General features: G+C 36.9%; 8 protein-coding genes and 1 long non-coding RNA gene across 18 annotated transcripts; 3 read left to right on the top strand and 6 right to left on the bottom strand.

Annotated features, from left to right (window-relative positions):
* Window positions 1-4,642: 4,642 nt before the first annotated feature.
* On the bottom strand, window positions 4,643-9,024 carry LOC147841014 (uncharacterized). Its single transcript, XM_087279070.1, has 2 exons — window positions 7,398-9,024; window positions 4,643-6,056 (listed from the first exon to the last, which is right to left on the bottom strand). Exons 1-2 carry the CDS (start codon window positions 7,837-7,839, stop codon window positions 4,726-4,728), a joined length of 1,773 nt encoding a protein of 590 aa, XP_087135196.1. The 5' UTR covers window positions 7,840-9,024; the 3' UTR covers window positions 4,643-4,725.
* An 8,204-nt stretch (window positions 9,025-17,228) lies between these two features.
* LOC137487333 (uncharacterized) lies at window positions 17,229-21,375 on the bottom strand. The gene is made up of 2 exons (XM_087279069.1): window positions 20,114-21,375; window positions 17,229-18,863 (listed from the first exon to the last, which is right to left on the bottom strand). Exons 1-2 carry the CDS (start codon window positions 20,382-20,384, stop codon window positions 17,323-17,325), a joined length of 1,812 nt encoding a protein of 603 aa, XP_087135195.1. The 5' UTR covers window positions 20,385-21,375; the 3' UTR covers window positions 17,229-17,322.
* A 3,193-nt stretch (window positions 21,376-24,568) lies between these two features.
* On the top strand, window positions 24,569-30,961 carry si:dkey-20i10.7. 2 transcript variants are annotated; one of them, XM_087278642.1, is made up of 5 exons: window positions 24,588-24,694; window positions 24,835-24,939; window positions 25,058-25,170; window positions 25,304-25,407; window positions 29,581-30,926. In XM_087278642.1, exons 2-5 carry the CDS (start codon window positions 24,886-24,888, stop codon window positions 30,789-30,791), a joined length of 1,482 nt encoding a protein of 493 aa, XP_087134768.1. In that variant the 5' UTR covers window positions 24,588-24,694; window positions 24,835-24,885; the 3' UTR covers window positions 30,792-30,926.
* A 2,111-nt stretch (window positions 30,962-33,072) lies between these two features.
* lamtor3 (late endosomal/lysosomal adaptor, MAPK and MTOR activator 3) lies at window positions 33,073-39,878 on the top strand. Of its 5 annotated transcripts, none has more exon segments than NM_001431069.2 (7): window positions 33,073-33,145; window positions 34,101-34,146; window positions 34,226-34,260; window positions 34,355-34,413; window positions 36,492-36,625; window positions 36,709-36,772; window positions 39,570-39,878. In NM_001431069.2, coding segments are annotated over 6 exon segments (375 nt in total). In that variant the 5' UTR covers window positions 33,073-33,145; window positions 34,101-34,137; the 3' UTR covers window positions 39,644-39,878.
* Window positions 39,879-41,383: 1,505 nt separating this feature from the next.
* dapp1 (dual adaptor of phosphotyrosine and 3-phosphoinositides) lies at window positions 41,384-62,944 on the bottom strand. 2 transcript variants are annotated; one of them, XR_015505127.1, is made up of 9 exons: window positions 62,795-62,944; window positions 59,927-60,049; window positions 54,539-54,672; window positions 54,320-54,450; window positions 48,028-48,075; window positions 47,705-47,767; window positions 47,544-47,629; window positions 44,089-45,077; window positions 41,384-43,267 (listed from the first exon to the last, which is right to left on the bottom strand). XR_015505127.1 is itself a non-coding variant. In NM_001017691.1 (9 exon segments), coding segments are annotated over 9 exon segments (753 nt in total). In that variant the 5' UTR covers window positions 62,851-62,926; the 3' UTR covers window positions 41,384-42,071.
* A 4,443-nt stretch (window positions 62,945-67,387) lies between these two features.
* atp10d (ATPase phospholipid transporting 10D) lies at window positions 67,388-129,287 on the bottom strand. Of its 3 annotated transcripts, none has more exons than XM_087278431.1 (23): window positions 129,081-129,287; window positions 123,306-123,648; window positions 123,016-123,210; window positions 107,925-108,129; window positions 105,088-105,173; window positions 104,862-104,968; window positions 104,626-104,757; window positions 104,425-104,537; window positions 99,605-99,857; window positions 95,606-95,820; window positions 92,648-92,824; window positions 90,084-90,720; window positions 85,338-85,435; window positions 85,090-85,216; window positions 84,823-85,007; window positions 77,814-78,084; window positions 77,367-77,443; window positions 75,651-75,776; window positions 75,353-75,553; window positions 75,170-75,250; window positions 73,385-73,489; window positions 71,413-71,600; window positions 67,388-68,489 (listed from the first exon to the last, which is right to left on the bottom strand). In XM_087278431.1, the coding sequence occupies exons 2-23, from the start codon at window positions 123,593-123,595 to the stop codon at window positions 68,261-68,263; spliced, it is 4,098 nt and encodes a 1,365-aa protein (XP_087134557.1). In that variant the 5' UTR covers window positions 123,596-123,648; window positions 129,081-129,287; the 3' UTR covers window positions 67,388-68,260.
* A 541-nt stretch (window positions 129,288-129,828) lies between these two features.
* commd8 (COMM domain containing 8) lies at window positions 129,829-141,346 on the top strand. The gene is given in 5 exon segments (NM_001077718.1): window positions 129,829-129,907; window positions 131,638-131,793; window positions 133,908-134,060; window positions 134,184-134,339; window positions 140,996-141,346. Coding segments are annotated over 5 exon segments (531 nt in total). The 5' UTR covers window positions 129,829-129,862; the 3' UTR covers window positions 141,017-141,346.
* A 2,700-nt stretch (window positions 141,347-144,046) lies between these two features.
* On the bottom strand, window positions 144,047-219,529 carry gabrb1 (gamma-aminobutyric acid type A receptor subunit beta1). Of its 2 annotated transcripts, XR_015505767.1 has the most exons (10): window positions 219,093-219,529; window positions 218,739-218,830; window positions 218,540-218,607; window positions 189,826-190,046; window positions 170,478-170,560; window positions 162,883-163,017; window positions 162,025-162,177; window positions 153,601-153,851; window positions 145,830-149,092; window positions 144,047-145,410 (listed from the first exon to the last, which is right to left on the bottom strand). XR_015505767.1 is itself a non-coding variant. In XM_087279071.1 (9 exons), exons 1-9 carry the CDS (start codon window positions 219,194-219,196, stop codon window positions 148,745-148,747), a joined length of 1,455 nt encoding a protein of 484 aa, XP_087135197.1. In that variant the 5' UTR covers window positions 219,197-219,529; the 3' UTR covers window positions 144,047-148,744. The 2 variants fall into 2 exon arrangements, 1 of the variants encoding a protein (XP_087135197.1); XM_087279071.1 differs by having other exon boundaries at window positions 144,047-149,092.
* LOC147841013 (uncharacterized) lies at window positions 156,005-160,287 on the bottom strand. The gene is made up of 6 exons (XR_015505792.2): window positions 160,216-160,287; window positions 158,859-158,964; window positions 158,664-158,734; window positions 157,146-157,330; window positions 156,781-156,984; window positions 156,005-156,362 (listed from the first exon to the last, which is right to left on the bottom strand). It is a non-coding gene; the product is annotated as an uncharacterized LOC147841013 (long non-coding RNA).
* Window positions 219,530-244,936: the final 25,407 nt, after the last annotated feature.

The following is a 244,936-nucleotide window of genomic DNA, read 5'->3' as shown; positions in this document are numbered from 1 at the left end:
TTTAAGGCAAATGCAGCAGTAAAACACTCTCTGTCTATGTGTGTGTGTCCTCAAGGGCAGAGGAACATAATTGTTTGGATGTTGTGTAAACCAGAGAGATAAAGATGTTTTTGCAGGTCATGAATTTGAATCCTGTGTGGCTTAGATTGACTGGATGACCTTATGTGTCTGATCAGAGGATCTCTGAGCCTTAGAATTGGCCTGGATGTTTGTATTTAGAGTTGGAGCAAGTTGTAGATCAGAGGATGTAGATCAGAGGATGTATCGATGGAAGTGATGCACTGTTTACTTCTGGAGGACTTTTAGGGCTTGCGCATTTGTGTTGATATTCTGGACTTTGGTCCGCTGTTGTTTTGCGTATGTTTTCACTTCTGATTGCAGGATGGCTTGATGGATACACCGACGAACCCCATTGTGAGTAGAAAGTGGAAGAGCCCTTAGCTTGGGGACTGGAATTTTTAGGTTCCAGCATGTCCAAGAAAGGGCAAGAAACTCTGTAACCTAACTTAGGGAGCATGAGTCATTACTTCCACTTTCCTTAGTGACTGGTTGACCAGAAACGGAGTTTGGACTCCATTCGGGTCAAAAGGGGGGACAGAAGGATTCGGATTTTTGCTTTCCAATCCATCTCATCATGGATCAACGTTTATCCTTTTCTCATTGTCTCGTTTCTCATAATTTTGTTTATTAAATATAATTAGTTGATCATTTGAATGAGTATTTAACTGTGAATTGATTTTAATTAATAAATAAGTTAACACATTGTTTAATATAAAAATGTTCAGTGCATTTGCCTGTCTCTTTATAACTATTTTCAGAAGCCACCAAACTAGGTCAGAGGTCACGGAGACCTTGAGTGGAACTGAGGATTGGAATCAACTGTTTCTATTGGTAGTTCTTGTAGTTAATACTATCAAAAATGTCTAAAGTGATTTTGTTATTTTTACGGTTAATTCTTTTAAAGTCATTCCACACAAATTTACCACAAAATTCTGTATATCCACCCGTGCCTTTCATTCATGTCTGAATGAGAACCCAACAGCGTTCCGTTACTTCCCACTACTTCACAGACCATCCCTAATCAATAATTTAAAAAAAAAATCTTCCTACCTTTCTTTTTGTTGATTGATCAATAGTGTCACCAGGAAACAAGTGCCACGCGTCCTCCACCAAAACTGTAGTGATTATATATATATATAAAATAAAACATACGTATGCAAATGTATATCAAACAACCGGAAATGGTCTGATGCTTTTCAGGTGAGAATTGTTTAGATTGTAGTTCATTTATAGGGATATATCATTCATTCATTTTCTTGTCGGCTTAGTCCCTTTATTAATCCGGGGTCGCCACAGCGGAATGAACCGCCAACTTATCCAGCAAGTTTTTACGCAGCTGATGCCCTTCCAACCGCAACCCATCTCTGGGAAACATCCACACACACATTTATACACGACGGACAATTTAGCCTACCCAATTCACCTGTACCACATGTCCTTGGACTGTGGGGGAAACCGGAGCACCCGGAGGAAACCCACACGAAGGCAGGGAGAACATGCAAACCCCACACAGAAATGCCAACTGAGCCGAGGTTCGAAAACAGCGACCCAGCCTAAAAACCTATTGTAAATAGTTATAATTTTGGAGATACAGTGCGTCAGCATCCATCAGCCTGTCATACTGAGCAGATCGAAGATGTTTCACATTGTTCATCCACAAGATGGTGACAGAGGTCATATAGTAAGCCCCTAGAGCAGGGGTTTTCAAACTTTTAGGACACACGTTCCCCCAAGTTTGTACCATTTTGCTTGAACCCCCTAGGCACCCATCTCTCAAGCCAAAATTATAATGCATGTGCAAACATCATTCATATACTTGCTGCGTTTAAAGTGTGTAGTATTAATTACATTTAAACATAAATATACAGCTTAGCTGATTTAGTGTGATGGCTGAGCCTGTTTCTGTGAGGACAACATGCTAATCTGTGGTTGGATTCCTGACACGACTAACCGTGAATCATCTTCCACTGTCAATAAGCTTGAGCCATACTGTCTACTCTATTTCGCATATCCAAGATTGCAGAGCCCTGATGGAGTGGTTGAGTCAAACATTGAGTTTGTTTACATGTGCAACAATACTTTAATACGATTTTAATATGATTAAGACAATACTGTGATTAAGAGTCTACCATGTAAACAGCGATTTTTGATTACCTTAATTGCACTAAACTTATAACTGAACTAAAGTGAAATGGATTTAAGTGAAGTATGCATATATTTGTGGAACTACGTCATGTAGGACTTTTCGCCGCAGTTTGTGACAAGATCCACACATGCAGCTGTTAATAAAAGACACACACACACACACACACATCACAAAATTTTCTTTCCATTCGGCCTGCGGTCTCAAATTCTATTAAAACAACACTCTTCCACCAGTGCCGGTTTGTCATGGGGCCATGAATAAAATGTTTATGAGTGACAGTAAAACTGCCGAACTGCAGTTAAAGTTGAAAAATTAAAAATGAAACACTCAAAATTACATGAGACTCAAAAAGCACTACATGTAACACCTTAATTATATTATTGTCTTTTTCAGATTAGGGCAAATAAGTACTATGTAAATGTAGTCAGTATGTCTTCAAAGTAAATGAAAGACCCAGAAGGGTATCCTATATTTAATTTAGAAGGGCACTTTTTGTCAGACGGCTCACCGGTCTTACTTTCATTCATTCACCGTCATTCATTTTAAAAAGCACCCACTCCATTTTATTTGTATATATTTTACTGGAACGCATTAACTCTACAGGTGTCTGATAATTAGCTGTGGAACTAACATAATCAGATTCCCTCTAGTGAACGATTAAAAATCGCCTTCATAATTTACTCGAGTGCACGCCTCACATTCTCACCAATTATGCATATTCAGTATTTATATACACAAATTTCATTATACTGCAGACTAGTTCAGTAAAAAGAAAAAAAGAAGAAATGCCCGCATTTGTTAGAGTTTTTCCTTATCGCAAACACAACAGTAATCTGGTAGTGTTTGCACTGCTTTAGCTCTTTCAAGTTTAATTATGTGATATTCCAATTGCAGGGGGGCTTTGAGCTCAGGTAGATTTCGACAACTCCCCCCTGGATAAGAATTGATGACTGAAATAAATACTATGAAGAGATACGCTGCAGGGTGAGGGATCAACTGTAGTGCTAAATTTAGATCAATTCACTTGTTGTGCATGTTTTTGGAATGTGGGAGGAAATTGGAGGACCCGAGGAAAACCCACTCGAGCACAGGAAGAACATACAAACTATGCACAGAATTGACCACCGGCCTGTTAAAGGACTAGTAAACCAGTGAAGTTCTTGCTGTGAGGCGACAGTGCTAACCACTGGGCCACCAGTGCCACCCTATGAAGGGAAAGATGAAGAGGTAGGGGTGGAAGGGGGCATTCTTTAAATCGAAGGTGACTGTAGTGAAAAAACCCTGGCTCTTTATAGTGGGTTAGGAATGGCCTGATTGCTGGATCATACATGCTAATGCAGCTATGTTCAATCATAATCATGTGATCCTCTCGAAATTAGTTTATGAATAAATTTCACTTTGTCACTTTCTTTTTAACATTATCTCTCTCCACACAGACACGCACACACAATATATATTTAGTCTCTTCTAAAGGTGTACAAAAGCTCAGTGCAAATACATGAACGCAATAAAGCCATAATTAAGAGATTAAACTAAAGAACACGAGCATACTTGTACAAAAAATAATGAGGGACTGATAATAGAGCACAAATGTCTATTTTGAATTGAAGGAGATTTGAAAGGTTTCAACGTCACCCAGTGGATCTAACACCAAACAGAGGTTCTTTAAAAGAATAATCAACCAAAAATAAAAAATAAGTCGTTCCTAACCAGTCGTTCCTAACCAGTTTGAGTTTCTTTCACATAAACAAAAAGAAATTATACTGAAACTTGTTACGGTAAAAACAGTCATTAACATTATGGATTCATGGAGTCTGATATTGTGACGACTGAGCACTACAATGTAACATCAGAGTCATGTTCATGAGTCTGACGTTCTACCATCATTTAGGATTATTAAAAATCACAGTGTGAGTCGGGCTTTAGAATGAAAAAGATAATCAATCATGAGACATTGAAGACTGGAGTTTGCTAAAAATTCAGCTTTGAATCACATGAATAAATGACTGTATTTGTAAACATGTTCAGGTGGGTGGGTGACGCGGTGGCGCAGTAGGTAGTGCTGTCGCCTCACAGCAAAAAGGTCGCTGGTTTGAGCCTCAGCTGTGTCAGTTGGCATTTCTGTTTGGAGTTTGCATGTTCTCCTCATGTTTGCGTTGGTTTCCTCTGGGTGTTCCGTTTTCACCCATAAGTCCAAAAATATGTGGTACAGGTGAATTGGGTAAGCTAAAATTGTTCTTACTGTATGTGTGTGAATGAGAGTGTATGGGTGTTTCCAAGTGATGGGTTGCTGCTGGAAGGGCATTCGCTGTATAAATCATTTGCTGGATAAGTTGGCGGTTATACTTTTGGTTGATTTCTCCAACTTTCTCCCAGGTTCTGATCAGTGGGTCATGATCTAAATAAATAAAGCAAGGCCATTTGATTTTGATTGCAAACAAATTTTATTTACACAACAATTATATTACACATAATATTATATATAAGATAATATGATAAAATGTAGATGGAGATATGGACTAAAAAGTGCAGTTGAAGGGCTCCAGTAGTCCAATCTGCCTCAGTGCAAGCTGTAGGTTGAAGGGCATCAGCACTCCAACTGGACTCGATGTCATCTGGAGCTTCCAGGGTGTCTGTACTCCCACCTGACTCAATGCTGACCGAACCTTCCAGGGCCTCAGCAGTCCAGTCAGACTCAGCGCAGACCAGAGCTTCAGAGGGGTCAGCACTCCAGTCGAACTCAGTGGGAGTTGGATGTTGAAGGGGGTCAGCACTTCAGTCTGACTCAATCTGGGTCCAGCATCAGGGGCCCCAGCCGTACAGGCAGGCTTAATGCAGACCGGAGATACAAAGGCATCAGGAACACAGTCTGACACAACACAGAGTGGACCTTCATAGGCCTCTGAAGCATCAGGAACACAGTCAGACACCATGCAGACTGGACCTTCATGGGCCTCAGAGGAATCAGGAACACAGTCAGACACCACACAGACTGGACCTGTATGGACCTCAGAAGCATCAGGAACACAGCCGGACACCATGCAGACTGCACTCTCAGGGTCCTCAGAAGCATCAGAAACACAGTCCGACGCAACACAGACTGGACCTTCATAGGCTTCAGAGACATCAGAAACACAGCCGGACACCAAGCAGACTGCACTCTCAGGGGCCTCAGAAGCATCAGGAACACAGTCGGACACCTCACAGACTGGACCTTCAGAGGTATCAGGAACACAGTCAGACACCATGCAGACTGGACCTTCATAGGTTTCACAGACATCAGGAGCACAGCCGGACACCACACGGACTGGACTTTCAGAGGCCTGAGGGACTGCAGGTGCGTCAGCAGTCCAGTTGGATTCTATGCTGACTGGATATTTATTGACTTCAGGAATACAGTCAGCAGTCCAATTGGAAACCATACTGACAGGAGCTTTATGGTCATAAGCAATCCAGTCAGACTCAATGTTGACTGGTGCTATACGGGGCTCAGCGACACATTTGGACCAAACGCTGTCCAGAGCCTCAAGGGTGTCTGCAATCCAGTCTGAATCAGTGCTGACCAAAGCTTCAGGGGTGTCATCAATGCTGTTAAACTCCAAGCTGACCGGAGCTTCAGAGGCATTATCAATGCTGTTGGACTCAATGCTGAACAGATCTTCAGGGGTTTCAGCAGTCCAGTTGGGCTCAAAGGGCTTTTCAGTGGCATCATTGACGAGGGCAGTGTCAATGTTAGAGCAGCCAACAGCTTTGAGGAGGACTTTCCAGAGGTTCTTTTTGCTCTTGGATTTCTTCTGTCTTTCTTGCGCCCCATTAGCATTCCAGTCAGACCTGGTGTGGACTGCAGCTTCTAGAGGAATGACACCAAACCATAATTATAATAAATATGAAGACAATATGAACAAAACTAAATAAAATATAATCAAAACACATCTCTTATGAAATCTTTATAATAATGCTACAACAGCATACAACAATACATTTAGACTGTCATTTTGTGTCGTAAGTATTGATATTTGAATGTATCCTAATACACAATTATTACAGTATTTATTCATCTTTGTTAAAGGGCACCTATTTCACCCTTTTTACAAGATGTAAGATAAGCCTTTGGTTTCTCCAGAATATGTCTGTAAAGTTTCAGATTATTTAGAGTGTGCCCATTTTGCTGTCTGAGTATTCTGTAGCTGTTTTTATAGCCTGTGCCTTTAAATGAAAATTAAACCGCTGCCTGCTTCTCATGCATTACGTTAGATAAACAGCTGTCAGTGATAGTGACAGACACAGATGAAGCTGAAATACATTTAATTAGCCAAACGTTTATTATATGTATTTGTGTAGGAGTTTATTCAAGCCTTTCTCAAATGATAAGTCTCACACAATTGCCTTTTGCAGTACAAACACACTGACACATTAATGTTTACTGACACCATGTGGACGTTGGGATTATAGCGCTTAAGAATTACATAGCGATTTTACTTCCTTTTTTACAAACATGCATTTTTAAAAACGTTTTAAACTTATTAAACTTATAAAAATCCCAGAGAGTTGTAACAAATATTTTAATCCCAGTTTGAAACTGTGGACATGTGTATACATGTTATTATAGAAACATGGCGCTTGTCAATGAATTCAATGGGCAAAAAAAAAAAAAAAAAACACAGTCCTACATCACAGTGTGGTGGGCCTCAAAATCACTGAGATTTGGGTCCTATTTTAAAGTCTGGACATTTTTTTAAAAAGATTTTTGATTTTATATCACTGCAATATGACTGTAGACGATCTATACCTACACACAGTTCTGTCCAAACAGCTTACAAAAATTGATTTTCACCATAGGTTAGTTAATCATCATAATGTTTCATAATAATATTAAACAAAGTCAGTCGTCATTCCTTGTTAGTTGTTGTTAACTAACAAATACAAACTCTTGTTAACACAAATTTGGATTTTTTTATAATGCATTCATGCATGTTGAATTATTATCGAATGCTGTATTTTTCATTCTTAGTTTTAGCAAACACATTAACTAAAATTAACTAACAGAACTTTACTATTGTAAAGAGTGACAATTACACTACATAAAACATTCTTGCACAAAAACAATAGATAGGGTGAATTAAAATTTCTGAATCACAGAAGTATTAAATGAACACATTTCCTATTCTCATAACATGGTCTTGTAACTTACTCTCAACATCTTTTAGAGACTGTAGCATGGCAGCATCCACACCCTGGTCCTTCTTCTTGCCTTCACTGGAGCTAGTGTTCATGCTGGATTTTTTACTAGCTCTTTTATTGCCAAAAATCGCCGTCCAAAAGTTATTTTTGCATTTCTTCTCCATCATGGGAGATGTACAGTATAACTGAGATACTCGATTTGCAACTTGCAGCGTTATTACAGTGTTGGAAACAACTTTTACCTTAACTGCACTACTTTTTTTCTCTGATGTCTGAAAACAGGAGAGGGTCGCAAGAGTTAACCAAAGAAATACACATGTAAATATCTGAGAGCCAACAGACAAATCCAGAGAATCAGAGAAATCGCATTCCAAAGTTCCAGAGTTGCTATAGCAACGCGGCGCGATTCTTTCTATGGGCGGAGCCTCTGCTCCAGAAGATGCGTTCTGCATCTGCTTGTTTAGACAGAAGTATTATTAGTGTTTGTTGTGATGCATAGGTATAAATATCTATGGCTGTAATGGATATGCTTTTTTATCTGTGCATATCGATTACAATAAAGCATGCTGTGATATTTGCTATTTGCTTGTAATTATTATGTTAATTTTTTTTAAATAGTGCAAATAAAGTAAAAATAAGTGTCTAATTATGTTTATGAGCTTGTATTGTAAGACATTTCTATACAAATTAAAGTGACATTTAAAGGCTTAACTAGGTTTATTGGGTTAACTAGGCAGGTTAGGGTAATTAGGCAAGCTATTGTATTACGATCGTTTGTTCTATAAACAATCCAAAAATATATTTAGCTTAAGGAGCTATTAATTTTGACATTAAAATGGTGTTTAAAAAATGTAAAACTGCTTTTATTCTTTCCTAAAACACAAATAAGACTTTCTGCAGAAGAAAACATATTATAGGAAATATTATAAAAATGTCCTTGCTCTGTTAAACATTTGGGAAATATAAGAAAAAATTAAAGGGTGTTTAATAATTCTGACATCAACTGTAAATGCTTTTAATAAACATCTGTATCATAGAATTGAAGTGTCTGTGTGCGTGTGTGTGTTGTTGTATACATTACTGCATAACTTTTGTTACAACATGCTTTGGTTCAGTGGTTCAGTTATGAATACTATAGCTTTACTGTAGTACTAATAGACTACTACAATGTTACAAAAGCAAAACCATGGTTTAAAAAAGGTTTGCACCAAATAAACACGACTACAACAGTCATGGTTCCTATATTGTTATTATTAAATACTTATAGGGCTGATATGGCAAAAATTTATATCACGTTATATTTCTTAACTTCGGTCGATATATGATTCCGATACCGATATGGACAGTATTAAAAAGACATGAAAAAAACTGCCAAGAACGCATACAATAGTTGTCAGTACCTACAAATGTCTGCAAACTGAATTTGCAAAGTCTATAAAACCTCCAGCCTCATAACTTTTCTTTAAAAAAAAGTAAAAAAAAAATTATGTGCTCTTTTTATTTGTATTTAGCTATCTATTTAGACATAGTTCATGGGGGTTAGCGTGACCAACATGATGGACAGAAACTTTTATCAGTTTTTTTGTATATGCTGCATATTTAACAATCAAATAATACCAAAATCCACATCGTAAAAAAATGTTAAACAGAATAAAAACTACAATTACAATTATAATAACATTATAATTATAATAATAAAATAAATCAAAAAGAGTACAGGCTACATTAATTTTTGCAAAAGAAAAAAGTTGTTTGACTTTATTCATAGTTCTGGTTGCTTTTCATCTTGAATGTCCTTTAAGGGTTCAATCTGTCTACTTATATTTGTGTATGCAATTGCAATTACATTTATTATTTAACAGAATTAATATCTCTATTAATCACATTCTTTCTATTTCATCAGCTTTGCAATAACCAGATTCCTGATAAATATGTTTGTGAATTTGTCTGTGATCTGTACGTCATCACGCAATTGACATCATGCTCATTCCGAGCACGGAAAGTTATTCAGTGACAAATGATACAATGTACAAGATCTTTGGTGGAGGACGCGTGGCACTTGTTTACTGGTGACACCATTGATCAATCAACAAAAAGTAAGGTAGGAAGATTTAAAGTATTATAGACTAGGGATGGTCTGTGAAGTAGTGGGTAGTAACGGAACGCTGTTGGTTTCTCATTCAGACGTGAATGAAAGGCACCGGTGGATTCACAGAATTTTGTGGTAGATTTGTGTGGAATCCCCTAGCGAGCTGGTGCATTTTGCGGTACACCCATAATGATACTGATAAGGATAACAGTAGTTGATGGGTGTACCTCCTCCTCCAGCCAGAGGAGGACTTAGGAGTACTCAGTTGATGGGTGTGTAAGAGGCTTTTCGGACATTCTCGGGGATAAAACTTGGACTGGTTTTTATTTAGTAGTGGACTAAATTAACCCGAGATTGTAATTAGTTCCACCACTGATGTTTCACAGATAAAAGGGCCCGAACCTTAAGAATAGAGTAGGTCAGATTATTAGGGAAAGAAATAGTTGAATAAATAAATAAATAACAAATAACATTATAATAGAGATCCAGTAGATAGTAGAGGCCACAAAAGTCAGACAAGACACCTAGAAATATCAGGGCTAGATTGATTGTTCAATGATGCACCAGGAGCAGTCCCGAGAAAAATATGACCCTAACTGGATTGGACCGGTCTGGACAGTTTGCACATCTTGGGATGGTTTGCAGATTCATCAAGCAGAAGTCCAGCGCTGTTGGTAAGATTGTCCTCTCAATTTCTTGTTGCTTTTAGTGTTGAACTCTGATATAAAAAGAAATAGATGAGAGCGTAATGCAGTAAATGGCTCAGCAAAGCTCTCGGGTTTAAAATGATTTTAGAACCGATTTTAAGAAAAAAAAAAATGTTGGCATTTAATTGTCAGTGAAAAGCTAAAATCTAAATATTGAGTGTCTAGTAGCAAAAACCACAAGCACCAAAACAGACAGTAACATTATGGGAATAAAGAATAGCTTATGTTTTGTTTTGGGGGATGGTGGGTCCCCCAAAACAGAGAAACAGAGAGTGACCCAAAGGCATGGGACCAACCCAACCTATCCCCATCCCCCCCCCCAATGGACTATGACCGGGTATGATAGCCTGAAGGAGATGAATTAGTAAAAAGTTAATGGCAATCGGCTTTCAAGAATCATTGGAGACAGTAAAGTGTCTTAAAATTTCATAAATATCCATGTGGTTGGCTGTTTCAAAAGCACTGGATATATAAGATCTGATTTTTAAAAGGTCACGAAACACCAAAACACATTTTTTGAGCTGTTGACAGTCGTATTTGTGTCCCACACTGCTAAAAACACAATTAGGACACCTATATTTCACTAAAAAGTGTAAATTTTTTGTTTTTGCGTTATTTCAAGCAAATTCGTACTTCTGGTTTGAAACGAATTTTTGAAGCTGCGTCATGGCCATGAGAAAATCGCGTGTATTCCAGCGTGCAGACTGGACGTCTGTACTAGAGTGTGCCTTATTACGTCTCAGAGTGTGCTGCATTAATGCATGAGTAAGGCTTGGTTCAAACCAATCAGTGCGCTCTATTGTGCAACTTCATTAATATTCATTACTGTCACAGTGTTTAGACGACAGACACACCACGTTGTATTGGCAAAACAAGTGTGAAGTGTTGCTTTTATAGTTTGCTGCAGTTAAGTTTTGTTTTCATTTTCTCTCTGTGAGAGCGCAGCTGGAGTCATGCGTGGATTAACAGTGTACGCGACGCTCGACAACAATAACTTAACTTACGTGTCTAAGGAGGATTATTGTTTACCTGAGAGCTGTTCTCATCTACAAACGCTGAGATCCGGATTCGATTGTAGTCTCCTCTTAATAAAGATGTGGCTCTAGTTGCTGGTGATTGTCCTATCTCTACAGATTTAGTAAGTGAGCGACCAGTGCTCTTTGTTTATTCAGTTTGTTCGTATCGAACTAAGTTAACTATTGCACCAAGTGTAAACATGTTAGCACCACAACCAAACTTTAACCTCGTGTAGGATTTTCACCGCATTTTGTGACCGGAATAACACACGCAGCTTTCTGACACTACCTGCTGTGTGCATCTAAGTTTCCGGGAAATGCTGAGGTTTTTTTTCTCCTATTCGCCGTGCGGTATCAAACATTGCATTAAAAATACACACTTAGAGCAGTTCCTCTAATCAAATATCTCGTTTGTCGCGAGAGGCATGACTGAATTCCCTGAATGAAAGAGCCAAACTGCAGTTAAAGTCCACCATTTAATAATTTGGCAAATAATTCGACTAAAGATGTCTATGTAAACAATCACTTTCTCCCCTGTGTGTGTGTGTGTGTGTGTTTTTTTTGCCCAAATAGACACTCCCTCACCATCCCACTTTAGTTCCTCCGACACTCCCCCCTAAACAGAGCTGGACATGCCCACTTTTCAGACTTTTTCCAAAGTAGAGGTGTGAAAAACACCCTGCAGAAACGAGGGGGTTTCATGGCCCTTTAAGAAAACAAAACACACCAGCTGATTGTCTCAGAAAAGACATTGATTACGTACAGGGAAACTTTAAAACCTGATAAAAGAACATGTAAATCTAGTTGAAACTGGACAGAATTTTAACAATAAATTTGTGCGAGTTCAACAGCTAAAGCAAACTTAGTTATGAGCTGTCACAATATTCATATCTATGGTACATTAATGCTTATTGTACTGGGGGAATGATTTGTCCCTGTTGTATGAATATTGTCACTAACCTCTGGAATGAGTGTTATATCATTACTGATTGTATAAGCGAAATATCAAACATTACAGAAGTCAATAATGTTGAGTGATGAAAAGATGATGCAGACCATGACATGAGCTTTAAATGGATGGGTTAATGATGGCTTCCTGATTCAGATTACTCTCTGGAATAATAATAATTAAAAAAAAAAGTTTTATTAGCTTATCGCTGTGAAATTGAAGACTGCCATCCATATTAGGTTACCAACCCATGTCTAAATTGACTGAGAAGTTCAAAGGTTAATGACAGTTAATTCTTTGCAATCTGAATGTTAAAGGTAAATATTTTAGACTTGATGGCATTTAAACAGTGACAAAGGCTAAGTCACCAACCAAATTGTGCAGAAAGCACACTCACTCTAGCATAGGAAAAATAAGCAGAGAATTGAGTTGAAGTAATTTTGTGTTTAAGGCAAATGCAGCAGTAAAACACTCTCTGTCTATGTGTGTGTGTCCTCAAGGGCAGAGGAACATAATTGTTTGGATGTTGTGTAGACCAGAGAGATGAAGATGTTTTTGCAGGTCATGAATTTGAATCCTGTGTGGCTTAGGTCGACTGGATGACCTTTTGTGTCTGATCAGTGGATCTCTTAGCCTTATGGCTTGATGGATACACGGACGAATCCCATTGTGAGTAGAAAGTGGAGGAGCCCTTAGCTTGGGGACTGGATTTTGTAGGTTCCAGAATGTCCAAGAAAGGGCGAAGAAACTCTGTAACCTAACTTAGGGAGCATGAGTCATTACTTCCACTTTCCTTAGTGACTGGTTGACCGGAAACGGAGTTTGGACTCCATTCGGGTCAAAAGGGGGGACTGAAGTATTCTGATATTTGTTTTCCAATCCGTCTCATCATGGATCAACGTTTATCCTTTTCTCATCGTCTTGTTTCTCATAATTTTGTTTATTAAATATAATTATTTGATCATTTGAATGAGTATTTAACTGTGAATTGATTTTAACTAATGAATAAGTTAACACATTGTTTAATATAAGAATGTTCAGTGCATTTGCCTGTCTCTTTATAACTATTTTCAGAAGCCACCAAACTAGGTCAGAGGTCACGGAGACCTTGAGTGGAACTGAGGGCTGGAATCAACTGTTTCTATTCTTATTTCTTGTAGTTAATACTATCTAAAATGTCTAAAGTGACTTTTATTTTTACGGTTAATTCTTATAACTTTTAAAGTCATTCCACACAAAATTCTGTGAATCCACCGGTGCCTTTCATTCACGTCTGAATGAGAACCCAACAGCGTTCCGTTACTACCCACTACTTCACAGACAATCCCTAGTCTATAATTAAAAAAAAAAATCTTCCTACCTTTCTTTTTGTTGATTGATCAATAGTGTCACCAGGAAACAAGTGCCACGCGTCCTCCACCAAAACTGTAGTGATTATATATATATAAAATAAAACATACGTATACAAATGTATATCAAACAACCGGAAATGGTCTGATGCTTTTCAGGTGAGAATTGTTTAGATTGTAGTTCATTTATAGGGATATATCATTCATTCATTTTCTTGTCGGCTTAGTCCCTTTATTAATCCGGGGTCGCCACAGCGGAATGAACTGCCAACTTATCCAGCAAGTTTTTACGCAGCGGATGCCCTTCCAACCGCAACCCATCTCTGGGAAACATCCACACATACATTCACACACACATTTAAACACGACGGACAATTTAGATTACCCAATTCACCTGTACCACATGTCCTTGGACTGTGGGGGAAACCGGAGCACCAGGAGGAAACCCACGCGAAGGCAGGGACAACATGCAAACTCCACACTGAGCCGAGGTTCGAAAACAGCGACCCAGCGACCTTCTTGCTGTGAGGCGACAGCACTACCTACTGCGCCACTGCCTTGCCTATATATATATATATATATATATATATATATATATATATATATATATATATATATATATATATATATATATATATATATATATATACAGTATATATATATATATATATATATATATATATATATATATATATATATATATATATATATAAATATAAAAGCCTATAGTAAATAGTTATAATTTTGGAGATACAGTGTGTCAGCATCCATCAACCTGTCATACTGAGCAGATCGAAGATGTTTCACGTTGTCCATCCACAAGATGGTGACAGAGGTCATATAGTAAGCCCCTACAGCAGGGGTTTTCAAACTTTTAGGACACACGTTCTCCCAAGTTTGTCCCATTTTGCTTGCACCCCCTAGGCACCCCTCTCTCAAGCCAAAATTATAATGCCTGTGCAAACATCATTCATATACTTGCTGCGTTTAAAGTGTGTAGCATTAATTACATTTAAACATAAATATACAGTTTAGCTGATTTAGTGTGATGGCTGAGCCTGTTTCTGTGAGGACAACATGTTAAACTGTGGTTGGATTCCTGACACGACTAACTGTGAATCATCTTCCACTGTCAATAAGCTTGAGCCATACTGTCTACTCTATTTCGCATATCCAAGATTGCAGAGCCCTGATGGAGTGGTTGAGTCAAACATTGAGTTTGTTTACATGTGCAACAATACTTTAATACGATTTTAATATGGTTAAGTCAATACTGTGATTAAGAGTCTACCATGTAAACAGCAATTTTTGATTACCTTAATTGCACTAAACTTATAACTGAACTAAAGTGAAATGGATTTAAGTGAAGTATGCATATATTTGTGGAATTACGTCATGTAAGACTTTTCGCCGCAGTTTGTGACAAGATCCACACATGCAGTTGTTAATAAAAGACACACACACACACACATCACACACACACACACACACACACACACACACATCACAAAATTTTCTTTCCATTCGGCCTGCGGTCTCAAATTCCCTTAAAACAACACTCTTCCACCAGTGCCGGTTTGTCATGGGGCCATGAATAAAATGTTTATGAGTGACAGTAAAACTGCCGAACTGCAGTTAAAGTTGAAAAATTAAAAATGAAACACTCAAAATTACATGAGACTCAAAAAGCACTACATGTAACACCTTAATTATAATATTGTCTTTTTCAGATTATGGCAAATAAGTACTATGTAAATGTAGTCAGTATGTCTTCAAAGTAAATGAAAGACCCAGAAGGGTATCCTATATTTAATTTAGAAGGGCACTTTTTGTCAGACGGCTCACCGGTCTTACTTTCATTCATTCACCGTCATTCATTTTAAAAAGCACCCACTCCATTTTATTTGTATATATTTTACTGGAACGCATTAACTCTACAGGTGTCTGATAATTAGCTGTGGAACTAACATAATCAGATTCCCTCTAGTGAATGAATAAAAATCGCCTTCATAATTTACTCGAGTGCACGCCTCACATTCTCACCAATTATGCATATTCAGTATTTATATACACAAATTTCATTATACTGCAGACTAGTTCAGTAAAAAGAAAAAAAGAAGAAATGCCCGCATTTGTTAGAGTTTTTCCTTATCGCAAACACAACAGTAATCTGGTAGTGTTTGCACTGCTTTAGCTCTTTCAAGTTTAATTATGTGATATTCCAATTGCAGGGGGGCTTTGAGCTCAGGTAGATTTCGACAACTCCCCCCTGGATAAGAATTAATGACTAAAATAAATACTATGAAGAGATACGCTGCAGGGTGAGGGATCAACTGTAGTGCTAAATTTAGATCAATTCACTTGTTGTGCATGTTTTTGGAATGTGGGAGGAAATTGGAGGACCCGGGGAAAACCCACTTGAGCACAGGAAGAACATACAAACTATGCACAGAATTGACCACCGGCCTGTTAAAGGACTAGTAAACCAGTGAAGTTCTTGCTGTGAGGCGACAGTGCTAACCACTGGGCCACCAGTGCCACCCTATGAAGGGAAAGATGAAGAGGTAGGGGTGGAAGGGGGCATTCTTTAAATCGAAGATGACTGTAGTGAAAAAACCCTGGCTCTTTATAGTGGGTTAGGAATGGCCTGATTGCTGGATCATACATGCTAATGCAGCTGTGTTCAATCATAATCATGTGATCCTCTCGAAATTAGTTTATGAATAAATTTCACTTTGTCACTTTCTTTTAAACATTATCTCTCTCCACACAGACACGCACACACAATATATATATATAGTCTCTTCTAAAGGTGTACAAAAGCTCAGTGCAAATACATAAATGCAATAAAGCCATAATTAAGAGATTAAACTAAAGAACACGAGCATACTTGTACAAAAAATAATGAGGGACTGATAATAGAGCACAAATGTCTATTTTGAACTGAAGGAGATTTGAAAGGTTTCAACGTCACCCAGTGGATCTAACACCAAACGGAGGTTCTTTAAAAGAATAATCAACCAAAAATAAAAAATAAAAATCTGTCATCCTTGACTCTCTGTCCAGTCGTTCCTAACCAGTTTGAGTTTCTTTCACATAAACAAAAAGAAATTATACTGAAACTTGTTACGGTAAAAACAGTCATTGACATTATGGATTCATGGAGTCTGATATTATGATGACTGAGCACTACAGCATAACATCAGAGTCATGTTCATGGAGTCTGACATTCTACAATCATTTAGGATTATTAAAAATCACAGTGTGAGTCGGGCTTTAGAATGAAAAAGATAATCAATCATGAGACATTGAAGACTGGAGTTTGCTAAAAATTCAGCTTTGAATCACATGAATAAATTACTGTATTTGTAAACATGTTCAGGTGGGTGGGTGAAAAAGGTCGCTGGTTTGAGCCTCAGCTGTGTCAGTTTGCATTTCTGTTTGGAGTTTGCATGTTCTCCTCATGTTTGCATTGGGTGCTCCGTTTTCCCCCATAAGTCCAAAAATATGTGGTACAGGTGAACTGGGTAAGCTAAAATTGTTCTTACTGTATGTGTGTGATTGAGAGTGTATGGGCGTTTCGTAGTTATGGTTTGCTGCTGGAAGGGCATTCGCTGTATAAATCATTTGCTGGATAAGTTGGCGGTTAAACTTTTGGTTGATTTCTCCAACTTTCTCCCAGGTTCTGATCAGTGGGTCATGATCTAAATAAATAAAGCAAGACCATTTAATTTTGATTGCAAACAAATTTTATTTACACAACAATTATATTACACATAATATTATATATAAGATAATATGATAAAATGTAGATGGAAATATGGACTAAAAAGTGCAGTTGAAGGGCTCCAGTAGTCCAATCTGCCTCAGTGCAAGCTGTAGGTTGAAGGGCATCAGCACTCCAACTGGACTCAATGCCATCCGGAGCTTCCAGGGTGTCTGTACTCCCACCTGACTCAATGCTGACCGAAGCTTCCAGGGCCTCAGCAGTCCAGTCAGACTCAGCGCAGACCAGAGCTTCAGAGGGGTCAGCACTCCAGTCGAACTCAGTGGGAGTTGGATGTCGAAGGGGGTCAGCACTTCAGTCTGACTCAATCTGGGTCCAGCATCAGGGGCCCCAGCAGTACAGGCAGGCTTAATGCAGACCGGAGATACAAAGGCACCAGGAACACAGTCAGACACCATGCAGACTGGATCTTCATGACCCTCAGAGGAATCAGGAACACAGTCAGACACCACACAGACTGGACCTGTATGGACCTCAGAAGCATCAGGAACAAAGCCGGACACCATGCAGACTGCACTCTCAGGGTCCTCAGAAGCATCAGAAACACAGTCCGACACAACACAGACTGGACCTTCATAGGCTTCAGAGACATCAGGAGCACAGTCGGATACCACACAGAGTGGACCTTCATGGGCCTCTGAAGCATCAGGAACACAGCCGGACACCGTGCAGTCTGCACTCTCAGGGGCCTCAGAAGCGTCCGGAACACAGTCGGACACCTCACAGACTGGACCATCAGAGGTATCAGGAACACAGTCAGACACCATGCAGACTGGACCTTCATAGGCTTCAGAGACATCAGGAGCACAGTCGGACACCACACAGAGTGGACCTTCATGGGCCTCTGAAGCATCAGGAACACAGCCTGACACCATGCAGACTGCACTCTCAGGGGCCTCAGAAGCATCAGGAACACAGTCTGACACCTCACAGACTGGACCATCAGAGGTATCAGGAACACAGTCAGACACCATGCAGACTGGACCTTCATAGGTTTCACAGACATCAGGAGCACAGCCGGACACCACACAGACTGGACTTTCAGAGGCCTCAGGGACTGCAGGTGCGTCAGCAGTCCAGTTGGATTCTATGCTGACTGGATATTTATTGACTTCAGGAATACAGTCAGCAATCCAATTGGAAACCATACTGACAGGAGTTTTATGGTCATAAGCAATCCAGTCAGACTCAATGTTGACTGATGCTATACGGGGCTCAGCGACCCATTTGGACCAAACGCTGTCCAGAGCCTCAAGGGTGTCTGCAATCCAGTCGGAATCAGTGCTGACCAGAACTTCAGGGGTGTCATCAATGCTGCTAAACTCCAAGCTGACCGGAGCTTCAGAGACATCATCAATGCTGTTGGACTTAATGCTGAACAGATCTTCAGGGGTTTCAGCAGTCCAGTTGGGCTCAAAGGGCTTTTCAGTGGCGTCATTGACGAGGGCAGTGTCAATGTTAGAGCAGCCAACAGCTTTGAGGAGGACTTTCCAGAGGTTCTTTTTGCTCTTGGATTTCTCCTTCTGTCTTTCTTGCGCCCCATTAGCATTCCAGTCAGACCTGGTGTGGACTGCAGCTTCTAGAGGAATGACACCAAACCATAATTATAATACATATGAAGACAATATGAACAAAACTAAATAAAATATAATCAAAACACATCTCTTATGAAATCTTTATAATAATGCTACAACAGCATACAACAATACATTTAGACTGTAATTTTGTGCCGTAATTATTGATATTTAAATGTATCCTAATACACAATTATTACAGAATTAATTCATCTTTGTTAAAGGGCACCTATTTCACCCCTTTTACAAGATGTAAGATAAGCCTTTGGTTTCTCCAGAATGTGTCTGTAAAGTTTCAGATTATTTATTTATTAGCCTCTAGAGTGTGCCCATTTTGCTGTCTGAGTATTCTGTAGCTTTTTTATAGCCTGTGCCTTTAAATGAAAATGAGCTGCTTCTTCCCTCCCACCGCTGTCACGTGCGTGTCTGCTTCTCATGCATTAGGTAAGATAAACAGCTGTCAGTGATAGTGACAGACACAGATGAAGCTGAAATACAGCTAATTAGCCAAACGTTTATTATATGTATTTGTGTAGGAGTTTATTCAAGCCTTTCTCAAATGATCATTCTCACACAATTGCCTTTTGCAGAACAAACACACCGACACATTAGTGTTTACTGACACCATGTGGAAGTTGGGATTATATCCTTAAGAATTACATAGCGATTTTAGTTCCTTTATTACAAACATGCATTGTTAAAAACGTTTTAAACTCAAAAAACACAGTCCTACATCACGTTGTGGTGGGCCTCAAAATCACTGAGATTTGGGTCCTATTTTAAAGTCTGAAATTTTTTTTAAAAAGATTTTTGATTTTATATCACTGCAATATGACTGTGGACAATCTATACCTACACACAGTTCTGTCCAGCTTACAAAAATTTATTTTCACCATAGGTTAGTTAATCATCATAATGTTTCATAATAATATTAGTTAAACAAAGTCAGTCGTCATTCCTTGTTAGTTGTTGTTAACTAACAAATACAAACTCTTGCTAACACAAATTTGGATTTTTTTTATAATGCATTCAGGCATGTTGAATTATGATTGAATGTTGTAATTTTCATTCTTAGTTTTAGCAAATACATTAACTAAAATTAACTAACAGAACTTTACTATTGTAAAGAGTGACAATTACACTACATAAAACATTTTTGCACAAAAACAATAGATAGGGTGAATTAAAATTTCTGAATCACAGTAGTATTAAACGAACAAATTTCCTATTCTCATAACATGGTCTTGTAACTTACCCTCAGCATCTTTTAGAGACTGTAGCATGGCAGCATCCACACCCTGGTCCTTCTTCTCAGCTTCACTGGAGCTAGTGTTACTGCTGGATTTTTTACTAGCTCTTTTATTGCCAAAAAGTGTCGTCCAAAAGTTCTTTTTGCATTTCTTCTCCATCATGGGAGATGTACAGTATAACTGAGATACTGTGATGTTAATTACTGCTGTAAAATGTACAGTCAATTTGCAACTTGCAGTGTGGGTGTCGTAAGAGTCAACCATAGAAATACACATGTAAATATTTGAGAGCCAACAGACAAATCCAGAGAATCAGAGAAATCGCATTCCAAAGTTCCAGAGTTGCTATAGCAACGGGGCGCGATTCGTTCTATGGGCGGAGCCTCCACCTCACAAGATGCGTTATGCTGCGTCTGCTTGTTTGTGCGGAAGTGTTAATAGTGTTTGTTGTGCATGGTTTAATATTTGTTTCTATTAATAATGTTTAATTTTTAAATAGTGCCAATAAAGTAAAAATAAGTGTCTAATTATGTTTATTAGCTTTTATTGTAATGAGCATAGTAATTTGAGAACAAACACAGAGCTCGTTTAGTGCAGTCCTCTCGTTAAGAGTTGACTCTAATATTAACCATAGTTTTATTTACTGCAGTAACCATAGCTAAACTTTGTTTTTTGTAATAAAACCACAAAATGAACTTTAACTTTGGCACTTAAAGTAAAACCATAATAATTATAAAATTAACCACGGCTTTTGAAGTAAAAAAAAAAAAAAACACACTTCAAAATGAAGCATTTTTACTAAGGTGAATTTAATTCAGTTAATTATTCTTTGGTTTATATGTAAATATTTGATTTGAAACCTTTTTACCACTTTGCATAGCAGTGCTTTATTGCCAATATCATACTGGCACATGTAAACCTTTTACCCATGTGGTTTACATTCTTTTCCAAATAAGATGTACAGTTGAAGTCAGAATTATTAACCTCCTTGAATTATGAGCCCCCCTGCTTATCCCCCCCCCCAATTTCTGTTTAATCATGTGTTGATTTTTTTCAACACATTTATAAAGTTTTATTAACTAATTTCTAATAACTGATTTATTTTATCTTTGCCATGATGACAGCACATTATATTTGACTACATACTTTTCAAGACACTTCTATACAGCTTAAAGTGACATTTAAAGGCTTAATAGGTTAATTAGGTTAACTAGGCAGGTTAGGGTAATTAGGCAAGTTATTGTATAATGATGGTTTGTTCTGTAGATTATCCAAAAAAAAAAAAAAAAAAAGCTTAAAGGGGCTAATCATTTTGCCCTTAAATGGTGTTTAAAAAATTAAAAACTGCTTTTATTCTAGCTGAAATAAAACAAATAAAAATATTATAAGAAATACTATGAAAATTTCAAACGTTCAAAATGTTAAACATCATTTGGCAAATATTTTTTTTTTAAAATTAAAGGGTGTTTAATAATTCTGACTTCAACAGAAAATGTTTTTAATAAACATCTGTGTGTGTGTGTGTGTGTGTGTGTGTGTGTGTGTGTGTGTGTGTGTGTTGTTGTTGTTGTAAATGTTACTGCATAACTTTTGTTATATGTAATACAACATGCTTTGGTTCTCTGGTTTAGTTATAAATACTATAGCTTTACTGTAGTATTAATAGACTACTACAATGTTACAAAACCAAAACCATGGTTAAAAAAAGGTTTGCACCAAATAAACACGGCTACAACAGTCATGGTTCCTATATTGTTATTATTAAATACTTATATACTGTTATGTAGTATTAATACAATTTAAAATCACATTACGCACCCAAAAAAGCATGGTAACTACAGTCAAATTTACTACAGTTTTACTATGGTAAAACCATCTTTAATATCAGAAGAAATAATGATGAGATGTAATTTTCCTTATTTTCTTTCTTACTAATCCTGAAATCTTACAGGTATATTCTTGACTTTGCACTTTGGTGCTATGTCAGGTGTATTATTATTATTTACTTTTATTATTTGTAAACACTAATGTTGCATATTTAAATACAATTATATTCAAATACTATTGAAGCTATTAATTAAATCTGAAATGATAAAAAACAGTATAGATAAGTGTAATTCAGAGAATGAGAAAATCTGTAAGACCATTTAACCAAAACCCTATTAAATTCTCAAAGAAAACGCACACATTAACCATCATTTATTCAAATCTACTGTTTACAAATACTTATCCAATCTGAACAATACAGATTCTTCAACCATGCAGTTTTGTTCAAGTCACCAATAATAGAAAGTGAACACCTCAGTTGAAAAATTAAACCAAAGACTAGCTTTCATTAAACAAAAAGTCATAGAAACATAATGGCAGAATTTCATTTTTAAGTGAACTATCCATTTAAGCTTGAATTTATCAACAATAGTTATCAAAACCCGCATTAAGACTAATTTCCAAATTTAAAAAAACATGCTAAAAAGATAGAAGAAGATTCAGCAGTAGCTTTATTACATCCATATATCCTAACATTGTACGTCTTTAAATATTTATATATAAGGACCTGTGACTGTGAGGACCCTGCATTATCACCTTAGGTACAATTGTTTCCTGAGTGTCTTTTATATGAGGCAGGCATCTGTAACAAATATAATGTGTGATAAAGCTAAATACAAACAATATTGAAATGACCAATAACTTATTTGAGCTTCTCAGAACTAGCGGCCAGTACCATGAAGCAGGTTTAGCTGGCTAGTCAGTTAAGTTTCAGTTTAGTTTGCACCAAGTATGGGTTTTAGGTACCATGAGCTCAGCTGCTCCGTAATACCATGGCAACAAAGAGTGATTAAAGTCAAGCTGCTTTCATGTTACCCAAAACCCATGCAGGGATTCAGCAGGTTTCATCAAAACCAAAACCAAGTCAAATTAAAGACTTTTTAAGACCATTTTAAGACCGTCATGAATGAAACTCTAGACGTATACAGAGCTAAACAATAAGGATTTTTTTATTGACCCATGTTTATTTTTGCTTGTTACAACAGCAAAAAAATTAAAATATTTTTTTATTCTTTAGCCACATGTTGGAATGTGTCAAAACAAAAAAACTCTAGCAAAAGTTGTACTTTTTTTTTTTAAACGACAAGTTTAACATTGTTAAAATATATTTCTTATGGACACAATTACATGAATAATCAAAAACATATTTGTTGGCTTTTTGTCTGAATGGTTTGAGTATAACTCCTATTCAACATAATGGTTTTTTGTTATGAAATCTTGCCTAGTCCATGTCTGTTATAAGATTATGTTAAGGGAAATATTGCTCTTTATTATCATGAGGAACTGTGTAAATGTTTTTTTTTAGTTTTCTTTCACTGATTAGAGAATTAAGTTTAGGCAATTTGCTGTAAAAAATGTATAATAGCTGCCTTCTCTTTGCAATAAAAAATATAACATGAATAATATATAAATGATTATTGGTAATCGGTGATTGGATGGATGTTGTACTGATTGGGTAGCTTTACTTGGACAGAGGAAAATTATGATCTGTTTAAAATGTTTTAAGACATACAACATAGTTAAGGTCTAAAATTTTGCTTTTGAAATTCAAGACATTTTAAGACTTTTAAGACATTTTAAGAATTTAGTGACAACTTGTGTCTCCCTATATTGATTTACCATAGTACTTTGAATATTCGGTCTGGAACCACATTACGACCTGAAAACCACATTAGCGCTATTTTATTTGACTGTTGTATATTGGCTGCTAATAGGATTTCACTGTTTTAAATTAGCAAATAATACTTTTCTGAAATAATATTATTAATGAGAAAGTCTGAATGTGTGAATATAAAACCAACTTTACCTCAGTTCACGTATAAGTAGCTGAATTGTACAGACCCTATAACTAACATGTATTATATAAATTTATAAAGATAAGCAAGAAAAGAGATTAATTTACTAACGCAATTAAACATTATTTGGTTTCAATGGTACAAAAATCAGCTATTTTTGTTCATGAAACCGAGCATGTTGAATTTGACTTTCTGGTGGACAGTGTCTGCGATCTCTGATTATTACTCTTTCAGACAGATGCAGAGGATGCAGAGATATGCTGGACGGCTGAAAGAGTCAGTGTCGACCTCACCCCTCCAACAAAAGCACGGACAGCTGGCGCTCTCTGTTGGACACTTCACGAGCATCTTTTTACTGATGGTTGATATTGTCTTTTGCTGTTGAACAGTGTTTCCCCTCCCCTCTCCAGTATTTTAGAAATGCTGTCAAGGATTTATAGGAAATTAGCTGCTCTAAACGTTTATTCGTCGACGACAGTCGAAACTTCTCGTCAAAAAAAGGCAACGTAGTATTTAGTAGATTGTGTTTAGTGTTATCCATGCTGTTGTTTACATCCGGGTATTGGAATCAACCATTCGTTGGTAGATTGATCGACAGGCAATCTGACCAATCATAATGCAGAATTTCTGTGCCCTCGTGATGTTCCGCCATTTAGTCCGACAAGCGAAAAACCCAAACCAGCAAAACCAAACCAAACCAAACAAAACTAAAAAAAACCTAAGTGGAAGATTGACAAACGCTGGGTAAGTTAGAGTAACATCAGTGATTGAGAAAAATGGTGAAAAGGTGCTCATATGGGGACTGCAAAACAGATGAACGGTACCCAGAAAGGGTGATCAATATAAAATTTTATCCATTCCCCAAACCCTGCCGAAACCTGCAGAAGTGTTTGAAATGGTTACGTTTATGTGGAGGGCCTAACCGTCAACTGAATATGGACAAGCTGAGGATTCATTCCAAAGCCAAACACATCTATGTGTGTTCAAAGGTAACACGCACACACAATGCCAGTTTTGCCTCACATTTCTGCTCTGTATAAATGTACTTTAGGTACTTGAAGTGTAATATAGATTACCTTAGACTATTTTTCTATAAATTAACTCCAGCACTTTGTTGATGGCCGGCCGACACCAGCCACTCCTGATCCTCTGCTATATGAACCAAGTGACGACACACCTGCAAGACGTATACGAAAACAAAACGATGCTGAAGACGGGAGGTATTTTCCCATTTAAACCAAAAAAAAAAACAATTAGTAAAAATGCACTAGTAAAACTGAATAAATGACACATGACAAATTACAATCACATTAATTGCAATTATCTACTAAGCATGCTCTTTCACATTCATAGATTTGGGTATGATCAACAAGGCGTTTCAGTTGATATTACAGTTGAGGTGGAGCCATCAGCAGAGGAGACCACTACAGAAGGGGATGCTATGGTCACTGAAATGGGTAAGAGTACCCCATTTCAAAACACTTTAGGTTTTTTTTCTCCACAAATTTTACATCAAAGTGAATACGCCCTAAATTGTCACATTTTGACATGCACATACAACATCATTTCAATCACATTTCAAGGCCCTGTTATATCCATCTGTCCTATAACTTGGGAATAGTACTGATTATGTATGCAGGATTCATACGGTTTTGTAAAAAAGTTTTGTTAAAGTCATGGCAACTTCTTTAACAAATACATGTGCACTTGAATAGATTTAATTGATAATACTGCTTAAAGTACCTATAAAATTGTTAACGTTTGAGTTTAAACATATTGGAATAAAAATGTTTAATATGCATAGTTCTGTGTGAGCATTTCAAGAGTGTTTAAAGCAAATATGCCCAAACTAGGACCTGAATCTAAGAAAAGAGGGGATTGTCAATTCAAATTTAATCTAACCCTTTCTTTTTTTGGTATTATTTTTCAAAGCTAACTGAATTTAAATGGTGTATATGAATCAGATTTTGTTTAAATGTATGAACTGTCACCTGACAATGCAGAGACTTTGGCAGGCAAATCAAGTCAAAGGCAGGTTCTGCTTGACTAGTGTATTCAGCATTGAACTCCACTGTGTTATAAATGTGATTGTTTATGTTTTTATTGCAATATGTGATTTAAAAAGCTATAATGCATTCATTTATACAGTTTAAAGTAATGTTTTTAATTTATTTTATATTTTGAAATATTATGAAAACAATAAAAAATTACCGGGGGCAACTTGGTCCACGGCTCTCAATGATATTTGGTTTTTGGCCCTACATAAGAAAAAGCTTGGGCACCCCTGGTTTAAAACAAATGGGTGCAAGAATTAAAATTAAACCATTAATTAACTTAAATTCAGGCCCGGCGCCAGGATGCCATAACTGAGGGGGCATTTTAATCCCATAGGGGGGCACTAGACCTTTTGGTCCCTCTTGTTCCTTTCATTTAGGCTTTTTATTCACATTTATTGTTACTTTGCATTACTGCCTGAGTTACTGACTTAAATCAATTAAATAATAATATACTTTTTATAGTAATAATAATATGCACAGTTTCGCTATTACTGATTTTTACTGATTTATTGAACGTTATGCAACAATACTGTACCGCAGATCATGGCTTCAGGGCCAAACGAGTGCTTTAAATCATATTTTATTCTCCTTATTTCTTTCAGTTTTATTTCAAATAATAGGCCTATAAATGTTTAAAGTTTTAGGTAAAGATGCACACACATGCAAGCTAACCCACGGTCAGACTATTCGTATAACCGGCATATAGTGAAGTAACCGAGTCATCAGGCTTCATTACGCAACCAACATCAGTGTTAGGAAAAAACTAAATGTTACAGTCTTTAAAAATGATTTAGTTACATTTTACGCGTTAATGTAGCCAGAAAAATACCTAAAAGAAATAACGAAATTCACAGTTATTACCGTGAAAATTGGTAATTTTTTTGGGGATAACACGCAACACAATATGCTATATAATTTTTTCATAATTTTAAAGGTAAAAAAAATAAAAGATTTATCTTAGGCTATAACTGAGGTTTTTTTTCCGTGATATTGTCCGGTTGGCATTTGTAAAAACGACATCATAAACCACTAGGTTACTAGGCCTATACCTGTCATTATATTTATTTATTAAACCTATTTTAATAACTTGTTTTCAGGTTATTTTCATTTTGTAGGGCCATGAGCTACAAGTCAAAACAAACTCTATGCTAACTGTATTTTAGCTCTTAATACAGGTCTACAATATGTTTTATGGTGCTATTTTGCATGAGCAAATAGCAATAGCCTAAATTACATATTTTTAAAAGATTATCATTTAGCCTACCTGCAGCACATGTGAGAGATGGATCCGCGGCAAATCCACTTACGCACTTATTCCATTTATAACACTGTAAACTTGACTTCGCAGGCCGATCATTTAAATGCAAAAGGCATTTGCATTTAACTTGACTGCTGCTGCATAATGGGATGTTTCTTTACAAAACTGTAAAAGTGTGCTTTAGCATGTCAAAATGAAAGCAAACATTCAAAAGGGTACTGCGTTTTGTCAATTTTATAATAATAATAATGAATATAATAAATTTAAATTATAATTATAGTCTAGACTACTGTGGGATTGTGCAGTGAATTTTTTTTTCATTTTAATATCCTACATAACTGAAAAACTATTTTGAAGAGCTGGCAGTTGCGTTTTTGCTCAAATTAATTTAACGGCAAATTTCTTCTGCGTTTTTTTCTCTTTGGAGCATAAGAGAGTTATATTTAAAGAATTAGTTTACCAAAACATGTAATGAATTAGGCTGCTATGGCCTCATGTCATTAGTCCAGTTTTTTCTGTGTGAGTTAAGTGCGCCTCCCCGTGCGCGTTTTAAAGGCTATATACGGGCGCACCTGGCCTGACGCGGGGACCAGATATCTGGACTACATGTCTAGATTTAATCTCACCATTTTTATAATTTATTTGCTATTTCATATTATACAATATCTAAATGTGTGTTCTAAAGATTGGAATGACGGGAGTGTTAGTAATTAATGACTAAGGGTACTTTCACACCTACACTTTTGTTTCAGAACCTGTCTCGTTAGCGCGGTTCGTTTGGCATATGTGAACAGGGCAATCGTGCTCTGTTCCGCGCCAAAGTAATCGCTCCGAGATCGCTTCGAGATTGCAGTGAGAAAGCGATCCGATCCGAGCGCGATTATATCACTATGATTTATGGATATGTAATAGGCATACGGCTATATGAAGAGAGAATTATGAGTAGGGCAGGAAGTTTCGCAAGTCTCCGCAGGGCTCAACATTAAGGACTGCCCGATGGCCCGGGGCCAGCTTGTAAGATGCTTGGGACAGTAGACAGGATCGTTACTTGCCCGATCGGGCCACTGATGCCCTGTCACTAAAGTTTAACTTGCCTGTGACTATTTGTCAATTGCGTGCAAATACAGTCAGAATCGAGAAATGTTTTTAAGCCTTCAAATGCTACCTTCTCAGTACCTCTTATCTGATTGGATGTTGTGAGCACGTTATTTTTTTCCATAACAACCAGTTTAGCGAAGAGACAGCAACATGGTGGCAACATCAAGAGATGATGGTAAAAGAAAACATTGTTTCTAACATCTTGCAAACATTTACACCTCGACTAAAAAAATTAAGAGATGTTTTGTACAGTTTGGCGTCAGTTTGGCAGGTCAGTCATCTTTTGTTTTGCAATAAAATACCTGCACATTTTGCTACTTTTGTTTGCAAAACAAATTTTGCTCATTATACATGCATTAACATTTTTTTAAATATATTAAATCTATATTTACAAACATTGACACTTTTTTTTTTATTTGTGGCTAAGAAATAGCTAGTATTTTTATTTTTTTTGGGTGGGGCCAGTGAAAATATTGGCAGGGCAAGTAAAAATCTGAACCACTGGTCTGATCAGGCCTGTAAAAAAAAATCCTTTGCGTTGAACCCTGCTCCGGATGCCCGCAAACGAGTGATAATCTCCCGGTAATCGCGCGTCTCCCTCCCGGTCCTCAAATAGGCATCGTCGCGCACCCTTCTCACCCCTCCCCACTGCATCTCTCCTCAGACATGTCGCGTGCACCTTGTCAATCACCACCAAACCACCACCTCTCCTGACAGCTGAGCGGGACGCTGCAAAATAAATCCTGACACTATGACCAATGTGAGGAGAGTTTACTCGCTCATGACTTGTTTTAGCTCTTTTGGTCCGATTAGAAACTTTGCAATGTGAAAGCGAACCGCTCCAAGAGCAAAGAGCAACAATGTAACAATTGTAATCCCTGTTTCGGAACAACTGAATCGATTCACAGATGTGAAAGCACCCTAAAAGAATTTTCAGTCTTGACAATAATCCTTTATGAAAACTGGGGGGCACACATTCTTTCTGAGGGGGCAATGCCCCCCCGTAGCGCCGGGCCTGCTTAAATTAAACCTTTTTGACTTAATAAAGATACATTTTTCCTGGGTTATTTACAAAATGAAGACATTTTTTTTTTACATTTGATTATATAATTTCTGTACCTGAATAATGTTAGACTCCTAAGAAAACTTATTAATTGCTATGTAAATGGAGATTTTTCATAACTATCTTAGTAAATGTATTTGTTCTTTTATTTTAGGCAAACCGCCATGTAAAATAGTAAAGTTTGATCCATCATTGCATCTTGGGGACACAGAAAACAAAACTGAATGTGTGCAGTTTAACCCATGTAAAGAGGGTGAAGAAGCTATCATTGGTGATGGCGCTCCACCTGCAACAATACTTGTAGCTGGCCAGGACAAAGCTGAAATAGCAGATGAAAGTCAGACGAGAGACGAAGGGTCAAATGATGACAATGCCGGACAGCAGGAGTGCCATTTTTGCAGCTCTATGCGTGATGAAATTGACCACCTGTTAAAGGAAAACCGAAAACTGAGGAAAGAGCTTGCTAAAAAAAACATGGGAGAGGACTCGTTTAAAGAGGACAATGCGAAGGTCAAGTACTACACTGGGCTACCGTGTTTTGTGATTCTGATGGGTGTGCTGACACAGCTTCTTCCCCACCTGCCACAGACTGGCCACAAACTCTCACCTTTTCAGATGCTCCTTTTAACACTGATGCGCCTCAAACTCAATCTGCCAGTTCAGCACATCGCATACCTCTTTTGTGTGGATCAAGATACGGTGTCCAACACGTTCAAAGATACTCTTGGCACTATGTTCCAACAACTTAAATCTCTCGTTCACTGGCCAGAAAGACATTACCTGCAAGCCACCATGCCACATCAGTTTGTTGAGGCTTTTGGCAGTTGTGTGCCAGTTATTGTGGACAGCTTTGAAATTTGCACACAGAAAGGATCAAGTTTCAAATCTAGCGCTCACACATTTTCCCACTGCAAACACCATCAAACAATGAAATATCTCTTTGGCATTACGCCACGAGGATCCATATCTTTCATTTCTAAAGGGTGGGAAGGTTGTGTCAGCGACAAGCATGTGACAGAGAATAGTGGCCTTCTTGATCAGCTTTTACCTGGTGACTTGGTGCTCGCAGATCACGGATTTGAAATCGGACACAGTGGTGGACTCATGTGTGCCGAATTGAAAATCACAGGAGGACGCAGACTTCTGGACGCTAAAGATGCGGTGGAAAAACAACAAATAGCTCACCTTGGGGTGCATGTAGATAGAGTGACTGGATGTGTGCGCACAAAGTACATCATGCTGAATGGGATTGTTCCTGTCAGCATGGCAGTCCCATGTGAAGGGGAGGACATGACATTCCTGGACAAGATTGTGACTGTATGCTGCGCCTTGACTAACATGTGCCCCAGCGTTATGAAAACATAAACTAAGAAATTACCAGTCCTTCAAATCAATTTCTCGCAAGGAATATGCCATCCAACATACAAGTTTGTGTAAATATGTTATATAGACATTCATTTATGTATATATTGGATGTTTAAATAATAAAAAGTGCCTGTATATATGTATTTTTTTTCAGTGTTTCCAATAAGAAACATCTTTACTGTCTTTTCTACCTAACAGATGATAGATAGCTAGAGCCATTTACAGTGAGTTAAGTTATAGTTAAATCATCATCTGCTGTAGTTAAATAGTAAAAAAGGTAGCACATTAAACCAAAACATTAACACAGATAAAAAAGAAGACATATTAGGTGCTGTATAACCCACTCCACTCATCTACAAACATAAAAACCACAAATGAACAGCAGCCTATGTAACCACCACTAGATAGCGCTGTTTACGTGCACTGCTTGGGTAAAGTCTAGAGATGTCCAAACTAGCCCCATGGTAAGTTTTGATTTGGCCCACCATCTCTCTCTCTCTCTCTCTCTCTCTCTCTCTCTCTCTCTCTCTCTCTCTCTCTCTCTCTCTCTCTCTCTCTCTCTCTCTATATATATATATATATATATATATATATATATATATATATATATATTTTTTTTTTTTTTTAATGATACTGCATTAGTTTATATAAAGTAATGCGTTTTTTTCATTTAGGTAAATAAATTAGGAAATTACCCATAGCAACCTTAAAATTACAGTTTGTAATATTTACTTCTAGACCGCAGCATTCAATCAAGTTTGGTTTTTGGCCCTCATCATAGGAAAAAGTTTGGGCACCCCTCTTCTAGAAGATAAAGTCTAGATTGGATACATCACTGTAGCATAATTTTTGTGATGCTGTATGACAAAAACATTTTTATAGCGTTACCTAATAAATATCCAGGCCTGTAGCCAGCCTATTGTAAATAAGAGTGGTTCTTTTTTTCTGAAAAAGTGGACCTTTTTGCAGTTATTGTCGTCATTTAAGAACTAATCTTTGCTCCATAAGCTTGTTGGATGGTGATCATAACCACACTATTTTTGATGCACCAAAAATGTTTTCAATTTATATACAATTTAAATATTGTTATGTGATTATCATTAAAAAGTGAATATGAAAAAAACTTATTATCAAATTTATTATCCATCATTAAAAATAAAAATCTGGTAAAACTTTTTAAAAAAATGGTATATAGGCAAATAACAAACTGGCTAGCTCATTCAACTTTCCTGTCAAAATTTGGCCACTTGAATAATTAAAAATTTAATTTGTCTTAAAGCCTTTTCTATTGATCCTTTTCACAATTTATAATGGCATAGCAGTCAAAAATTTGATTTTTTTTTTCTATGGAGGACGAAACCTGCAAAAACAGTCAATAAATAAATACCCCAAAAAATAAATAAATGAGTAAATAAATTCATAAATCCCTGCATGAATAAAATAATAATAAATAAATAAATGTGTGTAAAAATCCACAAATTCCTGCATAAACAAGTCTATACCTAATTAATAGTGCGGGCAGGTAAATAACTAAATAAGTTACACGAGGGGAATAAGAAAAAGTTTATTTTAATTAACGTTTGAAAGAGGGGAAAATTAAACTTTTAATTTAGCATTTTCTTATTCCCCTCGTGTAATTTATTTAGTTATTTACCTGCCCACACTATTAATTATTTAAATATTTATTTTAGCAGGAATTTGTGGATTGTTTATATACATTTATTTCTTTATTTGCATATTTATTTATTTAATGTTTTATTTAAGCGAGAATTTATGGATTCATCTACTCATTTATTTATAATTTGCGTATTTATTTATTTATTTATTTATTTATTGTTTTTGCAGGTTTCGTCCTCCATACTTTTCTCAATGATAGGATACTTAAAGAACTAGATATTTATTTAAATACCATTAGGAGAGTACAAACAAAAAAGCTGTTACATCTGTTTACACATTTAAATTAGCAAGGCCTAGCATTATTTGTAAAATTTTTTGTCTATTTTATTATGTTTTACCTACTGTGTTGTTGTACTTTTATATAACTCTTATGTTTTTCATATTTGTTGCATGAATTAAAAAACAGCTGCAGATACGCATGCGCACATCAATATATCACAGCATACGTTTTGCGACACTTCAACAATAATAATCGTTTTTACGTTACTGTGAGGGCAGACGTTAAGTAAAATAAAATTAAATAGGTAAAATTATGAAAAACACAATAATTCTCGTTAACTTGATCGTGACATTTTAACGGATATGACGTACACGGAAAAGCTTGTGTATTTTGTCATGTGATGCTCGCACAGAAACGCAAGAGAAGAACTTTTATAAAGCGTTGAGTTCAGTTGATGGTAAGTCTGTTGCCTTTTGTGTATTATGACTTTAATAGATGCTTTCTGGGTTTATAACAGTTTCTGGATTAGACATGTCTGCAGTTAGTAAGTAACGTTAAACATGTTGCCAAAGATGCTGGTAAAATGCTGTTGTAATGTCGTATAATCTCCTACGAAAATTAACCATGGTTTTACTATAGTAAACGTGTAGGAATTATGGTTTCTCTACGTATTGATTACCAATTTTTATACGTTAACTATAGCTATATTATTACTGTTGCATGCTTAATTCGTGTTTACCTTGGATTAACTGGAGTTACCATGGTGTTTGCTTTTATTTGTAGTAAAACCATGGTTAATTTTCAATTAGGGTAAAGTTGGTTTTATTTTCACACATTTCGACATTCTCCTTAATAAAATAATTTCTGAAACGTATTCTTTGCAAAGACTAAGTAGTGAAATCATATTAGCAGTCAACATCAGACTACAAGATTGTTTTTAGTCAAATAAATAGTGGTAATGTTATTTTGAAGTCATTCTTACACATGATTTCAGACCCAATGTTTTAAAGTACCATGGTAAACAATATATGGGACTAAATCAAGTTATCACTGAACGAATATGCAAATATAAAACCAAGTTTACCTCAATTTCCTATGTTGTTTACCATGGTACTTTGAATATTCAATCTGAAATCACGTGCAAGTATGACCAAAGACTATAGAACACATATAATACAGTATGCCTTAAAGGGACTTTGGTAGACTTGAAAACAACATAAGCACTATTTATTTGACTGTGAACAATGTTGTACTTTGATAGTCATAGGCTGCTAATATGATTTCACTATTTAGAATTTGGAAACAACACTTTTCTGAAGTTATACCATTAAGAAGAATGTGCGAATATAAAACCAACTTTACCTCAATTATTTTCATGCCATGTCCTTTACTTTTTAACTTTTTCCCTAGAGTGTGCTGCAGGCGACGTACATAATCAGTCCAATGAATATGGCAGATGTGAGTATATTTGTAAATTAATTTTCTGGTAGTGAATTTCTCATGAGTCTAATAATGTGTTTTGACTTGATTCTTGCAGAATCTCAGAAGCTATTTGTATAAACAACTACCAAGGTAAAGACATTCTTTTTGGATTTTAGACACATTTTATTTCATTCATTGCCAGATGTAATGAATGCTGAATTGTTTATTTTTAATCTGTCATCAGTGTTGAAGGACTTCATGCAATTGTGGTGACAGATAGAGATGGGGTCCCTGTAATCAAAGGTGAAAACCAGATCTCAGATTTTTACATTTTTGTGCACACTACTGGTCAAATGTATAAAAACAGTAAGATTTCCTTTACTTCATTTAATTAAAACATGAATGTAGCAACAAAAAAAAAAAAGTTTATTCCTTTGAATCAAAGTTGTGAGTATTATTACTTTCTTTAGTCTTCAGTTGGGCTGCACGATATTAGAAAAATCAAGCATTGCGATAATTTTTTATTTTGCGATTTGAATACAGTTTCACCAGATTACTTGAATATCTCTATTTGGAAAGATTTTATAATATTAGATCGATTGGGATGATTCTGCAATGGGAGTGTATCTCCATAAAATACAATAATCTATAAACGTTTTGGGGCCCCTTACACATTTTTCATGTGGTCTGTGCTATTTGCAGAGCATTTCTGTATTTGCATGTGTTGTGAGTATTTTCATGCACATGTTTAGTCAGCGATTGATGAATTAATGTTAACTATTTGTATCTCAATAAAATCGAATGAACAATCTATATACTTTTTGGGTCCCCCGACACATTTTCCATGTGGTTTGTGCTAGTTGCAATTCACTTCTGTATTTGCATGTGTTGTGAGTATTTTCATGCACAACAATCTATAATTGCAATCAAGAAAAAGATACAACTGAAAAAGTGTTTGATTGTTTCAGTATTTCCGTTTAAGAATTGAATTTATTGAAAGGGATAGCCCCTTGAGATGAATCATCTCATTTTCGAGGGGGTCCCTAAAAAGTTCATAAATCAAAGAGTACAACACATCAGAACGTACATACACTTAACAAGACAAACTAACAATCAAACAAGCAGCACACTCCGCCTGAAACACTTCCCACAATCTGAAGCCTAAATAAACAAAAACATATAATCAAAAGTACTAACAATTTGATATACAAATAAATAATAAACATTTAATTTGGTGCCAATATTAATACCATTCGCAAGTTGTTTCCAAAAAAGAAAATAAATTAGCTCGAAAAGACTAAGTGATTTAATTGATCCAAAAAAAAAAGAAGGGAGATCGTTCCAGTCGGAAGGAGCTTTGTATCGAAAGGACCTACGGCCACTTTCTGTAGAAATTCTGGGAACAAAAAAATAATTCTGTTGCATATGACGAAGCGAATATGATGAGGTAAATGGAACAAAAAACTGCTTTAAATAAAGAGGGGAAACTAAAATAAACACATTTAAAAAGAAACAAATACCAATGATACTGTCTGCGGAACTTAGGTTGAAGCAAACCAAGTGTTTCGTATAATATTGAATGTTGGGCTCTATAAGGACATCTTAAAACAAATCGACACAAAGAATTGAAGCAGTATTTAAAGGTTTTAAATTAACATCAGAGGTAATGTCATAAATAATATCAGCATAATCAATAATAGGAAAAATTAATTGAGAGATCAATTTTATTCTTACTTTAAATGAAAAACAATTAATAGAACGATAAAAAGAACCTAAGCAGCGATATGACTTTTTAATTATAAAATCAATTTAGTAAAAAGTTCAGTTTAGTAACTGAATAATAAATATAAAAGTAGTTCTATAAAATTAACCATTATTAAAGTTACAAATGGTACTTAAACTTCTTACGCCTGAATGTGTTTAAGGTCATTATACAATTATTATTATTATTATTATTATTTTTAGCTCATTATACAATTCCAGGCATCCAAAACATGCAAATAATGAATTTTAATCCAAACTCAACATTGCGTATACTTGTCATGTGACTATTGCGAATGATCAATTTGCAATGTTGATGCTGATATATTGTACAGCCCTAGTCTGCAGTGTCACATGGTCCTTCAGAAATCAATCTGTTATGATCAGTTATTATTGCTACTCAATCATTATTAATAAGTCATCTTATCAATATTATCAGTTTCCCCCCTTCATTGTTTTGTGGAAGCTATGTTAAATGTCACTTTTAGAATTCTTTGATGAAAGGAAAGCTCAAGCATCTACTTAAAATAAAGTCAACTTTTTATGTTCTGTATGTTAAAATAATATGTGTAGTATATCTATGTAGTAAAGCTCAGAAATGTTGCTTGTGTCCACTCTAGTTGCTAATGACAATGCTCCTGAATATGCGCTGCGGCCGGCCTTCTTGTCCACCTTTGCTTTGGCAACCGACCAGGGCAGCAAGCTGGGCTTGTCCAAAAATAAGAGCATCATTTGTTACTACAACACATATCAGGTGCTTTCTTTGACATAAGACACATTTGATCTGCTAGTTACTCAGAATTTCTTATATTAACGTATGCTGTTTATCATTGGCAGATTGTACAGTTCAACCGATTACCCTTAGTGATAAGTTTCATCGCAAGTAGTAACGCTAACACAGGTGAGTATTTCTCTGTCACAATGAGCCATTTTTACTTTAGAGATCAAAATTAAAGAAGTTGTCACTGCTTAGCCGTATTTGATTTACCCGCTAGTGTGGTATAAATCAAAGAGGGGGTTTGACCCTCCTAATTAATGCTTAAACTTCCTAAAAGATATCAAAACTAGATGTGTGTGGGGTCTGGGAAGTAGTTTTCACGTATCTGTATCTGGAATAATAATAATAATAATAAGTTAATATTAATATTAACTCATCCTATAGGTTAATACTAACTTCTAATCAGAAAAAAACAAATCTAGCCCACAGTAAATCTTCAAAATATGCTGTTTCTTGTAAATTCTATCTATATTCTGTCTACATGTAGCCTAATAGATAAGTCAAATTAAACTAGATGGAAGTTGCACAGTAAACTGTATGTGCAATCTTTTATTATCATATATTTATTGGAGCTGGAATAAAGTTATCCCGGTTCAGCAAAATACCTGTTTTATACCAAAAACATGTTGTTAATAGTTGTTTGCTGAAATAGCCCATCACAGGTTTACTGTATGCAAAAGTCTATTTATTACTCATTAAAAACACAGAAAGTAATTTTTATTAATAAACGAGATGTCATTAAAATATATGAATTTGGTTCACTGAGGCATGCATGTGTAGGCTATTATCAAAACAGAAAAAAAGCAGACCCCCGATAATCAGATAATTTAAACACTGGTGTAGATCATTAAAACCAAATAACGAACAAAAATGTATTAAAACGTAAAATGTTTATGAATCTGCCATTTCTGATCTGCACTGTTTGATGGATGTTCTGTGTACATTACAGTAACCAGGGTTCTTACGGATGCTGGAAGTCATTGGAAATGCTTCAATTTTAATTAAGTGTTGTGGATTTGGGATAAATGTATTTAATTAAGTGTAATTATGTTGCTTTCATAATAAGGTGTTACTAAATAGGTAACAATGATTTAATCTTTAAATAAAATAAAGAAATATTTTTGCTTTAGCACATGGGTCTCAAACTCAATTCCTGGAGGGCCGCAGCTCTGCACAGTTTTACTCCAATCTTAATCAAACACAGCTGATCTAGTAGAGTCTAGGGCTGCTTCTTAATATGCGTTCTTTTCTGTATTTGCGGTCTTGTGTCCTCGTGAAACGTCATCAACCCTCGCCAAGGATGCATCGAGAGGTGACTTATGCAAACTTGCGAAGCTCAAGTATTCCAGAATGCATTGCAGCTAAACCAGCAAACGTTAATGGTGGAGGAGAAAACCCACACGGTTTTAAAAGTACTCCTTTAATGTGTCACAAAATAAAGTTTTAACAGTTTTTCAGGCGAGTGTAGTTGTTTTACACTCGAATCGGCAGTTTAATCACAAAGATAGCGCGTCTTTGACGATGTGCCTCAGCTTATGCAGACTTCGACTCCCAGCCTGCCAGCAGGAGCTCCGCCATCACCTCCCCCGCCAAGAGCAGCCTTACTTTGGCCAGTCCATCTGGGATGTACCGCTGGATCTCATCAATCCATTGTAGTTAAAACATGATATTTAATACATCTTGTGTATATCTAGTGGACAGTATTTGGTCTTTAAAATCTATTATTTGTTATCAGGTGTATTATTTTGGCAGTATTATTTTGTTACCTTTTTATAATGGTCTTTAATTATGTTACCGTGTTGTACGCTGTTTGTCTTTGTTTACAAAATTGTTTGACCATAATCTTTATTTCTTGTTGTGTATGTATTTATCTCTTATGTATATACTTGTATAATTACCATTGTAGTTTATCAAATCTGATAATTAAAGACACGTGTCTAATAACACCTTTTACTTCACAGTTTTATGAATTTATGTTTGCATTTTCTTAAATCAAAAATGTAGATTTGTAATATTAATATATTAATTATAGGGTCGTGCTTTATATAATTGAATAATTGTTTTTGCTAATGCACAGTGAAATCGATGACTCCACGGTGAGGCAAGTGTCGTGATAAAGTACACTGCCGTTCCATTAGAAGAAGTACCCAACTTGTGGCCTTGCGTCCTCAGGAGTTCGTTCTTCTAGTCTGAACTTGGCAAGTCTGAACTTTGTGTACTTGATAATGAGAAACAGCCAGTCTTAAACATCTTGATTAGTTGGATCAGCTGTGTTTGATTAGGGTTTAAGCAAAGCTGCGGCCCTCCAGGAATTGGGTTTAAGACCTGTGCTTGAGCATTAAATGAAATCTCTGGAGTCCATGCCTGCAATCCGTCTGCCTAAGATGTGAATAAAGTACATGTAAGGGTCCCGTGAAGTGCTTTGAAATGTGCATTTTTTATTTGATGTTTGACATGATCTCAACTGAAAAATGAAGAGAGTGGGACATAGTTTCTCCCCTTTTAAAAGAAAAAACAGCCAATAGTGATTCGTTAAAAAAAAAAAAAAATTGTTAGCTCTGCCAGTGAGAGGGATTGAGCTCAAATGCATTAAATGAGAAGCATCTTGAAGGAGGAGGGGCATGTCAGATACTAAAGAGCATTTGATTGGTCAAGATTTGATGACAAACTGACTATGAGGTGGCATGGAAAAAAACAAACCTTTTAGGAATTGCAAACTGCAAAGCTTTGGATGTTTCTATCAGATTTATATCTTCTAAACGCGTTTCCTTAAAACTAACAGACTGAAACTAACATCTAATAAAGTTTATTTTCATTTCACCAGACCTTTAAAAGACTAAATGACAGTTATTCAATGTTGGGCTTGGAACTATTAATATCAGTTGAATGATATGTTTTCCTCTTTGTTTTTCTTCTGTAGGATTGATCTTCAGTCTGGAGAAGGAGCTGGTTCCTCTGATTGAAGAACTTAGGCAGGTGGTGGAAGTGGCTTAGCAGCTGTTCATCTCAGACCACCTGAATGATAAGAGAGCCACTTTCCAATCTGAGGTCCTGGTGCTCGAGTTCATGCAAACACATCTGTACATATGTATTGTTGGCTGGCTGTTGTTGTGGATGCTCCTGATGCTGTATGTATTTTATGAATGTAACCTGCTCATTTTTGTCTCATCCTAATTAATAAATTTGTCTTAAGTGTTCGTTTACAAAAAATAAAGTGTATTTAATGACATTGTGCACTTTTTTCTTTGCTCCCAAACAACACGAAAAAAAAAAAATTTTTTTTGGAGAATTTAAATGGGGTGACAGTGGCTCTGTGGTTAGCACTGTCGCCTCACAGCAAGAAGGTCACTGGTTTGAGCGCCAGCCGGGTCAGTTGCCGTTTCTGTGTGGAGTTTGCATGTTCTCCCTTGTTGGTGTGGGTTTCCTCCGGGTGCTTCCCCCACAGTCAAAAGACATGCACTATAGGTGAATTGTGAATGTGTAAGGATGTTTTCCCGTACTGGGTTGCAGCTGGAACCACATCTGCTGTGTAAAACATGCTGGATAAGTTGGCGTTTCATTCCGCTGCGGCGACCTCTGATGAATAAAGGGACTAAGCCAAAGGAAAATGAATGAAAGAGAATTTATAATTTTTACTTTGGTGATGTCCAGCATTCTACTGGGACGACATTTTTGTAGATCATGCTTCAAAATTTAGCACTTCTGTTGACCCAGAATCAGATGTGTTCATGGTTAAACACCTGAAACTGTGCTTAAAACGGAAAAGGTTTATATTACGACATAAGTAATAATAACACATATGACATATTTATTATAAATAGGACTGGCAACAAGTAGGACATCATACGCCATCATACTGAACAGGAAAAGTACTCCAATTTCCACTTTGTTGTATTTACTCACGTAATCACACACAAAGAATTTAAAATGTGCTTTAAATAAAGACTGACAGGAAACTTAGTCATTGTGACATCATATTATATTAATATATGATTTAAACTTGACTTCTGGTGATTGCCTATAGGCTACAAAATTAATTACAGATATGATTCAGATTATCTTAATGAACAAACTATATAAGAATCATAAACAGTTTTTGAGACTATGTATATACCAGAATCAGAGAGTGAAACCTTTTTAAGACACTTTCCATACATTTTAAGACCTTATAAACACTTTTCAACCGGAAACACTGGCGAGATTTTAACTGTGTATTTACTAAATATTAATGTATAAAACTACTCCAAAATTAAAACATTATTCATATACTGAATAAAAATCTATTAAATCTAGCTAATTCATAATATGCAATGCAGAATAATAGTGTTGCCTTGGTTACTGCAGTAAATAAAGCAGCATGATGTCAAATCTAGTAGGATTACATTGATTTCATAAACCAAACAGCATACTGATGTTCGCAGATTTAATTAAGGCAAACAACAATACATGACGTAATCAAAAATGATATAAAATTTAATACCTTGCAAAATACTTTTTAAGGGGCTTAAATTTCTTTACATTGATTTAACAACTTTTAATACTTTTTAAGACACCACAGCCCCCCCTTTTATTGGCTGCAGAGCTTATTTTCTGCAAAAATGCCAGTGGGAATATTTTAAAGGCAGAGCCAGACAGAATCTGCCAAAAATGTCTGCGCACAAGTTTAGCAAAAATCTGCAGAATGATTTTGGGAGCATAGTAACTAAAAACCTAAACCATCAAATACAAAACCAATCACTTTTTAGCTTTTATTTAATGTTTACAATGCAAATACAATTAGATCCGCTTGTTTGGTAAACGCAAGTCCTTCTAACAGTATAATATAGCTGCTAAAAGACAGAAAATCGTACTTAACAAACTCTATTATAGACAAAACATTTAAACATTTGCATATTTTTCAATCATACTGCTGAAATGAATATAAAAACTGAATAAATATATATTTACACACATTTACACTAGTAAATAAAGACTTGATGGGATCTGCAGATATTTCTGCGCAGATTCTATATGGATTTACTTACAGATGTTGTTTCAGTGAAACCAAGAGTGATGGACACTTCCAGTATGGCTTAAAAATGCATCATCATTATAAGGTCTTATTCTAAAAGCATTGTTACTTCCGATGTACTGTATATATTAAGGGTTTATGTAGATATGTTTGGTAGCAGACACTTATTAAAGGAACAATTATCTTCATGCTGCAAATATATCTTGGGTTGGAGAAGAAGAAAAAAATTCAGTATCCATAAACACAAACAAAAACCTTCTGTCAGTTAGACTGCCAACACAGCTTCCAGACTCTTTATAACTGCTCCATTGGAGATCACAGGGCATCAGATGCAGTTGTTGTATCTTGTGTAATCACAAACACAACTGAACATGACTCTTATTTTGCTCCAGTTTTTCTTCTTGGTGAACATCATCTACCTTTCTTTACCTGTGACTGGAAATACAAGAAGATGGAGGAACAGACAAGAAAGAGAGATGTTTATAATTAATACTATAAACCTGCTTGCTTGGTTTAAATCATAGGTCTCAAACTAGATTCCTGGAGGGCCGCAGCTCTGCACAGTTTTGCTCCAACACTAATCAAACACAGTTGATCCAACTAATCTTCTTTGTTTAATGGCAGTCAGCAACCAACGTTAAGGTGCATTACCGAGTCTGAGTCAACTACCTCCCAAATAACACACACAAACAACTCTCATCTTTTAAATTCTGTTAATTAGCCCAGTTCTTCTTAGATGATTTAATAAACTTTCATTGTTATGTCCCCAAAGTATACAGTTGAAACCAAACGTTTACAAACACTGTATAAAAAGGCACATGACCAGTTAAAAAAAGTCTGATGTTAATGTGACTAAACTTGTTCTCTTTTAGGTAAGTTAGGATTGTCACATTTGTTTCTTTTATGCTTAATAGTAGAATAGTGAGAGATATTTTTGAGAAATTGTTATAACTTTCTTGAAAATCAAGTTTACATACAACAAGAATATTATGCCTCTGAAAAAGCTCAGATGATGGTTTCAAGTTTTTGGATGTTTCTGATTGGCTAATTGACAACATTTGAGTTAATTGGAGGCACAACTGTAGAATAGTATTTAGGAAAACCTCAAGCACACTGCTTCCTTGTGTGACAACATGAGAAAATCAACAAGCCAGAATCAACAAAAAAGCCAGATTAGAATTTGCTAAATTACACTGGGAAAAAGAATAATTTTTAGAGAGACATGTACTGTGGTCTGATGGAACTAAGATTGAACTGTTTGGCCATAATGACCAGTGTTACATTTGGGGAACAAAGGAAAAGCTTACAAGCCTAGGAAAACCATCCTAACTGTGAAGTATGGGGGCGGCAGCATCATGTTGTGGAGCTGTTTTTCTGCAGGAGGTACTGGTTCACTTCATAGCATAGACGGCATCATGAAGAAGAACATTATGTAGAAATGCTGAAGCAACATCTCAAGACAACAGCCAGGAAATTAAAACTTGGCCACAAATGGGTCTTTCAAACTGACCATGACCCTAAGCATACTGCCAAATTAGTTAAAATGTGCCTTAAGGTCAACAGAGTGAATGTTTTGGAGTGGCCATCACAAAGCCCTGACCTCAATCCTCATCAATTTACCTGGGGGCCGCAGGAGGCAAAGTCTGGGTGAGGCTGGGCCGCATAAGGGATCAAATGTCATTATTAACAGTTTTAATTATTTCTTCTGAACATGAAGTGTCCTGAACATTAATAGAACATTGAGTGAAGATTATGAACAGTTCTTCTGAACATGGCATCTTTTGCCTACTTCTTGCTGCCAGAGACTTGACAGCGCTTCTTCTCACAAATCTGAACCACATTTGGCTTTAGAGCGGAAGCAGTTGAGACCCTCAGTATGGCTTGAAGATGATCATCATTAAGTCTAGACCTGTACTTTGACTTATTGAAATCCTAGGGAAAAAAGTGGGGGAACTCACTCCAAACTTCCATTCCCTCACCTAAAAAAAGGCGTATATATGTATAAATAAAACACCCCCACCCCACTCCAGTCACATCAGTCTGTACCAGTCTGTATCTACCTATAATATATATAAGATGCAGGCTGTAGCTAGGTAGGTGGCAGGCTGCAGATAGGTAGCTAAGTGGCAGGCAGGGGCGGGAACAGCTTATCTTGGTTCTGGCCGGCGCGAGTTCCCTCCTAAACACTTCCCGCCCGTCACAGCGTCTAACAAAGGGGCAGGGTGCGTGGTGACGTCACCGGCATCCCTGCCCCTTTGTTTACACGGCTGGCGGGGAATGCCAGTGACCGCTGTGTACGGATAGAATCAGCGGAGCGGGGAGCGCTCTCTCTCCCCGCTCCTCTGATTCTGTCAGTGTACAGCGGTCAGCGCGGGCCACAAAATATTGCACTGAGGGCCGCAAATGGCCGCGAGTTTGAGACCCCTGCTCTAGACAATGTGTGGACAGTGTTGAAAAAGCTTGTGCGAGCCAGACAGCCAACAAATCTGACTCAGTTAAACCAAATCTGTCAGGAGGAGTGGGCCAAAATTCCTTCAAACTATTGTGAGAAGCTTGTCGAAGGATACCCAAAACATTTGACCAAAGTTATACAGTTTAAAAGCGAAGCTAAAAAAATACCAAGGAATGTATTGAAACTTTTGACAGATCTTAGCTAAACAGATCTTTTATTCCCGGTTGCTTTGCTCACGTCCTGTCCTGTGAATATGATTATATGCGTTGACAGAGACGCAACTGTCAATCAATTCTGTGGGCGGGGAAACTACACTCCTACAGCACGTTGCGGTGAACCTCAAAATGGGAGGGATTTGGATCCTATTATTTCATCAGTAAATTCGGATAAAGAGACTTATTGTGTTTATATCACTCCTAAATGTGGACACACTATACCTACACACAGTTCTGTCCAAACTCAAAAATGATTTTTGAAATAGGTACCTTTTAAGTATTAACTTATATTTTATAGGTATTAATATCTCATGATGAACTGTTAGTGTCTGAAGAATCTAATTAATAAGACCACTACCCAAAAAGTCTATGTTGTTTTAATGCTTTAATGCATGCTAACAATACTAGAATGTTAAATACATTACATACAGATTTAATGTTAAAATGGCCTGGTATATGTCCAGCATATGGGTGATGCCTGGACATTCACTATCAGTAAAGTTCTCTTGAGGTATTACAATTTGTTTTTAATACTAAACGAAGAACTAACAAGAACTCCACTTGAATAGAAATAATTGACACTACTTGAAATGTTAAACATTATGTATATATTGATTGTTCATAGTGGATTTTTTGTATGGCTAACTTCAGGTTCCTCTTACCAGTTTCCATCGTAGTATTTTAATCCATTCATCTGCTTCGGCTCCGGATTTTGCACACAAATAAAAGGTTCTCTCAGGAAACACCAGACTACAGGAAGAAGACAAAGGAAAAACAAAAGTTTAATGAAGAATCCTCAATAAATAGTGAAGTAAAACATGAAATTGAGCGTCGGAAAATATGTGGGCAGGAGGAAGTCCATGTATAGCAGTTCCTGACTGTACTTCCTCTTTTTCTGAGCATCACTTACATTTAGGAAAATCAGATAGACCGATGTTAACTGCACAATATTTATGACTGCCATTTACGTCCTATTACATATTATGACTGTCATTACATCCTACTTATATCCTGTAATTATATCTTTGTCATTGTACAGTATACGTTTTACTTTGTTTCATTTAATTAATATTGAAAGCATCAACTTCCACTCTTCAATTCAACACATGTTTTCAGTTGCCAAAAATAGGCTGTTATTTTCTGCTTGGACAACTGCAGAAGTTTCAGATGTAAAAACAAACAGGACATCTCTCACAACACAAAAAGCCTTGCTGCATTTACACTGCAGATCAGAATGATCAATTCCGAATCTGCGACTGTATCCGATTGTTTTGATGACCTGCTTACATCTTCTTTTAAAAGTGACTCGTATCTGATTGTCTGTATTTACACAGCACACGCCAAAGATGCAATGAGCAAGAAAAACAGAGCTGGGCTTACTTACTGTTTGCTGGGTTTATTTTTTTTTATTGTTTTTGACAAGTTGTTTGACTAAAGTTTATGCGAGAAAAATTCTCATTTGGCCGTCTTCTTTTAATCTAAGCCTTTTTAAACCAGTAAGCATCTTAATGTAATGTCCATAGTGTAATTTATGCAAGTAATGTATGCAACAGTTTGTTTATATTGGTTTTGTGGCAGATGTTGCACTCTCTCGCTCTCTTTCTGCCTAAATACTTGTGCTACATGACCATATAAAAGCTTTTTTAGTCCTCGTGTATGAGATTTATGGTTTGCGACTCTGCTGAAGTCTGTTCCGAAATGAAAGCGTCAGAGTTGACGTCATTCGCTACGGTTTTTAATCTAGCGTGACTCGCATTGACAGGTGAAAATCTGATCTATCAGTGTAGAAAATCTTTGTGACGTGTAGAAAATCGTTGTGGCTGCGTGTAAATGTGAGTTATGTTTTCTTGTAGTGTTTATTTATGAAGTATTGTTTTGTATATGCAGTTTTTCCTTGCTTATTTATGGAGTTTTGTTAATTGATTTATTTGTTTGGTCTTTATGTATTTATGATTTAGAAACCAGCCTTATACCATGTGGAGAGTATGTACTGGCATTGGTAAATAAACCCCAAAGAAATGGATCTTGCTTCAAGTGTTTTGACTGACACTCCATTGTGATACTCCCCCTACGAGTCAGCATTACCTTCCTAATTTCTTACAATCTGCTTTCACTGCAGATATGAGGGCACGGATTTGATTCATATTAGATAAATTCCCACATACTGTATGAACAAGGCCTGAAACTGGTTTGAGTAAATCAGAATCCGTGTGATTTGTTTTTTGCTATGTACAGTTGAAGTCAGAGTTATTAGCCCCCCCTGAATTATTAGCCCCCCTGTTAATTTTTTTCCCGTGTGTGTGCGTGCGTGCAGGCGTGCAACTAATTTCTAATAACTGAAATAATATAATAATAATAATAATATTTTACTAGATATTTTTCAAGACACTTCAATACAGCTTAAAGTGACATTCAAAGGATTAATTAGGTTAACTAGGCAGGATTGGGTAATTAGGCAAGTTATTGTATAACGATGGTTTGTTCTGTAGACTGTCAAAAAATTAGCTTAAAAGGGATTTTTTTTACCTTAAAATGGTTAATAAAAAATTAAAAACTGCTTTTATTCTAGCCAAAATTCCACGAATGAGACTTTCTCCTATTATCAAACATACTGTGAAAATTTTCTTGCTCTGTTAAACATCATTTGAGAAATATGAAAGAGAAATTCAAAAGGGGGCTAATAATTTCTGACTTCAACTGTACATGGGCCATATCTGATCTGTGCCACATGAGTACAAAATCGGAATTGAGTCATTTGAATCATGCAGTGTAAATGCAGCCAGATAAGTGTGTTGAAGTAGAGATGGGAGTAAACTGTGCAGGGCTGCGGCCCTCCAGGAACTGAGTTTGACATCCCTGATCTATGATCCGCAGCAATGTGATAGCTTGTCTGTTTTAAGCATCTGTTTATTTCAGCAAGCAGAATCTGCAGCTTGTATTTAAAGAAGTTGAAATGGATCAATTTAAATATCCCTTTTTACACACACCTGATGCTATCAAAAGTACAATCATCAAGTAACAATAGAGTCAACTTTGTTCATTTAAAGAGTTCTTCTTCACCAGAAAATACAGCTAATTATAATTTCTCTACCAAACAAAATGAAAGCATGTTTACTAAAATTTCGCCAATCTCGGATACTCAATATGTAAAACATGATTATGGAGATAATACAGAGCTCTGATATCTCAAATGTAGGTCTATGATAAATGTCTTACCAGAAGCAGTTGACCCTCTCCTGACTGTAATCAAACTGGACAGCAGAGCACTCCGTCAGGTCCAGGGTCCGAATCGGCTCCACAAACTAAAAAGAGTTTTCTGTGAGATAAAAAATTCTTACCTAATTATAAATCTTACTTTATATAGTACATGCACCTACCATTTTGTCCTTGAAATATTTCAGTTCATATCTATTCAGTGTGAACCATCTCTGCTTCCAGTTCTGCCCAGAAAGCAAATAAAGAAGAATCCAGTCAGCTAACATGTTTATTTAGATCCAGTCTAACCCAGTCACTATTTGCCTTAATAGCTTGAAACTGGCATTCACTGCTAGACGTGATTAGAAATTATAATAACTGTCAATACACTGGATAGACCAAGATTACTCATTGATACCTTAGGGGAAAAATGACTAGGCATCACAGCACAATAAGAACAGAAGAATAATACAGTATATAGTAACACACTTATAGCACAGCTTACCTTGACAAATGCTCCTTGCTTAACCAGATAACCTTCTTTAGTTCCGAGCTGTTGACAACATAAACCCACATTAAAAAATTTCAGAAGAAGAGACAGTACTACTTAGAGATAAATACAGAGATAAATGCCACTCATTGCATGCAAATATTTGTTTTTAACCAGATATTGAGCTAATAGTTGATTTCTGATGAACGTTGTTTCGAAAGTTGAGTCTGATAAAATAGCAGCAAATAATGATGAAAATGCAGCCAGATTAAATATAAGAGAAAAATGTGTCACTTTAAAAAAAAAAAAAAAAAAACATCTCAACAATTAAACGAGTGTTCCAAAGGGCCACCAACCTGATTTCATCAAGTTGGACATGTTGTTGGATTAACATCTACGTTGATCCTGGAACAACATTCCCATCAGCCAATCAGAATTAAGGGATACGTTTATAGTTTAAGCTCAGGTTTATGCACTTCTACATTATTGTTATCCAACTATTATTAACTGTGATTTTGGGAATAATTTACGGTTATTGTTGGGTTTAGGGCTAGAGTTTAGGTGTGGATTACATTTTTGAACAAAAATTATGTTCCAGGATCAACGTAGATGTTAATATGCAAATATTGGAAACACATAATAGTGAAACCATTATTTCAACATGATTATATGTAGAGGAGATTAAAATAACATCAAAACATATACGTTTTTATCGTGTCAGGTTTAAGATCAATGATCTCAAATAAGAACAAATAAGAACAAATGATATTAGTAATCAGTCAATCATGAGCTTCCAGCTGTGTGTGTGTGTGTAAATAGGGAGAACCAGGAGGTGGTAGTTTGAGCATTTGATTTGTCATTTAATTATTACAGGATTTTACTGAGTTATTAATGAAAATTAAATATCCAATACATTTGATTTCTCATTTATGAATGCATTTTGATTTATTATTTGATTGTTTGAGTGTTTAATTTTATATTTTGGGTAGTTGTTTTGAAAGTTCAATTTATTTTTAGATTTTTTAGACATTTAAATTTTTCTTTTTTGTTAGGAAAACACTTTCATACATATACATAACAGTTAAATACAAATTAAGAGTCCACATGCTCTTAAGAAATAGAAGTGTTTCTATTTGTAGAGCGAATTAAGTAAATGTAATATGAAAAATTCACATTAAAAGGCTTTCTGCAGCTGTGAAAAAGATAAACATAAATGAATAAAAATCTCAAATTACATCAGCTTTATTGCAGTAGTATTTTGTTTTTGTTTTTTAATAATAATGACATCAATTTTATTATTGGTGTTACTATTATTTTTGTCGTTGTTGTTAGGTTTAGAAATACTGCAACCTTTATTTTTACAAGTGAGGTAAAGTAACAAGTTGGTAAAAACTTTTATTGGGTAAACTTGCAAAGGTTTGCTCACAAAACTGATCTTTTTAATGCAATGAAGAAAATGTTGAATTAGTAAACGTGGTAAATGTAGTTGTACAGCCATTTTTTCTGATTTTTGCCAAACAAACAAAAAAAGTCCCATGTAACTTTTTTCAAGTTGGATTTTTTTACAGTGTTTCAAGATTCAAAGGGCAACTGAGATTTTTTTTCTTTGTTCAGAACTGCTGGAATGAACAGAATGTTAAACATTCACTGTTTAGTTTTTTCACTTGCACGTTTCTGAAACATTCTTACAGTTTACCTCTGAATTGCTGAAGAGCTCATAGATTATTTAACATTCAATAAATCTTAACTAATCTAAATTATTTGGTTAATACGTCTCATCTATGGGGGTGTTGAGAAAGGAAGTTTCACAAACTAATTCTGAGAGGAGCACGTGATATGAAAGATCGCAGCTGGTCTCTCATCAACATTGGCAAACCAATCGGATTAACTCTAGCATTACTCACTTATCTTTGTTTTTTGAAGAATCCACCCATCTACCCTATCTCATTCTTTGCTTTTTTACCAGGGTGAACGCTCGAGAACTACCTGATCTCGAACCCCCTTACATGCTCATTGACCGGGCAGGAGCCCCTCTCCTAGGACAGCATGACAAACCTGCTATTATTATCAGACAATATCCATGTGTGAACTCTTGAAATAAGTTGACAGCGTTAGCTGAACTTTAGCTGAATTACAAACTTCTTTTTTTATTAATAAGCCTGGAGGTGGAGAATAATTAGTCAAAATGGTCATTAAACACCAATCACGTGTTTCTGCTGCACTCATGAATCAAATGGCCGAATTGCGTTTGTACTTTGTATTACTCTTTACAGACTGCAAAAAATGGGAAGTTGGAAGTAAATAATTTATTCATTTACTCATGAGGGAAGATCAATTGTGTAACTAAACTGTTCAAATTCATTCAACTTTTCTTTTAAATAATTAGAGAGAAGAGTTGCAGTGATCAAATAGAAAATTTGCCAAAATATATATTTAGCTCTACCCACACCTAAAAAAATCACCAGAAATAGGTGTTGTATACACAAAAAAAAAAAACTGTGCATATATGCATATTTTCCATTTAAATGAGAGAATCAACAGTTAAATCAGTTATGTCTATCCATCATTGTGAGGTTGATTGTGCCAATTGGGATGCCTTAAAGTTTTTTCTCTTTAAAGTAATGCCTTGTACCTTGTGTTTTTGTCCAATGTCCTCTTGCTTTTTATGCTTTGATTTAAAGGTGGTAATGCTGTGTTTATAAAGCTCTGATACACTTTGTAGCTGTTGGTTTTGATTTATGTCTAATAAATAAGTGAAAAATAATCATTCATATTGAAAAATAATAGAAACTCTTTGTATGTATTCTATAAGTCATATTTTAATAATCATTATTATAAGAACAAGAACAGTAATCAACAATATGTATTTTTGTCAGTACACAACAGCCCTATCCTGTTATAAATTCCTCCTTATTTTTTCAACATTTCTATAGCTTATTTAGTCTACTTTGCACATGTTTAAAAACCCTGTATCTATGAGCAGCACAATTAAACAATGTGGCAATGGTGCACAAAATAAGTCTGCCTCAACCCAACTTCCACTCCAAATTGTGTGTTAAATCTCATTTCCCAAAAGTACTAAATGATTATAGAAAAGTCAGCAGTTTTGTTGCCTCAGCACGATTGACAATGGGGTGTCTCAGCTGTTATGATAGCCATGGACCAACTTCATTTACTTTAAAGGTTTGCGTTTAAGAATGATTAGGGTTCATTCTGACTCAGCTAAACATAGGGGATTGCCATGTACTGAACTTTGAGTCTGCTAAGCTGAATAAACTTCTTCACAGAGATCTTCAAGACATCCTCATAATTTTCTTACAATACATATGCTAGATGCAGCTTGTTTCAACTTAAAATACTTGATTAAATTTAAGTTTAAGATGAGATACATTTAATGTCAAATATATCTTTTAATTGCCCTCATGCAGTCCATGGGGTCTCAAAAAGTCTTAAAATTACTTTAAAAAGGTCTTAAAAGTCTTAGGGTTCTATTTTAGTGATCTAGGCGCAAAGTCTAGTTAGCGCCACGGCACATGGTCTAACTGGGTTGTGCTTATTCTCTTAGGGCCCTATCATACACCTGGTGCAATAAGGCGCAAGACGTGTTTCCACGAAGTGTTGCTAGTTTCAGACCAAAGCAACCCTAATTTTCCTGTTTCCCGCTATGTTGTATAAATAGCAAATCTATTTCCACCACTTTGTGGACTCATGAGTGTTTCAGTCTAGAAAAGAGGTGTGTTTAGCGCATTATTGGTGCGTAGCTATTTTGAGGAATGAAAATAGACTGCTCAATAGACCAGATGAAAGCAGTTCTAAAGTCCAGCGCAGAGCACATCAGTTGTACGCCTTGCTTACACATTGCTTAATACATACAGGATGTTTGTTCACTATAAGTTGCTTTTGTAAATTCTTTTTATCATTAGTATTATTTATTATATGCATATTTATATTTGCTTAGATTTGCCCACCTGTCAGGTTTTGGACAATATGGGGCACAGGACGTGTCTTTGGATATAACTCAGTTTTTTGACCACACTTCGTTATTTTTGTCCATTTATTCGTTTGCTAGAAATAAGAACTGAATTTAGAAACAGTTTTGAAACAAATCTTTGCACTTAACAAACTAAGTTAATTATGTAGGCTAATGCATGTCTTCAGTGGAGAGCATACGATACCATTTCATTATCCACGAAAGAGAGAAAGTGAAAGTAAAGGCCAAATGAAGGAGGCTTATTTTTTATGCAATATGTTTAACTTTTTCTTCACTGTTTTAAAGTGTTCAGTTTTTCCACTTACAAAGTCTGCCATGTAAATAGCAAATGCGCCATAGAGCGACGCAATTGACTCTTAAATGAAATGGGAGATGAGACTCTGATTGGTTTATTCTCAAAACACACCAGTTATACCATGCGCGGGGCGCAGAGCATATTTTTTCCAGCATTTAAAATACCAAAAATGGATTAGGACACGCCCATAATGCTTTTGTGCCCTGCACTTTGCGCCTAGACCGTTAAAATAGAGCCCATTATGAGTTATAAGTGTGTTTTTAGCATAACATGCTTTAAACCAATTAGAGTCTCATCTCCCATTCCCTTTAAGAGTCAGTTGCGTCGTACCATGGCGCATTCGCTATTTACATAGCAGACTTTGCTAGTTGAAAAACTGAATGCTTCAGTAGCGAGAAAACAGTTAAATAGACCATCTGCAGCGCAAGGATAAAGAATGAGCCTCCTCCATTCAGCATCTTTACTTTTTCTTTCTTTTACTCCTTTACTTTCGTAAATGAGGAAACTATGTTGTACGCACTCCAATAAAGACATCCATTAGCCTACATATTTAATTTCATTTGTTAAGAGCAAAGATTTGTTTCAAAACTTAATTCAGTTTTAATTTCTAGCAAATGAATAAATGAACAATAATAACGAAGTCTGGTCAAAAAACTGAGTTATATCCAAACACACTTCCAATTCTTATGCCCCATAAGGTGACGCATACAATTCTAAAACCCAACAGGTGGACAAATCTAAACTTGTTTTTATTAAAACAAATATAAATATGCATATAATAAGTAATACTCATAATATTGATAACATCAGAATAAAAATGCTAATTTATTTATTTGTTTATTTTTAATTTTTAAACAGGAAAAGATTAAAAGATAATCGGGCCTGACTCAGCATGAATGCTGTTTTTCAGCAGGTTTAACTGCTGTTTTAATAAAAACAGACAGACATCTCATCCATCAACACAGTACAAAAATCACCAAACATATAAAATAAATAAAAGCAGGCTACTATCTCAGTGGCTACAGCGATAGTTGACCATCAGATGACGAGCATGTCATGAATAAACTGAAAAACGACCCCCGGACATGAAGGTTTTTTATTTTACAAAATAATTTTTGTAACATTTTAATCCTTTATTTTTTTTTCATAGATTTTTTTTTGTGCATTGCTATACATCCTGCGTGTATTAAGTACACACTGTGTCTGACTTTAGACAAGCTTTTAGTTGGTCAACGGTGCAGTCTATATCAGTTTCTCAAAATAGCAACGCATCAACAATGCACCTTAACACACCCATGAGTCCACAAAGTGGCACAAATGGATTTGCTATTTAAACAAAGTGGCGCTAAACAGGAAAATTAGGGTTGTGCTGATCTGAAAATAGCAACAAATCGTGCCAAACACGTCTTGCGCCTTATTGCGCTGGGTGTATAAGAGGGCCCTTAAATTCACTCATAGGTGAGTGAGGTTAGTAATTTAAACTGGCCTTTTTTCCTAAGTTCCAACAATCCATCTCAAATCTTTTAACAGAGGCAAAATGTATGAACTCTATTTACCAATATGGGTTAATTCGCTTTCTCACAATAACGTTTGTTTAACAGTTGTTTAACAATAACAGTTGAGTAACATGTATTTGTAACTACCTGGTGAGGTCACGGACATGGACAGACTGTTATGCATCGATTTAAGTTAATATAATATATAGGAAAATTATCCTAATTAAAAGTATATGTGTTTATAACTTTAGTGTGCTTGTTTAACACATTTAAAATATGTCTAAGAAATAACTACATATGATTTTTTTTAATGGGGCAAGTAAAAAACTTTTCCACAGGCCATGAGAAAAAAACTTTAAGTCTGAAATTTAATTCCAACTGGTCTTAAAGTCTTAAATCTGACTTGGTGAAATCTGCAGAAACCCTGTCATGAATACAGAAAATGCAGCTGGACTTCAACTGCAGGCTGCAGATTATTTTCTGCTGCTGATTCATGTGTATTGGTATGCTTTGAATTTGACTTACTGCTGGAGCATTAGGCACCAGGTCATTCTCATGTCGGCCAGTCTGCATGGCAGTATGCACACACACCGTCTCATAAATCGATGGCTCTTCCACTTGCCGTGGATATGGGAACCGCAGCACTATCAGATTTCCTTTGGTTGCAGGAGTGAAAAAGAAAACAAGGTCACTATGCCACTGAAAAGCAGTGCTGAGTTTGTAAATTAAAAGCGCACCACCAACCTGTCTCGCTGCCTAGCAAGGGCTGATTGGCTAGGTGACTGCAAAAATCTTGTAGGGAAGGAAATTCATTGAAGCCAAAGGAATATCTGCCAAACTGCCGGCGAACATGAAAGTGTTTCACTGAATCCTTTGCTCTGAAAAAAGCGTGGACATGAAAAACAAATCAATCTGTCACAGAGATGTGAGATGGGCTTTGTGAGTCAGCTTCCGATTTATACCTTCCACAGAGAGAGTAACAATGTCATTTTAAAGATGCAAGGCAACAGTGAGCATCACAACTGACGCTTATAAGAGAAAAGGGAACTGAAAAACTTGTAAACCAAAAAGTCTCAGAATTTAAGAGAAACGGAAAAAAGGGGGCTAAGAGAAAAAGCACATTGGTCCATCGTTTGACTTTGGTTTACTAAATAAAAGGTCAAAAGAACATGACACATCTTATGGTGACATCCTACATTGTTACAAAAAAAAAAGTTCAGATACAGTGGGTACGAAAAGTATTCAGACCCCCTTAAATTTTTCACTCTTTCTTATTTCTTATACACAGCACCCCATATTGACAGAAAAATACTGAATTGTTGACGTTTTTGCAGTTTTTTATTTTTATATTTTTACTTAGTTTTTATTGATTTTTCAGGAACATATAACCAGTGGGAACAAAACAAACAAATAAAAAAATACATCGATACATAAATATACATATGTATACACATTTATATAGGCAAATACATCCATTCCACGCATGTGTATCTATATACATACATGCATACAAATATTAAATTAACCTCATCAAAATAAATAAATACATATAAAATAAAATATAATTAGACTGCTAAACATATTTTTTAAATTGTACATAACTTCTAGAATTATGTAAATCTTCAATTATAAATAATTATATTGTTGTTGAGGAGAAAGCCAGCCATTTACTCCATTTCTTTCCAAAGGTCTCTAATTGTAATCGAAGTGCATGTGTCATTTTTTCCATATCCTTAACTTCTGCTATCATTTTGAACCATTCATCTTTAGATGGTGGCTCTTCTTTATACCATTTCTGGGTTATAGCTTTTTTACTTGTTGCCAAAAATATCTTAAATATATATTTATCTTTTTTTTTAAGATTAATCGGAGTATCTCCTAGATAAAGTACTTCAGATGATCTAGGAATACGAATATCAAAAATATCCTTGATGGCGGAGCGCACTATTTCCCAAAAACTATTCATTCTTGAGCACTGCCAGAATATATGCGCATGATGTGCCTCTTTTACCCCACAGTTCCTCCAACAAGGATGAGTAGTCCCCGTTTTTTATGATTTCATTTTTGGTGTAATAAAGAATCTAAATACATTTTTCCAACAAAACTCACGCCACATTCTTGAGCTTGTTGAGGTGTGCACATATTTTATCCCATTGGTCTTGATTCAGAATAATGCCCAATCATTTTCCCAATTTAAACTTATATAGTCTGTTGAGAGTCCTCTAGAATTAATTATTGCTCTATATATTTTAGAAATCCTTTTGACGTTTTTGCAGGTTTATTAAAAAAGAAAAACCATAATATCATATTTAGACCCTTTGCTGTGACACTCATAAATTTACCTCAGGTGCTGTCCATTTCTTCTGATCATCCTTGAAATGGTTCTATGCCTTCATTTGAGTGCAGCTGTGTTTGATTATACTGATTGGACTTAATTAGAAAAGTCACACACCTGTATACATAAGACCTTACAGCTCACAATGATTGTCAAAGCAAGTGTGAATCATGGAACTGCCAGAAGACCTCATAGACAGAATTGTAGGAAAGCATAGATCTGACCAAGGTTACATAACATTTCTGCTGCACTTAAGATTCTGAAGAGTACAGTGGCCTCATAACCCTAAATGGAAGACATTTTGGATGACCAGAGCCCTTCCTAGAGCTGGTCAAACTATCAGGGGTGAAGAGCCTTGGTGAGAGAGGTAAAGAAGAACCCAAAGATCACTATGGCTGAGCTCCAGAAATCCAATCGGGAGATGGGGGAAAGTTGTAGAAAGTCAACCATCACTGCAGTCCTGAAGAGTCAGGGCTTTATATAGAGTGTCCTGACAGAAGCCTTTCCCCTGTGCAAGAGACTTAAAAAAACACCTAAGACTCAAAGATGGGGAGAAATAAGATTATCTGGCCCGATAAGACCAATATAGACCTTTGTGGCCTTAATATTAAACAGTATGTGTAGAGCAAACTATACAGTCCCAACAACTGGTTGCAATCAAGGGAAAGATGCGGCCAGGTACAGGAATATACTGGATGAAAACCTTGGTTTACCTTCCAACAAGACATTGGATTCACAACAACTCTGTGACTGTTCTTGAATAGCCCAGCCAGAGCCCTGACTCAGGGTGCTTTCACACCTAGACTTTTGTTGTCTCGTTTGCCCAGTTAGCGCGGCCGGTTTGGCATATGTGAATCCAGCAATCGTGCTTGGCTCCGCGCCAAAACGATCGCTCTGAGATCGCCTGACTGAGGTGGTCTCGGCTCGAATAAAAAACGAACTCTGGAGCAGATTGATTGTAGTGAGAAAGCGATACGATCCGAGCCCGGCGATATCACAGTGTATTATGGATATGTAAAAGGCAGGCATAAACGGCTTTATGAACAGAGAATGATGAGTAGGGTGGGAGGTCATTCCTACCGGTAATTGTGCGTTTCATGTAAAATACGAAAGTGAAAGCATGCTGAACTATTAACCAGAGCTGTTTATGAGTTAGGAAAATAGACCGAACTGCAGTAGTTTATCTATTTCTATTTATAATGTAAAGCCTATGATGCATAAGCCAACTGCTGTGTATGAGATAATCTTACCCCTGCTCCACATTTAGTGATGGCATCTGTGGGTGTCACCATTCAAAATGAAAGCGCAGATTTTCGCTTATAACGTCTATTGCTCATCGTCATAAATTAAAATAAGGACGCATGACAGCTGAGCAGGACTCTGCTAAATGAACCTTGAAACTTTGACCAATGTGAGGAGAGTTTACTCACACGTGACTTGTTTTAGCTCTTTTGGTCCGTTTAGAAACTTTGCTGTGTGTAAGCGAACCGCACTAAGAACAAAGAGCAACATTGTAACAATTTTAATCCCTGTTTCGGAACAAATGAATCAATTCACAGGTGTGAAAGCACCTCAAACCCGTTTGAGCATCTCTGGAGAAACCCAAAATGGCTGTCCACCAACGTTTACCATCCAACCTGACAGAACTGGAGAGGATCTGCAAGAAGGAATGGCAGAGGATGCCCAAATCCAGGTGTGAAAAACTTGTTGCACCTTTCCTAAAAAGACTTGATATGTCTGTATTACATCAAAAGGGTAATTCTACCAAATACTGAGCAAAGGGTCTAATTACTATAGGACCATGTGATATTACAGTTTTTCTTTTTTAATAAATCTGCAAAAATGTCAACAATTCAGTGTTTTTCTGTCAATAAGGTGTGCTGTGTGTACATTGAGGAAAAAAATAAACTTGATTTTAGCAAATGGCTAAAATGTAACAAAAAGTGGAAAATTTAAAGGGGTCTGAATACTTTCTGTACCTACAGTATGTTTAGCTGAAGATATTACACATAGTATCCATTCAAAAATTCGCTAAGTAATTAAAAACAAAAATGTTTCAAATAATGTCTTTAATGAATGCCATTTTTGTGAATCAATTCAGGATTTATACAACAACAAAAATAAGCAGCATAAATGTTTTTCAAAATTGTTTATACACTGCAAAAAATGCTTTTCTTGCTTAGATTTTTTGTCTTATTTCTAGTCTAAATATCTAAAATTTCTTATATTAAGAAGCATTTTCTAGACAAGCAAAACAAATTGTCTTGTTTTGAGAAATAATATGCCAATATTAAGTGAGTTTTTCCGTAAAACAAGCAAAATAATCTGCCAATGGGGTAAGCAAATTAATCTTGTTTTTTCTTTTGACAAGATTATTTTGCTTACCCCATTGGCAGATTACTTTGCTTGTTTTACGGAAAAACTCACTTAATATTGGCATATTATTTCTCAAAACAAGACAGTATGTTTTGCTTGTCTAGAAAATTCTTCTCGATTTAGGAATTGTTACATATTTGGACTAGAAACAAGACAAAAAATCTAAGTAAGAAAAGCATTTTTTGCAGTGTATGCAATGATGCTTAAAGTCTGTGGAATCTATATTCACAGTGTTTATTTTGCTAGCGCACGTTGCTATTGTTAAGATGACCGATTAATCTGTGGAAAATAAACCACAATTGTTTTTTTTGGAAATCTTCAAATAGTCTGACCATTTGCTTTCATGTTTAAAGAGGAGGTCCTTTTACTGCCACAATATTATTAACCACAACCATTAGTTTGCTACAAGGGAATGATGTGCAAAATGAAAGTCAATATCTATTTTCACTTTGATGTACTGTACATGAGGGGCACAGTGGTTAGCACTGCCACCTCACAGCAAGAAGGTCACTGGTTCGAATCCCAGCTGGACCAGTAGTCATTTCTGTGTGGACTTTGCATGTTCTTGCATGTTCCCGTAGGTTTCCTCCAGGTGCTCCGGTTTTCCCCACAGTCCAAAGACGTGCGCTACAGGTGAATTGGGTAAACAAAATTGGCCTTAGTGTATGAGTGTATGTGTGGATGCGAGAATGTGTGGGTGTCACCCCAGTTATGTAAAACATATACCAAAATAGTTGGCGGTTTTTTCCACTCTGTCGATCCCTGATAAATAAGGGACTAAGCCAAAGAATAATGAATAAATGAATGAATTAATGTACAAAAATATACTTAAATAAATCACACAGACTTCACAGACCAAACCTACATATTAGATTGCATTTCATAGCTAAATGTGTACAACAAATACAGAGACGCCACATTCAAGCTCTAATAGATACTCTAAAATCTATATTATTGTTACTGTCCTACAATTTTGACATCAGCTGTAAAATCTGGACTGGACCATCCTGCTAATCAGAGCAGGCTCACACAATTGAAAGGGTTTGGAGATAATGAATCTTCAACTGACTCATTTGAAACACTGAGAAATTTATTGATGTGAAACGGATGATATAATTCACAATTTAATGGCACTTGTAATACTCCAAAACAAAAATTAAAACCCTCTTAAAAGTATAATGTGCGACTTTATTTGCTGTAAAAGATATTTTATATTCACTAAATGATAATACAACACTTTTAATATGTTTTGCCATGTACTGTTAAGGTAAATTGAATGTATTTTGGCAGAACTTTTTCTTCATCGACTGAATTGAGGACACACAATGAAAACGTTCAAGTATATTTTGTGCATTCTGCATACTGGACTTTTGTCTCAAAGCGATTCAGCTTAGGCGACATCCAAAGAGGACACTTCTTACCGTACAGACAAGGCGAAGCAGTCAACACCCTTGTTGCTGTTTCTGAGTAAAAAATTCCCATCCACCCCATTCGAAAGGAGAAGAGCTTCAGCTGCATGCCGGGACAAATCATAATGATACCAGCTACAGAGAAAGAAAGAGAGTAGACATTTTAACATAAAACCTTGCTTTAAGGTGTTATTTATGTCGGCATCCACATAACACAATATAACATTTCTCACACACACATACTGTACATCTGCTCATCTCTCAATACATTCATAGTTTAAAACCAGAGTAATTGTGAACATGTGCCTGAATTGTCATTACATAGTTTACGTTGATGAGCAAAGAGTACAATAGTTGAAACAGAATATTTCATTTTTAACGATACAGTAAACAATAAAATATTGCATAGAAAATGAAGTATAAAAAAGTCCACATTTATACATTATTTATACCTTCATAAAACCAGAAGCAACTGCTATTCATCGGATCATTGACAATTTTAATAGTATCTTATTTTTGTCTATTTGTTTTTTTGCATTGAGAATGTAATTTTGTCTGATCTCAATTCATGTGTTCATCTCAATTACTTTAATATATATGGATGTTTTATGTATGGCTGTAAAAATAGTATTTTCCATTGAAGATGTTTATTCGATTCTCGCTGTAATACAGAATCATCCTATTCACAAATAATACATTTGTCTTTTTGTTTGTTTATTGATATGTTAATTGATTGTATATTCACATTAACTGTATGACATTGTTGGTTAATTAAATTAAATTTCAATGTAAAAATAATCGGGCGACGCAGTGGCGCAGTAGGTAGTGCTGTCACCTTACAGCAAGAAGGTCGCTGGTTCGAGCCTCGGCTGGGTCAGTTTGCATGTTCTCCCAGCGTCCTCGTGGGTTTCCTCCGGGTGCTCCGGTTTTCCCCACAGTCCAAAGACATGTGGTACAGGTGAATTGGGTAGGCTAAATTGTCCATAGTGTATGAGTGTCAATAAGTGTGTGTGGATGTTTCCCAGTGATGGGTTGCGGCTGGAAGGGCATCCGCTGCATAAAAACGTGCTAAGTTGGCGGTTCATTACACTGTGGCGACCCCGGATTAATAAAGGGACTAAGCTGAAAAAAAAATGAATGAATGATTGTAAAAATAATACTTCAATTTGCTCTTGTTTTAAGCAGAAGCACACTTCCAGTGTTGTAGAAAACATGATTTAATGTCTTCATTTTGCCTCTCAAGTAATCGTATCTTGATTTGAGGACATAAATATTTATTTTGCAAAGCAATGTACTGAAGATCTACTTTTGCCAGCCTCCGATGAGTTTGTTCTGTTTTCACTTAAAAAAAATAAGTAAATACAATAAAATGACCTATGAGTGACATTACTAAAAGTTACATTACTAAACCTATACACAGGAGCCTGAGAAAACGCTTAAAGAAGAATATTTCAGATGGCACTGGAAAAAACTATCAAAAACTCAATCTGTTTTGAAAGAACTACAGGGTGACTAGGGCGAAAGAGTGGCGCAGTAGGTAGTGCTGTTGCCTCACAGCAAGAAGGTTGCTGGGTCACTGGTTCGAACCTCGGCTCAGTTGGTGTTTCTGTGGGTTTCTCCCTGCATTAGCGTGGGTTTCCTCCGGGTGCTCCGGTTTTCCCCAAAGTTCAAACACATGTGGCACAGGTGAATTGGGTAGGCTAAATTGTGTGTTTGTGTGGATGTTTCCTAGAGATGGATTGTGGCTGGAAGGGCATTTGCTGTGTAAAAATGTGCTGGATGACTTGGCGGTTCATTCTGCTGTGGCAATCCTGGATTAATAAATGGATTAAGCTGACAAGAAAATGAATGAATGAATAAAGGGTGAGTAAATTATGGCAAATTTTTCTGTTTTAGTAATAACTAATTTACTAGGCCTAGCGGAACAGGTGAATAAATAAAAAAACATTGGTCCTGTCTTCTTTAAAGTAATAAAAAACATGATAAGATTTATTTTTATTTCATATAAAAGCGTAATGGTTTATTGCAATTTGCAGGGGGACTAAACTCGGTCCTGGAGGGCAGATTTCCTGCAGTTTAGTTCCAACCCCAATTAGACGCACCTAACCCAGCAAATCAAGCTCATGTATACTGGAAACTTCTAGGCATGTGTGCTAAAGGAAGTTGTAGCTAAACTCTGCAGGCCACCAGGACTAAGTTCTGGCAACTGGTTTATCTAATGACATAACATTTAATGTGCTTATTGTTATCACGTGGAAAGTTAGAGAAATATTTCCTCGTTCTTTCACTGACGCGAACCTCAGCAATAAACCTACTGGTGTAACTTTACTAATTGATCTTTAAAACACGACTGTGCCTTTCATGTTTTTTGTTTTCCTCGTTTTTTTCTCCACAGGTGATTCAAGCTACTTACTATAGGCTATCGAGGGATGAACCAAGGCAACATACCTAGAAAGCTACTGAAACAAATTGAGGTAAGCTGGTTTTATATTCGCACAATTGTCAGTGACAACTTATGACTCGGTCTTTATATGGTTTATCACGCTACTTTGAATATTCGGTTTGGAGCTGCATGCAAATGACTTCAAAACAACAACATAGCTTTACTGTAAACAATGTACTTTGATAATCATTGGCCGCTAATATATTGCAAAGAATACTTTTCTGAAATTATATTATTAAGTCTAAATGTGGGGATAAAAACCAACCCAATCTAAAACAAGTTCATCAAGAGGAGTTAAAATAAGTTATATATATATATATATATATATATATATATATATATATATATATATATATATATATATATATATATATATATATATATATTATGAGTTTTGGTCAGTGTTTGACAAAATAAACTAAGTTTCACCAGCTCACCTCACAGCTTCCAGCTCGTCGATGTCCTCGCTGCTCCGTGTTGAACTGACGCTCATGCTTGCTCCCCGTCCCCGTCAATGAGAGAGAGAGAGAGAATCTGCCCGTCTAATCTCCGTTCAGGTCGAAGTCAAACAGTCTGCACGTAATGTTACAGTCAAAAGCGACAGCACAGGGAAGTCAGAAAGATCCGCCCATTGACTAATGTCATTATAAAATAGGGAAGAAGCGTGAGCTGATTTGCACTTGTTTTCATGGTACACTCACCACATCTCTTAACCATTCTCCACAGATTTCAGCAACGCGGCAAATTTTTTACTTACCTCATGACAAAACATACATGCATTTAATCAACATAACTACACAGAATATTGATGATAGTTTTTTTTTTTTTTACCCTGGAATGTTTTGAAGTACTAACATATTCACAACTTGTTACACAGACAAAAACACAATAACCATAAGCAGGTGAGACATACAGTAGCTATGATGCTCAGTGTCATTCATTCACACTACTTCTAAATACCATCATGGTGACAGACATAAAACTAATGCAATTTACTATATTTATCAACATTAGATGTAAAGCTTCAATGTGCACAACTCAAGAAACTCAAAAAACCCTAAAAAGGCATAAAAAGTGTAATACAGGGAATTCTGAGACATTTTACGGTTATTAACTGTATATATTAGGGAAACTTACTGTTACAGGCTGTGGATTTTTACCATAGCATTTTTACTTTTTAAAATCACAGACATTTTTTTTACAGTGTACACTTTATCTGCTTGTTACAGTGCTCTATCACCACAAAAGTAAACATTAACAGTGGTGGAAAGAATACTGAAAAATCATACCCAAGTAAAAATACCATTACTTGTCTAAAAATGTAGTGCAAGTAGAGTAAAAGAATCTGTTGTAAATATTACTTAAAGTATGAATAAAAAATCGACCTTTCAAAAGTACTCAAGAGTAGTGAGTTGTGAGTATTACACTGTAAAAAGAGCATTTGATGCATTTATATGTAATTTGTGAATGTGTGTGTAAACGTAACATTGTGTAGTGCATTTAGTGATTGCCCAGCAGGTACACAACGTCATAAGACAATAATAAAAGGTTAAATTTAGGTTGTGATGTCAGGTGACCAAAATTCAATGGCTAGCCAGCATCTAAGGACAACGTCATTTGCTGTTCAATAATGACATCAAATGACATTGATATTTAGTTAATTTTAGATTTAGAAACTGACCAAAATTCAACATCGAGCCAAGATCTTAAACCAACGTCATATTGACGTCAAATACTGACATTTCTTTGTCCGGTATATCAACCAAAATCCAACATCTTATTGACGTCATAGTTGTAACGTCAACATCAAGCTGTAACATCATTAGACGTTGATATTTGGTTGATTTTAGGTTGGACGTTGGACATTGACGTTGGCCTGATTGCTGGGTTCTGACAATCAATCCAACCCAATCCAATTTTCATTTTTAAACAAAATGCAATGTCTCTATGACTTTGGGGTACAACATTAATCTGACGTCATGTTGACATCTTGTGCCTGCTGGGTGTTTAAGGCCATTTCGGTCATCATGCAGTAAACATTTGTCATCTTCTCAGTGACACACATGTAAACAGTCTCTGGGTCAATGCGTGTAAAGATTTTGGACACCTTTTTGGTCACCTTTACGTTTCCAAACTGTTTGCTTCAATTAAAAAGCACCAATGTCTTGAGGTGGTTCATTATGATGCGATTTACTTGTACCTTCTATGTGCAATTAAATTGGAATTACAGGACTGATTTTTTAAATTCCCATAGACAAGAAATGTTAAAGTAATGACCGCAGGTTGAAGGAAAGTAGTGGAGTAAAAGTACTGATACAGCACTAAAAATGACCTCAAGCGAAAGTAAAAGTACACATTTTTAAAACTACTTATTAAATTACAATTCCTGAGAAAAACTACTCAATTACAGTAGTTAGAGTATTTATAGTTTGTTGTTTTACACCACTGACAATTAGACACAATACATTATTGTAAACAGTGATAAATTCCCAATTGCTAAAATCTCTGATTATCACTGAAAATCTCTAAATATCACTAAAGCGACAAGGGAAAAACTAAATAAATGCCTTAATTCAACTGTCACATTTACAGCTTAAGCTTTTTTCACACAAAGAAATACTTGAGCACGTGATCGTGGAGCAAAGAAAAAAAGTTTTAAGTGTTTATTTATTAGAAATGTAGATTTATACATCACCTTTTCATTTGGTGTAAGGCTTGTTATGATAGAACAATATTTGGCCAACATAAAACTACTTAAAAATCTGGATTCTGAGGGTTCAAATGAATAAATACATACATTAGAAAGTCACCTAAATTAAGTCTAAATTAAGATCCATTATGTACTCAACAATTATTTTTAGTAGCCTACCTTTTTAATTAGATCCTTATTAGTTATCATTTCATTAAATGGTTGTCTACCTAGCTCCTTATACATTGTATTTGTTAGATATACAAATATTAGTGCTTCAATGGTAAATATTCTGAACATAAATATTTAGTCATTTGGCTAGCAATACATTTCACATAAATAATAAAAAAATGCTATTAACTTTTACAGTATGAGGATCTGCTATTCATTGAGATATCAGTTATTCAGATTTGACTTGTATCCCAAATGTGACACTAGTACTATTGGTAGTTTTTATATACTAGTAATTATTAACTAACATTAGGTACAGTATTTGTACCTATTTAATAGCTTTAGCTTTACTTGTCTTATGTTGTGACTAGTCAGTGAAAGTTCCCTAGATCAATTAAAGATTCAATCAAATACATACACTAACCAGCCCCTTTATTTGGTACACCTGTCCAACTGCTCATTAACGCAAGTTTCTAATCAGCCAATCACATGGCAGCAACTCAATGCATTTAAGCATTGTCTAGATCAGTGGTTCTCAAACTTTTTTCATCAAGTACCGCCTCAGAAAAAATAGTCTCTCCAAGTACCACCATAATGAGCAGTATTGATTTGAAATACAGTATCATATAAGCCCAGTAAAGCAGCTAAAGCTCTGAACAGTTCAAAATGCGTCTGATTAAATGGTATTATTAAGAATATTTATTATTGTCAGCCACTTTAAACATAATAATTAGTCTGAACATTACACTGTACTGTGCTTATATTTAAAAACAAATCAACATTTAAATTAAAATGTGGTTTTAAAAGGTAAAAATGGTAGGTTACTGTTCTTAAAAAAGTAAAAAAGTGCTGTACTTAAATGTAAAATATTAACAGATAGTAGTCAATTCATCAACACCTAGAAATGTTGCCTGGACCTCAGAAATATAGGCTATATAATAATATAATAAATATTAGTATATGTCATATTCATATATAAATCATTTTTGATACATTTTGAAATATATGTAGCATGTACATATGACATTTGATTCCTCTGCGTACCACTAGTGGTACACGTACCACAGTTTGAGAACCACTGGTCTAGACGATCCGCTGTAGTTCACACCTATCATCAGAATGGGAAAGAAAGGTGATTTAAGTGACCTTGAATGCGGCATGTTTGTTGGTGCCAGATGGGCTGGTCTATGTATTGCAGAAATGGCTGCTTTTCTGAGATTTTTATGCACAACCATGTCTAGGGATGAAAATGAGAATATATTCAGTGAGCGGCAGTTTTGAAGCCGCAAATGCCTTGTTGATGCCAGAGGAGGATGACCAGACTGGTTCGAGCTGATAGAAAGGCAACAGCAACTCAAATAACCACTTGTTACAACTGAGGTATCCAGAAAAGCATCTCTGAATGCACAACACGTCCAACTTTGGGGCGGATGGGAGCAGAAGACGACACCAGGTGCCACTCCTGTTAGCTAAGAACAGGAAACTGAGGCTACAATTTGCACAGGCTCACCAAAACTGGAATAGAAGATTGGAAAAAACTTGCCTGATCTGAAGGGTCTCGATTTCTGCTGCAACATTCAGATGGTAGGGTCAGAATTTGACACAAACAACATGAAAGCATGGATTCATCCTGCCTTGTATCAACGGTTCAGACTCGTGAATGTGGTGTAAAGGTATGGAGGATATTTTCATGGCACACTTTGAGCCCATTAGCACCAACTGAGCATCGTGTCAACTCCACAGCATAGCTTAAGTAGGCTACTTCTGATGGCTACTTCCAGCAAGAAAATGCGCCATTTCATAAAGCGGGAATCATCTCTGACTTGTTTCTTGAACATGACAATGAGTTCACTGTACTGAAATGGCCTCCACAGTCAACAAATCTCAATTCAATAGAGCACCTTTGGAATGTGGTGGATTGGGAGATTCTCATGCACGTGCAGCCAACAAATCTGCAGCAACTGTGTGATGCTATCATGTCAATATGGACCAAAATCTCAGATGAAAATTTCCAGTAGCTTGTTGAATCTATGGCACGAAGGATTAGGGCAGTTCTGAAGGCAAAAGGGGGCCAACCTGGTATTAGTAAGGTGTACCTAATAAAGTGACTGGTGAGTGTATATTAAGACATGTATAGCAGGTTTGTATGTTCATACTCATCATGCACAAGTTAAGTTTTCAGTTTTGTTTTATTGCATATTTGACAAAAATGTACATGTGATGTAAAATGACTATAAATAATGTTTCCAAGTGAGTGACTTCAACTCATCTTAGATGATCATTCTGAATTAACAAATCACATTTTCAATATTCAAGCATTCACATTTTCTGCAGTAGAAATACAACTTTTTTAAAAAAGTTTATCATTCTAGCTTTTATCATCAAATACTGAACGTGTCCACTTGCAGTTATTCACTTTCAGACTGAACACAAAAATGAACATCAAGGACCTCAAATACATTCAAAATAATGTATTAGTATAAAATTAATGAAAAGTCTTGAATTCAAAGGCCTCATGGTGTCAAAGTTCTCCGTTATTAGATATTAAAACAGTAATTATGAGACTATGTTTACACATGTATTAGTGTTGAAGTGTGCAAGCTCATTTTTTAAGGCCTACGCAAGTGTGAAGCTTTTTTTTTACCCATTATTGGAGTGTTAAAGTTGGAGCTAAGTAGCCACATTATCTTGGTCACACCCTCCAAAACAATTCACCCTTATAAGTTTCAGTGTTATTCGGGAGTGTGTGTGTGTTTAATTCTATAAAAGTGTCACAGGCACAGCCATGTGAAATGTAAACAGTTCTCGGCATTTCTTTTGACTCCAAAAGCCAGACTCCAAGAATCCAAATCGTTCTGCGATCCGAGAACGAGAATGAGTTTGCGATGCAGTTCATTCTGAAAACACTCTTACTGGGCAGAGGAAAGCCAGCTCTGGATCCTAACTGGCCAGAGAATCTGCCTATCATTAAAGTGCAAGCATATATGGCCACTATTTAATTGAATGACCATGTTTGTATGATCAAAGGCGACTTTGTTATTGGTCACGAGAGAACGGCGCCTCCCTCAGCAGCACATTCTGTTAAACTGGGGATGTCAGCGTTCACACTGAGGTTTTGGGGGACGGGTCTTGAGGACACCCTTTGAGTGGCTTTGTTCTCCTTCCACTTCTGTAAACTGGAGGAATAGTCTTGCGCAGAAAGTCTCTCTATTTTCTGTGCTTTCACCAGGTCAGATGGACAAATAGTGTTAGAGAAGGCACGAGACAGCATCCTGTGACACAGAAAGAAATAAACAATATATTGCACCATCATTAACAATCACACGTCTGCAATAAAGTTAGGCTAAATTCAAATTAAATGTGTAGTTCACCCAAATATGAAAATGTCCTCACCATTTACTCATACTAAAGTGATTCTAAACTTTATGCATTTATTAGCACGAAACAATGTTGGAAAAAAGCAGCCACTGACTTGAATAAAATTTAACACAAAAAAAAAATTAAAAATGCTATGGAAGTCAGTGGATGTTTTTTCCCCAGCTTTCTTGAGTACATATATATTAATAATAATAATAATAATAATTCGTTACATTTATATAGCGCTTTTCTGGGCACTCAAAGTGCTTTACACAATGGGGGGGGGAATCTCCTCATCCACCACCAGTGTGCAGCATCCACCTGGATGACGCGACGGCACACCGCACGCGACCGCACACCAGCTGATTGGTGGAGAGGAGACAGAGTGATGAGATGCCAATCATGATATGGGGAGGGTTAGGAGGCCATGATGGACAGAGGCCAGTAGGCAGATTTGGCCAGGATGCCGGGGTTAAACCCCTACTCTTTTTCGAAGGACATCCTGGGATTTTTAACGACCACAGAGAGTTGGGACCTCGGTTTAATGTCTCATCCGAAAGACGGCGCTCACTGAGCAGTATAGAGTCCCCGTCACTATACTGGGGCATTAGGACCCACACAGACCGCAGGTTGGGCGCTCCCTGCTGGCCTCACTAACACCACTTCCGGCAGCAACCTAGCTTTCCCAAGTGGTCTCCCATCCAGGTACTGACCGGGCGCAGCCCTGCTTAGCTTCAGTGGGCGACCATGTGAGAGTTGCAGAGAGCTAGCTGCCGGCAGTGTTTAACAGAAGAAGCTCAACCAGGTCTGCAACAAGTGAAGAATAAATAAATGATGACATCATATTCATTTCTGAAAATGTGATCTCTAGGGAAAGACAATTAGCTCTACAGTTGTCATGGTAACACAAGTACAGATCTTATCTATTTAGTGGAGAAAGACTGAAAACTTGTTTGTCAAGGATACATTTCAGTAACATTTCTCAAATGACAGAGGCGTACCACTGCAGTTTTAATCTCTAATCACGCCGAGTGTTATTCAGGTTCCTTCCTTTACTGTGAATGATGCATGCAGCACTTTCTTAGAAAGTAGCAAAAATGAGAGACGCCAAAAGTGTCAGGCTATTATACACAACATGAATTTTGAGAATTTAAGAAATTCTGTGAAATTTATCATACAACTTTATTTAACATTATAACAGTAAAGGAATACAATCCTGTCGATATTTACTCTTCCTCTACTTGTTAGAAACCTGTTTGTGTTTCTTTCTTCTGTTGAACACAAAATAAAAAACGTGGGAAACATTTCTTCCATACTATTTGTTTTATTCCTACTAATTAAGTCAATGGTCAAAAGTTCTTATCATTTTTCAAAATATCTTCTTTTGAGTTTAACATAAAAAAGAAACTCCTGAACATACGGGGTCACTAGAGGGAGAGTACATTTTCAAATTTGGGTGAATTGGGTGAATATCCTTTTAAGATAAAAAAAAAAAGCCTGGCAGAAGATTTAAAGTTTGCTCAATACATTTTCAAAATTCAAAATTTTATAAATATTTATAATTATAAATGCTGCTCCTCTGATGTGTGAAATGTACATCTGGTTAACATTTATTTAATAAAAAGCACAATTTAAATATACTTTCTAGAACTTTAACTAAGGAAAAAATAAATAATCATGTTCACAGATTTAAATTTTTCAGGATAATCACTGATAATAACAGACATAAACTATATATATGTATATGTATGTGTGTGTGTGTGTGTGTGTGTGCGCGCACACACACACACACACACACACACACACACACACACACACACACACACACACACACACACACACACACACACACCAAATTTCTAACTTGCAGTCAAGAGAAATCTGCAGATTTTGGCAAGAAATTCACTGAACTTTATATTTATTACAACAGTGAAGGAATAGTTCACCCCAAAATACAATTCTCTCAATATTTACTCATCCTCTACTTGTTTGAGTTTCTTTCTTCTGTTAAAAGCAAAGGAAGCAGCTATTGACTTTCATAGTATTTCGTTCCTAGTATGAATGGTAATGGCTGCTTTTTTTTTTAATAAAAATTCTTCCGAATATCCCGTTTTATGTTCAACACAAGAAAGACATTCATAAAAGTTAAAGTTTAGGACTATTTGATTGTGAGTAAATAGTGAGGACATACTGCTTTTAAAATAAATAAATAAAAACTTTAATTTTAATGGGAAACTGTTATTTTTTATGTCATTTGATATGTGCTTCATTATCCACTTATTAAGTGTGACGTGTATATATATATATATATATATATATATATATATATATATATATATATATATATATATATATATATATATATATATCCATGCCTAATATGCGATGGCCAGAAAGTGATTAATTTTTTATAAATTGTTAAAATGTTGGTGTTTGAGATTCCAGAGACTAAAGTGTACACCATGATTTTATATCAAATTCAATTTAATGTGTGATTACTATGACTAAAAAGTGGAAACAGTATTCCATACGTCACGACTTAACAAGCAGATAAGTATGGAAACATACAATACTGCACTCTTGGTGCATGCTAATGTGAGCAGAATTGTAGCTGTTGAAATGCAGCCTTTACTGCAGCCACTGTGAGCCATGCTTCACTCTGGTTAAATATATATTATAAATAGTCTTTATGAGTTAATAAATCATTTAGTAATTTTGGTTTTATTTAAATTAATCGGCCAGTCAAGTGTGTCAGAAGTGAGAAGTGAGTTTTTTGCAATGCTACTGTGGTCATATGACTGGTATGCGAGTAAACTATTTCCAGGATATGTGTAATACCTTGGCAGCAGGGCCAGGACTGTTGTAAGCACACATACTAAATAGTAAAGCGGCTCAGACATCATTTTTGTCTCAATGCCGTAAGGGTTTGTTGGAGAATTGCATGTGACGCATGTAATGCTGAACAACAGGACGAACGCATAATAGAACAGGCCACTGAAGATCAGCAATGAGGCATGTATCCAAGTCTGCAAAAATCACACAAGACAAGCATTAGCAGAACATTCACAAACAAAGACATTATTACAGTGGTACCATTTGCAAATTGTGTATGCCAAAGTGTCTAAACAGCATTTGTTAGAGTGGTGTGCAATGGGCTATATGCACAGCTAGTGTTTTTCAGCCAATGATGAACTTCGGGTGAGAGCTTTATGTGACTATATTCAATTTCATAAGGTTCCTTTTACAGCATAGATGTTGTAATGTAATTTAAATATAATCAGTTAAATAGACTTAAGCATTCATTTAGCTGTTCAAGCGTAAAACAAGACAAAAGACTGTTTAAATGCAAGTATCGTCTTTAGCAGCAGGCCAGCACGGAAACTCCATTGAAAATACTGGGGTAAAATTAATTTCCATATTTTAAAGACATGGTGCGGAAAAATAAAATTTAATGCAGTGCTTTTTGTTTGGTCTGAGACCCGATTTATATCGTATCTCAGCCAGGCAGTGATGACAATTAAACGGAAGCCCTGGGGCTGGCTGACTGAAATTAAAAGTCTGTGTGCATATAGCCCATTTGGCTGATGAGGAATACAAGCAATCAAAAGATATTTTGTCTTTCATGTACAGTTGTTAGGAAATTAGTTTGTAGCAATAAGATTTCACCATGGGTGAAGAAAGATGCCAGATTTACAATATTGGTCAAGGGTTTTCCAATAACTACATGGTAACATTTTAGTATGGGAAACACATTCACTTAAATCTTTGGCTTTCGATTAAATAAACTCTTTATTTGAAATAAAGCTATTAATTTATTCATTAATAACTAGTAAGCTAGATGTTATAACAGTTTGCTTCATATATATAGATATACTGTAGGATAAAGTTAAAAGATGTAACCATGATCATGCCGAATAAGTAATTGTCGAACATGTGCTTTATCAGAACTAATATATAATCGGGCTGCACAATATTGGAAAAAAACTAACATTGCAATACTTATTTTTTCCTGCGATATTGAGTACAGTTTCACCAGATGAAATGGTTTGGTAGCAGAGTGCATCTGCATAAAATACAATAAACCAATTACAAATATTGATAAACACAGTAAAGCAAAATACAAGTGAATAAACTTTTTGGGAAGTCTAGCAATATTCAGGAACACAAATTGAATAATTAAATGTCAAGTATAAAACAATTCAAATAAATGTTTTTATAGTTACAAACGGTATAATTTCTTGTGAACTTGAATTGTTCACACAGTCACAAGCCTCTAAAAACACTTGCAAATGACAAACATTTCAAAAACTTTACAATTAAATGAACGTTTTCAACTGTGGTTCCTGCTCAACTATATTCTTGATTCGACATTGCAGATCATATGATGTGACTATTACAGGTGCAAACATTGCGATATCGATGCTGAAACAATATAATGTGCAGCCCTAGTTTATATGCAGCTACTTTATATGCAACTAAAGTTATAAGTGAACATGTTTTCACATACTTGTGTTACTAATTAAATAGAAATAAATAAATAGTCTTTTATGCATGCTAACTTTGTATTTTTTAATTTATTATATTATATATTGATTATTACAGTAAATATGCAGTAAAAACAGTCATATTGTGAAATAGAAATGCAGTTACTGCAATACCTATCCAGTCTCCAGTCTAATATGATCTTCAGAAATCACAGATTTGTTGCTTAATAATTTTTTTATTATATAATAAATTGCTTTACAGATTATAAACAAATCTGGAAATAAATAGATTAATATTATTCCAAGAGCAAGTGTGACTGACTTACCAATGTGCGACTCTCTATGACTTGATGCAGGAGGATGATGAGGAGAGCAGAGCCATTGATTGGAGAGGCAAAGGAAAACACCCCAATATCAGACCCTGCATACGCCTGCATAGCATATAAAAACAATACGATGTGTTATATCTCAGTAACGCTCTGAATGGAACAGAATTACTCGAATAGATGAGCAAGAATTACAAATACAAAACTGAAACAAAATCAAACAAAAACAATCTTAATGTACATTTAAAATAATACAATCTTCAATTTAATTCGGGAACAATGCAATTAAAATGGCAGAATTGAGTGGTGTGACGTCAGATAGAATTTCATTTCAGGAGTTTGAAACTGTTAGTACAAAAGTTAGCTTTTTTTTTTTTACTGGTAAACATCTTTATTCTTAAGTTTAATCTATAAATAGTCAATGCTGATTTTGGGACTTGTGGAGCTGAGCATCAAAGGATTTACTCTTCAGTGTTTGGACTTTCAACAGTGAAAATTAAACCACACCGAACTGAACTTCAACTCTTAAAAACTAAACTGACACAGTTTCAATCTACTAGATGTTAAGCTGCTTTGACACAATCTACATAGTAAAAGCGCTATAGAAATAAACAAAGATGAATTGATTAAGTAACAGGTAGGTGTAGCTCTGAGGCTCTGCCTACTCCAACCTGGAATTATTCTCTGGTTGATTTCCACTATTTGTTCTGATGACATCACACATAACTAAAAACATTAAACAAAAGTGATGCATTTTAGTAGACACTAGTGTCATTTTAGGTATAAACGATACTGGCACTCTAAATAGTCCTTTATGATGCACTCTTGTCAGACTGCAGAACATGAACCCCATTTCACACTGAAGGATCTCAGCAGTCATAATGTCAGTCGACAATCAAGACACAGCTAAAACTAACATACAAAAAGACTCATCTGAACTTGTCTATCCGTTATTTATTCTGAAATGGTACTATATTGTCAAAATTATTTAAAAATTAAATGTTTAACATTAAAATTTATTACAGAATCTGTCAGTAACTTTTATATGTATTTGTTGTGTATTTGCTCCATCGTAACATCTAAGCAAGTCAGTTTGCTTCTATTATACAGCTGGCACAATAAGGTGCAAGAGGTTTTTGGTGCGATGTGTTGCTACCTAATTTTCCTGTTTTGTGCCACGTTGTTAAGATAGTAAATCCATTCGCACCGCTTTGTGGACTCATGGGTGTGTCGGTTGAGAAAGGGGGTGTGTTAAGGCACAATGTTGGCTAGTGTTGCTATTTTGAGGAACTAAAATGTTACAAAAATTATTATTTTCTACATAAAAAAACCCCTCCATGCCTTCATCTCAGGGGCTTTTTCAGGTTATTCATGACAATTTGTATTCGTATAATGTTTTTTTATTAGCAGTGTTAGTTATTATATGCATATTTATATTTAATTTAAATAAAAAAAAGCTTAGGTTTGTCCATCTGTTGGGTTTTGGACCATATGAGGCATAAGAATAGGACATGTGTTTGATTATAGCTCCACACTTTATTATTATTGTTCATTTATTTGTTTGCTGGAAACTAAAACTGAATTTAGAAATGCAGATGGTTTGTTTAACTGTTTTCTCACTAGTGAAGCATTCAGTTTTTCCACTTACAAAGTCTGCCATGTAAATAGCAAATGCGCCATGACATTTAAAGGGAGTAGGAGATGAGACTCTGACTAGAACTACAGAAAAAAAACTTTAAAAAAGTATATCAGGGCATTTAAATGAAGAATTTGACAGTGACTTACAAAGTAAGGTATGAAGAAACAGACAAGGCTTTGGTAAAAGGCATCGAGAATGTTCAGCCAGAAGGTTGTTGGAAGATAAGCCTGAAAACCACACAAAAGTCATCAATATTTTCAGACCATATCTAAAACACCTGATGAGCTGAACATGAAAAACAGAAACGCTGTGTGTGACAAAATGACCACCTGTGAGTTTTGTCCAGACTTGTAGAGATCAGGCAGTTTTAGGAGCGTCTCTGCAGACACATCTTTATCCAGCACACCGTATACGAGTGGAGGGACAGAGGTGAAGAGCAGGTTGAAGAAAATTAGGACCCAGGAGTTGGTCATGGTGCTGCCTGAAAATCCACAGAAAAACTGGTACCAGAACAGCAGGTTCACATACATCTACATAAACAGAGAGGAAAAAAAGAAGAAGAGGAACGAGTCAGGACTGCAAGATAACGGCTGTATGAGGAACTGTGTAAATTTGTGCATTACCCACCACATTCTTATAGAAGAAATAGAGGATCATGTTAGCCAAACGGGCGTAGCACCAATGACCATGAACCAAAATCAGCTTTCTCAGGAACTTGAATCGAGAGATGGCAAAGTCACTGGACATCACTGCCTATATATGGACAGAAAAGACAACATACACAGTTAGAGATGCTTTAACTATAAATGTAACTGAAAGGATTCAAACTAGGTAGGATGGTAAGGTAAAGTGCATTTTGTTTCTCTTTAAAATAAGAAAATGAACCATAGATTGGGAATAGTATACATTTTAATTCATATAAATGAACAGCTCACCCCCCAAAAAGTGCTAAGTGAAAAACGTAAGTGGTTTCAAACAGAAGATATTTTGAAAAATGTTTCAAAAATGGTACAGAGTACAAAAAAATATGAAAGTTAATGGTTACCAACATGCTTCAAAATATCCTTTTTTTGGGTTCAATTAAAGAATGTAACAGTAAAACAGCAGTTAGGCAGTAAAATGTGATTTATTTAAATACATATTATTAATTTAACATCTGGATAATTTCCTGAAGAAAAGTAGAGTGGATTCTTCACAAATTAATTTTCTGCAACTACAAAGAAACAAACATGTTGTGTTGTGTGTTTGTTTATCAAGAAAATATATACAAATGTCCAGTTAATTTGAAGACTTCATAAAGAAATGCAATTTAAAATGAATTTATGAATGTGGAAATGCAGTGAAACATCAACATTATTGTATGCAACACGTTTGTTTTGATCAAGAATTACAGTAAGAACAGTAGTGCGATTCAAGCTCAAATTATATTATGAAATCTATCTATATAAATCTTGTTAAACAAACATTTAAATGTCTTAATAAAATAAGTTTAAAAGTTTATATGCTGGTTTTAATGGTTTTGAAAAATTTCCTTTTTGCTTTTGCTTTTTTTAAAGTAAGCAACACTAATAATGAATGCATTAAACTTTAATCCATTAATCAAGCAGTCTCAAAAATACTTAAAAGTATTGTATATCACTCAAAAAATCTGAGTTGGTTTTCTATAATGGTTTAAATTAAATTAATCTTTATTTCTATTGAGCTTTTTACAATGTAGATTGTGTAAAAACAGCTTAATGTGGATGTAGAAAACTGAATAAAACTGCATAATATAATATGACAATAATACAAAATATTTATGTGATTTCTGAAGGATTATATATTACAAAAGATGTCATAATATTTCACTATTTGTTGTATATTTAATCAACTAAATGTTGACTTGCTAAATAGAAGAGATTCTTTTAAATATGCTAAAGCAAATGATTCTTTTAAATATGCTACAGCAGTCTTACCAACTTCTGAACTGAATTGTCATAATTAGCCAAGATTAATAATGCAATTACACATTTATACATCATCCTGTGGATTGAGGTTTATCCAGCTCAAATTAACCATCATTAATTGCAAGGTATTAAATTCTTAAAGCGATAGAGCACCTAAATATTTAAATTTACTCACCGTTTATTCATTCTAATGTCTGATGAACACAAAAGAAGATATTTTGAAGAATGTTGGAAACCAGCAGCCATTGACTTAATAAGAAAAGGAAATACTATGGAAGTCAATGACATTCTTAGAAATATCTTCTTTGGTGTTCAACAGAATAAATAAAGCCAAAAAGATTTGTGAAAAGTGGAGAGTAGTAATGTTTATAATATGAAACTAGTTTTCAGCTTGTACCTGCATGCCCTCCTGGCCTGAGATCCCAACGCCAACATCTGCCATCTGAATCATACTGACGTCATTAGCTCCATCACCTACACATCAGAATCACACATTTCGGTTTGTCCCACAATTTACACCACCAACCTGATTTCGCCAAGTAGGACATGTTTCTAAATAAACATCTATGTCAATCAACCAGAATTAAAGTATACTTTACCGTTTATGTTAAGTTTAGGCTTAAGGTTAGGTTTATGCACTTCTACGTGAGTGTTCTCCAACTATTATAATAAATAATTTGCAGCCTTTGTTGGGTTTAGGGTTAGGGAATAGGTATGGATTACATTTTCAAACAAAACTGATGTTCCAGGATCAACATCGATCGCGTCGTACTAGGCAAAATCATGACAGGCCAATTTACACTGATGCTCAACCTTCATTAGACCCCTCGCTGCCCTCTCTCACCTATAGCCAGGGTCATAACCTCAAGCTTGTCTCGGACCAGCCGAACTACTTGGCTCTTCTGCAGGGGAGTCGACCTGCAGCAAATGACTGAGCGACAGCAACATGTGAGATCCAGGAACGCCCCCTGCAGCTCCTTCTGCAGAGCATAGTCCAGCGTACGGCCATCGATGACCAGCACACAGTCAGAGATACAGTCTCCTTCAGGCTCGTCTGCCTTTGTGACCTGCTGGACCTCAAGCTGCAACTCCTGAAGTCGAGCCTCACATGCTTCCTGAGGGACAAACAACACAGAGGAAAAAATATAGTATAATATATACAGTTGAGGTCAGAATGATTAGCCCCCCTGTTTATTTGTTTCCTCAATTTCTGTTTAACGGAAAGAAGATTTTTTAACACATTTCTACACATAATAGTTTTAATAATTCATTTCTAATAACTAATTTATTTTTTTCTTTGCCATGATGACAGTAAATAATATTTGATTAGATATTTTTAAGTCACTTCTATACAGCTTAAAGTAACATTTAAAGGCTTAACTAGGTTAATTAGTCTAACTAGGCAAGTTAGGGTAATAAGTTATTATATGATGATGGTTTGATCTGTAGACTATTGAAAAAAAAATTTGCTTAAAATAATTTTGACCTTAAAACTGCTTTTATTCTAGCTGAAATAAAACAAATAAGACTTTCTCCAGAAGAAAAAATATTATCAGACATACTGTGAAAATGTCCTTGCTCTGTAAAACATCAATTTGGAAATATTTGAAATAGAACAAATATTCAAAGGGGGACTAATAATTCTGAATTTAACTGCATAGTTGAAGTCAGAATTATTAGCCCTCCTGAATTATTACTCGTTACCCTTTTCCCCAATTTCTCTATAACAGAAAGAAGATTTTTTCAACACATTTCGAAACATAATAGTACTAATAGGTAGGGCTGGGTGAAATCAAAATCTCAATTAATTGAACATTTTAATTGGGTTATGATTAATGAATGATTATTTTCTTTTTTTTGCACATATTTACTGAAGTTTTGTACAGTAAAAATTCTCACTTTAAATAAAGGGTGCATTGCTGGATTTTAAAATAATTGAAGGTATCACACACTGCCTATATTCTATGATTATTTATTAAACATCAATGTTGAACAACTGAAATTAAAACAAAAATGGCCTAAAACGAGCAGTCACTTTTCTTACAAAAGGTAAAAAAATAACTTGTACCTTTGGAAACCAAACAAAATATTTTTTTAATGTTTTAATGAAAATTAAAATTAAGCAGTATCATTTCTAAATAAAGTAACCCTTGTATATCCTGTAATTAATATTTTATTTTATAACATTATAATATAACAGTGCATTTCTTGCATCTTCTGTAAACAAATTTAAACATTTTCTGTAAATATTTTAATGTAAATAAGAATTTTAATGTAATGGAAAATATTCCGTCTCAAAGCATCTCTGGCACAGCTTCCAATCACCATCAGTGTAGTGCAAAGTAAGGCTTGACTAAAGATCTAATGTGGCTTCAAAGTGGATGCAGAAGTGTAAATTAGCCTTAACTGCATGCCTTCTTTGTGAGGTTTTGAAAGTGTCGGCGTTAGCCACGGTGAGGCGTATAGACCGCATGAAGGACCATATGCTTGACCATATGCTTGCGCTTGACGCAGAAGTATAAACAGAGCGAGGTCATAGGACTCCACACACAGTAGGGAAATAATAATTGACAAGGAAAAATTTGATCGATTATAGGTTCTCAATGCTAATTTCGATTATTTTTAGATTAATTGCCCAGCCCTACTTAAAACTAATTTCGGATTTCATTTATCTTTGCCATGATGACAGTATATAATATTTTACTAGTTATTTTTCAACACACTGTTCAGCTTAAAGTTACACTTAAAGGCTTAACTAGGCTAACTAGGTTTACTGGGCAAGTTAGGGTAAATAGGCAAGTCATTAGCTGTTTCCATCGATGTGCATAGATTTTGAAAATGAAAATGTGCATAAATACATTTGCACGTAACTGATAAACTTTTTGTTCAGTAAGAAAAGATGCACATAAACTATGATGGAAACACTTTTACTGAAAAAATTCCAGTATGTAAATTCAAAAAAGTGATGTGATTTTGTTATAAGAGATCATGTGATATGTGTGAATGAACAAACCAGCAGGCTGAGCACACTGCAAGACATCTGAAACGTTGTTTTGGTCATTCTAAAAAGCCTTAATAACTTCACTATTAGTGTTAATATATTATTCATTGTTCATTACGTGTGCATTACCTGTAGGCAGTGTCTTCTAAGGCGCAAGTCATTTATTAAATAAAGAAAAATTGATGCAACTTCTCCTATCGTAGCAAATTCTGTTTTTACTGATAATATTTGGCGCCAGTTAATTAGAAAGTGACGATTTAGTTCTCTTGGACTTATTGGACGGAAACGCAGCTTTATTCACACGTCTTTTATGCAATATTCCAGTTTTGCGCATAAATTTAATTAGCATCTTTGGATGGAAACAGCTATTGTTTACACGATTGTTTGTTCTGTATACATTAAGAAATACTGCTTAAGGGGGCTAACAATGTTAAACCTTGACTGCATAATAATGTATTTTTAGGGGGTTTCACTTTTATTGATAGGACAGTGGAGATTTACAGACAAGAAAGCGTGGGGAGCAGAGAGAGGGGAAGGATTGGCAAAAGACCTCGAGTCAGGAATCGAACTCGGGTCTTCGTGAGCACCCAGGTGGCATGTGCTGACACACTAACCACTAGAATATTGGTGACGACGGACAAAATGAAATAAATATAATTTATGTAATCGCTAATTAAAAAAAAACCTTCTTGTTAAGTGTTTTCAGCCCTGTAGACTGCTCTTTATGTTATTGTTGATGTTCTGAAATAGGGACTTTCGAATACAATGCGGGACTATTGACTGTATCGTTTGTTATTATTTTCTTGGTTCTGTTCACTTTCATAATTTGAAAAAAAAAAAGTTTAATGCATCTCAACAGTGAGTAAAACGGTTCACTTATTGGTCAAAGTACGCCTGTTCATGTTCTTCTGCGTCACCCTTCAGCAGTTTATCTGTTGTCGTGACACTTATGCAAAAAGGCATGTAGTCAACATTCCAGCACAATCTGATAAATGATGTCTAAAATGCAGTTCAAGCGGGAATCAACATCATCAGTGCATAATTCCTGCAAAAACATCGAAGAGCAATTGCACAACATTTTAAGATGAAGAGGGTGTTCTCTTTGATGTTCAAATGATTATTAATGTGCTCACTGAAAGAATCAGACACCGCTGCTTTATGTAACATATGCAAATTTCCTGTTTTGTATTATGACACCGCTTGATTAACTGGGACAGACAGCTTTCTCACCTCAACTAAACCACTCCTGACTTTTATTTACCAACTTATTCAGATAATCTCAAACACATTTATTTATAGAAAGAAATAATAAAATGCTAACAAAACACTGCTTTAGTATTCATGCAGTTCTCATTAGTTTTAAAATTCTGAACTTTATTTTTACCATTTCATCAAGTTTTATTTTGTTTTGTGTTGTCAAGTAACTGCACTGAGTGGCCAATGCTATTTATAGCAGGGTAAAAATACAGCTGTTGCATACTTGTCAACCCTCCTGTTTTCCCAAATATTTTCCTACATTGTACAATTCTATCACGTTCTCATCCCGTGAAGTTTTTTTTTTCTGTATTTCTCCCATATTTTATCTTTCTACACTCAAAAAAACATTTTTTTTTAGTTGTTCAAACTACTTATTAAAAACTTAAAATAAAATAAAAAAAGGTTGGAAAAAACACAATTCTTGAGATTTCATTGGGACAACCTAAATTTTTTATGTTCAATCCACATAAATTTGTTAAAAGTGTTAAGTTAACTTAATCGATTTGTGTTGGGACAACATGAATGAATTGTGTGGAACCCTGCATTTTTTACAGTGTATAAAGAGTGGCAAGAAACAATACAGAGCCAATACTCCCTATATGCAACCCATATCGCTGAACCACCAGTGGACGCCCTTTGTTCTTAAATGTAAATCTTTTCAGTGCTTTAAATTTTATTTAGACATGAAAACACTTAAAAATAAATATAAAAACATTGGGATTTCCTTTCTTTCTATTACAGGGACCGTTGCCCTTCTTAACAATCCACAAAACAGTCAGTTCATGTAGCCGCGTGTGACTGTTTGAACAGACATAAACACCTATTAATAATAATAATATCTGAATATGTCAGTCTTGGTGGGTTTTCTTTTAAAGAAATGAGCATAAAAAGTTAGGTAAGCAATCGAATGCTTTCATTATAGATATGTGCATTTTTAAAGTGACACCTCTGTTATTTAATGTAATTAAACAAACAATCAAAGTAAGATATTAATTTGCTGTTCTTCAATCAGAATACATTATACAGTGAAGGAAAGGTTAATGAGATTTGATAACTTGATTCAATTTCTTTATATTAGCTATTAATTTGAACTATTATCTAATGCATACTATTTATTCTATCCTTTGTTTATAATAATAATAATAATAATCATAACTAACCGTTTCGCCTGGGGGGTATCCCAATTTTTTTATAGTGTAAAAGCAATCAATTTATGAAGCAAAATGTAAAACATGCAAACAATGACGGAATATTGCAATGTCAGATGCTGAAGGATACATCAATGCTGACTTCAAAATAAGTTGACCTTAAGAGATGTAAAGCAGAATTTAGATACGGTTGTGCTTTGATGCGTTTCAGCTTTGGAATGCTTTCAGATGCAGCCATATTTTTTTATTAGTACACCACAAAGACACAAACATTTGGAACACATTGTACTGTATAAACTTCACATGTCTTGCTTTGCACTAGTCATGAATCTCCATTCTCAAGGAGCTGAGATGGTTAACTACCAATGTGCCATTAGTAAAAGAAAAAGTAAAAGAAATAAATGTTGGATAAATCCAATGACTCTCTAACTTCTGTTTGTTCCAACTTACATTTTTCAGAGTGATGCTCTGTTCTCAAAATATAAGGTATTTGTTGTGGAGTGAATTAAAATATTATACATGTTTTACTGCTGGCAGTTAGCTCCCTGCAACTCTTACATGGTCAACAACAAGTACCTGGATGGAAGACCACATGGGAAAGCTAGGTTGCTGTCGCAAATGGTGTTAGTGAGACTAGCAGGGGGGTACTCAACCTGCAGTCTGTGTGAGTCCCAATGCCCCAGTATAGTAAAAGGGGACTCTATACTGCTAAGTGAGCGCTGTCTTTCGGATGAGACGTTAAACAGAGGTCCTGACTCTCTGTGGTCATTAAAAACCTCAGGATGTCCTTCGAAAAAGTCTCGGGGTTTAACACCAGCATCCTAGCCAAATTTTCCCACTGGCCTTCATGGCTTCCTAACTATCCCCATATCATAATTGGCTTCTCTTTTCCACCAATCAGCTGGTGTGCGGTCTGTCGCTATATGGCTGTCGTTATATGCTGACAGATATATGGCTGTCGTTTTACATACGACAGCCATATAGCGACTACTGACGCAGTAGTCTTTTGGTACCAGCCCACTGGCTGGTGGTGAATGAGGAGATTCCCTTAATGTGTAAAGCACTTTGGGCCCTATCATACACCCGGCGCAGTGTGGCGCAAGGCGTGACGCAGTAGTCTTTTGGTAGTTTAAGCTTGGCGCAAGTGTCGTTTTGAGGCTTTGCACTACGCTGTTTAAATAGCAAATGCATTAGCGCTCACTTTTTGCGGCCATAGGCGTTCTGGTCTAAACAGGCGGACCGCTGGCGCGTTGCTATTTTGAGAAACTATAATAGATTTTTCATTAGACCAAAACTAACCCGGTCTAAACTCCGGCGCAGAGTTGCGCCTCGCTTACGCACTGCTTAATACGCACAAGAGAGCAATAGGCAAATATCTTTACATATGAAAAATGTAAATATTAAGAATATATATATAGGATATAATAAGAATAGATATAGGATATAAACATAAAGGATTAAAATATTACAAAACATATTATTTTTTTAGCCTACATAAATATGAAAAATCACTGCTTTTATGTGTTCTTCATCTCGGGAGGCTTTTTCAGTTCATTCATAACAATTTGCTTTTGTATAATGTTATTATTATTAGCAGTATTATTTATTATATCCATATGTATATTTGTTTTATTAAAAACAAGCTTAGATTTGCCCACCTGTCAGGTTTTAGACCATATGGGGCACAGCAAGTGTTTTAGGATATAACTCAGGTTTTTGAGCACATTTTGCTATTATTATTCATTTATTCGTTTGCTGGAAATTAGAACTGAATTTAGAAATAGTTTTGAAACGAATATTTGCGCTTAACAAACAAAAGTAATTATTTATAGACTAATTGATGTCTGTGCGTAAAGGTTTCCCTATCCAAGAGCGAAAGTGAAAGTGATCCATAATCTCTCATTCTAACGCAGTAAATGCTCTGTTTAACAGTTTTCTGTTAAAAAACTGTTAACTGTTATCTGTTTGCTTGTGAAATGCTCATTTTTTCCACTTAGACTTACTTTACGTCCTGTAAATAGTGAATGCGCTCTTGGCGCGACACAGCTGACTCTTAAAGGGAATGGGAGATGAGACTGTAATTGGTTTATTCTTAAAACACACCTATAACTCATTAAGAAAATAAACTCAACCCTTTTAGACCATGCGCCGAAGCGCAAGACAGATTTCCCATCCTTAAATTAGCAAAAACGCGTCCTGACACGCCCTGAAAGCATTTGCGCCCTGCGTTTTGCGCTTTGCACATGGACCGTCAAAATAGAGCCCTTTGAGTGTCAAGTTTTATTTAAAGAGTCACCTACTTGACAAATGTCGCACTAGTCTGATGTGTTTATTTTACAACAATGTAATTTTAGTCTGGAACAAGTGGTCAGTTTGTTCCAACTATTTATAAAAGTAATATATATATAATTTCCCTACAGTTACCTTCATCCAACATGTCTATTTACCTTGCTGTCACAGTTGGCCATCAGTATGTGGTCTGTGGGTCTGAGGAGTTTGCAGGCAAAAGCAATATTAATAGCCGTCTCTTGTTTGTCCCCTGTGAGCACCCATACTTTGATCCCAGCTTCCTGAAGAGCCTCAATAGTCTCAGGCACTTCCTCCTGCAGGCGGTCTACAATACCCGTCGCCCCTGTAAGTCAATAGTGAGTTAGCCTAGGACAAACAACATATTAAAAGATTCCATTGATGTCCTCATTGTCTTCATTTCTCACCCAATAACGTGAGATCAGTTTCCAGTCTCTCAGCAGATTCAAGCAGAAGCTCCTCTCTGTTTTCAATGCTGGTTTCAGCATACTCGTGTCTCTTCATCCAGGCTTCGTATTCCTGCTCTCCCAACACCTGTCCATAATATCCCAATGATTACCACCAAAATTTGGTATCATGTTAAGAGACATTTTAATACATGCTGTCTATGCAAAAAAGATCATTCAAATAAGAGAAGTGAGAGTGAAAGACGTACTTTTTTAGCAACACAGAGAGTGCGCAGTCCCTCTCTTGCATACTGGTCCAGGTGTCTCTGCGTCAGTTCCATAACCTCCCTGGAGAAATCATCTTCAGCTGCACGCACGCACGCACAGGCACATACGCACACGCACACACACACACGCACGCACGCACACAGGCACGCACACACACACACACACATACACACATACACACACACACACACACACACACACACGCACGCACGCAAGCCAAACTAAATATTTATGGTTTAACAATGGTGGGACAATATTGCATCCGAATGTTTAACAAGCATGACAGGACAATAAACGATATCGATAATAAAGGCAAGATAATTCTCCCTCAATAAAACAATAACCCATGTTCTATGAATGTTCGATGTAATGTTTACACACCAATGCGGAACTAAACAGCGCAGCTTTTTGCGTCATCATTCATGCAAACAAAACTGAGTTCAGGTGAGTTGGCGGAAGTTAGGGCTGCTCGATTATGATTATTAAAATCATGATTATGACCAATATAATTGTAAAAACGATTATGTATTGATTAAACGATTAAGTCAAAATTATTAGCCCTCCTTTGAATCTTTTTTTAATAAACATTTCTCAAATTATGTTTAACAGAGCAAGGAATTTTTCACAGTATTTCCTAAAATATTTTTTCTTCTGGAGAAACGCTTATTTGTTTTATTTAGGCTAGAATAAAAGCAGGTTTAAATATTTTAATTATATTTAATTATATTTTATTATTTAATTATATTTATATTTATATTTAATTATTTATATTATAATTTTGATTGTCTGCAAAAGAAACTACTGTTATACAATGACTTGCCTAATTACCCTAATTAAGCCTTTGAATCGTAATAAATGTAATTTTAATGCTTGGTTGTGTTTATAAGATGCAAAGCAATGTGTGCTCATATTTCACTTGAAGGAAGTCATGTTATTTTTTCATAAATCTCACTTTGATTATACACAGCTACTCAGCTAACGTGAAAACGACTGATATATTTCCTAGTTCCTCTGAAATGCCCGTCCTCAATTGACTCTGATTGGTCATGTGTCATAATGTGCTGCGATTTGCAGATCAGCTCCACGTCATGCCCACTCTCTAAAATAAAATCTGACAAGTGTCTGTAACGAGTGTAAATGGGGTGCGGCTCCTTTAATAGAGTTTGCAATTGTGTGTGTGTGTGTATGTGTGTGTGAACTGTCTGTAGACGCGTGTAACATGAGAAGCGCATGTGCGCGGGAGCGAAGTTTATTTTTCTTTTTCTCTAATGCTTGGATGAGGTTATTTTCTTTAATATACAGTGATGCTGTTGACAGAAGAATAAAGCACAAGATGTGGGATGCGACCTGTGAGAGCCTTGATTGATTTTTCTGCTGCTACACGAGTTAGGCGAGCTCTCCTGTATTTTTAAAAAATGTTACACGATGTCTTTCACATATATTTGGAATATGCATGTGTAAGTAATATGAATCATTCACATATCTTTTGTGAGTTTATTGTCTGAGATGTAAAACGCATGAAAAAGCTGCCTATAGAGAGACATGCACGCACTGGTAAAGTGTGTGTGTGTGTGCACAGCAATTTGACTGATAAATATGAATTTGTAGCTAAATTGTTATCGGTGCCAAACAGTGTTTACCATTGTTTACATCTTAGCTACAGCATACCGTTAAGGCTAGACACTGTACATGTCATAATCAATTTTAGCAAATGAAAACACAAACAGATTGTGGCTCAGAGTTTACAGCTTCTGCTTGTTGGAGCTGCTTATTCTTTGAAGAGATTTTAACCGAATCCAGCACTGAACCAGCAGAGATTCTGGAGCTGTTTTGTTAAATCATGCTTGCTGTGTATTTTATAATTCTCTGGAACATAATTAATATTGAACTGTAAGCACTTCTGTCTTTGTGTCGTGTCCTTTGGAAGCCCAAATACAGAAACAGACGAAGCTCTGTGGAAACAGCAGCATTTGGACGTGTTTTAGCTCCCTCTGCTATAACATTACAGCGCCTCTGGCCACGGCCCTTAGCTGCGCAGTGTGTGTGCGCGGTAAAGGTACGTTTGTGATCTCACAAGGCCCGGAAGTATTTTTTTGTAGTCCCCAAAATTCGTTCATTGTAGGCTTTGCTAAGCTAAATCTGTAAAAACCAAGATCTTTGCATTGAACTTTGAGCATTTTACATTCAGAGATGTTGTTTATGTTTACACAGCTGCCTTACACATCAACTAAAGTTTAAAATATGATATCGTAGTGGACTACCCCTTTAATCAGAATACTGGTACCTTGAAATATATCTAATAAAATATTATTTACTGTCATTGTAGAAAATCTTTGTGACTTGCTCCCTGAAGCCCTGACCACTGTTTCTTGAACCTCTCTGATGCACACATTGAAGGCCAACCACATGGTCCACAGCTGCACCTTATCACTCCAATCATCAGCCCCTTTAAGTAGTGTGGCTTCAGAGTAGCAGTATGCTCTGGTCTTTCACTGCTCTGGCCTCCTCATGTGTTGGTGTGGCTGTGCGCAAATTTGAGTTATGCTTTCTAGTGTTTATTTACGAAGTATTGCTTGTATATGCAGTTTTAAATTAGTTTATTATCAACGTTGAGGAGAAATGGCTAATTCCCTTTAAACCCAGGTGAGCAAATATGTACATTTTCTACCCCATTAAAGGTTTCTTTCTCATTATGTAGTTAATAACAAAAGATATACTACGTGTTTTTGGCTGTGAGACGTAGTTTGGACTAACTTGTCGGCGATTCTTCCTATAGTAAAGTCATGCAATGTGAAAGTCCCTGTTGCCGATCCATCTTGCAGTGTAAACAAAGCAGCGACGAAATGCCAGCCCAGATAGTCATGCAGTGTGAAAACATCTGTGACAGGACTACTTTGAAAATCATGCAGTCTGAACACATGCGCAACAGCATGCCATCTTTCACGCTTTTAAAAACATGAATGACTTGAATGTACATCAATGACTGATGCGCATCCCATGCTGCAAACGTTACATTACAGTACATGCTTTTAGTAATATTCACGTTAACCTGAGATTTGCAGATTAACAAATGTAAAAGGGGCGGTATATGATGCAATAATCGTTTTATCTCGATTAATGATTTTCATAATCGTTAGAAGGCGAAATCGAACTTTCGATAAATTGCACAGCTCTAGCGGGAGTCAATGATTTTAGATTATAACAAAAAATAAAGAAAGAAATATTGTTAAACCCATCAATCTCCTCTATAAACACGTATATGGATTAGCATTAAGACTATGGAAGCTTCAGAAGAAGAAATACTAAACAATGCCATAATATAGCATTACAGAATACAGAATAAAATATAAAACTACTCTGAAAAAAGAGAGTCATTTACACAGAGGATGGCTTGAAGCTGAATAAATTATAGCGTAATTTACATTTTGGGGTGAACTATTTTTTAAAAAAAGGGAGCATCTTGATCAGAAATGCCCAAATTAGGGCACGCAGGCCAAAGTTGGCCCATGGTAACCTTTGATTTGGCCCACCATCCCATTTGAGAAGAGAGCGAGGACAACTGGGATGGTTTAGAGAATGTCATTTCATATTTATTCATTCATTCATTCATTTTCTTTTTGGCTTAGTCCCTTTATCAATGTGGGGTCGCATATGTCCAGCATATGTTTTACACAGTGGATGCCCTTCCAACTGCAGCCCATCACTGTGAAACATCCATACACACACTCATACACTACAGACAGTTTAGCTTACCCAATTCACTTATACCACATGTTTGGACTTGTGAAGGAAACCAGAGCTCCCAGCTGCCACCAGACTGCCCCTATTTCAACTTTAATGTAACATTTTATAAGTTTGTTTTATTGTTAAGCTACAAATAATAAATACATTTAAATGGTGTAAATAAGTCAGATTTAGTTTAAAATGTACATGCTGCCACTTGACGGATAGAGGACAATTCAGAGACTTTGGAGAGCAAATTAAGGCAAAGGCAGATTCTGCTTTACTAATGTACTCAGCATTGAACTACAATGTGTGATAAATGTGATTGTTTATTTTTTTTAATGCAATAATATATGATAAAAAGTTATTAATTAATTAATAGGATTCAAAGTAATGTTTTCCCTTAATTTATAAATATTTTTAAATTACCCATGGCAACTTTAATGTAAAATAGTTTATTATATCTATCTTCGGCCCATGGCTCTCAATGACATTTGGTGTTTGGCCCTTCATGCTAAAAAGTTTGAGCACATCATTGCTGCCCTTTAAACGGAACGCACAAATGCTCTTCCTCGTGAGCTTTTGAGTATACAGTTCGAATTGAATTGAATTGAATTGAATTATACAGTTAAAAACAAGCCTACAGCACCATCTGCTGTTAAAAACGAAGCTCAGAATTGATTCAAGAGAGAATAGTGATGCATTTTTAAAATCTCTAAACTGAATTCTCGAACAATCCTGCGCCACAGCTCTAAGTATCATCATTAACAGATGACGTCATAACTGCTGTTTTCCTTTTTTCTGTTGTTTTTGATCTAAACCCACTTATTGTGGGTGATGTCAAGCTGCTAGCTAAGAGTATACCCCTGCTCAGGTATTACATCGTTTCTTAGAGTATTACCAGTATTACCTTAAACCTAACACTTGGCAACATCTGAAATGCTGATGTTTTTTTTGTCCTGTGAAAAATGATTTTAGTAAAGCAAGAACATAACCTCACTTACCTTGTTTAGCTAGCTCCATAATGACATTATCTGCTCCTTTTGTATAAACCACCACCTCTCCAGTGAGGGGATGGCGCACCACCACAGACATCCTCTTGCGGGCAGAATGAAACGGCAGTACGTGCAGCAGAGAGATAGACAGCGGTCCGGTGCCAGGAACGGCCACGAGGACTTGCTCTGGGGACCGGCCCAGCAGAGTGCATCCGTAAGCCTTTGCTGCTTGCACCAATGCCGCCTCATCGGGACTCTCCGCCTCGTACAGCAACTCTTCTTCCTCATCTTCATCATCGCTCTCAGATTCATCTGCAGCGTTATCTTTGGCTTGTTTTTTGTCCTCCGCATCCTCGCCCCATGCCCCGCTGGACGACAGAGCAGGAGTGATGAGAGCTGGTGGAGTGTCTGATGGAGTGCCAGAGAGTTTGACAGGTGACTCTAAGGGTGTGACGGGGGTTTGTGGGTTGCTGTTTGGGAAGTAGGAAGCCGAACGCCCCCGGGCGAAGAGTTTTTTGGTAAGGCTAGGAGGAGTATCTGTGTTTGTATTTGGAGAATGGGGAAAGCGGGGCAGACTCAGCTTCTGAAACATGGCCTTCATCTCCTCTAGAGAGCGCAGCGGGGTGCGAACCACAGGCATCTGAACCTAGTATTACAAAAGAAAATACACATACAAGGATCACTTTTGCAAGCCATATACAGGGCTACACAGGATCTCTATGAATACACTTTGACCATTTAATAAAAGCACAGTAATTTAATTGTTTGGTTTTAATTACGAGGTTGGTGCTCTTGGTTTGCTTGTTCTGAATCAAATCAAAATAATACATTAACACAAGCTTACGTAGAGCTGGCATTGGCAGCATTGGCCAAAGTGCTAATGAGGATGAATTTTAAGATGCGTTCTTAAAAAACGGTTTTAAATTTCCTCCAAAAATCGAGGAGTTACCAAACTCACTCTAGTTCAAAAAATGAATGAAACAGATGCTAGTTTGATAAACTAAATTCCTGAGTGTCAAATTATCTATTTAATAGTCATTACAATCACATAAATCAAATATATGTATTTAATTAAAGTGTTTGCAAGTCAAACAGTGCATTTACAATTTCATTTAGACCAAAACTAAGGTAAGAATGAGCTTGTATGCATTATTATGCAAACTGAAAATCAGCATTTTATGTGTACTAAAAAATATAAAATAAAATCACATTAAATTATTATTCTTTTTAAAATCTTTACACTGGTGTTGTTGCAATTAATAACGAGATAACCAAAACTGAAAAGTCTGTCATCCTCATACTCACTCTTCACTTGATGTTTAACACAAAATAAAATATATTGAAGCAAGCTGGAAACCTGTAACCCTTAACTGCCATAGTACTTGTTTTTCCTACTATGGATGCCATAGTATTTTCATGCATTTTCAGCATTCCTCAAAATATCTTCTTTGTGTTCATCAGAAAAATAAAACTCTTAAAGGTTTGTAGCAACATAAAGGTGAGTGAATGGTGAGTAAATTATAATTTTCTATCTGCTAGTTTTTTGTTTTTTTTTGTCTTTGAACCAGTTACATTAAAGGATATAACCCCTCCCTTAGTTTACCCAACTGTAACTTCATGGGGAACATGGTTCTTTCGGCTGGGTCACACCTCTCGGTTTTGGTAGACCATTTAGGTCTTTAGGTTTTGTTTGCATATGAAACAAGCTATACAATTCATTAGGAGAAAGATATGTTGTTAAAGAAAGTTAAATTAGGGGTCTCTTTAAAATAGTTGGAAACTACCGCTCTAAAATATGTTGAGGTGTGTAACACTGTGTCCTAACTACACAAGACACAATGTGATGCTGGGATGTGTGATATTTCTCTGTTATAAGGTGTCATTATGCTTCTATTTTAGAAAATGTTTTTTTTCTGTGACGTCACAGCTGGAACAACAAGTCAGAAGCATATTTTAAGTGACATTCATAGCTATACTAATAGTGGAAGCAGATAGTTTAACTTTGATCTTGAAAAAACTAGCAAACATGAAATACTTAACTTTTATTATATTAAGGAGATTCAACATTGATTAATTAGATTATAAAAAGTGTTGCCAGATTGGGCGGTTTTGATTTTGTTATTGGGGGTAAAAAATGACATGGGCGGGTAGTGAAAATTTGGGCGGTCAGCGCCAGCCCCGTTCTTCACTTACAAACCTATTATGATCTCCCAAAGAGATGCCATAGCCCCGTTCTTCACACACAAACGCTTACAACAGTTGTGATCTCCCAACGAGACTACAGTAGTCTACAGATTGTTGGGTGGTGCTTTTTGGTTTTCAACAGGTTTTAGATTTTTGTGCTGGATTCAGTCAGCTACATCTGGCAACACTGATTATAAACCATTTCGTTGAGAATGCAGAACGCTATTCTCTGGTATTTAAATGTTTCTGTCATCTGATGCGAACTGGCAAATTGGTTGTTGCTGGAATCTTGCTACTTGTTGTTTGGACATGGTGTAAACCATGAGAGGTGAATGATTCACCACAATTTCAAGACTATAGCTGAACATTAGGAAATATATGTATCATACCACATGTCTTGGTTGAGAGGGTGAAGAAACGACTACGGTGTTGCAGACTGTCAGAGCAAGAAAGAAGTCCAGGATAAGTGAGATTTCAGCAGCGTCCGGTCGGAGAGGGGAACGCATGGGAGACGACAGTGTGCTGAGCTTCATATGAAGCTGAGGGTCTGGTACAACGGCACACTCCTGAGGAGAAAACCACAATTAAATACACCAATGCACATCCATACCAGTAGGCACATGTCACCTGCTGCATCATGTACAAGAGAGCCAATTACTCCTAATAAACACATAGCCTTATCTTTAAAGATTGACATTTACTTGCGTCATGTGATCTGCCAATACAAACATTTGTTTCTAGTAAAAGATCCACTGTAGTTGTGTGCAATAATCCTTTATACAATGGCAAGGAAAAACACATAAAGGGAGAGCAAAAACTTTTTTTTTTTTAATGCAATGTATACAGTAAAAAATAAGTACTGAGGACATCATTATTATGTTGGCTTGAACAAGCTAGCTTGCTGATATACTACTTAAACATATTATTATTATTATTATTCTGTTTTCTGAGATAAACTCTATCTCCTCCTAAGGCTTTAATGCTACAGTACAAGCCCCAAATTGGCCAAAAGCTGTGTTCTGCGTTGCAGTTTGTGCTATACTTTTTCAGTTTTGACCATATGACTAATATGGATAGTATAGGTAAAAAAAAAACCTTAGCTGCTCTTGAAGCCCTAAACAGATATTTTATAAGCTGCTGCTTCTTGAAATGCTTTCTTTTTTCATGCTCTTACCCTTACTGCTCCACCTGGCTGCATTCTTTCAATCATCACTTTGGCAGAAGCACAGAGAAGACATAAATCAAATGCAAAGTTGTTGGTGGAGCTGTGACTTCTGCTGCCACTGTGCTTCCTGCTAACTGCATTTGGCTCTCAGTGCTGCCATGTTATCTTTCTTAAGCTAACATCAAAGTTCGTCAATTACTTTACCTAGTTTTTCCTGATAATATACTTCTTAAGTAGCTGTTGACGTGAAATTGACCAAGGTTATTGTTAAAACAATTCTGAAAATTAGCTATGTGTGATAACATGCCTCGTGGTTCCATACCAAAGAGGGAAGAAATTACTTTCGCGAACGCTCACGTTTAATCTGCCCAGTTGGTGGAATGAACTCCCTAACTGCATCAGAACGGCAGAGTCACTCGCTGTTTTCAAGAAACGACTACAAACTCAACTATTTAGTCTCCACTTTACTTCCTAATCTGCAATTGCCTCTCTGGATATACCACTAACTGTACTCAAAAAAAATAAAAATAAAATAAAATAAACTTTTTTACTAAATTACTAAAATATTACTAATACTTTCCTTCTTAGACTGTACTGACCTGAAACTTGCCTATAGCACTTATTCATTGTTGCTCTTATAGTTGTGTAAATTTCTTCCTTGTCCTCATTTGTAAGTCGCTTTGGATAAAAGCGTCAGCTAAATGACTAAATGTAAATGCAAACATGCAATGACACAAGGGGAAAGTAATGAACTACTGAAATGACTTTAACAGTCTTTAAATCTTGGCTGCTCTGTGGCTCTCCTTTATCAGCTTTGATCTTTACATGTTTTTTTCTACTGGATTTAGGTCAGGAGATTGTTTGGGAAATTCGAGCAGCTTTATTTTCTTTTCTGAATGCAGTTAAGAGTTTCCGTGGCTATGTGTGGGATTATTGGCTTGCTCAAATGTCCACTCTTCTTTCATCTTTAACATCTGGGCTGCTACTACTCAGTAGGTTCTGCATTTGAATTTAAACAAACTACTCAGCTGTTCAAAAAGTATGTTCAATACAGTATGAATGTCAGTAGTATGAATAAAACTTGGGACGTACTACTTCTGCCATTTTGTCATGCTCACATGACCTACCCGTGTCACCTGGGTCACTTCACTCCCATTTATGAATTCATGAAGTAGTAGGTCATCCAGGTACTTCTCGCATATTGATTTTCGAATTCTATGAATTCGGACATACTGATTTTAGCGTACTAAATAGTATGGAAGTATGCAATTTCAGACGCAGCCCTGGTAATGTAAGTGTTGAGACTGAATCAGCTAATACTCATTTACACTGACGAGAATAAGGATTACTTTCTAATTATTGAGAGATTTCAGCTGCTGTCTGGGATTTCCATGCATTTTTACACCTTCCATTCTTCATGTGTTCAATACTTTTTCTTGTTGTCATTTCATTTTATTACACATAACTTTATTCATTCATTCATTCATTTTCTTGTAGGCTTGGTCCCTTTATTAATCCGGGGTCGCCACAGCGGAATGAACCGCCAACTTATCCAGCAAGTTTTTACACAGCTGATGCCCTTCCAGCCGCAACCCATCTCTGGGAAACATCCACACACACACACTCATACACTACGGAAAATTTAGCCTACCCAATTCACCTGTACCGCATGTCTTTGGACTGTGGGGGAAACCGAAGCACCCGGAGGAAACCCACGCGAAGGCAGGGAGAACATGCAAACTCCACACAGAAACGCCAACTGAGCCGAGGATCGAACCAGCGACCCAGCAACCTTCTTGCCGTGAGGCGACAGCACTACCTACTGCGCCACTGCCTCGCCACATAACTTAATTTCTAAACAAATTAGTTTACTTTTATTTGTATTCGTGAATTACTTTAGTTGTTACTGAAATCTGGCGAAAATTAAAAACTTTCCATTAAAAATATATTTCACTCTCATTCATTCAACACTTTTTCAACACACAAGATTTTGATAAATTGCCACGTTTCCATTAAGGCTATTTTGAATTTATAATTTTAATTTGCATAATTTGAAGGGCAATGGAAATACATGTGCCTGTTTGTCTGTGTAGCTATAATATTAATAGATGACTAATACAGAGAGTAATAAAGCAATAAAGACAAGGGAAAGTACACCTGCACAGTAAATGTCTCTTCTCACCATGGTGCTGCTGAAGGCTCCAGTTGTGTGTCTGCAGAGCGTGTCGTGGACTGAGTGTGTGTCAGACTCCGCTGTTAGGGTATTGAGGGACACCGAACTGCGATTACAGCTGAGTGATTTACAGCTCAGAGATTTCTTGCTAGTGCGTGACCTCAGGGTGAGAGAGCGATCGACGTCCCCACAGGCCTGATCCTCATACTGTTCCAGAGATACAGCTGAAGAGTAACACACACACATATACAGACATGAGCGTGAGACTATTATAACTGAAACCCTACACCATTCATATCTGATACAAACCAGATCACTAGAGTGCAGGGGTTTCTAAACGCCCTCATAAATAATGATTTTAAAAAAATCTAATCTACATTTACTAAATTGTGAATGGATATATAGGAAAATAAACATAACTATTGGTAAATGTTTAAAATGTAATATTTTATGATTATTTTAAATCATAATGTTAAGTTTGACATTGTCAATATCAGTTTTAAGGGTAATGGAAACACTTGATGTGTTTGTGTGTCTTTGTAACTAAGTAATAAACTAATAAAGACATGGGAAAGTACACCTGCAACACGGAATGTTTTGAATATTTTATATTATAATGGGTGTTGCACATTGAAATTGGGAATGTCAAAATTAATATAACTAATAAACAACATAATAATAAACTATTACAAGAATAATACAAATTTACTAATAATAAATACTAATACTAATAATTTTAAAACATTTACAGAGAGTTGTGATTATAGTATGATATTAACAAACAATTAACTATGCAATTGAATGTTTTAAATCATAATGTTAAGTTTGACAATGTCAATATCAGTTTAAAGGGTAATAAAACTCTGGATGTGTTTGTTCGTCTATGTGACTGTATTATTAGTAGATGACTAAAAAAGTAATAAAGTAAATAAAGTAATAAAGAAATGGGAAAGTACACCTGCACCACGAAATGTTTTGAATATGTTATATTATAATGGGTGTTGCACACATTAAAGTTGGGAATTTCAAATTTGACATAATTATATAAATTATTAATACATTATTACAAGAATAATAATTTTAAACACATTTACCAAGAGTTGTGATTGTAGATTGATATTAACAACCACAATTAACTGTGCAATTTAATATTTTTAAACATAATGTTGAGTTTGACATTCTTCAAAAAAGTTTTGGAACATATTTGACCACATAATAATCAATTTATAAACCATTAAGGTAAACGTAATAATAATAATTGAACAAACTACATAATTTAGTAATAAAATTTAATGACATCAATGTTCATTCTCATGTTAAATTTTCAAATGGCAATGCATAAATCAGTTAAAGGTGCTGTAATTAAGTTTTTGACTCTTCTAAAGCATAAAAATACCATAATATGTTTGCAGATATTTAAGAAACATGCCAAGTGAACATTTTTCTTTATCTGAAAACCAATACTCAGCTTATAAGTCAGATATCCTGCTTTGAAAATGTGTTTTCCGTGCCTGAACACTGTCTTTGTTTTGGTCATTTAACCTGCCAAATGTCAGTTTAGCCAATTATATTTCAGCACCCAGGTTGCCTTGTTGGAAATCTTTCTTTCTTTCTTTCTTTCTTTCTTTCTTTCTTTCTTTCTTTCTTTCTTTCTTTCTTTCTTTCTTTCTTTCTTTCTTTCTTTCTTTCTTTCTTTCTTTCTTTCTTTCTTTCTTTCTTTCTTTCTTTCTTTCTTTCTTTCTTTCTTTCTTTCTTTCTTTCTTTCTTTCTTTCTTTCTTTCTTTCTTTCTTTCTTTCTTTCTTTCTTTCTTTCTTTCAGGCTCTGAAAGCATGTATCCGTGACCTCCGGAGGACAGTAGCAGACTCCAAAATGAGAATGATTCAGTTCAACATGAGGTTATTAATTAGTAAATAATATAAATATTATGAAAGTAAACATTAGCTGAGCAGGTAACAGTAACCCTGTGTCCTAACAACACATTTTGGCTGTTTGCACCAGATGAAACACATCAGAAATTTAAATACAGCCATTCAGAAGCCATTTTAAAATATCAATTCGAGGTGTTGGTTAAGACAAAAACTCATTTTAATATGGAAAATATTCCTTCTATCGCGTGCTGTTGCTTTTATTTAGAACACGATTTATATCAGCCTTTAAGCTCGATCATCAGACTCGCTCCTTTCCTCAATCTGGTAACTTGTACTTGCGTTTGTTTTGATCCAGGAGTGCAATACCTAGTTCAACCACTAGTTGTCAAACTTACATACTGCACCTTTAATCAATTCAATTCATCTGATTAATCAATTTATTATTGTTAAGCTTGACAGCAGAAAAAAAGCATTCTGTTATAACTTTAAATCAACTACATTTTGTAAATGCATTCAAATGTATATTCAAATCAATCAATAAATAAAACCAAATATTCGATAATTTACTCATTTATCAACTTATGAAAAAAAATATCAATTTATGAATGTCAAGTTCAAAAGCATTAACATCTTTAAACATAAACTACAAATACAAAATGGTGTATGTCAGGGTTCTGCCACTCTGGTCATGTAAATTCTTGTTTTGGTGGCAGAGTCTGGACACTAGTCATGTCTAGTCCTGTCCTGTAGAGCTCGGCTCCAGTTTTCTGGGGTCGAGCACTTGTTTCTGTCATTGTGTGTGTCTCCGTCTGCGTGCCTCGGACGCGCGCTCTTGTACTCGTGTTTGTATTGTTCTGTCAGCATCGCGCTGCTTTATTCTCAGCTTCTTCGTCTAGTTGCTTTCGGTTTTGGTTGACGCTGAGATGAAGCATGCACGTTGCATATGTGTGAGCGCACGGTAAGGTGTTTCTCTATCGTGCGCTCGTGTCTTGCGTCTGTTGTCAAAGCACATGGCTCTGTGTTTACATTGTGGTCACGTGCTTTTGTCGTGTGCTTCAGTGTTGTGCTTGTGTTGTCATGAACATGCGGTTAATGAGTTCTCTCATTGGCTGCATGTTCTTGTCCTGTTTTATGTGAGCGCATGGCTTGTCTTGTCTCTGTCATGCGCTCTCCCGTCTATTGTCTTGTCCCACCCACCTTGTTATCCTGTTTGTAATTATTATTTTCACCTGTCCGCCTGTCTGTTTATTGGTTTGTCTTTCCTATTTATTCTCCTAGTATGCTCTGTTCTGTGCTGGTCCGTTGTTGATTGTTTCCTTCCCTGTTGTATGAGGTCTGCTGATTTCTGTTCTACAACATTGGTTTAAAGTAGTGTGTCTTGCCAAGTTCCAGATCAAGTCTAGTTGAGTGTATAATATAATGTCGTGTTTTTCCACACATGGGGAGATTTGAGTTTTGTTTTTGTTTTATTTTTCAATAAATTCTTCATTTCCTGCATTTGGGTCCTCGCCTCCTCTTCATCCACCCCCATACCCTGACAGGTGTAAATGTGTTAATATTACTATTATAATAAATATTTGTTTACTTATGCATCTATTTATGTAAATCTTAAACATGGTAAGTTTAACTAAACTAATTTACATAATTTAAAAAGTTAAAATTATTCATATGAAAACAAACAAACAATACAAACAATTATATAAATTTTCATCCATTTATATAATAGATTGTTAAATCAATTGCAGTTTTACATCAAATTCTTTAAAAAGTATGCATCCTAAAACTCCGCATTTATAATGCCTTTAGTCACTGACATTATCTTCAGCAGCTATTGCTCTAAAACTCTAATGCTGGATGGCTGCTTCTCACTCAGGGCTGTCTATGCTAATGAAGGTGAATAATGGGTGGGAATTTCCCTCTTTAATGCACGTACAAAGAGAGAATATCAATCAAAGTTTTTCTGAAGAATGATTATAAAAATAATAGAATTCATTTGTTTTTACCATCAGAGGCTGGCTATATTCACACACTGCATAACAGGTCCCCTTTAGAGGAAGACATTCACCTTTTTTTTTTCAGAAATGGCACATGCACAAGATCAGTGTGGTGTATTTGAATGCTGTTGTGAAAAGCACTGACCGTTCTCATGGTGGGGATACTCGGTTCCTGCAACGGTGCAGCGGCGGAACAGCATGCGGTTCTCCGTGAGGGTTCCTGTCTTGTCGGAGAACAGGTACTGGATCTGTCCCAGGTCTTCTGTGATGTTCAAAGCTCTGCACTGCACTCCTGTGTCCAATACTGGGTTATACAGATCTAAATCATTCTGAATAAAATAAATCTGTCCCAGCTTCACTATCTCTATCGACACATAGAGGGAGATGGGAATCAGCACCTAAAACACAGAGAAAAATGTCAGATACTCTAGGTAAATACTTCAGTAAGCTTATAACTCAGGCAAGACGTTTTGTGGTCCAGGGTCACATTTATAATATTTTAAAGCGTTTTAGTTGCATAGACTTCTTCAGTCCTGAAACACAGAGGAGACAGAGCTGTCTGTGTAGCAGGTCTGCATTTATGGAACACTTTGTCCCTTGTTAGAATGGCTCCATCATTATTTATTTTGAAATCACTGCTAAAAATTTACCTGTTCGACTTGGCCTTTTAATATTTTTATGACAGTTTTTTCTATTGCTTCATTTTTAAACATATTCAGTCATTTCTCTTGTTTTTTTAATCTGCCTCTATATTTTACTCTGTCTTATGTACAGCACTTTGGTCAAAATGTGGTTTCAAAATGTGCTTTACAAATAAATGAATTTAAACTTAACTTCCAGGGCAATTACTGATTACAGAATTTAAATATTGGGGTGAAAAATGCTTTTATGTTCAAACCTTTTTATTGAATTTGAATAACATATTATTAGTAATAAAAGTTGACTAAGATTAATACATGGAATGTCTTGCTAGCTTATGAAGTAACTAATGCAAACAATCTAGACCTGTGTGGTAACGCTCCTTTTGAAGCTTTTTTTTTAAATGTATTTTGTTTGATGTTTGAGAAAATATAAGGGGTCATTACCTTTATCAATTATTTTATTTTTTTATACTTTTTTTAATGAACTTTACCATAAAAAAGATCCAATAATGTGACAACACAAAACTACTTTTAATAATATTCAAATTATTAAAATATAATAATTTGCGATTTATCTTCGTTGGTGAACACTTTTTATTTAGGTTTTCTAATTTTATATGAAATTATGAACAATATTATTTTCTAAATGAACTTGATGGACATTTCCAACAAAGGGGCACTTTAAGCCTGTCACACTAAAGTCTGATTTACACTTGATATATTTGTTAGTTTGCTTGAGTGCGTGCAAATGTGACATCATCGTGGAGTTTGTGGAAGTTTGCTTTAGGTGCGCGCAACCAACTGGAGTGAACAGTTTGCATGGCACCGCAAAATATAAAACACTTTGAAGAGATTTTATCTGAAACAAATACAACTGTACAGACATCTTTATAATCCATCCATGCGTGATCATACAGAAAATATGACCAATAATTCCTGGCTAGAAATTGCAACAGTCGTGGGAAAGGAAAGACGTTTTTGTAAAAAAGTTAAGAAAAACTTGAGGGATAAGTTTGTTGAAACCAAAAAGAGAGGTCATGGCAACAGTGGAGACCCATGTGATTTTAATCAACAATTACAGAACATGTTTTTCCGCCATTCATAGGTTTTACACTGATGTTTTTATTACAATTTAAAATAAATACAAAAATTGAATAGCTACAAAACTAAAATGAAGAAACAAAATTATTTCTTTGATAACTGGAAAAGAATATTTAAACCTCTGTAAACCATCGGTTTACAATATATTGATGCCCTGTTTTTCTAGGCTTTATTTGTGATAATGGTCAGGAATGTCAAACCATTATTGTCTTTTTAGCATATAAGTAAAGGACAAACTAGCCAGACAGTAATATGTGAATTGTTGAGTGGGCTAAATCTTTAAAACACTGTCAGTATTTTTTAGTAAGTGTACTTTTTTGGCTTTTATTCTTGCCATAATTAAAATATATTTGTAGAGCAACCCATGTTTTGTTGTCTTTAATATTTAAGTTATATGATATAACAAAATTGAACAAAAGAAATATGAACAAAAGCAAGTGAAGCATCAAAGTTTGATTTTTAAAATCTTGAACGGTTATAAAATCTAATCTAATCTAATCATTAATATAAATAATAAAAATAATTAGTTTAAAAATCTTGAATGATATAAATGATTTGAGGTAGTTCTGGAAACTTCTTTCCTCTGTTTATCCGTCTGATTTTACGGTGTGTTCCTTTTGACCACCTCCTGTTCTTTTAAAGCAGTGGTTCTCAAACTTTTTTTACCAAGTACCACCTCAGAAAAAAATTGTCTCTCCAAGTACCACCATAATGACTAGTATTGAAATAAAGTAGCGTGGTTGGCCAAATTAAGCAGCTACAGCACTGCACAGTTCGAGACATATTCATTCAACAAATTTATATTCCATACAAAATATGAAGCTGATCAGTCGGTTCTTATCAAATGACTCGCTGTGCGGCATTCTGAAAAGTTACGATGTTTTCAACTGGGGACGTCTGGAATATGCAAGCGCATCATGCTGCAGTTCTTACTCATTTTGCTAGCCTGTGGGTTAAATTTTGCCACTCAAGTGACCGAGATGTAACACGAGAATGCGGTCATTTTTCAAAATAAAAGATTTTTCAAAATAAATGATCGTTCTGACTCAGAACATCAATAAAATGGAAATAATTCATGATTTTTTTTGTGGGGCCTGGTACCAATTGATCTATAAACCGGTGCCGGTCTGTGGCCCGAGGGTTGGGGACCACTGCTCTAGCACGAATCTCCTCTGCAAGCACCAGGCACCTCTTTCTCTAGTTCTGCGCCAATTGAATTGATTTTTAGCAGCTGATGGCACGGTGCACTTAAGTAAACATTTCAAGCACAGCGCGTTGATTGTAGGCTTTAGAGAACAGCCAATGTTGATCATATCAGTGTTATCGTACTCATCAAATTATTCAAATTGTATTATTATTTTCTTTCATTACTCAGTGATTCCACCGCGTACCACTAGAAGCAAGCCTGCGTACCGTCCCACTAGTGGTACGTGTACCACAGTTTGAGAACCACTGTTTTAAAGAATATCACATCGGTGAACGTGTCAAGTATAAAAGCCTTGTCCATTTCGTGAGGTGCGCGCACAATCAGTGAAGGTCTGCGACAAGGCATAAGGCAAAAGTCTATATCAGCCTTAAAAGATGACAAAACTTCATTTTATAGTTGTTCAAAAAATTAAACATGTACAAAAATCTGAGACATAAGCTTGCACAGCTTCAGTCACATGATCTTGAGTTTTAAAACTAAATTTTCAGTGGAAACACCATAGTACATGGTGACAAGTGACAAAATGTTGCAGTGACAAAATGTTCCTATGTTTGTAAAAATATGTACAGTTAAAACCAGAAGTTTACATACACTGTATAAAAAGCACATAACCATTTAAAAAAAAAGTCTGATGTTAATGTGACTTTTCTCTTTTAGGTAAGTTAGGATTATCAAATTTGTTTCTGTTATGCTTAATAGCACAATAATGAGAGAGATGTTTTTTGAGAAATTGTTATAAGTTTCTTAAAAGTCAAGTTTACATACAATAAGATTATTATGCCCTTATTTTGACACCATCTTAACTGTGAAGTATGGGGGCGGCAGCATCATGTTGTAGAGTTGTTTTCCTGCAAGGGGGACTGTTCTACTTCATAGCATAGATGGCATCATGAAGAAAAAATATTATGTAGAAATACTGAAGCACCATCTTAAGACATCAGCCAGGAAATTAAAACTTGACCACAAATGGGTCTTTAAAACAGACCATGACCCTAAGCATACTGCCAAATTAGTTAAAATGTGCTTTAAGGACAACCGAGTGAATGTTTTGGAGTGGCTATCACAAAGCCCTGAGCTCAATCCAATACAAAATTTGTGGGCAGAGTTAAAAAAACTTGTGCGAGCAAGACTAACAAATCTGACTCAGTTACACCAATTCTGTCAGGAGGAATGGGCCAAAACACCTTCAAACTATTGTGAAAAGCTTGTGGAAGGATACCTAAAACATGTGACCAAAGTTATACAGTTTAAAAGCAAAGCTAATAAAAAAAAAAAACAAGGAAATGTATGTAAACTTTTGGCTGTCTAAAAATTTATTTAAAAATTCTCTAAAAATTTGTCTAATTTCTCTGCCATTTAGCAAATGTAAATAATTTAGGTAACCCTAACAGGCCTAAAATAGGTCAGTGTTACTGACCAGGTAACCAGGTCAGTGTTTTTACACGTTTCATTTTTTGAACAACTATAAAATAAAGTTTTGTCATCCTTTAAGGCTGATATATACTTTTGCCTTATGCCTTGTCGCAGACCTTCACTGATTGTGTGCGCACCTCACGGAATGGATGAGGCTTTTATTCTTGACGTGTCATTTATCATGATTTACCATCAGACAAAAATGGCTATGTTCCTTTTTTTAAGAGTGTACTGTAAATTTCTGGTTTTAACTGTATATGGATGAAAAAAAATGGCCTTTTACTAAAATAGCCACTTTTAAATTAGGTCTAAGGTATCATCAATGGTATTTTTAATTGATAAGAGCTGTAATACATTAAGAATGTCACACCATGGGACACTTTTGAGTTTTGGCTCAATAATGTAAAAAAAATCTAATAACAAAGCAGCATTTATAACAAAAGATCCAAGAAATGTTTAACCATTTACTGCATTCCAAATGATGACAATACTAGTTACATTTATTTTTGTCCTGTGTGACCGTGAAAAATGCACTGTCATGACAACATCAACAACCCAGCATGATGTTTGTGAAGATGTCAGGAATTACTCATTATCACTCACCTGCAGAACAATGATCATAGTCCAGAACATGTAAAAGGCCGCAAGCGCAGGGTGTGTGTTATCAGGAATCATGAAGATGGGATCCTCCAGCTCACTTAACCAAAGACCGTGACCTAAACATCACAACCACATGTTCACTAAACCCAAGGAAAGTTTATTCAGGTTTAAAAGCTGTATGTGTATGTCGACCGTAACACTGACCGATAGCAGCAATAAAGCACATGAGCAGCAGTAAAGCGACGCTCCAGAGGACGTCCAAGTTGAGTCTGCGCTCCAGTTTACTTCTTTTATAGCGTGGCCCGCTGTTATTCTGCATTGCTTTTGTCTCATGACCTGCAGACACGCACATATAAGCTCTTTTATTGCTCTTTATCTTTTAACAATAGTCTTATATCATATCTGAATTTGATCCCTGAGCAAGAAGATGGAAAAGTGACCTGCATAGACCACAATGCCGATGACAGTCTCAGTGTTTCTCACAGTGCAGCTCCTCAGCAGAAGGTTTTCGCTGTGAAGTCCAACACGAACTTTACCCGGATGCTCCCTGTGTATACAGGAAACAAAATGTCACTATTGTGTTCGTTCAAATAAGCTCAACAGAGAGTATTGGGCCTCGTGTTTATCACTTACAGATTATCACTTACAGAGATTTTTTGTACTCACATGAAGCCTCGGAAACGTCGCAGGTCATTGTTGGGATTTTCACACTCAATGCGGCTGCTGAAGTTTTCTGGAACAAATTCGGCTCCCTAAGGGAGATCACATGGGCATAGACTTTACACAAAATTTGCTCAATGAGGGCTTTCACTAAAGTATTTATGCTAAACCATCTAATAAGTAATTATGAAATCAAAAATTAACCACTGGCATTTATGGAACACTGCAGTTTTTATTAAAAATTAGCTATGCGAGCAAGATCTTATTATTTGTTAGTTTGTGTGTCCCCAATTTTTCAATAAAATAACTTAGTCTCTCTAAAAAGGCCTCTTTTCTTCTCTTGTATGATGTACTTACTTTCTACAGGTTTTCTCAAGTAAAATTTCAGACCTTTAAGACCATTATAAATGAAATTTCAGACTTACACAAGGCTAAACGCTTTTTTAAGGCCCAGTTTAAAAATTTAAAAACATTTTTTAAAAATGTTATTGTAAGGAAGATAATTAAACCATATTGGTAAATAATTAAAAGTATTGGTAAAAATGCTTATGTTAAAACTTTTATTGAGATGGAACATTAGTGATGGGATGGGTGTTTGCCTGATTGGGTGTAGCATTAAACCGATACAGGAAAATTAAGACCTTTTTAAAATGATTTAAGACCTACAAGACAATATTTCAATGAATTTAAGACTTTTTAAAGCCTAAATTTTTTTTTTTCAAAATGTATGACTTTTTAATACCCCTGTTACTAGTGAGGGCTAGCAAACAAAAACCCTCCCATCATTTCCAAAAGAGAAAATCAAGATTCACTCGTTTAAAAAGCTGTTTCTTTCACATGTACATCACAATAGGAAAGAAGGTTTTTTCAACTTTTGTTTGCCAACTTTTAGAATGTCAGTAATTATTAAAACTATTTATTTTTATTTTCATAATGAGCGCTCTTCTTTGTGCCTGACATAAAAAAAACTAAAATTATCTTCTACATGAAGTACTGTACATTATTTTATATATATATAAAATCAACGGATTTAAAAACAAAACACACTGACCTTATAAATATAACAAAAAAGCAAGTCACATCTGACTGTAAACCACACACTAAGGGCCCTATCATACACCCAGCGCAATAAGGTGCAAGATGTGTATTTTTCCATCCTTAAATTAGCAAAAGTGGATTCGGACATGCCCGTAATGCTTTTGCACCATGCGCTTCAAGCCTGGTTCATACTTCTGTGTCAAGTGACTGGCGTAACCCATGGTGCATGCAGCGCGCGTAGCTTTGCATTTATACTTCTGCACGCTGTTTCGGTTGTTCTGCAATAACACTTCCGAAACACTAGTTGGCAGTGAGGTGTTAATGTTCCTCTGTGTCGAGTTTCTTCGCTGGTGTTTTGTTTTTTCTGAACGCTTCCTGAATGTACAAGTGGCTCAAATTCGCTTATTTTGAGGCACGAACTGCTTTAACACAAAAACACAAAACAAAACTTTCCATCCGGAGCTCCTTCACGGGACTCCACACATGTAAACAATCGTTCTATCTGGCTCGCACAGCTATTGGTCCCAGACTCGTCAGCGCTACCAAGCCGACCAATCACAGAGCTTGCACTACTTGTCGTTGCGTCAGCTTTGCAACGTCACGTTTTGATAGGCTAGATCACAGGTGTCAAACTCAGTTCCAAAAGGGCCGCAGCTCTGCACAGTTCAGTGCCAACCCTAATTAAACACACCTGATCAAACTAACTGAGTCCTTTAGGCTTGTTTGAAACCTACAGGTAAGTGTGTTGGAGCAGGGTTGGAACTAAACTGTGCAGGGCTTCGCCCCTCCAGGAATTGTGTTGTACAGCCCTGGGCTAGATCATTAAAATAGAGCCTGGTATGCTTGGATGGGTGTTTGCCCGATTAGATAGCTTTACATGGATAAAGGAAAATTATGATCTTTTTAAAATGATTTAAGACATACAAAACAATATTTCAGTGAATTTAAGTGAATTTTACTTTTTAAAGCCTACAATTTTTTATTTAAAACTCAATTCAGACTTTTTAAGACCCTACGAATACCCTGTAACTAGTGAGGACAACAACAATCTAATCAAAATCAAGATTCACTTGTTTAAAAAGCTGTTTCTTTCAGATGTCCATCATAATAGGAAAGACGATTTTTATAACTTTAGTCTCATGTCGACGTTTAGAAGTTCTGCAATGAGTAAAATTATTTATTTCTCATTTTTATAATGAGCCCCCTACTTTATACCTCACATAAAAATCATCTTCTAGAAGAACTACATTATTTATATGTATAAAATTAACAGACTTGAAGACAAAACACACTTAAAAATAAAAAAACAAATTGCATCTAAATTGCACTAAGAAAATAAACTAAATGAAAAACACACACACACACACACATATATATATATATATATATATATATATATATATATATATATATGTAGTTTACTTTAATCCTTAGGATTTAGTTTACCTATATTTACAAATGTAAGTGAAATTTAAAACAATTAAGCTGTCCCCAAAACACCTCAAGAATTTTGTTGTTTCATGTAATTTTAAATAAGTAGTTTGAAGAACCAGCAAACTTAATTTTTGTGTATAAAACAGCAAAATATTGTAGATGCATTTATTTTAATTAACTTTTTAATGAAAATAATCAGGTCTAAAGTGAAACTAAAAGTAGCAGCCTATGTGAAGTGCACTACACAAACACACATTTAGCATGTTGACTGAATAAGACACTTTAAATAGCCAGCAGAACATTTCAAATGATCAGAAATGCTACTTTTAAACTGTAAAATTTGGATCATTTATGGTGCTGAAGTTGCTCACCTGTTGTGTCAGGTCCCGGACCACCTGCCTCTGTTTGAGGTTGGTTTCTCCATCCAGGTTGGCCGTCTCAATGTGACACACTCCGTTCGAATCAGACGAGTGCAGCAGCACCATATCAGCAGGAATGATCTCATTACAGCAGAGACGAACCAGATCCCCGACACACACCTCTGCCCAGCGACGCTCCACATATCTCTGCTGCTTTCTTCAAAGCAAACACATAACACAGTTTAGCTACTCATATTTGAAACATTATATAAGATGTGTCAACATAAATGGCTCTACAGAAAAAAATCTGACTGTTTACCAAGGATGCATAAAGTGAGCCATAAAAAAATGTTAACAGAGCACTACTTCCGTAATTGTTCTGAATTTCTCAAAAGTAAATTTAATAAAAGGATATCTTGAAAATTAGGCATTTCATTAAATATACAGCGATTAAATGTTAAAAGTATGATGGAAATGGTCCAATTTATGGTATGACTTTACTTTTGTTAGTTTAAAGGTCCTGTGATGTGCTTTTAATTGTGCATTTTTTATTCAATGTTTTACGTAATCTATACTGAAAGTTGAAATCAGGGCTGGACATATTGTCCAGCTTCACCCTTTTGAAAAACAGCCAGTAGCATTTGTTTTATAACAGCTCTACCAGTGAAAGTGAGATCATTTTAGTGTGTGTGTATACTGTTTATTCTATTAGAGCTCATTTTATATAAAAAAAATAAATGGATGAAAACAATTTACGATTGAGCCATTAAAATGTCATTCAGTGAACAAAAGTTGATATAGAAAAGAAATATCACAATATTCAATCATAATTTAATGACATTTAGGGCTCTATTTTTATGATCTAGGTGCAAAGTATAAAGCGCATGGCGCTGAATTATTAAGGGTGTTTCAGAATCCACTTTTGCTATTTTAAGGATGGAAAAATATGCTTTGCGCCAAGGCACATGGTCTAACAGGGTTCTGTTTATTCTCTTAATGAGTTATGGGTGTTTTGAGCATAACGTGCATTAAACCAATCAAAGTCTCATCTCACAATCTCTTTAAGAGTCAGTTGTGTCACACCATGGCACATTTGCAATTTACAAAATGGACTTTGTAAGTGGAAAAATTGAATGGAGAAACGGAACGCTTCACTAGGTGAAAAACAGAGACCATCTGCACGAGGATAAATAATGAGCATCCTCCATTTGGCCTCTTTACTTTGCAACTACTCTTTACACTTTTACTTTCGTGGATAAGGAAACTATGTAAACTCACTCCACTGAATACATCCATTAGCCTATATATTTAATTTAGTTTGTTAAGCACAAAGATTTGTTTCAAATCAGTTTCTAAATTCAGTTCTAATTTCCAGCAAACAAATAAATGAACAATAATAACGAAGTGTGGTAAAAAAAAAAACGAGTTATATATAAACACCTCCTTTTTTGTATGCCCCATATGGTGATGCATACGTCTCCAAACAGGTGGACAAATCTAAACTTGTTATTAAAACAAATATAAATATGCATAAAATAAATACTACTACTACTAATAAAAACATTATACAAATGCAAATTTTCATTAAAAAACTGAAATCCATCTCAGATGAATGCATGAAAGTAGTGTTTTCATATATGTAGTAAATTATTAAACATTTTAATCCTTTCTTTTTTTCCTTTGTAAAGAGATTTGTGTATTGATGTACATCCTGTGTGTATTAAGCCTTTGTACCTGCATAAGCGCATAACTAACATGCTCTGCGCTGGACTTTAGACCAGCCTTTACTATTTCAGTTCTTCAAAATTGTAACGCGCCAACAATGCGCCTTAAACCACCTCCTTTATAGACTGGCACACGCATGAGTCCACAAAGTGCCCCATATGGATTTACTATTTAAACAACATGGTGCAAAATGTGAAAATTGTGCTGGTATATAGGTATGGATTGGGCTGTTCTGAAAATAACAACAAATCATTTTGTTGGGTGTATGATAGGGCGCAAAGACTTTATAAGTTGTCACTATTCTTTGAACGACAAGTTTTTACACATTTGTCAGATTAGAAGTTTTTTTTTTTAACCATTTGAAAAAAATATACAAAAATAAAATTTTATTATGGTCAATATGATTTTATATTTTTTAATAAGCACAGGTCAGAATAAATATAGCATTTTGTGCAATTACATATCTTGATATATTGTGCTTAATAAAGACAACTAATTATTTTCACATTATTTTTAAAAGATCAGAGTTACTTGCATTTAATACGCTTTGTTTTTTTAACAAGTACAGGTCAGAATATGACATTTCATGCATTTACATATCTTGATATATTATGTTTTCCTTTATTTAAAACATCATTACTTTACTTTTACTATAATGTAAAACGCTTTATATCTATTAAAGAATGCATTTAAATTTAAATTCATGCAAACAACAAAAAGAAGAAGTTATATAAATGCTCAGAAGGGTTTATTTTGTGATAACGATTGGCTAAATATTATTCTACAAAATCTGCATGGAGCATAAAAAAACCATTAGAAAATGTGCCAGGACCAACAAATGCAGTTTGAATTATTTGATGTTTGACTGCATGTCTAACCAATTCAATCCAAATCCCTAAAAACTATTCTATTATTATTAAAAACAGCCCTCACATTATTGATGCCACTGAAAACCGGTCTTGCCAGTGATATAACTGGCTGTTTGCAGAACCATTGTGAAACAAAACAAAAAGTGTTCGAGGTATACCTGTAGCATCACACTTGACAAAAACATTTATGCATTTCCAGTAACGCTTTGTTTCTGTGCATTGATGTGCGACTTAAGCATGAAACCCATAGAAATTCTAATATTACAGCATTATGCCTACTGAACTGAACACATGGGCTCGACTGCCATAGTAATCAAGCAAACGCTGCGCTTCATTGTCACCCATAGCAACAGCTCCATAACAGTAAAACTAATATGACCCCCTGCGGCAAGACAATCACACGGGAGCCTTTTAAAACGGAGCCACGTTAACGGCTTAGTTACAGCCAGATGTCAGATAATTCAACATTGTGGTATAATATTTGCCGGGACATTAAAGCAGGAAAGCAAAATATAAACACACACACAAACACACAAGCACATATGAAAGTTCCCACTCTTTGCTGTCTATAGTAGCAACATGCGACAGACCCAAAACTATTCAGGCTATTTTGAGTACAGCAAAAGCATCGGCGTTGATATTTGCACATACAGTACCATTTTTGTCACTTTGCACCACAGTTTTAACATAAACTAAAATGATTGTTTTTATTGTTGTTTAAATTAAACAGGTAAGATGTCCAATAAATCAGTAAACTGAAACTCCAGACGTTTTAAATGCCAGATTCATTTCTGTGTTCCATTAATAAATCCAACATTACAAACTCATATATTTACATATTACTACTTACACATTTACATATTACTTGTTGCTAGCCATAATTTAGCAATGTTTATCATTTTTGTATTGATTATATGCAATTGTTTTTACAAATGAACAAGATTTATACTAAAGTTTATTGTGGACTGTTTGAATAAATGCTTCTTAAAATATGATTTGATCAAGTACTGAAATCATATTGGTTTCATTTATTGATTAATATGGCAAACATGCACATTAAATGTGGTAGTTTCCCACCAAGCAATTTAAAAGACATTCTAATAGCCGTCCAAACACAGACATCTTGGCTAAAACGAGACTAAATTTGGGCTGGCATTGAATATCTTATAGACACCTACCAATAATCCAAAAATAGACAGGAATGACACCTGTGAAGCCAGTTTAACTTGTCTATTTGATGACTAGTCTATTTTGGGACTAGATGTTGATTACATTTTTACTGATGGGCCAAATTTAATGTTTTAGCTAAGGTTTTTACATTTGATTGACAATTACTTACTTACTCTCATGGTTGTTTATATCTAAGCTGATATTTATCAGCACCAAATTGCTGTTTCATAACATCAGATTTTTTTTTTGAGGTGGGTCATTAGCCAAACGATCAATCCCCAACCAAATAACCAGGACATACACACATAGACTATGAAGAATTTAAATTACCCAATTCACCTATAGCACATGTCTTTGGACTTGTGGGGGAAAACGGAGCAGCTGGAGAAAACCCACGCAAACACAGGGAGAACATCAAGACTCGAACCAGCCACCTTCTTGCTATGAGCCAACAGCGCTACCCACTGCGCCATCATGTCACCCTTGATTGGCTATTGTACATTTTAAACTGTCCAATCCAAACTAGGCATGGGACGATAACTTTTAAAAGTATACCGCAGTTTGGAAAAGTCAAGGTTTTAAAACCGTCAAAATTTTCTGTAATATCGTTCCTAGTTTTTGTCTGCAAAATATATATAATAAAGAGAAGGATGAAATAATGTTATTAACCGGTTAACTGTAAACATTTCTGTTCAGAACAATTAAAGTTCATATTGTTTTCTTTTTTTTTTTTCTGTTTCTGCAAAATGTCAATAGTTTCTGTTTTTCGCTTCTATTCCTTGAACTGGTTCAGAGGCCTGATTAAAATACTCTTAAACATACATGGTAAGAGTATATTTTTATTTGAGGACATTAGTTTGGTTGTATTGTACCTTTGTAATTTGCAAAATAGTCTTAAAAAAACAACTTGAAAGAGAATCGGGAGAAAAATCGTAAATTGTGATTTCCCCAGAAAAAAATTGTGATATGATATTTTTTCCATATCGCCAACCCCTTACCTAAGGTATGTGTAATATTTTTATTTACATTTTTGGTTTGTTTTTTTAGGACAGCAGCATTTCCAGCAGAAAAAAAAAATTCAAAAGGTGCCGTTATAAATTGATTCATGATTCACTAGAATTTTTTAGATTGACATGTTTACTACTCCAAAATATTCTAGATTTTTTCAAAAAATAAAATATATTGTTTACCCAGACATTTAAAAAGAATGTATTTTAGAGCAGTAACCACAATACTGTGATACCGTGAAACTGTGATGTTTTTATGCAATATTATCATACCGTCAGAACCTTATACCGGCACATGCCTAATCCAAATGGATAGAAACTGAATGCAACTCAAATGCATACATCTTAAATTTACACCCAAGTATTGTTTTGGTATGTCAATGTAATTCTGAACAAATACTCACTTCTCTACAAGTACACATTACAAAACAATCAAACCGAACAATGTGCTATTGTTCACTATATCACACACAAAATATCCAAAGATCAGACCTCTGATTAAGAGATTTTTCTTCAATTATAATAGGCAAACAGAGTTCAATAATAACTGTACTTCAAGTTAACCATTAACCAGAGCATACATTAATAAAAAGATGACGTGTGTGGGTTACAGCCCGAGATACGGGTTGGAAGAAAAGACACACGCGAGGTAGCCTGAGCCCAACAGCTATGCTTTAGGCCACACAATTTCAAGCAATGCAAATCCAAATGTCCATCTTTAACATGCAAATCCAAATGTCTATATTTGAAGCCAACATTTCTTTCATTTGACACAATCTATGAAGTTACAGAGACACACTTCTTTTAAGACTTGTTTCAACACTGATTTGAGAAACAAACCAACGTGGGGATCAAGAAACTATTAAAAGAAAAATACCTGAGGCACAGCTTAATATGGTGTTCAAAGCAAAAATCTACATACTGTATAACCACTAGATGCATGTATGCACTGCCATGATTCACTTACAGCACATGGTTAAAGCCCAAACTGATGTAAGTAGCTACAGGTTGTGTTTGTTACATCTATATTCTCAATTGTTTTACCTGTCATACACATCGCAAAAGCGGTTATTGACCTGTTGGTCAGACTTCCTCCGACGCTGGTCCTCCCAGAGGTCTTTGATAGCAGTAATAGACATCACAAAAATAATAGGAATGATCGAGATCTCCGGCTGGAATGCATTCACAATAGGCACAAAGTTCAACGCGCTCAAGAAGACAAAGTATACATTGGCAAAACGATGGAGTTGCTCGAAAAGATTCTTAGGGATGAACGACAGGAAGGTGTATTTGGTCGTCCGGACTTTATTCTTGCTGTATGACTGCTGTAATTCCTTTAGCTGTTCGTCTTCAGTCCAACTTGGCAAGATAACCCTTCTGCTTTTGGTCAGATCTTTAGCTGTACCTCCTTGATCTCCGTCCACTGATTGAATCATGGCAGCTGGACTTTTCCGCTCCAAAGACACTGTCTTTAAAAATGGTCCAGCCAATTCTGGCAGTTTCTCAATCCCAATCATGTCCAACAGGTCTCACCATCACTAGTTAAATTCATGTTTTTGATTCAGTCCAAGCCAAGATGTGACACCTGAGAAGTGTTATGCTCTTCAAAACCTTTGTCTCAACTCTAGTGTATGTGTATGTGTATGTGTGTGTGTGTGTGTGTGAGTGTGGCTGAGAAACCTGTAATGATCTATAACATACAGATTGGCCGCTCCTTATCCAGGAAACACTCCCAAGCATCATAAACAAACTAAACTGAGACTTTTATGAGTCAGAGGCAGCTTTCAGACCGAGAAATCCAAGAGCTAGTAAATAAATGACCATTTTGTAGTGTGACGTTTATCTCGGATGGAAAATGCAAGCTGTACCTATAATTTGAGGATCTCTGGACTTTTGAAGCCCAGGTTGATATTGTTATTATTATTATTACCATAAAATTGAATGCATTACTTTATCAAGGCTGCTTTTATTGCATGTTGTAGCTATGTGAGATATGAGATATTTTAGTATTTTACAGTGGCCTAAGTCAAACAGAGACAGAAGGGAAGCAATATGTCCAATGTCAGAGGTCTTTTTACAAGAAATGCTTACTTGTTAGGGGATGGGAGGGGCTTAAGTATGACTTCACAGACTTTCACAACTGCGTTTGAAGTTTCACATCAAGACACTAGAGCTCATTAAAAAAAAAAATACCAAAGCACTGTTCCAGACACAGAAATGTCTTTACATGGAAGACGGTAGAGGAGTACAATCCAATCCAGCTTCTGTAAAGTCAACATTTTGGATAATTTGTTCCAACAGACTTCTAGTGTTTCTAGTGAGGTTGAAGACATTAACCCTTACCCTACTGTGCAGAATAGTAGATCTACATGAGCAAACGTTAGCTTATTCGCAAATAGTAACTTAAACCAGTGGTCAGGGGGATTGGAGAGGTGGTTGCTTGGTGATTTCCAAAATTCATTTTATTAAATTATTTCAATTACCATGTTTTGATTTTTTGGCACAAGGTTAAAGTTTCTCACACCTTTACTGCACTTACATACATTAAAAATAAATACAGGCCACAACTGAACATGAAGGATGGTCTCCAAGTGGCGTTCTTGCAATACACCCTTCATCCATTCAAAGCTCTTACTCTTTAGGGTAAAATTATTGAAGGGATTAGGACATTTCATAATCAAAAAGTGACATAAGGCTCTTCTCAGTTGTCTTGGCTAAAACAAGGATAAATTCGGCTGTCCATGAAAGCCTAATAGATATTTATTAATAGTCCAAAAAGTGTAGACTAGTCAATAAATAGACAGGGATAAATTACTACAAGTGTGAAGACTGTCTAATCTCTGTATTTGATGAATATTGCTAGATTTTCCCTGACAGCCTAATTTAAGCTAAGAAATGTTTGGATGGCTATTTTATATTTTAAACACAAAAACAAGCTTGCCGGGACAGCTCTTCTGTCTTTTTTACCTTTTGGTATGGAGTTACTGCTCTCTTGTAAGAACTAAACATAAGGGTTAGGTGCCTGCTGTCTCAGTCTCATCAAATGGTGGTCGCTTGGTGATTTCCAAAATTCATTTTATTAAATTATTAGAATTACCATATTTTACCCATAACCTCCAGAAGTAAAAAAGTAGTTACTAGTTAAATTAAAAAACAACAACATGCAAATAAAAAGCCACCAGCCTTTCCATTTTTGTGGCCCCTGTAGTGTTTACGTTACATTAAAGACACAGAACATTATTTTTATGGCACTAAGTTAAACTTTCTCACACCTTTACGGCACTCACATACATTAAAAATAAATACAGGCCACAATTGAACATGGAGGATGGTCTTCAAGTGGCCTTCTTGCAATACACCCTTTATTCATTCAAAGCTCTTATTCTTTAGGGTAAAATTATTGAAGGGATTAGGACATTTCATAATCAAACAGTGACATAAGGCTCTTCCCAGATGTCTTGGCTAAAACAAGGTTTATATATTTATAATCACCTCAGAGGATATTGGGGGTCAAGAGACATTGGCATTGTAATTTTGGGTGTCGTGGGCTGAAAAGTTTGGAAACCCCTGACTTAAACCCATACTTTCTTAATGGAATGCTACTTCTTTGACTGTAAGTTAGAAGTGTTTGGCACTTGGTATAACCCTTTAGAAAGTTAAAATGACAAATGGGTTAACCCACAGTCTTGAGGACATAATGGACAAAGGCACACTGCAGCTAGTAATTCTTCAACAAGTCAAGTGCACAATAAATGTCGTAGGGGAAACAATAGGAGCAAAAGAGAATCATTAATTCTAACGGTTAAAGTCCTCAAAATCATACAAGGAAGTTTTGAATAATATGGAAATTATGCAATGTTATTGGAAATGTGCTCCTTGTCAGGGAAGGGCAGTGCTTTGTTAGTGAATCTGTGTCAATAGAAAACACTTAATTAAGACAATAATAATTGGATGTTCTATATGTTGACTACTTATAAGACAAGTTTTGACACATAACAGATGTCAGCTGATGACATGTCATCGCTGGTCTGATGAGCAAGTATGTTAAATTAGCACTGGAGCCTGTCAGGAAGCTAAGAGAACCAGTGTGAAGTAAAAAAAAATGTGATGAAAGCAAGGCAATAATTAAGTCAAGAAGCCTCATGTGCTGAGCTCCAAACAGAATAAATCCTCCTCAGTAGACCACTTCAGAATGAGAACACTCATGTCCGCCTTTCTGAAGAGTCGTTCTCCAAAGTGCTTAAAACTGGTGACTTAATCAGCCCTTCAGTATGAAGGATGCACACTACTGACATGATTCTTCAAATGTTTATGGCCCTATCATACACCCGGCGAAATGTGGTGCAAGGCGCGATGCAATACTTGTTTGCTAGTTTCAGCTAGGCGCAAGAGTCGTTTTGAAGCTTTGCGCCACGCTCTTGAGTCTTTAAATAGCAAATGCATTTGCGCTCATATGTGCGCCCATAGGCGTTCTGGTCTGAAAAGGAAGGCGTTCTGAGGCGCACTGCTGGCGCATTGCTATTTTGAGAAACTATAATAGATTTTTCATTAGACCAAAACAAACCCGGTCTAAACTCCAGCGTAGAGTTGCGCCTCGCTTACACACTGCTTAATAGCCTACACACAAAATGTAGAGCTATACGTAAATATCTTTACATATGAAAAAATTTAAATATTAAGAATAGACCTATATATATAGGATATAATAAGAATATACAGTTGAAGTCAGAATTATTAGCCCCCCTGAATTATTAGGGCCCCTGTTTATTTTTTTCCCTAATTTCTGTTTAACAGGGAAGATTGTTTCAGCACATTTCTAAGCATAATAGTTTTAATTACTCATTTCTAATAACTGATTTATTTTATCTTTGCCATGATGACAGTAAATAATATTTTACTACATATTTTTCAAGACCCTTCTATGCAGCTTAAAGTGACATTTAAAGGCTTAACTAAGTTAATAAGGTGAACTAGGCAGGTTAGGGTAATTAGGCAAGTTATTGTATAATGATGGTTTGTTCTGTAGATTATCGAAAAAAATAAATAGCTTAAAGGGGCTAATAATTTTGTCCCAAAAATGTTTTTTGAAAAATTAATAACTGCTTTCATTGTAGCTGAAATAAAATAAATAAGACTTTCTCTAGAAGAAAAAATATTATCAGACATACAGTGAAAATTTCCTTGCTCAGTTAAAAATAATTTGGGAAATATTTAAAAGAGAAAAAAAAAATCAAAAGGGGGCTAATAATTCTGACTTCAACTGTATATAGGATATACATATAAAGGATTAAAATATTACAAAACATATTATTTTCTAGCCTACATAAATATGAAAAACCACTGTTTTTTTGCCTTCTTCATCTCGGGAGGCTTTTTCAGTTTATTCATAACAATTTGCTTTTGTATAATGTTATTATTATTAGCAGTATTATTTATTATATCCATATTTATATTTGATTAATTAAAAATAAGCTTAGATTTGCCCACCTGCAGGGTTTATATAAAGATTTCCCTATCCAAGAGCGAAAGTGAAAGTAGATCTATTATCTCTCATTCTTGCGCTTTAGATGCTCTGTTTAACTGTTTTCTGTTAAAAAAAACAAACAAACTGTTAACTGTTGCTAGTGAAATGCCCAGTTTTTCCACTTCCGCTTAATTTACGTCCTGTAAATAGCAAATGTGCTTATGGCACGACGCAGATGGCTCTTAAAGGGAATGGGAGATGAGACTCTGATTGGTTTATTCTCAAAACACACCTATAACTTATTAGGAAAATAAACTCAACCCTATTAGACCATGCGCCTCGGCGCAAAGTGGATTTTCCCGTCCTTAAATTAGCAAATATAATTTATGACATGCCCTGAAAGCGTTTGCGCCCTGCGCTTTCCGTTTTGCGAATGGACCGTCAAAATAGAGCCCTTAGAGTCATAGCTAATTTAGTTGAGCTTTAGCTTAATCATGATTTCCTAAAAGTTTCCAGTGAGTCTGAAGACCATGATTAGTTGGTTTTCCAGTGTTAAATTTAGAGCTAAATTTAGAGGAGCTAAATTCTGGAAAACAATGGTCCTCAAGGAACAAGTTTGGACAGCCCTGCAATACACCTTTCATCCTTTAAAAGCTCTTATGGGGTAAAACTACTGAGGGGATTAGGACACTTCATAATAAAACAGTGACAAAAGACTCTTCTCATTTTTTTTCTATGCCACCAAGCAATTTTGAATTTAAAAGACATCTAATAGCATCTAAACAAAGATGTCTTTGCTAAAACAAGGACAAATTTGGCCTTATATACATTTATCAATAGACCAAAAAAATGTAGGCTACTCATCGAATAAACAGGACTAAATTACTACAATGTGAAGTGTCTAATCAGTATATTTGTTAGACGTGTATTAGAATCTCACTGACAGCCCGAATTTTAGCCAAGACAACCATGTTTAAATGGTTTCTTGACATATTTTAAACACAAAAATATGCTTGCCGGGAAATTCTTCTGTTTTCCATTTTCCGATATAGAGTAATGTTTATATCTTTATAACCACCTCAGAGGATATTGGGGGTCACAAATCACTGGATTTGTGTACAGGAACTGAAAAGTTTGGGGACCCCTGACTTAAATCAATACATTCTTAATGGAATACTACTGCTTTGACTATCAGGTAAAAGTGTTTGGCACTTGGTATAACCCTTCAGAAAGTTAAAATGATAATAAGTTAACCTTCAGTCTTGTGGATAAAATGGACAAAGATACACTGCAGCTAGTAATTATTCAACAAGGCTCTCTTGTAGGATCTAAACATAAGGGTTAGGTGCCTGATTGCTCGGTCTCATCAAATCTAACTAACTGAACTAGCAGCAGGCATCTTGAGTTTCCAGTTACAGTTGTGATGCTTCTTCATAGAGGCTGGTTTAGTGTTTAAGTAATTAAGCCCAACCTAATTTTAGTAATTAAGCCCAAATTAGAGGACAAAAAGATTTCGTATTTCTTCTGAAGGACAAGCAGACTGGTCTAGTCTACAGGTGCAACACTATGCCAGAGAAACACTAAGTTCATAAATGTTTCTGTTTTGTTGTTTAGAAATAGAAAAATGTATCCTCTATTGTCCTTTACTGGCTAACCATTACTCTGTAGGTCATGTTTCTAAAAAATACAATAAACATCACAGATGTGCATGTGAGTGATCATGTCATGGGTTTCTGGATTACACAATGAACCATTTTTTTCAGCTCAGCTTCAATAAAAGATAGTGAAGAAATTTGGGCTGAAAGTTAGAGTAGGTTTTCATAGTCCACTGAGTTCCTCTAACTCTAACTTCTCTAAAAAGATGAAGATGTTTTCTCTAATTATATCACCACTCTAAAATGCCACTGTCACAAGACGCAGATAAAGCTGAAAAGAGGCTCAAAAAAAGGGCATGGATTAACTATGGATCACATGGGCTGTTACCCACATGGTTTTAACCATGAAAATTTATTTGATAAAAAAAACAACAGCTGCACTTGAGTTTGAATAGAGTGAACTGTGATCAAAGTAACAAAATGAAAAATATCTTACTGATGGCAGAGTGTTTCTACAAGCTTGTAAACTTTGCCGAACTATAAATAGTATAGTCATAAAAACATTGCGCAATGAGAAAAACGCAATGTATTCACTGGAATTAACAAACACTGCGCATCAGTCTATGGGCCTCTCAGTTCTTAATCTGTCCTTGATTAGAAGAACACAAGCTTCTCTCACATGACATTTAGTAGAGCTGTTAAATACATTCAAGAAATTATTCTGCACTAAATCTGAGATTTTCCAAATGCATTCAAATTCTTTCTTGAACCAAATTTGAATCGATCTGATTCGATTGCATGATGTGTATGACAGTAATCAGTTAGTTTCAGTTTATACCGCCAGACAGGGCTTTATGCTTGCATATTCTGCTTGCCTTCCATTCCTTATACATATCACCTAAACCTAAAATAATAATTAATAAAGTTAGAAAGGGTTTAAGTGAATTCCAAGAGTCCTTATTGAGAGCTGTATTTAAGTTTACAGCAAATTTGACAACTTATGACACATTCGATTTCAGAGATGCTCTTTTTTTTGAGAGTTTTAGAGTACAGTTAAAATCTAATTAAGAGCGCCATCTGCATAAGCTAGAATTTATTCCTGAAAGATTCGTTTAGGATTAAAATCCTGCCAGATGTATCATGGTCGCAGATCAAAAAATAATAAGAGTAAACATTGCAGGAAAAATTCTAATATGCAAAAGCGAAAACTAAATGCAGAATAAGAAACTTTTCCTCCTCTTTTCCCCTTCACTTCTATTCTTACATTCTCAGATTGCATTTCCAAAAGATTCAATTCAAGCTTTATTTAAATCACATTAGGATTAAGTCCCAATCCCCTCGATTTGTGCCTTCAGATGAAGAGGTATGGGTGTCCCAATTCTACTTAGCTTGATGGCGTAGGGCTAAATGGAAGGGCTAGATACTCTTTAAAACTGAGATTTTTCAGGACCACACTTAAAACCAAGGGGTATGAAAATTTCCCAGAATACACCATCTAAAAGGGCAGCATGGAAACAGACAAAAGTAAGGAGAAGCACAAATTAGTATTTTGTATCATTACAAATTTTTAATACAAACTAGCATTGGTTTTAATACATTCACAACCAAAAAAAAAAAGCTAAAATAAAAAACGCTAAATTTCGCTAGCTGTAATCCATAATAATAACCCCTTTATATAGTGTTCCCACAATATTCTGACACTTGAAAACCCTGTCAGAAAAGTCTGATGGCTGGGAATGAGCTGTTTACAGTGATTGCTATAATGTTAAGGCTGTTTTCGAGTGTTTAGATGAATATGGCCAGGGTGCAAATGCACAGTACAGTTACGATCTTATTGCCACATTAGATCATTATGATAACATAATATGCCTTCAGTGATTTCCTGAAGATAAATACCAAAAAGAAAGTTTGAAGCAAAAGCTCACAATGACATATGATGACATGTGCACGTGTTGTAATGGTGTCCCATTTCTCAGGGGTAAATTTTGAAACCCTTCCCTTTCACACTCACTTTTAAGGACCAAGCGCAAGGGGAAAAGGTAGGGGTACAAAAATAGAATTGGGCCTAACCGTTGCTCCTTTAGCTAATCAGATGAATGGGGATTGGACGTTACTCCAATGCAACTTGTGGCTGTTCAGTGTGGCAGGCAGGGATGCATTTGTTTCCAGGAGTTTCAGATAAAATAGACACCTGTCAGTAGCCCCTTTCACACAGTGATACCGGTAAATATCTGGAAAATTTCCGGAACGACTTTACCGGTGTGTTCAAAAAAGCGCTGTTCACACAGGCGAGGACGTTACGGAAATTTTCCGGAAAAGAGCATTCACACATCCATTCCAAAATACCGGTAAATTCTGACATCATTCAGCACAAATGAGCTTTAAACGGCTGCGCTTGTATTTGTAAACATTTGACTAAATTACAAACTCTGTGGATGATCAATATTGTAAACAACTTTCGCAGGATCACTTTCGCATGTCCAGATGTTCATAATATGTGCGTGTGCAGACGCTCACAGGCTGTTTCACAGGCACACGCAAAGCTTGAAGGTAAACAAACAACGGCTTATCGTAAGCATCTCATCGATGATTATTTACACAGTTGACATTAAGAAGAACATATAAACGTGATCTGACTAACTTCTAGCAGCTAAATGTGTCTGGAAAAATATTCAAAGGCTTTTATTCACACAAACCGCGCGGACGTAAATGCGTCTGACTGTTGTGATTGGCTAAAGCAGACGTCTCACATCAGCATGTTCTAGACGTGCACGCGCTTATTACGGCATTCTTCCTTCTGCATTCACACAGCGCAGCATTCCGGCAAATTGCCGGTAATGTTACAACTTCTCGTTCCGGAAAATAGCCAGAACGAATTTACCGGTATTTTCAAAATGGACCTGTTCACACATACAACCTTATTCACACATACAAAATTGCCGGCAATTTTCCGGAAAGGTCTGTATGTGTGAAAGGGGCTTGTGATTGCTCATTTGGCAGGAGTTTGATCCCATGGATTTGCATTCAGAAAATCAAAAAATTGATACAGAATGATTTATCGCCACAGGTCTAGTATTTAAACCAAAATGATTGTTTTTAAATGAGTAAGGCTTGTGGTGGAAAAAAAAAGAAAAAAAAGGTATTATGTGTAGTGCAGTAAAGGAAGTTGTGAAACTCTACACTGAAAACCCCCACATGGAAACAAAAACATGCAATTATAAAACCGCAGATAACCCGATCACACCAGATAAACATGAAAGAACAAATACTGACCCGCTGTAGACATGCGTCAGCGTGTTGTTTATTTTCTTGTCATAGCGGTATCGTCTGTAGTCCTCCATGGCATCTTTAAAGGCAATAACGGTAAGCACCACTGCCAGGGGGATCATGGTAATCTCCTTCTGAAATGCTTCAACAGCTGGGACCCAATTGAGCAGCACCAGGAATAGGAAGTACAGATTTGCGGCTCTGTTGCAAGAAAACAAAATGTGTCATTAACTCTCACACACAAAAACACACAATGAAATTACTCAGACAATGATGTATTCAGCTCAACATCTGACCTGTGAAACTGCTGGAACAGATTCATGGGGATGAAACTGATGAGGGTGTATTTGGTGGTCCGGATGCTGTTGTTCTGGAAGCCTTTGGAAAAGCTGCGGTACTCTGAATGATGCGGGTCCCATCGTGATACCACCACCCTTCTCTTCCCACTGAGCCGCTGAACCTGAGGGTCCTGAGCATCCTGGCTACTTTTAGGAGGAAGTGATGAAGGAGAAGAGTACCAGCCTCTCCGCCTGTCTGTGGATATCAGCTGCAGGCATCGGTGTTGAACCCAGCGGAGCCGCTCCATGAGGACAGCAGCAAGACGAAATAGCGTAGTCCACGTCTGCACTACAAACAGACCTAAACAGGCAGAAAATTACTATAAATTTGAAGAGCATTCAACCTGATAATTCTCCATTTAAAAACAACAACACAAACAATAACAGCTGAACAGGTTTAACTTGCAATAAAAAAGTGAAGGCAGAAGTTCATTTTACTTCCCTGTGCCAAGGGAAGAGGAAGGAGTTGAAATAAATGAAATCTTATTTCAAGAGTTCACACTTAGATAATGCTTGACTATTTAAGCTAGTTTGGCATGCTGTCCCGGGAGAGAACCCTGAGCTCGGTGATAGATGAGCCCAAGGCTCCCGCCTGGTCAATAAGCATTTGGAGGGATATGAGATCAGGTAGTTCTCGATAGCTTCCCAAAATAGATCACTAGTTGTGCTAGTTTGTAGTAAGTGCTTGTGACTTTAACTTTTGTTGCATAGTTTTTGAGTGTGGGAGGAAACCGGAGTACCCGGGGAAAACCCACGCGAACACGGGGAGAACATGCAAACTCCGCACAGAGAGTATCGGTTGGCTCAGCTAGTGTTGAACCAATGACCTCCTTGCTGTGGGGCAACGGTGCTAGCCGCCAAGCCACCGTGTCGCCCAAACTGAGGAGGAGGGAGAAGGGATGGATGGGGGGGGGGTTTCCAAAACGAAGATGAGGATTGAAGTTTAGGCTGGATATTTATATTGAATTTAGAGTGATCCGATTGGCTAGTTAGTGATTAGTGATAGGGATCAGCTGTAGTCAATCCTATCACGTGCTCCTCTCGAAATTAGTTTGAGAAACTTCACATATCACACTGGACAAAAACCATGAGGTTTAGCTTGTCTGAAACGGCTGTGGTGGACATGAACTGAAAGAGGGATATGGTCTGAAATTGAGGAAACAAAGTCACCACTCAAAAAAAGTATAGCAAACAAAAATGACTACCTAAAAGAAAAAGCATGAAAGAAAAAGTGAATAGAAGACTGTACTGTACATATGGTTTGTAAACAAGCCTTAGTTGAAGACCTTTCTAGCTTAATCTGTAACTATTACATTATTTGCTAATTACAAGCTTTAGCCAAGATTCAGCATGCTTTACAGTAGATAAATGTGTAGGATTTATATTAAAAATAAATACAGAACAAGAATTTCTTCGAGACATTGTGGTATTACACACATTCATTGAGACATTGTGATATTACACAAACGCAAGCAGTTAATTTTTGATTTAAGAAATTGTGGTGTCAATAACTTACTGTGCCATTGGCATAAATACTGATAAATATTATAGTTAGGGTTCGGATAAGGGCTTGGTTAAAAGCTACTGCATGTAATTATGCATAATATACTGTTACTACTAGGGCAGGGCAATATGGCAATAATGCGATCTCAATAATTATTTTCCATATTGAACGATAACAATATACAGTTGAAGTCAGAATTATTAGCCCCCCTGAGTTATTAGATACCCTGTTTATATTTCCCCCAATTTCTGTTTAACGGAGAGAAGATTTGTTCAACACAATTTTCTAAACATAATAGTTTTAATAACTCATTTCTAAGATAACTCATTTGTAAGACACTTTTATACAGCTTAAAGTGACATTTAAAGTCTTAACTAGGTTAATTAGGTTAACTAGGCAGGTTAGGGTAATTAGGCAAGTTATTGTATACCGATGATTTGTTCTGTAGACTATCAAAAAAATATAGCTTAAAGGGGCTAATAATTTTGACCTTTAACTGGTTTCTAAAAATTTTTTAAAAATGCTTTTATTCCAGCCAAAATAAAAAAATAAGACTTTTTCCAGAAGAAAAAATATTATCAGACATACTGTAAAAATGTGCTTGCTCTGTTAAACATCATTTAGTAAATATTTAAAGGGGGGGCTAATAATTCTGACTTCAACTGTATATTTCAAGGTAAGTTGTTAATGCTTCCAGATTTAAAAGAGCATCCCAACAATAACTGAAGCCACAAAAATTAAGAGTCCATTAAGCGGCATAATGTATTTTCGGACAATATTTTTTTGGTGGGCAAAATATCAACACACTTCCAGATTCTATGTGGTACTATGGTAGTATCGCAATCCTATGGCTACAAAATACTGGTAGTGCCACTGTAGTTTGTAAACAGTATTATGATTAATGGTTTATCTACCGTAGATAATGTTGCATGTGGAAAAGTCACTAAGTGCCCATGTTTGTGCAACAATAGACCACAACAATCACTTTAAAAGAAAGACTCATAAATTAACATTTTTAATTACTTTGGATTGTTACCTGATAAGACTGAAAAAATAGATGAAAAACACAAAATAGCAACAGGAAACATTGAAACAATTTTTGACCACTTCATATACAGTAGCCTAATTTTGTTGGAAAAATGCTCTTTTGTAACAAATTTCATTTGGTATAATTTGTATCTTTATTTTAATGTATTTTTGTTGGTCAGTTGTCTACAACAGTGGTTCCCAACCTGGGGTCCGCCAGAGTTCACAAGGGGGCGCGGGAGAGGATAAGTGTTGAGGTAGAAAAAGGCATAAAAATGCTCCACTATTTTATAGGGCTGTACAATTAATCGAAAATCCGGTTTCGATTTCAAACGATTATTAAAAAAGCATTAATCGAGATAAAGTTTATTGCATCATAAACCGCCCCCTTTCCAGTTGTTCACGTTTGTTGCTTCTAAAAGCGCGAAAGACTGCGTGCTTATTTGTGTGTGCAGCACGCACACGCAGTCAGAAGCATGCGGCCGGTCAGCATTCGGTCTCATTCGCACACTGAGACGAGCAGCGGAGCGCAGACATCTAAAGTCATCTTAACGTGAGTGCATTAATGGTCAAATAGATGTCAAAACGCTGTTTTTATTGATTATTTATATTAACCCTCATTTGTGTAATAAACAAACGAGTTGAGGATCAAAAGACGTGAAAGAGAAACCATTAAAGAGACAGCGAGAAATATTCCTGCTACCGCCTGTTTTTATCATTAATCAAACAATGACAAAATCCCTCACTAGTCTTGACTGAAGGACTGCTGTAGCTAAAGTGTTTTTCTTACAGTGAAGATGCTTAAATCACAGTTTGTTTAATATTTTTATTCTATTGTATTTATTTCTCTTTCCTTTGCAAGGTGGAAATAACTGTATACACTTGAAGTCAGAATTATTAGCCCTCCTGAATATTAGCAACCATTTTCCAGCCCAATTTCTGTTTAATGGAAAGAAGACTTTTTTTTTACTTATTTCTGAACATATTAGTTTTGATATCTCGTTTCTAATTACTTATTTCTTTTATCTTTGCTATGATGACAGTACATAATAGTTTACTAGATATTTTTCAAAATACAAACATTCAGATTAAAGTGCAGTTCAAAGGCTTAATAAGGGTAATAAGGCAAGTCATTGTATGACAGTAGTTTATTCTGCAGACAATCAAAAATATATATTGCATAAGGGGGCTAATTATATTGAAGTTAAATTGGTTTCAAAATATTTAAACCTGTTATTATTCTAGCTAAAATAAAACAAATAAGCCTAGAAGAAAAATATTATAGGAAATACTGTTAAAATTCCTTGCTCTGTTAAACATAATTTTGGGAAATATTTCTTAAAAAAAAAAATTCTCAGGAGCGCTAATAATTTTGACTTTAACTGATAATCATTTTGAATAATCGTGATTACAATTATGACCAAAATAATTGTTATTATGATTTTCCCAAAATCAAGCAGCCCTACTATTATATATGTATTTTCAAGTACTAAAAAAAATCTAAATCAAAACATGCTTAAAATTCCAATATAATAGTAAAATTAAAATAAATAACTTTAAATAATTATTTAAATTTTGCTCACGCAATGTGCTTGTCCAACGCGTCGTAAAGGCAAAATCAAAACAAAAATGGCAGAGAAACGTAAATGCAGTGGTTCTTCAGAGGCAAAGAAAAAGATTAGACAAAGATTAGTTGTATTGAAGGCCAAGACAAGTTAAAAGTGATTAATTTATATTTTCTATACATATTATATATTAATATTACACAAACACACACATACAGTATATATATATATATATATATATATATATATATATATATATATATATATATATATAGACAGTACATATGTGTGGGCGTGCGTGTGTATTTATATGGTGGGGGGGCTCCAATGTTTGTATATGTTCATGGGGGGGGCCCCAAAGAAAAAGGTTGGGAACCACTGGTCTACAAAATGAACAAAAAGAATAAATACATTTTTGGTAAAGTGGGGTCAGGTGCAAATAATACTTTTTGGCCTTAAGGGAATAACGAATTACATTCAAGTAGGCCTATTATAACATAAAATATTATATTTCTGACTTATAATTTGAGTTATGAATTACAGTATCACAGTACTACTTGGTATTGTGATACTTCAGCTGGTATACCGTAAGATCACTAATGGTATAGTGACAACCCTACTAGATTCCAATTTCTGCACATTTCTGCTGTTTGATTGACTCAAAAACAATACAGGGTAAAAAAATCCGATCATTAATATTGTTATTGACAAATTTGATCATGATTCAATATAAGTATGTTTATAAACGCAGCCCTAGTTATTACTAAACTATGTGAGATGTGTAACAAGGACACTAAATTAAAGTGTTATTATTTATAACTGAAACATATTTTCTATTTCTAAATAATTAATTAGTTCACATGACACAAACATATTTGTTAGCGATAAATGCCAAAATGGCTTTATAACTGACTATGATTTGTTTTCACCAAATACTCTCATGGTTAAGATAAAACAGAGATTGTCAACACTTTCCAGCTAAGTTTTACCATGTTTTTACCATTTTACCATGTTTTTAAATTTTACCATGTCTTTAGTTTTACAGCATTAAACGCAATATCAAAAAAAAAAAAAAAAAAACTCTATATAGCTTGTGCAGATATCTAGTCAGAATTTTTCTACTAAAACATTTCTCTGGCTAGGTTTATTTTAGTGTCAGCTTCTGAACATGCACATAGCTTAGGGTCTTGCCTACAAAAAGGTATTATACATTTTTACATTTATTTACAGTAAGTAATTGAAAGCGTGAGGGTGTTGTCACCTGATCTGGGCTAACCTTGATGTTCAGTTGTCACAATGGAACCTGTCTAATTTTAAACAGATAGTTAACAAAATATTCAATGGTTTGGGTCAAGAAAACGTGTAATAACGCGACCCTATCACGTGCTACTTGTAAGACGTTGTTAAAACATCGTAATGCTTCAAAACTTGAGTTGTTGGAAGATAAAAGCTCCATCCGGTAACGTTAACGTGCACAATAGATGTGAATCTGACGTTAACCTCGAGAGAGCAAGCGAAGTTCAAAGGAGTGTAAAGCCATAAAACCGCTGCAATCATAACTCTATATGAGATGCCTGGACAGATAGAAAAGCAGCAGCAGCCAGTACATATTTAGGAATAATACAGCCGTAAACTCACCGTTGTCTCATGGAGTGGCCACATTTCAAACTAAACGTTAGGCTCCTGTACATTAATCCTGCATCAGCTTTCCGGTTTACGGTACACTGGTCACATTAAATAAATGGCCTACAGCGACCTAAAAAGGAGAACTTTTTGCTAACGTTACATCTGATCTGACGACCGTACAAGAACCGCGCGGGCGGCAGCCACTGACAGTCACCTACCACCACCCACCAAACATTACACTACTCATAACCTAATCTTCTGTGTGCACAATCATATTCAAATGAAGTAAACAAATAAAATGTTTTTACGTAAACATATACATTTTTATGATAAATAAAAATATTATTACAGGTTAGTTTTTTTTAAGATAATACGACATGTTGGAAACCTTTTTTCGTGGAAAAAAAAGTGTTCAGGTGCCTAAAATACACATATTAATTTAAAATAAATGAACATTATTTATATAAATATATTTTAAATAAAGTCAGTCAAGTTTCTAATATTAGATTAAAATCTTTAGTTCATAACAGGGCTTTGGACTTTTATTTTGAAATTTTAGTAGTTCATGTAGTCATGTAGTTCCGGGTGTCGGTAGTAAAATCTAACTGTGACAGCTCAGAAAAAGCCAGTTATACGTTAACATGTACATTTAATAGACATGTGAAAATGTTTATTAATAATTCCCAGAACGCACACAACAATGTGCAGTCTGAAGACGATTGAGAAGATGATAAAGTCACGTGACGCTTGATCAGCTGACATCACTGACGCCGAGGGAGTAGTCTGACAGCACAATGATCAAATTGCTCGAGAAATTACCGTCTGAAGAATGCCCTAAAGTAAGTATTTCATTTGTTTGTTCGAATTTACATTTTATGAAATGACAAAAATGCACAAATAGTAAAACTGAATCTGTTTCAATTTCAGAAGAAGCAAACTGCGATTGATATACATACGCTTCTTCATCAATGCAGACATTAAAGTTTTGTGAAAAATTCTTGCAGAGTTCGTTGTTCATTTATTATCAATTTACTTGTAATGCTATTATAAATGTTCCCCAATTTTTAAAAGCTATAATTTAAGGGACAATCTACCAGAAGCGTACATTACCTGTCCCTGAAATAAAAAAAACATAAATACAGTGAATAAAGTATTTCATACCAAAAATGTCTAAAATGGACTGATGGTTGATTTCTGTGAGCTGTTTTGTACAGGAATATGTCAATCATTTGTTTCTCAGAGCTTCGTTCTTTATTAAAACACTTTACACTTTACAAACCCTGGCTTTGTCCTTGTCCACAGCCCAGTTAAACTTACAGCTTTAATAGTTTTGTTATGCTTATTTAGAAAAAAAAAAAAGTTTCAGAAAAAGGAAGTTTAATATTTTATCGTTCACATCAACTGATTAAAACATTAAATTATAAAATAATTCCACAAATAAATACTACAATTACCTAATACAAATAAAATTATAAGTGTCCATATGTTACTGTCAGTCCTGACACATTTGCATTTAATTTAACATAAAATGCAACGTTTAAGGGTATGACTTAAAGGAAGTGACATCATCTGACAAGAAGCTGACAGTGATCATTCTATCATTGAATTGTATGATTTTATGCTTGTTTTTGTATGATTTTTTTAGGACACGCTTAAATCAGGCCCTGTCATGTTTTTATAAGTGAAAACGTAAATTTTTGGTAGAACCTCCCTTAAGTAATTCTGATCTCAATCTAGAAACAGGATTGGACAAAACTGGCAGATTCGTAAAGTATTGATTTTGTTATAAATCCTTAAGGCAGCTGAAGCAAAGAGTGCTTCAACATTAATGGAAATACACTTTAATTACCCCACTTAATTATTGTAATTATCCCTGATGATTGTTTTCTGTGTTTTTTTTTCTTTCTGTTTATGTCGCTTGGATTTATATTGTGTTGTTTTTGTGAAGTGCTTTAATTAACTATAATACATCCAGACACTAACAACAATTATCAATAGAGACCTCCTTAAATAAAACAACACTTTTTTTTTGCATCAATTATATTCATTCATTCATTCATTCATTCATTCATTCATTTTCCTTCAGCTTAGTTCCTTCATTCATAAAGATTCGCCACAGTGGAATGAACTTATCCAGCATATGTTTTACATAGCAGATGCCCTTCCAGCCGTAACCCATACACACTCATTCACACTCACAATGCGACCAATTTAGTTTATTCAATTCACCTATAGCGCATGTCTTTGGACTGTGGGGGTAACCAGAGCACCTGGAGGAAACGCGAGCACGGGGGGAACATGCAAACTCCACACAGAAATGCCAACTGGCCTAGCTGGGACTCCAACCTGCGACCTTCTTGCTGTGAGGTGACAGTGCTATCCACTGAGCCATCGCACCGTCACATAAACAGTTGTATTTCATCAACTTACAGTTTATATTAGTCGTGTTTAAATATTAAAATTGAAATGTCAAGCATTCTAGATGAGCAAAGAGTGTATATTATGATCTCTAGCATCTTGACTTTAAACACTGAAGGCCTCATTTGTTTGTGTTTATTTGTGTTGCCAGCTCATACACAGGGTGGTGGATGAGGTGTGTGGACGCAGCGGGCCGAGTAGATCAGACTACAGTGACCGCTGGAGTCTGACAGAATGGCTGGAGTTAATGAACAGTCTCTCCTCTCTCATCCGCTTTGCTGTAGGAAGGGGCTGCTCGGATCAAGAGGTAACAAACACACAAATATATCCACCTTTTTCCACTCATGACAACTCATATTATTTCAAATTATTGGTTGTGCTTTTGATTTGGGAAACTTCCATTTAAAAGAAATTTAAGGAAAAGAAACAAATCACTTCCATTATCTACTTTCACATGGTTGTGCTCCAATAATCCATATACATAGAGTGATAGGTATGTTTGGATTTTGACTTTTTAATCTATCGTGAAAATAATGTTAAGCTTTATGTTTTAACATGACATCAGTATCACAAGCACATCTGTGGCCAAAACTCTTTTGTGTTCACTTTGTTTTTGTTCCTTCAGATTAGTTTCTCTTTATATTGTCTTTATCAGATATTCAACTTTTCTGTAATATTGCTGCAGAAATGCTTGTCTTGCGGTTTTGGGGCTATTTACACTCTGCTGAAAGTATGAAGCAGTGTTTCTTTTAAACAATCAGTAGATGAACTGTAAGGATAATGCCACTTTATTGCACTGACTCCCACAACTCTCACAAAGAATTATTGGTTCCCAATTATTATAGGTGGATACTCTGCAAAAAATGTTTTTCCTACTTGGATTTTTTGTCTTTTTTCTAGCCAAAATATCTCAAAAATCTTAAATCAAGTAGCATTTTCTTGATAAGGAAAGCATATTATTTTGTTTTAAGAAATAATATGTCAAATTCCAGTGAGCTTTTCCTAAAACAAGCTTGTCAAAAAGAAAAACAAGATTATTTTGCTTCCCCTATTGGCAGATTATATTTATATTTTTATTTATAATATATATATTATATATATATATATATATATATATATATATATATATATATATATATATATATATATATATATATATATATATATATATATATATATATTTGCTTGTTTTACATTAAAAACTAACTTCATTTTGAACAAACAAGACAATATTTTTGCTTTTCTACAAAATGCTTCTTGATTTAAGAATTTTTTAGATATTTTGACTCCTGTAAATGTTGAATTAGATTTACTGGTCGTCTGACTTTGAGATTGATTAGGTTTTGTAGATGGATGAGGAACACACCCAACAACACATGCAGGGCAGAATTAGGCCAGTATTCTCTACTCATGCACATTGAGAAACGAGCCGTCAAATTTTGTAAACACATAAAAATGAGTGACCCCACCTCTTATCATATTAAGGCCCTCAAAACCAAGAAATGGACATTGAAAAAGTCCTCTGATTTAGATAGTCCTGAAGTTACAAACCAACACAACAAACATGACTAACATCAGGCAGCATCAGGACATGAAAATGCTCATCCACAAAATTAAGCCCAATCAAATGATAAATGCACGAAAAGAGGAGTATCTGATTTACTGGAATAAAGCAGCCGGAAAACAAAGTAAACTTCAATGTTATTTAGACCTAAATAGAGATTATACGGCCGCAACATATCTGAGTGCAGTTAAGGACAGCCAATTAAGAATTACAATGACCAAATACAGGTTGAGTGCTCATAGCCTGACTGTAGAGACGGGCCGATACGGACAGAACTGGCAACCCAGAGAGCGTCACATCTGCCCACACTGTGCCCAAGCAGAGGTGGAGACGGAGGAATACTTCCTCACCCGCTGCACAAACTATCAGCACATCAGAGAAACATTATAGCCCAAACTACAGAGCATTTACCCACAATTCACGGAGTTAGACAATGAAACACAACTGCAATATTTACTAGGGGAAAAAAATTATTGAATCCTTCTAGTGGCTTAATACATTAATGCCTGTCACAAAAAGAGAGAGCAGACCAATTAAAACATCAGTGATGCGCATGTAAACACACACTCAGACACACACACATTATTTATTATTACTGTTTTATTCATAAATGTTGACTGTTAAATGTACAGTTTATTCTGATTTATTATTTTTATTTAGTTGTTATTATTATTATACTAACATATTTTATAATACCATACTATTAACTGTGTTTACTATGTTTTTTTATTATATATATATATAGTATGTTCTTTTAATGTAAACTTTATAAATGCTTTGGCAATACATTTGTAACATTTGACATCGAATAAAGCAAATATTGAATTGAATTGATTGTTTTGTGCACACGTCTGAAGATGCAGACACTGCTGAGTGATTTGGACCCGACACACACAGAGGCTGTTCTCCAGTGTGTGCGCTCCAGATTCGAGGAGATCCGACGGGCTTTGGTGGACAGAACCAATGGCATCTCTAGCACACAGCTACGTGACTTTAACTGGCAGTTAAAGGTACACAGAAAGCCATGCTTACACAAATCCATTAATGATAGCGATAAGAGGAGATAATTGATTTTTCCATTTGGTAGTGTTCCTTTCTTATTTCTTCCTCTCTTTACTTCTATCTTATTCTAGCTGGCATTATCAAGCGACAAGCTGTCGGCTTTAAACACCCCTCTGCTAAATCTCAGTCTGGACCTGAAAGAGAACGGCATTCAGAGATCGGTGAATATAGAAATGAATAAAGAGGAGCTGCAGACTCTCATCAGTGCGCTAGAGGCGGCTAATAAGGTAATGCTTAAAGAGTTACTTTGTGCCAAAATTATATAAATATATATAAAATATAAAATTTCTTCTTAGTTATATTATTTTATTATAATATTATATTATATTATTAACGGTGTAACGATACGCGTATTCGTATTGAGCCAATCGATACGAGACTTTCGGTTTGGTACGCATTGCAAACTGAACGTTTCAGACTAATATCTAAAAAGATAAAAGAGAATTAGTACAAAAATTCTGCAACGCTTGCCCAGCCTTCAAGCTCTTGTTATTGGCCCACTCTGCTAAAACAGAACGCAAATCCATTGGTTCATATCAGCTGTCAATCACTCAGTTTCGATGACAGGGTGCCACAGCTGTGAAAATGTAAAGGTGTGGATCCGAGAGAATGAAAACAACACTGACAGATTTAGTTTTAGAAACCAGCTAGAGTTACAACCAAGCGGCAACCTCCCGCTCTCCCTCAGGAAGCCAATACGGAAGTAACTAAAACTGCAATTCATCCGAAATTCCGCTAGTCCTGGCCGCTCCTGGCTCCAAAACAGAGCAAATTTCAATTGAGCCCACTGTTAGAATGGCCAACTTTACAGCAGAAAAAAAGGTGTTTACAGCCTGGTACAAAAAAAGATTTTGGTTAATACAGGTAATATTACCCTTCATGACAACCGTGAGGGGGGTGAATTTTTTTTATAACTCATCTGTTTCCTTTATATTAAGTTATATTAAGTTTGCATAATTAAGGGCGAGGTCACTTGATTGACAGCTAGGTCTCGCTGGTCGCCGTCACGTCACGTCACGTCACGTCACGTCAATCCTGCAGATTAGCCACTGAACTCGGCATATTTATCGTATTTCTGTGTTGTTTTATGTGGCTTTACACAGTCAACTGCCTCTGGACTTGTTTCCCACAATTATTAGATGGCATGGCATGCTGAGGGCACTTAATTGTGCTCACAAACTATTCACGTGGCCTCCGTTTCCCATGTGAGTAAAGTTATATACATATCTACCATCTCAATACATGTATTTGTTTTATTTAAGATCATTTATCGTTTATATTTATATTTAGAGCTGTAATGCACTCCAGAATCTGTCAGATTGATTAGCTGTAGGCTCTAGAACAGTCATCTGAAGCGTTGTCATACAGTGTTATGCTGGATTTTATCAATAGTCTTACAGTAACTAACACAGACTATATCTGATGTGTTTGTAAGTAATTTGCGTTTTCCTCCTGTTGAAAAACGTCATAAGAACAATGTTTAGTGGCTCAATGTATTACAGCAGTGTTTTTAAAAGTCTAAACACTTTATTGATATAGTATACAACCAAGCACAAGTGGTCAGAATACAAACGAGTCACAGGTGATAAAGTATTAGGCGTTCTCCCAAAGTAAAGTGTGTCTGAACCAGGTCCAAGCTAAATGCTAGCAGGTGTCTGTAGCTCCGCTCACTCTCCGCCTCTTTGCCCTTGTTTGGTATCCCGCCGTGGGTGTGATGACGCGTGACCAAAATGGCGACGGTTGGCCGCGCCTACTTGTGGCTTCTTTTGCGCTCTTCAGAAACCTATGGGTGTCGTCACGGATACTACGTCCATATATTTTACAGTCTATGGTTACAACTAATGACACATATGATTAGTGATCATTTGCTGAATGTCAATCCAGCATTTACACTTTTCGAAGAATGGATAAAAGACTTCCAGTGGTTAAAGTCCGCTGTGACTAAAGCATTCACCGTAAAGCCAGTGGGACGGAGTTTTCAGGTAACAGTGTTTGTCCCTGAATCTACACATTTTAAGCACGAAATGTTCTAATGTTGTTTAATCCTTCATTTAATCATCACGATGCTGTCAATCGTGCGACTGATACCGCGGTCACCATCCTTAAAGAGTATGCATTCACTGAGATGAAACTAATATTGCAGCTCATGAACAGACCTGTTTTGCTATTAAGATGACGTATGCAAATAATAAGTTAATATATCGTCTGTGCAATATCAGCCACCACCCGTGAGAACAGCACAGTTATTATTGTTAATTCAGTTCATCTCATTCACGTCAAGCAGTGCGTGCAGGGTCGGTGAGCCTATGCAGATTTTTGTTTATTTGTTAATTGTGATTAGAGTGTTAATATATAATAGAGTCTGGTACTATAAAACGAGTAGTAACGGTGCTCGTCATTTTTTAGGTGTTTGCGACTAAATTTTGTCTGGTGCGCCTAAATTTTTGAAGTTATGAACACCGATGCTACCAAGAAAAAAGTTCATTTCGAGCCCTGTTAGACCTTAATTGGTAGTAGTAATTTCGGGTTTTGAGAAAATGTTTAATGTAATAGAGCCCCGTTACATTATTCCTTCATAAGCCTATTTCAGTGAGATAATTCCTGCATTCAGATCCACTAAAATGGCAGGTGACAGTCAAATCCAGCAGATCTGTGCTGTCTGAGGAAAAGGTGGACACTCATCTTTCTGAAAATAAAAAATGACTTAAACATTGATTGAAACTGAGTTCCATATAAAAAACTAAATAGTTATTTTCTTTGTATTTGTTTAACTGCTACATTATTACATTTATTTTTTTATAGAAAGCTTTTTGGTTTTGAGTATAAAGAAGGATTTGTTTTATTTGCTGCTAAGCAGAAGCCCCAGAAGTATACAGTAGCTCTATCACTGTTTAACGTAAAAGAAAAAAAAACAAGATCATACTTTTATGATGTTAGTTTTAATACATTAAAAAAATAAAATCAGAGAAATCTTCTGGCTTTTTTTCTTTTTTTGCTGTATCAAAACATACCGAACCGTGACACCACTGTATCGTATCGAATCGAACAGTGATTTTTGTGAATTGTTACACCCCTAATATATATGAGCAATTCCATGAAAATGTCAACCTTGCCATGAAAAGAAAACTGTTTTCACCAAAATAGCGAAACCGTTCCTACATTTTTTGCGCAGGCAAGTGTTTTACAGTACTTTAAAAATACTTAAAAATGCCTCTGTCAATGTTTTCAAACTAATATATTTGATTTACCAAAGTCAAACAAATGGCAATTTCACATCCGTCACATCCATAACGAAAAAGTGTCACATCCATAACAAAGATTTTCCCTCAAAAATGCAAAAATGTCAAAATAAAATAAAATAAATCAGTTTTGTTCTATAAAGAGCCAACTCTTATCCTTTTGTTGAGAATTATTTATTTTGGGTTGTGCAGTTTAATTCACAGAATTTTTTATGAAACATGTTGTATACTGTAAACCCGCAGACTTTTTTTGTCACATCCATAACACTTGTTTATTTTCCTCATTTAAAGTATAAAAATGTTCACAGATTGAAATTTTTTGATCCCATAACTCTGTGGTTAGTTGTTTTGGAAAATATAATGTTAACGTATACTTTCTCTGCAAATTTATGTTTTGAATTTTTACTGCAAATGTCACATCCATAACGCTGGAATCAGCCATATATAGAAACCGAATTTCACAAAATTTGGGGCACTGTACAAATTGTGAATAAAATCTGAGTGCAATGATGTGGAAGTTCCAAATTTCAATATTTTATTCATCATAGAACATAGACGACATGTCAAATGTTTAAACTGTGAAAAATGTATCCTTTTAAGGGAAAAACAAGTAAATTTTATATTTCATGGCATAAACATATTTCAAAAAAGTTGGGACAAGGCCATGGTTAACACTGTGAGGCATCCCCTCTTCTTTATACAACTGTCTGCAAACATCAGGGGACTGAGGAGACAAGTTGCTCAAGTTTAGGAATAGAAATATTCTCCCATTTTTGTCTAATACAGGCTTTCAGCTGCTCAACTGTCTTAGCTCTTCTTTGTCTAATGGGTAAAAGATCTGGACTGCAGGCTGACCATTTCAGTACCTGGATCTTTCTTCTACACATCCATGATGTTGTAATTGATGCAGTATGTGGTCTGACATTGTCTTGTTGGGACATGCTAGGTCTTCCCTGAAAGAGGCGACATCTGGATGGGAGCATATGTTGTTGTAGAACTTGGATGTACCTTTCAGCATTGATGGTGTCATTCCAGATGTCAAGGCTTCATATGCCATACACACTCATGCAACCCCATACCATCAGAGATGCAGGCTTCTAAACTGAGCCCTGATAACAACTTGGGTTTACCCTGTCCTCTTTAGTTTTCAAAAAGAACTTCAGGTTTTGATTAGTCTGACCCCAGAACAGTTTTCCACTTGCCACAGTTCATTTCAAATGAGCCATGGTCCAGTGAAAACACCTGCACTTCTGGATCATGTTTAAATATGACTTCTTTTTTTACCTTAAGTCGGCAACGATGAATAGCACAGTGGATTGAGTTCAACGACAATGTTTTCTGGAAGTATACCTGAGCCCATATTGTGATTTCCATTATAGTAGCATCCCTCTTTGTGATGCAGCGCCATCTAAGGGCCCGAAGATCATGTGCATCCAGTATGGTTTTCTGACCTTCACCCTTATGCACAGAGATTGTTCTAGATTCTCAGAATCTTTGGATAATATTATTAATTGTAGATGGTGATAACTTCAAAGTCTTGACCTCCAAGAGACACTGCCACTCTGAGAGGCTCTTTTTGTACCCAATCATATTGCCAATTGAGCTAATAAGTGAAATATAATGCAATTGCTTACTGCTACCTGTCCCAACTTTTTTGGAATGTGAAGCTGTCTTGAAATCCAAAATGTGCCAATATTTGGCCTGAAGTTTTAAAATGTCCCACTTTCAGCATTTGCTATGTCATCTATATTCTATTGTGAATAAAATATAAGTTTATGGGTTTAGTAAATTATTGCATTCCTTTCCAAGAGACACTGCCTCTCTGAGAGGCTTTAAGTACCCAATCATATTGCCAATTGAGCTAATAAGTGGAATATTGGTCCTCTGGCTGATCCCTATATATATATTAGACTTTTCTAGCCTCTTACTGCTACCTGACCCAACGTTTTTGGAATGTGTAGCTGTCTTGAAATCCAAAATGAGCCAATGTTTGGCCTATAATGTAAAATGTTTACTTTCAGCTTTTGATATGTTATCGATATTCCATTGTAAATAAAATATAAGGTCACACTTTTATTTTGCATCTACATCCCAACTAATTCTCATTGGATTAAGTGGACTGTTAGGTTAGGGTTAGTGTAAGTTGACATGAACTTGCAAAGTTCTTTATAGTCAGTTAAATGTCTGTTAAAGGAGCAGTATCAGCAGATATTAAGCAGACAGTCTACTATTACTCAAATGGACCATCAAAATAAAGTGTTACCAAATATAAGTTTATGAGATTTGTAAATTATCGCATTCCTTTTTTATTCACAAATTGTACAGTGTCCACACTCTTTTGGAATCGGCTTTGTGTTTAAGAAAATACACGAATGAATGATAAACTTTATTTATCCCAATGCTTTGTGTTTAAGAAAATACACGAATGAATGATAAACTTTATTTATCCCAATGCTTTGTGTTTAAGAAAATACACGAATGAATGATAAACTTTATTTATCCCAATGTCGTTCCAAACCTACTCAAAGTTTGTCTTCAATATACAAATGAACATCAACAAATTTGACAGATTTTTGTCCTTTGTTGAAAGTCACTTCACCCAAAACACCTGAAAATGTTCCTAAAGAGATCAAAATCCACTTTTAAGAACTGATAAATGTGGAAGATTGAATAAAAACATTAGCTTAATCATAACGCCTTTACATGTGAGAACAAACATCACTGGAAAAACTCACTGGCTGCCACACAATAAGCAAGTGTGCTTATTTTGAGAGGGAGAAATAAAAGAACAGCATTCAGACAACTAACGGCTTTCAGAGAGAGAAAGAAATAGTTCAAATTAAACTGAAGAATCAATAATAAAGTTTGTATTGATATTATTAGAATTAAGCTGGTCTGTAAGCTAATTTAAAAGAATCATACAAATTTATTGTTTTATTTGTTGCATTGAAATGCTTTTGTTGATCTATCTGTGCTGATTGTTGATCTTTCCATCAATTTAGATGATAGTTTCTTAGGTTTGTGCTTTGCCCTTCAAAGTGAATATACTAGTGCACCTCTTTATGTGCATATAACATAAACTTCAGAAGCAAATTGAGTCAGTATTTTTTGTTATACATAACCTGCTAGGCATGGTCAAGGTTTAAAACCTGCTAGAAACTAGAAACCGCTAGTTGTTGTTTTTTAAATCCAGACATTTGAAAAGAATTTATTTTAGAGCAGTAATCTCAATCCTATGAAACCGTGATATTTTTATCCAAGGTTATCATTCATTCATTTTCTTGTCGGCTTAGTCCCTTTATTAATCCGGGGTCACCACAGAAGAATAAACCGCCAACTTATCCAGCACATTTTTACGCAGCGGCTGCCCTTCCAGCCGCAACCCATCTCTGGGAAACAAGGTTATCATACCATCAGAAACTTATATCAGCCCATGCCTACAGTCTAACCGGCTAAATTCGACTATGCTGTTTCCATCAATTTTTATACGCATTTTGGAATATCACACCCTCATTTAGATTTATAAACTTTATCACATCGCAATTGCTTTCCCTAAAAATCAAACCCACATCCTTTGCATTGCAGCATATTTGAGCTACAGGAAGGCCAACACTTACCTCTTCTGAAACTGTGTCTTATTTTAGGTGGTGCTGCAGTTGAAATGACGATACCAACAAGTGCATTTCCTTACAAATGTGATTCTGTGCCATCAAACTTTCATAGAGAGGATGTCCTATCTCTGTATTAGGAGACAATATCTTTATGTGGCAGAACTGGGAACTCGTGAGGAGATAATGAACAGTTCAAAAGACTGAAGGTCTGAGGAAAAGCTCCATCAATATGAACTAGTGCTGACTCGGGAATTGCCTGTTTAGCCTTTTGAAGCTGAGGATTTTGGACACATAAAGAGAAAGTAAATAAATGTACATAAATCGTGGTTTCACCCCACAAAATGTTGCATCGCATTTCTAAATAAAGTAACTAAAAACAACGCACATGTTGGTTGTTGTTGCTTTTTTTTAAATACATTTTTAGCAATGTACAGTACTGCTGTAACACATCTAATACCAGATCAGCAGATGCTCTCTTGCCGTTTCTTTCATACAGAGTTAAGTGAATCTGCATTCTTTAAGTATGTTCCGTTTGGATCGAGCTTCAAGATATACTACACATGAAATCTGGTGTAGAGGTTTAGAGTTGCACGTTAAAGTGGATTAAACATGGGTGTCATCTTAATAATATGAATGTGATTTTGCCTTCATTACTGTCACATCACACCAGTAGTTCCATTCCCAGAAGAACATAAGATCATTGTTTTATATATATATATATATATATATATATATATATATATATATATATATATATATATATATATATATATATATATATATATATGTATATGTATATATATATATATATGTATGTATATATATATATGTATATATATATATATATATATGTATGTATATATATATATATATATATATATATATATGTATATATATATATATATATATATATATATATATATATATATATATATATATATATATATATATATATATATATATATATATATATATATGTGTATATATATATATATATATATATATACACACACACACACACACCGACACACACTCACCAGCCCAGCCACTTTATTAGGTACACCTGTCAAACTGCTCGTTAACGCAAATTTCGAATCATCAAATCACATGGACTCCCCATAGACTTAACTTCATATACACGCGAATGCGCCAGGCCAGAAACGGCAGCTTGTGCAACAAGCTTTCGCAGTTCGCTGCGTTGGAAAGTTCAAGCTTGGTAAACTCTGACCTGTAAAATCGCATCACATGGTTGCATGAGATCAATCGAAGATCAAAACATGACCTCTCTGGACAGAAATTTTAAATATAGACCACCTTTTTTAATGTCTAAGCATTTTGTTTAATCCCGCCCCTTTTCGCAGCGGCATACAACAGATTTCCGCATGCACAAACTCTAGTGTGACCGCAGCATTAGGCATGTAGACATGGTCAAGATGATCTGCAGCAGTTTAAACTGAGCATCAGAATGGGGAAGAAAGGGGATTTAAGTGACTGAATAGTTGTAGGTGCCAGACGAGCTGGCCTGAGTATTCCAGAAACCACTGATCTGGGATTTTTTTACATCTCAAGGGTTTACAGAGAATGTATCTAGTGAGAGGCAGTTCTGGGGGTGCAAATGCCTTGTTGATGTCAGAGGAGAATGGCCAGACTGGTTTGAGCTGATAGAAAGGCAACAGTAACTCACATAACCACTCACTACAACCAAGGTTTGCAGAAGAGCATCTCTGAACGCACAACATGTCAAACCTTGAGGCGGACGGGCTACAGCAGCAGCAGAAGAAAACACTGGTTGTCACTGCTGTCAACAAAGAACAGGAAACAGGCTACAATTAGCAAATTATCACCAAAATTAGACTAATTAAGACTGAAAAACATTGTTTGTTCTGATTTCTGTCTTGATTTTTGCTGCGACATTCGGATGGTCGGGTTAGAATTTGTTGTCAACATGAAAGCATGGATCCATCTTGCCTTGTATCAACAGTTCAGGCTGGTGGTGGTGTAAAGGTGTTGGGGTTATTTTCTTGGCACAATTTGGTCCCATTAGTACCAATTAAGCATCGTGTCAATGCCTAAGCCTACCTGAGTATTGTTGCTGACCATGTCCATCCCTTTATGACCACAGTGTATCCATCTTCTGATGGCTACTTTAAGAAAAATAATGCACCATGTCATAAAGTGCAGACTGGTATCTTAAACATGACAGTGAGTTCACTGTACTCAAATGGCCTCCACAGACACCTGATCTCAATCCAATAGAGCACCTCTGGGATGTGGTGGAACAGGAGATTCGCATTATGGATGTGCAGCTGAAAAAATCTGCAGCAACTGCGTGATGCTATCATGTCAATATAGACCAGAATCTCTCAGGAATATTTCCAGCACCTTGTTGAATCTATGCCACAAAGGATTAAGGCAGTTCTGAAGGCAAAGGGTACTAGTAAGGTGTACCTAATACAGTGGCTGGTGAATGTATACAGTATATACAATTCCACAAATAATTCAGTCCAGCTTGATTCTTAAAGGGTTAGTTTGCCCAAAAATGAAAATAAAGCTATGATTTACTCACCCTCAAGGCATCCCAGATTTGCATGACTTTCTTATTTCAGTCAAATCCAAATTGAATTATTAAAAAAATAATAATAATAATCTCTTTCTTTTTAAAGCTCTACAATGATTAAATGAGAGTGCAGCTCAACATTAAAATATTTTTCTTACAAAAACGGATGGTTTTTCTACTTATTCACTCCACTATGGGCGGATGTGGTTTATTGGACTTGTTTTGGACTTCTAAAAAGACACACTCACCCCATGACATGACTTCAAAGAGCCAGAAGATTAAAAAAACTAACTCGGATTGAACAAGAAAGTATATAGGAAGCCTTGAGGGTGAGTAAATCATGAGTTTATCTTTATTTTTAGGTAAACTAACCCTTTAGGTCTAATATCTAATATCACATTGCACGAACAATGAAAACCTCCAGATTACAGCATATCACTGAACAACTGAACCAACCAATGCTAACAGGGTAACAAATCGATCCAGCAACTGGAATCTGAATTGACGTCACAAAAAACACCAACATGTTGTGCTTGGTAAGATATTTTATTTGAATTCATTCAAAATGTCCATGACTTAAAATAAAGAATCCTTCAGAACAACTGTGGTTGTAGTCTTGGACTTGCACACATACAGTACATACATACAGTCATTCAGTGATGATACATTCTCCTTCAACACACTACAGCTGAACAAGTGCACTGATCAATAGAGTGAGTGTAATTACAGAAATCATACAGCGATGACAGGACACTGCTTAGAAAATACTTGTATGTGTTTTTCTTCTTTTTTGGCATTTGCTGTTATTGGCATTCCCAATCCAAACACTATGTATGAGTGGTAAATAGGCAATCAAAACTTAAGTAATGATTTGATTGTGTTTGTGTATTCATGCTGGAGTGGTGCGAATATGCTTGGATTTTACATCGCCACTCATGAGATTGGCTTTAATGAAGTTAATTCACTCAATGACAACAACTGAGCTGCTCATGTCCAAGTTAGATTGTCACACTGAGACAATAAAAGAGCTGCAATGCAAGCTTTTATTTACATGCCAAATGCATTTTGTTGTAATTATTTAATCATGTATGGGATATTAACACAGGGCACTGGAAAAGCCCTTAAAAGTACCTTAAATTTTGACACGTGGTAACCTTGAGTAGTCTGTGTTTTTATAGAAAAGTGGAAATCCATCTATAATATGCCTGCACCTGCGTTCGTATGTCAAACCCTGTAGTTTTTATTTTCTTAAAAAGGCACGAGTTAAGCCATAAAGAGGAAATATCTGCCATTTAAGTGAGCTTGGGTCATATATAACTCACAGTGAATACATTTAAAGCTAAATGCAAAAGCTTAAGGTGAATATAGTGAGGTCACTTACTGTACTAATGTATATAAATAATTCTAACTATACTGTATGCCTAAAAGTCAGTGCCCGACTGTATCTAAAGTGACTGCTACATTTAGATAGTGTTTGTTAGGAATTCTGAATCATTTATTATTTGAATGTTATTAAGCTGCATATAATAAATCAAAACCACAGTCTTTTAAACTAATAAATCTTGGTTTATATTAGGCCTTAGTTTGTTTGAAATTCAATGCTGCTTTGAATGAATTATGCAGGATTTGTTGTTTTATAAGAAGTTATGCAAAACATGATGACATCATTTATCTTTTGATACCTGATATGCTTTAATGTACAAATTTACATACTGTGGCCTTTGATCCCACATCCTGCTTGTCATCATGTGTTTTCATGTTGAGGTTTCTGGCCAAATGACCACTTTGAAGATGTGTGTTAGGCCACAGAATATCATTCATAGTAAAATCAATATCATAGTCATATTATACTAATTATGCCTTATAAACACTGTAACCAAGACCTGCTACACTGCAAAAAATGCTTTTCTTACTTAGATTTTTTGTCTTGTTTCTAGTCCAAATATCTGAAAATTCCTAAATTAAAAAGAATTTTCTAGACAAGCAAAACAAATTGTCTTGTTTTGAGAAATAATATGCCAATAATAAGTAAGTTTTTGGTTAAAACAAGCAAAATAATCTGCCAATGGGGTAAGCAAAATAATCTTACGTCAAAAAAAAAAAAAAACAAGATTATTTTGCTTACCCCATTGGCAGATTATTTTGCTTGTTTTAAGGAAAAACTCACTTAATATCGGCATATTATTTCTCAAAACGAGACAATATGTTTTGCTTGTCAAGAAAATGCTTCTTGATATAAGAAATTTTAGATTATTAGACTAGAAACAAGACAAAAAATCTAAGTAAGAAAAGCATTGTTTTGCAGTGTACTAAGCCAAAAAAAAAAAAAAGATTTTATCTACAGTTTATAATGTGTCTGAACTGCGTTGAGGATTTCAGGGACAAACTTGACACAAGTATTACAATTCTGTGATCATTTTCTCACTCTTGACTTATTCCAAACCTATTGTAATTATTTATTTGTTGCTCACAAAAGAAGATATTTTAAGAACGTGGGAAACCTGTAACCACAGACTTTCATAGCAGGAAAAACAAATACTACGGAAGTCGATGGTAAATATTTTTTGGTCAATATTATTAGCCCCCTTAAGAAAATATTGTTTCGATTGGTCTTTGTGTTTTGATTTTAAAAAGCCCCTATTTTGGGTTTATGCAAATGACCTTTTGTGCAGTGTGTAACTCAGCACTAAGTGAATGAAAACATCCAGCTGAGGTTTAAATCTGAAAGTGCACCGTGTTTAAAACTATGAATTCTTTACTGAAATAGTCGACTCAGAGTCAAATAAACGAATAATGTTGGGTTCGGATATTTTGCTTGAGTGCATTGACATCAATAAGGTACATCATCATTTATGTAGTACCGGATCTGGTAAAACATGAACGCACCTTTCCCTTCAGACACTAGCGGAGCACAGGGGATCATGGGACTGATCATAACACGAAGATGACGATCACTGACAGATGGAGATTCAGCTGTGGGGAATAAAGGGTTAAAGTTAATTTTCACAATACCACACAGTATATAGCCTAGTGCTGTATTTGTTCATGTTATTTTTCTTCTTTTTAAAACAATAACCTTTCCTGCATTCGTTGGCCGTTTGCTATTAAAGGAAGGAGCAGCGGAGACTATTATGTATGGGACTTTGTCAGTAACTGTTGCAGTTCTTATGAACCAGTTTCTTTTTCCTCTGGATCATCTCATCAACATGTAAGTGTAATTAAAACTGTTGACTCTTTATGTGTTGTTTGCAAACTATGTGTTTGTGTGTTATGTAATCGCCCCTCACGGGTTTTAATCACTTATCAATTATAGATCAGTGCTTGTATTGTATTACTCAGGGTAAATCTTTATGGGGCTATTCACATATTGCGTCCGAAACCACGTTAAAGATGTAATGCGTGCTTTTTCCTTTACTGATTTAAATGTGTATCTGAAGTTGCGATCCCTTGCATTCTGTCTTTGCTATAGCCACTATAAGCTGTTCATAAACACGCGCACAACAATTTTCAAAATAGTTCAACTTTTGCGACTGTGTGGATTAATACGGAATGTGTCATTGTTATTACTTGGGGTTAGGTTTAAGAGTAGAGTAATATGCTGGTGTTTAACTGCATTCTATTAAGGCATTCCTGCAATGGGCTCTAACATGCACTGTGTGCTACTTCATAACCGTGGTTGGCGTTTCTCTCTGTCTCGCTCTGAACCCAGTCGACCAATCGCGACAGAGTGGGTCATCGGACCAATCACAGCAGATTAGCTTCATGCTAAGGAGGGATTTGGGAACAAATGAATCGCTAAACAAATCATATGGGAGCCATTGGGATAATTAGGTAAAAATAAATGCATATTATAAGATGAAATCAAAAGTGAAGCACTAATGAAAGTGTTTTTTGACCTTGCACGCATATCAGACTGTTGTTGGAGACCCCCAAAACCAAAATCTGACCTTTTATAATTCAAAATAGAGGCTCTATAATGTTAGTAAAATGATGCAAATTTTGGTGCAAGCTGGCAACTGTTAAAAATGCTGGCAGAGAAGAAGCTGATATCACCTATATGCAAAAACTGAAAATGTATCAATAAAAAGTCGTAAGTGTTTGATCTGATACAAAAAGTAATGAGTTTTTTGTCTTTCTTTTTGGTAGAGTAATTAAATTTATCCCACAATTTTGTCAACAGAGTTTTCATCAAACTCAGAACATCCTTTTATTGGGACAGTTTAGCTAAAAATTAAAATTACTCTGCACTTTAAAAATATATAAAGAAAAAAATTAAGTTAGTGTCTGTTTAGTCAGTTATCAACTGGGGTCTGTTCTTTGTACGAGGAATACTCTAATAGCTGGATTTGGTTATTGATGATTTGACACGATCCAGGATCGTTAAGTTTTTCAAAACTCATCCAAGAGTTGTTGTCATAGCAAGAGGTCTGGTAGCTTAAACCTGCTCGGGAGCAGGCTCATTTTATATAAACAGGATTAGATTGGGTCATTTCAAGCAAAGGTAATACTGAAAGCATGCACAGAATGCTGATATTTTACTGATTTCGAGGATCGATAGATCTGCCTGTCCCAACACACACAGCAATCTCAGATCAATTTATCCAGACATTTTAATCTGATTCACAAACTTGTCTGAAGAACTAAATTAGCCAGAGATCAGTTATCAAGTTAAAAAGATCTAGGATCTGTCAAATCATCTTAGATCATTTAAGCGAGCTACGAAAAACTAGACCAAGACTTGGTTCAACTATCAACAGTTTAGTAAGTGTTTAACTGACGCAAGAAAGTCAGACAAGTTTTGAAACTTTGAGGATGAGAAAAGGATCACAGAATTCAAATCTTTGGGTGAACTATCTTTTTAAGACCTTCTAATTGCTACTTTCAATCCTGTCTGAAACAGTGCTGCAGTGCAGTCATCTGCAGTCAATTTTCTCCCCACAATGTAATTGTACTTTCTGCAATCAGTGACTGTGATCCTACAGAAGACAAGTGCAAAAATCCAGTGACCTTTTTAAGCTAATAGTTACTGCATAATACGCAGCTTTGGAAATTGGGTAGTCATTTTAACTTCTCAATTAAAAATTCTAATATACAGTAGATTAATATTCTATATATTTAAAGTAGAATCATTTACAGAACGCACCTCTTCCTCCTGTCTGACTGACAGTCCAAACCGCAAGGAGAATAAAAAGGTCTGACCTGACGTGAGGGGCTGGTGCTGCTCTCTAGTGGACATAATAAAGCCAGTAAACTAAATTAAAGAAGGTGTAGGTGATGGGGAAGATTACGCGGGACCACTTGTCGATGGCGTTTACGTCCGTCAGGTCTGGGATCTTCACTTTCAGTTGAGCGGCTCGCCTCCTGAGTCGACTCTTTTTTGGTGCCAGAGGTCTCTCGATTGAGGCAGTGGGCCGACCGTAAAGGTCCCTACCAGTGAGGGGCTTACGGTATTGGATGCTGGCACTGTCATAAGAGAACATGGTGTTTCTTGGGTCCCCGAGTGCACCCAACATCTCTGCCCCGCTCAGTCGCAGATCAAGGTTTGTCAGGGGAATGCTTCCGTGAACATCAACCTTTATTAATAGGATACAAAAAAAAAAAAAACAGAATATGAGCAAACATGTTGACATAAACACTCAAAAATGTCTGTGATTTCAACAGTAAAATACTGTAACCTGGTTAATAGCCAGTTTCCTTAGAACAGGGGTGGCCAATCCTGTTCCTGGAGATCTACTTTCCTGCAGAGTTCAGTTGCAACCCTTATCAAACACACCTGTCTGTAATTAACAAGTGGATTTCAGGTCCTAATTAATTGGTTCAGGTGGGTTTGATCAGGGTAGGAGCTAAACTGTACAGGAAGGTAGATCTCCAGGAACAGGATTGAGCACCCCTGCCTTATTATATATGGTGAATAACTGTAAATTATTCCAGAATTCCCCACATGACACTTTTTATGTTGTTTTGAAGACATACTGGTTCTTTTAGTTGTTTTCTCAATATTAGAGTTTCACGTTACATCTAATGTTGACAAATAATGTTTACTGCATTACTTTAATCTTATATGTGTTAGGGTGCTTTCACACCTAGACTTTTGTTTTGGAACCTGTCTCGTTAGCCTAGTTAGCGCGGTTCGTTTGGCGTATGTGTAACCACCAATCGCGCTTGGATCCGCGCCAAAACAATCGCTCTGAGATCGATTGAAACGAACTCTGAAGCGGATTGATTGTAGTGAGAAACGATCTGAGCCCGGTTATATCACAGTGTTTTATGGATATGTAACAAAAGGCATACGGCTATAGGAAGACAGAATTATGACTAGGGCGGGTGGTCATTCAACAGACATCCCAAGTCTCCCGGAAGTTTCATGAGTTTCCCACAAATGCACAGGGACTCCCAGATGCCCGCAAACGAGTGACAATCTTCCGGAAATCGTGCGTCTCCCTCCAGGTCCTCAAATACGTTGCGCACCCTTCTCCCCCTCCTCACAGCATCCCTCCTCGCTCTTCCGACACGTCGCGAGCACCTTGTCAAACCCCACCAAACCCTTATTAGGGGTAATTATTAACTAATAATACGTTATTAGTTTTATTTTGACTAGAACAAAAGCAGTTTTTCATTTTAAATGTCTTAAAAAATTTATAGTCAAATATTGAGTGCTGTCATCATGGCAAAGATAAAATAAATCAGTAATTATATATGATTTATTGGAAAAGTTTGGAAAAAAAATCTTCTTTCCGTTAAACAGAAAAAAAACAGGGGCTGATAATTCAGGGAGGCTAATAATTCTGACTTTAACTGTATACAGTTTTTTTGGTGCACAAATGTGCTCTTGAAGCTTTGTATGATTATAGTTGAACCACTGAAGTCACATAGAATGTTTTGGACATTGTTTTTGCTTGCTTTTCTAAAAAAAATATTTTATCTGTGTAGCTCTTGGGTGATTGGAACAACATGAGGGTGAATAATGAATAAATTAATGAATAATGAATAATATTAATTTTTGGGTGAACTAACCCTTTAAAGGGCACATAGTTTACCCCTTTTTAAGATTTAATTTTAATATTATGGTTCTTCTGAGTGTGCCAATTTAAGTTCAGTTCAAAACAGTTCAGATTTTTTTTTCATCATAATGTGTTCAAATGTGTTATTTTCGAGGCGTGTACACAGGTCGCTGTTTTAGGGGTGTGTTGCTTTACATGAAAATCAGTTTCGACTTACCGCCCAACTTAACAAGAGGGCGGAGCCAAGAGCTCCCCCGCTCTGTGTTTGGCAAACGACAGGCAGACACAGAGAGATGCAACATGAGTAAGAGAAGCAGCATTTAGCCGTACATGTACAACTCGTACACAGACCAAGCAGAGACTACAAAATCATGTGTCTTTGCATAGTTTTACAGCCAACTGCTAGCCATGACACGGAATACCAGACACGCACATTCACATGTTATTTAAAATGAAACTATTCCGATGGAGCTCTGTGGCACAACAGAAATATGAAGTGTCCCAATTGTGGCTGGGCGCCGTGGACAGCCGCCGGCTGAAAGCACCATTGTGTATACCCTGAGAGAAAGCTCGCACTTTCCAGCTGCACCTAGTTAAGATCACAGGGAGCTTCTGTGACCGTGAGAAAAAAGTTTAAGGTAGACGCAATGAAAAGTACACATTTGCAAACCTACTTACAAACAAACTAACTTACAAACAATAATTCCGATTACATCTTGGTGTGACTCTGGAGTCAGATCTGAGTTTCAACAGTCATGTCAAAGCAGTCAGTAAATCAGCATACTATCATCTCAAAAACATAGCAAGAATCAGATGCTTTGTTTCTAGTGAAGATTTAGAAAAACTTGTTCATGCTTTTATCAGCAGCAGGGTGGATTACTGTAATGGACTCCTCACTGGTCTTCCTAAAAAGACAGTCAGACAGTTACAGCTCATCCAGAACGCTGCAGCCAGAATTCTAACCAGAACCAGAAAATCAGAGCACATCACACCTGTCCTCAGGTCTTTACACTGGCTGCCAGTTACATTCAGAATAGATTTTAAAGTATTATTACTGGTCTATAAATCACTAAATGGCCTAGGACCTAAATACATTACAGATATGCTCACTGAATACAAACCTAACAGATCACTCAGATCTTTAGGATCATATAAACTAGAAGTTCCAAGAGTTCAGTCAAAGCAGGGTGAATCGGCTTTTAGCCACTATGCCCCTCGCTGCTGGAATCAGCTTCCAGAAATGATCAGATGTGCTCCAACATAAGGCACATTCAAATCAAGACTGAAAACACATCTGTTTAGCTGTGCCTTTACTGAATGAGCACTGTGCTGCGTCCGACAGATTGCACTATCATGTTTTTCTCTTCTTCTTCATTTTTTCATATCACATTTTACCTGTTTTTATGTTTTGTTTTGTTTTTATGCATTTTTATTATTTGTTTTTACTTTTATTTTACTTGTTTCTTTTATTCTTGTTTATGTAAAGCACTTTGAATTGCCATTGTGTATGAAATGTGCTATATAAATAAACTTGCCTTGCCTTGCCTTGCCTTACAGCAATCATGTGGTTAATGTTGATCTTGTGTTGAGCCCAATGAGCCTTACATCTAAAACTAGAGCAAGGGTGTTCCTTTAGTGATATCGGTTGACTCTCACACTGAAAATGGCGGACGTGAAACAAACTGAGGATATGATCGTGACGCGCGGCTGTCAATCAATATTGGTGGGCGGGGGACTGCACTCCTAAGTCAAGTTGCGGTCAATCTAAAAACAGCTCCAATTGGTCCACCGTTTTTATGTTGTTAAATTAAAAAAAATAAATAAAAAGAACAACTGTGTGTGTTTATATCACCCCAATATGACGGTCTATACACTATACTTACACACATGTCTGTCCAAACTGCTTGAAAAGTATTTTTCACAATATGTGCCCTTTAGATCATTCTTATTACAAAAAGCGCTATGCATGAAGACATACAGTAAATAGAATTCAGTAACAATTACAGTTTTTACTAATGAGCATAACTGTTTTCATGGCTGATCAGATTGAGTACTCACTTTCCTAGGCTTATTCCCTACTTCATCAGGGGTGATTAAGCAGTGAGCATTATTTTGTAAAAATAATAGAGATGTCCTGAGATTTTGTATCAGCAGTATGAAGCTTAATTCATTTTAGGGATGTACCAACACTGATACTGCACTCGTGTTCTTATATTTAAAAAAAACTGGCACCAAAAATACAGCTTGTTTACAGCCAACAACATAACATAAAAAGAACAGAATGGAGGTTAAATATGTTTGTAAATGTACTGAATTAACAGAATGATATAATGACATATATAATGATGACATAAATTCAATAATTTTGCCTTTAAAGCTGCTGTGAGCTGATAAGTGAAGAGTGTGGAGTGGATTGAGCGCACAGTAGCACAAACACACTAAAGACACTTACAGCAAAGCTTATATTAATATATTGGAAAGTCCAGGGGCACAATCAAAAAAAAAAAAAAAAATACATTACAAAATGTGGATTTAGAAATAACTGTAAAAAAAAAAATAAATAAAATAAAATCACCAGGAAACTGCCAGTAAATTTCACTGATACAATGAAATATCCTATAAATAAACTATCTTTTATTCCTTCATTAATTTTCTTAGTCCTTATAATAATCTGGGGTCACCACAGCATAATGAACCGCCAATTTATCCAGCATATGTTTTATGTTAAAGGACTTCCAGCAACAACCCAACACTGGGAAACACTATACGCACTCTTTCAAACACATACACTATGGCCAATTTAGCTTATTCAATTCACCTACACAGCATGTTTTTGGACTTGTGGGGGATGCCGGAGCACCCGGAGGAAACCCATGCCAACACGAGGAGAACATGCAAACTCAACAAAGAAATGCCAACTGACCAAGTTGGTGCTCAAACCAGCCACCTTCTTGCTGTGAGGCGATCGTACTACCCACTTCGCCACTGTGATGGCCCTTTATCTTTTATTTTAAACAAAAAATAATTGAAAAACACTTAGTGCATCTTAAAATAAACATAAAAAGAATAATATGACCCACCTGAACTTTGTTACTCTCCAACCGACTCTTCTCATTGTTGCTTTTTGCAGCTTTTTCTGCCACTTTCTTCTGCAAGTGTGGTCCACGGCCGAAGAATATGTAGTTGACAAAGGCGTACTCGAGTAAAGCCAAGAACACAAACACAAAGCAGCCCATCAAATAGATGTCTATGGCCTTCACATAAGGAATCTTGGGTAACGTCTCTCTAAGATGAGTGTTGATTGTGGTCATGGTCAGAACGGTGGTGATTCCTAAAGAGAGCCAGTGAAGCTTATTTAGAAATAAGTATGGTCTAACACACAAGCAATAACAAGCAATAGATATGTGGCTCTTAGAGATGGTTTGATGTGGAGACCCCGCACAAACACACAAATATAAGTTGGATTTTCATGTTTTATGGAGACTCAACACTGATAAAATAATTTTTTATAAGGCACACACTATATATTCTGTCCAATTTTTTCAACCTTACCTGTAATTTTCCTCACGGGGACCAACATCAAAAATGACTGGTATTGCTATATTCGTGGGGACATTTGGTATTATTACAGTTTTTTCTTAAATGCTAAAACACATTTCGCAAACGTTTCCTCCATGTTCCCCAATTTCTAAACACAACATCATTTTCTAGAGCTACATAAACACAACCATACCTTCTCGCTTCAAAACTCAAACTTTCACACCAAAAGAGCAGATCGAAGCATTCATAAATGTAAACTCTATACACATCATTACACACGACAGCAAAACAATTGAAAACATAATGCTCAATTTGTGAGAAGGTGCTTTGTTTTATAACTGCCAATGCATATTTTTAGAAACTCTACAGTAACAGATCTTCTTAGACCTGTGCAGAGGATTGGGCATTTAGATTTGTGAGTTTCATATGAAGAGTATAAATCTATAGAAAATACTTAATGCAAAAACAGAATCTATTGCACACAACACTACTCTTGAAAACATGATCAGGGTGTAAAGTTTTTATTTACTTTATTCACACCACAAACACACGCATACACACACACACACACACACGCACACACGCACACACACACACACACACACACACACACACACACACACACACACACACACACACACACTTAAACACCACAAGCAGTGTGTGCCATCATGTCACTGAGCTGCATCGGGCCACATCACCTCATCCACATCGCAGGCTATATTGTCTTATGCCAGGCACCGTAGGAAAAATGACATTGTCTCAAATTATCACATAAATGTGATGTGCGGGCCCAGGATGGTGTTGTTGGTGGTCCAGGAGGATGTCTCTTAGCTCCTCTAGGTAGGTGAGGAGATGTTGGGTGTTGTAAGATCCAAGGACAGCATGCTGGGGGACAATCCAATCCAAATGCATGCCCACACAAAGAGTAATATTGACATGGTCAATGACTGTTTCTCGCATCTCGTGCGTAATGATGGTGCGAGGTTGTCTTGGGGGGACCTTTTTCTCTCCCACATGGACCTTCTCCTCTCCCTTGTTGGCCTCTTCCTCTTCCTCGTTGAGCTGCTCCTCTTCTTCTATGGCCAGCTCTTCTCCCTCCTCTGACGTGAATTCCTCTTCCCCTGACTCTGCCTTCATCCATTGTGCTTGCTTTTATACATGTGGTCACAGCATTAGCAACAAGTGTCTTACAGTTTATTACAATGGCTATGACAGTTTTTTTCAATACATCTAACAAGTTTCCTAAACTCTTAACGCAGTTAGCACAACATCCGTCTTTGTTGGCTTTGTTGCCACACTCGATTTCTCCAATGTGTTGAGCTTTTTCCCATCACATGATGATACTGTATGTTCTAAAAGAGGACTCTTGAGACTTTTGGAACAGTGAGTGCATCAAAGAACTCCGTCACCAATACACCAATCCAGGTAAGGTTATGGAATACAGTCATTACTGTGCTATACACAGTGTATTTTGTAGTAAACTACTCTTTAAACCTGGAGTTCATTCCCAGATAGCAAAATACACTCGGGCCAGTTCCGGCTAGATTGTCGCCTGCCGGAGACTAACCCCTCGGCCCAACTTCGGCTGCCGGACTCGGGCCGGATGCCTGTGGACTCACTGCCCGATTCCGGCCCGAATCAAGCGGGCCAGATGCGGCTGCCGTAAGCGAGCCGACGCTGCGCATCCGCGCCGGAATCGGCGCGAGGGTAATGTGCGCTGCGGCCCGGAGCTGGCGCGACTCCGTATTTATACACCTTATAAAACCTTTTGGTATTACATTGGTACTTGATATATGGTATTACAACCATTTGAATTTATATAACAGCAAACACAGGCTATAATGTAAACACAAAGTGTAAGCACTGCGTTTAACCTTTGAATAAAGTGCAAACTGCATACATATTCTGTAACGAAAATAATCAGACAAATGACAAAATAAATAAATGTTAAACGTTTATTGATTGCATGAAAAAAATAGTACTAAAATTTTATAAATAATTTTGTAGTGCACAAGAATGTCAATATAAAAACAACAATAAAACAACACAATAAAGACACACAGAAAGATTTAAACAAAAACTCTAAAAATTACACACAAACACAGATGTTTTTTAAAACAACCCTGTTTTCCCAATAGACTTGAATTAAAAATTTGTAAAAAACAGCAAAATTTTATATAAACCTAAATATAGAAACCAATTTAAGATATAGCAAGAAACATCTTAAAAATACCAATGACAATCCGTAAAATATCCAAGTCAAACTTGTAAAAAGTACTGCAGAATTCTGAAGAAACATCTTGAAACATTTTTTAATAAAACATTAAAATAATAATAAACAAACAAATATATATATATATATATATATATATATATATATATATATAATTGCAGAAGTATAAAGTCAAACTTTTTTTTTTAAATAAACTTAAACAAAATCAATTGCACAAACAGCAAGACATGAGTGAGATGATTATACATTTCATATATATATACACGTCTTGTGCAATTTTATATTTATAATTTTATTTGTATTACATTTATTAAAAATGTATCAAGATGTTTCTTCAGAATTTGGCGCACACACATACATACACACATACATACATACATACATACATACATACCATACATATATACACACACACACATATATATATATATATATATATATATACATATACATATATATATATATAAATGCAAATGAAAGAAACAAATTGTTCAAGTATCAGGGAACATCCTAATACACTTAAAATGTTGTTTAAAAAATAAAACAAAATAGTGATGTAGACATTTGACACATTAGCTTTCTCTTCTTTCTTCCTCCATCCCTGTCAGGGGCAAGTTGTAGCTACCTTGTAATGCATTTTTCCAATTCTTTATCAGTGGCGTGGTATGGACATTTGTCCTCAATCCATCTGTGATTAAAAGATAAACAGATAATTAGTAGTGAACAAGTACTAATGTAAAAAAAAAGAAAAAATTAGGAAAAAAGTAGGCTACCTACGAAGCAAAAAAAACTATCAAAAAAAACAAATAAACTTAAAACACTTTGAAATTAGCAAGAGCTTGAACCTACCAGTTTCTTCATTTGTTCAGGCTGCTCCTTTAATTGATTTTCAAGCTTTTCCAAATCAAATTGGCCAAAGGAAGGTCAAATGTGTTTACATCTGGAATTTCATCACGTCTGTTTTGGTTTTGTGAGAATCAGGCCCAGCTGCTGCTTTATGACGTTGCATGATTTTAAAACTTCAGTCAGTCGTGCTAAAAAAAGAAAAATAACAGATTAGTATAAATCAACCTGTAGCTTATTCTCATACAACTTCTGTAAATACAACAGTGGGTTAGACACTGCTGATATTCTCTAGTTGATCTTTACTTTCTAGCTGCATTAAACCTTAACAAATTTAGTGATGTCTTCAATTCTTACAAAGACATCACGAGATGCAATAAGTTCTGTCTTGATCTCAAACTGCACTAGAACAAAGACTGTAAATGTTCATAGGTGTACTGCAGGAGTGTCCAAACTTTTTGGGCCGAGGGCCAGATGCAAAAAAACAAACGTTGTCGCGGGCCAAATTTTACATACATCACACAGACACGTGTGTGTGTGTGTGTGTGTGTGTGTGTGTGTATATATATATATATATACACAGTTGAAGTCAGAATTGTTAGCCCCCCTAAATTATTAGCCACCGTTTATTTTTTCCCCAATTTCTGTTTAACGGAGAGTTAAACATTTTTTTCCACACAATTCTAAACATATTAGTTTTAGTAACTCATTTCTAATAACTGATTTATTTTATCTTTGCCATGATGACAGTAAATAATATTTGACTAGATATTTTTAAGACACTTCTATACAGCTTAAAGTGACATTTAAAGGCTTAACTAGGTTAATCAAGTTAACTAGTCAAGTTAAGGTAATTAGGCAAGTTATTTTATAACAATGGTTTGTTCTGAAGACTTATGGGGCTAATAATTTTGACCTTAAAATGGTTCATAAAAAAAATTAAACCGCTTTTTATTCTAGCCGAAATAAAACATAAGTCTTTCTCCAAAAGAAAAAATATTATCAGACATACTGTAAAAATGTTCTTGCTCTGTTAAACATCATTTGGGAAATATTTAAAAAAAGAAGAAATAAATCAATGAGGGGCTAATTATTCAGACTTCAACTGTGTGTAGATAGATAGACAGACAGACAGACACAGACAGACAGACACAGACAGACAGACAGACAGACAGACAGACAGACAGACAGACAGACAGATAGATAGATAGATAGATAGATAGATCATAACAAGAACTGCTGCTTAATTTAATGCATGTAATAGCGACACCCGGTGGTTATTTATTGAATTACGTTCATTTTTGTATAGCGGGCCAGATTCTATTGATATTTATAAAAAGCCTCGTAGTTTGGCTTTAGTTTGGACACCGTAGTACGGCCCCTAAAAGGGCCGTAGTTTGGACACGCCTGGTGTACTGGAATGTACAGTATCTGTGCATCTTGATGGTGGTCTTAAGATTTCTGCCATAGTCATTGATGGTGATGGTACTTGTGGTGCTGCATTGATTTCTGAAATCTTCATACCTGCCTTTTATCCAGCCTCTTTGTTCCAAGTAATTTTTCTTCATCATGGTATAGATGTGTCTATACTGTCCCTTAATCAGATACATTTACAAAACAAAACATCACTTTAGTATAGTGCCAGGGCAAAACTCACAGGTCGTAATAGATCAATGACATAATGTTGACAGTATGTGTTTAAAATAATTGCAAACAAACCTGTTCTGTCTTTAGATGTATGACAGGCGATCATCATCCTCATCTGTCTACCAGTCAGAAATCACAGTTGCGTGTGGATGTTTGAGTCGAGCTTCCTCATATGCATCTATAATAAAACATCACATTGTTGTTAACCTCCCGTAAAGAAAAGTTCAAATCCTGAAATACTATCAAAGTTAATTAATGCATATAATACCTATAGTGTAAATAATCAGTACACAGAAGGTTGCACAAGATTTATTCGGAGATTCATGCAGAGTGACAGCCTTATGAATCTGAGACATAGATTTGTAAGATTGTCAAGCACATGCATTATTCTGTACCCATGAAGATTAACCTACCATTGTAAAAAATGTTTGATGATGATAGCCAATAACAATAAACCATTTCAGCTGTTTGTGAAGCAATTAGTAATGTAATGTCTGAAAAGCTCAATCTATGTTGAAAATATATCAGCAGTTTACAGCTTAAAATGGACTTTTAGCACACAACTATAACATGCCTATTCACGTTCAAAAGAGTGTGCCATTGACTTCTTTGGTCGTGATGTGCTGCAAAATGATCTCACTAACCTTTGTTAAACAAGAACAATAAGACTTAACCAACAAATATTGTTACCCATTCATTTAAATCAGAATTTATCACTGTCAATAACATAAAAAACAAAAAAAAACATCAAAATCTGCTTTAAGACGTTCAGTTTTACATTAACTGACCATTACAGCTTGAACAAAAGATATAATTGATTCACATAGGCTAACACATATGAATTAAAGTGCATAGTAATATATTTCTCTTGGATAATTTAAAGAGAATAGTAAACAGTCGAGTTTCGATCATTTTTCGTGACTAACTGCATAAACAAGATAAACAATAATATTTTATTAATCCAAAACGATTAGTTTTTATTTACACATAATCACAGAATTAATACTGTTGGAAAAGTATACGCCTGTACAAAGATTTTTTTCAACATCCACGGTACTTTATAATGTTAAATCAGGAAAAAAAAAACACGTTTTGCCAAGTTAGTTAATGGATTCGTCTACAGAAACTTTCTTTAACGCAAAGTTAGCATACACACAAATTCGTTTCATGTTTCTTTAAAATAATTAAAATAGTTTTCAGTTACTACACACGTTACAATCTAACATTGTGTAAAAGGAAAAGGAACTTTCAGACGTGTTTGTAACTGTTAGCGTTAGCATACATTAGCTCCAGTCGTGTTTCTTAAAGCAAGTTACATTTCGTATCAAACTGTTTTAAATTACTAAACGCTGTTACAACCAAACACCGTGGAAATGTTTTAAGCTCTAAATTCGCTAATTATACAGAACACAAGCAGTAAAAAGCTTACCTTTCTGACCGGAATCCACATGAAATCTTTGAAAAACCAAACTTTTTCTTCTTGTGATCTTCGTGCCATGGTGGTTGACAACCAGCTTTTTGGAGCATTAGCGCCACCGTCTGGATTGGAGTTTGGATCAGGAGTTTAGTAACGCATGTGTTTATTATGAAACCAACTTCTGCTTTAAAAAAAAAAAACAGTCAGCACAGGAGCGTGCTATCTCTAAAATAAGCGAATTTTACATAGTTTTTCTCTATATGACATGTATAATCTATTTATAAATAATATTGTTTTGTTTGCGTCTAAACATTGCGACCATCCACACTAAATATTCTTTTTTTTTTTTTTTTTTGCCATCGTACCATGAATATTTTCTCAAATTATCATTAAACGTGGAGCTAACAGATTACTAGATAAAATAAGAACTTAATCGGTTGCCATCAGCCGAGTCCTTGCCAGAAGCGGCCAGGATATGGTTGACCGGAATCGGGCCAGTGCTTTACAGCCGCATCACAACCGCATGTGCGCGAGCGAGCTGCGGGCCGCACTCTGCCCGGATAACACTCGCCGATGCCGAGTCGGAGCCGGAGGCGCCGGGGGGCAGCCGAGCTCGGGCCGATTACTGCCTGCTATCTGGGTTAGTATATAGTGTAAATGCTGTACTTTACTGCATATCTACAATGTTTCTTCTTTCAGAGAGTCATGGAATTGGAGGCCAATCAAGTCCCACATGAAATTATCTATGTTGATGAGGCTGACTTCAACTTGGCGAAAAGGCGTCGCCATGGAAGAAACTTAATAGGCCAAAGGGCCACAGTTACCATGTCAGGCCAGAGAAGAAGAAGCTGGGCAAATGCAGAAGATCGGGCAGAATAGAAGATTACTTTGCTTCATTTTTATTATAATTGCTGTGCTTTTTCTGTGTGAATATCTTGCAGTGATGTCCTTTTGCAAATAAAGTCTATACTGCAGCAATTCTGTGTCTGTATTTTATGTTTCTTCATATAAACTACATTTTATAAAGCTACTCTGAGATGGTAGTTTTTTTTTGTATTGAATTTCAGCATCAAAAATACAAAATTCATGCATTTACTAAACCCAACAAAACTAAATAGTAGAGTGGCTTCCAATATAAGGGCAGAGCTGACACATAAAATAATGCAGTTTCTGTAATGTCAGCTGATGATAGTGTTTTTATGTTCAATGTGTTCTGATTGACTAAATGTTTCTGTTGGAAGAGAGCATGTGTTAGTGTTTTCAATCATTATTTGATTTTGAAACATGTTTACAGTGTTTTGTTAGACATGGTGTATTGTGTTAGTTTATTATTGTATTTTAAAAAGTAGTTTAGAGGTTTAGTTTACAATGTGTCATCTCGAGCATGAAATGAACTGTTTTGCCAATTGTGTGTTTTAGGTGTGTTGGTGCGTTAAGAGTTTAGCAAACCTGTTAAATGTATTGAAAAAACTGTCATAGCCATTGTAAAAAAACTAAATTTTGAGTCGCTGTGTGTAATGAAGGATGCCAGGTGTGTTCATTGTGTTCTAATATTGCTGACTGTGGCAAGGATTTTGCATCACATTTCATTTGAGAATATGAGCAGAGCTCTTTTGCAACTTGTTTTAGCAAGTAAAAATGTGTTTCGATTTATGAGAACTGAGGATTGTGTTTTGTAAATTTTGTCTTCATGTGAAATGTGTTTATGATATTGGAAAATGATGGCTAGATTTAGTAAATGTGTTTAGACAACTGGTCATTTGGTTTAGAGGATTGGCTTTTGTGTTTTAGCATTTGAGAAAAACTGCAACATACACACACCTAGTGCAACTCTTGCAGCTGAAGCATCATAGTTGATCCAGAAGGAGACCCAGGACAGGATGGTGATCAGGGTTGAAGGCATGTAGGTCTGCAGGATGAAATATCCAATGTTTCTCTTCAATTTAAAACTGAGAGACAGACGAGGATACGACCCTGAAAGTGAGAAATTGAAGTATTGTAAGTTCACAAAAATACATTCAGATGAATTCAGAAAAGAATCTTGGGTCCATGCAGGTTCCAATAGGTCTTCTGCAGTATTTGTGAGGATTGGGATGCAGTTTAACAGACGATTCATCTGAAAAATCTACTTTCTGCCACTTTTCCAATAGATCATATAGAAGTCAAGGTATTATTACCTTGCTTTTACAACTGGGATTGACCACAAGACTTTTGTCAGGTAGTGTATATAACATACTTGGAAAGTTACAGTCAGCTAGATGTGGGTTAAAAAAAGCATCAAATTAAAGAGTCAGCAGATATTCAGCAATCTACTAAATCTCTAATGACTGCTTGTTTACATATGGTTGCAAAGATACGTTTAGTCAGCAGAATGTTTAAAGGAGATGATCAAAATAAAGTATTACCCTAAAGACATTGATTTACAAGTAAAATCAAAGAACATTGTCTGTGACTCTATTTTATACAAAACCATGCCTTTAAAAGATAAACATGAACAACATTACAGCTAAGCATGCTATTTTTAACATTCTGTGCTGAAAAACAAACAAAACATTTGCAGCAGGACTCTATTTTGTTTGTGTGAAGGTAATTTTGGCATAAAGTGAAGGACAGAGGAGGGCTGACTCATCTCGAAAAACAGTCTATTCATCTCATGGACATGCAGGGAGCGCACTGTACCTGTGGCGAACACCACTTTCTTAGACAGTGTTTTATAATCAATAATAGAGAATTGCGGCAGCTCGATGTTGTCCACCCCCGTCACCGAACTTCCTCCCTGCCAGTAGAACTCAATGTCATCTGTGGTGTATCCATCTGAGAGACAAAAGAGGGACAGAAAGGCTCTCAGGAATACACAGATCTTCACAAAAGGCTCAAAGGGAAAGTGTGCTCGATCACGTTCCCACAGTCATGTGGTGTAAATCAGCATGTGATTGCGGTGAGAACACAGGTCTAACTGACACGATTGTCCCTGCAGACTCACAGCTCTAATCTCACAGTCCTGCAGAACATTAAAGCTTAATTAGAGGATGAAGCCTTCTGATACTCAATTCTCCCTGTTCTTCATTAAGCTCAATCAAAGGAAACATCAGCCTAGAGTGACTGAAGCGTAGCTGTAATACTCATGCTGGTTCCCTCTTTGCTGTCTGCAATGCTCTCTGAACTTTTTAATTATTATGTTCTCTTCTTTCTAATGTTGGAGGCTGAAATTGAAATTAAATTTGATGCTCCAAAAATAAACATTTTTGGCATGTTCTGCTTCTTCTGTGTTTACTATACAAATTTAAAGTAACATACTGTATGCCACGTACACGCTACAGTTAGATATGGCTGTTAGTTCACCTTACAGTGATTAATCCTGTTTAATACATAAACAGTTCTGTAAAGTGTCAACTACAATAAGCAACCAAATTAACTTCCGGAAATGAAGTTCGTGACCATGCTGTTTACAATACTCTGCACAACGAACTAAACTAAACGAACTGTTAATGAAGCGTTAATACATAATAACGTGGAAACGCATTAGGTGCAGGCGGTTTTGGCCCTAACGATCTTCCATATATCAGAGCTATCTCTCTCTTTCAGAATGAGATACAGTTTGAAGTCAGAATTATTAGCCCCTCTTTGATTTGTTTTTGTTTTGATTTTTTTAATATTTCCCAAAAGATGTTTAACGGAGCAAGGACATTTTCACAGTATGTCTGATAATATTTTTTCTTCTGAAGAAAGTCTTATTTGTTTTATTTTGGCTAGGATAAAAGCAGTTTTTAATTTTTTAACCCCAATTTAGGGTCAAAATTATTAGCCCCTATAAACAATATATTTTTTCGATAGACCACAGAACAAACCATCGTTATACAATAACTTGCCTAATTACCCTAAGCTGCCCATCTAATCTAGTTAAGCCTTTAAATGTCATTTTAAGCTGTAGAGAAGGGTCTTGAAAAACATCTAGTCAAATAATATTTACTGTCATCATGGCAAAGATAAAATAAATCAGTTATTAGAACTGAGTTATTGAAATTATGATGTTTACAAATGTGTTGAATAAATCTTCTCACCGTTAAACAGATTTGACGAAAAAAATAAACAGGGGGCTGATAATTTTGACTTTATCCGTACATTAGTGTTGCTAGATCCAGAAAAAACAGTAAATTAGACAAAATGAACTCATGGTAAATCCAAATTCTTCTTCTTAGGCTGCGTATACTATATAAAACAGTGTATTTTCATGTTGTAGAATGAAAACTCCCTTCTGCCATATTGTTTTTACGGCATTTGAGAAAAAATTATCTCTTTCTACACTGTACAACTTAAATGCTTGATACGTAGCCGTTCATGGTCACTGAGTTTGCCTAAATTTTGCAGGCATCTGTTTGTCCAGTCTAATAGTGGCACAGTGGTCATATGAGAGAGGCTTGTTGAATCAGGGAATGCTTCGTAATAGTCCAGAAAATCAGTCAGTGAGCAACTGTGGATCGCTGCATCTATCCACTTGTTAAGTGTGACGTCATGCGAAGGGGCTTCCAAATCCAATCGCTCTATGAAACTGACAGGGAGACTCATCAAATGGTAATAATAAATGTTTACAAAGTGATGTAATACTTTCGAAAATCACAATAGCAATATATATATATATATATATATATATATATATATATATATATATATATATATATATCCATGCCTAATATCCAATGGCCAGAAAGTGATCCATTTTTTTATAAATTGTTAAAATTTTGGTATTTGTGATGCAGCAAGTCCAGAAACCGGCGTGTACACTATGATTTTATATAAAATTCACTTTAATGTGTGATAGGACTAAAAAGTGTTCATAAACGAATCAATTCAAATGTGCAGCGACTTGGACCCGGAAACAGTATTCCATACGTCACCGATACGTCACGACTTAACAAGCGGATTCTGAAAAACTATGAGTCAATCTAGGGCCATATATACTTGCAAAATAAAATAAAGTTTTGCAGTTTGCAAATCTACAAAAATAGCCAAGCAAAAATAAATTTTTGAGAAATAATAAACTGAAAAATAAAAAACTGCAAAGGGAAAAGTTATGAGAAATTAAAATGAAATTTGCAAAATTAAAAAAAAACCTAACATTTTTTTATAGCATAGCGTTTAGAAAACCAAACATTTAAGGGAACTTGGCCTTTTACGCCAGGCCCAGATCTACTGGGCTGTAAGAACATGATACAGTGCCTCCAGGTGATGTGGTTGGTACAGGAACTGTAAGAAATATACATATCAAAGTTCTAAAAGCAACTAATATTTTTTGGGGGATTTTTTTTTATCAATTTAATGAAATGTTTTACTTATTATTTTTGCATGTCGTTCTCGTAAATTCACTAGAGGCCACTGTGTACATTTCTGTGAGTGTAAACGTCAGGCTCAGCTATATAGTGGCAAAAGACGTCATTTCACCCCGTATAGTTTCATTTAATACACAAAATGCAGCCATACATTGATTCAGGCACATATTTTACTGCTCCCAAAAAAGGCCGGTACAACGTGACGTCATTGGGTTTTCAGCATTTATTCATGAGAAACACTTGGTTTGAACCAATCAGACTTTATTAATATGCATGATATAACTTCAAAGACTCTTTCACCCGTTTACAGTGTTCAGTGAGAAGCCACGGTGTGTTGCCAACTGTAATTAAAACCAGTAAAAGAATTGTTCAGAGACATGGGTCGTCAATGTTGCGTTTATAAATGTGCCGCAACGAAGGTTTTTTTTCCATTTCCCCATGATGAGAGCACAGCTCGCATGAGGACCCACATTTGTGGATTACAGTGGTCTGCTAACACGCAACAAAAATATGTTTGTAAGGAACAGTTTTTACCCGAGAGCTTTTCACATCTGGAAATGGGTTTGCTGCTCGTCTTCTTTTTAAAAAAGACACAGTTCCAGTTGGTGTTGATGGTCCTGTCTCTATGAATTTGGTAAATGTGTGATCAGTGTTCTTTGTTTATGTTTATTCAGATGGCAAAGTTAGTTAGAATTGTCAGCAGTACTTTTTAGTTTTTAAGACATACCTTAACTGCACATGGGTTCAAGCATGTGTACTTTGGTTAGTGTTAATAATGCAATTAATGTGTTAACATGTATATTTATTGTGATTAAACCCATGTAAGCCACATAGTTTAAATGTTAATATAGTTCCTACGATTATAAGCTTAATCATCACTTAATTAATGTAATGTGTTTACATGAGCTTAAGTCTCAGATATCTCATTATAATCACATTTTTCACAATGCGATGATAAGTTAATGATGACAGAATTCTCCTTTAAGAACACCCTATTTGCCTAAACATTGTTTTTTTGGTCTCAGTGAGCCTCATATCTTGTCCTGTCCCATGGATGAAGTGAATGTGGTGCAGGTGACACGTTGCTGTGTTAAAGTGACATGGTTTGTGTCGGCTGTGATGATGCTGTTGAGGTTTCTCCTTCATGCTGTGATATGCATCTCAGTGCTCTGACATGACAGCAGCCTCACAGGGCTACAGCTGTCTGCCCAACAGAGCAGACACCCAATTACAAACACTGTCTGTCACACCCAGAGAGACAAAGTGCAAAAGAGATGGAGAGCTGGAGTTGAAAGTAGCCAAGAAGAAAGAGTGGCAGAGAGTGAGAGAGTCACAGCGGCTGAGAAAGATGAAACGCTGAGATTAGTCAGCACAGCCTGCTTCTCTGCAGGTAGTTTTATGATAGATGAGATGATGCATAAATGCATTACGATTACACAAGTGATTGCGCCAGTTTTGCTGCATTGTTGTGAAATTGTTTCTTGCACTGCATACAATGAAGATACTCCAGCTTCTTTTTATTGAACATTTTGATTTTGAACAAAGCTTGAGATCCACTCAACAAAATATGTAAAATAAAATAAAAAAGTAACATTGTATTGATAAGTACAAACTCAGGATTGAAACATAAATGATACAGTCTCTCTCAATTTAACCAAAATTGTACAGTTTTTTTTTTTTTTTACTGGGACCATTTTTATTGGCTGTGGTGTATTCCAGACTAATAATGTTTAGTAGATAGAGCCTCCAAGATAGATCAGTTGGACCAAATGGATCCAGCCATAATTTCAGGATTGTTTTTTTTTTTTGCAGCAGCAAAAGCAGTAGCAGTCAGAACTACTGACAAAGTGCTTTTTTGGTTTATGTATAAGGAGAGTGATGAATCGTCCAGTAGAGATCTGCGCGGGACAAAATTTTGAATCCCGCTCCCGCCAGGTTTTAGCCCAAACTCGACCGCTTCCGCTTATATTCAGCATTTGTTGTCCCGCTGCCCGCCTCGCCCCATTTTCTACCCGTCGTCCCCGATCCCGCTAAAGAGCAGAGGGGAGAACAAAATCGAAATCCACCCAGCTATACAGAGTCCAGACAGCCTATAACAAGCTGTCTGTATAAACACACACACACACACACACACCTCTCATTCACGCACACACACACACACCTCTCATTCGCGCACACACACACACACACACACACACACACACACACACACACACACACACTCACACAGCAACGAACAAACAAGCTAAACACAGCATCGCACTGGGAACGATATTGCTAGACGGCCTGCTCCCGTCCCAAATTAAACCTGTTACCGACCGCTCCCGCGCTTAATTCGGAAATTTATTTCAGCGCCACAGAAATCTGGTTGGGTCCCGCAGCTTGCGCGGGACAGCCGTGGGAATGCAGACCTCTACCGTCCAGCATAAGAAAAAGCAATGGGTCCCAATAGATCTGAGTTTTCATTAGTTCTGATATAATGTCTCGTCCCTTGGTCCAGAATAATGCAATTTGGGGACATTCCCAGAACATATGTATATAAGTACCTTGTGTAGATACTCCAGCTTCTTTAAGGAAAGTTTTAAGTTCAAACTTAACATATAGCATGTTAGAGAATGTAAAGTGCTGTGCTTATAGCTTGTTTGCAATCAGAAAATTGGCAAGGAAGTAAAGAAGAAGCCATAGAGAAAAGTCTATATTTTATAAGCTGTCTAATGAACTGAAATATCTGTAAAGATCCCAGAGGTCAGCTCTCCATATACGACATATTAGGGAAGTTTTTGGTTTCAGACGCAACATTAGGTTTCAATTCAAATAGGCTTCATCAAAATTGGACAATAAAAATATGGAAAAGGTTGCCTGGACTGATGAATCTCGATTTCTTGTGACATTCAGAGTGTAGGGTCAGAATTTGATCTGTTTTTGTCAGGCTGCAATGGCGTGGTTTATAATGATGGACATTTTCTTGGCACACTTTGGGCCCCTTAAGCACTGATTAAATGACACAGCATTTCTTAAGTATTGCTGCTGTCCACATCCATCCGTTTATGACCACAGTGTACCATTCTATGATGGCTGCTTCAAGCAGGGCAATGCACTGTCACAAAGCACAAATGATTTCAAACTAGTTTCATGAATATGACAATGAGTTTGCTTAAGTCAGTGACTTCCACAGTGGCCAGATGTCAATCCAGTAGAGCAGTTCTTGTGTGTGTTTAATGGGAGATGGACATCATGAATGTGCAGCAACTGTGTATAAAAAATATGGACTAAAACATCTGAGGAATGTTTTCTTTGTCTTATTGAATAAATGCTTCAAAATAAAAGTTCAAGAATAAGAAAAGTTCTGAAGTTGAAATAGGTGTCCAATCTAGTACCAGTAACTAGTACCTACAGTAATAGTGAACGATGAGTGTATTCAAGCCTCAAATTACACTTCTAACCACAAACCACTTTTGCACTGGCATTTGTGAACAAATATCATTACCATGATTTCAGCAAATTGTTGAAATTATAGTGAAACATACACTCACCGGCCACTTTGCTAGGTCCATCTTACTAGTACCGGATTGGACCCACATTTGCATTCAGAACTGGCTTAATCCTTCATGGCATAGATTCAACAAGGTACAGAAAAATTTCCTCAGAGAATTTGCTCCATATTGACATGATAGCATCACGCAGTTGTCAACCAGATTCCATAGGTGTTCTATTGGATTGAGATATGGTAACTGTGGAGGCCATTTGAGTACAGTGAACTCATTGTCATGTTCAAGAAACCAGTCTGAGATGATTCATGCTTTATGACATTGTGCGTTATCCTGCTGGAAGTAGATGGGTACACTGTGGTCATAAAGGGATGGATATTGTCAGCAACAATACTCGATGCTAAATTAGTACTAAGTGTGCCAAGAAAACATCCCCCAAACCATTACACCAGCACCACCAATCTGAACCCTTGATACAAGAAAGGATAGATCTATGCTTTTATATTGTTGACACCAAATTCTTACCCTACCATCTGATGCTCACTGGATAATTTCTCTTTTTCAGACCATTCTCTGTAAACCCTAGAGATGATTGTGAATGAAAATCCAAGTAGATTACCAGTTTCTGAAATACTCAGACCAGCCCACCTGGCACCAACAATCATGGCATGTTTAAAGTCACTTAAATCACCTTTCTTCTCCATTCTTATGCTCGGTTTGAACTGCAGCAGATCGTCTTGACCATGTCTACATGCCTAAATGCATTGAGTTGCAGTCATGTGATTGGCTGATTAGAAATTTGTGTTAACAAGCAGTTCGACAGGTGTACCTGATAAAGTGGCCGACGAGTGTATGCATGGACATGCAACCGTTAGTTGGCTAATGCTGTTTTTATTATACACGTTGCAGACAGTGTAATAAACATGATTGTAAATTAATTGCTCTGCACTAAAAACCACTGGCACAAAGAAAATAAGCTAAAAATTCATTACACAGTCACTTTTGGAGTCAGATTTACTAATAGTTTGCATAAGCAAAAGCCTTTATCTGGCATTTAAAACACTATCGTCAGGGTTTACCAAAGACGCACAATGAAAAATTAGCAACTAAAAGGTGTGGATACAGTCATTTTTGTGGCTGCATATGCACTTTTAAGATTTCCCTTTGACTTCAGCATTTATATAAAAAAAGTATTCAAATGAATCCTGCAATATGATTTACTAAGGTTTGCACTAGTTGATTTATGATATTTGCACTGCCTTACAGAGAGTAGAAAATAAGCACATTAAGCACTAATCTGCTCCATTGAATAAATCTAGTACTTGGTGTAATTTCATCTGCCACAATACTATAATGACTTTGAATAATCTCAGCTATTACTTATACAGTACATGTAATAATTGTGATATAAAGTCAAGCAACAATGATATATAGCATAGAAACCCTAAATAACACTCACAGCTTTCAATCTCCAGCGTGCAGTTCTGCTCATCCAGTGGGTATCTGCGTAAATCCATCATGCATGCAGCGGTAGTCGTTATCCTACAGATTTGAGGCAAAAAACAACACAATGTTATTACAGTCATGCAGTTATGAGGCCTACAGAAGGGGTCAGTAACACTGTCACGAGAAGGGATAATTGGCAAGAGAGTTGACTGTATTTTAATTAAATGAAGCTGACACACTTGAAACGCAGTAGTTATTCTTAACCCCAGGTAAACATACTCCTGCTGTAGGTTGTCTGTAGGTCGTCTGCTCATACTGCATGTAGAAAATGTACATTAATTAATTATGTATGTACTCTGACCTGTCCACCAAGTTACCTTTACATGCATACTCACACACACACACACACACGAACACTCATGCACATACCAGTACCTGACTATATTGTTGTTGTTTTTTGTTTTTGTTTTGTTGCTTTGTATTTGTTATTTGTTGAAGTTTTCTTGTATTTGTATGATTTTTGCATATTCTAATAAAAAAAAGAAAAAAAAAGAAAAAGAAAATGTACATTAAAAAACATATGCCTATTAGGATAAACTGAGGAAAATGTGTATGCACTAACACTATGCAGAAACAATCACTCATACACTTTCTATTGACTTCATCAGGGGTTGCCAAAGTGGAATGATCTGCCAGCTACTTTGACTCGTTTTCCAGCAGATGCCCTACCCACCACAACCAAGAACCCTCAGTGATGGAAACCACACACTCTCCCATCCACACACTGGACCAAATTAGTTTAGTTCTAATTCACTTATACAGCATGTCGGGGGAAACTGGAACACCCGGAGAAAAGCCACGCAGATATGGGAGAACATGCGAACAGAAACGTCTCCTGCTCCAGCTGTGACTTGAACCAGTGACCTTCTTAATGTGAACCAACTGTACCAGCCGCTTAGCCACTATGATAGAAACACATTTACCAACCCAGGCTCATTCTGATAACGTACCTCTTGCAAGAATCAGCTCTTTGGTTTAAATCATGTTTAAACTTTGGGGATTCGAATCAAAGATTCGAACATGATTCACATAGAATTATTTAAAGCTTACACTTAACTTTAGTATTTGTCCAGCAAATAGAACGTTTAGTGTAAAGCAATTCTGTATTATATTATTACGTGTCCAACAATAACAATATAAAAACAGTATCTAATTATTTAATGAGCAAGGTAGCAGTATCTGAAGCTGAGGCATTAACTTATAAAGCACACAACACACCAACACGGATCTTAAAACGAAACAAAAGTTTATTGCTACTTCTATAACACAAAGTACTAATCTACGTAAAACAAACAAATGCACATACATACACACACACAAGCAGTTTGAGGAGAGTTTTGACTGAGTGGATTCAACTTCTAGCCTTTGCTAAGTTCTTAGCATTGCAACCTGAGAGAAACCATAAAAGCAGAGAATTTTGCTATTCTTTACTACTTCACACCAGATTCAGTAATGGGTAGAAACCTTGTTTGTGCTACTTGCGTTCTGATGTAATTTTGGTTTCCTCGACTGGTCCAAAGGGAAATCCCGGCGAAGCTGATTGGTCAGCGTAGCAACTTCAGTGACGTGATGGAATTCCCTTGTCGGTGAGGAGGGGTTTCCTTAGTCGGTTGCTAGGGATACGGATGTTGGACAAGGCAGCGTTCGAAGTCCTTCCTGGGTTCCTGTAGTTATGATGAGTTTCAGAGTTTGGATGTGTTGACCCGATGGCTTGTTGTTGAAGCGGTTGCACAAGCAGATCGGGGGTCGAGCCGGCAGCAAGTGAAGGTCGCGATCTGCTCCGTGATGTAACGAGGCTTCCGGCGAGGCGATGTAACGGCCACAGCACGAGAAGAGCGACGTCCGGGCAGCGACGGCGGTGACGACTGGCAAAGATGACCGGCAAAAGACGACGATGAAATTCCTTTGTTCAAAGTTTTATAGGCTTTGGTAGAGGCTGGGTTTACACAATACTTGTCCAATCAGAGAAGGTGCAGGGTGGAGTCACACCCCAATTCCGCCCTCTAGAAGGCCGGGTTAGCAAATTGTGTCGGTGCTGCTTTGATAGCATAGTTGTTAAAATAAAGTCTCATAACATGGACACCTTTCATAATATGGTTTCTTCATATAAACCAATGCATTTGAAACTTTCCTAGCTTTCAATCAATACCAAACATAAAGTATTTCATAAACATTCTGTAGATTTCATTTGTCACTGAGGGCTATTACTCAAGAACTATCTATAATAGTTTTGTTAAACACATGGAACATGTACACACAAAAACCTACAGAAACATAAAGCAAACATACATTACTCAAATAAACACAGTTTTACTGTATGTCCATTAAACTTTGCAAGCGTTTCTGATCGCTTCTGTGTCTGCCTGAGAATGTGTATTCCTTGCAGACGCCAAAGGACACGCGAACCAAAAGGTACTTCTCAAAAACCGGTTTGGTGGGTTTTTGATTGTAGAGCCTCTTATTGTTTTAAGGTGTAAAGTTAATTAACACGCAACTGTGATGTTGACTGGCTAGTCATCCTGTGGATTGCCTTTTGCTGGGTGCCTGTGGATTGCTTTGAAAATTAAATCAAAGTTCAGACATGTAGGCACCAACCAATCTTTTAAGGATAACATGGTCTGTGACTTGTTCGGTTCTGGAACGATCCGTTGACTCCCCACACTCTATATTCATTACTGGAGAGTGCCAAATACGTCCCAGGAGCTACGTTTTTTTTTTTTTTCTGCAGTTTTTGATTGCTGTGTGTGCATTTTGAGATCTCAAATTTCTCTTGCGAGTGCCATTTGCACCTTCTCACGTAAACCCACCAGAAGCCACTGTTGGCTGACTGTTTGACTGATTCAATGACTGACTGACCGATCAACTGACCCACCCTCCTCCTTCCCCAATCCCAACCCAATTGTGTTGATTGACCTGCCCACCCACACCCTTTTAAAAAGCAATTCAGAAAAATAAATACTCATCTGATTTTTAGCATGTTTTAAGATTTTACCACATTCTCTCCCTGTTATTTACTTGTTTATTTTATTTTTTGGATTATGTTTTTGTCTTACTTGCTTTCTGGAACCGTTCTTCGCTGGACTTAAACCCTGTCATTTTGGTCAACTCCTCTTTGCGTTTCAAGTCCATTATCGTACATGGTGAGCTACTGGACAAACTGGTAACAGCGGGAAAGTCATCCATACAGAGGTAAGCGGTCAGCTGGTAAGCGTGAAAAGGAACGATGTCATACCACCCCGTAGCGTTTGTTTTAAAGATGAAATGCAGCCATATGTACTTCTGGCTATGTTTTTAGAGTGAGCCTACGTTGACATTTACAGAATAAATTCCAGCATGTGTATCAAAAAAGTAATGTGGTTGTGTTTTAATCCACATTATATCACGTTATAACAAAAATGGGAGAAATGAGACTCCATTAATGAAGAAATCAGGAGACAAACCACGTTGCGCATGTGAAATGTTGCTTTCGTCAGTCTTTTTACCTATATTTTTATTTTCGTTTTTAGTTTGTACACACTGAAATACAACATTTTACAAACATTTTTTACAACAGTAACCTTGCTGCATTTACAAATCATACAAAATATGAGGATATATATATTGAATACTAAAAAACAAACAAACAAACAAACAATAAAATAATACAAGTAAAACTGCTCCTCTTTTTGTCGTTAATGGTAATTTATTCAAACATGACAATTAAAATCATACCAGAAATATAAGAATGGAACTGTATTGTCCACCAAAAATTATTCATCAACTTCTTCCTCTGTTAATTCCACTTCTTTGATTTAACTAATGAAAGACTCCATATGTTTCCAAATACGCGCTGTTTAGCTTTTAGTATACGAGTTATTTTTTCTAATGGCAGGCTTGACAACATTCGTCTTATCCATTGAGAAGCGTTTGGTCTTTGCATCTTTGTCCATAGCAAAGCTACACATCTTTTGGCATAAAGTAAGCTGAGGTCTATAAATACTTGTTCGCTCCTACTATACTTTGAGTCCTCTGGAGCCCAGTAAAAAAAGCTTTGGGTCGAGGAGGATTTGTTTTGAAATGATCTTTTCACTTATGACTCTTACCTCTTCCCAAAATAATTTAATCTTTGTATACCGCCAAATACAGTGAAACAAGGTTCCTCTAGCTTCCAAACATTGTGTACAAATATCTGGTATGTTTTCATTCTATCTATTTAATTGCACTGGTCCATTTATATTGTATTTATTGACATAATGTAAGCCTTTGTGCGGGCTTCTTCCCAATCTTCATCCAAAACTATTTCATTTGTGAAGTTTCATAAACTAATTTCGAGAGGAGCACGTCATATGATTGTGCACCGCTGGCCACTCATCCGTAATCAGTAATAATCCAATCAGAATGATCCTAGCTTAGTATAAATGGATCACTTTCTCCTCATTGCATCTTCATTTTGGAAGAATGCTTCCCGCTACAAACGCTCCAGCCAATAGCTTAAAGGGGAAGTATCACCATCCAACGAGCTTTCCAAAACTGGAGACGGTCCCGCCTTCTCTCCTGACAAATTCATGAATGGACTGCGTGCAGAGACTTTGATTCCGGCCAAATAATCATGTTGAGATTACAGACATGTTACTTATCATGGATGGAGTAAAGCCATGATAAACATTACATTCACACAGTTCCTATTAAGTGGCAACATCGTTTTTTAAGTTTGATGTAGGCAGTTGATATATTTACATTTTATTAATAATTATATATACATATATTAAAAAAAAAAAAAAGTAAATAAAATTCTGAAATGAGTATTATCCAGCAAGTGATAGACAACCTACACATCAAGCAGTAACCCTTTTGTATCACGCCAATTGTGACTCTCATATCAATACACCTGAATGTCAGTCAGTTTATAATGACAGTAAGAAAACAATTTCCTGCTCGACTGCAACAAACAAGAGGAGGACATTTCTGGCCATGGAGTAGCTTTTCATACTTATACTTGTGTTAAATACATTCGAGTTTTAAAAACTTCTATATCAGTAAAGCCTGATTTATACTTCTGCGTCAAACACCGGCGTATGCTACGGCGCTGACGCATAGCCCTTCGCCGTGGCCATCGCCGTCACTGACGTGCACCTCTCAAAAAATGTAACTACACGTCGCAACGACGCGTAGCATAAGCTCTGTGATTGGTCGGCTTGGTAGCGCTGACGAGTCTGGGCGGGACCGAGAGGCGCGCGAATGGCGCGACGCCGCGCGAGCGATTGTTTACAAGTGTGGAGTCCCGTGAAGGAGCTCCGGATGGAAAGTTTTGTTTTGTGTTTACCTCATAGTTAAAGTTGTTGCACGTCCGCCGGTTCCTGCCTCAAAATGAGCGAGTTTGAGCCACTTGTACATCCCGGAAGTGTTCAGGAAATGCAAAAAAGTAGCGAAGAAACTTGACACAGAGGAACATTTACACCTCACTGCCAACTAGCGTTTCGGAAGTGTTAATGCAGACCGGCAGAGACAGCGCGCAGAAGTATAAATGCACAGCCACGCGCGTTGCCTGCGCCGGTCACTTGACGCAGAAGTATAAATCAGGCTTAAGGGGTTTAAACTCCACTCCATCATCATCTCACCAGCTCTCCAAGAGGTTTCCTGGACTTCCAGCATAGAAACGCCCCATACGCTCAGTTCTCCTTCTAATTACCACCCTGCAGGAGGACAAATGCCCACTTCTACAACCCTGGCACATTGTGACATTAAGTATTGGAACATGCATTAACAAAGGCGCTTCCATTCACAATCATCCATACACTTATGAAGACTCCTCCCACGAATATCAGCCAATACAATTAATCATGTCTGCTGTACTTGTGCCATGTTGCTAAGATTTCATTTCTAATTCTCTCTTGTTTTCCATTTTAGAGTTCAAGACTGCCAGCTCCTGAAACTGCCCTCATTCAACCCATCACACTCTTCATCCATTCCTAATGCATTTACACTCTTCGCAAAGATACTTTCTGCCTATATAGCCCACACCCTTGATACCATATTCACATATACCCCCCCCCCATTTACTCTTCATATCACTATTGACAATATTTAGCACTCATAACGCTCCAATGCTGACTATCATTTGTACTTCCGCTATAGCAAAGTCGCTCCGCCGAGCCTCATTCTCCTTCTGCACCCCCCCCCTCTTCTTCCCATTTATAGATGACACAACCGCCCTGTCACACGATTCTGATTTAAGAGATGCTTATAGCAGTTCTTTGCTCCACAGGTATCCCCCAGATCAACTCTCAGTCACTCTTACACAGGGTGTCTCCGGAGTATCAGAAGGTGTTGGGGGCTGATAAGTCAATATAGAGGAGTTTGAGGGCTTAAAGTATTAGAAAGTCTTAGATTCCTTTATAAGGTAATACATTTATTGTTGAACAAGGTATCATCGTATGCTAAAGTTTGACTGTATTCAAGCCGTGAATATCAGGATACTAGGTAGTTACGTAATCAGTAAAATTCTACTAAGGTTTGACAGCTTGCCGCTTGTTTACTGCAACACTATCAGTCTGCAGCTCTATAGGTGACAACCTGTCGAATCGGCTAGATTTTAATATACATGTGTCTGTATTCGAATGTTTAGTTGGATTCATTTTTTACATTTTAATATTTAGTAAATATTCTGTAAGATAAATCTCGCCAGCTTTTTTGATTGAAAATGGTGATAAGGTCTTTAAATGTGTGGGAAAAGTATTAAAGGTGTTGAATTACTTCTCTTATTCCTGTATACTATGTTTCAGAATATGAGCAGCCATCACAGAAGTACAAAGGGCAGCAACAAATCCAGATCCTAGAAAGGTGGTCACCTGATGCCTTCAAGACATGCGTCCTAGCCACTGGCCCCCCAAAGAAGCCCAGATGGCTCTTGTCAGCCATAATCTCACATCCACTCAAGGGCGAGGGTGTGACCCAGCCACCTTCTTCTTTTTCTTCCTTCTAGCCTGAGTAACACTCAGTTTCCTCCCCCAGCCACATAGGTAATTGGAGTTTCATCCAAGCCCCCCGTCACCCCGCCACCCTGGCCGTTTCCGCTGGAGTCTTCACAGCCCCCTCCCATTTCCAGACTCCTGCCGGACCCCGCCCCCCCTAAAGCTCTGACTTCCGCAGAAGTGTTACCCCGAGCTACGACCCCCACAGGGGTCGTCTCACCGTCCCTTCCAGGCCTTAGCAATCTTTATTTATATATATATATATATATACACCTGTACATAGATATATATTTATAATAGCGCTGTCACTCCCCCGCTCCATCTCCTAACGGAGTGTTCCTCGAGCACCTAACTTATCCTGTCACCCTCTAACAGGAGTCTTCACTGTCCAAATCCCCTTTCCCAGACTCCTGCTAGAGTAGGCCAGCTTGCCCTGTTCCCCGGGCGCCGACCCCCGCAGGGGTCAGTCACTGCCCCCCCCAGGCCACTGAAACTCATTATATATGTATATCTATGGACTTTCGTTTATAGATATATATTTATATAGAGCGCTGTCACTCCCCGCTCCATCTCCAGTCGGAGTGTTCCACGAGCATCGACTCCAGCAAGAGTCTGGCCAAACTTGCCACTCACCCTCTAGCAGAAATCTCCACCGCCCAAATCACACTTCACGATTTCTGCTAGAGATGGCAAAATAAAAAATTGCTGCACCCAACTCCCGCAGCGCCCATTCTGACTCAGAAGTCTCCTGATCACCCCCTCCAGGCCTTAGATTATCCCATTATATATATATATATATATATATATATATATATATATATATATATATATATATATATATATATATATATATATATATATATATATATATTTATATACTCTCTCATATATACATATATATTTATATATAGCGCTGCCACTTCCCTGCTCTATCTCTGTTTGGAGTGTTTCTCGAGCATTTTTGACTCTTAATGAGCCAACCCCGCCCACCCCTTATGGCCCCCCTTCACTAGTCTCCACCCAACCCCCTCCCCCGCTCTGGCTTCCACAGGAGTCAGTTTCAAACTTTGCTCCAACTGGAGCCCCCTACTCTTTCTTCATTCCTTAATTACTATATCCAGCAGCCGGATATAGTAAAAACTTTCTAGCTTTTTGGGGGAAATTCTTTGAAATACTCGGCTGCTGTCCCGAGCTAGAGGCATTTTTTGGGGAGCGATCGAGATCTACCTGATCTCGGTTCTCCTAATATGCTTCTAGACCGGGCGGGAGCCCTGGGCTCAAATATCTCCGAGCTCAGGGTTCTCTCCCGGGACAGCATGCCAAACCTGCTATAAGTGCCAAGCATATCTAAGTGGGAACTCTTGAAATTCATTTTCTTGTCGGCTTAGTCCCTTTATTAATCCGGGGTCGCCACAGCGGAATGAACCGCCAACTTATCCAGCAAGTTTTTACGCAGCGGATGCCCTTCCAGCCGCAACCCATCTCTGGGAAACATCCACACATACACACACTCATACACTATGGACAATTTAGCCTACCCAATTCACCTATACCTATACCGCATGTCTTTGGACTGTGGGGAAAACCGGAGTACCCGGAGGAAACCCAAGCGAACGCAGGGAGAACATGCAAACTCCACAAAGAAACGCCAACTGAGCAGAGGATTGAACCAGCTACTCAGCGACCTTCTTGCTGTGAGGCGAACGTGCTACCCACTGCGCCACTGCGTCGCCTCATCCGAAACTTCGGACAGTAAATTTTTCTTCTCTGCTTTTAACTTACAATATGAATGTTCGGGTGAGTTCATTGTCAGCAAACCATAAAACTCTGATATGATACCTTTTCTCAGAGTATCTTTTATCTGCATGTTTTCTAAAGATGAAAATATATGTCTATTAAGATCATTATCTTGATTTGCTTTAACAAAACTTCTTAATTGAAGATATTTGAAAAAATGTTTTCTAGTAAGAATAAATTTAAGCCTCAACTCTTCAAAGGACATCATTCTGTCTGAATCTATCAAGTAAAGATCATGAATCATTTTAAGTCCTTTCGACTCCCACAATTTGCTTTGGTCATTCTAAAACCTCTTAGCCAAAGTCTGTCATCAAACTGGTTTGGTATTATTACCTCCAGAACTGTCTTGAGTGGTTGCGCTCCCAAATAGTCGTCTTATGCCTCTAAAACCCATTATGCGTTCATTGTTTTTCATCTTTGTCTTCTGAGGCGTAAGTTATTTATTAATATAAAATAAAGAGTCTCCATTTTCATTCATTCATTTTCTTTTCGGCTTAGTCCCTTTATTAATCTGGCATCGCCACAGCGGAATGAATCGCCAACTTATCCAGCATATATTTTACACATTGGATGCCCTTCCAGCTGCAACCCATCACTGGGAAACATCCATACACACTCATTCACACACATACACTACGGTCTATTTCAGCATACCCAACTCACCTATACCACATGTCTTTGGACTTGTGGGGGAAACCGGAGCACCCAGAGGAAACTCATGCAAACACGGGGAGAACATGCAAACTCCACACAGAAATGGCAACTGATCCAGTCGAGGCTCGAACCAGCGACCTGCTAGCAGTGAAGCGACAGCACTTCCGACTGCGCCACTGCGTCGCACATCAGTGTTTATTGAGATTGAAATATGATGAAAAATAGAGATAAGAAATATTGTTATCGTAACACTTGTGACTGCTTTGGGAAATAAAGCTTCGTCGTAGAAATCATGGGATGACTGATTAAAACGGGACTTTAGTCTTTATTTCAGCAGTCATCACAGAGTAATGAACCGCCAACTATTCCACTATTTGTTTAACACAGTGGATGTCCTTCGAGCTGCAACCCAGTACAGTGAAACACCCATACACACTCATTCATACACTATGGACATTTAGTTTATTCAATTCACTTATAGTGTATGTCTTTGGACTATGGGGGAAAATGGAGGACTCGGAGGAAACCCACGCCAAAACGGCGAGAGCAAGCAAACTCCACACAGAATGTGGCCCAGCTGGGACTCGAACCAGTGACAGTAGCAGTATCATTATCTTTCAACTATGTTTATACTGGTAGAAGGGACAGTGGCACAGCGTTTAACCAGAAAAAATAACAACATCACTTCATGAGCAGAAGGTCGCTGACCCCTGTTCCACAGCAATCTGTGTCCAGATGTCAGCGCAGGTAAGTGAAACACTGAAGCTGTACATTTCCCAGCAGATGGTGTTACAACCACCTGCTTCCACCTGTAATGAGATTTATATTCAAAGCTATGGCTGCTCAGGAAAGCTTTGCAGCGCTTTAATTCACGCTGAACTAATATCGATTGGACAAGCGCACATATACTTCATCATATAGCCAAACAACAAATGCAATCAACTTCCAATCAGCTGCCATTTAGTGCAATAGACGTAGCAAGTAATTGGCTGGTAATACACACTAATGTTCGTTTATATTTCTTTGACGTGTCATTTAAATGTTCTCCAACAAGCTGCTGGATAAACATCACTGCAAAAATGCATTTCATCCTTCTTTATCTCTCTGTTTAATTGCCTTAACAGCGTCTCAGTCATGTCTGCAGCCTCAATTTGAAATGCCTCTGGCTGGATCTTAATTACGCTGAGCTTTAATTAACACAAAAACACACACGCGGTGGCCTTTCAGTGCGTGACTGCTGTTACTTTTAGGCAACTTTTGACAAAACTGCTGCTTCTTTTTGCAGACTGGATGAGACTGTTTGGGATGTAAACGCTTCTTTTTTTTTTAAACCAGAGTAACAGAAACACACAGTATAAAATACACATATATCCACCCCAAAAGAATCACAATTTATTTTTTCCATTATACTCAGTATTGTTATTCTGAGTAGCAGAGATGGCTATCTGAACAGTGATCATATGTATTTATAGCCACACACTCATAGGTGCAAATAGAGCAGCACATGTCCATACCTGCAGGCATAGTACATTAGATATAAATTATACAGTACTGAACAAGATGGAGAGAGAGAGAGCGAGAGAGCGAGAGAGAGAGAGAGAGAGAGAGAGAGAGAGAGAGGGGAAGAGAGGGAGCATTGGCCAGACAAACTACAGTATGCACTATCTAGGACTTCAGGTTTCCATTTGCAGAAGGACATGAATCTGGACCAAAGCTCTACAGTTCGACAATTTCTTTCACATCGGCGACCTAAAAAATATTCAGACATAATGCTGTGACTGACTGAAAGATGATATGATGATAAGTAACATAAATACAAATTGATTCAAAAACACACTTACATACACTATTGCAGTACAATGTTGAATACATATGAGATGTTTCATGTTTCTCTCCATTACACTCAGAAAAGGTGCAACAGTGTTTATGATGAATAGTGTTACTATGAAATCCATAAATTTTTTACTTAAGGCATTGCATTGCAATTGGTTTACAGTTGATATTTTGCAAATCACTTACAGTGCATTTGGAAAGTATTCATAGCACGTCCGTTTTTTCCACATTTTTTCATGTTACAGCCTTATTCAAAAACGGATTAAATTAATTTATTTTCTCAAAATTCTACACACAATACCCCATAATGACAATGTGAAATATTATTTTTTTAAATTGTGGCAAATTTATTAAAAATAAAAAACCAGAGAAATCGCACCTACATAACTATTTACAGCCTTTGCTCAATACTTTGTAATGCATCTTTGGCAGCAATTACAGCCTCAAGTCTTCTGAATATGATGCCACAAGCTTGGCACACCAGTCTTTAGGAATTTTTGCCCATTCTTCTTTGCAATACCTCTCAAGCTATATCAGGTTGGATGGGAAGCGACGGTGTACAGCCATTTCCAGATCTCTCCAGAGATGTTCAATAGTATTTAGGTCTGGGCTCTGGCTGGGCCACTCACGGACATTCACGGAGTAGCCTCTCCATTGATATTTTGTCATGGAAGATGAACCGTCGCCCCAGTCTGAGGTCAAGAGCACTCTGAAGCAGGTTTTCATTCAGGATGTCTCTGTACGTTGCTGCATTCATCTTTCCCTCTATCCTGACTAGTCTTCCAGTACCTGCTGCTTAAAAAAGCCCCACAGCATGATGCTGCCACCACCATGCTTCTCTGTAGGGATGGTATTAGCCTGGTGATGAGTGGTGCCTGGTTTTCTCCAAACGTATCGCCTGGCATTCATTCACTTCAAAAGTTCAATTTTAGTCTCATCAGACCTGAGAATTTAGTTTTGTATGGTCTGAGAGTCCTTCAGATGCCTTTAGGCAAATTCCAGGGGGGGAGTGGCTTCCGTCTGGCCACTCTAGCATACAGGCCTGATTGGTTCTTCTGTAAGGTTCTCCTCTTTCCACAGAAGAACGCTGGAGCTCAGACAGTTTGACCATCAGGTTATTGATCACCTCCCTGACTAAGGCCCTTCCCCCCAGACACTCAGCTTAGATGGCTGGCCAGCTCTAGGAAGAGTCCTGGTGGTTCCAAACATCTTCTACTAACGGATGATGGAGGCCACTGTGCTCATTAAAACTTTTAGAGCAGCAGAAATTTTTCTGTAACCTTCCCCATCCTTGTGCCTTGAGACAATCCTGTCTCGGAGGTCTACAGACAATTCCTTTGTCTTCATGCTTAGTTTGTGCTTTGACATGCACTGTCAACCCTGGAACCTTATATAGACAGGTGTATGCCTTTTCAAATCATGTCCAAACAACTGAATTTACTACAGTTGAACTCCAATTAGGCTGCTGGAACATCTCAAGAATGATCAGTGGAAACAGAATGTACCCGAGCTCAATTTAGAGCTCCACAGCAAAGACTGTGAATACTGATGTGCATGTGATTTTCAGGTTTTGTTTTTAATAAATTTGCAACATTTTCAAAAAATATTTTAACACATTGTCGTTATGGAGTATTCTGTGTAGAGTTTTGAGGATGTAAGTTAATTTAATCTATTTTGGAGTAAGGCTGTAACATAAAAAAATGTGGAAAAAGTGAAGCGCTATGAATACTTTCCGGATGCACCGTATTCAATATGTAGTCAGTATGGAATTATTTCAGAAGAAAAACATTTGCTGTTTTACATCTACATGTCATTTCATAGTTATAAGGTTTTTGTTACATCTTTTTGTTAAATTTTGTTAGCAGTGGTCTGAATGTACAGTAGTGCTGAGGGCATTTTGCTAAGGCTGCAGTCAGTTAATGATGCTTATTTAGTGTGAATTAATTTATTTAATAATTTTCGATTATTTATTCATTTGTTTACTTTCCTTCAGCCTATTAGTCCCTTTATTCATCAGTGGTCGCCACAGCTCTGACATGCACACACATACACTATGGCCAATTTGGTTTATTCAATTCACCTATAGCAAATGTCTTTGGATTTTGGGGGAAACGGCAGCACCCAGGGGAAACCCACATGAACATGGGGAGAACATGCAAACTCCACACAGAAATACCAACTCACCCAGCCGGGACTCAAACCAGCGACAATTCTTGAAGTGAGGCAACAGTGCAAACCGCTGAGCCATTATTGATATGTTGATATGTGTTTTTAAGTTTAATCTAAGGTTTATTCCTTTATCAAACTTTTTATAAACAATAGGCTTTAATTAAATCGTTAACATTTCAAACTTTTATTATTATTGTTTTCTGGTGAAAAAAATTCCCAGTATAAATAAAACAAAAAAATGAAAACAAACATTTTTGGGCATCATCTACCATTCATTACATTGAGTTCTGCCTTACACAGTATGACAAGTGCATTAGGGAAGCATTATGTTTTTCTAAAAAGTCAAATCTTATAAATATACTGCTTTTAGGAGCCCCAATAGTTTATAAATTATACTTATCTAACATGCAATATATTATCACTTGTCATTTGTCCTGGAGCATTAGCCACAATTATTTAAAATGAGCATAAAAATTTGATGCAGCGACACATTTCGCGCATTACACCATATATTTCTTTAGTCAACATAATGATTTACAAAAATGTGTACATTATAGTAAAATATAAATAAATTAATAAATTAATTAATTAATATAAATGTTTGTGCTCTTGTTAGTAGGGTTTTGGAAAAAATAGTGCAAATTATGGCGTCAGTAATATTTTAGGGTATGAGAAAAACAGTACTTTTATTTTTACAATAGTTTGTTCTGGTTCTTAAATCTCAAATCTGGCTGAGAAGTCTCTCTAGAGGTGATATATTGAGTGATCACATTTATTTTTTCAATCTAATGGTCACAGTTGAAGACCAAACTCCAAAATAACTTGTTTCTGTCAAGCAGGCAATGATATCAAGTAATAATACATAATTTTCCTAGCTGACTGTGAGGCTGCAGGCGGTGCACACATCATTACATTCAGATCCAGTCGGGTTCAAAAATAAATGCAGTCAGGTCAGACTTGGGTCTATTTTTATTGGCCTGTTTGGTAAGTTTTTTTTCTTAAAAAAAAAAAGAATTCATGCACATCAGGCTTTGATAAAAAATGATTCAGGTAATGTACTGTTTTTAAAGACCTCAAGTTTTGACCTTATTCTTTCAAGTACAAGCCCATGGAACTTAATTGGCTTGAGATTGCGGTCTCATTCACTTTCATAGATTTTAAGCTGTACTGGCAATTTTTTATTATGATTTTTACTTATTGTCATAAACACAATTGTTTTAATGCAAGTAGTTTGACAATTTATTGCTGTTTGTTAGTCGTAACACCCACTGTAGAAATTGCACAGCATTTCTTCCACATTAAGGGCTGAAACTTTTAATTGAATTATTTGATTGAATTGATTACTAAAAATAATCGATTCAAATTGTAGTAATTGACGTTTGGTATAATAAAACATCCATATAAAGCATCAATTCCTGGACCGGTAAACAGAAGAGCGGTTGTTTGATGGCGAAAAGCCATGGTATCAACACACCAAGAAGAAAAGTGACAGAGTGAAGGAAAAAAGTAAGATAGCCAGAGTAAAAGCAGAAATAACTTAAATGATAAAAAACTGCTAATAAGTAATAAAAAAATTAATTGGTGTGTCTATTTTGTGTGTAACACATTAAATGTTGCATTTTAAAATACAGACTTATTTTAACATTCGAACAGCATACAGAACATCTGCAGTATTTCCAACATCATAGAAAATAGAAAAACTAAATAACAAGAATAAAATAAATAGGCCTGTCCTAAATATGTTTGTCCTTCTTAAGAACCTGCATTGGCTGTTTTTTCCAATCATATGACTTTTTCTTCTGATAAATAAAAATAGGAGGCAAATACCTCAAAACTAACCATATAATTTTATTAGCTCACATTGCTAGTTTTGTGGTGAACAAATTATCTGTGCATGCCATTAAGAAAAAAAATGGTTTGACATTGTAATCTTTAATTGAAATCTGAAAATGCTCTTCCTGTTTTTTTGTCAGTTAAATTGTCAGAATACGTATATCTTAATCATGCTGCTTGTGCATGTTTGTTGAGTAGAAAAACAAGTCACACCCACTGTTGTCTCATTTAATATTCTGTTTCTTTATAAACTGAATCCCAATACACCCCCCCCCCAACCCCCCCCCCCACCCAAAAAAAAGCTCAGTTTCTAGTTCATGGGAACATTAGGTACCTTGATTGCTTCACGGAAAATATACATTTAACTATTGACCCGCTGTAACTCTTATACCACAAATCTCTGTCAATGTTTTTAATTGAAATCATTATTTTAAAGATTATGTCATAAGCATTTGATTATTACCTTAGAGCTTGTGTGCTTTCATTTTCTGCATTTCCCTCACAGCGAGGTGAGGGTGTATTTTGAATTAGTTCAATGACAATGAACTAATGTTTTTTTCAATGGCGAATGTTTTTTTTTCTTGTCATCAATCTAAGTTTTAGGAACAACAAATAATCACCCCTCATTTGGTATCTGAAGTGGCTTATATGAAAGGCAAAGGCCTCTAGATAAGAGCTGTAATCGGGCCATAAAAGTTAGGCCCGATAGAGTCCGAGTCTGACAGAATTCGGCCCGAGCCCGATAAACACATTTTGATTGACAGCTTTTTAAATCGCGAACCCGTTCATAGCCCGACATTATTCAAATGTGCACAGGCACACAGCTCTTTTGCCTTTTTTCAAGTATGATGAGCCGTTTATACGTGTTTTAACAATTTATTCATGACAAATGTAGGCTATAGGCCACTTAGAAGTTGGAACAAAGAAATAAAATAAGTCCTCTGTAACATCTCAGCTCTAACTACATTTTTAAATTGGCCAACACACCAATAAAAAGAAGTCTCCCTAACAAATTAAATTAAAATAAATTATAAATAACGAAATTAAGATAAAGGCTCTGTGGGATTTGTTTCGCCACTTCTCTTCACAATCTGGCATTAAGGCGATGATGAAGCTAAATATTAAAAGATTAATGCTAACATTAGCCTATAAACATTATCTACATTGTCTACATAATGATTTTATGATTTATTTAATATTTTGTTATAATTTGAAAATAGTTTACTCATCAAGATTAGGCTATGTGTTTTTGTGGAGGAACATTACTGAATCCACTGTGAATGTCTGTAGCGCAGTTCTGACCCGACCCCGTCTAAAATGATAGAAATTAAGCCTGGGGTCCCATCGGGTTCGGGCAAAGATCTTCAGCTCTACTCAGATTACACTTAATTTACCAAAAAAATATGATCATGCCTTGATTTTTAATTATTAAATTAGGACAGTAAGGTCTGACTTTGCTTTGACAAACGCCTTGTCACTTAACAGAAATAATGTAAATTTAAAATTTAATGTAAATTTACAATTTAAAGTCATGAAGCAGATGAAAAAAGAGTTAATATTGTGTATGACTCCAATAAGCTTGAACGACTGCATTTATACATCTCTGCAATGACTCAAATAGTGACTCGTAGGCGGGGGTGGGGGTGGTTGTTAAATATCAATTAATTCATACCGAATTAATTAATTGTAGACCACCGTTTTCACTACCTGACCCACATGGTCTTTGCTTTACCCATAACCAAACCATAGATAAATAGTTACAAACAAATAACCACCTGTCAATCACTTTTTTTTCTGCGGGACTCTGGCATGAGTAGGCACAGTAATCTGTGTTGTTCTAATGGCTTTTTCCACATCTGGTGGAGGAGACGAGAGTTCGGTTGGAGTTTACTGTAGTGCAGTTTCAATGCAAAATCCTCACTGTGTGCGCGGATTTAGGAGACATTTACGCAGAATGCATCTTTGCACCTAAATACGCCAAACGCAGCACTCAAGAACAGATAAACATTTGTTATGTGAACTTGCTGAAGTAAAAAACCCGCAATGCTTTCCCTGCCTTTATGCTCTTCTTATTGGCCCACTGCTCTAACTGAACGCGAATGATTGGTTAATATCAGCAGTCAATCATTCAGTCAATGCCTTCTGCCTTCAGATGACAGGAGCTACGAGCGCGAAAATGTGAAGCGCTGAAGATGAGAGAATGGAAATAACACTGACAGATTTACCTACAGTTACTAATAATGGCACATCTTATTAGTGATCATGTGTTGAATGTTAATCCACCATTTACACTTTTTCAAGAGTGAATAAAAGACTTCCAGTGGCTTTAAGTCCGCTATGAAAATGACTAAAGCCATTCACTGTAAAGTCTGTGAAACGGGGTTTGCAGGTAACAGTGTTTGCCACTGAATCTACACATTTTAAGCATGAGAGGTTCTGTATAATCCTTCATTTAATCCTCACGATGCTGTCAGCCATGCTAGTGGCAGCTATATGTAACATTAACACAGCTCATGAAAAGACCATTATTGCTATTAAGATGACATGCAAATAATAAGTTATATTTCAATATAAATGTGGGGCAGGGCGATGGATCAGCATCGTGTAGTTTGTCGGCCATTGGCGATGGACGATGGCATCGTCTATCGGCACAACTCTACTCCTGTGGTTTGTAATGAAATGGGCACACAAATGTCTTGATACCTTAAACTGTTGATGTTGCCATCCACTCTGCAGATCTCTTACATGCCCCTATAATGAATGTAACCACAAACCATGATTTTTCCTTTACCAAACTTGACTGAATTCTATGAGAATCTTGGGCCCTTGGGGGTTCCAGTAGCTCTTCTGCAGTATTTGTGATGATTGGGATGCAGTTCAACAGATGATTCATAGGAAAAATCGACCTTCTGCCACTTGTCCAAATGATTAACTAGAAGTCAACTGAGAACGACGGCAAGATTTTTGTCAGGTAGTGTATAGTAGCTATTTCATTCATTTACATACAGGTTTTATAGTTTATATAGCCTAGCTACTGTATAAAATGAAAGCTTCCGTTTGGTGTGGAGTTTGTTTGATTCGTAGATTATGTAGAGAACTAATAATAACTGATTTTCCAAACAGAAAAAAAAGGTTGGTTTGTTGGTTGCACGCTAACTCATCAAAACTATATCTGTTGAGTTTATCATTGAGCGGTGCTGCACATACTGTAGTTTGTCTAATATACATGGCTGAAAAAGTATACTTTCCGCTTTCCGTGTAAAAAATTAACAGTAAACTGGTATTTTTTAGGCATCCATTGTACTGTATTTTTGAGGAATTTTCTCAAATCTTTTGATGCCTGTATTACAGACCTGTACATTACAGACCTGTACATACTCTTATTATTAAAACAAAATATAGAATATACTTTTGAATCTATCTTATCTAATCTAATTATACTAGTGCTTGCATGGATCATTACACTGTAGAATTAAACAATAATGAAAATCCAAAATGAATAAAAACATTGAAACATGAACACAAGAATATTAAGATAATTGTTTCTTATGTTAATGAGGTTTAAAGTTGTAAAAGGTAGGCTTATGTTGTGTATGTAAGAGAGAAAGAAGGGTAGAAATCCTTATTGAGAGTGTGTGAGTGCATAAAATATACATACACCATATATTGCTATTTATTACATTTATAAACATGCTTTTGTATACCTTTATTTTACCAGCCAAGCAACTGCTATTGAGATGAATGTGAATGTTACTGTATGGCCACTTCCAATGAGGACAGAGACAGTCTCATCTTTCTTTGGTAAACAAAGCCTATATTCACTGACTTAGACAGGATACGCATCTCTCGTCGGCCTCTAAAATCTAAAAATGCAACATCAGGACAGCCAGGGGAATAGAGGCAGCCAAAAATACAGCCTACACAAGCAGACAGAGATAAATGTATAGATACAAGCAGGCAGAAGAATCAAGCATTAATCTAACGTATATACGAGAGAGAAGAAGAGAGACAAAACAATACAGTATGCACACATGCAAACACACACACACACACACATACACTGACCTGAGGCCGTAGAGGACAGTCCCATCAGGATGCAGACGGATCATGCGGTTCTTCACTGTTACCCCGTGAACAAAAGATTTCTTATCATTTATGAAGTAAGTATCAGGCACCCAGAGCTGATCCGCCACTCGGTTATCCAAAGTAAGATTAAGAGGAATCCCTGTGTAGGACAGACGCTTGTCTCGCCAGGACTGCTGGAAATACATGGTAATGGTGTAGTCCTGAAAACACACAAACACAAACACACAAAAGAAAAAAAATTAATGTATGAGAAAGTATTTGAGCTCTTCAGCTGCACTTAAAGGATTAGTTCACCCAAAAATAAAAATTCTGTGATTAATTAATCGCCCTAATTTGATTTCAATCTCTAGAGACCTTTGTTCATCTTTGGGACATCAATTAAAATATTTGAGATGAAATCAGACAGCTCTCTGACCCTCCAATAGAAGTGGGAGAAAAGAAGTCAATTCATCTATGTATGCAAATCTTTCTCTAGCTACTGTGAATCAATTCTCAAAAGTTCTGAATTGATTCCATATTCAAATCATGACAGTGCGGGCATTCGTGGGTGTGAGCTTGAACATACTTACATCATACATGCGCTGTCTAATTCATTTCAATTACATTCAGAGCTTATTCATGCTGAATATACAGTGAAAATGAAAATGAAAACATCCACTAAATTAAATTACTGTAAAAATGCATCAGATAAATATTTCCTTTAAAGTTTTTTGCTCAGTTCTGATCAAAACTGCTAAACTGCTTAAAAAATTACAGGATTTGAAATTTTTAATTACCAAATTCATAAATGACATCACTGATTTGGTGAAAAAAAAAACACACAAAATGGCGTGTTTTCAATATAAAAAGTAATTGTGAGCTGGATTTGTTTTACCTTTTCTCAAAATCTTGGACACATGAAACAACATTGCCTTTGATACATTGTTTTAGATTTTTTGTCCCTATTTTAATGTTGGTTTTCCCCACTGACTTCCATTATAACCACATTTTTTGACTGCAAAACCATGACACCATATAATCATGCACTTGGTTCATGGTTTTCCCTGTTGGGAAGATGTAAAATATGTAATTTTTTACTCTTGATCATCAGTTGGCACCATTAACCCTTTAGAGCATGTGCAAAAAAGATTTTATATGGTGTGTAACAGCAAGTTAAATTGTTTGTACGTGTGTCTGAGTGTGAGAGTGTCCTTTGCGCAGTTACCTTGATGTGTCTTAAAAAATCTAAATATGCATCTCAGCTCTCAGAACTACACGGAGTAAACAAAAACAAAGACTGTGTGTTTATGCTCCATCAAATGTGGTTATAATGGAAGTCAATGGGGCAAAAAAAGCCTCCAACAGTAAATTAGGGAGAAAAAAATTACAATTCAACAATGCATCATAGTCAGTGTTGCTACTAATCATTCACATGTCCAAGACAAATAAAAGGTAAAAAATATCCAGTCCACAATTACTTTTTAAATAAAAAATTTTGTGTGTTTTTTTTTTCACAAAATCAGTGACATAATTTGTGAACTTGGCAATTAAAGGGTTAAAATCCTGTAGTTTTCTAAGCTATTTGATCAGGACTGAGGTCGCTTAACAGATTTATGCCCAAAAAAAAAAAAAAAAAAAAAAAAAAAAAAAATATATATATATATATATATATATATATACATACATACAGTTAAAGTCAGAATTATTAGCCCCCCTGTTTATTTTTCCCCCACTTTCTGTTTAACGGAGAGCAGATTTTTTCAACACATTTCTAAACATAATAGTTTTAATAACTCATTTCTAAAAACTGATTTATTTTATCTTTGCCATGATGATAGTAAATAATATTTGACTATAGATATTTTTAAGACACTTTTATACAGCTTAAAGTGACATTTAAAGGCTTAATTAGGTTAATTAGGTTAACTAGGCAGTTTAAGGTTAGGCAAGTTATTGCATTCAATGGTTTGTTCTGTAGACTATCGAGAACAAAAATAGCTTAAAGGGGCTAATAATTTTGCCCCCAAATTTTTTTTTAAAAACATTTTAAATTGCTTTTATTCTAGCCGAAATAAAACAAATAAGACTTTCTCCAGAGAAATAAATATTATCAGACATACTGTGAAAATTTCCTTTTTCTGTTAAACATCATTTGTTAAATATGTAAAAAAGAAAAAAAAATCTAAGGGGGGCTAATTATTCTGACTTCAACTGTATATATATGCACAAAATGTTCTTGGATCTTCCTATAATTACAGTTGAACCACTGAAGTCACATGAAATGTTTTGACAATGTTTTGGATCCTTTTCTGGACTGTTGCTATATATTGAGGGGCAGAGAGCTCTCAGATTTTATTGTAAACTGTGCTCTTAAGATGAACAAAGGTCTCAGGAGATTCCTCCGGCATGAGGGTAAGTAATTAATAACACAGTTTTGGGGTGAACTAACCTTTTAAATTCATTTCCTTTTTACCACGTTGGACCCTCTTATCTCTCCCCCTGATATTTTGTGGCATAGATTCTAGGCCAAGGTGCTGGAAACTTTCCTCAGAGATATTAGTAATATACTGTAGTGATCTCACCATTATGTTCAAGAGATCAGTTTGAGATAATTTAGTCCTTGTGAAATCATTCAAAATAATTCAATACACACTTGCTTTACACTTGCTCAAATATAATCTTCTATTATCTTGTGTTTTACAGCCTCCCTGAGATCATTTCAGCAGAAAATTAAAAGAATGTAAGTCAAAAGTACATATGAAGAGTTTCGTTGCAAAACGAGATATACCCATTTTGAGAAATGTCGAGTATTTGACATTATTATTTAAGACATCAACAGTCAAGGTTATCCACAATTTTTGCACATTAAACTATTACTTGAGCTCAGTGAAGACCAGGAACACGATATTTTGAAATCCAGGATATTTTTTATTTTTATTTTATGTCCATAAATAGTTCATAAATAGGTCAAAAACCATACTAAAATGCAACATATTAATCTTAACATTGTCAAACATCTTAAATTGGTAAAAAAAATAACTATACATCATAAATATATGGAATAATATATACAAAGATTGATTAAAAATAACAAGATCCTGAGTTAGTTTTGGCCTGAACAAACACAACACAACATAACATAACTTTTTTTGTTTGTTTTATTTTTGTAAAACGCTATATATCCACCTTAGGCTATATTCTACTACAGTAATACAATGAAGAAAAGCGAATGAATCAATGTTTTGTTTGATAAGTAAGATTAAGTTAGTTAGATAAACGACTTGTAGCTTGTTACAGAAAGAGTGGAAGGCGGCTCCTTACACCGCTGCTGAAAAACAAACCTGTATGATCAGAGCGGGCGGAGCCGCGGTGTCACAGTGCATTGAGTCTGCGACACAAGCTCACCTCACCCTGTCATATTTAATGAATTATTACACTGTATAATGTATAATAATAATAATAATAACAGCTTATTTATTGGCTGTTGTAAAAAGCAAAATTGTTTATTTTTCTCTATAACAACCTGTGCCCTTTATGTTTCCTAATAATAAACCAACAACAAAAAAACGTGAGGTTTTAGGCTATAAATAATAGGTGCAACCTCATAAATAAATCTTCAGATAGGCTACTCAGCTACATGTAAGAAGTTATTTTAAAAAATAATTTTACAAAGGACACTTGGAAATGTAGCCTTGCAGACAGGTCTCTTGTGATGGGGAGGAGCGCAGGAGAAAAGGTGTCCCTGGCCTTCCTTTTGACATCAGCGAAGACTCGCTCTCTGCTGCATTTGTGTATTGTTGACAGACACAGGAGTATTTTATTCTGGTCCACTTTTGTAGCGTTTTTATACATTTTTGGAAAGTTGAAGGCTTCATCTTCTATCACTAAATCAATGAGCAAACTCGGAGCACTTCACCGGTAGTGACTCTCTTCCCAGGGGATGCTGAGCTCGCGCAGAATCCTGAACATTCTATATCCGTTATATGGCACTTTGTAAAGAAACTGGTCTGGTGGAAATCGCGTTTTGTGAAAAAATAATTTTTTTAGTTAAAAAAAATGTACATAAAAATGGCCTAAAATGTACATTCTTAAATGTTATTAATGGCAGCAATTCACACATATAGATCAAGGTACATCTGAACAGTGTTTTCCAATAATAAAATCCAAATGTCAAAAAAAGGATGTTTATCATGTTTTGCAACCAAACTCTTCATATATATATATATATACAGGCAAAACAAAAGTGGCTCCTGGTGATACACTGATGACTTAAGAAGTGATATTATTGGTGCAAGAAACAAAATATTATTTACAAAATTTTTTACATTGGCAAAGTCTCAAGTGCAAACATTTCGTCAATAATGGTGTAGTATGGATGCAAACTCACCCAGAAGGTAAACTGTTTATGAGAGAGGATTAGTGTGCTTAGTTGTTTAATAAAATGGTACTTACTTATTATGTACTTATACTGGATGCTGAGACCCATATAAAAAATTAGCAAACAAACAGCATCGCCTCATGTTTGAGTTAGCTCTCATTCATCCATAATAAATACAGAACTCAGGACCATTTGCAGAGGCTGTGGATTAATGAAAATAATGCCATATAAAATGTTCAGTTTCTTGCACAGACTAATTGTTCCACCTTAAATAACCTCAATGTATCATCAGGAGCCACAGGTGTACATTTTGTTTTGCATGTATATGTTTTTTTTTACACCCACAAAGAGCCAATACGACCAGTTTCAGTTAAAATACTATTTTAACGTTATACTGACTGGCCTGAGGAGGAGTAAATTAACACCAAATTACAATTTTTAGTGAACTATTCTGCAAACACTAAAAACAAATGCATGCTTATTAGCAAACGGTAACACTCATTGCCATAAATAACACAAATAATACTAAAAATGATCATTGCTGTCCATCTCATTTTTGTTTCTGTCTGCATGTTTAACCTCAGACAGGACATCTGCTTTACTTTCTGACAAATCAAAGAGGATGTCAACCACCTCCAGGCTGAACCTCCCCTCAGAAAAGACCTCCTTCACCCAGTTCTTCCTCAACCGAAGGTCATACAGCCACCGCCTCCAGATGTGCAAAAACACAAAGCATTATCTAAGAAGACAACCTCTCCACTGCCGACTAAACAACATAATTATAATGACTGTGCTGCCCTGGAGCTTCATGCTTCAGAGTATATGGAAAATAAAGCTGCGTTCATCATTGCTTTGAGGTCAGGTTAATCAAGGCAAAGTCTGCACTAATCCACATATATCTGAAAAACCCTTTCTCTGTTTTGGCCTTGCCGTACATACTGAGACAGCAGTTTTGTCATTTGAAAAATGAGTACTGGTATGAGTATAAGTACATTTAAAAAAATGGCATCTCATGTTGTATCAGGGCTCCAGACTGTGACTAAATGGTTGCACTTTGAAACTTTTTTCTGCCATTGTGAATAAACTTTGTTAGAGTTCGTGCTGGCACTGCTACTAATTTGGCAAACTGATAAGCAATGATATCCTGTTGCATATGAAATACACAGAGAATGAAAGAGTGCTACTTGTTTAAAAAGTGCAGCACAGATTTCATGAGAAACAATAGACTTCAAGCACTGAGATAAAACCACAAATGAAACTAGTTTAAAGGGCAGCTATAATGAAAATCAACTTTTGTAAGCTGTTTGGACAGAACTGTATATAGGTACTGTATGTAACGTGTCCACAATCATTTTAGAGTAATATAAACACAACAAGTGTCTTTTAAAAAAAAAAAAAAATCCTGACGTTAAAATAAGATCTAAATCCCAGTGATTTTGAGGCCTATTGCAACGTGACATAGGAGTGTGGTTTTCCCTGCTCACCGAATTGACTGACAGACGCCATGTTTCTATAAGAACATGTTTACACATGTCCATAGGACATTTGGTACACAAAGAAACTGGGATTAAAATATTTGTTACAACTCTCTGTGATTTGTATAAGTTTTATATGTATAAAACACACCATATTTGTAATAAAGACAGTAAAATTGTAATGTAATTCTTTACTACAATCGCCATGGCCGCATTGTGTCTTCTTAGATAATGCTTTGTGTTTTTTTTTCAGCTATTGTGTGAGACTCATCATTTCACAAAGGCTTGAATAAACTCCACCAACTCCAAGCATCAAATAAACTTACTTGGTATTTTTGATTAGTGGCCTTATTTCAGCTTCATCCAAGTCTGTCTCTCAGAAAATGTATAAAGGATAACTGAGAGAACTGCCCAACAATACAATTCATATTTCAAACATGGGTTTTCGCTCAGAAACCAGCTTTGAAACAGTGTCTCTTAAGAATCTGTATGTGTTGGGACTAACTGAAAAGTCAAGACTGAAAAGGCTGAAAAACACTTGAACTCCATCCCCCAGTTGCCATGTTTCTCAGCTGAATAACAGGTGAACAAATTAAGTTGAGATTCCATTAAAGCAACAAGATAAGTGAGAGTGAAGGTTAAACAGACAAAGTGGATTTGCTCTGCTTTTTCTCACAGACACTTACGAAAGGCTATAAAATAATCACAGCATCTATGTCTGATTTGAGACCGGGTGATGTTTTAAATCGGTTGATGGGAAAATAAAGCTCGATGCAAAGCAGATATAAAGTAAACTGTATGTAGCTTTAGTATGTTGCCATGTAACCAGCACAAGGGAGAACAAGAAGTTGACTAGCTTGAGTTAACTAAATTATAAATAGCCTATATTTTATGACCACCACTCACCATTCATCTCTCTCACTCCTTCTAGCTAAAATAAATCTCTCCACCAAATCAGTTGAAAAGATCTACTCTGTTTGTTCAAATATATTTGACAACTGAAGTATCATTATTTTCCATGTGTATATTTCAGAGTAGGGCAGGGCGATTATTTCAATTAATTCGAATTTACATTTTTAGACGGTTTAATTTTGTATTAAATCAAGGTATCGTGATTTTTTTTTTTTAATTATTAGATAAATTATAATTGCGCTTAGGTCCACTCTGTATTACTCTGCCTGACTGCCTGTCTGGGTTTAATTCATGGTAGTGACGGACTGAACACAAAGAATGGACAGCCTAATCAAACCCAATGCATGAAGTTGTGGGCATGGATCACAGAACTGGTGCAAATACAAGCACTTAGGTGTCTTAAGTTGTGTATTTTTCTTTTGTTAATAACTTTGCATCAAACACACTCTGGTCCACTCTCTCTATTTAGCCTGACAGACAAAATAGAATAAATATATTATTTTACTTTAGACACGCATTTGGTGCTTGTATTTGCTCCTGCTATACGTCCACAACTTCACACACTGGGTTAAATTAGGCTTTACAGTTTCTGTGTTCAGTCCTTTACTTTCAATGTATCTTTTTAAGAAAATGGCAGCAGCATTACAACCTGTCATTCAATCAAGAAGATAAAGTCAAAGCCAAGCTGACAGCCAATCTTTGCCAGGCTCAGCAAAACTTGCAAAAAAAAAACCTATTCTTACAACCAGTGCCCCTTCTCAGAGGATGTTCAGTGCAGGTGGGAACATTATAACCTATCATCACAGAGCATCTCTAAAGCCTGAAACAGTAGACAAGCTGGTCTTCCTCTCAAGAAACCTGTAAAGAACAGCTACATGTGACTTATCAACAACATGCTTTGTGTTTGCATGATGCAAGCAAAGTGTTTTTTTTTTTACTAATTACATTTTTTTTTACTGTTGTAAATTTGCTTAACTTTTTGAGTTGACGGATGTAATGTTTACGTTGATTAAAATGGTTATTTTCTCACTATCCACTCAGAACAGAAGTATTTATTGTTTATTTCAAATTGCACAATATTTACTTGTGACCTGATATACTTTTGCAACGGTATTTAACTTGTGAATTTGTTTTACATTTATTTACACCTTGTTGACCAATTTATGTATGGCATGGCCATTAAAAATACAATGTTCCTTAATCTGATGGTTTTTCAAGTTACTTATAAAGAGAATGTTACTTCAGTCATTTTGTTGTAATGTTTTAAGTTGACAAGTTACACAATAAAAAAAAAATTAAAAATCTAAATCGTGAATCGATCAAACTTTATGAAAGAACCTAGATTTTTTATTTTTCCATGTCGCCCAGCCCTATTTCAGAATATATCACACTGTCTGTCTTCCTGTGTGTACAGGTATGTGTGTTTTACAGGGATATGGGTGTGACATAGTTGTACTCTATTAGGGTGTTTTACAGGGGTGGTTTACGGTAATATTTACACACCATGGGCTCCATCTAGGTGCAAAGTCTAGGGGTCCTATCATACACCCGACGCAATAAGGTGCAAGATGTGTTTTGTGCGATTGTTGCTATTTTGAGACCAGCGCAAGTCTAGTTTTCAAATTTTGCACTACGTTGTTTAAATAGAAAATCCATTTGCGCCACTTCGTGGACCCATCGGTGTGCCACAACATGAAAATTAGGGTTGCACTGATCTCAAAATAGCAACAAATCATGCAAAACATGTCTTGCACCTTATTGTGCCTAATGTATAATAGGACCTTATGTGTACCTATAATTTTAAATGCTTAAAAACCACATTTAACAGGACATTTTGAAATTGAAAATTTGCCACAGATTTCCTGAGGGTTGGGTTTAGCGGTAGGGGAAGGGTGTGGCCATGTTTTTTGCTGTATAAAATGGAGTGTCCCAGTAAACCATATATAGAAGTATGTGTGTGTTTAAGCATCAGGCACAGACATGATATGCTACAGCATCAGAGCAGAGCTCATTAAAATGCACAACCTTTCCTAATACAGTAAAATCTTTCCATTTAATATTAGAGCCAAGTCCTAGGGTTGGAAATGGACCTAGAAACATTTATAGAGAATTTTTGCACTTACTTAAACCCCATAACTTGTCTTTGACAGAGAACAATTGAATATGTTGTATAAATGCATGCCATGGCAATCAAATTTTATTTAAACATTTCATTTTCATAGGAATTTGAATGGTGCAACAGATCACAATTTGAGTTAAGTTGTTTGTACATTTTTATACTGTCAATATTACCCAATTGATAATTAATGAAGGCACAAAATGGCAAATATCAATTTGAAAAGCTTTGATTTATTCAATCATTCGTTTTTTTTTCGGCTTAGTCCCTTTATTCATCAAGGGTCGCCACAGCAAAATGAACCGCCAACATATCCAGCATATGTTTTACATAGCGGATGCCCTTCCAGCTGCAACCCATCACTGGAAAACACCCATACACTTTCATTCACACATATATTACAGACAATTTAGCTTACCCAATTCACCTATAGAGCATGTCTTTGGACTGAGGGGAAAATCGGGGCACTTGAAGGAAACCCACGCGATCACAGGGAGGACATGCAAACTCCACACAGAAACTCCAACTGACCCAGCTGATGCTCGAACCAGCGACCTTTTTGCTGTGAGGCAACAGCACTACCCACTGCACCACCACACCGCTATGATGATGATACTTTTAATCAATTAATATTCCAATATTGTGTGATTTTCATAGAGATGGGTTGTGGCTGGAAGGGCATCTGCTGTGTAAAAACAAGCTATATAAGTTAGTGGTTAATTCTGCTGTGGCGACCCCGGATTAATAAAAGGACTAAGCCGAAAAGAATGAATGAATGAATGAAAGAATATTGTGTGATGATATAAAAGGACTTGAGATGTTTAAGTTTCTCTACTGAGCAGAACAACACGTCTGTACTGCAAAACCTCAGTTAAGATTCTTCTCACAGAGCACACGCACAATGTCCAGGCCAGGCTGAAGATTTGGAAATGCCTATGCAATCACTTCACAGCATGCCTCTGGGGTAAAAAAAAAAAAAAAAACATACAAAAATATATTTTTATTCTGAGATGATGAACTGTGAGTATGCATGATCCTCAAACTGAATCTTGCCATGGCCCTGTTCCACCTGGAATTAACATTCACTTAAATGCTTTCTTTAACCACCCACAGTTTCATTATTGAAACTTTCTTTTTTATTTCTGGTGAGATCATGCTACATGACTTTGCAGTATAGGATGCTTTTCATTTATTAAAGTCTGTTCAATTTATTCATGTTTTAAAAGTGTAAAAGAGAACTTGAGCTGTTGGTATCAAGACTTTTGCCTAAGCAATGTCAGACCTTACTGTCCTAATTGAATAATTTAAAATTTTATTTTGGTCAAATAAGTTTAATCTAGAGGCCTTTGCCTGTCATATAAGTCACTTTTGATACCAAATTATCTACTAGAAGTCAAGTTATTATTTGTTGTTTCTAAAGGTAGGTGAAGTAGGTGACAAGACTTTGTCAGATAATGTAATAAAAACAAAAAAGGAAAAAAACTTATAAAAAAAAAAGATTCAATTGACAAAAACAACTTTTGATATAATAAAACGTACTTCATAGGGTCCAATGCATTAGGAATAATAGTATCTGTCATAACCTTTTCACTTTATTTCACATACATCCAAATGTCGAAGTTTTTCTTATTTTTTTATTTAAGAAAATACAAAAATAATTACAATTAAAAATGCTTAATTTATAGTAGCTTATTCTTGTGATATTAAACCTGCCTTTACTCCAGTCTTAAGTAAGCACTAAGCATTATTTCTCTGCAAATAATTACTAAACTCATTTATTGAATGACGATAAAGTTGAGTTCTGAAAGTTATTTCTAGAGTACTACAAATGATTTCATTTCAAAATATCGAGACACATTTCTTTCCCATATCACTTTATACATCCAGTATCAATAAAACACAACTGCTTACCGTTGCAGCCCCATAAAGATGACAACAGGTAAGTGTATCTATGTGAGCGTGGCAGAAAAGCAGAGAAAGCGCAGACTGAGACAGAAAGAGAGAGAAATGTGAAAGAGAGAGGATGAGTGCGCCTCAGGTTCGCTTAGGACAAATGCCTCCTTCAGCTTCTATTATTAGAAACAGCTGTTGCCCCTGACAACCGCTTAAAATCATCACTCCGCCACCTCAACTTCTTCACAGAGCAGCCTGACAGATGCACACACAAACACAAACACCAACACTAATGCTAAAGCAGACTAGCGTCACACACATAAACGCAGGCCGCACCTATCGCACCTCTATCTGACAGCGCTGTCTGAAATGAACTCATTTCTCTGAGCCCATCACTCTGAAGACATCACAGAGGAACAGGAGAATAGAGGCTCACTTGAGAGGGACTAAAACGAGATTAAAAGTAGAGAATAAAAGAAAATAAGAAAATTAAACTATGAGACCAAGGGACATGGAAAGCTGTGAAGAAAACACTAGCTTTGGTTTGGTTAGGCTGCAGCATTCGAGCCTACGTGAATTCAGACTTTATTTATGATATCTCTTTACAGCTGAGAGCTCCCTCATCCTCCATAGACAGCTACGTTTTCAAGATGTTCAAAAGAAGAACTTGACTTACAGTACAGTTATTTTGTCACACAAGTTTCCTTGGAGCTACAGCTGATTGCAGTTAAACCACTAAGGTCGCATGTTATGTTTTGACAATCATTTTTCATTGTTGTGTGGACTTTAAATGTCACTGGCAGTGTTGGGTTTAACTTTAAAAAAGTAATAAAATACAAATTACTTCTGGCAAATTGTAATCTGATTACATTACTAATTACTTCATGTAAGACGTAATCAGTTTACCAATTACTTTACTTTGAAGTTACTTTGAACACAAATAAAATATACCTATAAAATACAATATAAACTGCAGCTCTTTCAGTCATTTAATATTCACTGAAAAACATTTAAAATGGGTTTAAGTCAGCAGCTTTATATATTTAAAAGACTTTATTCGCCCAAAACTTAGAATTCTATCATTATTTACTTTTTTCCAATCCTGTTTGTCTTTAATTTTACACAAAAAAAGACATTTAGAAGAATGCTGGACACCTGTAACCATTGACATCCATAGTATGAAAAAGCACTGCAGTGTTAGGGTGATCTGTGTTTGTCTGAAGTTATTAGTCTACCGAAATGTGTATATTCCAACATATGTTGCTGATCGGTCAGTTCTTGTCATGTGACTCGTGGTTTTCAACTAGGCTGGGAAAATGCGAGCATGCACAATATACACTCTCAATATGCACACGCGCACAAAAGAAGTGATATGTGAACAGCCCCATAAGCAGCTTTACTTCTCTTCACATTTAGAAGAGTACATTTACTCCAGTTCCTACACAAAAATTTAATTTAGCCTGTAGGCTAAGTTGGACCGATGTGTCCTGCTTGGTGATGAGTATTGTCAAAGAATGAAATCAAAGTAATGTCTGTATTTGCACTTGAAGAAGCAACCACTTTCGTCATCAACCATTTCAGCTCTCATTTTCCAGCAATTCAAAAAAGCATGCTCATTATCTGACTGTGCAGTGGACAATGTGATTGAAAAGAAGCATTTTTTCTTCTAAAAACGTTCGAGGTTACTAAAGTAACCCTTCGTTCCCTGAGGAGGGGAACGGAAGCACTATAAGTGGATTTGATGTTCTAAATCCACGTATGGGAGGATTCGGTTTAGAAGCCGCTCGTCTGAAAGAGTATTGAACGGGCCAATGAAAGCAATGAATTGGCAGCGCAAGCTTGCGCAGGTGTGCTGCATCGCCAATTAACTGAGCATATAAGCACACCTGGCGCCATCAAACGCTATCCTTTTTAAGCTGAAGAGACTTTTAACAGCTAAGGGACAGTCATTATGGCGACGGAGTATAGTGCTTCCAGGGTTACTTTAGTAAGCTCGAACGTTCCCCTTCGGGGGGAACTTCAGCACTATAAGTGGATTTGATGTTCTAAATCCACGTATGGGAGCCCATTGAAAGCGCCATAATGACTGCACCTTACCAACACCCACCATGAGAGGGCAGTCAGGCAAGCGTGACGCACCCAAATCATGTGAGGCGCGGTCCTCCAACGTGCCCTTGGCCCTAACTTATCCCCACTTCAAAAGAAGCTTTACGGAATAGGTATATTTTTTTGGGGGTCGCTAGCGTCTAGATAATTCTAGGAATATACGACAGTAAGTTGGGAATCGTGCCATCCCAGTAGGGTGGACGCTGCGGAGACCATCCGCACCCAATAGGGAGACAAACGGAATTACATATGGACTAACCCTGAGAAGGGGGAGTGCGCATAAGAAGGTGGTTAGCGGATAGGGAAGGCACGGGTCCACCCGGGGGGGGGACTTAACCGTGGTGGAAAAAGCATATGGGGATCACCAGCAGGGAACGGCCATAGCAGGCACCTGTACCCAAAAACGCGGGCTGACCAGCGGGCAGACCTAACGTAGTGGGCCGGCGAGTGACTCCTCCGCTGAGTCAGTGCTGGGGGCCTCGGAGGAATCTGCAGGGCTCACCGAATGGGGAACTTTACTGACAGACAGGAGGGTGCACATCTCTCCGTGTTAGGGAAAAAAGGCACCGCAAGCGTGCTACAACACCCACCGAGTTGTTTCCTCAATCACCAAAGGACCCTAACACCCTTGAGGAAACCGGCTCCACTCGCAGATTGTAAAATCTTGCAAATGTGTTGGGTGTCGCCCAGCCCGCAGCTCTACAAATGTCTGTTAAAGAAGCGCCGCGCGCACACGCCCAAGAGGATGCAACGCTCCGAGTGGAGTGTGCACGCACTCCTGGGGGACGCGGCTGACCTCTGCTCAAAAAAGCACACGAGATGGCCTCCACAATCCAGTGGGATAATCGTTGTTTAGACACGGCACTTCCCTGCTGCCGTCCGCCATAACAGACAAAGAGCTGCTCAGAAGATCTAAGTACTGAGTACGGTCCACATAAACGTGCAGGGCGCGAACTGGACAAAGTAAAGAAAGGGCTGGGTCTGCCTCCCTCCTACCTGATCTCTAAAGGGAGTGGTAGGAACTTTGGGCACATAACCCGGGTGGGGTCTCAGGATAACGTGAGAATAATCTGACCCGAATTCTAGGCACGAGTCACTGACCGAAAATGCCTCCAGTTCCCCGACCCTCTTAATGGAGGCCAACGCGACCAGCAGAGCTGTCTTTAGGACAGAAATCTTATACTGAATCGAGTGGCTCGAAGGGATCAAATCGCAGGCTCGTGAGAACGAGGGCGAGATCCAAAGAGGGCGTGAGAGGGGGGCGAGTTGGACTAATTCGCCTAGCTCCTCTGAGGAACCGGATGATGAGGTTATGCTTTCCCACGGTGCCGTCAGCCACCGCGTCATGGTGAGCGGAGATGGCGGCAACGTAAACCTTGAGAGTGGAGGGGGACAGCCTGCCATCCAGCTTCTCTTGAAGGAAAGAGAGCACAACACTGATCTGGCAAGTCTTCTCTGCGAGAGACACACCATTTAGTGAATAGACTCCACTTCAGGGCGTAGGCGCGCCTCGTGGAGGGGGCTCTAGCCTGAGTGATGGTATCAACCACCGCGGGCGGCAGGTTACCTAAGTCTTCCTCGCGTCTATGGACCACACGTGGAGGTTCCAGAGATCGGGGCAAGGGTGCCAGATGGTGCCTTGTCCCTGAAAAAGTAGGTCCTCTCTCAAAGGGATCTGCCATGGGAGGGCCGTCGCGAGGAGGGAGAGCTCTGATATCCAGGTCCGGTTGGGCCAGAGGGGCGCAACTAACAGAACCTGCTCCTCGTCCTCCCTGACCTTGCACAGTAACTGCGCGATCAGGCTCACTGGGGGAAACGCATACTTGCGTATGCCCCGAGGCCAGCTGTGGGCCAGTGCATCCATGCCGAGAGAGCCCTCGGTCAGGGAATAAAACAACTGGCAATGAGCGTTCTTGGGGGAAGCAAACAGATCGATCTGGGCCTCCCCGAATCGCGCCCATATCAGCTGGACAGACTCGGGGTGGAGTCTCCATTCTCCAGAGTGAATCTGCTGCCGTGAGAGCACATCGGCTGCACGGTTGAGCATACCTGGGATGTGAATGGCGCGCAGCGACTTCAGCCGCGGGTGACTCCACAGGAGCAGACGGTGGGCAAGCTGAGACATGTGGCGAGAGCGCCTACCCCCCATGCGGTTGATATACGCTGGAGAGCAAGGAACACTGCCAACAGCTCTAGGCGAATGATGTGCCAACGCAGCTGGGCACCTACCCACAGGCCCGCAGCTGCATGCCCGCGACACACGGCTCCCCAGCCTGTGCTGGAAGCATCTGTTGACAACAACATGACTGGACACCTGTACCAGAGGCACACCGGCCTGCAGGAACGAGGGGTCGTTCCAGGGGGCTGAGGGTGCGGCGACACAGCGCAGTAACAGAGACTCTGTGTGTGCCCGCATACCATGCGCGTCTTGGAACTCGATCTTGAAGCCAGTGCTGAAGTGGTCTCATATGGAGCAGTCCGAGCAGCGTGACAGCCGCAGCAGAAGCCATATGCCCCAGGAGCCTCTGAAATATTTTAGGGGGACAACTATTTTGCTGTCGAGCTCCCTCAGACAGTTCAGCAGCAGGCGAGCGCGCTCTCCGGAGAGGCGCGCTACCATGGTGACCGAGTCCAGCTCCATTCCGAGAAAAGAGATCCTCTGCAACGGGGCGAGTTTGCTCTTTTCCCAGTTGACCTGCAACCCCAATCGGCGAAGATGCCGGAGCACCTCGTCTCTGTGCGCAGTCAATTGCTCCCGAGAGTGGGCTAAAATCAGCCAATCGTCGAGATAATTGAGTATGCGGATGCCCGCGAGCCGAAGGGGCGCTAGGGCACCCTCCGCGAGTCTGGTGAAGACCCGCGGAGACAGAGAGAGCCCGAAGGGGAGGACCTTGTACTGCCATGCTCGACCTTTGAACGCAAACCGCAGAAACTGACGGTGGCGTGGAAGAATGGAGACATGAAAATATGCGTCCTTCAGGTCTATGGCTGCGAACCAATCCTGAGGGCGGATGCATCGGAGGATGCGCTTCTGCGTAAGCATTCTGAACGACAGCTTGTGAAGGCAGCGGTTCAAAATGCGCAGATCTAGGATTGGCCGTGACCCACCGCTCTTTTTGGGTACGATGAAGTACTGGCTGTAAAACCCGCTCTCCATCTCGGCTGGAGGTACCGGCTCGATTGCACCCTTCGCCAGGAGGGCAGCAATCTCCTCTCGCAAGACAGAGGCGGACAGGGGATTGACCCTGGTGAAATACCCGCCCGTGAACTTGGGAGGCCGTTTCGAGAACTGAAGTTCGTAGCCGAGTCTGATCGTGCGTATGAGCCACCGCGAGGGGCTGGCCCACGCTAACCAGGCAGGCAGAGCCCTCGCTAATGACGTAATCGCAGCAATCGCTGACGTACCCGCGGAGGGGCAGCGCAGAGTGGGTGTGCTGATCCGGGGAGCTCGAGGGTCCCACAGAAGAGCTGGAGGAGAGCGATTCGCTCTGGCTCCGCACCCTGACTCCGGAAAAGGGGCTTGGGGGCTGGGAGAAGGGAGACCGTCCCCCTGCGAGCTGAGAGGCGGCGCGTCCCAGACTGGCAGGGCTTGCAGTGCTCGTGAGCCACTGGCGGAGCGCACCGAACCTGCGAGCTAGAGAGCACAGTGTCTCAGACTGGCAGATTTCGGGCTGTCACATCCGGGGAAGTGAAAAAGTGCCCTTTCATTTCATGGCAGTAAAAGGAGCCGTTGGAAATGACGCCCCGCCCTCCAGCGGGGAAGAGCAAGTTCCCTCTTCTCCAGATGACCTGTCCCAGGGACACTTCGCGGTCCGTTGCCGGACTTAGCGGCGTTCTGGGCAGGGGGAGCTGCCTGCTTCCAAGGTGCTCGACGCGCTCGCTTCGCCAGAGGCGTGTGCGGGGGCGGTGCAGCTCTCGTAGGCGGGCGCCTTCGGCGAGGAGCAGGTATGGATGGCACGGCGGGCGGAGCGGGCTTACGGATCCGCCGATAGACATCACCCATCAGACTGCTCTCTCACTGCCTCGAATTCCTGGGTGAATTCGCAGACAGTGTCGCCGACCAGCTTGGGATATGGGCGAGTCAAGAAAGCGGACTTTGTCGACTTCGCGCATACCAGCCAAGTTTTAGTCAGGGGTGGCGCTCCTGGATCACTAGTGTGGACATCGTCCTCCCCAAAGCAAACGCAGCGGACTCAGTAGTCCGAAGAGCTAAGTCGGCGGCGGTGCGGAGCTCGTAAGCCTGGGTTGGACCCACCCTCGTGCAGCTCGGCCATCGCCTGTGCTTGGTAGCGCTGGTAGGTGGCTATCGCATGCAAGGCGGATGCAGCCTAGTCCGTAGCTTTGTAAGCTCTAGCGAGGCAGACCCTGCCAAGAAGAGGCGCCGCGCGGATTAACCGCCATCGCGCACTCAACCTGAGGAATCGCCACATACCCCCTGGCCGCTCCACCACCAAGAGTGGTGAGGGTGGAGGGACACGCAGCACGAGCAGAAAAAAAAAGTGCTCTTTAAGACCGCGTGAGCCTACTGTGCGTTGCCGGGAAGAAGGGAACGCCCCTCTAGTCGGTCCGGCCGCGGAGCTGGGGGATAAACCATCTCCAACCCACGGCCGAAGCAGCCCGGGAAAGCACGGCTAACACGTCCGTTTCAGTATCCGTTTTGACAGCGCTCACCTGCCCGAAGGGGGCGAGCGGGTCCAGATCATCGTCGGACAATGAAAGCCCACCCTCTGATGCTGCGGGGGACATCTGATCTCCGGTGTCAGCGAGCGTGAGAGCTACCATCTGATTAGACGATCACTCCCAGTACCCGAAGCTTGGATGGAGCGCTTGGAGGAGCGAGAGGTCCGCGAGCCCTTTGGCGGCGGATTATCTCTCGCTGGAACCCTCAGATCTGCCCGAGTGCCCGCTGCAGAGCAGGAGGCGACTGGGGTGGCTCGTGCCCATCATCCGGAGCCAGGAAAACCCCCGCAACCAGAAACGCACAGTCGGAGCGCCATCCTGAAAAGGACGTGCTGCACGACTGTGTTGCTCTTTTAGCATGCTTTGCAACAATACGCACCGCTCTGGAGGACCGGACCAAAAGGGACGCCAGGCAAGGGAGAAACCCAGCTCGACCGTCTGTCGCTGCGTGGACTCGCCATGGACCAGGAGACACTCGTTCGCTCGATGTGGCTGTAGCTCAGCAAGAGGAACCCTCATGAACTCGATCAGAAAAGTCTATGAAGCGAAAAGGATAGCGTTTGCTGGCGCCAAGTGTGCTTATATGCTCAGTTAATTGGCGATGCAGCACACCTGCGCAAGCTTACGCTGCCAATTTATTGCTTTCATTGGCCCGTTCAATACTCTTTCAGACGAGCGGCTTCTGAACCGAATCCTCCCATACGTGGATTTAGAACATCAAATCCACTTATAGTGCTGAAGTTCCCCCCGAAGGGGAACTGTATTTGCAATGTAAATAATACAGTTATTTACTGTGTACTAAAGTTGATAGTTTTATCTGTTATCTTTCTCTTTTGGCAGTATCCTTTTTAAACTGAGATTTTGGAAACCAGATCTAAATTTAGTGAGAACAGTCAGGTCGGGTAGAAAACTATTCTAAGCAGGAAGTGGGTGAACAAAGGATGAATATACGGCTGGAGTAGACGGTGCGGAATTAAACCTTGCGGGAGCAGGATTAAAAAATTTGTGCCACACAGACCTCTTTAATGAAGTATATTATGAAAGTTGAAAGCAGTATTCATTAATTCAACAAGATCAAACTACTGAATTTGTTTTTTTAGGCATAACGTAATTTATGTTTATTGGCTTTTAAAAAAAAAACGTATCCTAAATAAACCAAATGAAACTTACCAAAATTTTGAATCAGACATGCACCGTTAACAATGTTTGTAAAATTATACAGTAGTATTTAACTGTAATGTGAACTGTATTTAACTGTAGAACAGTTATGCGTTATTTTACTGTATTTGAAAGTTGCATTGTGAAAATTACTGTATAAAGTATACAAACAATTCTGTGAATAAATATACAGCAATAAATATACAGATAAGTGGTGCTATGAATGTAAATACAGTATTTTTGCTATAATTTATTTACAGTAAGTTACTGGTGAACAGCTGCCAGTAAGTTACTGTAGATCAGAGGTGCTCAAACCTGCTCCTGGAGATCTTCTTTCAGTTGCAACCCATAATAAATACACCTGCTTGCAATTATCAAATGCTGTTCAGGTCCTAATTAATTGGTTCATGTGTGTTTGATCTGGGTTGGAGCTAAACTCTGTAGGAAGGTAGATCTTCAGGAACAGGGCTGAGCACCCCTGCGGTAGATTCTAAAGGAAATTGTTAACAGTGTGATTTATTAAACCCTTCTAAAATGAAAAAAAAACATAGCAATTAGCATTGCAGAATGCAGAAGACTGAAAATAGCTACTTCCATAAATATTCTTGTAATACCACATCATTTTAAAATACCAAATAAAAAAAGAAGTCAAACTGATGAATAAGGATTATCTGTAGCACAGTCCAATGCTCTGAAAGTATTTGTTTTAATATTTTTGATGGGATTGGATATGTACAATGTATTACCATTAAAGTCAAAAGCACAACACACTCTAAATGCCCATAGTAAACACCCCAACTTGACACAGAAGTCATCGCTGAAGTTTTTTTTTTTTTTTTTTGCTGTACAAAAGTGTCCTTACAGCTTTGTATAATTACAGTTGAACCAGTAAAGTCACATATGTCATGATCACCAGCGATCTTACCACCAGAGATAGCTGGAAAACATTTAAACTCACATAGGACTGCTGGTAAATTGACTACAAGACCCGGTCATGCACCAAACACACACACAACCGATTCCTGATCCTGACTGATTGCACACACAGCTGATGCTGCTCAAGTACTGATTACACACACATATATACAGCTGACTTGTTACAACGCGCTTCCCTTGCCATGCTTTACTGTGTTTTTTATCCTTGCTTTGTTTATTTGTTTAAACCTGTTTGCTGCCTGCCTCTGACCATTCATTCATTCATTTTCTTGTCAGCTTAGTCCCTTTATTAATCCGGGGTCGCCACAGCGGAATGAACCCCCAACTTATCCAGCAAGTTTTTACGCAGCGGATGCCCTTCCAGCCGCAACCCATCTCTGGGAAACATCCACACACACATTCACACACACACACACACACTCATACACTACGGACAATTTAGCTTACCTAATTCACCTGTACCTCATGTCTTTGGACTGTGGGGGAAATCGGAGCACTCGGAGGAAACCCATGCAAACAGAGGTGCGGATCCACATGCAGGTTTATTAGCAAGGTCAGGCCAGCAATGGTCAACACAGGGGCAAACAGATGTATGCAGGCAATCCAGAATCGTAGTTAATAGGCAAGCAGATGGTCAGGGGTGGCCGAAGCAGTGGCGCAGTAGGTAGTGCTGTCGCCTCACAGCAAGAAGGTTGCTGGTTGCAAACTCCACACAGAAACGCCAACTGAGCTGAGGATCGAACCAGCGACCTTCTTGCTGTGAGGCGACAGCACTACCTACTGCGCCACTGCTTTGCCCACCTCTGACCATCTGCTTGCCTATTAACTACGATTCTGGATTGCCTGTATACATCTGTTTGCCCCTTTGTTGACCATTGCTGGCCTGACCTTGCTAATAAACCTGCATGTGGATCCGCACCTCTGTTGTCAGTGTCACATCTCTGGTTACAGCATGCAAGATTTTGATATTGTTCTTGGTTTGTGACTGTTTATGTCAATAGAGGGTCAGAGAGCTCTTGGATTTCATCTAAAATATTTTAATATGTGTACTGAAGATGAATGAAGATCACAAGAGTTTGGAATGACACGAGGGTAATTATTATATTATAAAATCTTTTGGCTTTTGAGAAACATTAAATTAGCAGCAGTACATTATATCTTTCAACACAGAAATGTCTAGTTATTTGGATATTTGTGAACAGTATCCATAAATCTGCACTGCCTAAGTGACTTCAGCAGAAAAGGATCTTCATTTCACATGAAGCTTTTATATTTGTCACTATTTTTAAAGGACTTTCACCGATAAATAATTTACAATAAGGCCAGCAAAGTAAAAGTAAAGTATATTTTTGAAAAGTCCACACTATTCAACAGTAAAAACCCCAGAGTCATAGCAAACTTAACAGAAATCCTCACGCTGCAGTCACGACGTGTTGAGTGAGGCCAGCTGAGGTAACCAGCAGTGTACATTAACAATCAATGCAGGAGCGTCTGAGAGCTGCAACGAAGCTGTGACAGCGCTGAGAACAGCTGACCTTCTGCAATATTCTTATGGGAGCTGCAGTAGATTATCTTCCAGTTTAACGCCGTTTCCCAAATTGGCTATTTAAATTCGGCTTTTTCTCAATTCTCCGCCAAATCACCTTTCTGTTCTCGTGATAAGGTTCCCGGGGCTCTCTGAACTTGTGATTTTCTGTGCTATAAAAAGCAAAGCAACAGAAAGCACATCTGTCGATATCTGACGCCTCAGTCGCAAAGTGTTATGAAAATCATGCCAGAGTGTTTGTGTGTGTTCATTTCAAACAAACAAGGGAAAATAGGATGAGAGAGTTTGCGGGGAGATAAATGAAGCTCAATATCTAATTTTCTTAAATTACTTGGGATGCACTGAAATTAAAGTTCTGGTTGATTGCAATAAGGTGTCAATGGTTTTCATTTAGTGCCCAATAAATCACTGTTATTAAAATCACTGTGCTTATAAAATCTAGAAAGAAATAAAGAGTTTTAAATGCTACAGGTCAACGATTTTCAAAACAACAAAAGGTTATTAGTGACATTAGTGTTTTATATGAGCTTTGTGTGAAAGGTAATCTAAATCCAAAATGAAATATCCAATATATGACAATAAATTTTAAATTAACCAATAATAATATATATATATATATATATATATATATATATATATATATATATATATATATATATTTTTAAAGGAACATGGTGTAACGTGCTATTTCTGTTTCTACCTAAATCTACCTAAATCTACAAAAGTTTAGCATTTGTAGGTGCAACTTCATTTAGCTACTAAATTTAGGATGATTCGGTGACTTTAACGCCCTATTCACAGGGGGTTTCGGCGTTAACGCTTGACAAAGGGCGTGTCTGAAGTTGGGGCTGACGCGATCTTGATAGCAGCAGCAGCCAATGAAATTAGTCAGCAATCGGCTACTGTCTGGTGTATTTAAATACAGAGATCTGATTGGCTGACGCTTTTGTCTGCGCTTGAAAAGTTGAGAAAGTCCAAACTTCTGCAGCGAGCAATGCCACTGAAGTGGCGCCAACGGATCCACAATGTAATTAGGCAATGCCTGACATCACTCATTCAAAGTGAATAGGGAGAGTTGAAGCTGACAGTAAATGTGCAGTATGTAAGTTTGATACACAGTGGTTCAAGGTTCTAGGCATTGCACTACTTGATCAAAACACATTTTAATCCGGCTCACGCAAGTAAAGGTTGCCAGATTGACACGAGTGTGCCTGACTATTGAGCCTAAAGGCTGATTTGAACTGTTTTGTGACTAAAAGCAATGACACACTATAGAAGAAATATTCTCCATACTAAAAAAAAAAGTTTTTGTCATAACCAACACCTGTAATTTATATTTTAGAAGTGGCTTCTATTTCTCACAGGTAAACAATGATTACTTCAGGTACACCTCATGTGCTTAATTTAGTATTAAATGCTAATAACGCGAGTCTAAATGCCATTTTACGTGACATTTATTGCCATACTACTGAAAGCAGCAGCAGATAGTTCACCTCACATTTTGAAAATAAAATAAATCATTTAAAAAGTTTGCAGTGCAGTATTATGTAGTTTTGAATGGCTGTATTTAAATTTTGATCATGTTTCGTCTGGTGCAAACAGCTAAATTGCTTATCACTGCAAACCTTGTCACATATCGTGTTGTTAGGACACAGGGTTATCTAATGTTTACCTTCGTAATATTTTTATTATTGACTAATTAACCACCTCATGTGGAGCTCTGAATCTGCGTCGCATTTTGGAGGCTGTTACTGTCCACCAGAGGTTACATTTCAGTCGTGGGCACATACTTTGAGAGCCTTCCTGACTGAATGAATCAAATACGCTGTTTTCCATGAAGGCAAACTGAGGTGCTGAAATATAATTGGCAGTGGGTGGGTTAAAAGAGCCAAAACAATGACAGACGTTCCTGCACACATTTTCAAAGCAGAATAACTGACTTTAGCATTGTTTTCAGATAAACAAGTAGGTTCACTTAGCATGTTTCTTAAATATCTGCAAACCTATTATTTTATGCTTTAAAAGAGTCAAAAACTTACAGCAACATCAAAAAAGAATTCTGACTTCAAATTAATTTAGATTACAACATAATAAGGATTTAACAGATCACGGTTGATCCATGACTCATATAAATCACAACCCACAGTTCGGAACACACATCATCCGCAAAATAAATACATTTTTTACTTGAAGATTAATCCTAAATTTACAATGATCTCAGAGAGATTGTCTCTTGTGCCATTAAAATCACATGTATGAAAGCATTTAGACTTTCTTGTCAAATATAATAATGACGGAAGAATTTGTGGTAGGTTATTTGGGATGTGGTGGGTTTCTTACTGTAGGTTATTAAAGGTGTTTGCTGTCACTACTTGTTTAGCCTGCAATAATGCATTTAGTGCACTGCATGATTGATCATTCAGAAGATAAAGATCAGTCTCTCAACACCCACGCAACATAAATTATAAATAATAGTAATTTGCGTATGTTTATTAATTTTCGAATCACTCCATTCAAATTTGTGTTTGAAAAACATATAAACCAAGAAAGAGATTCAGTCTTATGAGTTAGTTACAAGTTACAAGCTACAAACAATTAAATAACACAGAAGTACTGGGATAACCGTTTATAGGTTAGATACAACCACTCATGTTTATGATAAAGATTAAAATCACTGTCATATGCATTTAACAATGCTCAAAAAGGAAAGTTGTAGGCAGCAATTACATTATTTAACCAAAAGGTAGCAACAACCAGCCATCAAAAATATGGAACTGAATAATTCTTCAAAAATGATCCATCTAGCAAAGAAACATGAAGTACTGTGAGTGAAAAACTAAATCATTTATTGAAAATGAGACAAAAAAAATATGGGTTGTACAAATTATAATGTTAGACTTATACATTTTGCGTTTTCAGCAACAGTAGCAACAGTAACTTCACAGTACTGAATATTTTACAATTTATTTATATTCAGCTGATTACTTCTGTATTTTATTTGTATTAAAATAACAGGTTCTCAGTTCTGTTTGATAAAAGCATCGTCTCGCTGTACGTTTTTTGTAACAAATGGAAAGCAAATTACATTTCTCTCCTCTCCTTTTTGGATGATCTGAAAAATGGTCCGATCCGTGACTAAAAAACCATAACATGATCCGAACCATGAGATTTGTGATCCGTTACGCCACTACCACATAAATCACTTTTTTTTCTGTAGATCAACTAGAAAGCAGCTCCTTTTAAATGCTAATCTCTACAGAGAAGCAGGTTAGATAAGGCAACATTATGACTATGACAAGACAAAAAGACATGCAAGTGGAGCTATCTCTTTGCCTTTTATAGTTGTATCCTGTGACATCATGTCCTGTTAATGTTTTGTTAGATGTCTTTGTTTTATGTTGTGTTTATAGTTCTTACTTGTTTCTAGTACCTTGACTTTGCCACAAGGGATGGACCTGCAGCAAATGCTAACTATCTCTGTGCTGAGCCTCTCACCACTGTGTGTCCTTCCTGAAAGGCTTCCCGCCTGATAAAATAATTAATGTATGACAAACCATCACAGAAATGGCTTTTGTTCAAAACCACTATCCATAATTCACAAAAAAAGCTTTTTCCAGCATGGGGAATGTGACACCCTGTCATAACAGACGTGACAAACTCATCTTTAGACCGGGAATATCCTAGAAAATCCCCAGAATGTTTTCACAGGGGGGGAACGGACAAGGCTGAAACTTATTTCAGCATGCAATTTACTATTATTCCTATACACCTGTTCTGTCTTTTAAAAAAGAAAATGACTGGGACTAAACCCATCACCATTATTACAGGAAAAGAGGGATTCACTAATATCCTTAATAATTTACTTTAAGGGCGTCCTAATATGACCTTTTTAAAAGAGGTAAAATAAGTCAAGTTTAGATCTGCTGTATATCATGGATAATTTAATATACTCTGCACAAGCAAAAGCGTGTTTTTGTGTGTCTTTTAAACGTAAATGACCTGTTGACCCTGCCACATTTTAGTCAGCCAAAAAACATAACAGAAGAGGTAACTGTGGGCTCTTCTTGAAGATTAGACTGAGTGAATTGTTTAATTATTTGTTTTTCACATGTAGTTTACATGTTTTTATTATCCATGACTGACCTATAACGTTATATATGGCACAAAATAATAAAAGACTGTTCAGGCATGTTATGCTCGTTTAATGACATCATGTTCCGGGAAAACTGAAATTGTGTGGTGGACGTTGGTCACAGTAACTTTTATTTCCTGGTTTTGTTCCGGGAATTATTCATTTCCAAATTAAGCACTGGTTATAAGGCCCTGTCAATATAAAATCTTGATGTTTTATGAGCACAGACACAAAATGTGCATGCATAAAGATTACTATCAAGCTGCCAAACACATTATTAGAGTTACATTCCCAGAAAAAAAATCAGAACTACAATCAGCGACTTTGAAGGATTTCAGAAGCAGTGCTTACTGATTAAGAGAATATCTACCTTTGGAATGGACTTTGTCTTTACTGCAGATTTACTTTGCAGAAAAAATAGACAGTAAAGACAGTTAAGTGTAAAAGCATTATAGGACCCCTATAATTTTTCATAGAAATGAAAATGAGGCTTCGGTAACAGATGTATTGTGAGTTTAATAGATTGTTCAGTATTCAGCAGACAAAACTTCCACAAACTTTTTTAAAGTTACATTATTGGTTTCTTGCCATTGTAAATACAAGAGGTCTATCCTTGACAACCCATCAGTCACACAACATCATAAGACGTCAATATTGGGTTAGATTTAGGTTATGACTACAGGTGACCAAAATTCAACGTCTATCCAGCGTCTAAGGACAACGTTATTTTGACAATCAATTACGCCGTCAAATTACGTTAATATTTGGTTGATTTTAGGTTGTGTTAGAAAGTGACCAAAATCAAACCCAACGTCTGATAGATGTCATAGTGGTAACTTCCACGTAAAGTCAAGGTGTAACATGATTAAACGTTGATATTTGGTTGATTTTAAGTTGATTTTATGTTGGACATTGGTCATTGACGTCAGCCTGACATTGGGTTCTAACGTCAACCTGATTTCATTTCCAAACAAAATCCAACGTCCCTGCAACACTGGGGTATACTGGGGTACAACGTCAATATGAGGTCATGTTGACACCCTGTGCCAACGTAAAACCTTCTTATTTCCCTTAATTGCTTTTTTAAGTTTATAAAATGGTTAAAGATGAGACTTCTCAATATGGTTTTTGCATCAAACTGAAATACCAAAAAATGATTTTATATATTTCACAAGCATATAAGTAAAGTGTCTAAGTCTGTGTTTCAAATCACTTTAAAAAATTAAACCTAAAACTATGGGTGAAATAATGTTGTAATACAATGTACAGTACCACTTATGTAAAAATGAACTAACATACTTATTCTGGGCTGAACTGAAAACTGTAACTGAAAAAGCCTTGATCTTACAAAATGCTATTATACTTATATGATTAAAAAACAACTAGCTGAGAAATGGAGCAGCTACAATCTAAGCTACATCCAGTACTTTTTAATGTGCTCACCTCACCCCACCCCTAACCGTACCCCTCACAGTGACGTCACTAGCTCCACTGAGTGCATTGTGTCTAACATTGCATCACTGAGATATGCAGTCTCAGCTTGCATCATCAAGGCTGCATCCAGATACTATTGGACAAATGAAAGCAAAATGATTTTGAATTAAATGTAATAAGTATGTTGGGGATTCACTGAGATGCTCAGAAAGTTCCTTAAAATGATTATTCTTCTAAAAATGGCAAACATTATTGTGTTATTCAAGAACATTTTCATCTTTGGTCCTGAATAACAAATTTCATTATTATTTATAATATATCCACATTAGAGTTTCTCTAAATAAAAAGAGTTTAAAACAAGAAGAATCATCCTCAAAATGTGTTGAAAATCATCAGGTCAAAAGGGTTGAGAATCAACTGATTTGCAGGGGAAAAAAGCATGTGGCTGTTACCACAGAAACATCATGCTAGAAATAAAATTGAAGAAATATCATATAAACTTAACAGATTTTATCCAGCAAATTTTAAAGTGGGATTTATGTAAACTGTAGTTTTTGTAATGAATAATAAGGAGATCACTTTACACTTGTTTTGGCATTGTGCATAGTCAATGTTCAGTGTTCTAAATGTCTTTTATTGTTATGGGAATATGTACTTTTCGGCTTTACTATGTACCCTAGTCAAAAGGGGGGAAAAAATTATATATATATATATATATATATATATATATATATATATATATATATATATATATATATATATATATATATATATATATATATATATATATAAATTTACTTAATTTGCTAACAAAATTTTACATTAATAAATGTAAATTTACTAATGTAAATTTACTAATAAGAAACTAAATTTAAGGAGACTCTCTATGTAAAAAAGCTCTACACACTTTAAAAATTAGGAAATTAGACAATGTATTTATTTGATTATTGCATACACGATAAAAAAAATCCAACTTACCAATTGTTACCTCATTTTAAAATTGTAAGTTAGGTGGACATATTTTTGAGCTCAAAGTTGAATTTACCCATAAAAAAAATTAACCGCATATTTGTTTAGTGAAAGTAACAAAATGAGTTAAAGACACTTTGAGTTGAATTTTGATTTCTTTGTGTGAGCATTTACCACTGTAAAAAAAGTTGAGTTAACTTAAATTTTTAAACCAACTGGCTGCAAAGAATTTTTAGTTTATTAAGATTCAGTGGTTGAAGTTGTGCCAAATTATCCCATAAAGTATACTTGAATTAAAACAGCATTCTCAGTCAACTTAAAAAAATAATTTGGCAAATTTTTATTTAAATTTTTAGGTTAACTCAACTTTTTTTTTTTACAGTGTACAATGTGTATTTTTGTATTTGATTTATACTTACCCCCTGGCATGTGTATTTTTTGTACTGTTAAAATTTTATTATAAAAAAAGAATGAGAAAAACTGCAGTGACTTCTCACTGAAACCAGCACAAACTACAAACTACAGTACATCATAAATATTAAGCAGTCCAGTAGCCATTATAATCATCTTTATCATAATTTCTATTTCAATGTTACATTAGAATTTGTTATTTTTACACAGTGATCACTCCAACCAACCCCAACCTGTGGGTGTGCATAGTTTATGGTATCTTAGTGCCTTCCATCACAAAATTGCTTATTCTGTCCATCTTTGCTGACTCAGAGTAAAGGATTATGTCCCTTCAATGCCAAAACAAATCACAATGCAAAATGGACACAATATCTCTCTGATCTTATAGTCAGCTGTGCTTCTATATAATCAAGAGAAAAAACAACCCATAGCTCCTTCCTAAAAGCACTGTAGTCTATTCACCCACTTTATTTATCACTGTAGCCTTAATGGGGTTGTGTTGACAGAGATGTCCCGTTCCTTAAAAGCCCACCATCTATTAAACAATCAGAGCAGCATGTGGACTCACCATGTTCACTTCAGAAACCATGTCGATACTGGAGATGTCGATACTCATGCCAACATCAACCGGAGGACCTGCAAAAAAAATAAATAAATAAAAACACAAACAAAACAATGCAATCTCTTTCACACATTGTCTCATCACAGTCACATCCATCAGTGAAAACAGAGAAGGGTTCATGAGGTTAAATCAATAATGTCTATACCTCCAAAGTCAGGCCTGAGGCGGATGTCGTAGCCTTTGAGTAGTTTATCCACAGTGACTTTGACGTATGACATGTTGCTTGGTTCGTTTACACTGAGGAAGATATTTCAGATATTAAAGAAACCAGGTGTAGCAAAGCCAATACAGTTTGAGCAATAGTTCAATGGGTCTCCTAGCCTAGTTACAAGATCTCAACCTGGCCAAGATTCTGTAGCTAGTCCCTCAGCCTGGTGTTTATCTAAAAGTGCCCAAACCTTTCTGAAATCAAACAAGCTGGGGAAACCAGTTAATTCATCTTGTTCAACATGGCTCTGAATGGTATGCAGGCAGACAAATCATTCAGATACGGTCTTACCTGTGCGCTGGTGGACTACGACCAAGCGTCAAAGCCACGAGCACAAGCAGACAGAAGATCCCCGCACGCCACTGATCCCCGGCGATCCGCATCCCTCTCATCATCGACCGACAGGCACCTGCAGCCCAAACTTAGTCTCAAGAAGCGCTCCAGCAATTTCAACTACACAGCAACGCATGCGCGACGTCAGGATACTACAAAACGCAAAGAAAAGGGCAACTCTATCGAAGAGCCAAGTGGCGGCGTCCTGGCGTCTGTCGCGCTACCCGGTGCTGACGCTGCTGGCGGAGCGTATCAGTATGCCGGTCAGATCCCATCGCTGGCGGGTCACTGGACACGACAGCTCATGGCAGTACTCTGCGTGCCTTCCCTGGGCAGAAAGAGCAGCTGAGCGCTGAGATTATGCGCGCATTCCGTCCGTGCAGCTGCAGGACAATGATTCAGACGGAGCTGAGTGCGTGGTTTTTGCATGAGGAGAGTGTGTATGTGTGTGTGCCGTGCACCTGAACGCGCACGCCGACTCAACACCTCTTTCGCGCCATCTTTCAATTTGCAGGGCATCACGCGCCCGAGATGGGGTGAATTATTTGTTAGAAACTCGGAAAACGCATTAAAACAGCGGAGACTTCGAAAAAAACGCATTAATATCTGTAGACTGGTGAAATAATTAATGTGCCGGGAAGGAGCGGGCGTGTGACCGTGGATGAGAGGAAAGGAAGGATAATAGTGTAAACTAAAACAATTTGGTCTGAATTTTCATATGACACCTAATCTGTTATATACACAAACACATAAAAAATACTAATTTATTGTAGATACTTTGTTTATAAGCAAACTACAGTAAAGTGTTTCATACTGTATTTATTAGGCTAGAGTATTTAAAACACTTTGTTAATGAATGCTACAGCACACTGTGGTATCATCACCCAGTGTGATCTGATAAACTAATAAATATTGTAGTACACTTAAGTTTTTACTGAAAACTATGCTATTATTTATCATATAGTTGTAAAAAAAACCTGATCATTCTCACAGTATTGGGTTATTTTTTATGTCTTTATTTTATTTTTTTTTTAAACAAAACAATTGTAAAAGTAGCATGTGAATTTAACTTAACTATAGTATGGTATTACATAGTATGTATTCAGAAATACAAAAAAGTGTTTACTATAAATTTTCTACACACACATATACACACATAAACTTTTTTCTCGAGAGTATGTTGGATTAAAACAACAAAAAATAGTAATTTCTGTTGTTCATATTCCAAACTGTATGATTTTGTTATTTTGATTTTTAAAGAATGCATGGTGATGTGCTCTATAGTGGCATCCTGTGGACTGCAAATGAAATGATAGTTCTGTTCAAAGCTGCAGAATGCTTTCTCTGAAAGGGTGTGTGATTTAATATAGGATCTTTATCATACATGTCATACTTAAGTTTATTAGATCTATGTCACACAATGGGATTTGTTCTAATCTTATAAGATTAATGAAGTCACAGTCAGTTTTCAGTGTTTTCCGCACTGTTGGCATCGGTCGGACCCCATCAAAGTCTTTTTGACCGGCTGTGCATGATAATTCAACGTCTGCTGGCATTAGTAAAACAAAGAGCTCTCATTGTTTGTTCTGTTAACAGTTCAGTGCACGAGAATAAAAGTAAAAGTGGTGGAAAAATAATTCAGACAGAAGGCTGTTTTAAGTTATTCCATCAAAAGGCAAGCACACAACAAAACTTTTTGTTGGATTTTGCTGTCACACAATGGAACTAATCCAGTCAATCACAAAACAGATGCTATAAATTGTAAAAGCTTGCTGTGCCTTAGTGCGAGCAACAATTGGGAATTGAATTTTAGCAGTTGATGACGTGAGATATGAATGTTCTGATCACACCGGTGTGATCGAACGCTTCAGGGATCAGTCAAGGCTGATTACATCGGTGTAATTGTGCACACAAAAGGGTTAAGAATGAACAGCCTAAAGCCCCTTTCACACATACAAACCTTTCCAGAAAATTACTGCCAATTTTCTGGAAAGGTCTGTATGTGTGAACAGGCCCGTTTTGAAAATACCGGTAAATTCGTTCTGGCTATTTTCCGGAAAGAGTAGTTGTACCATTACTGATAATTTGCTGGAATGCTGCGCTGTATGAATGCAGAAGGAAATCTGAATGCAGATTGCTGAAAAGAGCGCGTGCACGTCTAGAACGTTCTGACGTTAGACATCTACTTTAGCCAATTAGAACAGTCAGACGCATTCACATCCGTGCGGTTTATGAAAATAAAAACCTTTGAATATTTTTCCAGACACATTTAGCCGCTGTATGTTAGTCAGATAACTTTTATATGTTCCTTCTTAATGCCAACTGTGTAAATAATTATCAATAAGATGCTAATAATAATTTCTGGGTAATGATGCCAGAATTTACCGGTATTTTGGAATAGATGTGTGAACAGTCACTTCTAGAAAAATTCTGTAAGATCTTTGCAAGTGTGAACAGCGCTTTTTTGAATTTACCAGTATAGTCGTTCTGGAAATTTTCCATTAATTTACCGGTATCACTGTGTGTAAAGGGCTAATAACACCAGTCAAAATTGATCACCCTGCAGCCCAAAACCGGTTTCTCATTAAAGCCAAGCAGGGCTGAGTCTGGTCACATAGGAAAACTAGGTTGCTGTTAGAAGTGGTGTTAATGAGGCCAGAGGGGAGGGTGCTCAACCTGTGGTCTGTGTGAGCAGGGCCGGAGCAAGCTGAACTGCCGCTCTAGGCAAAGGACGGTCACGACACCCTCAACCGCAACCCTCTCTATTCTGCCGCCCTAGACGCGGATATAACGAAGGGCGCGGGTGGTGAGGGTGGGGTCGGGGACGCAGATATAACTGAGGGCGTGGTGTATAGTGTCGCGGACGCCGCTATCTCTATTCTACCGCCCTAGACGCGGATATAATGAAGGGCGCGGGTGGTGAGGGTAGGGTCGGGGACGGGGATATAACTGAGGGCGTGGTGTATAGTGTCGCGGAAGCCGCCGTCTCTATTCTGACACCCTAGACGCGGATAGAAAGAAGTGCGCGGGTGGTGATAGTGTCAGGGACGCGGATATAACTGAGGGCGCGGGTGGTGAGGGTAGTGTCAGGGACGCGGATATAACTGACGGTGCGGGTGGTAAGGGTAGTGTGGCGGACGCCGCCCTCTCTATTCTGCCGCCCTAGGCGGCTGCCTAGGTCGCCTCTATGGACGCCCTGGCCCTGTGTGTGAGTCCTAATGCCCCAGTAAAGTGAAAGGGACACTATACTTTCAATATGTGCGGTCTTTTGGATGAGACGTTAAATCGAGATCCTGACCATCTGAGGTCATTAAAAAAAAATCATATGGCACTACTCGTAAAGAGTAGGGGTGTAACCGTGGTGTCCTGGCTAAGTTCCCTCCATTGGCCCTTACTGATCATGGCCTCCCAATCATCCCCATCCACTGAATTGGCTCTATCACTGTCTCTCCACTCCCAATAGCTGGTGTGTGGTGAGCGCACTAGCGCCGTTGTCTTGTGGCTGCCGTCACATCATCCAAGTGAATACTGCACACTGGTGGCAATGGGGACCTATTTGCTTTCGTAAAATGTAAGTTCTCAAATTCATACGAACTTGTACAGTCTCGTATATTTTCCTATGACCAGAGTGTGTCGCACAAAGGTTTAGTGGTGAATCTCAAAATTTCAAAGTTATGATCAACAGAACCAGCTTGAAAAATTTTAACTTTTCTCAAGAGATCAGACAGAAATATGACACAATAGAGAGTGTTTCTCTGTTGCAAGTAAACTTGTAGTTGAAAGTTTCTGCTAAATAACAATATAAATAACTACATGGCTGTCAAGTCATCTATTTTGCCTGACAGGAGCTAAACTGCATGTCAGGTCCTGCGGGAAGAAGATTTATTGTTTATTGGTGCAAAGACTTTGAGACAGGATGGCAGGCTGCTATATTTTCATCCCCTCTGGACATTACACAGTATGCCTGGATGCTCAGCGATGGTGTAAACTAGGCTTTGTAAAGTCCTGCAAAAAAAAAAAAAAATAAGTAAATATCCTGAGATATCATGAAGAACAGAGAAGGTATAAGAAATAAGTTTTTTGGAAATCTCAAGTGCACAAAGTGCAGGCTGGGAACGAATTAGGTCTTGGCACAGCAAAATAATCTATGTAAGAGGGTACTGGAGCGAACAGTGTGCAAAAGAGGAGCTCAGTTTGATCCGTCGACAGTAAAAATAAGGTTTCATACAGCAATACTGACAATACTGAAGCCAGTTTTAGTAAACCTCCAGCATGTGGTTTCAAATTGAGCAGTATCTCCTATAGAGTTGTAGGTCACTGATAAGATAATTTCGATATCTATTTAATCAGATGATAATGATATTGGAATAATTGTTCTGCGATATTTACAGCTGCTTGCTTTTCTCTATGACTATGCGTAGTAAATGTTGCATGTGATAATACCACATTATAATGTTTTTACTTAAAACACATTCATAAATTCAATCTAGTGTTTGAAATAACTCATTCTGTAAGATTATTAGTCACACTGTATCAATGAAGGCATTTAAATTGTCTGTTTATTCAGCAATGCTATGGAGATCCCTGTGTTTCTTCTTCAGGGGTATTTGGAGTTTTGCGCAACAGCGTTTTCTGGACTTCAGAGGAGATTTACTACTGATCACAGAACTGTGCTTCCCTGACAATAAGTGCATGACAACCACAGCTTTGCTCATTTGCAATTTCATTTTGATTAATCACCCAGGCCTATACTTAAAATCACCCAGGCCTATACTTAAATGTAGAATTACATGGATAAATACATTCAATATAAGCAAAAACTCATGCAGAAGGTGATCCCTAAATTCACAACTCCTTTTAGCTGTGCATCAATGGATTTGCTCCTCAGTGTTTGGTCTTTCTGCAGAGAAATTTAAACCACACTGAACTGACCTGTTTCAATTTACTAGAACTTCTATATTAAGCTCCTTTGACACAATGTACATCACAAAAGCTATATTAAAATATAGTTGAATTAAACTGAAAAAACAACTCCTTTTAACTGTTGTTACTAATTTCTCAATCCCTTATATTAATAATTTTGGTATTGCATAGGGTTGCTACTTAAAGGTGCAGTAGGTGATCTTCCACAATGCTAACAGCTAAGCATAAATCTCTAAATAACAGTCCCTGCCGTCTAGAGCCATGCCTCCTGAAACACGAGCACAGCAAAAGAACCCTATCTCATGTTTTAAAGGCGACAAGTGCTTGTCCGGCTGCGTGCAGGAATTACACTTATTATTAAGCCAAACTGACATGCTATTTCAGAGCGAATATTTAGAGTTTCGTGGTAAACAATATAGGGAGAAACTAGGTGGAATAGCGGTATTTACTTGTGTTTTGTTCAATTATTCATTCATTTTCTTGTCGGCTTAGCCCCTTTATTAATCCGGGGTCGCCACAGCGGAATGAACCGCCAACTTATCCAGCAAGTTTTTACGCAGCGATGCCCTTCCAGCCGCAACCCATCTCTGGGAAATTGTGTTTTGTTGTTAAACTAATTAAAATCTACATCATTGATGCTGTAAAAGGGCCCTTATAAAACTGAAAATAATCACATCAATCTTTCCCCGGCAGATTTTAGTGGCTGAACAACACTTGAGTAAAGATATAACCCATTTGTAACAACAACATCCAACGTTACATCAGCTTTGCATGAAGCTAAAATAGTTTTAAAACAGAAACCTACCTTCCTAAGAGAAATCCTTCAGCCATTGTGTCATGCTTTCTCCAGCGTGCAAAGGTAACTCCAATATTGATTCAGTTTTTTTAAAAAGTTTTGATTCAGCATGTTTTTAATAATTGACTAATATCATGATTAACATATCATAATTTACATAAGTATACTGTCTGTCAGCAGATGCAGATTTGAACAACTGCACAGCCTTTTGTACGCGGAGCTGCGTACAAAAGGCTGCGCAGTTGTTTAAATCTGCATCTGCTGACAGACAGTATACTTATGGAAATTATGAGAGATGCCGGCCCGACTCTATTTAATTGGATGAACATTTTTTTGTTTTATGCCTTACCCAAAATATTAGAATACTTATAAACACATTTAGATCATTTACTTTAATCATTACTATTGGAATGTGAATAGACTTTCAACCTGCACAACAAAATATGCTTCTAAGTATATAGAATATATAGAAATATGCAAATCTAAATTTTATGCAGACACATTTTCGTATGATCTGTCAGCGAATGAACCTACGCAGCATCCTGGGCACTTCATGATGTCACTATTGACCTTATTTATCTCAACCGGGCACAGCCATTGGAATCTTTTTGGCTTGAGACTTCAACTGATTTTTAGATGTTAAGAACAGCTTGCTATGCTGCTTGAAGTTGCAAACTAATATTTGTTGTTATATTATTGTATTTTTTATGTATACTCATGAACACACTTGTTTATAGAGCAGGTAGTTTGACCATTTTCTGATGTTTATTATTCCTATTCATCTCTCCCATAGGCAACTGAATGGGAAGTTCTAAAACAATGACAAAGATGAGCGCACTGCTGCATTGCAAAATAAGGTCAATAGAAGGTGTAATGCATTTCTATTTTTTCAGTCTTTAACAAAAGTTTATGTTGCATCTGACTAACTAGAATGCAGACATTCTGTGCACCCCCCAACCCCCTCCCCCCACACACACACACACACACCCACACCCCCCAAGCGGCGCCCTGGTCCTGTGGATGACATGAGACAGTAGGGGACAATTAGGGGGTGGGTGGGGAGTGACAACTGACAGACCTGCAAAAGCCGCCCAGATGTGAGAGAGTCCATCAGCGTTGGCGTTGGCGTTGGCAGTCCCGCCCCTGTGACGCACAATGAAGTGGAAGTCCTGGAGCACGAGGAACCATCTTGTCACCCTGGCGTTTGTGTCCTTTGCCCTGGCCATCCACTGCAGAGGTGCATGATCGGTAACCAAGGTGAACTGGTGGCCAAGGAGGTAATATCGCAGCTCCAAGACTGCCCACTTGATGGCAAGGGCTTCTTTTTCTACCGCAGCGTAGTGTCTCTCGGCTGGGGTCAGCTTTCTGCTGATGTATAGAATCGGATGCTCTTCACCTTCCTGAAACTGTGACAGAACAGCTCCTAGTCCTGTGTTTGGTTGAAGCGCTCAACCAGGCCATCTGTCTGGGGGGATAGACAGTGGTTCTCAACTGCTTCACCTTCAGCAGCCTGCAGAGGTCAGCCATTAGCCGGGACATAAAGGGGGTAGCCTGATTGCTTAGGATCTCTGCGGGGATGCTGACTCGACTGGAGAGCAAGAAGAGGTCCTGGGCGATGGCTTTGGCAGTGGCTTTCCGAAGGGGCACCACCTCTGGGTACTGGTAAGCGTAGTCAACAATCACCAGGATGTGCTCATGTCCCCGGGCAGACTTAGGCAATGGCCCTACCAGGTCCATCCCAATGCGCTCAAAGGGCACCTCAATAATAGGTAATGGAATTAGAGGACTTGGGGGAGGTGTCCTTGGTGAGGTCTGTTGGCAGGTGGGGCAGGCCTGGCAGAACCACTTTACATCTGCCTCTAGTCCTGGCCAGTGGAATCCGCTGGACCGTATTGGCCACCCCAAGGTGTCCTGCCATGAGATGGGAGTGGGCCAGCTCCAGTATCGCTTCAGTCTTGGATCGTGGTACGACCAGCAGTAGTTTTTCCTCCCCCCTCCGCTGTGCAACCCAGTAAAGCAGGCCATTCTAAACAGCAAAGTATGGGAGAGGGTGGGGACCGGGCTGAGTTTCTTTTCCCTCTATGACTCGGACTTTGGTCCAGCGATGTTTCAACCTATCATCTCCCTGTTGTTCCTTGGCAAATGAGCCCCCTCCCGAGACCTGCTGAAAGACATCATAACACAGGTTATTATTATGAGAGGGGGACACACCATCTCTCCCGCTGTCTGATGCCAGAAGGACGGGTCGCTGACAAGGTCTTCGGTTGGGCTTTCTACGGTGACGGCTCCCTCTGGGGCTGGCAGGTTTAGAAGCGGCGGCTATCAGGCGCTCTAAACCTGGCCAGTCTCTCCCAAGGAGCACGGGAACTGGCAGATCTCTCACCACTCCCACCTCGACTGGCCAAGCATCAGGGCCGGCTGAAATGGTTACATGATGAGCAGGGACCTGACGGGTGTCCCTGTGGACACAGGTGATAGGCAGGAAGTCTTCAACCCAGTTCGGGGGGCCAAAATCCGTGCGTGTACTAGACTAACCGCACTACCAGAGTCGAGTAGGGCCCAGTATGGTCAAAATTAGAGCGTTAACGCATGCGATTAATTTTAAATAATTAACGCGTTAAAAAAAATTATGCAATTAACGGAGTTACAGTTTTTTTTTTCTTCCTGTTGTGGTGGACGTGTGTTCAACATGCAAGAAATGTGGATAAGACCAAGGAAGCACTTTTTGAAGGCAAGGTTTAGTAAAAAACAATTAGTCGCATAACCGGTTATCCAGAGTTTCAAGCAATTTCGGGTGTTTAATTTTTAACTTTCGACTTCTGTTGTAAGTTGATACCGCATGGTGAAACAGAAAGAAAATCCTCCGCATTTCGTGACATAATAAAATCGCTGCTTAGGCTACACGGTAGACTTTTAATAAGATTATAATCTTAATCATATTAAAATCGGAGTATTGGTGTCTTTTGTAAATGTACTCAGAATGTCTCTAGTGAAGTCGCGAGCTGTCAAAAACAGGGCATTACTCTGCCTTTCAGCATGAGCCCTCCAAGTTTAGCGTGTTTCCTCATTAAAAACAACGAAAGCGTTTGCTTCGCGTTGTTGTGTCAGAATCCTTGTGAAATACAGTAATACTTTAGAACGCTTAGTTTAAGCAAATTTGATGAACGCGATCATGTGTGTTGAATCTGAAGGGAGTCGCTCCAGCGCGTTGTGTGTGTGTCTGTGTGTATGTCTATCAGGCCCGTTGAGGGGTGTCAGGGGTGGAGTGAGCAACGTATCTGAGTAGGGTAATTAGTTAATTTTTTTTAATTGATTGACAGCACTAATATATATATATATATATATATATCTTAGCTGGTCAGGCTGGAAAATGACCAGCTAAATCCAGCTAAAACAAGCTTGACTAGCCTGGCTTAAGCTGGATATAGCTGGTTTTGGCTGGGCTCCCAGCCTGGCTAGGCTGGTCAAGCTGGTTTTCCCAGCCTGACCAGCTAAGACGAGGCTGGAAATGGCTGGAAACCAGCCTGGAAATGGCCAAAACCCCTTTAAAACCAACCTGGTGGACCAGCTAAAACCAGCCAACCAGCCTAGTCTGGTTTAAGCAGTTTTTTTCAGTAGGGCAACAGGCGCGAATGGCACTCGTGAGAGAAATTTGAGATTATATGTTTTACGCAGGGAATGCCCTTCCAGCTGCAACCCATCTCCGGGAAACATCTATACACCACAGACAATTTAGCCTACCCAATTCACCTATACCACATGTCTTTGGACTGTGGGGGAAACCAGAGCACCCGGAGGAAACCCATGTGAACGTCAGGAGAACATCTCTCTGTGTTTGATTCTCTATTATAATTTACACAATTATGACATCGAAGCTGTGCGATATGACTGTATATCATCACTGATAGGACATAAACAGCCACATCGCACTGCTATGCGTGTGATGTTGCTCATGTATATCATATATTTCTCTTACAAAAATAGTATGTTACAAGCAATTCTTCTAATAAGTTCTGTTTAAATTAGTGATTGAACTGTAGAGAGAATGATAACTCCACTTGAGACTTCACTTTACCCATTAAGCTGCGCATTTTAGGCCTAGTGGCCTACTGATTGTTGACACTTCAACAGAATTACTCTGACAATTTGCGCAAAGAGTCATCGCCGTGAATTAACAGTTTAATTGATAAAGCATAGATCATTGTGAAAAACGTGACTGTAATTCGATTTAAATTAAGTGTTGCTTTAGTCACACCTAAGAAAAAACCAAGTCATGAATGAGCAACTACACCTGAACGCTGCATGCAAACACACGTAAACATCACATCAGCCGAAACAAGAGCAAAGAATCGATACTGGGTCACATTCACCTGCTGCTCCTCACAGCGAGAGTCCATCACGCTTTACTGAGAAGTGGCTCACACTGTGAAAACCACAGAGAGCAAATATAACGGCACCTTGAGAGATACAGTGAAAAAAAACCTTCCTCATCATTTACCTGCTGCTGCTTCTCATTCTCTTTCAGCAGGCTGTTGTGTTGCAGAGACTGAGACATCAGACCTCTCTAGAGGATTTACACTATAAAACTGCAGGTTCACAGTAAGGTCGGTGTCAGTTTTCATCGTCTTTCATGGCACCTTTTTGACAGGTTTTTAGTCATCAAATGAAGATAAATGTGAACAAAAGGCACTTTTTATAGCTGGAGGTCTAGCATTTTACTTTATGTCAAGATTATGTCAATCAAACTATTTTGCATGCAATTCTGTCTAAATAAAAAAAGAGAGTTAAACATACTGGATGAGCAAGTGCTTCTGTTATAAACCAGATGATGGCGGTGATGCTGCACCTTGTACATTTGTACATGACATTGTAATGAAATAATATTGGGACAAGGGGGCGCTATGGAATAAATAATGTCTTTTTCACAATTAAGGAAACATTCAGATGCAATGACTGAGATGAGCAGAAAGTATAAAAATAGTGCGGCCAGTGAGTTGCACTGAATCAAATTAAAGTTTAAAAACGGAATAATTATTTTACACATCATTAAATTATAGGACTTGGAGAGAGTTTGTTAAAAATAGCTAAAATAATTAGAGATGCTTTAATGTTTCTGTAATAGCATTTCACAATTTATAAAATTTCACATTTCACACTGTCTATTTAGAGCAGGGGTGCCCAAACCTTTTTTTATGAAGGGCCAAAAACCAAACTTGATTGAGGCTAGTGGACCGAAGATAAAAAGAGTTGCCATGGGTAATTCCTAATTTATAATACATAAAAAATGACTAGAAAACATTAACTAATACAATTTTTTACGTGTTATAATGAACTTATTTAATGAACTTATTAACTTATTTATACCAGAATTACACTGTGTTTGCCTTGATTTACTTGCCGATGTCTTCTGCATAGTCCTCTATCTGTCGAGTGACAGTATTTATATTTCTAAAAAAACTAATTTATTTACAACATTTAATTGAAACATTTTCAGTTTGTTTGTTTTTTGTAGCTCAGCAATAAACAAAACAAAAAAATTTTACGTCAAATTAATAATGATGATCTCTGTTAAAGGCATTCACCCCAACCCTTTCCATTGTACTCTCAGATAGGATGTTGGGCCAAATCAAAGGTTACAATGGGCCAACTTTGGCCCGCAGGCCCTACTTTGGGCATCTCTGTATTAGAACATATTTGTTTTTATCCCACCAGAATAATTTTTGATTCCCTTAAGAACCTTGGTTTGTGAACAGTTCCAGGGATCTTTCCCCTCATTCTTTCTAGTGTTTTTAAAGTTCAGACAACCTCAATAAAGAAGAGGAATGAAAAGTTGAGAAATGGAAAGTTTTGTTCAAAAATAACCATTGATGCCAATAAAATATGTGTTATTTATAAGTAAAAAAACTGTTTTACTTATAAAAAGACCTGTTGATTAAAAAGTTATTTAGGCAACTAATACTTCTAGAACGTTTACTTTATTTCCAGCAATTCTGAATTTATATCTCCCGAGTCCCAAAACTGTAATTATATCTCAGAGTCTTGATGATTTTCATCTATTTTTCTCACAATTGCAAATCTTTATTTGTTGCAATTTTGTGTTTATATCTTCCAATTCTACATTTTATTTATAATACGGTGCGATATAAATTTGCAATTGCACATTTCTAGGTTGAAACCGAAAATGAGTATTGTAAGATATTACTCACAATTATGCAATTATAATATAATAATATAATAAAATATTTAAATTTACATTCTGATCTGGCCTGTCTAGAAAAAAACAAATACTATTTATAGGTTATTGGTTTTCATTTTCATCAAAATATAATTTTTCATGGCTCAGTGGTTCTCACCGTGTTTGTGTAGGTTTCCTCCAGGTTCTCTGGTTTCCCCTACAAGTACAAAGACATGTGCTATAAGTGAATTGGATTAACTAAATTGTCTGTAGTGTTTGTGTGTGAATGTGAGAGTATATGGATGTTTCCCAGTACTGGGTTGCAGCTGGAAGGGTCTTCTGTATAAAACATATGTTGGATAAGTTGGTGGGTCATTCCGCTGTGGCAACCCCTGATGATTAAGGGGACTAAGCTGAAGGGAAATGAAAGAATGGAACTAGTTTGGATCAAGTCAGTTGTAAATAAATGATGACAGAATTTTCATTTTTGGCTGAACTATCCCATTAATGCTTTCTATTGTTGGTGTCATGATAAAAGCAGTTAATCCCAATGGTACATTTTGTAACGGTAGAATTTTAAATGGAATTTGTTGTAGAAGTAAAGATTTTTTAACAAGCTTTGTGCAGACCATTTTATGTTGTCAAGAGCACCACTCAACTCTTTGGTACACCAAGTTCTACTGAAAAAAAAAAAAAAAAACTGAAAGGGGGTTATATTGCTGTGGGCTTCATTATGGGCTGTCAGTTTTGGATGCTTCTGAAATAGCCAAACAAGGAGGTGTTAGAGCAAGGTATCTGCACAATTTTTCCCATGTACCGTACATACATCTAGACAGAATGCTGAGCTTAAAGGTAATTGTGTACTCGGCTGTGTTTAATACTTCAGCAAAACATGCCACAGATGGGACATTTAGAAAGATTACTGGCTAATGCTTCGGTGAAAAATAAGCTTTGTATTTATTTATTTCTGTATAAACAATAGTTCACACAAAAATGAAAAATTATGTCATAATATACTTACCCTTAAATAAATGCGTATGCACACACATACTGTACACTGTACACACACACACACACACACACACACACACACACACACACACACACACACACACACACACACACACACACACAGTCAATTATTTTGTATGGTCAAATATTTATTTCCAAACAAACTAGTTAATGTCTTTACCAGGGGTCTCTAAACTAAATCCTGGAGTGCCGGTGTCCTGCATAGCTCTAACTTCCATAACACTACTCCGTGAAGTTTCTTATACCTAGAAAGAGTTTGATTAGCTGGTTAAGGTTTGTTTAATAGGGTATAAATAGGGTATATTAAAAATAAGTAAATAAAATATGTAGGGGTAAGGACTTAGTTTTTCAGTAACCTGGGTCAAGAGCTCCTGAACTGTAAGCCGTTACAAAATCGTCACGTTTAAGGTCTGTTTTCTTTATATAAACATAAAAAGTGGGTCTCTAAATGTACAAGAAGCACTGCATTAAATCACATTTTCCTGCACCATGTCTTTAAAATATGAACATTTATTTTACACCAGTATTTTCAGCGGTTTCTGTTTTTGTCTTTTTAACTGTTTATATTTTATCACATTACAACATTGATGCCGTAAAAGAGACAGTTAAAAATTTAATAAAAGTCACATTAACTGTTCACCACAATTGGTATGTAAAGAAACACTAGCTGTGCATATACAGTACCCTATTGGGGTTGGAGCTGAAATATGCTGGATACCGGCCTCCAGAACTGGGTTTGGACACCCCTGGTCTATACTGTTTGTATATATTTATGACTTAAAATTGTCTTTTGGTGATCTCAGATAACACTCAAAAAACGCTTACTGCTGCTTGTTCAAACCACTTATTTAAAATTAGCTGAAAAAAAAAAACAATTCTTGTTATTTATTTGGCCATTTTTTTTTTGTTTGTTTTATGTTCAGTTCACTTAGTTTGGTAAACCATTAAGTTAATTTAAACATTTTGTGTTTGGTCAACATGAAGCAATTGTGTTGGTCCAACTACCTGATTAGGGAATTAGAAGTTTCTAGCATGCTTTGCATGGGATTGAATTAAGAGAGGGAAATATTGACAATAAAAGTAATGTAATGTAGGTGTTTAAAGTTATTAGAAAGACTTGTTAGAGTTTAATCTTCACTGTAGTTTGAAGATTTAGAAGATTTTCATGTAATGCTTTGAGTATTGAGATTACCACCTTGCAGAAGCACTCATGCTTTGTGTGTTGGCAGCCTAATTAGCAAATATGCAGTTTGTTTCTTTGCTCAGTGAGCAAAAAATGTCCTAAAATTAGTTTAGAGATCAGTCTCAATCAACATTATATGTAACTCGTGAAATACGCTTAAAATGGCTTTTTTGGTTCATTTAAGAAAACTTCAAATAAAACTAAGAGACTTCAAAATGTACAACACACAATAAACATGCATGATATTGTCAGACCTTTGAGTTTAAGTTAGTGATGGTGAAATGAAGCTTTCTGAACCAGTGAACCGGTCGACTCAATTGTATAGGAAAAAGGTTTGTTACTCGAAGCTTTTCAAATCAGTCCTTAATGAGAACTTCTGCTGGTTAAAGGGAAAATGGCACTGTTGCAAAAATGTCAAACGTTCACAACTGACCAACTCATTCATGAAGTAATTCAACAATAGTTATATAAACAAATCACTCAATTACTGTAGTTTTTATATATATATAAGGTATGTTACATTACACTACAGATGACCGTAGTAAAATTCAAGGTATCCAAAAAAAATTTATGTTTATCATATTCCAACTATTCTTACACCCACTGATTTGTTAGAATCAGGGATCAAACCAGCGATTCCTGCGTGAGAGGCGAATATTCTAAGGAGCAGGTTATCGAAGTGAGGCTTTTGGACTGTACTCTTCAGCTGGCCTCTATTACACACTACTACAATATGCTGTGGCCTTCTTTAAAAATTGTTGTACTGTAAATAATACACTTTAATATGTTTTTTATTATAAATTACTATTGTATTTTAGTTGTATTTTAGGTGCTTTGAAACAGTAGAAATGTATGTAATCGATGTCTAGTCTCTCACTATACACTTTGCTAACCCACAATTGGGTGTTTAAACCCAACAGTTTCTGGACTTGCTGCAGCACAAACATCAATACAAAATTTTAACAAATAAATTAAATAAAAAATAAAACATGTATCACTTTCTGGCCATCGAATATTAAGCATGAATATATATATATATATATATATATATATATATATATATATATCGATCGTGATTTTCAAAAGTATTACATTGCTTTGTAAATGCTAATTATTACCATTTGTTAAGTCTCCCTATACAGTTTGATGGAGCACTTGAACTCAAAAGCCAATTCGCGTCACACTTAATAAGCATATAGGCAAAAATGGAGCTTCGGATGTCACTGATCATGTGATTATGGCAAAACGAATCCAGCTCCGGTACACTGCTTCACTGCAAGATGTATCATTTATTTATTTTTTTTTAAATATGCTTTGAAGCCTCGGTGCAAAACATCACATCACTAGTTTAAGATAAATAAAAATACAAACGTATTAATCAGATTGCACTAACTCAATTGCATTTAATTGTGTAAATTTTTTTTTAGTTGCTGCTGAACAAATGTATTGGATGGAAATCTTACCGTCAAATAATTTGAGCTCATCCAGTGAGCTATTTTTAAATGAAATCTAATACGCTAATAAACGAAAACTGCAAATTAATTGGCATATATACAGTGGAAATCAGAATTATTAGCCCCCCTGTTGTTTTTTTCCACAATTTCTGTTTAACGGAGAGCAGATTTTTTTCAACATATTTCTAAACATAATAGTTTTAATAGTTTTCAAGTCAGTTCTATACAGCTTAAAGTGACATTTAAAGGCTTAACTAGGTTAATTAGTTTAACTAGGCAGGTTAGGGTAATTGCATAACGAGGGTTTGTTGTGTAGTCTATCGAAAAAAAAAATAGCATAAAGGGGCTAATAATTTTGTCCTTAAAATGGTGTTTAAAAATTTAAAACTGATTTTATTTTAGGTTAAATAAAGCAAATAAGACTTTCTCCAGAAAAAAAAAAAACATTATCATACATACTATGAAAATTTCCTTGCTGTTAAATATAATTTGGGAAATATTAAAGAAAAGAAAAAAAATTAAAAGGGGGGCTAATAATTCTGACTTCAACTGTATATATAAATTCCCACCCAGAATGTAAACTGTAAGAAAAGATTGGTGAATTACACAAAATAAGCCTTATATTTTCAGGCAGCTCTTAGCTCGACATGTTGTTGTGTGGTGGTTTGTTTTATATGGAGCACCATGCTCTGCAGGCATTGACTCTGTATAAAGGCCCAGTGGGTGAGGTCTGGACGTCAGGCCTCTGGCTGTTCTCTACATGTTCAGCTTGCGTGGCTTCAATAGACTAGCACACAGACCCCCATGAGCAGCTCTGTAGGGTCCGAGTCGAGGTGAAGATGTGCTGTTCAGCGTTCTAGATCCCATGTTGAGTTTAAAGGACAAGTGTTGTGTTTGTGTGTCATAATCTGATGTCTCTCATGCGTTGGCAATGGTTGAGGGGGATGGCAGGTCTAGCTGTTTCTATGGCGACAGTGCCAATGGTCTGTTTAGGGGTTGTCTGACCCTACTTGAGACAAGCCATTATTGCAGGCATACAGATACACGCATGCACATGCATAAATCATGATTCTGCTAATATTGCTGCTGCTGCTGTGATCCTACATCAAAAACTGTTTTGGATAATAGATGGGATCTGATTAAATTGTGCCCCGGCTGGAACAAATGGGAATCAACTCAATTTAGGATGGCAAATGAGTGTGTGCGTGCTTTCCCCAAAAGCTTCAGATTGATGTTTGTGCCTGTTTCTAATAGAAACTGTTTTTTTTACTCTTTAGTCAAACATCTCCATCTTCAAATAAAGGATTAAGGCGCATGCTTCATCATTCCTAATAGTGGATTGTAAGTAAATGAGACTCCTAGTCAAGATGAATTACTCTGCACGTAATACGAAATCACTCAAGCAACACCGTGCCATGTTCTCACCGCTCTAAATACACCAGCGTAATTACTAAACTGTCTTGGTCTAAACGAATGGAGGAGTATTGCGAAATTTAGACCTGGGTCCCTGAGGTTGTTAGTCAGATGGGACGGCTGCCATATTGCCTGGCTGGGTTACTTCCAAAAAAAAAGAATCATCGAGGACACGTCATAGAGAGGGCAATGGAACTGAATATATGAGCCAAATAACTACATTTAGGATGTAGTTTTTTTACGGTTGTGTGTGACTAATTAAAGCACATTCTTCCATGAAGCCATTATTATGATTAGGATTATGAGTAGGATGAACTGTAGAGTTATAAAATGCGCCCTTGACTTGTGAGTCAGTTCTGTCATCATTTACTCACCCTTGTGTCATTCGAGACACGTATGAGTGTCCTTTATTCTTCAAAGCACAATAGGAGAAAATGTAAAGACTGGATTTTACAGCGAACAGAAGCTTTTAAGCTTCAAGGACACAAAAGCACCAAGGATCTTAGTAGTGGTTGACAGGACTCAAGATACTTTCAATAAGGAACACACAGAAGTGTACGTCATGAAGCCAGACAGAAATTTCTGGCATTTATTCATTCTTTTGTGTGGTATCAGTGGTCTACTTAGATGAAGTGAGCATTGACCTCTCAAAAATAATGATACAAAAGCTGTCGCTGGGTGCAGTACGTTTTCAGAATGTACACCTTTACACTCCGGTATACTGATATGTACACTATGTACTAATATTTACCTTTAAAGAAATTTTTTGCTATTGTATCATTATTTCTGACAGAGCAGTATGTCAGAATCCACTAGGGATTCTAAATAACTTGGCTTCACTTTTTAGGATGAACAAGTTTGACTTCCAGCATTTAACCAGAATTAAACACACCGAACTAGTAAATTAGCTGTGTTTTCGTTACATTACACAAACTAAAATTGAAAATATGCTTTATGCGAACATTGCATAATTTCATATATCTAATAAAAAAAATCCCTCAAATTTGCACCTGGCACCTGTGAGTCACCTGGCACATTTAAAATTCACATGTTTGACATTATTTGTAGAGACTTGATCATTATGCTGCAGACACTACATGAGGCTTTTGTGCATTTTTTGCATACTATGAATTGAGGACTATAGCCTTCCGGAGACACCTCAAGGGGCTGCTCCCTAGCTCTCCCAAGAGGCAGATATTCCTTGAATTGCATAAATGGTGAGAACAGATTCTTAAAGGGGTGGTCGACTACAAAATCATATTTTAAACTACAGTTGATGTGTAATGTGTGAACATAAACAACATCTCTGAATGTAATACACTGCCATTTCCACAGAACTTGCTCTGTTTCTGTATTTGGGCTTCCAAAGCACACAACACAAAAAGAGAAGTGCTTAGAATTTAATTAAAGGGCCTGACGGATGTGTGTTTTTGTTCCATAGAAACTGCTGACATCCATCAAATAACTGCAAAAAACAAACAAACATACAAACAAATATAAATCTCTTACAATTGTACTAATGATAGTACACCAGCATTTGCCATTTAAGAGGTAATCATCTTTGAAAATTATGATTTTTAAGAATTCATTATATTTACTCCAAAAATAGCCTAAAATTGTCGAAAAAATATTTCTACTTAAGAAATGATCTCAGTATATTCATGAATAAACAACAAACTGTGTCATATTTATTCTATAATTGATCAAAAGTGAATATTTATCAGCAAACAGTCTATTCTGACTGCCGAAAGCATGATATGAAAACATTAGTTTTGCTTTTCTACCTTTACCATAAAGTGTCCAATCCACCATTTGGTTAAGCATGTTTTGGAAAAATTATTACACACCAAGCACATAACTTTGTAAAGTTAGGGCTCTTACAGGGTAATATGTCAAAAAAAATATGCCTACCTTGCAAATTTTCAGCAAAAACAGCTCACATGGCAGGAGTGATTTCTTTGTTTTTGACTTTAATGGTGGAAGCAATGTGTTGACGAGTGCTGTTGATTGAGTTAGTGAAAACTAGTGGATTTTTTTGCTATAACATACTTTAACCAGATGGTTGAGATGGCTCAATCACAGGCACGTGCACACATAGGGCTCAACCTGTGCAGTGCACATGCCCTTTTTAGTCTTGGATAGAAAGTGCCCTTCCAAAATGATCAAAAGTGCCCCAGCGACGCGGCACACCTTCGGTCCCGCCCTTCAGTAGGCGCGCGACTACACCGCTCTTGAGTACGCGCGCGAAAACACTGCTCTTCAGTACGCGCGCATCCACTCTGCAGATCTGCACCCCCGCTCTTTCAAAAATTTATCCTGCACATGCCCTTTGGACGGTCTCTGCACGGGCCTGCTCAATCAGGTTTAGTTAAGTTAGGTACTTAGGTTAAGATCTTATCCTCTCAATAAGATGTATTCAGTCAAAATATGGTCAACCATTTGGTTCAGCAGGCAGTTAAAGACAGAGCCAGAGCAAGCTGAACTGGAGCTGTAGGCAATTGATGATCAAGCCCACATAAACCCGAAAGAGAAAACAGAAGTGACCAGTTCACGAAATGACTTGTCAGCCTCTACGGACTTGCCGGCCCTGGTTAAAGGGCATATGAAATATGTAATTTTTTATGTTAGCAGAGTAGAGATTTTTTTTTACAAATTAATCATGAGGCCTTAAACCAGGCCTTAAAAATACACTCTACACCACCCCTTTAAATAACTTATTTGCTTTTAATTTCCAGTGATTTAAAGTAACTCATTACATATTCTCAAATTATTGTAATTGAGCAGTTTTTCTCAGGAAATGTACTTTATTGAAGTAGTTTAAAACATTTTTTAAATAAGGGCACTTGTGTCAGCACTGTATCGGTACTTTTATTGAGCTATTTTCATTCAACCTGCAGTCACTAGTTTATATGTAATTTCTTTTCTTGTCTACAGGGGTTAGCTAAGTAGCACTAATTTGATCAAATAACACATAAAATAATCACATCAGACAGTCCAACCCTAGGATGAGGAAGCTTTATGAATGCAGCAAACATTGTACAATGTGGAAGCATTAAAATTATCCAAGAAGTCTCAAAATCAATACAAGCAACGAGGCTGAATGTCACTGATGAGAAGATGAATGATGCCTACTCTATGATCACTGAAATTACCAAATAGACCTAAGCTAAATCTAATTTCACTACAGAAAGTTAAGTGTTTTGAATACATGTTAAAGGTTTATATGTTTTATGGTTTGCAGTGCTAATTGGTAGGCACTCATTGCTTGTTAGTCAAGGGTGAAAGAGAATAATCATTAAAATTTTAGATTTTTGCCCCTTAGGTTACACATATTTTGCTCCACATTTAAACCCTGTCAGCGTATTATATGTGCATATTTCTGTCAGCATATTATATGTGCATATAATGTAATGTGTTCTCACTTCAATCTCAGTCTAAATTTGTAGTTCCAGTTTCCCTAGCTCGATCTCATGAGGAAAATTAACTATTTTATGTTTTGTCAGTTTAGTGGCTAATGCAAGAGTTCATACGTAGCTGATGATTGATTATAAAGTGAGTTTGGCATTCTGTCCCGGGAGAAAGCCGTAAGCTTATAAGATCCTTGAGCTTAGGGCTCACTCCCGTTTGTAGGGCGAAAGGAGAGTTTGAGCTCAAGTAGATCTTGAGAATTTCCCCTTCATTTAGAGCTGATGACAGATTATAAATTGCTATAGATACTGCTGGTTTATAGCTCGACTATAGTGCTAATTAAGATTGATCAATTCACTTATGACATATATTTTTAAACTGTGGGAGGAAACCGGAGAACCAGGGGAAAACCCACATGAGCGTGGGGAAACATGCAAACTCCGCACTTGAAACAGTGACGTTCTTGCTGTAAGGCAACAGTGTTAACCACTGGGCCACCGTGCTACCCTATAAAGGGAAATGTGGAGGAGTAGGGGTGGATTCTTCTAGGCGAAGGTCTGGTTATTTATAGTAATATATTTAATATTTAATATATTTATAGTAATATATATATTTCAAGCAAATTCGTAGCTCCGGTTTGAAACTAATTTTTGAAGCTGCGTCACGGTCATGACATAATAGCGTTGTATTCCAGCGTGCAGACTGGACGTCTGTACCAGAGTGTGTCTTATTACGTCTTACAGTGTGATGCATTAATGCATGAGTAAGGCTTGGTTCAAACCAATCAGCGCGCTCTATTGTGCAACTTCACTAATATTCATTACTGTCACAGTGTTTAGACGACAGACACACCACGTTGTATTGGCAAAACAAGTGTGAAGTGTTGCTTTATAGTTTGCTGCAGTTAAGTTTCGTTTTCATTTTCTCTCTGTGAGAGCTCAGACTCACGTGTGGATTACAGTGTACGCGACGCTCGACAACAATAACTTACGTGTCTAAGGAGGTTTATTGTTTACCTGAGAGCTGTTCTCATCTGCAAACGCTTAATAAAGACGCGGCTCTAGTTGCTGGTGATTGTCCTATCTCTACAGATTTGGTAAGTGAGCGACCAGTGCTCTTTGTTTATTCAGTTTGTTCGTATCGAACTAAGTTAACTATTGCACCGAGTGTAAACATGTTAGCACCACAACCAAACTTTAACCTCGTATAGGGTTTCCACCGCATTTAGTGACCGGAATAACACACGCGGCTTTCTGACACTACCTGCTGTGTGCATCTAAGTTTCCGGGAAATGCTGAGGTTTTTTTTCTCTTATTCGCCGTGCGGTATCAAACATTGCATGAAAAATACACGCTTAGAGCAGTTCCTCGAATCAAATATCTCGTTTGTCGTGAGGGGCATGAATGAATGCCCTGAATGAAAGAGCCAAACTGCAGTTAAAGTCCACCATTTGATAATTTGGCAAATAATTCGACTACAGATGTCCATGTAGGTTAAACATCATCACTTTCTCCGGTGTGTGTGTGTGTGTGTGTGTGTGTGTATTTTGACTCTGAAACTCGCGCGTGCCCAAATAGACACTCCCACACCATCTTCCTCCTTCTTCCTCCAACACTCCTCCCTAAACAGAGTTGGACACGCCCACTTTTCTGACTTTTTCCAAAGTAGAGGTGTGAAAACACCATGCTGAAATGAGGGGGTTTCATGGCCCTTTAAGTAAAAGTACTATTGCTTGGCTAAAAAGTAATTGCCTACTTATCTAGTGCAAGTAGAGTAAAAATACCTGTTGTAAATATTACTCAAAGTATAAGAAGATTATGAGTAGACCTTTCAAAATTTCTCTAGAGTAGTGAGTATTACGTTGTAAATAGCGTTTACATGTAATTTGTGGATGTGTGTAAACTTAACAATCTGTAGGGCATTTAGTTATTGGCCTGCAGGCACACAACGTCATAAGTCGTTAATATTAGGTTAGATTTAGGTTGTAATGTCAGGTGAGCAAAATTCAATGTTTAGCTAACGTCTAAGGATTTAGGTTGTGTTGGAAAGTGACCAAAATCCAACATCGAGCCAACATCCTAAACCAACATCATATTGACGTCAAATACAGACATTTATTCGTCAGGTATGGCAACCAAAATCCAACATCTGATAGACGTCACCTTAGAATTAAAAGGTTCTGTCTGCATTCTGAATGATTTTGAGATAATGAGCTTTAAAGTTTTTGCATTCCATAGCAAACAGTATGTGTGTAACATTTGTTTTTTAAATAAAAAGTCCTAAAATGTAAACAACTTAAAAAAAAACCATCCCATGATGTAAATAAGTTGTCATTTAATAAGAATACATCAATAACTCAATTTTGACAAAAATGTCTGACAGAACCGTATAATTCTAAGGTGACACGATGTCAAAGTGGTAACATTTACACAACGTCAAGCTGTAACATCATTAGACGTTGAGATTTGGTTAATTTTAGGTTGGCCATTGGACATTGATGTTGGCCTGACGTTGAGTTCTGACATCAACCTGATTTTCATTTTTTCATTTCACAAAATGCAACGTCCCGAAGACATTGGGGTACAACATCAATCTGACGTCATGTTACATCCTACAGTAAACAGTAAACAGTCTCTGGGTCTGCATGTAAAGATTTTGGACATCTTCTTGGACACTTTGAACGCTTCCAAACAGTTTACTGCAATTATAAAGCACCTGTGTCTTGAGGTGGTTCATTATGATGCGATTTACTTTCTATGTACGATTTAATTGGACAGGAATCACAAGACTTCTCAGTCAATCCACATAGACAAAAAGTAAAAGTAGTGAGTGCAGGTTGAAGGAAAGTAGTGGAGTAAAAGTACCGATACTGCAAATTGACAATTAGGAATGTGCTAATTTTCCCAGAGATGGGTTGCGGCTGAAAGGGCATCCGCTGTGTAAAAACTTGCTGGATAAGTTGGCGGTTCATTCCACTGTGGCGACCCCGGATTAATAAAGGGACTAAGCCGACAAGAAAATGAATGAATGAATAATTGCGCTAATTGGATGATGGGACTTTTTTTTATACCACTCACCTTATGTAGTCATGAAGGTCTTGTCTGTAGGGATTTTTTTTTGTCCTGATGCACTTTATTTCCATCTGTATTGCAGATGTTTTTGCACAATATGTAATTGCACTGAAAGGTGTTTGAATCTCACTATACTGGTATAGTGACAATAATGGATCTATTCTGTTCTTCTATTCTACTCGAGTTATATTTTTTAGTTCTCTTTCCACCTCAGCTAATTTCTTTGTGCAAAGCTTATTAATGAGGGCAAAATAAAAGATTACATTTCGAAAGGAAGCTTTGTTTTATAAAACCTGCTGGTATTTTGACTTCTGGAAACTTGTCCAGTTTTAGAAATGCCTCAATTCTGCTTTATTTTATAGCTGAGCCTGAAGCAGAGAGATATTGCTTTGATCTGTGTTATTGAACTGACAGTTGAGTCATGCGTCCTCACTCACTTTTATGTCACTTTTATGTGTGTTTGCACGGGCAATTTTGATCCTCATAAATATGTGTAATTCCCACTTTTTTTTATCACTGCGAATGGACATGTGTATGTGTTATCAAGCAATGCTTAAATAAATCTATGAAGCCCATTTGTGCTGTTAGGATTTCCGAGGTGAATAACACTGTGTACTTCATGGTGGGTGAAAAAGGATTTCACTATTTTCCATTCCTTCCAGCTAGAGTGATGGAAATACGGTAGGTGTAGCAATTCCAAATGTCACGAATGCTGTATATTTACTGACCCACGACCTGCAGCACTCTTAGCATGAACAACAGACTCTTAGCAGTTCAAGTTCATGCTGGATCCCAATACACCTGTCTGTGTATATATATATATAATTCAAGTGTTTGGTTTCGTGTCCTTTTAAGAAAGATAAAGACCAAAAAGAAATATGAGTCTTGAAGGAGGGGAGATGAAATGGAGTTCAAGAAAACCTCTGAAAAGAAATACTTCAATCCATGACCCCGAGGTTCCAGATGTTTTAGAGAAAGTTTTCCAGACTGCTCATGTTTTGTGGATTCAAAAACACCCTGTAAGATTAAAAAGTGATGTCGCAATGTAGAGGCTGCTATAAAACACTGAAGTCAAGCATCATTCAAGAACCAAATGTTACATGAATAAGACATGAGAGCATCTGGGACTGTGTCAGGCCAAAAAGCTGGACCCGCACCTCTACAAGAGAACACACAAGACAAACCACTTACTTTTAAAATCCATTCGCATCTGAGAGTGTGTCCTTTTTTGTGACATGGCAGTGTGCATATTCCCATTGGAGAACGTTTTGCCTTATTACAAGCATAAATACTGGATTCCCAAATCACATCTCTCATGAAAATAGATCTCAAGGACGTTTTTGTGATGACCTTCTGAGTAGCCAAGAGCTGTAGTATGTTTGACCTATTGAACTTGTCTCTTGGCAAATGTGGCTGGAGCTGTTTTTTATATTTTTAATTAATCAGAGTTGATCACAGAACATAAATGCACCATTTGACTTTTTTTTTTTAAATGTAATAAATTAAATACATCAAATTAATTCTTTATTTGATCAAAGTTATGTTAAAACTTTTATCACTAGCCCTAAAAAAATTAATTCGATTAAATATATAATGTGTAAAAATGTGTTTGAAATTTGAAAGTAAGGGGCTACATGGTCACGCATTGTTTAGCACTGTTGCCTCACAGCAAAAAGATCGCTGGTTTGAGTCCCGGCTGGACCAGTTGGCATTTCTTTGTGGAGTTTGCATGTTCTCCCTGTGTTTGTGTGGGTTTCCTCTGGGTTCTCTGGTTTCCCCCACAGTCCAAAGACATGTGCTATAGGTGAATTAAATAAACTAAATTGGCCATTGTAGAAAGGTTCTTTGTTGTGGGAAAAAGAAGACAGGGTCGGCATTAAGGGAAGTGACAATTGTAATTATTATTTTCAATGTTTTAGCGACAGCTCCCATTGTGCTGGTTGTCGCTCAGCTCTCGTCTCCCGATTGGTCTTACTCGCTCCTTTATGAAGGTGTCTCTCCGGCCCAATTACTAGAGAAAACAGGTGTTATTAATTATTTCTGATTGGGCTACTGACCAGCCGCCGGTGTTTCCACTCGCTCTCCCAACTTTCTGGGTGTTCGGCCACGCTCTCTCCCCCACAGCCATAATGTACAGTGCATCTGGAAAGTATTCATAGCGCTTCACTTTTTCCACATTTTTTATGTTACAGCCTTATTCCAAGATGGATTTAATTGATTTATTTCCTCATTAATTAAAAATAAAATTTTGTTAAAAAATCACATGTACATAAGTATTCACAGGCTTTGCTCAGTACTTTGTTGATGCACCTTTGGCAGCAATTACAGCCTCAAGTCTTTTTGAATA

The sequence above is a fragment of the Danio rerio genome, chromosome 13 (assembly GCF_052040795.2).
Source record: "Danio rerio strain M-AB ecotype USA chromosome 13, GRCz13ab, whole genome shotgun sequence".
In the NCBI taxonomy this organism is placed as follows: Eukaryota; Metazoa; Chordata; class Actinopteri; order Cypriniformes; family Danionidae; genus Danio; species Danio rerio.
Note: the sequence above shows the minus strand (reverse complement) of the source record. Positions and strands in the feature narration are given on the sequence as shown.

Coding starts and splice junctions, on each gene's coding strand:
- LOC147841014 (XM_087279070.1), bottom strand. CDS start 7,839: ATGCAGAACGCATCTTCTGGAGCAGAGGCTCCGCCCATAGAAAGAATC. Junction 6,057..7,397: donor GTCTCTAAAAGATGTTGAGA/GTAAGTTACAAG, acceptor TCATTCCTCTAG/AAGCTGCAGTCCACACCAGG.
- LOC137487333 (XM_087279069.1), bottom strand. CDS start 20,384: ATGTGTATTTCTATGGTTGACTCTTACGACACCCACACTGCAAGTTGC. Junction 18,864..20,113: donor GTCTCTAAAAGATGCTGAGG/GTAAGTTACAAG, acceptor TCATTCCTCTAG/AAGCTGCAGTCCACACCAGG.
- si:dkey-20i10.7 (XM_087278642.1), top strand. CDS start 24,886: ATGGACAAGCTGAGGATTCATTCCAAAGCCAAACACATCTATGTGTGT. Junction 24,940..25,057: donor ACATCTATGTGTGTTCAAAG/GTAACACGCACA, acceptor AATTAACTCCAG/CACTTTGTTGATGGCCGGCC. Junction 25,408..29,580: donor TGCTATGGTCACTGAAATGG/GTAAGAGTACCC, acceptor CTTTTATTTTAG/GCAAACCGCCATGTAAAATA.
- lamtor3 (XM_087277929.1), top strand. Junction 34,147..34,225: donor GTCCAATGAATATGGCAGAT/GTGAGTATATTT, acceptor TGATTCTTGCAG/AATCTCAGAAGCTATTTGTA. Junction 36,773..37,598: donor AAGTAGTAACGCTAACACAG/GTGAGTATTTCT, acceptor TGTACATTACAG/TAACCAGGGTTCTTACGGAT.
- atp10d (XM_087278431.1), bottom strand. CDS start 123,595: ATGGAGCGGCTCCGCTGGGTTCAACACCGATGCCTGCAGCTGATATCC. Junction 104,758..104,861: donor CGGCATTGTGGTCTATGCAG/GTCACTTTTCCA, acceptor GCGTGTCTGCAG/GTCATGAGACAAAAGCAATG. Junction 85,217..85,337: donor CTCTCTGTGTTGCTAAAAAA/GTACGTCTTTCA, acceptor TATTATGGACAG/GTGTTGGGAGAGCAGGAATA.
- gabrb1 (XM_087279071.1), bottom strand. CDS start 219,196: ATGATGAGAGGGATGCGGATCGCCGGGGATCAGTGGCGTGCGGGGATC. Junction 218,608..218,738: donor CCTCAGGCCTGACTTTGGAG/GTATAGACATTA, acceptor TTTTTTTTGCAG/GTCCTCCGGTTGATGTTGGC. Junction 153,852..162,024: donor AGCTGCAAGAGTTGCACTAG/GTGTGTGTATGT, acceptor GGCTCTCTTTAG/GAATCACCACCGTTCTGACC.